This window comes from Bicyclus anynana, chromosome 20, assembly GCF_947172395.1.
Source record: "Bicyclus anynana chromosome 20, ilBicAnyn1.1, whole genome shotgun sequence".
Taxonomy (NCBI): Eukaryota; Metazoa; Arthropoda; class Insecta; order Lepidoptera; family Nymphalidae; genus Bicyclus; species Bicyclus anynana.
In genome coordinates this window covers 9,209,377-9,497,734 of record NC_069102.1, presented here as the reverse complement: position 1 = coordinate 9,497,734, position 288,358 = coordinate 9,209,377, and the positions used below count along the sequence as shown (strand labels likewise).

The 288,358-nt window shown below is 36.5% G+C and overlaps 2 protein-coding genes across 10 annotated transcripts; both read right to left on the bottom strand.

Annotated features, from left to right (window-relative positions):
• Nucleotides 1–55,473: 55,473 nt before the first annotated feature.
• Nucleotides 55,474–106,079, bottom strand: LOC112057975 (angiogenic factor with G patch and FHA domains 1). 3 transcript variants are annotated; one of them, XM_024098593.2, is made up of 11 exons: nucleotides 105,786–106,079; nucleotides 103,925–104,731; nucleotides 103,316–103,468; nucleotides 102,101–102,148; nucleotides 101,704–102,013; nucleotides 100,742–100,908; nucleotides 99,021–99,149; nucleotides 97,489–97,594; nucleotides 95,369–95,576; nucleotides 94,106–94,205; nucleotides 55,474–56,063 (listed from the first exon to the last, which is right to left on the bottom strand). In XM_024098593.2, exons 1-11 carry the CDS (start codon nucleotides 105,975–105,977, stop codon nucleotides 55,899–55,901), a joined length of 2,385 nt encoding a protein of 794 aa, XP_023954361.2. In that variant the 5' UTR covers nucleotides 105,978–106,079; the 3' UTR covers nucleotides 55,474–55,898. The 3 variants fall into 3 exon arrangements, with proteins under 3 accessions (XP_023954361.2, XP_023954363.2, XP_023954362.2); XM_024098595.2 differs by lacking the exon at nucleotides 101,704–102,013 and having other exon boundaries at nucleotides 102,073–102,148; XM_024098594.2 differs by lacking the exon at nucleotides 102,101–102,148.
• A 1,064-nt stretch (nucleotides 106,080–107,143) lies between these two features.
• Nucleotides 107,144–269,780, bottom strand: LOC112057974 (dystroglycan 1). 7 transcript variants are annotated; one of them, XM_052887868.1, is made up of 21 exons: nucleotides 269,575–269,777; nucleotides 237,264–237,311; nucleotides 161,829–161,878; nucleotides 140,447–140,606; nucleotides 137,819–137,965; nucleotides 136,764–136,931; nucleotides 135,066–135,230; nucleotides 133,469–133,588; nucleotides 132,511–132,666; nucleotides 128,368–128,511; nucleotides 124,032–124,313; nucleotides 122,930–123,088; nucleotides 121,880–122,173; nucleotides 119,654–119,799; nucleotides 118,893–119,033; nucleotides 118,163–118,514; nucleotides 116,954–117,178; nucleotides 115,916–116,086; nucleotides 114,777–115,015; nucleotides 113,557–113,930; nucleotides 107,144–110,851 (listed from the first exon to the last, which is right to left on the bottom strand). In XM_052887868.1, exons 4-21 carry the CDS (start codon nucleotides 140,549–140,551, stop codon nucleotides 110,565–110,567), a joined length of 3,675 nt encoding a protein of 1,224 aa, XP_052743828.1. In that variant the 5' UTR covers nucleotides 140,552–140,606; nucleotides 161,829–161,878; nucleotides 237,264–237,311; nucleotides 269,575–269,777; the 3' UTR covers nucleotides 107,144–110,564. The 7 variants fall into 7 exon arrangements, with proteins under 7 accessions (XP_052743828.1, XP_023954357.2, XP_052743830.1 ...); XM_024098589.2 differs by having other exon boundaries at nucleotides 124,032–124,226; nucleotides 269,575–269,776; XM_052887870.1 differs by lacking the exons at nucleotides 237,264–237,311; nucleotides 269,575–269,777 and adding exons at nucleotides 190,973–191,049; nucleotides 194,651–194,840.
• Nucleotides 269,781–288,358: the final 18,578 nt, after the last annotated feature.

The window sequence follows — 288,358 nt, the reverse complement described above, 5'->3', positions numbered from 1 at the left end:
GGCGGACGGTTTCCGTTGGCACGTACTAATTCCCGCAAATTAGCGAGACGATACAATGTAATCGTGCAAGAACCTCTTGAATTGAATCAGCGCAATGTGTTCCGTATGCTGCGCCCTGTAGTGCATGAAGAGAATTAGAAGGCTCTTCTGGAGCGAAGTTAGTGGAAACTGACTTATAGTATTGAAACATTAGATGAAAAAGGGGAATGCCCACCGCCATGTAATTTTTTTACAGGGGTATACTTGGGTATACCCCCGTAAAAAGTATATGGAGATAATAATCTATACTAATATTATAAAGCTGAAGAGTTTGTTTCTTTGTTGGCTTGAACGCGCTAATCTCAGGAACCACTGGTCCGATTTGAAATTTTTTTTTCTGTGTTAGATAGCCCATTTATTGAGGAAGGCTACTATCCCCGTATTCCTACGGGAACGGGAACCACGCGGGTGACCGCGCGGCGTCAGCTAGTATGATGTATAAACAAGAATCTATTTAACTAATTGGCTTACTAAAAATATGTTTCTTGAAGGATAAAACCTTTTTTTTATGACTCATCTAGCTGAAAAAGTTCCCGTCCAAAGCATCTTCGACAGCGTCCTGTTACAACAAGCTTAACGAACAAACAAACCAATCATATGTCTTCAAAAATGTCATATAATAAAAAATATAAAGATGCTTTTGTTATGACATTAAGGAGTCATTTTGATTTATTAAGAAAGCAAAAATCAAAATCTAAAATTAAAAAATCGTGATAGCCCAGTGGATATGAAATTCGGGAGGGTGTGGGTTCGAATCCGGTCTGGGGCATGCACCTCCAACATTTCGTTTGTGTGCGTTTTAAGAAATTAAATATCACGTGTCTCAAACGGTGAAGGAAAACATCGCGAGGAAACCTGAACGCCAGAGAATTTCTTAATTCTTTGCGTGAGTGAAGTCTGCTAATCCGCATTGGGCCAGCGTGGTGATCTATTGGCCTAACCCCTCTCATTCTGAGAGGAGACTCGAGCTCAGCAGTGAGCCGAATATGGGTTGATGACGACAGCCAGATAGGAATTCAATAATGTACTCTGCACTTACCGTTTTATTCCACAGGTTTTTAGGCAAGTTATGATGACTTCGTAAATAACTGCATACAAATTACGAAAAATGAGCAGATGTATATAAATATACTATAAATAATAAACATAATAAATATACTTAAACAATACACATCACTATCTAGCCCCAAAGTAAGCATACAGAGTAGCTTGTGTTATGGGTGCTAAGATAGTTGATATTATAATATTAATATACAATTATATACTACATATAAATACTAATATAATGTATAAATACACACAGACACTGGAAAACACTCATGCTCATCACACAAATATTTTCCAGTTGTGGGAATCGAACCCACGGCCGTGGATGCAGAAAGCAGGGTCACTACCCACTGCGCCACGCGGCCGTCATGTATATATCACCTATAACAGATCCCAAACATTAAATAATACTAAACACGCTTAATGACAGTTACCATTTAATTCTCTGAGAACGGCGACAACAACAGTGTTCTATGGGCCTGAAAGGGCTAGAACCCAGAGCCGACGATACGACGATATATTTAAGAGTTAAAGAGTCGGTACAGAATGTATACGACATTTACCTACACGTAGTGAAATAATTACATCAACTTTCGCTGCTACGAGTGTAACTTTCCAGATCTTTTTCTTTAAATAGTTAAAATAGCTTACGGTGAAGTGAATTTCGCAAATTGATCTACGTCTGCGCTCGGACAGCTTTCCATCGCTCAAGTCTGGAGCGTGTCGTGTCTAGCACAGTTTCTAGGAATTGCGACACCCACCGAACATATCGTAATGACAATCGCGCTTTGAAATATAGAAATAATCTTTTCATTTGAAGTCCGCTACATATACAGGGAGCTCCGGAGTATTTCCTATAACTTCAAGGTGTTGACGAGTCCACTTTTAGGAGCCGAACTGCATAACTAATCTTTTTTTAAATAAAAAAAAAATGTTTTTTTGTCTTCATAGAAAGCAATTGAAATAACTCCGACCATCCTACATGGATAGTCGGAGTTATTTGACACACGCCTTTATCGTTGCTATTTATCAATTAACTAGCGGACGCCCGCGACGTCGTCCGCGTGAAACTCGATGTAAACTTTTAACTACCCCTATCCTACGCTAATCCCTACCCTACCCTACCATACCCTACCCTACCCCTACCCTACCCTAATCCCTACCCTACCCTACCCTACCGAACCCAACTCTACCCTACTCCTATCCTACCCCTATCCCACCCGTACCCCTATCTCACCCCTATCCTACCCCTTCCCTATCCTACTTTGGAAAATTGTTTTACCGATAGAAAGCTACGTTATTTGCGAGTGTCATATAAAAAATAGATGTTGGCCTATTGCTTATCTGCTTATCTGGTATCTATGAATACCAGATAAGCACAAAAAATTTCATCAAAATCGGTCAAGCCGTTTCGGAGGAGTATGGCAACGAAAACTGTGACACGAGAATTTTATATATTAGATAAGTTTGTCATTACCCTAAATATGCGGTTTAAGAGATACAATTTAAGATCTATTTACAAAATAATATTATTTACTCCGAAAATATTCATTTTAGAAAACCCAATGTTCCTTGAACATTTTTAATTAATTTTAGATAAATAATAATTATAGCCCCTGTGTTATAGAAATACTCCCCAGCACCCTGTATAATGAGATTAATTTGCAGTTTTCCATGTACCTGACAAATCTATGAGGTAGGTATTTTATTTTAACCCTCGACGTAAGAGGGATTTAAGTTTGTTAAGTCTGCCTGTGTCATGGCTCTACAGAGCCGAGAGCCGTGATAGCTCAGTGGATATATGACCTCTACATTCGATTTGGAGGGCGTAGGTTCGAATCCGGTCCGGGGCATGCATCTCCAACTTTTCAGTTATGTGCATTTTAAGAAATTTAGGGGAAATCTTCGTGAGGAAACCTGCATACCTGAGTATTTTCTCAATTCTGTATGTGTGTGAAGTCTGCCAATCCGCATTGGGCCAGCGTGGTGAACTATTAGCATTCATCGGATGATGGATTTATGGCTGGTGGGAGGCTTCGGCCGTGGCTAGTTACCACCCTACCGACAAAGACGTACCGCCAAGCGATTTAGCGTTCCGGTACGATGTCGTGTAGAAACCGAAAGCAGTGTGGATTTTCATCCTCCTCCTAACAAGTTAGCCCGCTTCCATCTTAGACTGCATCATCACTTACCATCAGGTGAGATTGTAGTCAAGGGCTAACTTGTATAGAATAAAAAAAAAGAACGATTTAAAAAAGTGCAATCGTAAAAATCATTCAGATTTATTTATTTGTAGAAACAATAGATGTAGTCGTAAGTAGCTGACATCATCAAAACAACACCGCGGTTAACTATGACAAAGTAAATCACACTCGATCCGTCCATTGTACCAACAGTAATGAATGGAGCCCGACAACCGTGTAACGCTTGCCACAGACGATCAAGTCAAAGTATAGACACGTAGGGATTATAGACACGTATACAGCAAAGTACAGACACGTAGTTGACAGTGAAAAAAAATATCAAAATATGGTTATAATGGTAGCGAAATTTTATTCACTTCCCACATCCATGCGCTGCAGCCAGTTTGTTTGTAGTTCTTGACCGTCTGTGGCCGGCGTTATGAATGGAGCAACGATATTTTATACTATAGATAGCAATGATATTTTATAATAGAGATAGGCCACTAGTGGACAAATGTGCATAATTGTCTTAATTTCATTTAGTCGCTTGTTAAACAACGAAAGTTATTTAAACACGTAATACTTTAATATGGTCTACAATGTCGAGTACTGTGCTTAAGAAGTGTAAAAATTATATATAGGTACATAAATATATAATGTAAGTAAACACAAATTGTGCAGTGGATTCGCTAAATTCAGAACATTTTTTGCGGTGATTTTGTAGGGAAGTAACTGTAACGGACGAAACAAAACACAGAAATATTCGGCGAAAATGAGCTCTTCGGGACGTATCTCGTTGCAAGGGATGTAGACAGTTGGGTAATTCGTAACGAACTGGGTTTATTCAAAAATCTGTCAAAAGTGACAGTTGCCCTTAAACGTTATACGTTCCGTTGTTTGCTCGGCCCGTTTATTTTATTAAATACATACAATAAGGTCGGGATTTTCTTTATAAATATAATAATAATTTGCGTCGCTAACAGTAACATATCTATTGTATAAAATAATCATTGAGAGATAGGGCACTAGCGCATCAAAAAAGGCGGGCAAATTTGCATAATCGTCTTAATTTCATTTAGTCGCTTATCAAACAACGAGAGTTATTTAAACAATAATACCTAAATATTGTCTACAATGTCGAGTTGTGTGTTCAGGAAGTGTAAAAATTATACAGGGTGTCCCGTAAATATGACATACTTTACAAAGCGATAGCTGACATCAAGGCCTATTAGAATAATGCAATATATGAAGTTTTACGGTTTTTAAGTTATATTTTGTATAAAATACAAAATTCCCTACCTTCAGTGCAGTTAAGTCATACCATGTGCTGAAAAACTACTTAAGCGTTGATTTTAAACTTGGTAATTATTTTTGAATAGTTGTTTCTAGTAATGAAAGTTAAATTTTCTCACTGCAAAGCATTTTTTTTCCAAAAAACGGGACTTATTATTTTTCATTTTAAACGATTTATTTTGTATGTTCTATTAACAGTCACATTTTAAAGAAAGTTGTACTTAGTACTTAAATATATAATGAATATTTACATAAAATTGAACATATACTCAGTGGAGTAAAATTCGGATCACTTTTTTGCGTTGATTTTGTAGGGACTTAACGTTCATCATCATCGTCATCATTCGGCTCACTGCTGAGCTCGAGTCTCCTCTCAGAATGAGAGGGGTTAGGCCAATAGTCCACCACGCTGGCCCAATGCGGATTGGCAGACTTCACACACGCAGAGAATTAAGAAAATTCTCTGGTATGCAGGTTTCCTCACGATGTTTTTCCTTCACCGTTTGAGACACGTGATATTTAATTTCATAAAATGCACACAACTGAAAAGTTTGAGGTGCATGCCCCGGAACGGATTCGAACCCACAAGTAACACATAATTCGTAACATATCTACAATATAAAACATCGTTGTAATGGAGCGACAACGTTCGGGCATCGGCATGCATCGTGCAAATCGTGCAGCTTTGGCCAGACAGACAATCATTATGTCATCAGTCTAGACGAGATGACAAACAACCATTCGCTGTTTACCACGGAACGTACTGTGACGTGCTGTTATGGAAATGTACTCAGTTTTTTTTAAATTTTAATACTAATTTGAACGTTTAGTTTGGGACTTTATATTTCAGACACGATAAAAAATAATACTTCGAATAGCACATATCTACTCTCTGTTCCCGATGTTCAATGCTCTATAACTTTTTTCTATATTTATAAATACTTTTCGGCAATGTATTTAGGTATAATAATATATGTTTTTTTTAATACAATAATTTAAAAAAAATATAAAATATTACGACTGTAATATTATAAATGTTACAAATAGTACCTGCTTCCCGCCTATTTCGTATAGATAAGTGTCGCCGCCTAGCGTATAGTAGCGTCATTTCATTTCATACTTTTATGACTTCCGGTTATTATAGTTAAATTTAATTAAGTAACAATGATTATCAATCCGAACAGTGGAGAGATTATTATTAATTATTGATATAAATATAATTATTTATTTTACATGATATAAATTCATCATTGGTTATTTTACTCTTGACAACTATGACGTCACGTTATGATTTAGTTTGTATTTAATTTCTCAACTTTGTGTTTCGATATTTTAATATTATTTTACGATCGTTATAAATATCTTTTAATTATTAATGTGTTTTAGATAGAATTATAACGTTTGGTTTGTATAATAATACTCCGGAACTATTATTAAAACGTACTTGTATTGTTAACATATTCGTGCTACCAACAGTAGACACTAACTTTGCAAATATCATAAAATAGAGGGTTGTTTAGCAGATTCATTGATATACTACCATCAGCGTGTAATATTAACATTATAGCGGAAGCTATGCTGAAATTGTTATCGAATAAATTTGTGTACAGTGAAAATATTATTTTACTTCTCCCACCTTCTGTAACATCTCAGAAGTGGGCATAAAACTGTTGAGATCCTACGCTACGGGTCTCGGCAAGAAGAAGAATCGAAGAAAGCAAAAACGGAAATTTTTTTTCTTCTTCTACACCACGCCCTTACCAAGAAATCAACTACATCTGACGCACAGAATTGGAACTCAAAGAAGTTTGTAATCAAGCTTCGTCTACAATACCCTGATGAACGCTGGTACAAAGACTTCGAAGACTACAATATCGTCATACAAGCGTGTCCGGATACAGCATTCTACGACTAGTCGACTTTGTTGAAAAATTTGATGTCATGTCGGTAAGAGCAAAGGATTAAGGAAGACTTCGAGAAGTGCAACATTATTGGAGAAGACGCTTTATCGTCTATCATCAAAAGCCTTCTGGTGGAGCTACGTTCAAATGCCTTCCAGCCTCAAAACGTCTGATTAACTCTTTGGGTTTTCATCTGAACAAGAAAGAAGCAACTAAGAAGACAGAAGCATCGTCAATGCGGCAGCGAACGTGTAGAAAACTTGCAGTGTATGGCGCCTCTCCTACGCTTCAGCGCTCTGGACTGGGGCCCTGCTACACCTGCGGGAGCACGAGCCTCTAGTCGCCGCGCCGCCGCGCCGCCGCGCCGAGCCATTTGCTGGGTTGCTGCGACATCGTAAACTTCGCGGCAGCAAACACATACAGTCCAGGTTAGTCCAGCTATGTATACTTTTATATCGTAAACTTTTTTTTTGCGCTTATACAAACGCCTCGCCATTGGTGTGCCGCGTGCATATAAAATTACATAATACATTGGTACGACAAGTAAATTGAGTATACTGCCAGAAAAATAGTAAAAATCGCCCATTGTTATGAAAAGTTTTGAAGGTGCTCACTAGTAAATATTAGAGTGGAGTAGTAGGTATAGGTTACATATGTCTATGTGACGAGACATGCAGGTATATGGATAAAGTACTCGTGATGTGTTCAAGTAGTGATACGTGAAAGTTAAAGTTTTTAATGATTATTATACTGTTATACATTTTATAGAAGGCAGTAAATGATCAAGTTGCTGGTACAACTAGTCACTGATTCAAATACCTATTAGTAATCTTGTCCTGTACAAAAGTCTTGCAGTCGTATAATAGTTTCTAGCAAGAAAACTGTTTATAACCTTAGTTGATTTATTTTAAATGTATGACTTCTTACCAAAGCTACATTTTATTGATTTGTTTGAGTAATAATAAAAAGTAAACAGGCATTTTGTACAAAGTTCTGTTTAGCTAATTGGGTAAATTATAGCTCTCCTTGGCGAAGTTGATAAGTGAATAGAGCTCTTTCACAAACAGTAAAAAAAAACAGCATATAATATATCAAATATTAGAAAAAACCTTTTTATGTTTAGATCCATCCAACTGCCAAGTAAAAATAAATAATATCCCGTTCATAACGCCATGTTACCTAAAACAACCAAATTAACATATACCGATATCAAAAGAGTCTCGTAAAGTATTCCATAAAAGTGTTAAATAACCGCGGGCAAAGTAAGATGTTTAATATTATTGATTGAATTACTTGTACGGTAGGTTGCACAATTAGCTATTAAATGTTATTGCTTATTATATCACCCTACAAAATACTCCCATATTAAACTGTTCATGAAATATAACAACTTATCGTAACTAATCATAATTATAGTATTAGTTCAGAATTCAGTTTATCCAGTTTTTATTACAGTCAGACAGGACATCTCAAAGCATTTAAAATTAGAAAAATTAAATACTTGATATTACTTGGTGTTGACGTTTATGACGGTAAAGCGTTTACAGAGTTCATTAATAGCGCTATAGTAAATTAGAATCAGTAGGTACTAGCCAAGACGTGATAATTATCGTGACGTGATAAGTATGCCAATCGCGTACTTTATTGAAGTAACTTCTGAAGAAGAGTTCTATCATATAATTCGAGGATTTAGCTGATGTAGATTTGATAAATAATAAAATCTGCTCTTAGGGTTTGTCTGTAGGTACTTATCAATTGCTCAACGGGCTATTTTAGTTCTAATATAATTTATTACCTCGTTTACTCCTAGCTTAAGGGTGGCTAGCTATTCAGGATTTCGGTTCACAAATAAGATACTTATAAGCCAGGAAAGAAAGAAAATTGACAATTCAAGCTGGCTCTCTAATTAGAATACAGTGGTATACGGCTAACTCTAACTGAACAGAGTCGTCTTCTTTTCGCGATGAGAAATGATAAGCATTATACCCTGAACATAAGAGCCCTTAATCACAATTCAACATTTAGTTTAGGTTAAGTAACACACCAAAGTTACCGCATCTTACTGTAGCTCAGGGCCATCTAGTTTCAAATTCAATACGAAAATTACAACTTTTATCGCACCTATACACAAAACTATTTATTATATTAGTTAAAATAACTGCTTAAATAAGAAAACTATACTGAGACCGATTAATTAAGCTAAAACTTAACAATTAGTAGTAGTTGCAAAAATATCATATTTAAGTACTTAATACCACAGGTTTTAAATAAGTGAAAAAAAATATAAAGATTTACTTTTTCTTATATTAAAAAAAATACATGCAGTATTGTGTACCATGCGCTTATGGAAAGTTATCGTATGCCTAAAGTTAAAGGGAGTTCTAATTATTTATTTGAATACTATATGTGTCTACATCATTAAGGAGCCTTTTGTAAATACTAGGGAACCATTTATACTATGGTGCTAACTGTATCAATTGATTATTCTTACAAAATGTGTTTTAGTCAGGGTATTCCTGTTACAATTTTCAGTTCACTATATACTATCAAAAGATTAAAAGTTAATGGGTAAATAAATAATATCATTTGGATTAGCTTTACATATAAAATTATCATAATATGATTAGTTGCTATAATCCTCCAAAATAGTTTGACCGGTTCTGATTAAGTTTTATATGTAGATAATATTAGGTAGGTCCGAGAAAAGGTTGTTATACATTTTTGATACCCTTAAACGATAAGGGTGATTAGTAGTAAAACTTCTAAAGCAAAGCAACATTGGTTGGGTCAGCTAGTTACTTTATAATAATGGAGTAAAGCTTCCACTATCCGTAATTTAACAGTTTGTTGAAGAATGGTAAATCAGGGTTATATTGAATGCTATAGAACTTTATGTATGCTAATGGTCAGGTGTGTGTAAATTTAAACGATCATAGATGGCTCGAGTAAATAGTAGTTATTATGTCCGATAGTGGAAAAACGTGAGACGATACACTTTTCTATATCACACGAGGAATTAATACTCCTTATTCCAATAAGCTCATCATAATGTTCAGTCATAAAAATGTTTGAATGTCAGTTTGTCCAACCCGCGAACTACAGCCACCTAATGTAGGTACAAGAGCAAGACCTACACAATAAACGGAACAATAGCAACAAAAATATGTCTGTAATGAAAATGGTGTTTCGTACCCACATATTATTATTATAGATATACACAGAATTACTGATTTTGGAAACATATGTTTTTTGGGAAAACTACAATATAAATGTACTTATATACTAAAATCTAATCATAAGAGATTTCTTAAGCGTAACATGAGATAGGTCGGTACGTATAAAATTTGTACTATAATGTGTGAGGGCTAAGACTTTATGGGATGCAGTTTACAGATTCAATTAATTTAATTCAAAGTTCGTCTATTGATAGAATGTGGTAGTGAATAAGTACAGATATTAAATTATATTCTTGTAATATTAACAAGATTAATAGTTCTACGTATTTGCAGATTGTTCTGGTAGATAGGGAGGAAAATGAAGTTACAGATGTCCTCATATACGGTAGTCGAGAATTAACATTGATTTTCACAGTTCTAAATAAAAAAAACGCACAATTGAAACAATGTTATTGTAAGATTCTCTCTATGTGACTTATGCATAAGTGGCGATATATGTGATTCGGTTCCTCTTGGTTTACTTCTACGTGACTTCTGTCTTATGTGGCACTCATCAGTGATTCACTTCTATGCGACTCACGTCTGTCTATATCTATATATTCGACTATGGCTTACCTTTTACTATGTCTGTATGATATACGACTTTGTGACCTAAGTCTGTGTGACCTGCGTCTGTGTGACCTGTGTCTGTGTGACCTGTGTCTGTGTGACCTGCGTCTGTGTGACCTGCGTCTGTGTGACCTGCGTCTGTGTGACCTGCGTCTGTGTGACCTGCGTCTGTGTGACCTGCGTCTGTGTGACCTGCGTCTGTGTGACCTGCGTCTGTGTGACCTGCGTCTGTGTGACATGGGTCTGTGTGACACACGTTTTTGTCTGTGTGAAATACCTAAGTATTTGTGTGCTTACCTAAATTGAACGAACGAATTCCAAACGAAAAGGAGATTTAAACCCACGTCTTACTAGACACGGGCATAAGTTAGTTATTTCTGCATATCGTCTCCAAAGAGTAAAAAAAAATCTTTTGTAGGTTTGGGTGTACTCTTCTATAACAAGATCCCAAAACTGTGATGGACCTGCCAATGCATAGCTTTAAGCAATGTGTTAAAAAAACATTTACTTAGTCGAAGTTACTACAACATTGATGAGTTCCTATAAAGATAAAAGCGCTTGGAGGCCATTGGGTCAGCTTCCACCTTCACACAGGAAATAAAACTATAAGAAATTGTAATTGTTATCAATTGTAAATTATAATACTCTATGACTTTTTCAAAAGAGCAACTGTTGAGTTTCTTACCGGTATCTTCTCAGCAGAACCTGCCTTCCGAACCGGTGGTAGAATCTTTACAAATAGTCTACTGTCGTGTCAAAAGTGCTTGTAAACTGAGCCTACTTGAAATAAATGATTTTAGATTTTGATTTTGATTTTGAATTGGTCCGAGTTATTTTGATTAATCAAGTTATCTTAGTGATTCATATTTATTGAAGTCGGAATGACCTAGTAACTAATATGCAGATAAAATTCAAATATGTGATTTTATAGTAAAATAAGTATTTCCAGATTTCCAGATCTGTCTGGAAGTACTAATAGCGATGTTTTTGTTTTATCATAATTTCTGAATTTCTTTCATATAGATAGCACAATATACTTATTGTTTGGGTTTGAAGTCTAAGTAACCCATGAACATAATTACCAGAAACGAATTAGGCTTTATGATAGCACTTCGATTATGTATATTGATCAAAACCTTGTCAGTTTCAAATTACTGCTGGATCCTGTTCTTTCCAGATAACTGATGGTGCAGTGGGAGATACCAGAGTGTTACCAGAACGCCGTGGGACACGGCTTCTTCAGGATGGCCGAATGTTACAAATAGTACCTGCTTCCCGCCTATTTCGTATAGATAAGTGTCGCCGCCTAGCGTATAGTAGCGTCATTTCATTTCATACTTTTATGACTTCCGGTTATTATAGTTAAATTTAATTAAGTAACAATGATTATCAATCCGAACAGTGGAGAGATTATTATTAATTATTGATATAAATATAATTATTTATTTTACATGATATAAATTCATCATTGGTTATTTTACTCTTGACAACTATGACGTCACGTTATGATTTAGTTTGTATTTAATTTCTCAACTTTGTGTTTCGATATTTTAATATTATTTTACGATCGTTATAAATATCTTTTAATTATTAATGTGTTTTAGATAGAATTATAACGTTTGGTTTGTATAATAATACTCCGGAACTATTATTAAAACGTACTTGTATTGTTAACATATTCGTGCTACCAACAGTAGACACTAACTTTGCAAATATCATAAAATAGAGGGTTGTTTAGCAGATTCATTGATATACTACCATCAGCGTGTAATATTAACATTATAGCGGAAGCTATGCTGAAATTGTTATCGAATAAATTTGTGTACAGTGAAAATATTATTTTACTTCTCCCACCTTCTGTAACATAAATTAAATTAAAAAAAATATACATGTATACGTCATGTATGTATGTTTATTACTATTTAGGTAGATATTTCTTTTGCTCTAAATCGCCTCTCTTATATTACGAGTAGGTAGGTAGTAGGTAGTAGGTATAGGTAGGTAGGTATCAGGAAAACTTCACCCAGTACGAGTAGTTAGTAGTTAGAACTAGGTTAAGTAAGATACTCATGATTTGGTCACTTCCCTGGAACAATTCATTATTAACAACCCATAATCGGCTCACTGTTGAGCACGAGCTCCACTCAGAATGAGAGGGATTAGGCCAATAATTTACCACGCTGGCCCAATGCGGATTGGCAGAATTTACACACGTACAGAATTAAGAAAAGTCTCAGTTACGATGTTTTTCCTTCACCGTTAGAGACATGAAATATTCAAAATGCCAACTTAACTGAAAAGTTCGAGATTTTTTTTTATTTTCTACTAGTTAGCCCTTGACTACAATCTCACCTGATAGTAAGTGATGATGCAATCTAAGATGGAAGCGGGCTAACTTGTTAGGAGGAGGATGAAATCCACACTCCTTTTGGTTTCTACACGACATCGTACCGGAACGCTAAATCGCTTGGCGGTACGTCTTTGTCGGTGCCGAAGCCTCCTACCAGCTAAAAAAATTGCATGTTGCATGCCCCGGACTGGATTCGAACCACAGCCCTCCAAAACAAAGGCAGAGGTCATATCCACTGGGCTTTCACGGCTTCATTTAAGTTAATACTCGGTATTTTCAGTATCGTGGTCAGTTATAGTGAATGAAAGACGTCACGGAGCCGCCGGTCTCACGATGCATTGTCGCCATTCCGAGAAAGACTCGCTCCGGGAAGCGCACTAACTGATCGTATTTACAAACTGCAGGCGCACCACTTCGTCTGCATTGTGAAGAAAATACGAACACTTTTATTCGACTCCCGAAGTTGGACTATTAGACTACAAGCCCTTGAACAAAAATTACATGTGAAATGAACCAACATGAATAACGCCTAGAAGGCTGTTACTTTATCAGAAAATAAATCTGAGCACTATGTCGTCATTTCTGAGCAGTACAGGTGAGTACGCGAGTGAAAAGTAAGACTTGCGACCCTTATCTTTTGGCTCCTGCGCTGGATATATGTACAGCGTTTACGGGTAAAGTATCTTACGGTGTACGAAAGGAATTGCACAAATGCCGTACAGGAATAAATGACCTATTTTGCTTCTGCAATTGTCGACGAATTAACATTTGTTCTGACTTCTAGCACCACCATTTTAGTACGGCACTAGGATTTTCGACATTTATTTTTAATCATCTTTAACACTATAACAAAGCCGTACATTAATAATTAGTCGTAATTCACAAGTCGCTCAGAATTGACGGCATAGTGCTCAGAGTTATTTTCTGATATAGTAACAGCCTTCTAAGCTTTATCACGTTGGTTCATTTCACAGGTAATTTTTGTTCAAGGGCTTGTAGTCTACATGTTTTTAACCGACTTCCAAATAGGAGGAGGTTCTATGTTCGGCTGTATGTATTGTAGTTGTAGTCCCAGAGGCGTGGCGTGCGTTGGAGGAGCCCTGCATCAAAATTAGTTCATCCTCATCATATCAGCCGGTGGACGTCCACTGCAAGACATGGGCCTTTTGTAGACACTTCCACACATCACGATACTAAGCCTTCTGCATTCAACGAATCCCTGCGACGATAGGGAAACGGGAAATATCAAGCTATCTTTTTCATTGCATTGAGACAACTCCGTCTATATTTTGTCTGTTTCTCTTCACGTCGCTTGCGCCTACTTATAACTTAAGAGGTGATTACTTTATTTTTTTTTTTAATTTTGATTAAGTACTTTTACCAGAATGGAAACCTCATGACTGCAGTTATGGAAAGTCTTGTATTATCGATGCTCTGATCGATTGCAACTCATCAACTTCCAATAATGGCACCGCTCGTGGCGGGTCGCTTAAACTAAATGTTATTAAATAATTATTATCCACTTATTGCAAATCGATTGCAATAAAGGCCAATAATGGTAAGCACCCATAATAATAGTATAGACGGAAACATATTTTTGAGATATATATCAGTGATTGATATAATAATATACGTACAGTTGGTATGAGGTAACTTAACTGCCTATTGCGTAAAATTAAACTGAAAGATTAATCTTAAACAATAGGATTTACTAGGCATCGTTTAGATTTTACTTGTATTTGTAACAATTAATAGGAACCATCATAGCCCAGTGGATATGACCTCTGCCTCCGCTTCCGGAGGGCGTAGCTTCGATTCCGGTCCCGGGACCTGTATTTACTGAGAACAACTGGAATTTTCTTAATTCCCTGCGTGTGTGAAGTCTGGAAATCCGCATTAGGCCAGCGTGGTGGACCATTTGGCCTAGCCTATCTTATTCTGAGAGTTACAGCAGCAGTGACCCGAATATGGGTTGACAGGAGAACACTTTGTTGAGTTTCTTGCCGGTTTCTTCTCAGCAGAACCAGCCTTCCGAACCGGTGGTAGAATCTTTACAAATAGTCAACTGACGTGTCTAAAGTGCTTGTAAACTGAGCCTTTTTTACTTTTTTTTTTACAATAATAAACAACTTTTCTTTTAATATTTTGTTAAATAATAATAATAGACAGGGATCCGTAGAACATTTTGTACAACTGATCGCCTTGCATAGCGTTGAACTATGAAATAAATTTTTCATTTTTTTTAGTCTCTCATCATTCCTGCAACCTGTCGTGAGACATTCAGCGAGATTTTAAGTATTTGAAATAAGGCGTGTTTTGTGCGAAATCCAGTGATTTGCCCAAATATATATGTAGTGTCTATTTCATGACATCTTGTGGTGCTCGGTCTCTTGAGCCTTTTGAAAGTTGTGCCAGGTTTCTTCGTCATTAGGTTCCTTGCAAGTTGAATTGGATGTTTACGAATACGCTTTTGGTATGTTTTCATAAGCGTACTTGAAATAATGATTTTTGATTTTGATTTTGAACAGATCCATTATTGAAATAAGTTCCACTCAGTATTCTGCTCCGTAACAAAATAAAAACACATAAACCATGTTAAAGTACACGTAGACACCACAACCGCTTGTTACAAATCATGAATACCCAAGCTTTTTGTTCGTGTACAAAAAGCCAGACAAACACAAGTCTGCGAAATGATAACAGATCATTATCTAAAATATCTACTAAGTAATGAATGACGCAAAGGTGAAAAAACCACAGGTGCATTAGTAGTCTATTAATTACAAAGGATGTGCTGCGAGATGAGCCCGCAAAAACGGATGACTCATACGTCAGTGCTATTCTTATATGATACCAGATTGACAGCAATATTTCCAAGGAAGTTGACGTAAGACCTTGTACATGTAGTCTGTGGTAAGACTAAGGAATCACATGGTAGCTCTCGTATTATTTTCATTGATTTGCTGCAGTTTTAGTGCATGTAGTAGAATGTATTCATTACTAGCGGACGCCGCGAATTCGTCCGCGTGGAATTCAGTTTCTCACAAATCCCGTGGGAACCATGGATTTTTCCGGGATGAAAAATAGCCTATATGTTAATCCAGAATAAAATTTATTTCCATTCCAAATCGCTTCAGTAACCGCAGCGCAAACGACGAACAAACATACACACTTACCACGAAAGCCCAGTGGATATGACCTCTGCTCCCAATTCCGGAGTGTGTGTGCTCGAATCCGATCTGGGGCATGCACCTCCAACTTTTCAGCTGTGTGTATTTTAAGAAATTAAATATCACGTGTCTCAAAACAGTGAAGGATTAACATTGTGAGGAAACGTGCATACTAGAGAATTTTCTTAATTCTCTCGTGTGTGAAGTCTGCCAATCCGCATGGGGCAGCGTGTACTATTGGCCTAGCCCATCTCATTCTGAGAGGAGACTCGAGTTCAGCAGTGAGCCGAATATGGGCGAATAATCTCAAGCGAATAGTCTCAAGTAATAATCGAGCTAAATACTTAATTATAAGAAAAGGTATTATTAATTAGAAGAACTTCTATAAATAATAGAAAGAAGAGAAATTTTTAGTAATGTTCCTATAGTGATTACCAGCAAAACAAATATGGGTAGTAAAAGTTTCTTCTTTGGAATTACTTTCGAACAAGCATAGGAATTTCCGCTATACCTGCAATATAGTAGTAATTAAACATGCCTCAAGCAAGTATAATACTAAATTTATGAGATATTTCCAAGCCTTAGACGAATTATATAGGGATCTGCCTCGCTAGACGTTACTTACCCCTATGTCAAAGATCAAGAATCAACGATCTAACGCGTTTATAAAAACTGTGTCTCTAAAATCAATGTTTCATTGTTGTATTCGTTTTTATCGTGTAAAGAGCTCCGTAAAAATGCTGGTTTGAGTAGTTAAGAGGCATTAAAAACTTTTAGTTTACTAAAATATGAAGTAACGCTTCATTTGTAATAAGTTCTATGTTAACTATATCAAATTGGTTTTATAAACAATATCTAAAAATATTCGATTCTTCAGCCGGAACAGCAAAACATCGATCAAGTAATCCAATAGTCTGTTTATAAATATTGTGGATAGTATAAGCGATGTGTTTGTTAGCCTGTGTAAAAATTCAACGTGAGTGTACTGCGAATCAAATTTATAATAGTGAGGACACAAAATATATTTATTGGTGTTAAATATTTTTGATCTGTGAGCTTACCTCGTCCCCATCAAAAAATTTTGTTGTTGGTACGATACAAGTCCATGTGTAATTGGTCTGAGGTCCAAACGAACGTAGATCGTAGATACGAACTGACGTAGATAACGCCAGCCTGTTATTTTCGATCTACGAGATTTATTTGTTCATGCTTATGAATTTATAAGATGGAGAACATTATAATTAACATATTTATCACTGTTTCGTTATAACAGCTTAATACTATATTTATGTTATTTGAGAGGAAAAGGCAGGAAGGTAGCTGTACTTTATTTAAAATTGTTTGTAGGTAGAATACGTTGTATAGAACAGATTTGATGCCTTTGTCATCACTACATAAATAATATATGTATACTTTCTACTTAATCTAAATTATAGCTCGTGGTATTGTAGGGGGTAATCTCTGGATCTACATAACCGATTTTTAGAACTATTTCACCACTAGAAAGCCACTTTTTTGTGAGTGTCATTTATCTCCGTATTCTGACAGGAACGAGAACTACGCAGGTGAAATCGCGGTGTGTCAGTTAGTAGCAAAATATATCAGTCACTATTTATTACAAACTTTCGCAAATTAGAGTCCTCTTTAGGAGAAGTCCCTCGGCTAAATCCAGCGCCTTACACAAATGACAATAAGCGCTATTAGGACATTAGCACCGTCTGTGGGACTTTTTTCATGAAAAGGACTTTACGAAAGTTTGATTGTCACAGAGCATCGGTACATAGTGGCATCGGTGCGCGCGCGGTTCAATTTGTCAAGACGTCGAGACGAGCGCGCAATGAGTCGATGCAACTAGTTTTTTACGCAGCGCTAACATCCGCGTTTGCGCTAGTTTTTCTACCATGTGATGTATATTCGCTGTCTGTGGTTGGTCCGGTAGGGTGAAGATTGTTTAAAAGATTTACAGCTCTGAATCTGGGTGACGTTGTCGCTTGGATTAGTCGGGTGTTCGCGAATAATCGCAAAATAAATCAATCAATCACTATTTATAAAAAAACTTTCGCAAAGTATGTTATGTTCTATTCGATACTAGTTGACGCCTTCGTTTTACCTGGGACGGCGTTGTATGGGCCGGTGGCCATTCCCCTTTACCACTTTTTATTGTTTAATAATACAGAGTGTCCCGTTATTAATGAATAAAAATCAAATGATAATTTCACTTAATTATCTAAAACTAATTTGAATATTATAAAGAAGAAAGATTTCATTTTTTGTTTGTATGTTTATTTGCATTGAATAAGCTCTGAAACTACTAAAAAACTTGACGAAAGTTCGAATGTCATAGAGCATAGAGTCTGGCGCGGTAGGGCGGTACAATTTGTCAAGCCGAGACGTCGAGACGAGCGCGCAATGAGTGGATGCAACGTGTTTTTTACGCAGCGCGAACATCCGCGTCTGCGCTAGTTTTTACGCCGCCTCCGCGTCTGCCCGTTTTTCTATAGATGATGTATATTGACACAGAATAAAGATGATCCAGAATGAGTCTTTTGCGTGCAGCGTGGTGAAGTCGGTGAAACCCAAAAAAAACCGAAACGTCACGCGTCTAATTGACATCCTCATATAGATTTTTTTTTCATAATTTGTATTTTAAAATTCAACACTAACAACAATTACTTAAATTAATATAATAATCAAGAGCTGGTGCTTATTTGGCCCAAAGGTTAAGCCTTGCCATCCAGAGAGGTAGCGTTAGTGTATTGGGTACCTTTCGTGTGTATTTGTTATAATTATTTTATTTATTATAAATTTAAATTTAATATTATACTGTGTAATTCTTAGTTTTAATTTATATATTTTATTCGTCATTCAATTGTATTGAGTGTTAATGTATATAAATAAATGCTATCAATAATTACCAATAAAAAAAATACTCCATCTCATTTATTTAGTTTTTGTGAACAGCTTTTAAAATATTTAAAAACATAAGACGCTATTTTTGAACAATATTGGTAATTACTGATGCGACGCTTCGTGTCGTACTGACTCGAGAATGTATTATTTTTGAATTTCGTATTTAGAACGGCTACGACGCCATTGTATTCCGTGCGCTCTATCTGGCTATTATCTTTAATCTGTGTATATTGATGGTCGTCTGGCCGTCCGCGCCTGTTTACACAATCTCAACAATGCTAAATATTACGTTGCGTAGCTCGGTAGCCGGCGGAACCTGTTTGCTTTGTAATAGAAAAACCTATGGGCCGTTTGTCGAGTTAAATGGCCTTTGCGCGCTAGCTTTTGACTTCAGTTTCGGTTCACTTTCGACCACCTTAACAACGATTATAATAATTGTATTGATTATTGTAATCATATTACACTCCCCTGCCTCTTATTCTGGAGGGTGTGGGTTCGAATCCGACCCGGGGCATGCACCTCTAACTTTTCAGTTCTCAAAAGGTGAAGGAAAACATCGTGAGGAAACCTGCATACCAGAGATTTTTTTAAATTCTCTGCGTGTCTGAAGTCTGCCAAGCCGCATTAGGCCAGCGTGGTGTACTATTGATCTAACCCCTCTCATTCTGAGAGGTGACTCGAGCTCAGCAGTGAGCCGAATATGGGTTGATAATGATGTTGTAATGAATAGTTACCTTAACTTTGATCTTTTCCGAAACTCAAATTTAAGTCCTTTTATTTATAATAGTTTGCAAATTATGATAAAAGCAAATAACTATACCGTTTAATACTACTTTATTATATATTCATATACCTAATAAGTTTTTCAATGCGAAACCAATAAGTGAATAACAGGAAAAGTCCTTCAGAAGAAGTTATTAGACAAGACGAAATAAAAGTCATCACCAATCATCATTAAGACATCTCCGGAATGCCGAATTTGTTCAAATACTTTACCTAAAACGTCATAATAATACCTAATACATATAATTTTCAATCTAATAGCTGGCCGATATTTATAGGAATTTAATATTCCAAGATTATCAAAAAATACGTACAGAGGAGATGGTCCAAAATTGTATGGAGCCCAGGATCAATAATTGTACCCTGGCGGAAATAAAAGAAAATATTTTTTTAAAACTATTTTTGATTATACAAATCTACGAATTTACTTTAATTCTTTCGGAATAATGATACATAATCACTACCACCAGACCAGACTTCAGTCAATTTGGAAAATATAAAATCCTAAACTGATTCAAGATAGGAATCGAACCCAGGACTTCTCTGTTCAGATCCGCAGTACAACCAGAAAGATCGTCAAAAATCCCTTCCGGCGTGAACAAAAAAAAAGTCAACTAAACTTGAAGAACTAATTAATACTTAAAACTCATTTGGTTTTGGCACCGCCTTCAATTTGTTCAATAGTCGATGGGACTTTATTGTTATTTTTCCCTGGTATTACGTCTTTAAAGCCGGTTGAATTTTTTACTAAAAAGATCTTATTGTTAAATTACAATATTATAATACTTGGCTTTATTCCAAGATTATCAAGAGAACACTTTTCTAGTTACAATATTTACCGCCACTTCGTCTGGATACAAATTTTGATTTCTCGACAAGATAACAAAATATTCCCACAGTAAAAGTTTTTAATTGGTATAGGAGGAGCTGATTATAAACATTCTCAGGGAAGAAGCATTTTTTATACCTACTAATAATTAAAATAGGAGATAATAAATAAACATTAAGGAATACAGGCAAGAGTTGCCACGAATTTATGATGAAAATATAAAGAACAGGCTATATATTTTGATAATATAATAATATGTGATTTAATATGGTGCATAGATATTTCTATGTTGTGTGTTCGAAGTTGGTTAATTTTTTGAAATTAAATGGGTAATTTTTTTTTGCATTTCGCGAGCAGTTTACTGTATTTGTGGACCTGGACATTCGAGTGGTTAAAGTTACAGACGTATAGACAAAAACTTCATTTTGATTTTTGTTATCAATGTCAATGTTCTAAGTACAGAATATCGGTAGGTATATACCTACCTACGTCTTAAAATACACATAACTAAAAAGTCGGAGGTGCCCCGGACCGGATTCGAACTTACGCCTTCCGGAATCGGAGGCAGAGGTCATATCCAGTGGGCTATCCCGGCCCGCGCGGACTATCGGGAGTGTTACGAATGAATTTGCCAAGTTATAACCCCTCTCATTCTGAGAGGAGACTCGTGTTCAGCAGAGAGCTGAATATTGGTTGATGATGATGATGATGATATTAAACGTCTACTTACTCGGTTTTAAGGAGTTTAAATTATTTTATACGAGCCTATTTTACACGATTTATATTAGCTTCACTATGTATGTAAGAAAATCTTGGAATCTTAATTTCCCGTTCTTCGATTAGGATGAAATTTTGCTCACGCTCTGAGTTCTGATGACAATACATGACTAGCTAAGAAACGTCATTACAAATCCAATATGGCGGCCTCCCCAAGATGGTGGACTGGCTGTTTGAAATCAACCCCCATGATACGGATATCAAATGAAAGGGTTTGCTGTCAGGAATACGAAAAAAAAAAGTCACGTGACCAATATTTGTAATTTTTAGTGCGTGCTTTAAGCGGGTTTTTTAGTTTTTTAAACTATTTAAAGTTATTTAATTAAGATTGAACCAATTTAGGCTTAAAAAACTGAATTAACTCTGCTATCTATTATCATTGTTGAATGGCTTATTTACAAATGGTAAATAACTTCTCATTAAGAAATTACTTCTATAAGTAATAAGTAATGCTTCTAGTTTTTTTAACGATGGGGTTTAACGAAGCATTGTTCGACGCTCCCATATCGCTAGAGATCGGCATCTGAGCCGCGCTGCCGGTGTGGAGTGATAATTGGTAGCGTTGTAACGGCGCCTACAGACGTTCCAACTTCAACTAGAACGGGCAATCATTAGCTGCCTATTTAACGACCCACTACAGAGCTAGGTCTCCCGCTTAGGTGATAGATTATGGTTATGGAGCTTAGACCCACCATAATCACCCACCGATATGTGCTTGTTGGCGGGCTTGATAATGTTAAATTCCTCAACGACCACTATTGGTTGTTATTGATAATATTGACCGGGACCGATTTAATGGAACAGTGTTGTAACACCACCAACCTTCCGACTCCGGGCTGAAACATTTTATTGAAAATTTGTTACACATGTCAGAAGTGAAACTTCTTTGGCGAACTAATTTATAAATCTTGTTTATATTTATACAAATCTAAAACTTTAGATTTCCGAGACTAAGAGGAAGGGAAAAAGGAAGATAGGTTAGGAATTTAATTGTCATTAAAATATAAAAAGTGTTGAAAATTAATGTAAAATATAAATTTAATTTTTTCAATTTATTTCTTTAATATTTACATTGCGCGATTTCTCTCTCTCGTTGAATCTTTCTTACTATAGCTCGCTCCCACCTCTCACTCCATAGCACTGTGCGTGATGCGACGTTCGCTCTGTCTCACTTTTTCTCTCAATCTTTCTCACTTGCTTACTCCCTACTCTCACTCCACGGCTAGTTGCTTGATGCTACGTTCGCCCTGTCTTACTCTCTCTCAATCGGTCTCGATCGCTCTCTGTCTCTTTTTCGACACTTCCGTTGCACACCGGCGTGACGTTACATCTGTAAAAATTTAACCCTCATGCGCCTAAAGAAGTTTCACTTCAAAAAGTGGTAATTTCAACCGCTTATAGTTAATCTTACTTGAAAGTCCAGTAGTTGGTCTATGCGTTATAAGCTTGTCGGCACGTCTGTAGAGGGCTTACGAAGACAAGGCCGGGCCAGACAGGCCTGTTGCGGACGCTAGACGGCGGTTGCGGGATCACGTTTCGGACGAGCGTACTAAGTGCGCGTCTGGCGTACACTCGCAGAGCTACAGAGTGCAGGATGTGACAGTTTGATTGCGGGATGTAATTTTGTAACCATTTTTCCCTTTTCTTTTACTTTTAAGTAGCTGTTGCAGCAGATGCTACGAGTAGCTAGCTCTTTATTTAGTTGGTATTTTTCACCTCTAACAACCAGTTTCTTCATATAAAGCTAAAGTAACCAGTTAAAGAATAGACTTTTACTTGACCTTTATCGAAAGTAAAAGTAAAAGTCCTTGCCATTGTACAATCACTATGTTTTCCCTAAAAATCGTAGAGAGATTTTTTTACATATGGCAGCATAGCTTTATTTTACTGCAGCTAAATGAATTGTAAAGGTTAGCGGTAACAGTAAAAGTAAAAGTTACTCCAAGCATTTTGAAGAAACGATTTTTACCGTTACTTTTGATTTATGACGTTACTTTGACTGTTACTTCCGATGAAGAAACTGGCCGTAAGTGTCGCCGCACACGGTCTACACGCGACAGCCACCAACGCCGCTACAAGAAGCAAGAAGGGGCCACAAAAGTAGTTGAAGCGCGCGACAGCCACATGTGGCCGGTAGTCGACACTTGTGGTCGGTGGCTGCTATTTTTTAACCCGTACATGCAGTATCATAAGCGCGCTAGTGGCGTGTGGCGGCATTTTGTGTCGACATTTAGTGGCACGTGCGGGCCACGAGAAGCGAGCAGCGACGATTGTCCACGAGTCCATATAAAATGTATGAAAAATACAGGAAATATGCCGGTAGCGGCGTTTTGTGGTTGTGGCCCATGTGCGGGAGCCCTTATAGTTAGGTACTGACAGCTTAGCGAGTTGCGAAGCTGAAGTCGCAATGGGCAGGCCACATAGTTCGAAGACCCGATGGACGTTGGGGTCCCAAGGTGCTGGAATGGCGACCCCGCACCGGAAAGCGCAGGGTTGCTCACCCTCACTAGGTGGACCGAGGACATCAATCGGGGTGCAGGGAGCCGCTGTCTGCTGCCAGCTCGAGACCGTTGTGTTTGGAAGTCCATGCCAGAGGCCTATATTTGGCTTGTGAGAGGCTTAGGCCGTGGCTAGTTACCACCCTACCGACAAAGACGTACCGCCAAGCGATTTAGCGGTACGATGTTGTGTAGAAACCGAAAGCGGTGTGCGCGAAATAAATTGAAATCGTTTCATCCGTTCGGGATCTATGGTGCCACAGACAGACTGACAGACAGACTCGTGAAACTTATTATATATACCTTACATATTATACATTATATATTCCTACCTAACCATCCTGCCTTCCTACTAACTTATTATACCCCCTCTTTTTGCGTCGGGGATTAAAAATAGTTGAACCGTTCTAGAGTTATGACGAGCTTAACAAATATCAATTAATTATTATTATTCATACCTATTATCTATGTACTCGTATATACGAAGACTAGCTGACGCCGCGCGGTTACACCCGCGTGGTTCCCGTTCCTGTAAGAATACGGGGATAATATATAGCTTATAGCCTTTCTCGATAAATGGGCTATCTAACACTGAAAGAATTTTTCGAATCGGACCAGTAGTTCCTGAGATTAGCGCGTTCAATCAAACAAACTCTTCAGCTTTATATATTAGTATAGAAGTATAGATATGTTAGTGGTAAGTGACTAGTCATCTCGTACGTTTGTCCATACAATTCTTACGCAACACAATTTATATCTTATTCCCCAAAGTCAAAATGATAATTGCCGGGAATGGAATGATTTATGGTTTTTCAATTTGGGAAGCATAGTGCAATGATTTGCGCAGACGCGGCCACTGGGCGATGACCGCGCGCGGCAAGGTCATAGAAATGCAGCGCCTTGCCTATTGGCGGGATTTTGTTTTCAGACGTAACTAGACTCCGCGCCACGAAAGAAGTCCCGCGGCTACTTGAACTAAAATTGACAGTACCATTAACAAATGACAATAAAATTTTAATCGGGATCATGGATGGTTGCTGCCGACAGCGTGGAAACCGCTATTTCTTTCATTGTCACATACAATAAACTTGGAACAAGATAGGGTTATTTTATTTTATTTTTATTTTATAGATTTATTTGTAATTGTTAGTTCGGTTTGCTTATAAGAAGACGAGTCTAATCAAGATGGCATTAATGAACCTTCCGAGAGTGTAACGGAACCTTCACTTCCCACCACTCAACCCTGCTCCCAGCGCGCGATGCGAGCAGCTGTGCGTCGCGCAGCCGCTTCGCAGTTTGGATCGTGCCGCGTTGCAAGAACCAGCTCATGATTAAGGGCCGCGTATGGGTTCGAAACTATTCAGGCATACTCCGACCTAATATCACGTGAGTTTTAGACGTGTTTCACAATCAATTAAAATACAATAAGACCGCCATTACCAAATGAGAGCGCCATTAAGACATTAGGGACGCGTCTACGGGACTTGTTTCGTAGCGCAGAGTCTTTTCTGTGATTCTGTAACTTGATTATAGTAGGTAATTTGAATCATCAATTGGTGCCAGTGGCGTGCATAAGGTTTTTAACTGGGGTATGCACTAGAGGTAAAAATTGGAAAAATCCTTGTCCTTGAAAATGTATCATGGTACTTAGGGTAGGCAGTGCTTTTATGCATCTATGAAGTGCACGCCACTGCTTTGTGCCATCTTCATAACGAAGTATGGTGGTCAGTATGTAAAAGTTTTCTTATCTTTCACAACGCGCTTCAGTTGTGGGTAGTCCACTTATATTTGAATAAAAACTCAAAAAATACATTGATTTGTGTGTGGCTGTTGATCACGATCAGGGTTCGAGTGGGTCAGGTTTTTTTTTATTCTTTCCAAGTTAGCCTTGACTACAATCTCACTTAATGATGCAATCTAACTTGTTAGGAGGAGGATAAAAATCCACACCCCTTACGGTTTCTACACGACATTCGTACCGGAATGCTACATCTCTTGGCGGTACGCCTTTGCCGGTAGGGTGGTAACTGGCCGAAGCCAGCCAGACCAGGACCAATTAGGAAAACCTCATCGTTCCGGTCATTATTTACATAGACATCATTATAGTGATCGTTGCAGAGTCCAAAATATTATCACCCTTTTTTATGCAAATAGGCTCGCGTTTGACCATGATCTAACCTGATGGTAAGTGTAGATACAGTCTAAGATGGGACAAGCTTGCCTAAAAGGTGCCTCACTCTTATTTTGAAGATACCCAAGTTATAAGATTCAGGAAACACAGACTTGGGAAGGGTATTCCAAACCCTAGCCGTGCGTATGAGAAAAGAAGACGCAAAGCGTTTTGTATGGGTCCTAGGGACATCTACAACGTAGGGATGAAAACCCACCCAACCCTAATCCCGCTAACTAGCATTGGAGCAACGTGGCGTCTAAATCCAAATCAATTTTTTCTTTAAGGTCTGGTTTTGTGATCGGTTTCACATCGACTGTGTTAATTTCATATATCCTCTTTCAATTTAAAATTACAATACACAAAAAGAGAAATAGAGACGGATTTAAAATCTAATTTTGGGAGCTGCATTGTTTACATTTCCTGTCTTTCGTTTTAAAAGACTTTTTGGGTGATTTTTTCTTGTATTGAAAATTCAGACCCTCCCATACATTTTTGCCAGTTATTATGTAACTACAAAAAGTAGACACAAGTTTTATACTAATTTACAAACCTAAATAAGTGTACAAGTTTTTAAATGATAGTACACTTCAGCTTCGTACATTTTTTTACAGGACAATTTTTTTAAATCATCTTGATGAAAGAAAAATAATTATTGCATTCAAAGCTTCTTCTACAAAACAAATAAAAGATTATTTATAAAAATATTATTAAAGTACGTTGGTAATGTATTTAGTAACATTTAACAAAAATCAGATCTTTAAAATCATAATTACAACAGCTATAGCATTGAAAAAACTGATTCAAGTTTAAAAAATCCGAAAATAAAATATACCTTAGTCACGCTAAGGACTTTTGGAAAACTATTCAAATTACTTTAATATAATTAGGTGGTGTATCTACCATTTGCGTTTTATCCATTAATTACGGGACACCCTGTATATAGTATCATAGTCTTTTGAAAAAGCATCAACAGCCGTGTCTCACAGAGCACAGTCACATCCAGTCCATAGCGTGGGAATCTTTCTAACATCCACATCATCGTCGCATCTCGAATAACTACGCACACACAACACGCCTAGACGCTACATGAGACGTTTGATTGCTTTATACCCCACAATGGCCCTGATAAACGCGACGTTCAATACATTGTATGGCTACACATGAAAGGGTTAGTATGATTATGAAAGAAGCTTTGTTCATTTGTTCACACATCAGTCTATTTATTGGTCCACTGCAGGTAAACACAGGGTAGTCTTGAAACTTATAGACAGATTAAAGAATAATAGGCAGAATATAGAGCGTACGGAACACGATAGAAATGCAGCCGTTCCAAATACAAATTCAAAAACTAATACATTCTCGAGACCAATAATACACGAAGCGTCGCATCAGTAAGTTTAAATATTATTCAAGAAAAATGGCGTCTTTTGTTTTTAAATATTTTCAAAAACTAAAAAAATAAGTTGGAGAGATTTTTATACATAATTATAAATTGGTAGTCTATTCAATTTACGTAATTGTTGTTAGTGTTAAATATATCGGCTTAAAATTAACATTATGTACACTGAGTTCATGTTAGCCTTAACATAACGTAACGTAACGTAGCGTAACCCGAAACATTGACAGGAACTATTAAATGAAGTGGATGAGTTTTGTTAGTGGACTGAGGGACTGATGACAAAGCCAAGTAAATGCTACTGCCTATGTCTGGGGAGACGAAATAACAAATATACTTCCTATGATCCGGGACTCTCTATTAGTGGCCAAAAAGTAATCAAATTGCAGAAGCAGTGTCTTTTAAATTTCTTGGTAGAAAGATTGACTACAAAGGTCGTACATCATCCTTAGAGTTAGTTGTCGATAACATCAATATTGACCTCAATAAGGTAGTCCAACAGCCAATAAGCAATATACAGAAAGCTTGGATTTACGATAACTGTCTCACTTCAAGTGTCATATGTCATATCCCCGAATTCTAACGGGAACGGAAAACCGCAGGGCTTGTCTAAGACAATGTGCTAATTTAGCTACATGAACTTTTCTAGATATATTTTTTATTCGTCTTCAAAATCAATCGTACAAATATATAAAATACTGCCTTGTTGAAATATCGACGTTCGAATATGGTTTACCATGAAGCGCCCGAGAGTCGTTCGCAGCAAAAAACTTGGTTACACTTGCAAAAAAGCCAACGTGTTCATATCCCGTCATTCCCGTCTGTGGTTTGTCCAAAAAAAAATCAATTTGCGGCCATTAAAACTTTCTCCCGCTTTCAATGGCTGCGCAAAAAATGCACACCACCGTAGTACAAGAGCTAATGGTGATTTGATATCCTTTATTTAACTTTATAATTAGCAAGTGGACGGTATTTTCTACACGCTTGATATTAGCTTCACTTGTAACTATGTATGTAAGAAAATCTTGGAATCGTAATTTGACTTCCCGGTCTTCGATTAGAATGAAATTTTGCACACGCTCTGAGTTCTGGTGACAATACATGACTAGCTAAGAAACATCATTACAAATCCAATATGGCGGCCTCCCCAAGATGGCGGACTGGCTGTTTGAAATCCAAGATATGGATATCAAATGAAAGGGTTTGCTTTCAGAAATATCAAAAAGTTATCACGTGATTTAACTCTAATATTTGTAATTTTTAGTGCGAGCTAAAAGCGTGTTTTTTAGCTTTATAAGCTATAAAGTTATTTTAAACCGGCACAAGTCCTATTGTTCGATACTTTGCGCTCACCAGCATAAAGCAAAGTGGAGTGCTGTAATTTACTACGACAGCCGCATGGCGCAGTGGATAGTGCTTTCTGCATTGCATGCATTCATGCTTTCTGCATTCTGCATTACCTACTACAAAATCAGTCTTCGCTTCTGGTATTTACACGTTTTCTGTGGTATTGATAAAGTATATTTATTTATTTCACTATATAATTAATGCCGCTTACTTGTAAAAAATAATAATAATTTTTTTTTAGAGTAACAAAAATCCAAACGAGTCCATATGAACAAGCAAATCGAAGATTGATTTTGGCGTCGCATTACAACGAAATTGAGCGATATTTAGATTCCACCGTTATTGGTCGACAATTATACGATAAATTTTGTTGATGCATTCTAAGCCTACTGAACGTTATTTTTTTTTTATTGCCATATCTTTTAATATGACCAATATTCCTTTACCGTTAAACTATTGCGACTTTTATTTATTTCCAATAAACATCAGGTAAGATCGCAATAAGGGCTATTTTTTCATTGAATAAAAAGAAAAAATGGTACATTTTGTGTTAATTAAAAAATATATATTACAAAACTAGCTGTTACCCGCGATAACTAAATATGTATTTGTTCCGGGATAAAAAGTAGCCTATGTGTTAATCTATCTCATTTCCAATTTTCAGGTGATTCTGTTTAGAAGTCACGATGTGAAAGAGTAACAAAATTCACATTATCATAACCATCAGTTTTTCGCAAATCTCGCAAATACGAATTTTGCGGTGTTACTCGCGAAAAATGTATGTATTTGTTCCGGAATAAAAAGTAACCTATGTGTTAATCTATCTACGTTTTAAATATCAACCAAAACGATTCAATAGTTGCGGCGTTATAGAGTAACAAAAATCCAAACATGCATACAAACTTTTGTAGTATTAGTAAGATTCAATATAGATGTACATTGTACATGTATGTGAAAGTTACTCACACGTACACACACGTACACACTCGTGACGCAGTCGCACAGCAATTATTTCCAGCAGCTCTGCACCTACAAAGCCAAGGACGCGCCTGCGGGACGTTCCGCCGTCTGCGCACTGACCTTGACACCTGTGACCCCAGTACGAGGCTGCACATCTCGATATCGATTATGGTTTTCGAGTATTTCGTCAAAAATTCGCTTTTTTAAGTTTTAGTAACTTAAAAAAGCGAATTTTTGACGAAATACTTATATCTATACTAATATTATAAAGCTGAAGAGTTTGTTTGATTGAACGCGCCAATCTCAGGAACTACTGAAAAATTCTTTCAGTGTTAGATAGTCCATTTATCGAGGAAGGCTATAGGCTATATATTATCCCCGTATTCTTACGGGAACGGCAACCAAGCGAGTAAAACCGCACAGCGTTTGCTAGTTTTAAGATATAATAAAAATTTTAATAAAAAAATACAACCGACTTCAAATCCTAAAAACGTACCCACTAAACTAAAAAGCGAAAAATAACATCATAATATGTTCTACCTGCTGATCAGAATGAAGGCGGTGCTAAGCCGGTGATGTATTAATTCAAGCCATGTGAGAATATCTTATAGATTTAGATTTTGCAGACAATGTTGTTTCATGTGGTCCTGTCAGAAATGGCTTGAATTAAGGCAACACCGGCTTAGCACCGACTTCATACTGATCAGCAGGTAGAACATATTATGATGTTATTTTTCGCTTTTTAGTTTAGTGGGTACGTTTTTAGGATTTGAAGTCGGTTGTATTTTTTTATTAAAATTTTTATTATTTTTCAATTTTTAGTGTATAATTTCATCTCAAACGAATACATCAGACCCCTAATGACGGTCACAACCCATCTTGGTACAAAATTCTCAGCAATACAAATTAATCAAGCCCAAGCACAAGGTAGCTACCGTAAACCGTCAAGGGGTTCCCTTCATTGACCTTGGTCTTCATCATCAGACCCCTAATAAGAGACACAACTCATCTAGGTAGAAAGTTCTCAGCAATACGAATTAATCAAGGCCAAACACAAGGTAGTTACTGTAAACTGTTAAGGAGTTCCCTTAATTGTCCTTGGTCTTCCTCACCAAACCCCTAAATGACAGTCACAACCTATCTATGTGGAAAGTTCTCATTAAGACAAATTAATCAAGCCCAAACACAAGGTAACTGCTGTAAATCGCCAAGGAGTTCCCTCGTCTGTTTTATGACTCCATCATCAGATCGATTTTAAACCTTCATAATTTTGTATTTCTTAAAGGCACTAAATGGAAAAGTTCACGAACACACTAGACACCCATATAATTTTCGAAAGTTCCCCTCAATTTCTCCAGGATTCCATCATCAGATCTTGTCATGATGGCAATGGGACCAAATGGGGACTATACCGTTTCAAACAAAAAAAGAATTTTTGAAATCGGTCCAGGCGTCTTTGAGTAATCGGTGTACATACATAAAAAAAAAAAAAAAAAAAAAAAAAAAAAAAAAAAAAAAAAAAAAAAAAAAAAAAAAAAAATACCGACCGAATTGAGAACCTCCTCCTTTTTGAAGTCGGTTAATAAATGCGACAGGTCATTCATCACGAAATTTCAAAAACCGCTTGACATTTAAAGATGAAATTTGGCAGGGCGGTTTATAGATAGTAGATGTCTGTTAAGAACGTATATTGCGACAGGGACGGATTAAGGAGGTCTAAAGGCTGATGGAGTCGCGAGCTTCCGATGGTAGGTACTCAATAGATTAATTTTTATTTGTACACCACAATAAATAATAGAAGACAAGCAAAACAGATAAATATCGAAAATAGCAAAACAGACAATAAATTTTGTCATATAACACGGCTAAAACTTACATGATACAACGTAGAGTATGCCCGATTACGATACTGAAAAAATGTCTGATAAAAATCAATATATTCAAACCTAGTCATCATCCCCATTGACGAGAAACGTGAAATATGTTTTATACATAGAACTGTTTTATTTTTAACTTAACTGATAAGACAAGTATTTAAGATAAGTAATTGTCAGTCAGTAAGTGCCAGACAAGGCATTTGTGAGGCATTTGCTAAATTACAGCTATAAAATGTACAATTAAGATTAGAATATTACAATTGCCTACCTAATACTCATAGATGTAAGATGAAAAAGTGCTTATAAACTGAGCCTACTTAAAATAAATGATTTTTGATTTGATTTGAAACGCAATTAATGACCCTAAAAGAGCTGCTCCTAAATACAAATTGGTGTTATTGTTCGGTAGCTGACCCAACCGCCAACAGCGGAAAAGCTTGTTGGGTTTAAGCTTTAAATGGCTCTTGGCGTGTCTTATTTTTTAATAAGGACCTTTAAAAACTATCAAAATACTTGGACATTGCTCACGAGATTACTGCCATTTGGAACGTTAAGTAAACTATTATTGTTCCGAAAGTATATTCAGTCAATGGTTTGAGTATTATAGCGAAAAACTTCGATCAATACTTTAAGAAGCTTTCGCTTAACTGCTGGATCAAGGGTCGAATACAGATGCCAGTAAGTCGGCGCGTATTGTGAGGAGGTTCCTCACTCTGGAGCTCTAACCACCGGTTGATTGGGCACTCAAATGCCCCGCAGCAGGAGGGTTGATATTTTTTATAAAATTGAATAGTGTTTTGTATGATATTTAAACGGAGAAAAAAATAAATGAGCGAATAATCTTTTTAACATAAAAATGGAACCGACTTCAAAAACGTATTTCAGTTATTTTGATTTTAACACAAAATTTCAAAACCGATTTTCATGAAAATTAAATGGGACTAATCTAGAAGTATACTTGTGAATCAATAAACAAAACAAAGAATACTGTTTCAAACAAAAAAACAGAATTTCCAAAATTGGTTAATAAATGACGAAACTATGAGGTTATGGAGGAGGAATAAAACATGAAAAAAATACGCGTTGAATTGAGAACCTACTCCTTTTTTTGAAATCGTTTAAAAAAAGGACTTTCCACTAGTGCAAAAATGAAGCTATGTTTTGGGTCACATAGCTTTGTAGCTTTGCCCTCGCTTACCACTGCCTAGCACATCCCGGGTTGAAAAGCGACAGTCAACTTTGTGAATTAGGATAAGTCCGATGACTTTGGCCCGTTACGACGCCATCTACCCAAGTGTATTCTACCATAAACTTTAGGTATTCTAGCAATATCACATTAAATGTAGATTTAAGAAAAAGAAATCATAATAATTCAGGAATAGATATGAGATTCTTAGAATCTTAGATACCAATGTAAAAATAACAGCCAAGGGCATGTTGGGCTATGCGTTAAGGTTCCGCAGATAAATGTCACCAACGCCGTAGAATGGTGGTACTCTTTCAATCTTGATTCCTATTTTTTTTTTTTTAATTTCCTTATACAAAAAGCACTTGGTACTTTTGTGAATTTTTTCACAAATCTATAAACAACTGTTTTGCTGGCAGAGAGGGACATAGTCAAGTCTCTAACAAAAAGTATAACTTTAAACCTTAATATTTCACACTCATCCCTACATCGAAATATGGTGTTAACTACAAGGTAAACTTACGCATTGAATATGTTTAACACCAATAAATATATAGGTACTGCATCCTTACACTATACATAAATATAAATTTAAATCGTAATACACACACGTGTATTCGTGTAATTTTAACACAATGAAAGAACGATTCTATAGACATTGTGTACGATCACGTTAAGTAGATCCTTCCTTCCAGAATTTACTTTTGATAGAGGGGTAAAGTCTAGCGAGGCAGGTCCTATGGTAATTAGACCATAGTCAACAAGGAACCCTAATAACTGAGTAAGGCTACGCCCGATTGACCATGCACTTGAAGTTAAATATAAAACGTAGCAGACTCACTCGCATGAGCGGATTATCGTTGTTTTTACATTTTTCCAGCGCGTATCGCGTTACAAAGTTATGCGCCGGTCTGGCGGTTATGAAATGAAACAGTAGCTTCAATCACGATCGATTTATTCGTGCATTTTATTACGTACTCGACCAACCTATGACCTATTTTGGTCAGATCAACGAATCAGAGTTGCAGTCTGAGTCATCATATCAGCCGAAGAACGTCTACTGCAGGACATAGGCCTTTTGTAGGGACTTCCAAACATCACGATACTGAGCCACCTGCATCCAGCGAATCCCTGCGACTCGCTTGATGTCGTCAGTCCACCTGGTGGGGGGTCGCCATTCCAGCAATTTGGGACCCCAAAGTCCATCGGCTCTTCGAACTATGTGCCCCGCTCATTGCCACTTCAGCTTCGCGACTCGCTGAGCTATGTCAGTGACTTTGGTTCGTCTGCGGATCTCCTCATTTCTGATTCGATCACGCAGAGAAACTCCAAGCATAGCTCGCTCCATCGCCCGCTGAGTGACTTTGAGCCCCTATAATACCACAAACATTACCTTATTATAATATCAAGTATAGACAACAATGTTAGCATGTACTAGGACATTATAAACCCGTGTGAATGAGTAGGAGTGAAGTAAAGTGTAAAATTGCTGTTTATCGGTCTGCCCTTTCTAAAACGCGTTAGGTTACTATTGCGGTTGGTTTTAAGTTCGCTTTAGCAACCCGAGGCGTGAATTATAATGCGAAATGGATAGCATAGGGTATGGATAGAAGATAGTTGAAAATCTTTACTTGAGTACGTAGATATAGAATTTAAAACTTTGGAAGGAGGCTTTGGAAAATAGACTTCAAGTGTCCAGATCCTCAATTTATCATCATAATCATTAAGACCCATATTCGGCTCACTGTTGAGCACGAGAATGAAAGTGGTTAGGGTACTAATCCACCACACTGGCCCAGTGCGGATTGGCAGACACGTAGATAATAAATAAGAAAATTATTGTTTGTTTTCTTAATAATCCTGGTCTGGCTGGTAGGAGGCTTTGGCCGTGGCTAGTTACCACCCTACCAACAAACACATACCGCCAAGAGATCTAACGTTCCGGTACGATGTCGTGTAGAAACCTAAAGGGCTGTGGATTTTCATCCTACTCCTAACAAGTTAACCCACTTCCAACTTAGATTGCATCATCACTTACCATCAGGTGAGATTGTAGTCAAGGACTAACTTGTAAAGAATAGACCTATAGCTTCGTTGCAACCTTTTACCTTCTGCTGTTAAAGTTAAAAAAAAAAGTTTTAAAGTTAACTCTTTGATAGTATCGCAGTCCTAGGTAACAAGTGTAACAACATAGGCCGCGAGCCGCCGGTAAAAGTCCGCGTGAATAATTTATAGGTAACAGACGCGAAGGTCACGATCTCGAGGGATGCATTACACCGGCGGCGCCGCGTCCTTCGCCACACCTGTTGCAGACGACGAGAGTACAATACGTATAGAGCTTACTTATTTATTTACTAGCGAACGCTTGGGACTTCATCATCATCATATCAGCCGATGGACGTCCATTGCAGGACCTTTAGGGAAACTTCTAAACATCACGATACTGAGCCGCCTGCATACAGCGAACCCCTGCGACTCGCTTGATGTCGTCAGTCCACCTGGTAGGGGGTCGAACAACACAGCGTTTTCTTGAGACTCGTAAAATTCAGTATTTCGCAAATCCCGCACGATTCATGGAATCATCCGGAATAAAAAGTAGACTGCCTATACGTTACGTAAAATCCCATTTAAATCGGTTTATCAGTTTAACCGTTCCAAATATTAGCCCGGGCGAACAGAAAGACAGACAAGGTTTTTGTGTTTTACTATCGTGTAAATATCTATAAGCACTTGAGAATACAATACATTAAATTAATTAAATTAATTATATATATTATATAGTAATCACAGACTTCAATTTTATTCATAACTGTGTTAAAAATTAAGTAAATAATAATTCAAAAAATAATCACAAATCAAACTGCAAGGAATTATCACTAATCAATCTACCTGCGATTATGATTATGAAGTTATCGTCAATATAAATACATATTCGGCTCAATGCTGAGCACGAGTCTCCTCTTAGAATGTGAGAGGTTAGGCTTTATTCTACCACGCTAGCCCAATGCGGATTGGCAGACTTCACAAACGCAGAGAATTAAGAAAATTCTCAGGTATTCAGGTTTTCTCACGATGTTTTTCCTTCGCCGTTTGAGATACGTGATATATATTTTCTTAAAATGGACATAATTGAAAAGTTGGAGGTGCCCCGGATCGGATTCGAACCTACGTTCTCCGGAATCGGAGGCAGAGGTCATTCCCACTGGGCCACAAATAAAAATCTAATTATTGTGCTTATAAATATATTCTTAGGTTACGAGTATTATAAGTTTAATAAAAGGTAACCCAACCTATTCATACCTGACCAAATTTTACTAAGAATACGAACATTATAACATTGACTTTGAGACGACCAGAAGAAAAAATGTAAATACGATATATATTTTAACGTAAACCTACTCAGATTTTAACATCTGTTAACATTTTATTAGGACTTTGTTGGATTTTTCAGTTAATAATATATTTGGTAGCCGACGCGACAGTCGCGGTTCCCTAGAGAAGCATTCAGAGGACGGCCACGCGTCCTTGACGGCGTCTTTTGCAGGTGACCCTAATGTCATGACATATGTTCAGAACTTTTGTTGGACTGAAAGTCTACAACAGCCAGACCATTTATGAAGGCTGAAACTTTGTCAGCCTTTGCTCCTACCATAGATAAGTGCGGTAGCCAATAGGGTTGTTGACTCATATCAAATTTTATTTAAACAATACTAATTTCGTACAGTACATGGAATAAGGGTCCGAAAATATCGACATTAATTAATTAATAAAAGTTAAGGATTTCTTGGTGCTGAAATGGTGGCCCTGCACCAGAAAACGCAGTGTTGGTCACCCCACCAGGTGGACTGACGACATCAAGCGAGTCGCAGGTATTCGCTGGATGCAGATGGCTCAGTATCGTGATGTTTGGAAACCCCTACAAAAGGCTTATGTCCTGCAGCGGACGTCCATCGGCTGACATGATAATGATGGTGATGAAGGATTTCTTATATAAAAAACTTAAGTTAAAAATCATGTATTTTTTAAATTTCCCAAACCTCAAGAACGTTGACGTCTCAATGTTACTTGATGTCATTTTGTGACATTGTGACGTCACAAAATGGACGATAGCGTTTTTGACATTTAAAATGATTTTTATGAAATCAAGTTTTATTTAATTAATATCGATATATTTCTGACCCCTATTCGATTCATCATTCATCATCATTCTCAATCCATATTCGGCTCACTGCTGAGCTAGAGTTTCCTCTCAGAATGAGAGGGGTTAGGCCAATAGTCCACCATGCTGGCCCAATGCGAATTGGCAGACTTCACACACGCAGAGAATTAAGAAAATTCTCTGGTAAGCAGATTTCCTTATTCCATATACTATGCGAAATTAATATTGTTTATATTAAATTTGATATGAGTCAACTACCCTATTAAATTGTAAAAATGTAAATTTTAAATGGTGAAATTGTCATTTGAATCATTAAATACTTAATAAATAATTTGCAATCCAAATTGGCAAGATACATTTACCATCTATAATGCATGTATCTGCAAATAAATACATTGATTTATTGATTGATTATAATTAGTGGAAAGTTTTGGGGAATTATTACTTATTGCCTTTTTTACTACTCCGTCGGTATTGTTCTTGTCAATGTTTAAACTGCAGACTGCGTCCTTCATGTCACCTGTTGCAGACGTTCAAGGCCACAGAGTAGCTTGCTTGTAGAGCAACATACATTTGTACGTATAAGTATACTATTTTACGAATACTCATCGTTATCAGCCTATGGCTATTGGCTAGGCCTCCCTCATTGAAGGAGATGGGATACGGAGCTTAGACCCACAATGCTGCTCCAGTGAGGGTGATATTCTCTGCCTTATATATTAAAGTATTAAAATGTACACAACGTAATAAATATACAAAGTAATAAAAATAAACAAGTAATTCATCAACTCATAGATCATCATCATCATTATCAGCCGCTAGACGTCCACTGCTGGACATAGGCCTCTTGCATGGACCTCCAAGCATAATGATCTCGAGCCAGCATCCAGCGGTTTCCTGCAATCCGCTTGATGTCCTCGGTCCATCTAGTGGGGGGTCGACCAACACTGCGCTTTCCGGTGCGGGGTCGTCATTTCAGCACCTTGGGACCCCAACGTCCATCGGCTCTTCGAACCATGTGGCCCGCCCACTTCAGCTTCGCGATTCGCTGAGCTATGTTGGTGACTTTGATTCGTCTGCGTCTCATTTTTGATTCGATCACGCAGAGAAACTCCAAGCATAGATCGCTCCATCGCCCGTTGAGTGATTTTGAGCCTTCTAATAAGGCCCATAGTTAGCGAGCAAGTTTCGGATCCGTATGTTATCACTGGCAACACGCACTGTTCGAAGACTTTCGTCTTCAGGCACTGAGGAATTTCGGACGAAAAGATGTCGCGGAGTTTCCCGAACGCTGCCCAGCCGAGCTGGATTCGGCGATTCACCTCTTTCTCGAACCTGCACTGTGTGTCCTATATATATTCGTCTACTGAGGTATATATATATTCGTCTACGATTTCGAGCGCAGAGTCCTCAACAATAACTGGGTGGAGCGTTACATGAGCATTAGACATGTTGGGATCTTCGTCTTGCTCTTGTTCATTTTCCCATCCCCCATAATAATTAAGTAAAATTAAGTTATACCTGCTTTTTTGTTCCTTGTTTGGTATTTGACTGTTTACTTGTTTTTTTAGTGAATGTTGTCTGCACTTGTCATAGTACGTATAAGTCAATGTAAGCTATTTATATATTATTTGTGTACGTCTCTATATGTATATTGTAAGTGTACGTAAATAAATAAATAGTTTACCCATACGTCGAAATGGGAAATACAGAGAAAACCAGCAGACCGAGGTCACGTCCTAGCGCTGGTTAGTGTTTGTGGAAGTATATTTAGACTTTGTTTAGTCGGCGAAAGTTATTTCGGCAGCCGTAAACTTTTCAAGATAAACAAAGCTGCGTAGTTTTTTCCTTGAAGCGGATGAATGAATGGACCGGTGCAATTTAAACTAACGTTTTTTTCGTAACACTGAAATAGATGAACGGCTCGAATGAACTGAAATGGACGGAATAATAAATAAATAAATAAATAAATATACTTAAACAATACACATCACTATCTAGCTACAAAGTAAGCATACAGAGTAGCTTGTGTTATGGATAATAAGATAGTTGATATTATAATATTCATATACATTTATATACTACATATAAATACTTATATAAGGTATAAATACACACAGAATAAGGAATATATTTATATCATTCGTTAACAATAATAATTATTCATTAACGTATGCTCAAACTTAGTTTCATTAACTAGTTTGAACTGATTTTATTTATTAGCCCTTGATTACAATCTCACCTGGTGGTAAGTAATGCAATCTAAGATGAAAGCGGGCTTACTTGTTAGGAGGAGGATGAAAATCCACACCCCTTTCGTTTCGTTTTTTGTTTTCTACACGACATCGTACCGGAACGCTCTAACGTACCGGAACGCTCTAGCTATCCCCGGCTGGGCCGATTGAAGTTTTCTTAATAATTCCAGGTCTGGCTGGTGGGAGGCTTTAGCCGTGGCTAGTTACCACTCTACTGACAAAGACATACCGCCAAGCGATTTACAGTGGAATGCATAGACGTTGTAGGCGCACCCCTAGGGGATCATTATGCCGGGTGTATGATTCCCTGCGGGTGCCGTTAGGGTGGTAATTAGGCTCGGCCGAAGCCTCCCGCCAGCCAAAGCTTTTCAGATGACCACATATAATAAAAATAAAAAAAATAAAAATTCTAAACATTTCTGGGGTTATTTTTATTAACACGCATAAATTACCTTCACTTGTAATTATGTATGCAAGAAAATCTTGGAATCATAATTTGACCCACTTCCCGGTCTTCGATTAGGATGAAATTTTGCACACACTCTGAGTTTTGATGACTAGCTAAGAAACGTCATTACAAAATAAGATGGTGGACTGGCTGTTTGAAATACACCCCCCTGATATGGATATCATATGAAAGGGTTTGCTGTCAGGAATCGTGTTTTTTTAGTTTTTCAAACTATTATATTTTATTAAAGTTAGACCCGAACTGGGAATCGAATCTAGGATCAAAACGAAACTTCTCTGCGCCACGAGAGCAGCCCCGTATGTAGCGATCTCGTCTGTAGAGCTTCCGGCGGCCGGCCGCACCTAATTAAGCCTCAAACCTCAAAAGCTTCTCAGTTAAGAGCTGCGAGGTCCTGGGTTCGACACCCACCCGCTAGCACTGACTTTTCTATCACTTGAAGGGGAAAGGGGAATATTTATAGAAAGTATACAAGTTTGAATATATTTTCGGGTATTTTTTTCTTACGTCCAATCACAATCAAAAGTTTAACTTGATCTTGAGGATGTTTGAACTGCCTTTTAGGTCTAGGTTACGACTACACAACATATTAATTGATTATGAAACACGGCTAAAACTCACGTGATATTAGGTCGGAGTATGCCCGACTAGTTTCGAACCCATACGGGGCCCTTAGTCATGAGCTGGTTCTTGCATCGCGGCACGATCCAAACTGATCGTGCCGCGATATGATATAATCCAAACTGATAATGTTTGGATCGTGCCGCGATGCAAGAACCAGCTCATGACTAAGGGCCCCGTATGGGTTCGAAACTAGTCGGGCATACTCCGACCTAATATCACGTGAGTTTTAGCCGTGTTTCATAATCAATTAATATGAATAACACTCACGATAGTTTAAATTCTAAACTACACAACATCGCACGGCTGAAGCCTTCCGCCAGCTAGACCTAGACTATTTAAGCAAACCTAAATCAGCCCAGCCGGGGATTGAACCCAAGACCTCTGTCTTGTAAATACACCGCGCATACTACTGCGCCACGGAGGCCGCCAAAAACGTCACGTCAAGGCGTCGGTCCTAATCATTATCGTAACACCTGATAGTAATCTAGAAAATAGAATAAATCATCATCATCATCATCATCATCATCATCATCATCATCATCATCATCATCATCATTATAAAACCATATTCGGCTCACTGTTGAGCTCGAGTCTCCTCTCAGAATGAGAGGGGTTAGGCCAATAGTCCCCCACGCTGGCCAAATGCGGGTTGGCAGACTTTGCACACACAGAATTAAGAAAATTCTCCGGTATGCAGGTTTCCTCACGATGTTTTTCCTTCACCGTTTGAGACATATTTAATTTCTTAAAATGCACACAACTGAAAAGTTGGAGGTGCATGCCCCGGACCGGATTCAAACCCACACCCTCAAATCGGAGGCAGAGGTCACATCCAGTGGGCTATCACGGCTCTAAGCACCAAATAAAATACATTAACTCCTTAAACTCACCCTAACCGAGTGGCTTAAAATTTTACAAAAATAAAAGGAATTAAATCTTTTTATGAATTGAATTTGAATTTTACAAACGGAACCTCAGAATACATAATACAAGTAAAAAATACGTAGTTGAATGTTACCCCGAAAAAATAAATGCGGGTAAATGCGGGTATATCGGAAAATGAAAATTTAATGGAGAACAAAGGGAGCTCAGACGCGCGCGCGCCGCAGACCGGAACGCACGGATGTATATCCGGCGTCTCATGCAAATGTGAAGCCGTAAATCATAGTTTTCGCTTTAAAATTAATTTTAAAAATACATATTCATGAAATACTGAAACGCTATATAAATTGAAATAATATTTTATTTCTTTGTATGAAAAATGTAAAATGTACAATTTAATACTATTTTAAATTTTTCATAGTGGAGAAAAATTTTAAATTCAGTAACTGTATCTACATATATTTACTTACGAGCTTTTTCAAAATTCAACGTTCTTCTTCTTCTTCTTTCCTAGGCCTTTTCCGCATTTGGCCATTAGTTTCTATTGAATTCGAGGTTCTAGTATTTACAAAAAAATATCTCAAAATTGATATTAGGATATCTTTAATAATGGGCTTCGTGCAATAATTGTTGATATTACTGTTCCACATGACGATAATCTGGTTAAAGCCGAAAATGAAAAATTATCAAAATACTTGTGTAATGTGGAATGTTGAGTCAACTATTATTGTTCCGATAGTTGTTTAGTCAATGGTCTTATATCGAATAGCTTCGACCAACATCTTAAGAAGCTTTCATATAACTGATGGATCAAGAGTCGGATACAGAAGGCAGTGATTCTTGAGACGGCGCGCCTATGAAAATCCTTTCTTAAGGGTTAAGTAGTAAGTTGATTTCTTAAAGCTATAACCTCACAAATTAAAAAAGCACTTCCTAATTACCGGGGGGAATAGGCATCATACCATCCATGAAAAATCTTTAGTTCCCATGAGAACCGTGGACTTTTCCGGGTATTAACCCTTAACTGTAGTGGTGAAAAATAACCACACCTATTTAGTCGTGGGTCTACGGGACCCACCTATTTTTGATATTAACAAAAAACTAATAGGTTAGTTAAAAAACCTTTCTCTCAATACAGGCTTTAATATATCTTTGTTTTCATTCTATTCCAATACTGAATGTAGATAGATTGGAGATAATTTTTGTGTTCAAGAGTAAAAACGTCCACGTATTTACTACTAGCTGACGCCGCGCGGTTGGCGATGGAGATAATATATAGCCTTCCTCGATAAATGGGCTATCTAACACTGAAAGAAATTTTTAAATCGGACCAGTAGATCCTGAGATTAGCGCGTTCAATCAAACAAACAAACAAACAAACTCTTCAGCTTTATAATATTAGTATAGATAAACGTATAACTTTCACGTTTATCATATTAGTAGGACAGTAAATATACCATCTAATAGTATTTTGACGGCCTCCGTGGCGCAGTGGTATGCACGGTGGATTTACAAGACGGAGGTCCTGTGTTCGACCCCGGCTAGGCCGATTGAGGTTTTCTTAATTGGACCAGGTCTGGCTGGTGAAAAGCTTCGGCCGTGGCTAGGTACCACCCTACCGACAAAGACGTACCGCCAAGCGATTTAGCGTTCCGGAACGATGTCGTGTAGAAACCGAAAAGAGTGTGGATTTCATCCTACTCCTAACAAGTTAGCACGCTTCCATCTTAGATAGCATCACCATTTACTATCAGGTGAGATTGTAGTCACCCCTTGACTACAATCTCACCTGATAGTAAGTGTATAAGTAGTAAACTTGTCGAGAATAAAAAAAAATAACCTAATAGGTAGGCCTATATGCTTAAATCCGTTCATTATAACGCAGACAATCCAAATTGCGCCCTAAAAATGTTCTCTCAAAAAACAATTGAGAATGCCTTTTGTTAACCTCAAACCTGCTTGCACTGATGAATTTAACATTATACACGGAGTTAATTACAGGACGGGCGCGGGGGTGCGGGGTGGGGGGCGGCCGGAAGCGGGGCAGACAACACGCCGCATAGCTAATACCGCGGCGCCACCTGTCCGAGGAACTTTGAACTCAAAAATGGATGAGCCACAAAGGTCAACTGGTCTGTATAGTGAGCAACTTTTTTATAACCTAAAAAGTAATTAATTGAACACGCTGCAAAGTGCAGTTTTTCGAAATATACATATTTATAACACCCTTATTTTGTAGGTAAATGCCGCACTAATTCTGAAATGCGTTTGCCAATATAATGATGATATGCTTTAATGCGAAGCTACAATGTTAATTATATTCATGTAGACTTATTTATAACCTAAAAAGTAATTAATTGAACACGGTCGGTGCAAAGTGTACTTATTCGAAATATACAACCCTTATTTTGTAAGCGAATTGTTTGCTTGTAAATGCCGCACTAATTCTGAAATCGTTCGCTTCGCAATATACTTCAATGGTTTATTTGGTATTCGTTCAAGTAAATTCAAAAAGCAATTGTTACTAAAAAAGTAATAGTAGCGTAATTTTTCAATATCACATCACTATCAATATTTCAGTGTTTGGTTTGTAATGAATTATAATAATGTAATGGTTTATAAAAAATCTTGTTTTATAAGTTATTGATAATCACACTAATAGTATAAAGGTGAAAGTTTGTGTGTGTGTATGTTTGTTCCTCTTTTACGCTGCGGCTACTGAAGCGATTTGGCTGAAATTTGGAAGGGCAGTATATAATTTTCATCCTGGAAAAATCCATGGATTCCGTGGGATTTGTGAAAAACTGAATTCCACGCGAACGAAGTCGCGGGCGTCCGCAAGTTTTAAATAAATCTTAATCATTAAAGTTCAATATTATCGTTCCATAAGACTAAGACTAAGATTCCAGAACGACCTGACACATATTATTTTATCGTCTTTGTTAAGTTGTGCCTAAATACTCTGAGATCTTGGTCTATATAGACAGCAGCGGCGAAGAGTCCATACAGGCCGATTCCCGCCGGGTTACCTTCAAAAATCCATACATACATATTAATTACTGTAATGAATATGAATCGATGTATGAGGAACCAGAGTTCGTATTAAGCAGTATGTATATCCTTTACTCTGGGACGTCTTACCGTCGTCAAAATTCTATCTATATGATATATTCTATATATATGATAGATAGAGAGATAGAGCCTAATTCGATACTCACAAGAGTTGTAAATGTAGCGTTAAAACGTCTGGCGGTACCTATAACAAAATAATGGAATCAGTATGGCTAAGCCTTAATACACTTCAGTTTGGCAGAGCAACAATGTTGCATTTAATAACATACAAGTTTTCGATATCTTAATTGGCCGCGTCCGGTATTAGATATACGTCTGAGTGCGTTGCGTCAGATCTGAAGTATCAGGAAGGATGCAGATAAAGCGAAGAGTTCTGTGCGACGGCTATAAATATTAATTGACCAAGTCTCGACCCACATCGCTGTATCTTCGATACGTTATTAGCAAGCTCATGTGGCTACTGTTTCTATGTTCATAGTCAATTCAATTAAAGAACTCAATTATAGGTAAAATAATTCACATCGCCTATCTTTCACGTTTGTCCAACAGGCGATGCGATTGTCCTATTATAAAAATTAACTAGTAAACAATTATGTATCGCTTATCTTTCACGTTTGTCCAATAAGCGATACAGCAGGCCGCGATTGTCCCGAATTTACCAGGTAATTATAAACAAGAATCAACTAGTAGATATAACCAAGATACTTGTTTTTTTTTTAAACTCACGTACCTATAACGCGACAAGAAATACACCATCAGTGATGATGATACTCTTATGGTAGAGGAAACATCTCGAGCAGGTCCCAGGACTTGTGTCTTTGGGTGTAGGTTTAAAGGATCCTTTCAGAATGTATGAACATACAACTCCCCTTCGACATGTTCTTCATGCTGACGCTGAACAATTCATGATAAATTACACTACAAAATATTATCGCACAAAATCACTAACGCTGTCCAATAAAGAACTAAACCCAATTCACGAATCACCCTTGTATTCACACTATCGCTGTCCAAAACAAGGAACTATATATAAAGTATACTTCTGTCAAATGGCACCATTATGATTCTAAAAGGTAGATTCAGTCTAAAAAGTATTTGTTGCTGGTTGCTAGTGGTAGTTAGTTACCTTGGGTTTTTAGCGCAGGCATCGCCATCGGTGTCAAGTAAGGATATATAAGTTACACTATCCTACCTACTATACCTGGTACCTAAAACACTGGATAGTTGCGGGCAAAATTTAAAAGTTTTATAAGGTTTTTCTACCTCTAACGGTTTCTTTACATAGCCATCGCTTGGCGATATAATATCTGTAAGTATCTATATCAGGGAATTTTAGGAATTGTTTCTTGCAAGCCCTGCGATGTTTTGATGTTTATAGATGGTTGTTTATCATTTCTCATCACGTGCGCTTGGTCCGTCAATTTAATAAAAACATTAGAAACACGAAGAAAACAAACTTACACTGCAATGTACCATTTTCTCTAATTAAACATACCTACCTCATCATTTCCTAATTTTTATCCCAAACATAATAAATACATACTTAGTTGCTATATAGTTGCTACGAGCAATTATGTATAATATACTTTTAAAATTGCTTTGAAGTGGAAAAAAATTAAGCACCACCATCTGCTTGTTCCGTAAACCATTAATATAAAAAAATATAAAGGAAAAGTACTTAGAATTATGGAGGCTAGCAATTCGCACTTTAGTCAATTACATACTTGGTGTGAAGAGAAAAGGTTAGGAATTAAAAAATACAAAGACTGTACGCAATTGCAACAATGTTGTACTGACTTAACCCGCGGTGAGTGACGTCGGGTATCTCACACCCCCTTCGTTCATATGACCCTCATAATGTACCAACTGTGAAATTTTTTGATTGCGTCTCCTTGAATAGCTAAAACACACCGAATGAGGAGTGATTTACGGAATTGATCCATTGATAGGCCTCTTAATATATAATTATACAACAAACAAAATAACATTTTAATATCCTGTAAATGTCTAATATTAAGTCAATGTTTTTAATATAAACATTTTTGGTTTTTTATTCATAAAAATTATAAAAGTAATAAATTATTTAATTCGTTAAATCTACCCTAAAGGGGTCGGACACAAACTCGAATAATCCTGATTCGATCCCTGACAGCAGGACCTCTGTCTGGACTATTGTCATAACTAATTAGGTGGGATTCTCGCATAGGATTTTCGCTTAATTTGACGGAAAAATGGAATATTACTAACATACGAAAGCTTAAAAGTTACAAAGAAATATAATTTCGGTGATATAACACAATATTCATTTAATTAACGGGTATGTCATACCCAACTCATAACTGGCGTATTAGTCACCTCATTCACACAGGGTTAATAAATAATTACTCGCCTTTCTACGTCGGGTTTAATCGACTGCATCCGTTAAAATGCTAGTGGAAAATAATTCCTTTAAGAAAGCTTTAATCTGTAAAGGTTCCTGCTAATTTGTTTTTTTTTTATAAAGTCGTAATAGCGAATAAGCACGCGGGTCACCTGGTGTTAAGTGATTACAGTCGTCCATTTATCTACACTTGCAACTTTGCAACACGAGGTTTTTTTTATTCTTTACTAGCGGACTTTACCTACTACTTCGTCCACGTGGAATTCAGTTTTTCACAAATCCCGCGGGAACCATGGATTTTTCCGGAATGAAAAGTAAATCCTATGTAAAGCCCATGTGTTAATTCAAAGTAAAATCTATTTCCAAATTTCGCTTTAGTAGCCGCAGCGTAAAAGAGGAACAAACAAACTTACACACTTTCATACTTACACACTTACACACAAACTTTCGCCTTTATAATATTAGTGTGACTAGTGTGATAGTGTGACAAGTTAACCCTTGACTACAATGTCACCTGATGGTACTCGTAAGTCATGATGTAATCTAAGATTTGGGCTAACTTGTTAACAGTAGGATGAAAATCCACACATCCACGGTTTCTACACGACATCGTACCGGAACGCTAAATTGCTTGGCGGTATATCTTTGCTGTAGGGTGGTAACTAGCCACGGTCGAAGCCTCCCACCAGACCTGGACCAATTAAGAAAACCTCAATCGACCCAGCCGGTAATCGAACCCAGAACCTCCGTCCTGCAAATCCACCGCGCATACCACTGCGCCACGGAGTCCGTCGAAACTAACACCTAGTAGGCTTTTGAGGGATTTCTTCATCCGCTCTTGACAGGGATGTGGGCAGTGAAAAAATATTGAAGCAACGACAATATTTTTTTTTTCACTTTTAGATCCCTAAACGCGCTGCAGACTTGACGGTACGTACTTGATGCTTGAGTTTGATCGTGTGTGACTGGCGTTGTGAGTCATATCAGATATCCAATAATACCTACTTAGCTATAACCAGGACCGTAGATCCACATAAATTACCAACGAATTCAATACAAACAGACAAATTGACTGAATAGCTTTATAATAATATAATTAACGTATGATCGGTGCATTGTGGTTTTGGTATGGTTATTATTCCACCCACAGACCAAATTATACAACCATTTTTACCAAAACAATCAAGATAATTTACGATGTGTTCAAATCACGTACTCAATGCAAAATACTTCAAGTAGGTACCTACTTATGTGTAATCTGCAGAGGAAATCATTTTTTCCGATATATGTAGTACCTACCTGCTTATTTACAAATATTTTTAGGTTTAACGAGTTGTTGCAGGAATTTTGAAGGTATGAAATATGTGTAATAACTAAATCAGTGAAAAGATTTTTTTTTGATTGAGGAAGAATACAATAAGGAACTTACGCTAACTTATCCTAATATCTATACAAATCATGCCCACATGGAATGGTGGCAAGAATACTGGCTGCATTTCCGCGCTGGACAGCCTGGCAAAAAATTAGCCAGCCCTTCTGTCACCAATCGAAGCAACTAGCCGCAGTGAAATGATTCGGTAAAATTTTTTGACACTGCGTCTCCATGGCCCAAGGGTCTCCACGGCTAAAGGTACAAATATGTAACTCTCTGTCAGAGAGTCATACTTGAACCACTTACCTACGACAACTACAACCTATTGCCAATATATTTAATTTGATATATAAAAAATCATCCAGTAAACAGGTCGTCTTATATACGGAATTTTCATCATCGGCTCACTGCTGAGCTCGAGTCTCCTCTCAGAATGAGAAGATTCTCAGGATTCGAACCCACACCCTCCGGAATCGGAAGCAGAGGTCATATCTACTGGGCTATCACAGGCTAGACTTCGTAAAGAAAATAAAAAGTACTATATTATTTGTTTTATTTACTTAAAGAATCCTGTATGTATACTTCTTGCTGGCATTTTACACGCAATATTTATTTCAATCATAAATAATTAGTAATTTAAAAATAAATTGTTTGAATTTACAAATTGCAGGTCATCACGCTGAGTAATCGAAGACGACGTGATCTGACCGCACGATCAGGGATGATCAACAGTTCAACCGTTTGATAGCTCACAATTAAACGAGCGATGAGTCGAGCTGCGCATAAAACCAAGTGTTTACGACCACTGGAAACATTCGTGACGTATAAAATACCCACTGCTGCCCGATCACTTACAAGAAACCATATTTTTAATTGAGTACTTTTATTTGAACAGTTAATATTAACAAAGGTAAATACTATTAGTCCTTGTGCCCAGGAAAGACATATATGATCATCATCATGATCATACTGTTCAATCATTCTGTCATCATCATCATCATATCAGCCGATGAACGTCCACTGTAGAACATAGATCTACGTGCCTTTTGTATGGACTTCCAAACATTACGATCCTGAGCCGCCTGCATCCAGCGAATCCCTACGACTCGCTTGATTACATCAGTCCACCTCGTGGTGGGTCGCCACTGTGATTTTTTAGTGCGGGGTCGCCAGCATCTTGAGACCCTAACGTCCATCTGCTCTTCGAAATATGTGTCCCGCCCATTGCCACTTCACCTTAGCGACTCGTTGAGCTGTGTCGGTGACTTTGGTTCGTCTGCGGATCTCCTCATTTCTAAATCGATCACGCAGAGTTACTCTGAGCATAGCTCATTCCATCGCCCGCTGTGTGACTCTGAACCTTCTTATGAGCCCCATAGTTTGATATCCCCTGAAAATTGTCTGACAAGGTTAATTGTTTTGCTTTGTTTACTTTTTTTTAAATCTTTCTTTATCTATTCTTAAGCTATTCTTTTGAAGTATATTCTAACAGCTACAACATGAATAAAGAGAAATGTGTTACGAGTGATGACGTACTCAATGTGCGAAACCAATGACAATTCCGCGACGCTTTAAGGCCCATCTAACGATCTACGATCGATGACTAGACGTACATTACCTACTTACCTAGGATTATGTATAAGACCTTATAAAAATACCCCTGGCGTGCCTTACGTAATAACCATTAAATCCGCAAGTTTATGTAAAATAACACAGTATAAAACAATACAAAGCAGGAACAATACATGCTCGGCTGCAATCAACTCGTTTCAGTTAATCACTACATCGAGTAGTTAGGTAGGCACTGTTCTAGTGCCTAGACTGCCTAGCCACTGAATTATAACAGCTTTTAGCTGCACTTACGGGAAATGACATGCACGCTACCATTCCATTTGGACTTAGAGGAAATTGTATGAAATAGGTTTGAGTGGGTACCTATGTTGCTTTGATCGTATTTGAGATATCGCATAACTTTGCTGTGTATTGTGCAAATACATTTACCCATCAAGCTACTGCAATGAAAGTTGGCGGGCTAAGTGTACTAATTATATTTTGTAACGAACATTATCAGATGTTACCTAATGATGATAGCCTAAACTGTTTGTTTAAAGGACTGGCCAAGGTATTACTGTAAATAATATCACCACTTTCGCAAGCTATTACTGAAAAGGTCTTGATAGAAAAAGCACCGTATAAGCCGTAAGCCTGTATCAAAGATGGTCTGTGTTATGAGGATATATTTAATGAGGATTTTTCATAGGTATATACCTATTTTATTTTTATTCTTTACAAGTTAGCCCTTGACTACAATCCCACCTGATGGTAAGTGATGATGCAATCTAAGATGGAAACGGGCTAACTTGTAGGGAGGAGGATGAAAATCCACACTCCTTTCGGTTTCTACACGACATCGTACCGGAACGCTAAATCGCTTGGCGGTACGTCTTTGTCTGTTGGGTGGTAACTAGCCACGGCCGAAGCATCCCACCAGCCAGACCTGGACCAATTAAAAAAAACCTCAATCGGGGATCGAACCCAGGACCACTGTCTTGTAAATCCACCGCGCACACCACTGCGCCACGAAGGCCGTCAATATGTATACGTTTATACATGTGAGTACTACAAATAAATATACAAAGTGGTGCCAGGAATACGACCTTAAATTAATACACAATCGCTAACAGTCAATCAAAATACGATTAGGTGATTAAATTAATTATTGTATAACAAATAAAAAAACTAAATTTTCAAACAAAATAAATTCGGAAATAATCTAAAAAATTCACAACATCCTTTATAATAATATAAAACTAACCTCAAGTGACCTGTAGGTAAAAGCGGCAACATCGCGTCTCCTAGTTTTTGGTTATTTGGCGGTCCGTTTGTAGTGCGTAAAGTTCTTTCATGCACTCGTAGGTACTTATCTACATAAGAATAATCGCGTCGCGCCGGCGGGGGGAGCGCCAAAATTGAATTAATTTGTATTTTGTACGCCGCACGAGACGAGTAGATATTGTTGTTAAATGTTACTAATCAAAACTCACACATTTTAAACATGATAGGTATAGGTAGGTACTCGTACGTATTTACAGTACTTTGCTTAAATTTTTAAATGCTGGAAATGTCCAGCATTGATTAAAATACACATGTTACAACGTCGCGAGATATCGGTATACTCAGTAGCAGTATTACCGAAACGTGGCATTATGTTTCAATACCAAAACACACTTCACAATAAAAAAAACTACACAAATCACAAGAAATGTTTGATTTGTATAAAACAATGCGCAAGGGTAGCAACTGGCTATCACACACTGAGTCACTATTCAAAAGACGCCGCCCGCGCCGGGAACCAAATCTAGCAAAAACACTAAATGTATTTCTATCCTATTCCCACTTAGTAAATCTTCCAAACACCTACAGTTAGCTAAAAACAAATGATATTGAATGAAAGCCCTTATAGGCCAGGATCCGGTGAATATTTTAACAGTTGATGACTGTCAAGTTAATTTTCCGTGAGTAGCTTTGTCTTGATGAGGCGCCCAACTTGTAAATTTTCGAAAATTATTTATTTTGGTAGCTAACAGAGTTACTAGATAACATAAATGTCTGAGCATAGGAACGAAATAACTGACCACGCTATTTGTATGACAATATGGCTGATAAGTACTATTAATTTATACAACTTTTCAGCCATATTGTCCTACAAATTCAATGTTATTTATGCCTCATCAAGACAAAGCTACTCACATAAAATTAACTTGGTAGTGATCAACTGTAAAAATGTTCCCCGGATCTTGGACTATTAGTGTCCAATTGACAACGTCGCAATTTTCGTTTGTTTACATTAAAAATAGGTACAAAATTTGTGGTGCCGAATAATTATTGTAGGTAAGTATGGTAAAGATAATAAGAATTTTTATTCTTATGTGCATTAGGTCTAAATTTCAATAGGATTTTTGTTTTTTGTAAGTTACCAATATTTTTTAAAACGCACATTTTAAATTGTTATTTTGGTTTATCAAGGTGAATGACCTAGTGAATTTTCGTGAGGTATTTGTAATACATTTACAGCGTGTTCAAAAATTGTTTAAGTGAAAAAATTATCCTGTGGCTAAACCACTGCATAGAAATTAATAAAAATTGGCGTACAGACTACTTACACGATACCCCATATGTGGTTGAAATTAAGGTCGTAATCGTTTCACCACTTTGTATACTTATATATAATGTATAAATACACCCAGACACTGGAAAACACCCATGCACAAATATTATCCAGTTGTGCGAATCGAACCCACAACACCACACAACCCAGCTGTCGCGGCTGTCTATAATAAATAACATTGACAAACCCGTTAATTTTCATACATTTTATACTATAATTGATGCAAAATTAAGTTTACATGAGTTAGGAGACACTATTCTATATTCTAATACCACTCTTTTATTTATTTTTCTAAGATGAAGATAATTTTGACGTGCTTTCGATTTCAACGAAACTGTATCATTTGAAAGGTTCCAGATAAATAACACTTACTCAGATTTACTAAAAATAAATATTCTAAGGTAAATTTTGTATTTCTTATTATGAAATACAAAATTTACCTCAGAACAAATATCCCTTTGCAATTAATCTGTTGGCGGATGGTTGGCGGGTTATATGAGATTGGTTTGATCTTTTTGGTTTATTTCAGTAAAGTGGAACAACATGAGGGTACCCACGTCACTATATTCTGCGAAAATTTTAGTCCACATTTCCCAAGAATTTAATAACAGTTTCCTCTGAAATTGTCTTATTTACTTGCACTGCAAGAATAGAATGTAGATGTAGGTATGTAAAAATACTGGGTTAATAGTTTCAACCCAGTATTTTTTCCTGGTTGTTTTGCTATAGGCCTTTCAATTAGCATTCGTTAGGGGTATGAATAAGCAGGCTCTGCTAGAGTTGAGCTAAAGGGCTAAACAAGCCCAAGGGATGAAACATTTGTCTAACCACGTATCCTGCGAGACTCGGACCTTGGCTTAGAACCGATGGTTTATGGACTGAGTGAAATCAGCCCTGACGCCGGTGATGTACTGCATGACATGTGTGACATCATGCCGATCGCGACCAAAACACGATCAGTTTTATCAGCTGTCAAGCCATTAGCGCTGCAGGCATGTTTGATTACTTGATCGTCAGTGGCTGACATAAGAAATCGGAGACCTGTGCTCGTGACTGGTGTATGACTGGTGGTGGTGGGTGACTAGTGGCTAACATATGATCGGATATCATATGGATTAGTATGTACCTCAGTGTACCATTCAAATAATCGCATTTCGTTTTTATGATCATCTAATAGGACATAATATATTTCAACGAAATGAACATGACTACTTTATAGTAGGGAAGCCGAAGAGGGGATTTTTGCAGTTACTCCAGCGCGACAAACAAACATAAGGGAGTATACCTTGCACGTTGTTCAGTACCTCCACCAAGTATGTGCCCTTAATATTGGTGGATATGTTTAGGGCAACCAAAAAAAACTAACTACAAAAGTACTCAACCAGCAAGTCAGATTAAGATAAGGCAGGCAAATTAATAGCTAATAGATGTGCATTTCGAAAATCTGACGATTTGAGCTTAACCTAATGGAATGGGAGGGTTCCAAAGTTACAAAAAACCCTTATATTTCTGTTATTCAGCCACGAGCAATTTTTTACTTATTTTGAATGAAATGATCTCCTGAATGAAAATCTCTCTGATGATTTCAGTAAGCCAAAATAATTAAAATTGTCTTTAGTCTGTAGTTTGCCCTGCCCGCTGAAAGCGATAAAGTTCACTTTACCATTTATTCTTTCTATCATCTAATCTACCAAATGGCACTGTAACTTCAAATTTAGCATCCCGGGTTCCCCTACTATAATATCAAAAGTTTCAACGATCATTTAACAAAATTGATAGTAATGATCGAGATATACAAGTTGTCCTTATCACATAAGGCCACAATCTTCAACGCGTTTCAAAATGCACTTTAATTATGAGCCAGCCAACAATTTCCATACGCGTAGGATGAATTCGTTCATCGTGGAGGCGATAATTTTAATAGAATCCATTAAGGAGTCGCCGCTAACTTGTATTGGCACGTCAATAGACAGTCTATTAGACGCGGCGGCTAGACTCAGGCGCATTACTAGGCGACGGACGCCCTAGACTACATAAATTATACAATGATCTATTCAGACCTCAGACCAATTATAGAAGGACCTGTATCGCACTCATAGTCGCAAACATGTCTGTCTGTCATTTTCTGAGGAAAACGAGCTTAGATTTGGTTTATATCTTATACTAGAAGTTTTTGTCCGTTTTTTACACCATTCAACTACACAAAAAGGTATTTTTACGGAGCTCTTTAACCGACGAACACGATTACAACTCTTTAACATAGATTCTATAGAGACAGCTTTTATAATCGCATTAGATCGTTGATCATATACTTTGACAGAAAAGTAACATCTAGCGAGGCAAGTCCTATACAATAGTTGGTCTAAGATTCAGACCAATGATTTTCTACTAGTAGATACGTTACGTGCCTACAAAATCGCTGCAAAAAGTGTGCCAAACGCAGCTACTCCACTGGCCGCATATTTACACAAGTTTGTGTTTTCTTACATTATTTTTATGTACTTAGCTGTATGTAGGTAGATATATGGTTTTTACACTTCCCATTTCTGTTGTCTATGGTTTAACACAACTCTTTACTCTGCATTGTAGACCAAATTTAGGTATTTTTAGCAGACTCAGAAGTGGATTACGTAAATAAGATAACCAATTTCAAATGAAACTGTAACCAAAATAAAAATCTAGAATGCTAGAAAATTACTTTGAGTGGTGTAATGCACTTGTGAACGTTGTGTGTAGGGTTAAAGACGTCTTTGATAGTTAATCAACACTCCCCTTTTCTACTCAATTCACTCTCCCCGCCTATCCTACCGCCGGACGACAAGCGCCTTATATCGCAAGTGGTACCCGCTAACTGATCGCTACCCCTCTCTAAATCCCTACCATCGTCGGCACGAGCCAACACGAGATCGAGCGACGTCATATCCGGCCCAGAGTAATATTTCCAACAGTATTATTATTATTACCAAGTAACTTTTGTTGAATACCTACTATGCGACTAATGTGAGCCACTAACGATCAAGTAAGGTCACATGATTGCGGCGCTAACGACTTGACAGCCAATAAAACTGACCGTGCGTTGGTCGCGATGTGCCTGACAACATGCCCATGACATGCATACCGATGCCGACCAACACTATCAGTTTTATGGGACGTCAAGTCGTTAGCGCTGCAGGCATGTAGTATTATCGGATGGCTAGCATAAATGAAATTCAGTTAATAAAGTTGGGTGACTTTGTTCGCCTCAGTTTCGACGCGCTAGTGCCATATCTATAGTATAATATTATCACACCGTTTCGTCATAGTCACTTCGCCATTCAAATGTAAACCCTGTTATATAGAAAAGTCTTTAATGTTTGTGACGTCCCCTTTGGCGCAGTTGGTAGCGCTGTAGCTCTCAACATTCTTCGGTTTGATTCCCAGCTCGGGTCAATTTAATATATAGGATTTTCTAATTTCTAAAATAGGCTCTATTCGATGCAGCGGTTTAGTCTCAGGCGTAATTACGAAGCGACGAAAGCCTAAGACTACATAAATTATCCAATGATCTATTCAGTGTATTTTGTTATAGTTAGGCTAAGTAAAAAAAAACAATTTCTTATATAAATATTCTTATTTCATAACATTTAAGTATCTATTTAAGTGTACATTAAACCTATATTTAACATTTAACATCAAGTTATAAATATATACTTAAACAATACACATCACTATCTAGCCCCAAAGTAAGCATACAGAGTAGCTTGTGCTATGGGTGCTAAGATAGTTAATATTATAATATTAATATACAATTATATACTACATATAAATACTTATATAATGTATAAATACACACTGACACTGGAAAACACCCATTCTCATCACACAAATATTTTCCAGTTGTGGGAATCGAACCCACGGCCGTGGATGCAGAAAGCAGGGTCACTACCCACTGCGCCACGCGGCCTTCAAAAAAGTAATATAATACAATTAATTAACTAGTCCCCAATTAGTGAACAGAAAAGCAGAATGGTTTCAGGTTATTCTGAGTCTTCGTCAACTTCCAGAAAAGCTTTGGCCGGAGGTTGCATTTTGGTCGCCGCCGCCAGTCTCAGGGTCGCTTGTCCGAGGGTCTTGAAGACCACTACCTGCGGAACACTCGTACCTCCAAGTCCTGTCTTACCTTCATTGCTGACTAACGGGATCTGTGAACGAACATATTTTAATTAAAAAATATCTCTATGTACCCAAAGATTTTATAATAGAGACTAGTAGACGCCGTGAGGTTTCACGCGGGTGGTTCCCGTTTCCGTAGGAATTGGGGGATAAAATATGGCCTATAGCCTTCCTCGATAAATGGACTATCGAACACTGTAAGTTTTTCAAATCGGACCAGTAGTTCCTCAATCAAACAAACAAACTCTTCAGCTTTATAATATTAGTCTAGATATGCCACTAGGCGAACAAAAGCGGCTAATTTACCTTTCATTAAGTCGCTTAGTAAACAACGAAACTTATTTAAACTAATAATCTACTATATAAAAATAAGTCGGGTTTTCCTTCCTGACGCTTTAACTCCAGAACGCACGAACCAATTTCCACGGTTTTGCATTCGTTGGAAAGGTCTCGGGCTCCGTGAGGTTTATAGCAAAGAAAATTCAGGAAAAATAGGGCAGGGGTAGGGTAGAGGTAGGGTAGAGGTAGTTGAAAGTTTACATCGAGTTTCACGCGGACGAAGTTACAATGTTGAGTTGTGTGTTTAGTGACTTAAAAAAACTGTATATACATAAATATTTATTGAAATTAAACACAAAATTGTACATGTGTGATCAGTATTGTAGTATTTGGCTCTTGCGGTGATTTTGCAGGCACGTAACATGTCTATAATATAAAATGTCGTTGTCTGTACCTATAAATAAAACTTAACCGCGTATCTGTTAATTCAAAATAATTATGTTTTCTCTTGCTTATTTACACGACACTAAAACATAATCGACATATAAAAACTTTTAATCTGTCTGTATTTATCTAGGCTAAGCTGGATCGGTTATCAATATAGGCTACCTATTATCCTGAAAAGTCACGGGCGTCCGCTAGTTGTTAAATAGGTACTTACGAGTCGTAAAGTGTCTTAACTAATACGAATGTTAGTTTGTTTTTTACAGTAATAAACTAGTGAACCGATTTCAAAAATTCTTTCATAAATCGAAAGCTCAGTTATCAGCGAGAAGGTAGGCCATATTTTATCCCCGTATTCCAACCAGAACGGGAACTACGCGGACAAAACCGCGAGAGTGTCCGCTAAGTAGTAGAATAAAGCTGGAAAGTTAAAATCATACGTAGTAGATTTTGTTTCGTCTCTCATTTATTTATTACTTTTTTTTTTTAATTTTTAACAATATAAGTATAAAATACAAAACATTATTAAAAATTTGTAAAAAAAAAATCCACCCTCCCGCTGCGGGACATTTGAGTGTCCAAGCAACCGGTGGTCAGGGCTCCAGAGTGAGGAACCTCTTCACAATACGCGCCGTCTCAAGAATCTTTTGTATCCGACTCTTGATCCAACAGTTAAGCGAAAGCTTCTTAAGGTGTTGGTCGAAGCTTTTCGCTATAAGACCACTGACTGAAACGACTATCGGAACAATAATAGTTGACTCAACATTCCACATGGCGGTCATCTCGCGAGCAAGGTCCAAGTATTTTGATACTTTTTCATTTTCGGCTTTAACCAGATTATCGTCATGTGAAACTGTAATATCAACAAATACGTAGTAGATCATTATTAAGTCATTAATAAAACATAATGAGTTAACAAAAAATACTTTTTAAGTATAGCACAGCTATACTACAATGACAGAAGACTGAGCAAAAAAAAACAAGATGGCCGGGAAGCAACGAAGTACCAATTATGGCGTCCACGGTGCCAATCAACTGTTGCCAATAATGATCGGTTAGTCATTCAGCGTCCGAGACGGTTCCTATGGCTGGCAGACGGCCTAACGTAGATTAATGCGTGTCGTATTGAATAGACAAAGAGAGAGAAAAAAACACAGGGAACCACCAGACCGTAAAAGGTTGGTATGTACGCGTCAATTACATTTAACGATAGACGGCGGCTTTAGTAGCGGTTCATTGTCTAGTACACGGCTTCTCAAACTTTGTGGTCGTCTACCGTGCATCGAAATAATTTTTCCGTGTCACCTAATTCGTAACACACTGAACGTCGCATACGCGGATACAAGATGTTTTATCTTGTGTTGTGAATACACAGAACAAAGGATAACACACCTAAAAGCTCAATCCTATTCTGGCAAGATTGCAGTCAAAAGAGGAGTAGAAAGAGGTCCTGAATACGAAACATAAGGGTATGGCATAAAGATAGTCGGACAACTTTTCCGCCTATCCATGGACAAGGAGAAGTTTAGAAAGGTAATTGCCGACCTTCAGTAATAGTGGTAATTTTCAAGAAGAAAAATGGCTCATTCTAAGCTTTACGAGATGGCGGCAAAAAATGAACGCCTTAGCTTTAATCTATTCGTTTTGTTTAAGGCAAAGGGGGCCTCATAATCTAGTTTAATAGATTTGGCTAATATTTTGATAAAAATATCATATAAAATCTATACTCTAAAAAAAATATAAAGCTGAAGAGTTTGTTTGTTTATTTGTTTCCTCTAATCTCAGGAACTACTGGTCCGATTTGAAAAATTCACTTAGTGTTAGATAGCCCATTTATCGAGGAAGTATATAGGCTATATATTATCCCCGTTTTCGGGAACCCCGGGAAACGGGAACCGCGCGTGGGAATAAGACGGAAGTCAACAGTTTGTGCTCAGCAGACGTACAATACATACAGACAACGATCTTTGGGAAGCTCTGGTATATTAGGAGAACAGTGAACCTAGACGAGCGGAAGTGAAGATTTCCTGTGCCATACGCGACCGGCGGCGCGGGTGATCTATGAGTTCAACGGAGGGATCACAGCACCTCCATGTATGGCGTACTCAATGCCACTTACCAATTTACGAAACACCTGCGGAGTTTATTGGCAGGCTAACCGATTCGTTATAGGCAAGGAGCCGACGGTAACAACCATGGAGATCATTCATCAACTATGAATGATGGGTGTGTACAAACATGATTTTTTCAGCATTTAGATATCTTTGAATTACGTATAAACTATGCTTTAATAGTTATAACTTATGCAGAGTATAATATATTTTCAGTTATTGAATTGTCTACATACAGAACCTAATATTTTTGTTAAAACGTGAATGAAAATATATATAATAATTAGCTACTGATTCAATAAAATAATAACAATAATACAATGTAATCGATTTAATCTTAGGGGTCTTAAAAAAATAATAAAAGAAGTTGCAACATCATAATTTTACGACTAGTTTTATCATCTGTCATTTCAGTAATAGCAATAAAAAGTAGTTTAAATATTCGTAATTATTCTTTTCTCAATATGGTACTAGCGAAGTTTATTGAATGATTTTATAAACCATCCCGAATTAGCTTATTGTAGACGCTTAAAAGATAAATAAAATAAACACCAACAAAAAGACACATATACCTAATCAAAATCATCATCATCATCATCATCATATCAGCCGATGGATTGCAGGACATAGGGCTTTTGTAGGGACTTCCAGACATCACGATACTGAGTCACCTGCATCCAGCGAATCCCTGCGACTCGCTTGATGTCGTCAGTCCACCTGGTGGGGGGTCGAACAACACTGCGCTTACTACTGCGGGGTCCCCATACCAGCACTTTGGACCCCAACGTCCATCGGTTCTTCGAACTATGTGCCCCGCCCATTGCCACTTCAGCTTCACAACTCGATGAGCCATGTCGGTGACTTTGGTTCTTCTGCGGATCTCTTTCATTTCTGATTCGATCACATTTCTGATTCGATCACGCAGAACTCTAACATAGCTCGTTCTATCGCAAACTACAAACATCTAAACAAAATACGAGTCGAATAATTCTCGTTTTGTAGGATTTTTAAAATTCAGAGTGATAGTACAAAAAAACACGTAGATAAATGAAAAAACTTGAAGTTCAAGATATCACACGCGTGTCTCGATCGCTATGGTCTCTCGGACTATAATAAATTATTGCACGGCAATTACAATATTTCATGTAAAATTACAAGCTGATCATTGTTAAAAACATCGTGCATCATAACTCAGAGGCACGGTAGCCGCTTGTCCAAGACAGGACACGGCTTTCGAGATGGACATAAAGATAATTAAACGCTTGTTAGATTTCACTTTACCCATGCAAATAGCGGCAGTAAATATACCCCTTTTATATCTCTAAAGGAACGTCTTTGAGAATAACTATAAATTTCTTAAAAAAAAATACAACCTTCTACGTATTTTACTTTCGGTCGTTGTGGGGAACCTTTTTTGAGATGTTTTGAAACTGTTTATATTATTTACGAGCTTCTATAACAATGTCTACTTGTGATAATAGATCCCTTAATATATAATTTCTCGACAAATACTATATGAAAATAAAAGGCATAAATTTATCTAAGCCGCAGAAAATGTTTTCTCCAGCCTTCTCTTCAGAAGGATAATTCACTATCTTTGACGTATGCTAGTTGACACAAAATTGAGATTCTATGTAACAAATGTCATCCGGTGCCTACTGGTGGATATCATATGGTATGTAGATTGTAGATGCCATTTTGTCAATTGATTTTATGTTCATTTTAATAGTTTGATAATCAAGACCAAAATAATGAATGAAAGCACCCTTGCGGTGCGTGCGGTTTTGGTTGGCAAGCCTACGATAATAGATAATAGAAGAAGCTGCGCTAACTTATATCCGTGGTGCTCCAAAAATAAGCTAGCATCGCTTTGATAAACCTATTTAATCAAATTTAAACCTACTAACCAATCGATTAACAGTTATTAAGTAAACGTTGAAGTTTGAATCGATAGCTCTACGTGGTGGGTTATGGTTCCATGTATCTTATAATACAGAGGAAGCCTAGCAGCTGGGTGTCTCTTCTTCGTTTCAATGTCAAATGATTAACAAGAAATTGAATAACTATTATCTGTACGTGTTGTTTAAATCCAATCTTTTAAACGATTGAATTCATTATCTGAAGATGTTTCAATCAGTCTTTAAAATGATATAATGAGAAACGAAATGATAACTATTAGAAATCAAGGTCGATGAAACAATAAATACAATATCAACTGAATATCTAAAATTGCTGCTTTAATCAAGGTTAATAATGATATGAAGAGAAATGCGATGATAAATGAATATCTTAAATCGTTGATGTAATCAAAGACGACGAAATGATATAATCTGAAAGAGGTCCGCGAAGGATAGTCATCACATATCCTTAAATGACCAACCTTTTCATAAGCTATAAAAGTGAGGCATAAACACATCCAACCCAACGCCGATATTGCAGTTAAAAAAAAAAAAGAAACCATAGCTTTTAATAAAACACGATACCGTTGCGCCAAAAATATAAAAAATATAAGGCATCTTGTAAATGAACTTGCAGATATCAAAATCTAAAATAAAACAAAATATGACGAGAAGCTCTTAATTTTAATAGCAGTTTTTTGTACCTTCAAAATTTATACGATGACTGTATAGTGCGAGTCATAAAGCTCATGTCCGAGAAAGGTATCAGATTTATTATAGCTAGCGGACGCTCGCGACTGCGTCCGCGTGGATATCGTTTTTCTAATACCTATTTTATTTTTTTAAAGTTGCAAGAGCCTTTCATCATCATCATCATTATCAGCCGATGCACGTCCACTGCTGGACATAGGCCTCTTGCATGGATTTAGTAAACAAAACGGTCTCGAGCCGCCAGCTCCAGCTTGATGTCTTCGATCCACCTAGTAGGGGGTCAACCAACACTGCGCTTTTCGGTGCGCGGTCGCAATTCCAGCACCTTGGGACCCCAACGTCCATCGGCTCTTCGAACTATGTGGTCTGCCCATTGCCACTTCAGCTTCGCGACTCGTTGAGCTATATCAGTGACTTTAGTTCGTCTGCGGATCTCCTCATTTCTGATTCGATCACGCATAGAAACCCCAAGTGACTGACTTTTTGCAAGAACCTTTAGATCTCCTTAATCCGCATCTGTTCTTAGCAGACCTCGAATTATAAACCAACTCCCTGACAAATACACATCTAAACTCAACGGACTGACTGACATAGTGATTTATCAACGCACACCGCAAACCACTGGACTGATCGGGATGAAAGGACAATGGTCTGGTGTTTGTTGATAGAATTCATAAGCGTCTACTAATGTAAACTATTACAGTTTGTAGAAAATAATTTATTTAATTTTTTGAAACAGAGCAAAAGGTCTAATTAAGTCCAAAAACTAAAATATATTCACATCAATTACATTTAAATAATTGAGTATGGCAACCATACTATTTATACGAATATTGCATATATCGGACAACTAGGGACGCGCACGATACCGAAAAGCCAGTATCGAATCAAATAAAATATCGTCATTGAACTACACGTATTCAATGACATCAGTTTAATTTCAGTAGAACAAACATATAAACTAATATTTATGACGAATTAATATAATTATTTTGAAATATATATAAAATATTTTGATTTTCAAACAAGTAATAGTAATTAATTTAAATGCAATAGGTTTACTTATTTAATTTAAATTACTTATTTCTAATCATGACAAAATACTGCTAAAGTTCATTCTCACTTAGCGGCATTTTACATTTAAGTAATAAAATAAACAAAATATAATAGTCAAACATGTTAATAATAAACTTTTATTACCAACAGTAAGCCATATGATATATTTTAATAATCAAAGGAAAGGAACAAGTGTTTACAAAGATATTTATTGTTTAAGTATGTTCGACATGATTTTAAATAAAGGTAAAACGTAAGTAAAAATAGTAAGTAATTTCCTGGAGATTATACTTATTGATTACAAAAATAACAGTATCGAAAGGAAATCGATATTCATTAATCGATACTATAAAGTATCGATATTTTTACGTGTCCCTATGACAAGTCATGCACTAACAATTCAACTTTGAACTGTCAGACAGTTGTCACATCGCGTCGTAATTTCGTTGTTTGCGTACTTAAGCGTCTTGTAAATCTTGTTGCATTTTTCCGATACTTATCAACTGATTTTCTGTACCTACATTATTTTTTAACGACCGCTTATGTTTATGGACACCGATTCTCCCGCTAAACTACTGACTTAAAACACTATTGTATGAAATTCCATGTTGGTTTTTAGATTTAATTAGGAAGGTTCATTTTCATAAAGTATGTACATTATCCATGTCTAAGAGAAAAATGGGGATCAAACCTACTTTTTATGTTCTTCGATCGAACCCAAATACCCGGCTTCATAATCATGGAATAATTAAGACTTCAATTTAAAAAGTAGGTCTCTATTCGTTGTTGACAAAACATAACCTCTAAAACTTCAAACATAAATATCTCGAATTCCAGACTTCACATAATATTAAACCATAAGAATAAATTGTTAAGAAAATAATTATCTATCATTTTATATTTTTTTCATTCATAGACGCTTATAAAAAATGTCAGCAAAAATTTGTTTGGAAATAGACCATTGTCCTTTGGCATGCAGGTAGATGTTATGACGTAGGCATTCGCTAAGAAAGGATTTTGATCAATTTTACTACCAAGGGCATAAAATAGGGGATGAAAGTTTGTATGAAACTTTGTCAATTTTGCGGCGATTTGGCTGAAATTTTGAATGATAATAGATTTTACTCTGGATTAACACTTAAGCTTATTACTTTTATCTTTCCCCATTTTTTTTTTCGATAAAAACTTTGCAGGTACTTTTTTTTTGCTATCAAATAAATTTAACTAAGATTTATCGACATGACTTAAAAAAAATGGTCTTTGTACTTTATTCACTATAGATATAATTTTAGCTTATGTTAATATGTACTGTTCAAGACGTCAAACAACACTGCTCATCTCATCAAAAAACCGTTCGATCTTCCCCCCCACTCACCCTACAAGTATATGAAGATAGTAGTACACAAACAATTTAAAATTAAAACAACAATTAAAGAATTAATTAAACAATTTAAAACCAAGTAATTACGCGAATCCGTATATTATAAATGCTCATAATTCAGTGCAAACAAAACGACTACTAAATCAGCCTCATCTAATTCTAAGTGGCCAGCCGATGGCCGTATCAGCGACTTATATCGGCCAGTCGTCAAATCGTCAGAGCGCGTCGAATCGCCTATCTAAACTGCATCGTCTGATGCACTTGCGCGGTCTAGAATATACAGCACTCTATTTAAAAACCGGCCACATTTGTAATATACGTGTTATAGAGGAATGGCCATCCTCGGTCCATACCTACCCTAACCACCCGGCAATAGGGATGATGTCAGTTTTTTAAATTGTATATAAATTAAAAGTATACTAATAGTAAAGCAATTTTGTAAAAAGAACAAGGTATCTGCGATCATTACTTTCGGAGCTACAGGGATTTAAAGGGTCAGATTTGCGGCGCTGCCGCGGATCCCTGAAAAACGCCCCATACAAAATGGCACGAACTAATGACGTCGTAGGCAATGTAATGATCGTTAGATTTGTATGTCCGTTCAAACAAAATTACTAATATCTTTGCTATTTGTGCGTTTATGTTTATTGTTCATATATTAAAAAATGTCACATTTAATGTAAGGAAGCTAAAACTGTATGAATTTTCATCTAATTACGATAATGTATTTTTAATAGATTTTGAAATTTTATAATCTCTATTTTTTTTTTATAATCTCTATTTGATTTTGAAATTGCAAATATCTAGACAATCTTTGCTTTTTTTGTATAAATTAGTTAACATTGACCCTATTTACCAGAATGTATCATAAAAATCAATATATTCAAACCATCATCCCCATTTACTTATATCCAAAAAAAATTTGATAATTCTACTTTAATAATTAAAATATCATTACGATATCAAAAAAAGTTTGCTACAACGTTTTACAAAATTTTTAATTCATCTTCAATTCGTCCACAAAGGGAACATGCCAAGATCGTTGGCCATACAGCATGAGTTTTACGATATTTTCTGAAGACATGTCTTCTGTATGTAAAGTATTTTTTTTTCACTAAACAGTTTTCTATGTGCAAGTCAGTTCGAAATTGGTCGCCATGTTGCGGAGTAGAAGACCGTTCCATTTTTAAATTACACGACAAATCTGATTTTACATCAACGACATTATATTGTATACCTTTGGTTTACATAGTAATTTATTTGTATTTAGTAGTAATTTATATGGATTTTCATACAACTATTGCCGGCCGCTGCTCGACCAGTACAGTAAGTTCGATTTATCTCGAAGAAGGTTGTCAAAATAATACTCAAATTTCCAAGCATTTTTGAGAAAAAGTACCTTTAAGTTTATGTTTCAACAAATCCCCACGACAAAGGGACGGCCTCCGTGGCGCAGTGCTATGCGCAGTGGACATACAAGACGGAGGTCCTGGGTTCGATCCCCGGCTGGGCAGATTGAGATTTTCTTAATTGGTCCAGGTCTGGCTGGTGGAAGGCTTCGGCCGTGGCTAGTTACCATCCTACCGGCAAAGACGTACCGCCTTTGCCGGTAGGCGATTAAGCGTTCCGGTACGATGCCGTGTAGAAACCGAAAGGGGTGTGGATTTTCATCCTCCTCCTTACAAGTTAGCCCGCTTCCATCTAAGACTACATCATTACGTACCATCAGGTGAGATTGTAGTCAAGGGCTAACTTGTACAGAATAAAAAAAAGGGAACTAGGCGGGTGAAACCGCGGGGCGTCTTATAGTTTATTTACTCTTATATAAACAGATATCTATACTAATATTATAAAGCTGAAGAGTTTGTTTGATTGAACGCGCTAATCTCAGGATCTACTGGTCCGATTTGAAAAATTCTTTCAGTGTTAAATAGCCCATTTATTGAGGAAGGTTATATGCTATATATTATCCCCATATTCCTACGAAAACGGAAACCACGCGGGTGAAACCGCGCGGCGTCAGCTAGTTAAGTATTTGACGTTGGTGCAGTCCATGTATTAGGCATTCATTTAAAAGAAAATAATAGAATAAAAATTCCTTACGTGTAAAGGTTTTATGATTATGATGGTCATATGGCGAAGGCGAACCCTAAGATAAGGATCCCCGACTCCAAACAACATGAGTGCCCATAATGCTGGCTGATTAATGACCACGATAGACCGACTTCATGGATGACGAGCTGCATAAATCAAAATGCACTGACGCATCCGAGGGACGTGTCAATGTAGGTAAGTGCTTAGGGTCGGGACATATCTGGCGGTAAGCATTTGTTACTATAGCTTAGCAACTTCGTACGTAACACGCCCCCCGGCCCGCGCGGACCATCGAAAATGTTGTTGCCAAGCTATAGGAACTTCGACGCTTTCAAACAAGAGTAAATAAGCTTATTTATGCTTTTTTTTTGGCGTGGACGCTTGCCATTTTAGGTAAGTGCCATCATCTTATGCCTTATGCCTAGTTCGGACTACTTTAGTATTTTAGACGAGTACGAACGATTTTTGGATTTACCACCCCAAAAATCGTTAGTAGGTACACGACTAAAATACTAAAGTAAATTCATATTCTAGAGAGCAGTGATAGCCCAGAGAGCAGGCAGAGGTCATATCCACTGGGATATGACCTCTGCCTCCGCTTCCGGAGGGTGTGGGTTCGAATCCGGTCCGGGGCATGCACCTCCAACTTTTCAGTTGTGTGCATTTTCAGAAATTACATATCACGTGTCTCAAACGGTGAAGGAAAACATCGTGAGGAAACCTGCATACTAGAGAATATTCTAAATTCCCTGCGTGTCTGAAGTATGCCAATTGGGTCAGCCCTCTCATTTTGAGAGGAGACTCGAGCTCAGCAGTGAGCTAAATCTATACTAATATTATAAAGCTGAAGAGTTTGTTTGATTGAACGCGCTAATCTCAGGTACTACTGGGCCGATTTGAAAAATTCTTTCAGTGTTAGATAGCCCATTTATCGAGGAAGGCTATAGGCTATATTTTATCCCTGTATTCCTACGGGAACGGGAACCACGCGAGTGAAACCGCGCGGCGTCAGTTAGTGGGTTAATAATGATGAAATTCATATATTTATGGCTGTTCTCAAATGCTACACGAACCAAAGTTGCGTGAGTTTAACTAACATTTTATAGTTGTTATTAGGGGCGACAACGTTTTCCGGTAATGCGGTTCGTAGAATCCCATTTAATACTTTTCCGAGACACGATATTAAATTAGCGACTTCGGGAATTTCGGCCAAGATTCGTATTGTAATTTGCAATAATTATTATATTTATGTCCGTCGGTATTTGTGCGAACGAGACATATTATAATGGACTGAGAGCCTGAGGCAGCTAGACATACCACAATTTAGGAAACCTAAACTTTGAAAGTCTATGCTCCTACCACCATAGGTAAGCGGTAGTCAATAGGGGTGATGACAGTTTTTTTTTAACAGTTGAAGAAATAGCCTAGTGGTACTATTTGGTGGGCATAGGATCGTTCCGAGGTATGCACCTCCAACTTTTCAGTTGTGTGCATTTTAAGAAATTAAATATCACGTGTCGCAAACGGTGAAGGAATAACATCGTGAGGAAACCTGCATTTCTTAATTCTCTATGTGTGTAAAGTCTGCATTGGTCCAGCGTGATGGACTAAGGCCTAACCCTTTAATGATGATGATGATAAATTAAGAGTATGCTAATAGTAAAGCAATTGTAGAAATAACTGTGTATCTGCGAAAAGTACTTTCGAAGATATACTCGTAAGGACATCAATGTGGCGCTGCCGCTGTCTAGGATCGCTTAAAAATACCCCACACAAAATATGGTCCAATCTCAGAATACAGAAAACCACCAGAAGTCACGTTTAGATGTCATTCTATAGTGCGCAGTGTGTCCAAAAATTGTACACAACAGCCTGCACTCGTCGCAATTCTCACCCGCGTAATGTTGCTAGTACATGAGGCTGTTAAATTTTTCCCTATTTTGTGGTAAAAATTTATAATGTTAAAAGGAAAACAATAAGTGTACAGTTCATCACATTAAATGTTAACTTGTATGGTAAATAATAAAAACAGTGGGACCGGTTTTCTAGTGATTGCTAAGAGTCAGCAAGAAAATGAACTCTAAAAAATTTAAGACAAGGACAAATAAATAATAGATATAATAAGACGGTTATTATAAAACTTATCAACTAACAAACTAAAGAAATACATATTTACAATAATAATTTTATATATTCCATATAATTATATTATATTATTATTATAAATATGTATTTCAATCGTGTGCACAGTTATTATTATCTCGTCTTATTTCTCTAATTTTTATGTCTCTTAAAATTCAAGTATAAATAAGGCCATTGAATTGGTTTAATATCTTTTAAGAATGTGTTTTGAAGATAAAAACTATTTTATTTAATCCTCTTGCTCAAACAAACAAGCAAACAAGTAGGTACACAAACAAACAAAAGACCAAACAAGCACACAAACAGACAAGAACGAACGAACTTATTATAATATAGCACGCCATTGTTATTTGTAAAATTTTAAAGCATTAAGATTATTTTACGCTTTCTTTATCTGCGCTGATTACCACAATTTTATTTCAACTTAATTGCCGGAACCTATGCCTACCTATTTAGTTGATTAATATTTTACATAAATAATAAATCCTTGAATTGAAATTAAAAGTAGGGAAAATCAAAACAATTACATTGGCAACACTTACAAAATGAAGTCATCGGTTTCTATGACAACTAAATTCACGTAAAAATTATTCATTATTTTAACATAAGAATATTTATTTGTGCTACTTACACGTGAAATGTGATCCTATTCAGTTTCTTTTTTCTACCAACGGCATTTTTACACGAAGGAATAGCACAAGACGGCTTAATTTAATTAAATTTGTCACCTGTATAGCACGTCAAACAACACGACAAACACAGAGTGAGTAATCGTAAAATGTGTAGTTTAAATGGCTTCACTTCTTTGCGCTATCACTCCTTCTGGTGGTTTTCTGTATTCTGAGGGTCCAATATTGACGTTATGTTCATGTCAGATCATTCGATTTGTATGGACAGACAAACAAAATTCCAAATATCTTTGTTAATTGTGCGTTTATGTGTATACTTCATATGATAAAAAATGTCAAATTCAACGTAAGAAAACTAACTATAATGATTTTTTTTATTAAATTACGTTAAAAATATATACGGTCGAATTGAGAAACCTCCTCCTTTTTTTTTAAGTCGGTTAAAAAGATTTTCGATTGATTTAAAAAAAATTATTGATTTTACAAACATAGCGACAATCTTTGCATTTATATTTTTTATGTATTAATTAATTAATATTGACCCGAATGTCTCATAAAAATCAATATTTTCAAACCTAGATGTAACCAAAAAAATACGTTTTACACTCGTAAACATTGAGGATTTGGAGTCTTGAAACCTTCCAAAGCCACCTTACATTAGCTACCGTACTTACCTATGGTACAATTATAAGCTAACAAACTTTTTTTAATGTAATATTTAGGCTTACGCTTGACCACAATCAAGCCCGATGGAAAGCAATGATGAGGTCTAAGATGAAACAGAAGATCCCTAGAAGATAGAGCCTTCTAAAGGCTGGGTTGAAGTAGGTCTGGCTAATGCAGGCTCTCGGTCTATAATTATGGCGGTTAATTGTCGAGCTTTCGAGGTATTTCACTAAAATACCGCCTGCGAATGTCTAGACCGACGGTTTTGGTTAATGTCAATTCGTGCAGAATTTTAAATTTACATTTAATTATTCACTATTACAGCTCGTGTATGCTCGTGCTGCATTGAAACACGAAAAAAATATTAAGTAATTTTAGAGAAACAGCTGTTTTTATGTACCTATTTTTTATTTGTTAGTAACTGATAATAATATTAGCCTAGTACGTTAACGTACGTAATTACGTAACGAAAAGCTTAAATACATTTAAGTACGTAGGTAACGAAAAGCTTTAATTAATTTCTTTGTCAGTTATCTATTTAAGTATTTGAGAAGAATTATCTTCTCAAATACCTAAATAGATAACATTGTAAGTAACGATGCAGTATATGGTACAACGTGCTTATCTAGAAAATGCCTTATCTTCTTCTTCTTACTATATAAAAATAAGTCGGGTTTTCCTTGCTGACGCTATAACTCCAGAACGCACGAACCGATTTCCACGGTTTTGCATTCGTTGGAAAGGTCTCAGGCTCCGTGAGGTTCATAGCAAAGAAAATTCAGGAAAAATTTCAACGTAAGGTAGAGGTAGGGTAGGTGTAGGGTAGGGGTAGGGTAGGGTAGGGTAGGGTAGGGTAGGGTACGGGTACGGGTACGGGTAGGGTAGGGTAGGGTAGGGTAGGGTAGGGTAGAGGTAGGGTAGGGTAGGGTAGAGGTAGGGTAGGGTAGGGGTAGGGTAGGGGTAGGGTAGGGTAGGGTAGAGGTATTTGAAAGTTTACATCGTGTTTCACGCGAACGAAGTCGCGGGCATCCGCTAGTTTATTATATAAAAATAAGTCGGGTTTTCCTTCCTGACGCTATAACTCCAGAACGCATGAACCGATTTCCACGGTTTTGCATTCGTTGGAAAGGTCTCGGGCTCCTTGAGGTTTATAGCAAAGAAAATTCAGGAAAAAGTAGGGGTATTGTAGGGAAGGGGTAGGGTAGGGTAGGGGTAGGGTAGGGGTAGAGTTGGGTAGGGGTAGATGAAAGTTTACATCGAGTTTCACGCGGACGAAGTCGCGGGCGTCCGCTAGTTTATTATATTTTTACTTGACATATCGAATATTAGTAGCGTAGCAAAAATAGCGTATATGTAAGGACATATGTTAGTTATTTTTTTATAATTAAGAGCAGAGATAGCCCAGTGGATACGAACTCTGCTTTCGATTCCGGAGGGTGTGGGTTCGAATCCGGTGAAGTAAAAAACATCGTGAGGAAACCTGCATACGAGAGAATTTTCTTAATTCTCTGCGTGTGTGAAGTCTGCCAATCCGCATTGGGCCAGCGTGGTGGACTATTGGCCCAACCGCTCTCACTCTGAGAGGAGACTCGTGCTCAGCAGTAAGCCGAATATGGGTTGATAATGATGAATGATGACTTTAATAATTGAGAGCGCGTGAGCGTGAACGCGGGACCTTCATTTATACTGTTTGTTTGTTTGCATTGAATAATTTCCGAAACTACTGAACCGATTTGAAAAATTCTTCCACTGTTATCGGCTATATTTTATCCTCATATTCCTACGGGAACGGGAACTACGCGGTTGAAATCGCGTGGTGTCTGGTGATTTTGTAAAATTTGAAAGTTTGTCAGCCCATGTTCCAGTCAGAAGTTACAAAACTACGAAACAAACTACGGAAGGCAAGGCAAGGCAGTTGAAATTGTGTTAGCTTTGTGAGCTAGCAGGTTTCAAAGGTTCAAACTCGAAAAAAAAAAACAGGTCTCAAGCCAAGGACTGCCACGAAGCTACGACTCATCGTATAGACATAAAAAGGCAGTTATTTTCTTGACAGAAAAAAAACATTTATTGCATGTGTACCTATGCAACATGTAAATTAGTTTCGCAATAGGAAGTATTTTAAACAAACTAGCTTTAGCACGAGTAATAGCGGTAGTAAAACGATTGCACATGAAACCTGACCAATACAAAGTACCGTAAACAAAGCCTCAAATGAGGCAGCCGTACGGTTCAGGAATAGTTATTTTTACTGATACATAAAATCAGGAATTGTTAGCATGCGCGTTCGACTGGTCGCCAATGGTCGTAAACCGAGTGCGCCAGCAGCGAACGACTGCAATTCCTATGCAGATGTTCGAACGACACGCGAGACGGGCCAACCACCTACCTGCAAATGCATTAGCTTCCCGCTACTCCACTGAATGTCTAATACAACATCTACAGAGTACTGGCCACGAGACATACGTAGCAGCGAATTAGTGAGATGCGATTTTACTTTATCACTAGCGGACGCCCGCTACTTCGTCCGCGTGAAATTCAGTTTTTCACAAATTCCGCGGGAACCATGGATTTTTCCGTGATGAAAAGTAGCCTATGAGTTAATTCATAGTAAAATCTATTTCCATTCTAAATTTCAGCTAAATCGCTTCAGTAGCCTCAGCGTAAAAGAGGAACAAACATACTTACACACAAACTTTTGCCTTTAAATTTTAGTAGGATAGTTGTAGGATAGGATAGTAGGATTATCATCCATTTTCACCAGCTCGTGGTGCACTCAGCAGATGGACTGACGAGGCTCTGGCGACCGACGAATCATCATCATTATGAACCCATATTCGACTCTTCTTCTGAGCTCGAGTCTCCTCTCAGAATGAGCGGTTATGCCAATAGTAATACAACACGCTAGCACAATGCGAATTGGCAGACTACACACATAGAGAATTAAGAAAATTCTAATTGTATGCAGGTCTATTCACGATGGTTTTCCTTCACCGTTTGAAACACATGATATTTAATTTCTTACTATTTCTGCACACAACTGAGAAGTTGGAGGAGCATGCCCCCTGGGCTGGGGATTTGAACCTACACCCTCCGGAATCGGAGGCAGAGGTCATATCCACTGGGCTATCACGGTTCTGACCGACGAATAACGGTGATAGAAACGGTTAGAAGAACTACGGCACTGGAAGATAGAGGAGGTTTTTGAGTAACATATATGCTACTTTACGGCCTCTGTGGCGCACTGGTATGCGCGGTGGATTTACAAAACGGAGGTCCTCGGTTCGATCCCCGGCTGGGCTGATTGAGATTTTCTTAATTGATCCAGGTCTGGAAAGTGGGAGGCTTCGGCCGTGGCTAGTTACCACCCTACCGGCAAAGACGTACCGCTAAGCGATTAAGCGTTCCGGTACGATGTCGTGTAGAAACCGAAAGGGGTGCGGACTTTCATCTTCCTCCTAACAAGTTAGCCTTCTTCCATCTTAGATGGCATCATTACTTAGCATCAGGTGAGATTGTAGTCAAGGGCTTACTTGTAAAGAATTAAAAACAAATCCGTTAGTTTCGAATAACACTGGCGATAGTTTAAATTCTTAAATAGCTCTGAATTGGTTTACGTAAAATAAACGTAAAATTAAAGGCGGACACAAACGACGTCGGCCGCGACTAGCGCAAGGATTTATGTTTGTCTATACGGCGCCTGCGCTTGCACTGCATCCAAATGTGCAATATTATTTAATCAAGCTATCGTAACCTAATAACGGCCGTAAGGATAATATTTTATTGTTATAGCGTAAGCTGCGTCGGGAATATTTAACTGACTATTTAACTATATTTTCTATATAATAAGATATTTCTTTATTGACTTTCATAATTTCATTGACGAAAAAAATTACTTTTATTTCTGATACTGTATTTGCTGTACAGATTCTTGGGACCACTATAACTTTAATAAGGTTGAAGGGAATGCAGAAACTATAGCAGAGTTCGAGGGAGGGAAAGTGGAGGGACAAGAAGATGGGAACACTTAATGAGAAGTACGACTCATTTAGGGGTATTGCTGTGACCCCTAAAATTACATTCGGTCCGATGACGTCACCGATGTGGATTCGAACCACGATCATGTACCGTGGGCGCGAAAAAATAACCGATTGCAATATAATCCAGATGTATGCAGTCTACAGTAGTGGCACACTAATTGGCAAAGTTATCTTCTTGAACCCATAATTTTGAACGATTGGTTTGAACCATTGGGTTCTCATCTTGGAAGTGGGAAGTTGGTGGTGTTGAGCCTCTGTGCCTCGGAGAGCACGTTAAGCCGTCGATCCTGATCACTTTAATATCTGATGCTTATCGTTACAAACTAGACATCATTCATCTTATCAAGCCCGTCAACTCGCATTGGAGCAGCATGGTATTTCTAAGCTCCATATTCATCAAGAGGAAGGTCTGGCAATGTATTGGGTTGTTACCAGGGGCGATGGGTCCTAACAATCCGATTCCTATCGGGTCACCTTTTTTAAAAATCCACGAGTTTCAAGGACGTACATAATTTAACATACTCAGTCATAAACACATGAATTGGGTTACCTACAAGAAAATTTAAGTCGCTACTAGGGTACGGATATTCAATGACGATGAATTGGGCACATGAAGCCGTAATAAACATTTGAAAATTATTTCCTTTCACACAGTCTGGAGTAGGCGGGATGAATACACAAAAAGGCACTCAACTGGACCGCGACTTGTCAATGGCCAATCAAATCCATTCGCCGCATAACGACGACTTTAATACACGTATAAACACAAAGTTTTATTTGTACGTCTGTAAAAAACAATAAAAGTTAGATAAATCCGACGGTAGGTCCGCGTATCGGAGTATTTACACATCGCGCGCGAATATTACGCCGATAAAGACAATCGTAAAGTTTCACTTTAAATGTTGTGGGACATAGGTTTTTTTTTTATTGTCGGACGTGTTATCGACGTCCTTGTGTCTTGTAATTTTTCTGCACAAATATGAGTTCGTAATTTATGTTTGGGCAGTATTTTAATGCCTAACAAACAATGATATTAAATACAGTTAGATGTGTTACTAGCGCATGAAAAAATGAGGCGCTCAAAAGAGGAAATTTATAGTCAAGTTTTGGTTAACAAGGAACGTTATTTTAACAAATAATACCTAAATATCGTCTACAATGTCGAGTTGTGTGTTCAGGAAGTGTTAAAACGATATACAATGGAATTAAAGATAAAATTGTGCTTTTATGCGCTCAGTGTAGCCTATATTATTCGGATCACTTTTGTAGGGACGTAACCAATCATTAGTATAAAATTATCATTGCTTACAAGTTACAAAGGCGAGATGTTTTACAGTGGTCTAAAGGCCGTGATAGCCAAAACATCGTCATCTTATAAAAGGTTAAAGCTTGTTAGTTCGTTCTACGTAAGTACAGAAGGCAATTGTGGGATTTGGCTCCAAATGGTTTTGGGAAGTAGCCGATAACGACAAAGGGTTGACACGAAGCGAAGTGTCTGTGGATATGATTTTTGATGAGGATATGAGTATGTCGAAGAAAATACATAATTATACAAAAAATAACGGTGTAAATTAAGAAGATTGAAGGCCTAAACCTTTTTAGTTATCTATGGTAAGAGCATGGACTGAGATACTTTTACATAACATGACGATTGTTTAAATAAATGCCATCACAGCATCTTGCTCTAAGACTGATTAGAAAAACTTTCCAGTTATGAATTGTCTATGACTTTTTGAATATACTAGACTGGTGGACGTGTAAATGCTATTCTGTATAAGCAATGTATTTGCTATTCCTGAAGCGCAAACATAATAAAACGAACAGGTCTTAAAACGATAATTGAATATGACACGTATTATAGAGTGATGCTATTTTGGTTGCATTTATTGCGCAGACCAAATGTAGGCGGCATATAAAAAGTATAAATATAAATAAACATCCAAATGGGTATATATGGGGCATGTTCGTCCAACGTGTATGGTTTTATTGGTCATTCGGACCGAACTTTACCTTTATTAGCGGTAAGGGTTAAGTGGTACAGGGAAAAAAGGTAACTGAGGCGTAAGTATTCGAATACATATTTAAAAATTATCGTTACCGCCAACGATTTTTTATATATAGATATGCCACGATGACAAATGTGCATAATTGTCTTAATTTCATTTAGTCGCTTATTAAACAACGAAAGTTATTCAAACACATAATACCTTAAAATTGTCTACAATGTCAAGTTGTTTGTTTAGGATTTGTAAAAACAATATATACACAAATATATCATTATCAACCCAATATCCACCCATATTCGGCTCACTGAGAACTCGAGTCTCCTCTCAGAATGAGAGGGGTTAGGCCAATAGTCCACCACGCTGGCCCAATGCGGATTGGCAGACTTCACACACGCAGAGAATTATGAAAATTCTTTGGTATGCAGGTTTCCTCACGCTGTTTTCCTTCACCGTTTGAGACACGTGATATTTAATTTCTTAAAAAAGTTGGAGGTGCATGCCCCGGGCCGGATTCGAATCCACACCCTCCGGAATCAGAGGCAGAGGTCATATGCACTGGGCTATCACGGCTCAAATATATACTGTAAGTAAACACAAAATTGTGCAGTGGAGTCGCTAAATTAGAATCATTTATTGCGGTGATTCTGTAGGCACGTAACGCATCTATAGTATAAAATAATCAATGGTTATTGCATACAGATAGGCACTTAATTAAGTTAGTCTTTGGCATTATTAGGTCGTTGTCTGATTTATTAGTCATCATTATCGCACCTTTATTATCACCATCAGATATACAGCTTACCACCCCAGGAGCGTACGAATGTAATTAATTTGCCATAGATGGTACTGCACTATTATAAGACTTACGTTATCAACCCCTATACGGCTCACTGCTGAGCTCGTGTCGCCTCTCAGAATGAGAGGGGTTAGGCCAATAGTCCACCACGCTGGCCCAATGCGGATTGGCAGACTTCACACACGCAGAGAATTAAGAAATTCTCTGGTATGCAGGTTTCCTCACGATGTTTTCCTTCACCGTTTGAGACATGTGATATTAAATTTCTTAAAATGCACACAACTGAAAAGTTGGAGGTGCATGCCCCGTACCAGATTCGAACCCACAACCTCCGGAATCGGAGGCAGAGGTTATATCCACTGAGCTATCACGACTCTATAATCTCTATCTTATAAGACTTTGCAGGAGTAATTTTAATATTTATTATTTTTTATACTTTACTACCCGACGCCTCGCGGTTTCACCCGCGTGGTTCCTGTTCCTGTAGGAATACGGGGATAATATATAGCTTATAGCCTTCCTTAAAAAATGGGCTATCTAAACACTAAAAGAATTTTTCAAATCGGATCAGGAGTACTGCACAGTACTCAGACTAAGGATGACTGATGGAGTAATTTAATATTGTCTATATAAAAAAAAAACAATAAAAAAAGATTCCGACGAATTGAGAACCTCCTCTTTTTTTGAAGTCTATTAAAAATACTCTTTTAACATTAACTCATAGTTTGCTGGTACAAAACACTTTAATAAGGTATTGCTGTGGTATTGATTAGTGATACGCGATCTAAAAACGACAATCAAAATGGAGTCTTTTAAGACAACTGAATTATAAGTACACGCAAGACATTCTTTGTTGTTTTACTTCCTTTAAGTATCCTTAGGTAAATAAGATCAATGTTCAAGGCATTACTCCCATCATGGTTTTACGATCTCGCATTAATTGCAAAATTCGAAAATCGATTTTCGATAAACGATAAAACCCAATCGAGTCTGTTGAAGGAGAAATATCAAATAAAAAAACCATGATAACTGATTAGATTTTCATTTTAATATCAGTTTTATATCGGATTTAATTTAAATCAAGAAATTACGTTAGCGATATTAAATAATATATAAGAGAGTGCGACAGTAAAATCTGACCCTGATTTTACTTAATGTAGGAAACATAAAACAACAATAAAATATTAATTAAATAATATTATACCTAAGAACAAGCCATTTCAATTAGCAACCACAAATTCAATGCCAAATAGTTTATGTATTGTATGCAACAATGTATAGAGGGTGAATTTCTCAAGGAAGTATGTGACAGGGTCAAATATTAAAGACAAATAATTGCAAGAAATACTTAAGTCACAGTAAATACAGTAGTTCAACAACTTCATAATAAAGGACGAAACACGAGCTATACCTACGCACTTCAAACTCGCGGTTTAGACAGTCGCGAGTCATACCTTTTCTCTGCTTAAGTCTCGTAGAAACCAAAAAATTGTTTTTATTTTAAGATCATTTATTATAATAACATAAAATTTAAAATTTTGAAAAACCCCAAAGGTCATGAAATTATCTAGAATGGCTTTTATGCCAGATTTTTTTCTATTATCTTAAGTGAGCCGAATCAAAGAAAATTGTTTATTTTTATTCCAATATATTGAATTAACTTGAACTAACTAACCAAACATTTTTGCGGCTAAGATTCTAATAATCTAGTAAAATATACAAGATTTTTAGTACATTTCTGTATCGTTCTGAAAAGTGGGCCCAATTTAAGACATATTTCTTTGATATGAGTCAACCACCCTATCTATACGTATAATAAAACTGTAGCAGGTCAAAATTTTTGTAGGGGGGCATTATATAATCGATACTGAAACTAAAAATATTTTGTTTAGATTTTTTGTCTGTCTGTCCGTGTTTTTTTGTTATTCGGGCATCACGTCGAAGCTACTGAATGAATTCAAATGAAACTATTGCTCTGTTTGAGAACATAATATAGAGAAGGTACTTTTTATACTTTTATAGGGAAAATAAGAGTTAAAAGTTTGTATGAAGTCCTCTATTTTTAGAGTAACAAATCTAAAAAATTGTTCATAAATCATGAAAAAAAAATACGAAATTTAATGTGATTCATGAATTATTAAAATTCAACCCCTAAAGTGATGAAATAGGAGTTAAAAATTTACATTGATTTCCACGCGGAAGAAGTCGCTGTGTGCTATAAGAAAACGTTTTGTAAAGTCATTTTTAGTTTAATTTTGTCAGCCATTGACGGTCAATTATTCTAACGTTTCTGCACCGCAAACGGCAGCGACGGCGTTTCATAAGTCGAGTGCGTTTCATGCACGCAGCGACCAATACACGATCAGTTACAGTCGTGGGTGCTGCAGAAACGTGAGAATAATTGATCGTCAATGGCGTGCATTAGTTGGCTCAAGTGACTAGAAGACACCGCACATTTATCTCAACGCCAACAATGTCCGAGTGAGACGGAGTTTAGCGAAAATTTGCATTTATATCACTTCATACACTAATTGCAACATTGTTGTGTCTCGTGACAAAGGAAATTCCTTCGCTGGACCAACGTAACCATTAACGGGCCGGCGGGGGCTCGTGATTTACGAAATGACAATTTGTTAGACAAATTGTTCTTATGAATATCTAAAGACATTGTAATTACTGTGACTGGGAGTACTGGGACACACCTTCCTTTATGGATTGGAGATTGCGTTAGCCAGACATCCCTCATTTATGAAGTCTAAAAGTTCGTTAGTCTATGCTTCTACCATAAGAAAGTGCGATAGCCAATAGGGTAGTTGTTTCATATTATTATTAACATTAACAATATTAATTCCGTATAGTATATGGAATAAGGGTCCGTAATATATTGATATAAATTACTAAATGTTAAGGATTTCATAAAAAACTTAACTTGAAAATTATGTATTTTTATTAATTTTTCCTAATGTCAAAAACGCTGTCGTCCATTTTGTAACGTCACGATATTAGTTAATGTCACTAAAGGAATAAAAGTCAATGTAATAAATAACTATTAAATTTGTCAAATCCCTAACGGTTTGGATAAGGTTTAGTGTTTACGGGCTTACGTGACAGACCATAAAAAAAAGATAAAATATAGACCTGCATAGTTTTTTTTTACCACGTTTTGGTACGTAATATCAAAAAAATATTTAAAAAATAAAATTATTACATAAATCTCAAAAAATATGATATAATTTTATTTTATATTTAATAGAACGAAAATGAACTATTTAAGACCTTTTTAAAAAAGTGTTATGCCTATTATGGAGTTAGGTCAGTACGAACTTGCGAAAGTGAAGTTCGATGATAATGTAAAAGGTCACCTGGGTCTAAGCTCTATTAATTGGCTACTCCACTTACTCAGGGTAAGAACAAAGGCGTGACTAAATTTTCAGCCTTCATATACCTAACAAGCCCCGCGGATTCACCTGCTTAGTTCCCGTTATGTGAGAATAAGGAGATAAAATATGACACTCACAGATAACATGGCTTTGTAGTGATAAAAGATTTGTCCATATTGGTTATGTAGATCCAGCTATTACCCCATACAACACCACAAACTTTACTTCTTTATAATACTAGTATAGGAGTATAAACGATATATGAGGCATGTCTGACTTTCGCAGGCTCTCGTTCTATCAAATAAACTGTACAAAGTAGTCGGTACAGTCGGGAAACTAGTTCCACATAACGCCGTAAGTAAACGGTGCATAATTATGTCAACGAGTAAAACTAATATTTAACCTATAATTATAGGAAAAGTTATAGACGTTTTAAAATCAGTTATTACGTCTAGACTCTCTGGAATGGTAGGGTTTCTTTTTTTTTTCTTCGCAATAATATAAGCGGAATCTGATGATTATTATTATCTTTTGGTACATAAACACGATGATTAAGTATTGTTTTTGTGTACAGAAATTATGATTCCCTTGGGTTCTAATTTTGGGTTGAGATTCAATAAAGAATATTAATGAGTTATCGAAACCTCATTTAAATACAAAATTGAAATTTAGTGATTCTATTAAATGAAAGTTATTTTAAGTTGGTTTTAACCCCTGTACGATGAAGCGATTTTGTTTTCTGAGAAAACTTGTTAATTGTAGACTTACATCTTCAAGATAAGAGTGAATAACCATAGCTTAAAGACTAAAAGATGCTTCAACGTCTAAGTTGAATCGATTAGGTCTACTTCTACATTGCAACCAAAAAAAAACTAACTTCGCAAATACTCAACCAGCACGTCAAAATAAAATAAGGTAGGCGAGTTAATAGCTAAAAGGTGTGCATTTCAAAAATCTGACGATTTGAGCGTAAAGTAATGGAATGGGAGGTTTCCAAAGTTACAAAATAAAACCCTTATATTTCTGTTATCGAGCCACTAGCGCGGTTAATTTTTTACTTATTTTGAGTGAAATAATCTCCTGAATAATCGTTCATATTTTCTGACGATTTCAGTAAGCCATAGTAATGAAAATTGTTTTTAAAGTGTTGTTTTTCTTTTCACCGCTAATGTGTTTCTATCGCCATGACGCTTTAGTAATGTAGCAAATTTAGCATCTCGGACTCCTCTACTATAACTTGACAATAAATTTTGTTTTTTTTTTGTTTAGTGTATCACGGTACAAAGCATTTGACTTGTTTGACACGTCTCGCGTGCAAGCGAGCGTCGCCAAGGGCCGAGGTCCGTTCAAACATCTCAAACGCAGCCGAGTGCGGCGCGCTGTTTGTTATTCACTTATTCGCATTGTCAACAGCTAATTATGCAGGCCCAAGTTAAAGGCACACACTTCCTTTGAAGTTTCTCCTTTTTTTATTTATCTGTATAAAAAAAAACCCGGAGGGAATCCATTGATTTGCGGTCTATTGATTTGAAATCACTTTACTGTATGGCACTCGAGTATAGTATTTCTTTTGAAATGTGACTCGACGTCGGGTCCCCGGTAAATGGCATTCTCCAACAGGCCGCTACACCTGAATGGAACTACTCTATGTAATTGCATTGAAATCTAGTAAATCATAGCGAGTACGTCGAACCATAGTTAAAAAGCTTCTCTATTTCTATTATGCATGGTACTTAACCGTCAATTGAAGGAGGCTTAATGCGACGGGACTTTTTTTTTTTTTTGAAACGACAAGGGGAGTCGTAGCTTACCGCGGACGTTTACATTTTGTTTAAGTACTTGTCTAGGTGGAGATTTGTAACGTTTTAGAGATAATGAGTCTAGTTGGCTTGTGCTTTGTGAAGCCACTACTATATAATAGTAATCTTGAAAATCGGGTTGATTTTTAAAAACTCTTAAATCTCAATTACCTAAGCCTACTCGTAGTTGTTCTGGCTTCGTACATGGTATCACATGATACCACATACTTTTATCTTCTGCAAGGAATGTATCGTATTTCCAGACACCGTGTATACCTAACCGTAGAAATTGTAATTTTTCTATTCGCGAACAATTCATATTTTGCATATCAACTAAAGTTATCAAGAAAAGAATCCTTTTTAAAGTAATCTAGGTAAATAGTTAACTTTTCTATATAAAAAAAACTAGAAAACTTATTTTATCTAACAACTAGCTGACGACGCGCGGTTTTAGCCGCATGGTTCCCGTTCCCGTAGGAATACGGGGATAATATATATTCTATAGCCTTCCTCGATAAATGGGCTATCTTGCACTGAAAGAATTTTTAAATTTGACCAATAGTTCCTGAGATTAGCGCGTTCAAGCAAACAAACAAACAAACTCTTCAGCTTTATAATATTAGCATTAGATTTATTTATCATTAGTGATGAATTTGAAAATAAATTCAGGAGCAAGTTCATGGTAGAGATAGATTTTTATAGACTTTCTCTGTATGAAAATCTTGTATCCTACCTACATTTCAAAATTTTCTACGGTGTTATTTGAATATCCAAACAGAACTGAAGAGGGCATGTCTTAAACCCAGCGACATTGTTGACTTAGCACTCGTCGATTGTGCGAGCGACGGAGCAAATGGGTCGAGCGTTATAAGAGACTTTAAATAACCTATATACATACATATTGGTTAAGTTACATTTGACCTGTTCACTATTTTGGTCTTTATTATGAACCTATTAAAATAAACATCAAATCAACTGACAAAATGCCTTGTTCGTACCTACTCATGATATCCACCAGTAAGCACCGGATGCATACATCTTTAGCAATCCAATTTCGTATATGTCAACTAGCATACGTTAAAGATAGTGAATTAGCCTGCTGATCATGGTTCTGGGTAATATTTGGAACAGTCACTTTTATAGGCTACCATCATCATCATCATTACAACCAATGGAGTCCACTGCAGGACATAGGCCTTTTGTAGGGACTTCCAAACATCACGATACTGAGCCACGTGCATCCAGCGAATCCCTGCGACTCGCTTGATGTCGTCAGTCCACCTGGTGGGGGGTCAGCTCTTTGTCCGATTTGTCCGTCGATCAGCTGATATGATGATGATATCTCATTCCACCACGCAGTAAGGTACTCTGAATCTGATATTAGTGCTTAATATAAATTTATATCAAGTTTTTACTATATCCATCACAGACAAACTCCTATCGGATGGTAACCGCAAGGGAAAACACGTGTGACTCCGATCATATTGCCGTCATCTAATCTCAAGCATAAATTACTTATAATAATCTCCGGTGAGTACGGTAGACCGCAATTTAGTAACCCCAGCTATTAGATTATCGTCCTTGTGTCTAATGCGGTAAGGGTCATTGCATTTGTGGTTAGTTAGGCTGGTTGTCCCCTGTACAGTAATGACACAATCCGTACGCGTCCTGAGGTTGTTCCTCATTGCCGATGATATATGATGTGTTAAAGCGTATGGTCATACAATGTTGCGAGTTAGGGATGCCACAATACAAATGAGTATCTAATGTATTTAATCTATGGCGTAAGAAGAGTATCATAAGTTTTCATAACTATGTGTGGCTGTCTATAGTAGGTTACTAAAGCACACGGTAAATCAAGTTAGATTCGGTTTTTTTGAAAGTTAATTTTAAAGAGAAGTTTCGTAGTCTTTTTGTACGATGAAGGGAATTCGCGTAACTTTTGACATAACGTCAGCCGCTGACGATCAAGTAATCTCACAAGCTTGCAGCGGTAATGGCTTAACAGCCGATGAAATTGATTATATGTTCGTCGATCGAACATCGCGACCAACACACGATCAGTTTTATTGGACGTCAGCCGTTAGCGCTGTATGGCATGTGAGACGTGGGATATAACATAATAGGTAGTGGTCAATAGTTACAGATCGCACTGTCATGATTGTATTTAGGAAATTTTAATCACTGTTGCTAGGTTTATGAATTCTCCTAATTGAGATCTGTACCTTTAGATCTCATGATCAGTCAGTAACGCGTTTTGAACTTTAAGTGTCATCTGTGGACTCTTTAGGTTTGAGAGTTCCTTGAGCAATGACGCTGTATTTATGTAAGTTAAGTTTCATAGCCCAATGGATATGATCTCTGCTACTGATGCCGGAGGGTGTGGGTTCGAATTCGGTCCGGGGCGTGCACCTCCAACTTTTCAGTTGTGTGCATTTTAACAAATTAAATATCACGTGTCTCAAACGGTGAAGGAAAAACATCGTGAGGAAACCTACCAGAGAATTTTCTTAATTATCTGCGTGTGTGTAAAAGTCTGCCAATCTGCATTGGGCCAGCATGGTGGACTATTGACTAACCCCTCTCATTCTGAGAGGAGACTCGAGCTCAGCAGTGAGCCGAATATGGGTTGATAATGATGCATAATATTAGACGAATGATTAAAAACAGGAGAGAAATAACAACTTGCACTATTTAAATATAAGTTACCGCTTCTACGAATCCTCTTTAGATTCTGATTAAATCGGAGATACTTCAAAAACAGCTTAAGGCGAACGCAACCGTAATGTGAGATTTGAAAAATGCGACTTAATGCAGCACAATAGCTTTATCGACGTCCCACAAGACGCGGAGTATAATTTGCTATAATTACACGCACGTATCGATGTGATGATGTATCGGGACAATCTTGATGATTGCAGCCCGCAGCCCTATACAACTGACGTGCGACAAATAACGAAATTACCTACGAAGTACGAACCGATAACTGTATGTATTAAGGGCCCGCCATTTAGTGCATGCCTTTATTTAGATTATTTTAAGCGGGGGCTCGGGCTTCAACAAATTCATTTACTATTTGCTTGTGTATGTATAGTATCTACAGTAAGTACTTACAATTAGCTGTAATTAGATGAAGCAGCCTGCAACCCTACACAACTGACGTGCGACAAATAACGAAATTACCTACGAAGTACGAACCGATAACTGTATGTATTAAGGGCCCGCCATTTTGTGCATGACTTTATTTAGATTATTTAAAGCGGGGGCTTCAACAAATTCATTTATTGTGCTAGTGTAGTATCTACAGAAAATGCAATTTGCTATAATTACACGCACGTATCGATGTGATTATGTATCGGGACAATCTTGATGATTGCAGCCCGCAGCCCTATACAACTGACGTGCGACAAATAACGAAATTACATACGAAGTACGAACCGATAACTGTATGTATGTAGGGACGGCCATTTAGTGCATGCCTTTATTTAGATTATTTTAAGCGGGCGCTTCAACAAATTCATTTACTGTGCTAGTGTAGTATCTACAGTAAATGCAATTTTCTGTAATTAGATGCACGTATCGATAATGATGATGTATCGGGACAACCTGGATGATCGCAGCCCGCTGCCTTGCGAGCAACTGACGTGCGACAAATGACGAAATTACCTACGAACCGTTAATGGTTATCAGGCTATTTCGAAAACCATTTGACGTATAAAGATGAAATTTGGCAGGGAGGTTTATACTTTGACGACATTCACTAAGATTTTGCGACAGGGCCGGATTAAGAAAATAAACTACTTTAATATGAGAGTAATATCACAAATGGAAAGGCCCTTAAATGTGGATGGGAATATTATACATTTACATATTAAAAGCGTCTCTATTAATTATAGGTTTACTGCAACTTGAAACGGAAAACGATTGCAGTCTATTTGTCAACCAAGTTCAAAATAACCGGTCAAGTGTGTGTCGGATACGATTAAAGGTTCCGTCTATTTTTATCAAAATCAAACATATGATAAAAAAGAACCTTTCCAAACATTGATTTTATTTAGATAAATATATTAACATATATATTTATTTTAATGCGCAATAAATCTAAAAAAAATAAAAAAGAATAGATAACAGAATACAAATATTCGAGCCCCACAACGCTGATATTTAACTGGACAAAGACTGTAAGCAGAACCAAAATAAAATAATATACTATGCACAAAAATTAAGGGAGCAGAAAAAAAATCCAAATTTTTGGGGGATTTTCAACAGGCTGTAACTTATACAAAAATGGTCGTACAGCAAAAAAATAAAAAGCAAATTGTAGCTCTAAGTGTTTAGTTTTTGAATCTGAGTTTGAAAATTTTTTTTTGAAAATATTTTTCGAGTAATCATAAGAAAACAACCGAAAAAAAAATTTTCGAAATTTTTTTGGTTTTTTTTATAATCTACGGACGTGGAAAAAATTTTTTCGACTCAACCTCCATATGGACCGGATAGCTTGTTTATTCAGATTTAATTTGGTTTTTTTTAAATCTCGATACGAGCATTTCTCGCTGAGATATCGATGTTTGAATGGAAAAAGATCATTTTGTCTTTGATTACCAATATCTCAGCAACCAATGATCGCACAGAAATTTTGAGGTTGGTTTCAAAAACTTGAATAAACTCTCTACAAGGATTGGCAATTGAATTTTGAAAAAAAAAATTTTTTTTCAATCATTACATGAATTTGAAAAAGCATCCAAAAAAGGGCTTTTTGTCGTTTTTTGGAAAATCAAGCGCCCAATCAAAAATATTGCGGAAACCACTGACGTTAAGTGTGCCTTTTACTGTTCAATATACCCACAAAAACCCTACAAAGTTTCAATTCAATCCAGCCAACCGTTATTTTTTTCCACTTTATCGAATTTTTGAAAAAATTAAAGGAGCAAGAATTTCGTTCTGAAAATGTCATAATTTACGCTTTTGTGCTTGCGCACGTGTATGTGTGTGGTTTTATCAGAGATTGAGACCCTGTGGTTCGTCACTTCCACACACACACACACACACACATACATCTTCGGAGAGTGAGTTTGGAGTCACAAAATACTGTGGAACACAAACATACACGTGCGCAAGCACAAAAGCGTAAATTATGACATTTTCAGAGCGAAATTCTTGCTCCTTTAATTTTTTCAAAAATTCGATCAAGTGGAAAAAAATAACGGTTGGCTGGATTGAATTAAAACTTTGTAGGGTTTTTGTGGGTATATTGAACAGTAAAAGGCACACTTAACGTCAGTGGTTTCCGCAATATTTTTGATTGGGCGCTTGATTTTCCAAAAAACGACAAAAAGCCCTTTTTTGGATGCTTTTTCAAATTCATGTAATGATTGAAAAAAAATTTTTTTTTCAAAATTCAATTGCCAATCCTTGTAGAGAGTTTATTCAAGTTTTTGAAACCAACCTCAAAATTTCTGTGCGATCATTGGTTGCTGAAATATTGGTAATCAAAGACAAAATGATCTTTTTCCATTCAAACATCGATATCTCAGCGAGAAATGCTCGTATCGAGATTTAAAAAAAACGAAATTAAATCTGAATAAACAAGCTATCCGGTCCATATGGAGGTTGAGTCGAAAAAATTTTTTCCACGTCCGTAGATTAAAAAAGAAACCAAAAAAATTTCGAAAATTTTTTTTTCGGTGGTTTTATTATGATTACTCGAAAAATATTTTCAAAAAAAAATTTTCAAACTCAGATCCAAAAACTAAACACTTAGAGCTACAATTTGCTTTTTATTTTTTTGCTGTACGACCATTTTTGTATAAGTTACAGCCTGTTGAAAATCCCCCAAAAATTTGGATTTTTTTTCTGCTCCCTTAATTTTTGTGCATAGTATAGTTAGGTACAGCTTTATCGAATCTATATTGATGATGATGAATTAATGTGTGTATTCCTTATCCATATTCGGCTCACTGCTGAGCTCGAGTCTCCTCTCAAACTGAGAGGGGTTAGGCCAATAGTCCGCCACGCTGGCCCAATGCGGATTGCAGACTTCACACACGCAGAGAATTCAGAAAATTCTTTATTAGCAGGTTTCCTCACGATGTTTTCCTTCACCGTTTGGGACACGTGATATTTAATTTCTTAAAATGCACACAACTGAAAAGTTGAAGGTGCATGCACCGGAACGGATTCGAACCCACACCCTCCGGAATCGGAGGCAGGGGTTATCTACTGGGTTATCACGGCTTTATGTGTGTGTTATTTTAATAAACTTGTTTGATAAGATAAATTGTTTTATTATTGTTCTGATTGTCAAATATTGCAAACATTTGTCGCAAAGCAATAAAGATTTTATTAAACTTTGTAAACACATCGCATGTACCTACCAGTTGTGCATCAGTTAAGGTAAACATTACTCATTCCCTTCACTAAAGATCTTATCGGAAACATTAAGGATTCGTGATATGAGAGCTGATTCGCATGTCTGAGAACTGTCACAGAGTGGTTGCAACAGTATGTCAAAGTCAGTATCAAGATGGACTCGCGCGTTCGTTTTAATATGTATGCCACGTACAGTCCCATTGGCTTACACATGTCGCTACTAGGCTACTTTTACACCACAGGCGTGAGACTAGACATTAGTTATCATCAATGAGTGGGGTAATCTCATATCATCAACTCTCACTCATAGATGCTCATAGATCAGAATGAGGCAAGCGATCTCCCATCGCATCGGAGTTACATTGCATTAGCGAAGGATGTAAACGCTATCATAGATGCGTGAGACAGTGTACATTCGTTATTATCAATAAGTGGGGTAATCTCATATCATCAACTCTCACTCATAGATGTAGCGATCTCCCATCGCATCGGAGTTACATTGCTTTAGCGAAGGATGACGCTTCCATAGAGGCGTGAGACAGTGTTCATTCGTTATCATCAATGAGTGGGGTAATCTCATATCATCAACTCTCACTCATAGATGTAGCGATCTCCCATCGCATCGGAGTTACATTGCTTTAGCGAAGGATGACGCTTCCATAGAGGCGTGAGACAGTGTTCATTCGTTATCATCAATGAGTGGGGTAATCTCATATCATCAACTCTCACTCATAGATGTAGCGATCTCCCATCGCATCGGAGTTACATTGCTTTAGCGAAGGATGACGCTTCCATAGAGGCGTGAGACAGTGTTCATTCGTTATCATCAATGAGTGGGGTAATCTTATATCATCAACTCTCACTCATAGATGTAGCGATCTCCCATCGCATCGGATTTACATTGGTTTAGCGAAGGATGTAAGTGCTTTCATAGAGGCGTGAGACAGTGTACATTCGTTATAAAATATATTAAAAAATATTTCCTAGAAAAACAAAAAAAATCACAATAAAGGCCGAAACAAAAAAAAAAAAAAAAACCGGTGACTACAATAAAAAAATGGGGATGTATGTCATAATAATGAGACTGTTTCGTTATCCTTACTGCTATGCTTAGCTTTCAAATTTTAATGAAATGTACCTAAAAAATTCATTTACTGCAAGTTAAAGAGTAGGTATATGTTTTTTATGGAAATTAGGATTTGGTTGTTTACAATTTATTCCTTTTGATTTTCTTTCTTTTCATTTATTTTTGTTATATTTCCTATCCAGTTATATATTTTAAGTTACTGTATTATATTATTTAATTTAGTCAAATTGGTATCCAACCGTTATCCTATCGTGTCGTGACGCCACCAAAGGTTGCGCCTGAAAATCAGCGCTGCAGTTGCAAACACTGCAGCATTATGCTGAGGCAGTAACCTTTTTAGCTGATGAAACTTAATGATTATCTGTATAGATTAACATGAATGTAAGTAATGTAGATTTAATAATTGTAACATAAGTGTAATCTAGATATAAGAAGAGACCGCACGCCAGGGAGCAAAGCTCTGCAGAGCCACTACCCAAGGTGTGCAGTCACTATTTTGTAAACTTTTGTCTTACTTTAATCATGTGTTAATTTTTTTCATTGTTTTTTTTTATTTATTTCATATTGTATGTTTGTGTTGTAATCAGCTAAATAAAACATTTTATTATTTATTATTATTATTATTATTATTTATCATCAATAAATGGGGTAATCTCATATCATCGACTCTCAGTTATAGATCAGGATTAGGCAAGCTATCTTCCATCAGAGTTATGCTTTAGCGAAGGTTGTAAGTATAAGCGCTTTCATAGATTAAACTAATCTGGAAAATTATTCAATAAGTCACAGTAGACGTTCTAATGCGAAAGTTCATACGAGTATAAAATTAGATTGTACACGACATATTATAAAGATATTTCTATCGATATTTTTTCCACAATTTTTTCCTCTATAAAATTATCCTAAGAGAAGATAATAATTTTCTTAAACATTAAAAACAAATTAATTACGTTTACTATTCTTTAATATTTTTAAAATATTCAATGACATTAAGAAAGTCTACAGAAGCTAGATAAACCTGGAAAATTGAGTAAAATTTTAGGACATAACTTTCGGAATGAAGAACGAAGAAAGGATTTCAGTGCAGCCCATGGACGAATGCCTCCTTCAATCTCTTTCACGGAGGAGGCTTTCCTACACAATGCCATGTGACTTCTTACTCGTACAAATCCACTATGTATTTGTGTGTGTGTATTTTCTCCCTGTCTTTTTTATGCAGAATAGCTCGCGTTTGACCATATGATCTCACCTGACGGACGCTTGCCTATAGAAGATGCCTGTTTTTAATATTCTTGTATTAAAGTTACTCAAGTTATAAGAATCAGAAAACGTAGAATAGTATTCTAAACCCAGGCGTGCGATAGAGTAAACAAGACGCAAAGCGTTTTGTATAAGAGTCCTAGGGACATCAACAATATAGAGATGAAAACCCACCCGATGTCTTGCGGTTCTATGGTACAAAGGGGAAGGTGTTATGACGTCGAATAACTCTTGAGCACACTATCCTAATGTCTTTTCCCGCCGCAATTCCGTCACAGAACTGTTTTTTAATTCGAATGAAAGACCTAAACCTATTAAATAGCTCTGATGAAAATGAAAACTGCATGTTGAGTCAAAGCAGACGTTTTGAAAACTTGTCTAACTGGTAAATCACTATATAAATTAATCTGTGACCATGAAGCATGTCATAAGTGATAGAAATCACAGTTGCAACAGAGTTTGTTATTTGCAACAACCTAATATGGTGATAGTTGCCTATTTATAGTCAACATGATAAGAATAATGAAAATCCAAGTTACAGTTTACGAGGTACCTAATGATCCTTGTCGAAGCGTAATATTAAGCGTAATAAGAAAATCCAAGTAATAGTCTAAAATGTTTTATATCTACGTGAAAATACAGATTTACCAATGATAGTAAATTTCCATCAATTTCCACCAATTTTTCGCGAAATACAGTTTATAGGTAGTCTAATTTTTTTATGATGTTATTGTATTTCATAATTGAAGTTTTATAATAATTATGAGCGTTAATAAAATAAATAACAATGGGGATAAATTGTATATAACCAAACGAGCCTGATTTTGTAAGTTGTCAGTCGCGTAATTTCGGTCGCAGAAATTCGCGTGTGTTTCGGAATTGAATTAAAGTCACGTGACTATTTTTTTCGTATTGCTGACAGCAAACCCTTTCATTTGATATCCATATTATGGGGTTGGATTTCAAACAGCCAGTCCGCCATCTTGGGGAGGCCGCCATATTGGATTTGTAATGACGTTTCTTAGCTAGTCATGTATTGTCATCAGAACTCAGAGCGTGTGCAAAATTTCATCCTAATCGAAGACCGGGAAGACCGGGTCTAATTAAGATTCCAAGATTTTCTTACATACATAGTTAGTTACAAGTGAAGCTCAATATAAGCGTGTTAAAAAGCAGTAGTAAACCGTACCTTAACCCTCACAGTCACCGTCTCGACACAATTTAATAGCGGCCCGTCATTCGTCCAAGTCTAATGCGAGACGGTGAAAAAAAAATACGCAAATTGTTTTAAATGTGCAGGTAGGCGCGCCTGACCTACAGCCGGACAGACATAACGAAAAAAAAACGAACCTTTTTAGGGACTCGCGGGTAAAGATAAAATAATTATGGCATTTATAAATCAATTACGTTGTAATGTGTTTTCGATTTAATCGTTAAAAATACATAAAAATGTCGAGTCTTTGAATACGAATTTTGCTCAGTTTTTATTTTGAACGCTTCGGATGATACAATCACGGAGTTATATTTGTCTAGACGTAGCTTTTAAGTACTGTGCATTTTAAGAAATTAAATATCACGTGTCTCTAACGGTGAAGGAAAAACATCGTGAGGAAACCTGCATACCAAAGAATTTTCGTAATTCTCTGCGTATGTAAAGTCTGCCAATACGCATTGGGCCAGCGTGGTGGACTATAGGCCTAACCCCTCTTATTCTGAGAGGAGACTCGAGCTCAGCAGTGAGCCGATTATAGGTTGATCAAATCAAGCGCGTTATCTCGCACGCGCGCGTTATCTAAGCGCGATCTTCGGGCCATAATAAGTAGTCAATTTTAATAGCGTACAACAATCTGAGCTGTTATTTCAAAAATCACAAAATAATAATCAGAATATCAATTGAAAAACCAAAATAGGACGCAATTTAAATTATAATAATCCTTTCGAAAAAATCTAAAAGTCTGCGACTGCGTGTCTAACTTTCTGAAGAATCCTACCAAAAGGTGATTCACAATAGTATTTTGGTATAAAATAATAGTCGAACAAAGCCGCAGCAAGTCGCTAGTTCATTATATTCATGAGACCGAAATTTGACTGGGCACTAAAGCAAAATCATTTTATATTACGACAGAACCTTAATCTGCCCAAATCGTTTCGCGATTCGACGGTCTTTTTTTGCGTCGGAACTTTTTTGCACAAAAATTTTGAATATATGCTTCAGGTGAACTAATTAGTCACGTCGAACCTTAATGGAGATATAATAATTCATCGCGTTAGTTTTTCTCAACGTTCGTCAGATGACCGACAACTTTATCCGAAACTCGTTCGCGGCCCCGGTTTTCAATGAGCTACGAAGAAGATGAAGGTTTAGAATGCGTATATCGACTCGAGACTAGAGAAAGACAAATGATAATAGCGAAGGACCGAAAATATTGCTCTATTTCATTGCGTTGTGACGAAAGAGAGAGCGATATTTTACCTCCGCTGCCATTGGTCGACAACGTCTCTTTTTGCATGCTCGTTAAAGACGATGGGTTTGCACATGGGTACATCTGATGAACCATTTTTTTTCAACAACATTAAAACGACATACGAGTACCACACAAAAAAATATTGTGTAGACAAATTCAATATGCAAAAACCTGTCTAAATCCAAATTTTCGTGAAAATCTCACTGGTGTTAAAATAATTATTGCTTGTTCTAATAAATGTACCACATCATAGTTAATTAATTATACGTGTTCATAGTAAAGGCTGTAGGTATAATTTAATAATTTCTATCGGCACTACGATAATCTTTAGATTGTGGTAATGTTTCTGATTTTCCGGCTTAAGTCGTCTGAAATGACTTCCCTTTGCCTACTTACGGATTTATAATTAACTTATGTGCTTTCATTGCAGTTTAAAATAGATAATTACTATTTTATATAGAACTCTAGCGGTCGCCCGCGAATTCGTTCGCGTGAAATTTAGTTTTACACAAATCCCTCGGGAACCATGGATTTTTTCGAGACGAAAGTAGGCTATGTGTTAATCCAGAGTAAAATCTATTTCCAATCCGAATTTCAGCTAAATCGGTTTAAAAGTTGCGGCCTTAAAGAGTAACAAACGTTCAAACAAACATCCAAAAAAACATCTATACAAAGTTTCGCGTTTATTAGTATTGAAGCAAGATTTTGTCGAGAGGATTTATGTTAACTTCTAGGACTAGCTGCGACTTCATCTGCGTCAAATTCAGTTTTTCACAAACCCCGCGGGAGTATTGATTTTTCAGGGATACAAAGTATCCTGTATGTTGCTTAATAATCTCCTCAATAATTTCATGAAAGCCTCATTAACATAGATAGGACAGACAGAAAGAAAGACAAAAATTTTAATTTTTTTTTATGTTTTAGTATCTTATAAGCGCTTAATAAAACGCAGTTACTTTAAAATCACTATCAACAATCATCGGCTAAATGTGTCTATTGGTATATCTAGAACACACCCAAGTTTCTTAGTCATATAGATAGAAGTCCCAACACCAAAACTCTATTTACTTTGAAATAAAACATCCTGTATATACTTTTATAAAAGTCACAGCGGCTAACGATCATTTTTAAGAATTTATCTAGCACACCACCTCCCAGTTTCTTATACCGTCAAACGAAATAGTTTCCTGACAAATATTTGTAAATTCCAAAATTCCATTAAGTTTGACAAAAATTTAACATCCTGTATATTGTTTTTTAAGTCACAGCAGCTGATGATCGTACTTAATGGTATATCTAGCACACCACTTCTTTCTTATAATAATCAAAGCAAACAGATTCCTGACAGAAATTCTACATCCAAAATTCCATTTAGTTTGAAAAATTGAAACATCCTGTATATATTATGTTTATGAGAGTCACAGCGGCTAATAATAGTGCACAAGTGTATAGTTATCTCACCGGCTCCTGGTTTCCCTGGTTGTCCTTGCCGAGCCCTTCGCCCTTCGACCAGCCCATTTTCTCCAGCAATTTGAAACCTTTATTATCTGGTGCTATAAACCTGTTAGAAATAAAAAGGTTGGTTTACATTTTTAACATTTTTTTTAAAGGAATTTTTAATAATTTCTTTTGTATCCAAATAAAATGGTTTATATTTAGTACAAAAGTGTAATAAATTCAAATGAATAAAAATAGTTTCAAAGAAACAGATGTAAGAGTAGAATAAATTGTAATTAGAGTGAAACTAATCGATAATTGATACTAATCAAAAAGTATCGAACTTTACAAATAGCAGTAATAGAATTTTCTATATTTTAACTGACTTCAAAAAAGGAGGAGTGTTTTTAAATATTTTCGCGAATAACTTCGTCGTTTATGGACCGATTTTGATGGTTCTTTTTTGTTAAAAAGGAGATATTTACGTATAACAATTATATCAAGGGCAAAAAACTAATACTGAAATAGAACAAACCGATAGGACCAATAATTACGATAATGAAAGAAAATATACGATATATAAGAATATATATATAAAGAAAACGTTCTGAAAGAATTTAGACTAAAGCGGGTAGTTTGAAACTAGAAAATATTGTACACAGCTCTGAGCACAGGTGCACTCTCTATGTCCTCAATATTTTAGTACGATAGTATGTCAGTCAGTATATTATACAGAGTTGTTTAAGATCTCCCAATTCCAAGATGCTTCTCTGCTTCTATTTCTATATACGTAAAATACAAATGTTTTAATAGTAGGATATTGTCTTTATTAAAACGCTTTTTGGAAGTCTGGAATGTTTTTCATATACTGACTAACAAAATCTATCCATCTCGTCGTTATCAACCCATACTCGGCTCACTGCTGAGCTCGAGTCTCCTCTCAGAATGAGAGGGGTTAGGCCAATAGTCCACCACACTGGCCCAATGCGGATTGGCAGACTTCACACACGCAGAGAATTAAGAAAATTCTCAGGTATGCAGGTTTCCTCACGATGTTTTTCCTTCACCGTTTGAGACACGTGATATTTGTTAAAATGCACACAACTGAAAAGTTGGAGGTGCATGCCCCGGACCGGATTAAAACCCACACCCTCCGGAATCAGAGGCAGAGGTTATATCCACTGGGCTATCACGGCTTACCATCTATTATGACTTTATTGACCATCGTTATGAGGATGGTACCAAGTGAAGATGATGATGAGTAAGATATTGTCAATAGTAACTTACGTATTAATATCACTGGTCTGCGTTTTCTCTGCATGGTGTGTAGATCCGACCTTCTCTCTTCTCGCTTGTGCCCTGTCGTTGTAAGCGGTTTCCTCTATCGCCAAACGCTTGGGAGCGTATTTGTTCTTCAGGCGAGCTAACTCGAGCTTATGTTGTTTTTGTACGCTGCATGTTCGCGTGTACGCCACTTTCTTCTCTTTCTCTTCCACTGTAAGGTTGAAATTGCTTTAATTTTGTATTGTTGTTTACTGGCAGGAAGACTTTTTGATCGATAGCCGTTGGGGTCTAATGCCTTGATCGCACGTACCGAGTAAACGGGCGAGGGAGTAAAATGGTCCTCGGCCGAGACAGTAATGCAAGCGAGTAGTTGTTCACACGTGTTTTGAAATTAGCACAGTCAGTTCAGATAAATTGAGACTATAATCCGGATAAGATGGACCGCAAAACGATTATTATATACAAAGTTACTCATTCCGCTATTAGTAGATGAATTAAAGGAATTGTTGGAAAAAAAGCAACGTTAGTTGATATAGTTCCTTTTATATAGTTTATATAACTGTATAATTTTAATAGTTGTTTCGACATCCCATTTGTTACTAACAGACATGGTGTATTTTATTTTATTTGGAATTGTTTTAAACGAAAATTATCATAAGAAAAGGCGTTTGCGGCGACGTGACGATAATCATGTGTCCGTCGACCGAGTAGCGAGACAATGCATGTTCAGACCTGACGAGTGAGCGAGCGAGACACTGCGGGAAAGCGGGAGGGTGGACACTCGGCCTAGTAGAAGGGGAGCCGAGTTACTGTCTCGGCGCTTCGTTCGGCCGAGTGCTCGGCCGAGCACTCGTCGATATGTTTATACGTACCGAGTACTCGGCCGAGGGCACTGTCTTGCCCGTTTGCTCGGTACGTGTGATCAAGGCATTAAGAAGTTGAAGTTACTAGGTATGCAAAATCACTTGAAACTTTGTTACATTAGAGCCTTTATATATACAAATACACTAGTTTTTGTTTTACTTAAAAATACCAAATAGTTATGATTTTAAATGCATTCAAAGTTCGCATAAATATCGACTCCCGCTAACAGTCGCGCTATTGTACGTCACGTCATCTTACAACACTTGCCCGGCCCGTTCAGATAATTTCGTATTTACAAACTAATGGCCCTTATATTAATTTACTCTTTGACTAATGGCTAACCATTAGTTCGTCAGTAGCTACGGCAGAAGTACGAAATTGCCTGAACAGGCCGTGCAAGTGTTGTACGATGACGTGACGCACATTAAACGCGGGCTGTCGCTGCGCGCACACTTTAAAATTCCATATCTTGAGAACTAATTAACGTATCGAAATAATTCTTTCACGAGATTTTTTTTATTTTCAACGGAGAATACAGAAAGCAAACATTTGAAAATAGTCAACATTCTCCATTGCGTCTCCCCAATTTTGGTCGGATTAGATGGACCGATGACAGCACGCACAGAGCAAGGAGCCACTGGATGTAGCGTTTGTTTGTGTTATATGAAACAGAGGGCCTAAATGGACATTTTTAGGCCATCGGTTTCTATAGGAGGTTTGGATCGGGCTTGATTTTTTTTTTTAAAGAGCAACTGCTGAGTTTCTCGCCGATTTCTTTCAGCGGAATCAGCCTTCCGAACCGGTGCTAGAATCTTTACAAATTGTCAACTGACGTATCAAAAGTGCTTGTAAACTGAGCCTAGATTCAGGTTGTACAAGCAAGCTTCAACCACTAATTGGATGGAATGAGTTGCGGCTCTATCAAAATAGCTTTTCGATTGAAATACTGAGCTATTGTAGGGAAGTTAAGATCTTTATTGGAATTGAATTGGAACCCTCGTAACTTTAATTTCAAGTTTTCGAATATTTATTATCACCATTATCTTAAGTTTAATATTATTACCTGACGTTTCGAAAGAGCTTGTAAACTAAGCCTATTTGAAATAAATAAATTTTGACTTTGACTTTATTGCGGAAAAACCAGAATGAATATCTTGGGGAGCGTCTGGAAGTGATTGAAGGTTTGTTTTTTGGGATCCAAACGTCCATTAGCTCTTGTAACTTTTTTGTCTGCATCAAATACACATGAAAGAACTTACTCTCCATGATAAGTCCCGGTTCACAATGGCCGCACGTGTCGTGCCCCGCGTGAACGTGACAGAGTAACTTCGTTTCACCCAATTTAATAGTGCTTCCGTGAACGACCTGCGTCAAACAGAAATATAATAAAAATAGCTGACGCCGCGCGGTTTCACTCGCGTGGTTCCCGTTCTCGTAGGAATACGGGGATAATATGTAGCCTATAGCCTTCCTTGATAAATGGGGTATCTAACACTGAAAGAATTTTTCAAATCGGACCAGTTCGGATCGTTCAATCAAACAAACAAACTCTTCAGTTTTATAATATTAGTATAGATTCAATTTAATATGTTAACAATGACGCATTCGACGGCCTCTGTGGCGCACTGGTATGTGCGGTGGATTGGAGTCAAGACGGAGGTCCTGGGTTCGATTCCCGGCTGGGCCGAATGAGGTTTTTTTAATTGGTCCAGGTCTGCCTGGTGGAAGGCTTCGGCCGTGGTTAGTTGCCACTCTATCGGCAAAGACGTACCGCCAAGCGGTTTAGCGTTCCGGTACGATGTCGTGTAATAACCGAAAATGGTGTGGATTTTCATCCTCCTCCTAATAACTTAGCCCCATATTAGATTGAATCATCACTTACCATCAGGTGAGATTCCTATCCTAAAGAAATAAATTCTAATTCTAATAAAACTTGTTATAGGCGAATATTACATCGACTAGTATAAAATAGCGGAATCACACCCCTGACATTCTATATTTCATTTCACAGCTCTCGCGGAATTGATTTATTGGTATAATAGATCTCTTTTTCAAATGTAGAGAAATGGATTAAGTATTTTCACATTTTAAAACTGAATTTAAAGTGTTAAAAACAGATTTTAAAGAAAACACACACACACACACACACACTTACAAACAAATTTTCGCCTTTATAATAATAGTGTGATAGAGTGAAGTGTGATTGAACCATAGTATACAAAGTAGTTTTTAGGGTTCCGTAGTCCACAAGGATTAGTTTTGCCATGTCTGTCTGTTCGTCCGTCCGTTCGCGGTTTAACGCAAAAACTATTACGAGGGCTGCACTAAAATTATCGGGAATGGAATATTTCCACTGTTCCTGTCATATTTAAATCTTTTTAATTGAAAAGCCCTTTGTTTCAAAAATCGTATACCATTTATTTATTTTAAAAAATAATCTCGATCTTGTCACAAGGTTTTGTCAAACTTGTTTAGTCCTTGAGAAAATGGAATGGAAGTTGATTGGCTTAACCCCTCGCATTCTGAGAGGAGACTCGAGCTCAGCAGTGAGCCGAAAATGGGTTGATAACATGTACATTAAAAATGTGAACAATAAAGTCTTGAAAGACATTTTTTTAGGGTACCTCCTCTATATGTAAAGCGAGGATGATTTTTTATTTACTCGTTTATTTCATAGTGTGGGGTATCGTTGGATAGGTTGAACGATATGAGGGGTCTCCTACCAATATTATTTTTTTAAAAAATTCAGACAAAAACAATAATATAATGCTGTATTAAAAAGATGGATGACCTCCATAGGAACGCTGGTTTGTTGACTCTCTGACATGCGGGTGCCGTTGAGAAGGGTACCATTCTTAGATCCCAAGTCGACAGCGAAATATAATCTCTTGTCTATGTCATATTTCAGTTCCAAGTGATTCTGTAACAAAATGAAATGTTATTAAATTCTTGCTATGTTACATGAGGTAAGTGACAGAGGGGTATCCTAGAACAGGAAAAAGGAAAAAAGTGGGGGGCAAAGATTAATTTCTGAGACCTCAGACAGACAGCAGGAGGTATCTGGAGAAGGAAAGCAAGGGACAGAGAATAGAGATGATGACAGTTTTTTAAATTGTATATAAATTAAGAGAATACTAATAGTAAAGCAATTTTGTAAAAGGAACAGGGTATCTGCGATCATTACTTACGGAGCTACAGGGATTTAAAGAGTCAGATTTGAGGCGCTGCCGCGGATCCCTAAAAAACGCCCCATACAAAATGGCACGAACTAATGACGTCGTAGGCAATGTTATGATCGTTAGATTTGTATGTGCGTTCAAACAAAATTACTAATATCTTTGTTATTTGTGCGTTTATGATTATAGTTCATATATTAAAAAATGTCGCATTTAATGTAAGGAAGCAAAAACTGTATGAATTTTCATCTAATTACGATAAAATATTTTTAATAGATTTTGAAATTTTATAATCTCATTTATTTTGCAAATATCCAGTTAATCTTTTCTTTTTATGTATACATTGGTTAACATTGACACTATTTACCCGAATGTATCATAAAAATCAATATATTCAAACCTAGTCATCATCCCCATTATGGAAGTGTCTGGAGGCCTATGCCCGAGGGCAAGCTGAAGAAAGAACAAGTGTCAATAAGAGAGAGACGAATATCTTAGCATTCCATGGATTCACCGTACGGGTGCCGGCTCCATCGCGTGGTAGAGAGAAAAACTCCGAGCAGAGTTCTGAACTTGTGACTACAGGATGTAGGGTTAAGAAATTCCTAATACCTAGGATTGAGTAAGGCTTACTAAATGATTTTGTTATTGAACCTGCTTTGACAAGGTTAATTTGTCTTTTATCTGTAGTCAATCCTTTTTGAGCTCTAGCTGAAAGGCTTATAGCTTCACGTATAATTTGGAGTACTCTATCATGACGACGTGAGTAAAGACCCCTATCCAGAAGCACCTTGCATCCAACCAACAGGTGCCTTGCTGTTCCTATATCATTTCTTAATATACTGCAATAACATTTAATTATGTAAAAAACACGGTAAGTAAATAAAAGCTTTATTACATTTCAATACTAGCAGACCCGGTTAAGCTTTGCTTTGACTTATGTGCGTTTCTTCCCTACCCTACCCCTACCCTTTCCTACTCCCACCCTACCCCAACCCTACCCAAACGCTACCCTATCTCTTATCCCTGCCCTTACCCAAGTCAAAAAGCTTTTAAGACCGGCCGCATACACTCGTTTTCCGTACACGTTTTTCTAATGCGTAATTTCGGTTTTGATTTCGGTGAGACTACACAGACTTTACGTTTTTCTTCATTCGGAAAGTATATTATCGCAAGGGCTAATTATGTACACGCGGAATTTGTTCCGTTCGGAAAAAAGCCGTAGGTGTGCGTGCATTTAATATAATTTATATTGTTTTTTTGCTTCAATACGGAAAACAATTGTATGCGGCCGGCCTAAATCCTATTGAGCCAGATTAATTTCAATCATACTCACTCTAGAAACATTGTTGTCTTTCAACAGTATATCATGGTGGTCCCCTTCTCTGCCAATAGTTCCCCCGTCCTTAGTTATGAGGTACAGGCTCCCGACCTTCAGCTTTGGCAAAGTGGTCTCTCGGACTATAATTCGCATGCACGGCGGGTAATGCTTCGCTACCGTTTCTGAAAATAAATCAAATGTTATTGAATAGGTAATTAAATAGAAGCAGGTAATGCCTGCTTCCATTTTGGGAAGGTTTATGAAACAAATACCTTACAAATTAATTTCCTATTCCCTTGAGAACTATCTCATGTGAGTTTTGTTATGCTTTCCCGCCTAAACCACTAAACCATTTTTAAAAATTCTATCACCAAGAGATATATCCATTACCATTAGCAAGTAACAAGGGTAAAATTCCTTTAAACGCAATTAAATATTGTTTTTAGCCTTGTTCTAATTTTCACTTATTCTGATTTATATTTATTGTACCTAAAAGATAAATAATTCGTTATTCAATGGTTAACGTCTTTCAGACTTACATCACACTATCATTATATTATGTACCTAATAGGTTAAAGTTTAATGTCCAAAGTGTGTATGTTTGTTAATCATTTACGCTGGAACTATTAAACTGATTTGGCTGAAATTCTGAAAAAAGATTTATTTATTTCTTTGATGCTCTAGCTAAACTTATAGGGTTCTTTTTATCTTTGTAAAGTTCATGGTTACCGCGGATTTTTTAAAAACTGAATAGGACGAAGCTATATTAATATATAAACGCGAAAGGTTATTCATCACGAAATGTTGAAAGTACAAAGCTGAAATTTGGCAGGGAGGTAGTTTATAGTTAGTAGGTATCCACTAAGAACGGATTTTGCAACAGGGTCGGATTAAAGAGGTCTAAGGGCGGACGAAGTCGCAGACGTCCGCTAGTTATTACATAAAAGCCTCATTATTCTAATTTCTATTCCCTTTACCGTCGTCACTTGCAGTTGAAGTGCTTGCATCTGATATTGCACCATCAGATGTCTCGCTTGCTGTGTCACTGCATTCACCATCTTCTAACTCTTTATTGATATCATTCTCTACTTCATTTCCTTCTTTATCTTCATCTATTGTTTTTTCATTACTACTACACTCCATTTTCTCTTCCAGACCTTCTTCTTTACTTGGTTCTTCTTGACCTTCTTTGCTTGTCTCTTCCTGTATCTTCTTTGTAGTTTTAATCTTATCCTTCTCTTCTCCTTTTTTCCTTCGTTTTGGCTTGGTTTCTCCATCGTCATTTTCCTGTAATATAACATTTCAGATGTTGGTATTTGGTAAATACTGCCTAGCATAGTATTTACCTAAGGCGGTTGGGCCTCGAAGTGAAACCTGGTTTAATTGTTTCGTCAGGTTTTCAATGTCATCTGTTGGTGGAACCTGGAAAAATAATTTGAATTTGCATTGGTTATTGCTTTCCTTCAACATTGCTTTTCATCAGTAGACCTAGAGATGTACATCAAGACATACAAATATACCAATTAATAGTGGCAAATCCAAAATAATAGTATTTCGGCTATGATGGGACAAAAGAAAGTAATATTTTATATCCTGATGCAATCGGTCCACATTTGTCTTTCTCTTTTTTCTAGATATGTTGTGGTGTCGCATCTTAGGCATGATACGTATTCTGTAGGCACGATTGTAGTCCAGCACAAGCTTACGCCATAATAAGAAAATTAACATTTAGGACAAAAGCTTACAAATAATATACATGTCTAATCTAAAAAGGGATTCAGCAAAAACACGTGTGAAGAAGGTTCTGTTAAATATTTATGTATAAACCTATTTTTCAAAACTAAACAATAGAGTTGAAAAATACGTTATCCCACACATTTCAGTACACCATAGTTACAGACAATTTTAAGTGATTTGCCATGATATTTTAAGATCCTTTCAAATTTATTAAATTAATTTATTTATTGTATTCACGACAAATTTGTGCATTGAGGTCACAGGAATTGATATGTGTACCAAATCTCAACTAAATCAGTCTAGTAGTTTTTGAGACAATAGGGATGATGACTAAATAAGGTCAATGTTAACTAATTCATACATAAAAAGCAAGGATTGACTGGATATTTGCAAAATAAATGAGATTATAAAAATTCAAAATCTATTAGAAATCTTTTATCGTAGTTAGATGAAAATTCATGCAGTTTTAGCTTTCTAACATTAAATATGACATTTTTCATAAACGCACAAATAACAAAGATATTAGTAATTTTGTTTGACCGCCCATACAAATCTAACGATCATTATGACCTACAACATCATTAAATCATTTTGTATGGGGCGTTTTTCAGGGACCCCCGGCAGCGCCGCAAATCTGACCCTTTAAATCCCTGTAGCTCCGAAAGTAATGATCGCAGATACCTTGTTACTTTTACAAAATTGCTTTACTATTAGCATACTCCTAACTGATATAGAATTTTAAAAAATGTCATCATCCCTATTAACTGTGACTTACAGAAAGGTGGATATGTGAATGATACTCTAATGTTTCTTACAAGGTCATAAGTGTCTTTCAAAGTTAGTCAATATTACCTTTTTCTGTTTTGTAGCTTTTTTAATTTCCTTTGATATTGATGATTTAATATTGGTACGATTTTCTGGGTAGGAGTGAAATACAAAAGATTGCTTCTCATCTGAATAGTAATAGTAGCAGCCTGTATCTGTATGGTAGTAAAGCCCAAGTTCCTGTAAAAAATATTTCTTAAGTGACCTAAGATGCTACTTTCAAAATGAGAAAGCCAAGTCCAAGTTTTGATCAGTTTGGGTCTTGTAATTTGTAAGTCTTGTATGGTCTCGTTTAACTAAGTAGTTTTTTGTATGAGGTCTACTAGAATCTCGGACCAATTATTGTATGACAAAATCTTCTAGTTTAGTATAAAATACATACAAAAACTAAGCTTGTTTCCTCAGAAAATGACAAGACAATTTTGTTCATGAATTTGGATGTGACATTGGTCCTTCTATAATTGGTCTAAGACTAGAATGGATGCATTTTGACCCTATTGGACCTTTCTTTTTGTATAGGTTATACAGGTTGTTCCAAAAACTAGAATATTTGACACAATGTGATTAGAATGTGCAAACTGTTTAAAATTTACTTATTCAATGCAATAATACATTATAAAATCTCAGAAAACTCACAGAATTGTAGTAATAGCCAGTCTTATAATCATAGTACATCCCTGCAGTCTCCACATACACCATACCACTCTGTTGCAAAGCACTTTGAGCCACCTCCTTCACTTGGTCAGCAATACTCTTTATATTATCACCATCACTTTGGACACCCCATGCTGTTGAGACCTTGTCGCTATTGTTATTTGTTTTATCTTCTGTAGTGTGCAAATTATCAGTTTGAGTTTCCTTTGTATCATTTTCTTTTTCATTTATGAAGTTTTTCAGTTCTCCATGTGTTGTTTCAGTGTATGAGTCTTTAGTGTCTTTTTCTTTTTCATTAGTGAGATTATCAGTTTGAGTGTCCTTTGTATGATTTTCTATTTCATTTGTGAAGTCTTTGAATTCTTCATGTGTTGTTTCAGTGTATGAATCTTTAGTTTCTTTTTCTTTTTCATTAGTGAGATTGAAATCTTTGAATTCAAGTGTCATTTGAGTGTATGAGTCTTTAGTGCCTTTTTCTTTTTCATTTGTGAGATTGAAATCTTTGAATTCTTCAAGTATCATTTGAGTAAATGAGTCTTTAGTAACTTTTTCTGTTCCATTTGTGTCTCTGAACTCTTCAAGTGATATTTGAGTGTATGAGTCTTTAATTTGTTTTTCTTTTCTGTTTGAAAAATTGAAGTTTTTGAAATCTTCAAGTGAAGTTTGAGTATATGAATTGTTTTTATCACAGATTTTAGAAACTGTATCTTCTTTCTGTAAGTCAGTTCTGGGATTTCTTTGTGGAGGATTTACATCTTCTGCACTTGATTTATAGATACTCACTTTATTCTAAAAAAATAGAGTTTACAAAATTAAAACAAACATGAGTCGGGTGATATCAGCTTTTAGTCTCAAAAGAAGTAGAAATCCTTAAATAAATATAAACTTCCTAAGTAGTTTTTAAGCTTGACAATAATTTATAAGATGTGTTAATGTAATAGTGTTTTTAAAGTAAGCCTACTTGAAACAATGAAAACATACCCTGATATATATCTATAATAAAACAGTAATGGGACTAATGACAGGGCACTGTTCACTAAACCTTTCGGTTCTAGGTATAACCGACAGTCCTCTGTGCAGAATATGCATGGAGGAAGAGGAAACCCCGATACATGTTATGCTCAGATGCAGAGGTGTATCCAAACAATGTGCACACATTGGATCCCCAGCAACACTCCAAGAGGCGTTCGGTGACCTGGGCGGCCTGCTAAGCTTCTGGAGCGAGCTCAGTTGGCCAAGTGCGAAAAAGGCCCAGTAAAGAAGAAGACGAAACACGAGGGTTAGGGTTAGGGTTGAGTAGAGGTAGCTCGGGTAGGCAGGGGCAGGGAATGAGTCAAAGCAAAGATTGACCGGGTCTGCTAGTTCTAAATACAAATGTGTCTGTGGGGCAGCAAATTTTGGCCCAAAACATTTAATCTCTAAATATAGGACATAGAAAACTGAGTAAGTGTTAAAAATTTAACTCATATTCTAGTACTGTACTTATACGTAGTGTACCTACAATTACATGTTATACTAAAAATTGTGTCCCTTACTACTACCCCTTGTACTAAACTATTCTAACCTGAAATGGGAGTAGGGTAGCAAATTTCAGAGGTCAGCCAGGAGGCAAAAATTTAACAGCCTACTGGAGGCAAGTTCGTAAATCCGCCACTGCACTTAAATGAGATAAAGAGATGGAAGATGACGACGAAGGAGACGATGATGATGCTATTACTATAGCCACATAAGAGACAAATCCCCAGACGAAAATTTATTGAGGGAATTATATACTCAACAAGGATAAACAGGATATTATTGACTGTAAGTAAATATAAATTGTTATTAGATAATACAGTCTTACATTTTTCAACTGCCGCTTCAACTTGCTGAGTAAAGCATTCTTAATTCTTATAGTATGCCTCATTTTAAGTACCAATTTCAAGATTTCAGGTCTAAATTTTAAAGATAGTCTGAGACTTCTTATACTAAATCGTTTGCGATTTCTTTGTGACTCGACACTTGTGGTAATACACGCCGGTTTATCCATTTCCATGTTTTGTTTATCAAACAAGCATTTAAGTAAAATTTTTAATACAAATTATTTAATGTTTTTAAATTTTCCTTTGCAAGCTGATTTTATTTTGACAAATGACAATTGTCAAATGTCACCTTCACATGACACATTGACAATGACATTGATAGTCACATTACGCAGCAGCAACTTTTCCAGATTAAAAATACAATTTTCTGTCACATAATAGGCTTGGCTTTTTTTAAATGATCATAAATTGATTTAATCTTTTTTTCTACTACTACTACTACTACTACTAGAATTCTACTAGATTGATAATTTTATTTCATATTTGTTTGAGACGTAATTACATGACAATTTTAGTTTTCAAATATGTTTCTGACAGACAGACAGAGCCAAAACGCCTGTCGGCCATGACAGTCTATGTCAACTGTTTCATGACGTCACTATAATAAATCCCGTTTGACAAAAATATTTAGTATTAGTACATCAAGTGTGTTAGTAACGTCACCAAAAGGATGACAGCGTTTTATAAGTTTGAAAAATACAAAAAAAATGTGTGTTATTTAAATTATGTTTTATATGTAATCCTTAACTTTTAATAATTGGTATCGATATATTTGGGATCCTTATTCCATGTACTACACGAAAATAATATTGTTTATATTAAATTTGAGATGAGTCAACTACCCTATTATAATATTAAGCTGGTTGAAAAGCAAATATAATGTATTAAGCCTGAAAAGATAAAAACCCTCTCTATGTTGGAGAATAACGAACTAACTAACTATATGAGTATCAAGATTCATAACCGTTTAAGGTAAACTCCATAAATGGTTTTGGATCTTGAGTTAAGTCCTGGGTCAGCTTGGGTATTGCTTCCAGAATACACACACAGTAACTGATAGCCAGGTATTTTGTATCTAGGATTATTTCCTAGGGTGGGCCTGGCCCCCCACATCAAGTCCATTAATACCTATCTTATTAGAATTCCAAATTGGTAGCCCAGAGTCCTAGTGGGCACATGTCCATTTTTTCTTTATACGCCTATGGTTATATGCTAACCCATATTGTAACAGTTTGTTGGATCTAAACTCCAAATCCTCTCTACTATAAGGAGAAAAATAACCCACAATAACTCCTAAAGGTACCCGAGTATTGTATAGGAAATGAAATGAAACAAAATATTCACTAGACCATTTTATTAAATTAGAATAAAAAACTCAATAATTACATAAATTATGTGCGTTTAGAAGTGTGGTGTTTGAACAAAATAGCTGTCATAGACAATACTATAAAATTATAGTAACATGGTTCGGTTTTGTGTGGACATTATTAAGTACAACTACTAAGAAATGAACATAATATTATTAAACAAATATTCAGTTGTTCACAATCAGTACAATGAGCTGTCCTATAAAAATTGTATAAGGCTAAAAAGATCTATAAATGCAAAAATTCTAAATTACTATACAATAGAAAAAAATACATCCAAAGAAAAAAATATTTCATAGCTCATTTCGTTTAAAGTCCCTATCGTTTACATAATTTGATTATTCTTACACCTATGGTAATAATTAGACAAGTACAAAATGATACCTTTATTCTTAAAAAATATCTATTCGTAGCCTAAAACTAAAGTCAGTTGTATATAACACATTATTGTTATACTAGTATTATTATAATAATGTACACGCCAACTAATTGAATATTCCGCAACAACCCACGATTTATAAAATTTGTGTAGCGTGAAAGCATTTTAAAATTATTCATCGGCTAATATATTGGCGAATTATCGGACGTATCACCCTGCTTAGTTGTCCATATACGTAATTAACAATGTTAATTCCTCCGAAGTAAAGAATACCAAAGACTACAGAGTAATCGTATCAAAAATTCGCCGTTACACAAATATTAACCGACAACGCTCCTAAACGGAGCGAATCTAAAGCCTTTAAGTGAAAGGCAAAGGCAAAGGAGTCTCATAAACAGAGATAAAAACGTGTGCCCAAGTCTTTGTCCACAATCTCTCTACATCATTCAGTGTTCTACTGTAACATACACACATACATAGCCTATAATATATTGTGTGTGGAAGAACTACTCTAAAGGCTAATGTTACATTTTCGATATGTTTTTTAAAATTACAATTACTATTACATAACAATTTTTTCTTGAACAATGGCACGTATTTAGCCAACTTTCTAAAGAACTGTTGTGGCTGAAATACACTGGCAACACCTTACCCAACGCAGTAGCAAAAAACGTAGACAGATACATTGATCTGCATCACTCATTCATTCGTTCAATTATGGTTATTAATTCGAGCGATAGGCGACCCTAATAACCCTAATATTAGACCAGATCTGACTCAATTAAGAAAATATAATTGATAAATTGACCCAAGTTGGGATTAAATTTTCCATTGCGGAATTATTGGTAATGTGTTAGGGTTGCCATACAGAGTGGCATGAAATGTTACCAATGTATGTCTACCATTGTTTAGTGTATTTTATTATTTTTTTTCAAACCGTCACCTTCGATTATTTCGTATATTACGCTTACAATATCAATTTAAATGGCAGTCGGATACATTTTACGAATTAGCTTTAATAGTGTTTAGATTTTATCGAACTTTATTTTTTTTTACAAAAACATCGATACACCAATTTCTCTCAATACGTTATTTTTACCACAATTTAAAGATTACATACCAATTGTAATATTTTGTAAAACGACAATACCTAATGTGCTAATGTAACATCACCTATACCAACAATAACATTCTAGTAATATTTATCATGAATTTCTCAATTTGTTTGAAGTATTAAATCATTAGATAATGTCTTCAGTAACTGTCGAATATTTATGAGTAACTAGCGGACGCCCGCGACTTCGTCCGCGTGAAACTCGATGTAAACTTTCAATACCCCTACCCTACCCCTACCTTTTCCTGAATTTTCTTTGCTATAAACCTCATGAAGCCCGAGACTTTTCCAACGAATGCAAAACCGTGGAAATCGGTTCGTGCGTTTTGGAGTTATAGCGTCAGGAAGGAAAACCTGACTTATTTTTATATAGTAGATAGATTTTAAGGTATTTTTGTTATCAAACGGTAAGATAACCGTAGACTAAGATATCACGTCATGTTAAGTTACGATATATTAAGACGGTTACAGGGTAATTTGGAGGAGGTAGAAGTTAATTCTACCTCTACTTTTACATCGTACCGGTACCAAAGATTTTCTACTATTAGATATGTTATGCGCCTACAAAATCAATGCAAAAATAGACCCGAATCTAGCTAGTCCAATATGCGCACAAATGCACAATTTGTATTTACTTACAAGTATATATAGTTTTTACACTTACTAAACACTCAACTTGACATCGTAGACAATATTTAGCACAGCAGTGAGCCCAATATGGGTTGATAATGATGATGATGAATGAGTGACATATCTATTGTATAAAATCTTTGACTGGTACGCTAAATGGCGTCGATTGAAATATATAAAAACCAGACAAATATATTTAGAAAACAGAACCAATATTGACCGAGATGGGAATGGAATCCAGGACATTATCTAACAATTTAAACTGTTCACGCCAACACAACATCCATACATTACACCTATATATCTCAAACTACGTGACGTCACTATATTACAAGAAATTCGTAGTCACGTATAATTGTGCACAATTCCTTTTTTAGTCGATATGAGGTTCGTTAACGTTGTCTTAATTTTATTATTTTTCCGTAATAAATGCATGATTTTTCAATTATCCTTTATTACACACCTTTCATTAAATGCTCGTAAAAATAACTTAACCGATGAAAATAATCGAATTAACGAATAAATCGAGTAGCTGAAACGAATGGGTCGACTAGTTTCCTTATAGACAAATTTAAGATATAATTTGTTTGCCCGTTTTTGGCTGTTTACGTATATAGACGTAGGCAAAGGCTGTGTAATGGATTTATATATTCAAAGGCACAATTATCCGTCCACTTTAATATGACGAGAGTTTATTAAAGTGGGCGGATAATGCCTTTGAGTATACTTCGAATACATCGTCAAACCAATACAAAGTTTTCATTTAGGTGTCTGTTAAAAAAATATATATACTACCCAAATTACATACAAAAATGAGGGGTATAATTTAAGTTTATTAGAATTATTTTTGATCTTTTATTATTAAAATAAGTCTATCTCCAAGATTGGAGGTGTCTTTAAGTAGCCGTTTTTAGTGGATACCTACTAATTTTAAACTACCTCCCTGCCAAATTTCAGCTTTGTACATCAAAAAAACTGGGAGTTGTGAAAATTGGTCTCCAAATACACTTTAATATGTACTTAGATCAAAGAGGTTAGGTTTGAATTCGTTTGTTATGAATAGGATCCAAAACTACAAGACTGATTTAAAAAAACTCTTTCATTAATTGAAAGCTACATTATCAGCGAGGCTATATTTTATTTCCGTTTTCCCACGGAAATAGAAACTGTTAGTAGATTATAAAATAATGAGTTATAACCGGCTTTGTGCTACGTCTATATTAACGCGTATACGTAAACGGGGTTTCTATACTAAAATAATCAAACAGTTTTATGGCGGTACATATGGTGGGGGTTTTCTGTATGTGGGCGTGGCTTTCGGACGCGGAGGGGTGCGGGACGCGGCGAAGGGCGGTGGCGGGCGGTAGGGGGCGTCGTCCCCCTGTCTGTAGTCCGGAGCTGGGGGTAACAGGGGGGGTTTCTCTTCCCTCATGATGACTGGGCTCTTGTCAGCTGGTTCAGCGTCCGCTCTCTCTTCGAGCTCGTCTTGGAATATGACGGGGATGCCTTTGGAACGGAATGCTTGACGTTCCTCTTCATCGCCGACGCTCATTTTACCTGTTATAGTTAATAATTTGATTATTAAAATTGTATAATTAATCTCATTTTGGTATTGTAAGGGTCTTCCATAAAGAACATCCATAATTCCATTGAAGTAGAAAAAAAATTGAAAGTGCTGCATGAAATTATTGCAGATGATTTGGATAAGTGTGCCTAGTGGCAGTTTTCATACTGTGACCATCGCGTAAACGTAAACGCGAATTTCATAGGAATTGAAACAGCGCCATCTAGTGGCACTACTGCTGTTTTGTTTTAATTGCTTAGAAATTCGCGTTAACGGTTACGCGATAGTCACAGTATGAAAGGATTGAAAACTGCTACTAGGCTCACTGAAATGAAGCGTAGGTAATATTACACGATGCTACCTGTAAGAGGTAGGAGTACAACGTTTACCAGACTACGGCATAGTCAATTATAATTTTACCAGTCGACATTGCAAATCTTTTCCGGATAAGCACCTTACGTACTGATTTTAATGGATATGGTATGAATGTATTCATCGATTTATTTATGGAGACTATATTTTATAGAAACAATGTCATTGTGAAGGACATCTTTCCTTCTTCAGTAAGCCAAGACATATCGATAGAGCCACATCGAAAATAAATCTCACTCTATTTTTGCGATGGGAATAAAGAGAGACATTTTCGTTCAAATTAGGGCAACCCATCTTGATACTAAAGTGGTCATTGTCCACAATACTGAAAAAATTGAGACTTCATTTAGATGAATTTGTCGGAATTTACCGCACTAATTTTATATCTATCTGAGGTTCATAATGATGAACTTGTTCACTTCATCAAACTTGATGTGATGACATTAGTCGGACATAATATATCAGCTGGCCTATGCACTAATTTGCTTTTTAATATCAACCTATTAAATAAATGTCAAATCAACTGGAAAATGTCATGTACCTACTGTATGATATCCACGAAGGGTTGTCAGTAGGCACCAGATGACAACTGTTACATATAATCTCAATTTCGTATTCGCCAACTAACTTTGACGTATCAAAGTTAGTGAATTAGCCTACTACATATTTAAATGAGTAATTTATATTATATCTATGTCAGTTTTGCACTAATTCTTTTAATGTATAGGAAACTCTTTATGAAAGACCCATAAATAACGTTTGGCGTAATGCTAAATCAATAAAAATATGTGCAAGTGAATAATAATATTATTAGAACATATAGAAAAGTGCACTTTATATTGTTTTAAGCGGAACATCACATTCTATAAGAGCGAAATTATAATACTATAAAACAAGTATTATGTTCATACTAAATAAACTCAGGTGCTATTAAAATAAAATTAACATCTAATCACCTTTTTCGTGTCAAGAATTCGCATCCGCTATGGTTAAAATACTTTTGTTATTAATACAAATATATAAGATGCTAAGTTACACAATATAAGATTCACTATTTTTTCTATTATTTACCTATATTAATTACTAAATAGATAAATAATTGTTAACTAACTCATAATAATTATGTTGTATTGTTAATTTAACATATATAAGTCATTTTGGTCAATAAAAAAAATGGTCTGAACAAAATTACATCCTACACAAGCTTATCCTAGTTATAGCTAATTATTATTTAGAGTAAGTATTACAAACAATAAATAGCTACAAATCATTAAAATTATTCATGGACTTAAAAACAGTCAGTAGACTGAAAGACTAGCTGAAACTCGTTTTTATATTTTACTAAAACATATTATTTGAATAAAACAAAGCCTGTTCCAAAATTAATTAATCTTCCAGCGAAAATTGCATGAAGATTGTCCATTGGTTTAAGAGTGAAGCTCAAACAAATGATAATACAGTTAAAATTTTGAAAACTTGGTTTGAGTTTTGTACCATTTATTTGACTTATCCTCATAATCATCAAACTATGGACGTCCACTGTTGGACATAGAGCCACTACAAGGACTTCCAAACACCAGAAGCTTGAGCCTCATGCGTCCATCAGTTCCTTGCAATTACATTGATGTCATGAATCTGACCTTAACTTATTCTGACTCAATACCACTTACGAAAAACTATTTAAGGTTAAGTTATGCAAGGACTGTTTCTCGAATATGAGTGAGTTTATTTCTAAGCAATAATCTTCGTGATAGCCCAGTGGATATGACCTCTGCCTCCGATTCCGGAGGGTGTGGGTTCGAATCAGGTCCGGTGCACGCACCTCTAATTTTTCAGTTGTGTGCATTTCAAGAAATTAAACATCACGTGTCAAACGGTGAAGGAAAAAATCGTGAGGAAACCTGCATACCAGAGAATTATCTTAATTCTCTGCGTGTGTGAAGTCTGCTAATCCGCATTGGGCCAGCGTGGTGGACTATTGGCCTAACCCCTCTCATTCTGAGAGGAGACTCGAGCTCAGTAGTGAGCCGAATATGGGTTGATGACAAGATTACCTTGTCCCCTTCAGAAATTTACAGACAATTTTGTTGGTGAATTCAGGTGTGATACAGGTCCGTATGTAATTGGTCTGAGAATCCCGTATGACACAGAGATCCCCACATTTGAAACTAATCTCCATATTCGCTGTTCTAAAAGGCCCTATAAGAGTGATGAATATGTCACTATAGTATCACTCTTATTCTAGAATTTTTCCTTGTATAACTTAGCCTTTAATTGACTAGCATATATTTAAATATATACATGGAAATCATAGAAACAGACTTACCAGTTCGTCGTCTTCTATACAACACGCACGCAATGATGCCGGCCACGAGGATCATGCACACAATCACAATGGCAGGTATCACAAACGTCACCAAATAGTCTGAATACTCCGGACTGGCGTTCGTTGCCTTATTCTGAGGATTAGGTCCAGGGGGCACTGGCACCATCGATTTGGGAGTCTTGGTATTCTGTTCCGCACATAGACCTAGAGGAATGAGTCGAATGGACATGACTTTCAGGTCTTTGTCGAACACTTGGTCGACATGCTCTTTGAGATTGCCCCCAATTGCACCCCGTTCGTCGACTATGATCATCCTTCGTAGTTCTTCAATCTCCCGTTTGGGACACCTGTCCATTGGCAGGCTTGTATTGTACCTGAAAAACGACATTTCGTTTGTCAAGTTTTGTTATTGTTATAAATTTTGAATTTATATTTTGGATTTGGAGAATTTCTTCACAGAAAAAAAGTAAACTGAAACAAAAAATAACTGAATTCTTTGACACTTGGGTTGTCACTACAAATCCTTTGTAACTTTACACAAGTATTTTTGTCCCAGTCTCGTTATTTTCTTATAAAACTTACAAGTGAATTTACACTAATTTTAAAACATCTAACGCTGATCGTTACAGGGTCAAAAAAACACGCATTGGAGATGTGTGGTGGTGGGTCTAAGCTGCCACTATAATAGTGTATAATTATATTAGTAATAATTATTAGGTTACTACACAATTGATGAGTTCCTTAATGATAAAGATGCTTGGAAGCCATTAGATCAGCTTCTACAGGAAGTAAACTAAAATAAATTTTAATTATGTTAACAATTGTAAATTTTTGTAATATTGTATAATTTCTTTTTCAAAATAGCAACTGTTGAGTTTCTTGCCGGCTCTACTCAGCAGAACCTGCCTTCCAAACGGTGGTAGCGTCTTTAGAAATAGTCAACATTGGCGTTTCAAAAGTGCTTATAAACTAAGCCTGCTGGAATTAAATGAATTTTGAATTTCTGAATTCCAATCAACTTACCATATGATGAAATTAAATATCTAATATCTAATCTAATATATAAATTATAGAGAATTATAAATTTTCTGCGTGTGTGAAGTCTGCCAATCCGCATTGGGCCAGCGTAGTGGACTATTGGCCTTACCTCTCTCATTCTGAGAGGAGATTCGAGCTCAGCAGTGAGTCGAATATGGGTTGATGACGACGAAACAACTTACCATATGATGGTAGTGGGATTGTCAGATATGCTCTCTATCCTGATGTTGTCCGTCTCCTCCTGACCGAAGAGCGCGGCGAGCTTCTCCACCACCTTGCGCTTGTTGCTGGCGCTGTCCACGAGGTTGGGCGACGGGTCCATGGTCATCTGGAACTCCACCGTGGGCCGGATGGTGGGCGCCTTGGCCACTTCCACTATGAGGCTGTCGTATGCACTCTTTTTGCTCGAATCTTCAGCGATCTGTAACAGTGGCGTAGTATGTTTTCATTGACAAAATCGTCATAGCGTTTGCTTGTCTGTAGCTCGTTTTTTTGCGGCAGTATACCGCACATTGACGTATCTCGAGTAGCGGAATAAAAAAAAGAAATGAACATACATACACATACAAACATTCACATATATATACGCTCGAAAAACATTACCCCCCTTCATCCCATCGCAATGAAAGAGTTTTTTTTATTATTTTTTACAAGTTAGCCCTTGATGCAATCTCACCTGATGGTGATTGATGATGCAATCAAAGATGGAAGCGGGCTAACTTATAAGGCGGATGAAAATCCACACACCTTTTGGTTTCTACACGATATCGTACTGGAATGCTAAATCGTTTGGCGGTACGTCTTTGTCGGTAGGGTGGTAACTAGTCACGGCCAAAGCCTTCAGCCAGACCAGACAAGCTTTTCTAGACCAATTAAGAAAAGCTCAATCGGCCCAGCCGTGAATCGAAACCAGGACCTCCGTCTTGTAAATCCACCATGCAAACCAAATTTTTTTCAAGTAGTTCCTTGGGTTACAGCAACATGACAAAGTATAGATGTTTCTGACCATTATCATCATCATCGTCGTCATCAGCGACGTCGCACTTTGGGACCCCAAAGCAACGTCTGTGCCTCGCCCATTGCCACTTCAACTTCGCAACTCATTGAGCTATGTCGGTGACTTTGGTTCTTCTGCGGATCTCATCATTTCTGATTCGATCACGCAGATATACCCCAGAGATTTCTGACCATGCTATATTATAATAATAATAATATAATAAATAATGTAACATATAATAATCGTAATAAGTAAATCGATCAGAAAACTCGACAGAGCGCGGGCTTCCAAAGAAACCCGAAGGTTGCGGTGTATACCACTTACCAGCTGATACTCCACGCTCCCCTGGTCACCGGACGCGGGCACCCCGTAGAACTCCTGGTTGCGCGCGTCGAACTGCAGCCAGTTGTCGGCGGGGATGTCGGAGCGATCACTGAAGCGCAGGGACAGCTGCAGGTTGCGAGTGCCGCCGTCCTCCGGATCGAAGAACGTGTCCTAGCATTGAAAACCAGAATTAATTTTTAATATATAAAAAAAACACAGTCACCATCATCATCGTTTTCAGCCGATGGACGTACATTGCTGGACATAGGTTTGTAAGGATATCCAATCACCGCGCATCATAAAATTTACATATGTAGGTAATACATATGTAAATTTTAATATATTTACGTATATATTATATTACATTCTTTCTCTTTATATTACATTTATTTAATTATTTATATATATAATTACATATAATGTATTGCACCTTCCCGCTCTTTCTTCGCAAGTTCTCTCGTCAGGGGTTGCCTGGTAGAGATTTCTTTTAGTAATAAAGCCGCCTTTGCATACAAAGTTTAATTTATCTTTTTATTGTTTTAATTTATAATTATATTTTTGTTTGCAATAAAGTATTTCTTCTTCTTCTTCACTTAGTTGGGAGGTCGAACAATATTATCGAAAGTCGAACATTATTATATATATTATCGGTGCGGGATCAACATTCCAGCAAATTGCACCGTACATATCAATAGCGAGTTTCTTTCACTAAACGAGCATAAAAATACAATAAATGTGAAAGAATTCTAATGTTTCAATAAAGAAACTTTCACTAAAAATTAGTATTATCGCCATAGAGGTTTTATATGTTTGGTATATTGATATAACGGAATGATGCGGAGTGGAAGTAATGAATGGGCAAAACAATCTATCTACGCATGCGCGTTTTACAGTGGCCAAACCTAAAGTGGAAGAAACGAAAGAGTTCGTTCGCCACAGTATTTAAACAGCTATTGGAATCGGTATTTTTTTTAAACAAAATGATATCTACATAACGTCCCTAATTGAACACTAAAATCGGTTAAAATGTAACATTACCTCAGGCACTTTGTACACCAGCAGGTGTCCGACAGTGGCGGTGACGTGGTCGACCTGGTTGCGCGTGACGGGCGGGTACGTGTCGGGCGTGCTGGTGGCCGCGACGGGCTCGCCCGCGCAGCGCCCCGTGCCGCGCCACTTCACCTCCGACACCTTGAGTTCGGGCGACATCGCGCGTGCCAGCCCGGCGGACGGGCTGCCGCGCTCTGTGTCGGATTCCATGATCTGGAATAATGTATAGATGGATTATACCAAGATTATGTAAGATTAGTACTGCCCCTGCATTCATTAAATTTACAGCGCTGTGACATCGTTCGTTTCCATGGCAACGAAAAGGTTGACGATGCCAATACAACACCATCGACTGGCAGTTATCACGTTGGACGTGATAACTGCCAGTCGATGGTCGTTGTATTCCTTGAGCAGTTTGAATTGCATGATGAACAAATGACCATAACATACCTTCATAAGTCTGTTAGTATTGTCGATGGGACACGCAAATCCTCGGAATCCTTCGGCAAAGTGTCATTCGTCCACACAAATTCGCACAGATCGCCATTTTGTGTCGCGTTCAACACGATCAAGTGATCCATGTCAGTGTCGCGGAAAAGGTTGACGATGCCTTCCAACGCGATAACTGCCAGTCGATGGTGTTGTCGTATTGCTTGAGCAGTTTAAACTGCATGATGAATAAATAAACAAATGACCATAACATACCTTCATAAGTCTGTTAATATCGTCGATGGGACACGCAGAATCCTTCGGCAAAGTGTCATTCGTCCACACAAATTCGCACAGATCGCCATTTTGTGTCGCGTTCAATACGATCAAGTGATCCATGTCGGTGTCGCGGAAAAGGTTGACGATGCCTTCCAAGGCGATAACTGCCAGTCGATGGTGTTGTCAAACTGCTAGAGCTGTTTAAACTTCATTATTTACAAAGAAACAAATAACCATTACATACCTTCATAAGTCTGTTAATATCGTCGATGGGACACGCGAAATCCTTCGGCAAAGTGTCATTCGTCCACACAAATTCGCACAGATCGCCATTTTGTGTCGCGTTCAACACGATCAAGTGATCCATGTCAGTATCGCGGAAAAGGTTGACGATGCCTTCCAAGGCGCGTATCTGCCAGTCGATGGTGTTGTACTCCTTGAGCAGTTTAAACTGCATGATGAATAAAGAAACAAATAACCATAACATACCTTCATAAGTCTGTTAATATCATCGATGGGACACGCGGAATCCTTCGGCAAAGTGTCATTCGTCCAGACAAATTCGCACAGATCACCATTTTGTGTCGCGTTCAAAACGATCAAGTGATCCATGTCAGTGTCGCGGAAAAGGTTGACGATGCCTTCCAAGGCGCGTATCTGCCAGTCGATGGTGTTGTCGTATTGCTTGAGCAGCTTGAACTGCATGATGAACTGGTGGTTGATGGTGCGTCCGCTTTTGTGTTGCTGCACCGTGATGTCCAGGGGCCCTCGAGCGATGAGTCCTTCGCTATCCTGCGCTTCTACTATGAAGTTCCAGCGAGACACGTGCGCTTCCAAGGGCCTGGAGAAGATACAAATCACAATATACAAGAAGCCTCGATATCTCAACGATAAAACAGCTGGACTTATCATCGAAAAGCCCGCTAGACTATTGCCGTACCTTGCCGTATATATTTAAAAGACATGGCTTTAAAAATTAATCCGGCTAAATGAAAGTTTAAATCGCCTTGATTGATCACTTGATTACGAACCTATATAAGACTATATTTTAGAGATTTAATTACTTAAAGCTCCCAAAAATTTTCCCTATACTTGTTTTATAAGATTATTTGCTAACCGTTATTGAGATACAGGTACTATACCTATAAGGTATAAGGGCCTATAAGGGTTCAGTTTTTTCCTTTTGAGATACAGTACCCCCAAAAAATCATGTACTTACAATCCATAGACCTCCCGTTCGGTGGGGATGAACTGTATCCAGGAGTTTTTGCTGAGCGGTACATTCTCTGCTTCGTACATGGTGAACGTGAGATTGCTGCCCTCCTCGGGGTCCGTGAACAAGTCGGCAGGGATTATGTATCTATAAACATAGAAGATAATATGTATTGTTATCTTTTTATTGCACTTAATATTATATTACTGATAAAATAAATGACTTTTTTTTAATTCAAAAATTTATCCTTTGCTTCAAACATTTGAAATCGGAATGAAACAATGTCTGGCACGGAAATTTGAGTCTGCGTTCGAATAAGCGCGCAATGAAATGCACATTTTAGCGTTCAAATATTTGAAGTGCCAGCTTTAATTTTTAACCATAATTCTTTAGCACGCGTTACAAGCTAAACCTTAGACCTTAACCAAGAAATGTTTGATCGATTTCAACATAATAAGAATTGCTTGCTGAAGAAGAGAATTGCTTGCGTCGTCCGATCAACGGATCAACGCATTGTATCCTAATTTGCGTTGCGACGAAGTACGACGTTGCAGTGCAACCCACCCAGTCAGTCTCGACTATGGATCGAAATAAGTGTGGCACACATTTTAATGTGGTATAACATTTAAAATATGAATGGAGAACGACGCAGCGTCGATCTGCGATGTCTCAACGTAACACAGTGTTCATGGGGCATCACTTTTACCTATAGGATTTTTTTTAAGTTTTAATTAATTTACATAAAACCTTGCAGAAAACTGCATTACCTGAAGGCGTTGCCAGCTGTAATAGCGAGTTTCTTCATGTGATGCTTGAGTGTGGGCGGCTGGTTGACCGGTATGGGGAAGAATGGAACCGTCTCCGTCGTGCGACCGATTATCGTGCTCGAGCGATCCGTTGTTGGCAGTGGCTCCTGGAATGTTAGGTTTGTTGATGATATCGAGAATACTATTTAGTAAAGGTTAAAGATTTGGGCAGACAGCGGACGAGACAAGTGATGCGATGAATCAACGAAATGAATTGAATCTCAGGCACTACGGGCACGACGAACCCATTATAGTGCGTAGTAAAAAGAGTTCAGTAAAGCTGATTCAGACCAAACTTATAGGGTATCTTGCGTCACTCGCGGTGATTACTGGATAATTTAAAAACTCGTCGTCGTCTAGTAATTTCGACCGAGGACTATACAAGATCCAAAGCTGCACACACCACACGGCTGTTAGGAAACTGTGGTTTCAAAATTTAATCAACTTTTCCCCTTTTGCCACGTCTATTTCAATCAAATTCTCTGTCTTAGGGTATCTGTCATCATCATCTGGCGCGACGTTCACCCGTCACGCTGTCTGTTTGACAGCTAATATGAAAGTTCATAGAACGCAAATTGTGACGTCACGCCCGCTCTCTGAGCCGTCGTGTTCTTGTTGTGATTGCGTTGAACGCGACAACAACATAACGCAACAACGTGCCGCACGTCAGCGCGACAACTTTCATGTTCTAATTATTATCAACTGTATAGTATACCTATTCTAACTTCAACCCACCCCGTCCACTGTGTGCCCAAACCATAAAAGTTCTAGTATATTATGGTTTAATATCTACAAATATGTACATTGCTACTAAGTGTAATGTAAGTTCTCAAGTTTTTAGCTCATAATTGACGATCATTGAATAAAATGTATTGTACGAGGTTGTAGTAACTACAAAGTATAGTTATTTTATAGTTATTGTTTACTTGAAAACTTAGTAGGAGTATAAGAGCCTACAGTCGAAACGGCTACCTTGTATACTTGAACTTGCCAGTAATACTTATTACTTAGGATTTTAGCTGAGTACGAACTATTTTTGGGCGATTAATCCAAAAATAGTTAGTCCAGCTTTACTAAATGCTTGTACTTCTTTAAACTAAATTAAATGCTTGTACTTCTTTAAACTAGGCATTAAGGAAGTACAAGCATTTATTTTATACTAGAAATCGGATCATAGGATATTTATTAGTTGACCAAACAATCAGATGGCCCACCTGATGGTATGCCGACCAACACTTGCAGAAGATGTTAGGAACACATCGTACCATATGATGCTCTTCGTAAGAGGCACATGCCAGATAAGTTTAAGCCTCATGTTCTTATAATTATCAGGACCTTTAGACCACAACACAGCAATGCTGCTTGGCGGCGATACTTCCTCGAACACATACATTAACTCTACTACTTCTAAATGTGTACTATACTGGCTAAAAATACTACTCCCGGTTGTAGTCCGGGCAAGTCGGTGCCACGCTAGACTTATTGTAGCGAGGTATACGATCAAATGAAGTCAAAAAGAACCTGCCTGTGGTCATGAAGACCACATAAATAGTAGGTAATTCTACTTTTAGTAGTGATGCTAGTAGCTTCGTTCACAGGAATTTTAATTTTCTTTTGATTCCAATAAAAAAAGCCATAAAACCTGCTTTAATCTTATTATAATCTACTTGTGGAAATAACATGAAAATCGGTCCACTAATTTGATAGTGATACATTAACAAATGGACAGACAAACATACAATGAAATATATGAAATATAACACATGGTCTGCCTGATACAACTGTCACTTACCTCTTTTTAAATAAGGTATTTAGTTCTACAGATTATGTACATTATAAGATTATTTATATTCTAGAATGTTTAAAATGAGATTGTAAGGTGCTAAATGAATAAAACTAGTAACAAAATGAAAATCTACTGCAGATGTGCGTTTAAAAATATATTATTTATTTTCTATTTTAATTGACTGTGTGAGTGAAAAAAGTCCAAACCATGAGAAAAAGAAACTCAAAATTATAAGCATTCTATTTACAAAAAAATATGTACTTACAAATTAAACATTTCTCGTCCACATAAGTATTTGGACGTACTTTTTCAACAAAATTCCTTTACTCGTAAATAGCTTTTGGTAATCAGTACTTGTAATTTTTACATTTTGCATGCAGTAAGACCAATTCTTTACAGACCTGCTTCGTTGTTTCCTGTGTAGTAACCTCTGGCGTTGGTGTTGTAGTTGCCGCGGTTGTGGACGTCGTGACAATTGTTGTTGTTGTTGGCGTCGGCGTCGTCGTCGTCGTGGTCGTCGTGGACGTTGTACTCGTTGTTGTGGACGTCGTCTCCGTTGTCGGCACGGGCGTCGTCGTCGTGGAAGTGGACGTTGACATCGGCGCAGTCACTGTTTCTTCGGTTGGTGTCGGCGATGTGGACGGTTCGGATGACAGCGGAGTAAGTTCGTTGGTCTCTTTGATTACAATTGTATGCTGAAAGTGCCATGCGGACGCTCACAAAGTGATGTGGACGGACGTAAGACAACAGTACTTTTTAACCATGTATATTTAGGAATTTGTATTGTGATTGCAAAACAAGCGTTTTCTTGAAATTAGATTAAAATATAATAAATAACAAAGTGCCTTGTGTATCCTATTACAGATAAAGTAAAACTAATTTATGTTTCCACAACTATCTGCATACACTTCAGATATGAGAGTTTTTAAATTCGTAAACTTTTCGTTATTAAGTTCTAATAATCTATATTTTCCGGCTTTTTGAAAGTTTAAAAACGAAATTTAATATCGCCAGAGCTGATTTGGCCCAAAGGTATCCAAAGGGGTAATAGCGATAGTGTATTGGGTACCTCGCCTCTGGGTGAACAGTTAGATGGTGTGTATTTGTTATAATTATTTTATTTACAATTTAAATTTAATTAATATATTAACATGTCGCAGTGATTAAAAATATAGTATTCATATCGCCAAAACTTTTTGAAATGTAACGATTTATAAAACAATCAACAATCTTCTACAGTCCAGTATCCTCGTAGTGTTGTCTTTATGTCCAAAAGATTAGTTAAATGTATATACAGATTAAAATGTGACTTAATTAAATGGGCGTCCGTGTGTCTATTCTACCCCATGTTAAGAAAATCCACTTCCACACAAGACAAAATTAGTGAAAGATCCAAATGACTACAAAACGTGAGTTAGGATTCAGTGATATCCAATTGGCACATTACTTACCGGCTCAGGTTCCATTGTAGTGATTTCTTCTGGGACTATAAGTACTGGGGAATGTTCTTCGAGCCTTCTAGAGTCAATCGATATGGGCTCCTTCTGAATGTCCACGTTGCTGGCTTCAGAAGCGGACTCTGAGTACGGTGTAATCTTGACTTTGTGTTCCTGTTTTTCGAAAATTTCATTATTTTAAACAGTTTTGCCAATGATAAAAATTTTCAAAATAGGTGTTATAAATGAAATCTACTGTGTTTGTACTAATTTAAAAAGAAAACTTGGGTATTTTACCAAATTGCTTATAGCTGAACACTAGACTAGCTATTATGGCAAAATGCAATGTTTGTATTTGAACATACTCATAAATATAGATGGCTAGCGTTGTTCTAATATGTAATAGTGATTAAATAAGAATGACACGGTTATATTATTTAGTAAATTATCAAAAAACATTCCTATAATTAGTAATCACTCGAGCAATAGATCAATTTCTGCCACCCTTAGTATTTGATTCATAGCTGAATTAGTGTTTTGAAATTTTTGAAGAAAAATTATTCTGATGTTTCTCATTTTAAAGTTCAAATTTCTGTATCAACTGTAAAAAGGGATGATTTTCATTTCTCTCTGTTTCAACGGCGTGTAAGATACCCCACACTTAGGCGATGATTATACCTGTGACCTCACTATGATGACTGTCTAAAGTTTTTCAGATAGCATGGGACCAGGACAGTCGCCTGCATGACGTTCATAATACGTATTACTATCGTGAATCGCGGGGAACTGAAGAGAGTGACAGGAACTGTAATGGGGAGGATGCGTTATACCTTCTACAAATACCAAGCTATGGCCTTGAACCCTGTTATAAAGCACCACAATTCTGCCATGATCATCTTTGTCAACTGCGTTTAAAATATTATTATTTACTGCTTAAAATATAAACTAAGGGCGCAGAAATGTATCTACATCACACACACACACACGATACACGTGCAAATACATAACACGATAGAGTAAACCACCACACAACTACGCAATCTGTTATTGTACCAAAAAAAAAGAACGGACACGAAAAGCATGCAAAGGAAAGTCTGGAGACCAGGTTCCGACAAACCTCCGTGGTATATATAGTGGCGGACTCGGGAGTGGTCTCGCGTGGTTCCTCTGTGGAAAGCGTCGCGGCTGACGTGGGACTGGGTGAAGGTGAGTCGGGTGGGTCGGGGATTGGAGAGTCTGGGTGGGTCATTGGGTCTGTCTGGGATGTGTCTGGGGGTGTTAGGGTCGCCGTCGGCGGGTCGGTGAGCTCGGTCTGAAACGTGTCGGTGGTGGTGTGTGGCGCGAAGTCGGGCTGGCCGTGGTGGTGGCGGTGAGGGTGCGGTAGGGGGGGCTCTTCCACCTGCCGCCGCGCGGTACACACTACGTTAGTACTGCCACCCTTTTTTATGTATCTTTTTGTACTAGCAATGTTATCAGTGTGAAAAATACCCATATATCGGGACTTCTGTAGGTTTAACGTGAAACGTCTATATCAAAATCCGGTTTTTGCTCAGTCTACGTTCAAAAACGATGGTTCTCTTCTTCATGTTTGAAGTTATCATGGTTCTATTCTATAAGTTAACTTCATGTTTGCAGTTATCAAGGTAAGACAATAAATCCTTCGTTTATCCCTTTTTCGTCCGAGGTCATAACAGTGAGCTGTCTTTAGATGATATGTCTTATATCTATAACTTAAAATTAAGTTATATACTCGTAGGTATAGCCCATTTTTTTGTTGTTGTCACAGTTTACGTTTTTAATAGATATGTTATCCGTATTCGATTTTAAAACGTTTCACGTCAAAACTACAGCGAATTAAGAAATTTTATTCTTAGACGATACACAGTAAAAAATTTGCGGGGTATAGACTTAATTGTGGAACTAAAAATTCCTAAAACAACGATATTTTAAGATACAATTTTAATATAAATCAGTTTCAAAATCAACATTTTTTTTTTACTTTCTACAACCCGCAATATAATGTGTTGTATATCGCCTAAGAATGTACTTTAAATGTATTTTAGACCAAGTATACTTAAAGTCAAGGTTTTTAACTGGACTTGATTGATAACATTGCTAATTTCTATATTAACCCTCTCTAACTCTAAGTGCTCAAAGATGAATGAAGGAAAGAAACAGTATGAAATGTGCTCATATGCAAGTTAGATTATAATGATTTTCTAATAAATTGTAGCCTTAACCAAAGGGATTATGAAATTATTAGATGAGAATTTAAGTCTATGAGTTAATCCAGAAAATAAACTATCTTTGTTCAATATTTCACTGAAATCGGTTTAGTAGTTGCAGCTTAAATGTTAATAAAAAAAAATACTGAAATAATTAGTACATTGATGATAATAATAAGAATTAAGTAAATAGTATGTAATGATATTTAAGGTAATTCTGGTACATATTAGGTATTTTATTGGTAAAAACATTGGGACACTTTAACGTATTTCAGAATCTGTTTAGTCGTTCTGTATTTAAAAATTATGTAAAAGAAACTCGATTTTGCGAGCCTTTTGAAAAATTGGGTTATAGTCTAAGATCCTTATTAGAAAAGATCTTCACCTATCTGTTAATTGGATGAAGAGTGTTTTATATCAAATTTAGTGCGTTAATATTGCGAGTAGGTTGCCTAAAAATTTCCTGAGGCTTATTCACTATGCTGGTTGACATATACGATTCTACGTAACAAATGTCATCCGGCGCTTACTGGTGAATATTACACAGAAGGTAAGCGACATTTGTCAATTTATTTGATGTTTATTTTAATAGGTTGATAATAAAGCCCAAAATAGTGACAGACTAGCAGGTCAAACTGTCACTAACCATTATAACTTTCATTATTGATGATAATATAAAACACTTTTCATCTAATAAACAGATGGGTAAAGGTCGTTTCTAATTCGGATCTTCTACTATTAACTAAAATCTGTATAACTTGGTAGTTAGTCCGTAACATTCCATGCAGTGGTTCCCGGAAGTATTCAGGTTGTCTACAACAAGGCCGCGACTAACTTGGGTGCACGATCTCCATTCCACATACAGTTTAATTTTATCAACATTTTATAGCAAATTCTTATTAATATATAGGGAGCTTCCACATGTAACAGTATAGTGTCAACTGTAACAATGAACTATATAAAAAATAATCATGTATTTTCCAAAAATACTAAACGTTGTACGTTGCGATTTTAATATTACGTGAGTCTAATTACTTAATATTTTTTTTATGTTGGCGTGGTTTAGGATAGATAAATAATTTACAATTATATCAAAATAACAAAAAAAAAACAAATTTACAAAATTCAATTTACGAAGAATCCCGTAAAAATGCTACTGCAAAAAAACTATTTCTATTTTGTCAATCATAACATTGTTGACAAATTCAAAACTGATGTAAAAGTTGTTATGTTTTCAATATAATTTATTGTATTATCACAATAAACTATGGCATTTGCTATAAATCTGTTAATAAAAGTAATATCTTTCACCTTCTTTATTATTCATTGGAAACCACTTGAGGAATATTTACATTTAGATGAAAATATAATACATTTCAATTACACATACATAATTGATACACATTTACAATATACATAATATATTTAATCAATGACACCTTTAATGAAGCAATTAGTTGAAATACATAAATGATGAATGATATTCCAATGAATAAATGAAACGGCGGATAACATTCATATGCACTTTCCGTCTATAAATCTATTTACGACCATTATGAATGTGGGGAATTATGATGTCAAAAAGTATAGGGTGCATTCAAATTAACCACCTACGACTGAAGTACGGTACTGTCAAATTATTTCCAATAACAATAATTATTATAGAGCTAACGCTAAACATCATGAGAAGGCTCAAAGTCACTGAGTGGGCGATGAAGTGAGCTATGCTTGGAGTTTCTCTGCGTGATTGAATCAGAATCATTTCTGATTTGATCACGCAGAGAAACTTTCACGTAGGTTTTTCTGTAGATTTCCTCGTGGAGATCTACAGAAAAACCAAAGTCACTGACACAGCTTAGCATTGGCAATGTTCAGGCCACATAGTCTGAAGAGCCGATGGACGTTGGGGTCTCAAGGTGCTGAAATGGCGACCCCGTACCGGATAGCGCAGCGTTGATCGACCCTCCACTAGGTGGACTATCAACTTAAATTTGACAGAATCGCGCTTACACATACCGGCGTATTTGAGTGCACCCGAATATGATAATGGAATAAATGAAAGGTTTTTGAAATAACTATGAGCTAAAACAAACTTATCGATAAACAATATGAAAACAAATGTCGTAGAACGCTTAACATAATTAGTAATTCCTTTTAACTTGGAATTACTGTGGATTTATCAGATTTAAAGATTTTAGGTTAGTAATAAAAGTCACTCAAAATTTCCAAACATTGTTAAAAGTGTACAGTCTGGTGTTTTAGTAAGCATTGTTTTAGTGAAGGACTCGCGACTCAATCGATAACGCGCTGACTATTTCGTTAGTTGTAGAGCCATGTCAATAGAGAAGACATACTTAGGGAAATGATTTATAGCCCGACTGCTTAGTTGATAAGGAGTTTACTACGGAAAAGTTGGAACTTGCAACTACGCGACGCTTGTAGCGCAAAATCAGCGCTGTTTAGGAAACTCGATAGCGGGAGTCTTTATAACGACTTATATATTCAATTTCTTTCTGTCTATTATCAGGGTGTCCCGTAATTAATGGATAAAACGCAAATTGTAGACACACCACCTAATTACCTAGAAATTTGAAAAAATCCTTACGGTGACCAAGTATTTAGATAATTAGGTGGTGTATCTACCATTTGCGATTTATCTATTAATTACGGGACACCCTGAATAATAGACAGAAAGAAATTGAATTTAACGACTTTAATCGACTCAAATGCAAAATTCAAAATTTTCAGAAACTCTTATTTGATAAACTCGTAATGTTCAAATTCAAAGTTTAAATATTCACATTAAATCCTATAATCGGATAACAAATAGTACACCGGAAAAAATGTAAACTAAAAGGCACCAAAAAAATTCACATTCAGTTATTTGACAATACAAGATAGACCGAGAGCCTGCGTACACTTGGACAAATTGAGGAGTCTTGAAAACTACTATCTCTAAACTCCATAATTCAAATTCAAAATTCCTTTATTTCAAGTAAGTTTGTTTTACAAGCACTACATTGTTTTCAGGTTATGTTGTGACGGTGATAAGTTTAAAGTTACTTAGGTTCCAAAACACGTTTTGTTCCGTTAAGAGCCCACACAACAAATTCAGCCAGGGTTTTTTGGCCTTCATAAAATGACTAGTTATCGCAGTCTCTCGATCTATGAGTTTAGAAGTAATGTAGAAGGGAAAGTATGATCCAAGACAATGAAGGCTATACTCACTTTTTCCTGCACGACTCCGCTGTCGATCTGTGTGTTGTATTCGTCGTCCTCGTCTTCATCGTCGCCGCTGTAGTCCACGTCCGCGTCCGCGTCGTAGTCGCCGTCATAGCTGTCGTACACGCCCGAGCCTTCGTCTAGTGGCGACTATGTAGAGAAGCAATTGATTACAATTGAAATGCGCGAAAGAGCGTCAGCCAAATCAGAGAGAACGGCTGACAAAGCGACAAGGTATGAACCATTTAAAGCCACTTTTGTCTATTTAACACGAAAGCATGAGATTTGGTTAACATAATAAATCTCGTAAGCTTATCTATACTAAAGCGTTTCTTGCTGAGTACTGTTTACCAACAAACAAATCAAAAATAAGGATATAAATCAGTAGTCATATAACACCTAATAATAATTATAATTAACTTGTTCTTAAATTAATGAAAATAAATTTCATTAATATGTTTAGAACAAACAAGGTTAATATATTTTATATAACATTTTATAAACAAACCATACATACTTTAAAATAAATAAGTTATGAAATGACATGCGTTTTCTACCCTTATTTCTATTTTCTTTGTTGGTAAACAGTACTCATCAAGAAAGGCCTATACAAGTACAGGAAAGTACAAAATACCAAATTTCATAACTACAGCTCAAATAGTGGATGAGATATTAACATCTAAAAATCGTAAAATTTATCAAAATGTTATTAACCCACTTCTAGATGATCTAGATAGTTGAAATTTGGTATCCGGCTAGATAATTGTGTAAATCCGAAAACAATGAATTTCAACGAATTGTAGTTAAAAAATATAATAGAAATATTTCGTAATATATGTATAATACTGGTAGTATTATATATTTTCCCGCCCCGGCTTTGCACGGGTGATATATATATATATAAATATTATTATTATGATTGGTTTATATTACAGGATATCTTTATAGCACACCCGACGCCCGCAGACCACTGCCAAATGGAACGAAACGTAGGGTCCACCAGCCGCTGTGCTTCCACGTTTTAAATATCTAATATATGTTTTGTTTTATCTATACTAATATTATAAAGAGGTAAAGTTTGTAAGTTTGTAAGTTTGTCACATTTTTTAAATGGGGTAATCTTCGGAACTACTGGTCCGATTTTAAAAATTCTTTCACGAGTAGAATGCTACATTATCGGGGAGTGCTATAGGCTATATTTTATATTGGTATCATATATATTAGCCGAGTTATCACAGTTTTTGTCATACAGGTCGGACCGAAAATCCTCTTAGGCAGACTTATTCGCATGCGCTGCCTTAACCATTGTGTAAAATTGAAATTAATGTATGGAGGCTTTATGTATCTTTAAAAGTTCTACAAAAAAGTCCGCGACACCATATACCTATCTTCTATACATTAGCAGATATAGTACCTTTTGTGTTTTAAAAATTATTAATTTTATATACTTAGGTTTGCGTCATTATTTATGCTATTTAACTTAAATCCTTATCAAAATAAATTATTTAATAATCACAAGGATGTTATGGAGATAAGATTTGCCCTTTATAGTATGTTAATTAGTTAAATAGTTTCGGAGATAATACAAAATTTCTAAAAGGCGGAATGCCGCTTATGTTTAAGCGCCAACCGCCAAATTAAGTTGAACCTTCCTCTATAGGTTTCTACGTATTTTATAGGGATCAGCATTTTTGGTTACTAAACTCTATGTAGGCGTTTTATCCATTTACCAATAGATGGCGTTGAGCAAAAACACCATATTTTTGTACGGCGCTAGGGAGATTTATGCCGACTACATGATGATCGAAATTGATTGTTCATACATTGGTGATGGTGGTAAACAATTTACTTAAATTTTGGCAAGTCGATGTTAACTGTTAATGTTAATGATTATGTTCTACTTCTAGGCACGTACCACGTAGGTAGTTAAAGTTAGCTAGGTACTGTTTGTCTGACTCTGTCTATCTATTTACGTATTTGCTTTTTAGATTCAGAAATAGAGATTAGAGGAGAGGACATACTTTAAGTTTTAATTTATAGTTTAGATACGTCGTACTTTCTTTGTTTAGGTTCAGGACCAGGTTCAGGTAATCAGGTTTAAACTTTAAATTCAAATAAATAATTTGTAATTTTATTTTATTCGTTTCGTTTCGACTTTCGACTTTCGTCATACGTATTTCGTGTAATTAGTTATTATTTCGTTTTATGGTATTATTTCGATTGTTGTGTATATAAATTAATTAAAACATAGTAAGTGTAATTATAGTGTTTTGTGTTAACTTAATTTTGTAAAAGATATACATACGTAGTCTATACTAATATTATAAAGAGGTAAAGTTTGTAAGTTTGTCACATTTTTTAAATGGGGTAATCTTCGGAACTACTGGTCCGATTTTAAAAATTCTTTCACCAGTAGAATGCTACATTATCGGGGAGTGCTATAGGTTATATTTTATATTGGTATCATATATATTAGCCGAGTTATCACAGTTTTTGTCATACAGGTCGGACTGAAAATCCTCTTATACAGACTTATTCGCATGCGCTGCCTTAACTATTGTGTAAAATTGAAATTAATATATGGAGACTTTATGTATCTTTAAAAGTTCTACAAAAAAGTCCGCGACACCATATATCTATCTTCTATATATTAGCTGATATATAGAAGAAAAAAGGCCTTTTGTGTTTTAAAAATTATTAATTTTATATACTTAGGTTTACGTCATTATTTATACAACTAAACTTTAATCCTTATTAAAATAAATTATTTAATAATCACAAGGGTATTATGGAGATAAGATTTGTCCTTTACAGTATGTTAATTACTTAAAAAGTTTCGGAGATAATACAAAATTTCTAAAAGACGCAGAAATTCCACTATATGACGCCCGGCGCTTTCATTTACGTAGTTCCCGTTCCCGTGTGAATATGGGGATCAAACATAGCCTTGGACACTCGCAAATAACGTAGCTTTCTATTGGTAAAACAATTTTCCAAATCGGTCCAGTAGATCCAGAGATTACCTCCTACAACCACACGAACTTTACCTCTTTATATTATTAGCATAGAAGTCTCTATTTCTCTTGGTCATACCACCACTCTCGAAGGACTGGACCGATTTTGCTAAGGGTAGGAGTAAGATAGAGAAGTTACAGGGTAGGTTAGGGTACGGGTAGGGAAGCGTAGGGGTAGGGTAGGTTTAGGGCCGGGTTTAGGGTAGTGGTAGGGTCGGGGTAGAGGTAGGGTAGTGGTAGGGTAGAGGTACGGGTAGGATAGGGAAGTGGCAGGGTAGGGGTAGGATAGGCGTGAGATAGGGGTACGGGTGGGATAGGGGTAGGAAAGGGATAGGGTACGGGGAGGGTACGGGGAGGGTACGGGGAGGGTACGGGGAGGGTACGGGTAGGATTGGGGTAGGGTATAGGTAAGGTAGGGGTAGGGGTAGGGTAGGGGTAGGGGTAGGGTTGGGGCAGTGGTAGGGTTGGGGTAGTGATAGGGTAGGGGTATGGTAGGGGTAGGGTAGGTTAGGTTAGGTTAGGGGGTAGTAGTAAAATTGACATCGAATTTTACGCAGACGAAGTCGCGGGCGTCCGCTAGTAATTTATATTTACTTTTTAACGAAAACGTTCCTCTTAAATCAATCTATCATATATATCTCTTTAGGGTAGAAGTAGGGTTAGGAGTAGGGAAGGGGTAGGGAAGAAGAAGTAGAATGTGCAGCCTGGAGCCTGCAGATACACATTTTAGCGTCCACTGTTGGACGTTAACGGACGTAATTGACGCCATGATCGGCAGCGAAACGTGCTGGACAGTGATGTCGTCGTTCTGTGCTGTCATGGGTCTCAAAGAGGCTGAAGAGAGAGAGAAGGAGCTGCCGAAGCACCTCTCATACGCAGACGAAGGTTGTGAAGAAGGAGGCGCCGATATGCGCACCTACTCCCACCTTAATTTAGAGCGGAAAAAGATTGGCGGCGACGCATGGCAACGTTGGGACATCACAGTAGAATGTTAATGATCCTGTGATGTCACCGAAGGACGCAGCCGGATCCGCTGGGTTTTAGCGCATTTCCCAGCGAAAAAAAAAAAGGGAAGAAGTGCACAAAAGTCAAAGCGAAGCTTGCTGGAGTCCGCTAGTATATTGTAATATCTCACCTGTCGCTTCAACCGAGGCAGCGGTTTGATGCCAACCAGTCGCCATCCGAGGACGGGCATGTTGAGCAACTGCTGCAGAGTGCCGTCACGAGACTGTTCCCGCAGGCCGGCCACCAACACTTTGTGGCGAGACCACAACTTTTCCCCACATCCCACCTGAAACATGGTATTAAAAAGTTTATACAGGGTGCTGGGGAGTATCTAAATATATTAAACTGAAAGGTGACTGACTGACAGTGATCTATCAACGCACAGCCCAAACCACTGGACGGATCGGGCTGAAATTTGGCATGCAGGTAGATGTTATGACGTAGGCATCCACTAACAAAAGATTTTGTTCAATTCTACCACCAAGGGGATGAAAGTTTGTATGAAACTTTGTCAATTTTGCGACGATTTGGCTGAAATTTGGAATGAAAAATTACTCTGGATTATCACATAGGTTACTTTGCATCTCATCAGAAAAATGTATGGTTCACGCGGGATTTGTGAAAAACGCGGGCTAGTTTCCCATAATTCTGGTTTTATATTCTTCACCGAATATTAATTAAAAATGTTCAAGGCGCATGTGTTCTAAAAATAAATATTTATATAAAAAAATATTTTCGGAGTAAATAATATTTCATTTGTAAATAGATCTTAAAATGTGTTGTCCCCCACACGCATCTTTATACGTATAAATACGTATTTTAAAATGCTAGGATAGATGAAGGCGTGTGTGTGGCATGGATAGTCGGAATTATTTGAATTACTTTGTATGAAAACATAAAGTTTTTATTTTTCTGTTAAAAAAATATTACTTATGCAGTTCGTTCCTTTAAGTGGACTCGTCAACTTTGAAGTCGTGGGACAAACTCCCGAGCACCCTGTATATATATATATATATATTTCATTTATTGAATAACAGAAAGAGAAACCGCTTTGACTTTCTACTTTGTACAATGTCTCAAATACTTACGTTTAAATAAATGGCAGTAGTGGCATCACTCCGTCTTCGTTTCGTAGTGCCCGGTCCACTCATAAGTACTATGTGAGACTGAGCCGCTTCGGATTTGTAGGGCTCCATCCAAAACTCATCCTGAAACGTATTTTACATCATATTCATATGACAACATAACATATACTTAAAGTAATTAATCGAAGCACAGTGTTTGTTGACCCCCATACGGTGGATCATACAAATCAAGCGGGTTGCAGGAATATGCTGGATGTAGAAGATGTATGGAAGTCAAGAGTCATATGACAACAACATTGTTATCGCCGCGTTGCTTGCGGTATGGACGGCTTCAGTGTGCTCGTGGCGTTCGAGCAGTCCACATCTCTTGTTATATAATTCTTTATTTGGGATAGGCCGGGAGAGTGACTTGAGTGGAAAAGGGGAGTGTTTGTTAACAGTCAAAGGATCCTTTAATCCTACACACAACGTTCACAAGTGCGTGACTTCACTCAAGGTCATTTTCTGCCATTCTAGGTTCTTACTTTAGTTACAGTTTGATTTATTAATTAAGTTGTCCTGACAAATGTTGTGAACCTTTGCTCAACATTAGTTTTCTTATTTTTGTAATCACTTCTGAGTCTGCTAAAACCATTCAAATTTAAATCAATGACGTATTTCAAGCACACATTCTTATATCCTTTTTAACTTCAAGTATCTATGACTATACAAACGATAGTTCATTAAATAATAATTGAAAAAGATGAAAATGTTAAACGTGCAAAATTGCATATATTCCTTCAACAGCAGAATTTAAAGAAAATACTTTAAAATGAGTTAATGCAGATAAACAAGCTAGCAGAGCACGCAAGGCAAACATAATTTACAGTCACACCACGACCGCACGTTTCGTTTTGAATTTATAATGCATACATTAAATTAAATTAATGTATACTTGAACTTTGTACATACTTTGATATTTTTTAAACGAATTGTTCTCGAGAAGAAAACGGCTCAGTCTTCAATCGATGCATCAAGTTTATGACATCAATGATCATCATCATCATTAAATCCCAGGTTAAATTTTTGGGTTGGATCATGAAATACTGGACTTGTCAACCTCCTAAATAGGAGAGAGAAATAATGCAAGTGTCCTATTAAAAATCCTTTATTTAACTTTTAATTTTTCCATATTCTGAGTGATTATCTGACTCCTCACTAAGAAGTACTTTATTTTGGATATCATTCATTCAATCGGGAACTTTTAAGAAAATTTTAATTCGTGGTTAACCGCAATATACACATATCAAAAGATATTCCATAGTTAGATAGCTGCAGAGGTCCACCCGAACCATCCAAATTTTAAAAGCAGTCTATGAAAAAATAATGTTTGGGACTACTGTGACAAATAATATACTTTATGGGTATGGTCGAGTGGACAATCTTATTAGTAACCCTTGTTCTTAGATTTCTTATGTTAATTTTTTATATTTATATATCGGGACTAGATAATAAGTAAACTTATAGTTGAACAAATGAATCTTATTCTATTCTATGCCATCGTTGTCTTTATTTATTTATTTATTTATTAGGAAGCTAACAAGAAAACTTATTTTCTTACCCCATCAAGGGCCATGAAACTGGCGAGCTCCATGAGCGCTCGTATCCGCTGTCTGTGTGAGATCTTGTGAAAAGCTCCGTCTATTAAGATCACTAGCTGTAGCCTGTTCTCGGTGCGAAAGCATGTTCCATACTTGGACTGCGGCTTCTCGTCGGCTCGCTTTACCTGAAATTAACAAAATCACAATAGTCAATATCTATGTTTTTTTTTTATAATATTTAATAGTAAGAATTGACGGTACAGGAAGAGGGCACATAATATGGGTTAATTGAACATTATGGGTTTATTATATTTTACGTTTTGTGCGTAGTTTTTACAGATTTATAAATAAGTAATAACATATTATATAAATAAGGGTCAACCACTGTTTCACACTGAGTTATTTGAACGTTACTTTTGTTGTACAACAGCATAGTTCCCGTATGAATACAGGATAAATATAGCCTATATTCATCAGGGATAATGTAGGATTATAATGGTGATATACTAGGTGGACCGAGGATATCAAGCGGGTTGCAGGTCGATACTGTTTTGTTTGGAAGTCCATGCAAGAGTCCAGCAGTGGACGTCCATCGGCTGTTGATGATGATGATGATGATGAATGGTGAAATCATTTTTCAATTAATTATTAAAACAAACAACCAATATATTAGTATAGATACTCATATGTGTATTGTCCAGATATTTTTATTTATTAACATTAGTTACGAGTTCTAAATTATAATCGGGATACTAATATTTACACTGGCAACATTGTGTTCTCGATAAGACAATGAATTATTCCGCGCTCGATTCCCGCGAATGCATTGTTTTGTTGATACAGTTCTACGAGCCGTTATATCAACACGTTGAACTATTCGACCGGCGAATTTTTCACTTGTTCAAACAATGTTATGCGTTCGTGAAAGAACAAATGGCCCGTGAGACTATTGTTGGTGGTACAATTTTGAACTGTTCTGTAAACAATTTGTTTATTTATTGCCGTTTTCAGCACGTGTGTTGTTTTTGTTTTATATAAGCAAAGTACGCTTGTCTTTTAAATTTCGTCCAATCTACGTGTGATATTAAACACACAAAGATCATTTCAGTAAAGTTAATGTCAAGTGCACGGATAATCGGTCTCCCTTCTTTTATTATAGTGTAGATAGATTCTTTTATTTTCTGAAATGCTGACAAAACAGAATCATTTATTGATAATAATGCTCTATAGTGATTGTTGCAGAATAAAACATTATCAACGTAAGCCTGCCAGCCTGCCAACCAATACTGGGTTATCGTAGTGGATGCACTTCCTAGCACCGGGCTGTTATTGATTTTTCTCTCGAAAAGCCTAATAGTTCGTAGCTCGACCCAGGATTCTAATCCAGTATCTCATATTTTATACCCACAAAGACAAATCACTGGAACAACAGGTGAGTATGCTGCTGCCGTTGCTATTGCTGATGCTGACAATGATGATGGTGATGATGATGATGATGATGATGATGATGATGACGATGATGATGATGATGATGATGGTGATGATGATGACGATGATGACGATAATGATGATGATGATGATGATGATGATGATGATGATGATGATGATGATGATGATGATGATGATGATGATGATGATGGTGATGGTGATGGTGATGATGATGATGACGATGGCAATGACGACGATAATGATTCACAAAAAATTAACAAACGAATTACTTCAACAGTAAAGGAGTCGGTGGCGGTGAGGCCGCGCGTGCGCCCGTGCGCTATGACGGTGAAGGCGTGTGCGCCGATGTCGTGCTTCTGCGGCACGCCGCTCACCAGCCCGTGCTTCGTGTCCACCGCCAGCCAGCTCGGCAGACGGTGACCGTCTTGACTTCGGACCTGCAACATATCGCATAATCTAACTATGGGCCTCATAAGAAGGCTCAGAGTCACACAGCGAGCGATGGAACGAGCTATGTTAGGAGTATCTCTGCGTGATCGAATCAGAAATGAGAAGATCAGCAGAAGAACCAAAGTCAGTCAGCTCAACGAGTTGCGAAGCTGCGGGGGGGCGCATAGTTCGAAGAGCCGATGGACGTTGGGGTCCCAAAGTGATGGAATGACGACCCCGCACTAGTATGCGCAGTGTTGGTCGACCCCCCACCAGGTGGACTGACGACATCAAGCGAGTCGCAGGGATTCGCTGGATGCAAGGTGGCTCAGTATCGTGTTGTATGTAAGTCCCTACAAAAGGCCTATGTCCTGCAGTGGACGTCCATCGGCTGATATGATGATGATGATGAAAAACTCTGTTTGTCGTTGATAGCTTTTTTCCGATTGTATGGTTGCGTAATTATCAAAGCGAAGCTTAACTGATAATATACAGGGTGATACTTTTTGTAGTGCGCAAAAAAAATGGTGTTTATATCATAGGGACATGATGTTATCGCCTATGCCACAAATTGTCATGCAGGGCAGTCTATTGTAGGGCGAGTTCCACAGATCCGCATCGTACGGATCGCATCGAACGGATTATATCTGTTGTAAGATTAGAAATTCGTTTGACGCGTTGCGTCCGATACGTACGATGCGGCTTAGTGGACGACTGGCATAATAATTTCATACTCATAGTACCTACCTAATGTGATGTTGAAAATAAGGAGGCTTTTAATTTTGCGTAACTGTCTCATTCCGAAATCCTTAATCCGTGACTTACGACTACCTAAGACGGTAAGTAAGCATATATTTTCCAAAAGCTAGTTAGTTGTAAATGACGTAAACCTTACCTTATATGCTAACACCTCCCCAGAAAAAGCTTCTTTGGGGATTTCCATTCTAAACAAGTGTCCCACGTAGGCCGATGTGTCAGGAACACCCCATAGTCTTCTTAGGCCATTCTTAGCTATTTCTGAATGATTCGCTGTCAATTCCACCTGGAAAAAGTTATTTAAAATTAAATATAGTGGACCAACAATACTCTAGACATAATAGAAAATGTGAGTCGTCACGGGACCCCTGGCAGATGTGAAACATTGACATTATTTTGTAAAAGTAATATGCAGAAAAGAACAGATTGTGATAGGAACTAAATATGATATGATGATACGGAGTCACTATAGGTATCCGAGCTCAGTGTAGCGAGAGAGATGGCTTACGCCGATGACGCCGGATCGAGTGGGAGAGAATCGCACAGTCGATTGCGCATGACGACGCGTCGCCACACCGTACACACTACAGCATATAGACTCTATATACCATCATATAGCGTGGCGGCGCGTCGCCACTAGCAGCCGCCGCGTGGTTTCAACCCCGCGTGGATCCCGTTCCAGTAATACGGGGATAAAATTTAGCCTATAGCACTCGGAAATAGTGTAGCTTCCCAATAGTGAAAGAATTTTTCAAATAGGTTCAGAACTTTCAGAGCCTATTACAGATGGTGATTTTAAAGCGTTTCTGTGTGTTTACAGTTGTTTTCAGACCCTGAAATTCCTGATATCTGACCTTTCCACAAGCGCAGTTGGCATATGAAATTAAAATTAAAATTCCAGTGACAATTTTCGACTTGTATTATATTATATGCAAATTAATTTGACCCAACCCAACTATGGTTAAAGTTTTCGACGTAATAGAGATGTTGTCACCGGATAGCATTGTTCGTAAAGTATAGGTAAGAGACTTGTAAAGAAAAATCTTTTACTTGTCTAATAAATAATCATTCAAATTTAGAATTCGATTTGATTGTACATATATTTAATAACTTTGTTAACATAGGTAAACGAAATTTCATTTTGATTATACTTATAGGTATTACTTATCTTGGAGGTAAAAATAATTTAGATACGTAAATATAGCTAGGCGGGTGGGTACCAGCCGACCCCACGCGGCCCGGATAAAATAATAGTGAGCCTATGTCACTCATACATAACGTAACTTTTTAGTGGTAAAAGAATATTCAAAATCAGTTCAGTAGACTCAGAGATTGCCCCCTACAATAAATACTAACTTTACCACGCAAATAGCATTATTTCTGTACTTTATAATAAAGGGTAGAAACCACAGAACAGACAACGCTAAAAGCTAACGCTTTTAGCTTTTTTGACGGCCTCCGTGGCGCAGTGGTATGCGCGGTGGATTTACAAAACGGAGGTCCTGGGTTCGATCCCCGGCTGGGCCGATTGAGGTTTTCTTAATTGGTCCAGGTCTGTTTGGTGGGAGGCTTCGGCCGTGGCTAGTTACCACCCTACCGACAAAGACGTACCGCCAAGCGATTTAGCGTTCCGGTACGATGTCGTGTAGAAACCGAAAGGAGTGTGGATTTTCATCCTCCTCCTAACAAGTTAGCCCGCTTCCATCTTAGACTGCATCATCACTTACCATCAGGTGAGATTGTAGTCAAGGGCTAACTTGTAAAAGAATAAAAAAAAAATGTAAAGTGTTTTTCAGATAGCATGGATACGATGACAGTTCGTTTCTTTTTTTGTTTTTGTAATAATATTTTTTCGTAGAAATAACCATCTCAATGATAGCAATAACGTAAAAGTTGCTTGCTTTTTAAATGATGAAACTACAGCCGAGCAAGTGGGAGGAAAGTTGTTTTAATTTAGGACCAACCTCAACCACACCTCAAGTAAACGCTACAATGGCGGGCTTGTTAATTCCTCTGAGTGCTACAATGAAGTTTCGCTACACAGAAAAGCTGTTATTAAACTTATGATAGTACATTTTACGAGTGCACTACTAACAAATTATATAATAGGACTAGGAGCACATCTATCGAGTAGGTAGGTACAGTTACACATATTACAATTTACAGTACCTATTACATTTTTGAAGACCTATCGATTTTGCTTGTTTGATAAGAGAGCACTACAAGCAAAAACAATAAAACAGAAAAAGTACTAGAAGTATCATCGCTCTACCCCTGCATCAATCTAAAAAAATCAACATTTCTTGATTCACACCCCCAAAGTCAAAATGAAAATTAAATATCTAAATAAGCAAGTAACCAATTCAACATTCGAGAAAAATAAATCTCCTAGAGATTCTAATAAAAATATGTAGGTATAAATTGGCTGCAAGCATGGCTCGCTCCATCGCTCGCTGAGTGTCTTCAGAAATGAGGAAATCCGCAGAAGAACCAAAGTCACTGACATAACATAGCGAGTCGCGAAGCTGAAGTTGCAATGGGCAGAGCACATAGTTCGAAGAGACGTTTAGGTGCTGGAATAGCGACCGCACACCAGAAATCGTAATGTTGGTCGCCCTCCCATTAGGTGCATCGAGGACATCAAGCAGGTTGCAGGAAGCCGCGGCTAACGACCGTTTTGTTTGGAAGTCCATGCAAGAGGCGTATGTCCAGCAGTGGACGTCCATCGGATTTTAATGATGATGATGTTGCTAATAAATTCGCTGACCTGGAACTCCTCGTTGTTGTCGAAGGCGAAGTCGTCGTCGTGCCGGCTGAGGGCCAGAGGACACAGGAGCAGGACCGTGCACGCGACGTACCGCCAGCACTCCATGTCGACGTCAGCTGCGACGCTGGTCGCGACGCTCTCATAAAATCATTCTGACAATCTGTTGGTAAACAAAAACCCAGTATGAATACAAATTGTTCTATCTATACTACAGCTGTTCTTGAGGAGTACTGTTGAACAACAAAGAAATTAAAAATGAAGGTAGAAAATGCACGTCATTTAATAACTTATTTGTTTTAAATTATGTATGCATTGTTTATAAAATACATTAACCATATCTAATTGTTAGTCAAATTTATTTTCATAAATTGAAGAATAAGTTATTTATAATTATTATTACGTATGAAATGACTAATGATTTATATCCTCATTTTTAATTTGTTTGTTAGTAAACAGTACTCATCAAGAAAGGCTGTAGTATAGTAGGCGTATTTTACAGATTATCAAGATTTCGTGATTTAAGAATGAGACTCGCTCAGCGGACGATGAAGTCGTACATCTCAATTAGTCGCAAGGCGGGGCATATAGTTCTAAGAACAGATTGGGTCCAAAGATGCTATTGATGGCACTAAAGACAGCAGTTTCGATAGATGTAAGATGGGCCGACGATAACAAAAAGCCGCTAATGACTGGCTGCTAAACTTACTATACAACCAATAACTCTGGGCTGAACATATATCGTTTTAAAAATATCTTAGAAGATATAAAAGTTTAGCTAATTTAAAAAATAAAAGCCCGAAACGGGGCCGAATCCGAAACCTCGTGATTCGAAGCCGCATTGGACAAGCACTACTGGACCAACAAGGCAGTTATACTCAGTATAGTATATTCAGTAAGTGTATTAGCAAAAGAATACCGTCCGTCAGTTAAAATTTCATATTCGAAAACCAAACAATCTTGAGTGTAAACTGCCAAAGGAAGTACGGACAAGATTCCATTAGCAAGTACTTAAATAACCTTTCCGGGACACTAAAAATAGTTAATATCTACAAATGGCTCGGCAATAAATAAGTCAGTTAAAAGAGTAGGGCGTGCAAACGGAAACGAGTAAGATACTGCTGCACAGTTAAAGGCGCGTGGTGGCGCATAATGATCGCTCACAAATACAATGAGCTTTTGTGAGAGCCCGCCTTCCTTTAGCATGTTGTCGCGAAACCACTTTATATTCGTACCAGAAGATTGTACTGGCTAAATAAAAATATTGTACACACTGTATATATATTGAATTGCATTTCTTACAGGTTTGTCGAAAAAGTGAATAAATATTATGACCTAACAAATGAACTAATTAAAAAATGGCTATGAATTTTGGTATAATGGTAAATGGGACCTTGGAGCAGAACACAGGGTAATTACTTTTTGAACCTAAAATAAAAATAGAAGGGGGTTGAAAGTTTGTATAGAAAGTCCTTAATTTTTAAAAAATATGTTCATAGATTAATAAAAAATACGAAACAATGTAATTCAAGAATTTTTAAAATTCAACCCTTAAAGTGGTGAAATAGGGGTTGAAAGTTTACATTTATTTCCACGCGGACGAGGTCCGCCTTTGGCCTTACTAGAACTGAAGCAAGTTCTACAGGGTATCCAAACCTCTAGTAGGATTTAGATTTAACTGAACAAGGAGAACAAGACGAGCCAAAAAGGCGAATGACGAAATATCACAACGGAACTCCTTAACCCTAAACCTGGGTCACAGATCCCAGGGTCTAATCGTATTTTTCCCGTTGGACCCGCATGTGGCATGTGTGGCATGGCACACGCATGGAATCCATGGAATTGTTTTTTTAACTGTACTAGGATTGACTGACTGACTGTATTAGGATTGGTTACGACAATAGACCAACGGGGCGGGGATCAAGACACCACCCCTCGGTGATAAGTCTTACTGTTCTTACCGTTGAGCTATTGTTAAGTTTATTATAAGACATTGGTCTCTATCTATTTATGTATTCCAATGAGAAGAAATACCTAAATAATTCATATTCATTCTATTCATTAATATTAAACACTCACATTATGTGACTGCTTCGAATTCAAGAAATGTAAGCAAAATTGCGATTCCTGTTTTATGTCTCCGACTTAATTAAGTAAATTGGGCACCTCAGGGATCATTTAAATAGGAGACGAATCTCGTAAACTCAAAATATAATTCCACTCCAATTATTCTCAAGATCGAGGCGACTACGGAAGGAATGATAAATTTCCTTTAAATAAGACAATTTTAGATAGAGAATCATGGTAAAACCGGGTTAAGATATTTCAAGCATGGAATGAAATTCCTATCGTTTTCAAAGAAGATTTCTATAAACAATTTGCTTTTGATAACATCAATTTAATTACTGACGTATTGAATATGCAGATTGTTAAAACCCCATGTACTTAATCTAAGCACGACGATTGATCTCTTTCATCTTTGTAACTTTACTTCGCGATTCAGCTTGAATGGATGGCATGAGACGCTGATCAAACGTAATCTAGGCTTAGTAGCGACAATCATCCCCTATCTCTAATATCTCACTACAGGGCCACACCCCTCTTTATAGGATAGGGATTTGAAGCTTATGCCCACCACGCACATGTCTAATGCGGTTTGACGGCCTTACGTTGATACTATTTTATCCTAAATCATCACTATCAGATCTTAATGAATGTGATGTGATATGGTTATAGTTTTTAAGATTTTATTAAATACCTTAAACAAATAATATATAAAAAACCATCCCCAAATGTTGCTAGTATAATTTGTTTTGCTTTCAAGGGTTGAAAATATTGAGAAGGGAAAAAAGTAAATGCTCTTCAATCCATCTCCAGGATTAACTAAGTGATTGAAGAGCAGCAACCCTACGCCTGTAATCTGTTGATAGAGTCGGCCTATATAAATACATCTATACGTTTAAATATATTTCGGCAGTTTCTCTAAGGGGTGCGTGGAGCTATTGTACTAACCCTCCTAATTCCCCTCGCAAAAACATGGGGAAGGCAGACTTAAAACGAAATCATACTATTCCAAATGTAGTTATTTAATAAATACACATTTAATGAACCAAGTTTGGTTAATCATAATTAATATTTCAAAAATATGTAGTGTACTTTATAGAATTGAAAGTTCCTTTTATCATCATCATCATCATCATCATCATAATCATCATCATCATCGTCATCATTACTAACAGCCGATGGACGTCCATTGCTGGACTTAAGCCTCTTGCATAGACGTTCACCATCATCCAGCATACAGTGGCTCCTTGCAACTCTCGACCAACACTGCGCTTTCAGTTTCGAGGTCGCCATTCCAGCACCTTGGGGTTCCCAACGTCCATCTGCTTTTCGAACTATATGCCCATTGCCCCTTCGACTATGTCAATGACTTTGGTTCTCTTCATTTCTGATTCGATCACGCAGAGGAAATTCAAGCATATCTAGCATAATACTTTTGGTTTTGCTTAAGTTGATAAAACCAGGACTGACATCCATTTTTTGACATTTGTCATAAAATATAAGGTCACTAGCGAACTACCGCGACCGCATCCACGTGCAATTCAGTTTTTCACAAATAAAAAAGTCGCCTATGTGTTAATGTAGAGTAAAATCTATTTCCATTTCAAATTTCAGCCAAATCACATCAGTAGTAGCGGCGTTGCAGAGTAACAAACATCCATACAAACTTTCGCGTTTATAATATTAGTAGGATAATCATCATCATAGCCGTGATAGCCCAGTGGATATGACCTCTGCCTCCGATTCCGGAGGGTGTGGGTTCGAATCCGGTCCGGGGCATGCACCTTCAACTTTTCAGTTGTGTGCATTTTAAGAAATTAAATATCACGTGTCTCAATCGGTGAAGGAAAACATCGTGAGGAAATCTGCATACCAGAGAATTATCTTAATTCTCTGCGTGTGTGAAGTCTGCCAATCCGCATTGGGCCAGCGTGGTGGACTTTTGGCCTAACCCCTCTCATTCTGAGAGGAGACTCGAGCTCAGCCGAATATGGGTTGATGACGAAGCATCATCATCGTTTGTCACATCACCACCAACTGCGCTATAGAGGTCGTCAAGAAGGTCATCATGATGCATAGTATAGACTGACCACTGCGCCACACAACAGACAACGCTAAAGATAACGCCAATGAGTCTGGGAACTAAGATTGTGTGGACGTTGGATAACGTTATCACGTAAAATTTGCAGTATGCCATTTTTCTAAAATATGTAATATAAAATTTGGTTCGCCAAACAGGATGTGATAAAATTAGTCTGTCTACCTACTTTACAAGTTATATACTATCAGTTGTGTGGGAAATTTGCATGATTTGATATTTACTGGATGGGAAACCAAACGCATTTTATGCCACTGTCATGACGTAATGAGGGCCATAGTAACAAGAGTGATTTTTGTGATAATAGACAGCACGAGTGCGACAATGGCTAATTACGTGCAGTGGCATACAATACTTTTTCTACGATCATGATAAAAGAATTAATAAAACTTGGTAAATAATATACATATAAAAGACGTTGGGCATGGCCTCCTAGATTTTGTCTCTTTTAAGGAAGCCTGAATTTTTGTAGCCATTGTCATGGAACTAAAATCATTGTAGCACTATCTACCCGTGGGGTTAATGAACATTACCAAACGACCTGTAAGAATGAATAGTTTTGTGATATGGTATGAGGTTTTGAGTAGATTGCGAAATGGAAGTAGAAAGGAGTTCTTTTTGTTTGACCTCAAAAAATATACTAATAGATTAATGGCCTTCTAAACCTTCTTCTTCAGTATACACTCCAATCAAACGTCCATAACTGGTTATATCTCGTACTGCAACCAACGTACGCAAATTACGAACAGTTACTCAGTTAGAATCAAACAAATTCACTTACTTTCGCATTTACATTGCTTAATGCGTCGATAGAAATAGCATTAAAGGTCTATAATCTTATAACAATACTTAATGCATCGATAGGAATTAGAGGTCTATAAAAGGTATATTTCGGTCTATATATGTACTTACATAAAAGTATTTATTTGAAGAAAATAATGAGGCACCCGATTTTAATTAGGTCTAAAATCGGGAGGTAAACGTCGAGTGGTGCAACGCATCAACCCGACGCGAGGCAAAACATTCCAATGCATATTTGGGTCAGTTGGCAATTAGATTCCTCATAATCCGAGCCCGCCCATCAGTTAATAACTCTCAACCGTTCGAAATACTAACCTAAACTTTAATACACCAGTATACACGTATGCATACAATCAAACGCCCGTGATTTTGTCCGTGTAAGAAACCCTTAAAAATAAACCTTTAAGGAACAGACTGTCATACAAAGTATTGCCTTTTAAATATCCTCACGAAAGGAAACTTTTCATATCAGCTTGCTAGCTTCGATATATTCGGCTGAAATGTACCTATGTCACTCAGTCATACAATGTTAGTACAAAATAGACCTTTGATATTACCTCCCATACCCACCATAGTCCAGTTTCCCTAGTTGCCTGCGTTACTACGAGTACCTATGGTATATATACCATAGGTACTCGTAGTGGTGGAATATATATATGGCATGTTACTTACGAGTACCTATTGTATATATACCATAGGTACTCGTATGGTGGTGTATATGTATACCTATGGTATAATTATTAAACACGTTATAAGCTGACAAACTTTCTGATTTTCAACCGACGAAAGACAGAGAGAAGGTTGACAATTCGACGCGTATATTTTTTTTTTATGTATGAACATCTGTGACTTTTTACTGAGTAGTACGATTTTGATATATTTTCTTATATATTATTTTTGATATATGTTAGCACCCATAACACAAGCTACTCTGTATGCTTACTTTGGGGCTAGATAGTGATGTGTATTGTTTAAGTATATTTATTTATTTATTATTTTATTCTTTACTAGAAAGAATTTTAAACCAAAAATCCAACAGGGGAAAACAGGGGATGATTGAATCTTTGAAGTCGGTGCCAAGCCCGTGTGGTGTTGATTTTAGTCGTTACTGAAAAAAAACACATGAAAGAAAAAAAGAATGTCTGGGAAACAAAAATCTTTACGATAGGTACGCCTTGAAATCATAGGCTTAGCACCGACTTCAAAGTGATCAATAGAAGAAAATATTATGTTTTTTTTCCTTTTGTATTTTTTTGAAGTCGGTTGTATTTTTTTTTAATTATTATATAAAACTAGCTGACGCCGCGGTTTTACCCGCGTGGTTCCTCGCTACCGTAGGAATACGAGGATAAAGAAAGATTTTTTCAAATCAGACCAGTAGTTCCTGAGATTCCTGAGATTAGCGTGTTCAATCAAACAAACAAACTCTTCAGCTTCATAATATTAGTATAGATGATATAGACATCACAGGTTAATAGACCATAAAAACATCCTTGTTAATTTTAATTAACTTATCTTTAGTATAGACAACATATTAAAATGTATATAGCACCACCAAAATATTAAAATATTTAGTAGAAATGCAGAGTTATTTTAATATTCCCTATTGGAAAACAAAATCGTAAATATATTGAGTCTCTGATTAAAAGCACATAAATCTTTGTAAAATAAATATTTATTACGCTAGATCAAATTGAATCTAGGTCTCAAATCTCTGAGGGCTTTGTCAGTTATATGATTTATCGTTAAATAAAATACAAAATGTTTGGAAAGTGTATTTCATTTTATAAAATGTTTTTTGATTATGACTTTGTGAATGATTTATTATTGCAAGCTTATAGCAGCTTAGCGTCGATGTCAGTTTTGTATTTGAATTTGAAACAAAATTTTGTTCAATTCATATATTATCTATTCAGAAAAATTACATGAAAGACGAAAAATTTCTCACTTTGGTTGAGAAGGGGGATCGACTAAATCTATAAGCAAATGTATGTTTTAGAGGGCGCTGGTAAATGCTCACGGAACCTGCTCTCGAATGCGAAGATTGGGGGCAACATTATGAGAATCCACGAAAAGGGGTTAGCGCCACCGCTCAACAAGCATACAGTTCAGAATCTAGTTTACAGTTTACTTCAAAATTATCTCTATTTCTTTTTCTACCCGTTTATTATAATTAATATTCTCTTGTATTGTATCGCGTGCGTGTGTTAAAAAAATTAATTTTCTTTCATTCTTCTGATTCTGATTGCCAGACTTATTTTTTTAATACCTAAGCATTATTTTGAATTTGTGTATGTATTTTTTAAAACGATCTCAAAGTAAGTACTTATGTAAAGTCTGCCAAATACCAATTCGCACTTTGACAGCGTAGCGGACTTCGGCATCAACTCATTTAGAGGGGATTCGATTCGATCCGAATGATGAATTGATGTGTCATTTTATTTTATATTCAAAAACTGTATTTTGAACAGCGTCGAATAGTTCATGCGATTGCCGCCGGGTTACCTTTAAAAATCCATGCATATTCACTGTTGTACTGTATCGAGTATGAAAATCTGGAGTTTGTATCACACTGTATGATTTTCTTTTTATTTGGAACGGCTTACCTTTATCTAAATTGCATCCTTCGCTACTGATTTTTAACCATTTCGAAGATTTATAAAGTACAAGGTACCTTTTAAATTTCTGAGCGCTTTCATTCAAACTATACGGTCTCTAAACTGTGGTGAAACTGGCAAAATTGCAGCTACAAAATTATACACGTATTGCTACAAAAGCGTCTTGGCTCGGATTCGGGACTTAGGTCAGAAGACTTCCAACATTTGCATGTAAATACAAAATGGGTCGTATTAGGAGTGTAACATAAAAAAGAAGATAAAAAGATTCTTTTGGAAATTCAATAGGTAAGTATTTATGTTTATTACGTTCATTTGGTTCAAGAAATGTTTTTCGTCTATAAAACTTGTAACAATTTTGAATTACTGAGTATTTTTTTTTCCTTCGAATCCAATTAATATTGTTATTCCAAGATTATTTTATAAAAGATAAAGGATTCTCAGCGTATGTTTACCATAGATAAGTAAGGTAGCTATGTAGTATGGTGTGGGTATGGCATGGCATAATGGTTTTAGGAGGTAGCAGGTAACACACAAGTCAGTCAAAATTCATTTATTTCAATTAGGATATTAGGCATATCTTCTATGAAAAACCATTGAACATCAAACGAATTCAGCGACTTAAATTTTCTGAAAACGACCAATACCTATAGCGAATATCCCAGCAGTTCGGGTTGTAATTTTTAATGCCAGTCATTAACACAGTATTTACAACTAACTGCCTGGTAAACATGTGCTTTGTAGTTAAATTTTTTTTCTCCGTCTCCTATAAAAATGATTGAGGTGACATTCGATTCGGAATTTAATGTAGATAGTTTTTGAAGATTTGAAAAAATGAAGGCCCGCTTGCAAAAAATGCAAAAGTTATAAATAATTAACTAAAAATAAAAAAGGGGGTTCAGTTTTAGACTTATAACTCAAAAACTATTTAAATATTCCCAATTTGAGATGAAAAGAAATATTTTTTTAACAATGTTAAACTTATCCCGGTTTCAATAAACATGTTTCCTTAAACGAACGCATTTTTATTTATAACTAGTATAAGTTTTAAATTCCGAATCGAATGACACCTCAACCATTTTCAAGAGAAAAAAAAATGTACTACTGAGCACATGTTAACCAGGCTATAATTGGATTGAAAAGTAAAACATGTTGTCTTAAAAAAAATGTAGTATTTAAAATATATAGTTTTTTTTAGAAAAAGCAATTGTATTTCAGTAAATTATTCAGTTTAATTCGGTAGATAATAATGGATATTGCATTCACAAAACATTTCTCCGTGTAAACGTCCGTTCGCAGGAAATCTGTGAAGCTGTAATATTCAAAGTTAAAGCATTTCTATTTCGAAAGCGGAAATCACGTGCGGCTATTTCTCGCCATGCTGCAGTCTGCACCATCATGTCGCAGTTCTCAGTACTGAGGTACACTCACCAGCATATTACTTATTTTATTTAACACTTGGTTTTTAAAACCCAATCCAAATGATTAATCTATCATGTCTGTGTCTGATATAGTAGCTTTCAACGTATGTAACTTGAACGCAGATTTTTAAAAGCGAGCTATAGCGAGATTTTAGTTCTTGCTGCTTTTCCTATAATGTGTGTAATGAAATCTTACTTCAATATTTTTTGTTTTTTTTTTCCTAACAAGGAAAACAATGAACTTTTTTCTGTCTTGATTGATTTTTAGTCTCAGTCCTCTAAAAACAGTATAAAGGCAATACTCGTCCAATACTTCAGTTTACAATACAAGGCATACTTATATCTCTATTGTTTTATTATGAAAGACGGCTAAAACTGATAAGCCGTACGCGCCGGCGGGTCGCAGTCTGGATAGTGCCGCGTCGCAAGAACCAGCTCATGACTAAGGTTCCCGTATAGCTTAAAAATTAGTCGGGCATACTCCGACGTTATATCACAGGAGTTTAAGCTATGTTTCATAATAAATTAATATGAATAATACTTACGATACTTTAAATTCTAAAACCTATGTATAGCATTTAGTTTTGAATAATAATTTTCTTTGGAATAATTTATGGCACCGTCTGTACCTACTATTCAAATATTATGCGTGTGAATTATGTGCTCTCTTGTATAACAAATCATCGGCCATCGATGGCCACCCACGCTTCTGTGGCCAAACGTCTGAAGGGGGGAAGAGCATTGTTTCCTTTGTAGGGTGCATTATGCCGTATGCAAGTGACGTTTGAAAATAAGGAACGAAAATGCCAAGGCAAATTGGTGATTAAGGTGCTTAGAAAAAGGCGGCGTTTCCTGTGCAGGGGGTAAAAGAACTTATAACATTCTGGTTATTAAAAGGTTATTGAAGATAAAAATCAGTTTATGGGAAAAGCCATCGCTCTGGGCAAGCAAGTACTGACATTCTCGGAACAGAGAAAGTTATAAGAAATCAGGTGTAATGCTTACAACATAACTGTTATTTTGAAGCATTAAGAGTTTCTTCTGGTCAATTTTAAATTTTATCAAGGCAATGAAACATTAAATTATTCTCTAAAATAATGCGATTACATTGATACGTCGATTATGCTTATTTATAAAGATTAAAAAAAAATACTAATTACGATGTAATTTTGTTATGAAATTTAATTAAATATTGTGTAACTCAAACAGGTTTTACAATTGATCTTTTTTTTGGGCTAGCGATAGTTAATGCAATATACTAAAGAGGGATTTGTGAAAAACGTGGACGAAGTCGCGGTCGTCCGCTAGTTACTAATATAAAATATGCACCAAGTTAATTAGACTACGTACAGTCGGGGTACGTAGTACCAAATAGACGATATCAACAAATCAAACGAACATCAAAAGAAATATTTTTTATAAACATAAATCTCAATTGAAAAGCTATCCCCAAACTACGTGATAAAGATGGCGGTTCGAAACATGGTTCCCCTATTTCCGTAGCATATAACAGTAAATCTATTTAAAACAATAGAAAAACCCGAAATAGACTAGATTTATAGGTTAATGCATTGGCAGCTGGAAGCGTGCGATAGGGCTGCAAGGTGACATAAAGATCGAGCCTGAGACGCCTGCCAAGTCGTTACTCTATTATTGAAGAAAATTCTGGACAGCCGAGGCCTAATTTTACGAAACCACCGTTGCAGGTATTACGGTTTTATCGCGTCTATAAAATATTTATTTACAAATATTAGTAATTCACAAGTAAAACTATGACACAATTTCGGAGCGCGAACATTTCGCACGCGAGATTAGTTTTAAAGATTTCAAAAAAACTATGTTACTGAATGAGAAATTCTAAGTATACTCGTACATTATCGAGTTGTGGAGAATGAACCAAAACTACGGCAATATCTTAATCCCTCGTGGTACATAAATTAGTATGTGTGTACTATATACGTGTATGTCTTTGGTTATAATTTTTTTGAAATAGGTGTAAATTTTACTGAAGAATTGTTTTTTTTTTATCCAAATCACGAACGGTCCTGCATCCAGCAGGTATTGTGTTTGGATGGCTTATTTTTAAAAGTTGACGTCTATCGGTTGATAATGATAGATGATAATGTAAGTGCAAGCCTTGGCAAAAGCCTCGAATCTTGTAGAGAGCAATACAGAGCTGGGCATATTCATGCTGCTGCTATGTTATCTGGGCTAGAGTGGAAATACTAGTACAGTCTGTGTATAAACTTTTCTTGCCAAGCAGCCAAACGAAAGCGAAAGCTTTAGACAGTTGAAGAAATTTTTATTCGATGGCTTTCCTAAAGTAAGAGAGGATCTAAAAAAAAATATGGTTCCTTAGCTCAGCTCAGTGATAGCTCAGTGGATATGACCTCTACCTCCGATTCCGGAGGTTGTGGGTTGGAATCTAGTCCGGGGCAGGCACCTCCGACTTTTCAGTTGTGTGCATTATAATATCGCGTGTCTCAAACGGTGAAGGAAAAACATCGTGAGGAAACCTGCGTACCAGAGAATTTTCTTAATTATCTGCGTGTGTGAAGTCTGCCAATCCGCATTGGGCCAGCGTTGGACTATTGGCCTAACCCCTGTCTCTCATTCTGAGAGGAGACTCGAGCTCAGCAAAGTCGAATATGGGTTAATAATGATGAGGTTAGTTTATATTAAGTGCTTACATAAAAAGATGTACAAGAATTGTAAAAAAAATAAAACAAACAAAACATAGTTCTCATATAGGTGTGTATGATGAAACACAAATAAGTAAGATTCATGCGAATTACGAATTAGGCGTGAAAATACTGCGAAGAGGAAAATGTTGGCTGTTTGTTTCAACAAATCTTAGGAAAACACGCTCACGGTTTCGGTTATTTCGCGGAAAGATTATTCTCTTTCCTCGTTTTCCATATACGCGAATAGCAATACGCGTAACCTCTATTCCGCTAAAAGATCTGAAGACTTCGTATTTGCGCTGCTTTTTCTCGCGTTTCGCGTTGAAGACAAAGGGGATGTGTAGCGTAACCCATATATTCGCTGGTCAAGGTAACATCTGATTGCTACCGCACTTTCGTGGGCCAAGGTTGGGTTGTTGATTGTTTACAAAGTATTTTGAGTGCACAATATACCGCGACCTGCATATTGTTACGCCGAGAGAAATGGAATTTAAATTTCATATTTTTTTACCACTCAGAACGCTGAGAACAAACAACTTCATTACGAAAGATAGGTAAATGAGAAGTGGATATTTTATGCAATTCCAAATAATGCAAGCATTTAATATTTTTGATTAATAGATCATAAGACATTTTAAAATCCAAAAGGCCAACTTTTACTGAAGCCCTCTTGACTTGTTGCCAAATAGGCTGGCATCTAGATTAATGAGGCAATTAAAAATAATAAAAACTCATGTAAATTTTTAATGACGGCTCATTTTCGAGATATAGGTTAATATGAATATGAATCATTATTTTTTTTCTTGTCAAACATTTCCCACTGCAACTGAGAGATTATTAGGAAAAACTCAGGCTAAATTAAATTTATTAGCCTGGAGTGGAGCAGTGGCACTCGGGTCTCGAGGAAGACCATGGCTTGCTGACAGGCGGCAACCGAGCGTAAAACTAAAACCAATTGATTTGTGAGTTTGTATCAATATAATCTAGCGGTATTAGCAAAGGGGACATTTAATTTACTTAAATGCCGTGTCATGTCTGCCTAAGCCTTGATCAATATCGACTTGTTGTTGTTTATCCACAGTTTACTTAGCAATCATACGACGACATTTAGAAAAGCAATATTGCATACCAACTAATTGTTGTTGTTGGTCTCGGAGATATTCCACCCAACTATTTCTAAACCTGGGCCGCTTTTTCGATTTGAATTGTCGAAATCAATTCGGGTATTGGTGTGCCAGGTCCGCTACATTTACTTTTTTTTTTTTTTTAAAAAAAAGAATATTTGCCATATATTAAATATGACCAATATTCCTATTCCCCTCCAACTAGTCGGAAAAGACTGTATTAGGAGTGGGTACGACAATAGACCAACGGGGCGGCGATCGAACCACCACCCCTCGGTGATGAGTCCCACCGCTCTTACCGTTGAGCTATTGAGGCTCTAACTACTAAGGCTACTAGCGGTACTATTCGCTAGAATATGTCACTGTCTTAGTGTCATATTCTAGCAGTATGGGACATTTAACCTAAGCCTCGTTCAATATCGACTTGTACGTCCACAGTCTACTGAGCAATCATAATACGGCATTATAAAAGCTATATTGCGTTGGTGAGCGTCGGCTTTTCGCTGCACCGTGATTTATACGCGGCCAATAACGATTCCTCGTATCGCGGAATGTTCGCCGTTCGCACGATTTATTTTTCAAAACGACGCTTGACATTAAGACCGTCCGTCCTCGTTTAATCTTCCATTTCATATTTCGTATATTTTTGTTGCTAAACTTTATATTAAATTCGATTTAACTATGTACCTTTGTCCTTTGCCACTTCAGCTTCGCGACTCGCTGAGCTATGACAGTGACTTTGGTTCGTTTGTTGATCTCCTTATTTCGGATTTGATCAAGCAGAACTCCAAGCATAGCTCGCTCCATCTCCCGCATTTTGAGCCTTCTAATAAGGCCCATAGTTAGCGAACAACACAACACATAGTTCGAACTGCCGTTCGAACAGCCGTTGGGGTCCCAAGGTGCTGGAATGGCGACCCCGCACCGGGAAGTGCAGTATTAGTCAACCCCCACTAGGTGGACCGAAGACATCAAGCGGGTTGCAGGGAGCCGCTGGATGCTGGCGGCCCGAGATCATTGTGCTTGGAGAGCAAGTCCATGCAAGAGCAGTCCAGCAGTGGCGTCCAACGGCTGATAATGACGATGATGATGATGATGTACTTTTAAATAAAGAATAGAAATTGAAAAGAAGTACCTACACAGCCTAGAACATGAAGCTTCTTATTCTTTGGTTCGTATAGAATCTTTAAATAGATAAAGAAACACATTTTAGATTTGCAGTGCAATGACTGCATCTTGTATTGCGTTTCTCTAATGTAATAAAATGGCAGTTTAATTGCGTGTCTATGGTCTACTGAGTCTCAGAGTGTTAGCCGCACTGCATTTAGCTTGATGGTTATGATGGCTCCAACTCGTCAAAGCTTTTATTTTATGCAACGACAATTTACCGCTAGTGACAATGCAATCTAAGATAGTAAGTCTCGTAACATGATTTGTTCGTTAAATGGTAGCGGAAGGCTTACAATTTATTGAAACAAAATTTCTAATTGTTCTAAGCACAGAATATAGTTAGAATTTGCTAGGAGGTTAGTGATTAACTACTCTAATTTTTACTCTCTTATAACCATGGATTTTTCCGGGTTAAAAAGTAATCTATGTGTTAATCCAGGGTGTAATATATCTTAATATCAAATTTCAGCTAATTCGGTTCAGTAGTTGAGGCGTGAAAGAGTAACAAACATTCATATCATCCAAATCATCAGTTTTCGCAAATCTCGGGAAACCATGGATATTTCGGGATAAAAAGTAGCCTATGTGTTAATCCAGATTTAAATCTATTTCCATTTCAGCTAAATCGCTTTAGCGTTATAGAGTAACAAACATCCAAACATACATACAAACTTTCGCATTTATAATATTACTAGCGGACGCCCGCGACTTCGTCCGCGTGAAACTCGATGTAAACTTTCAACTACCTCAACCCTACCCCTACCCCCTACCCTACCCCTACAAAAAAAATGGATATACAAGTAGGAATATTGAAATGATAATAATGATATTTCCTTTTATTTTTTATTTTTATAATAAGTTTAGCCTAGTTAAGTATTATTATCCTAGCTAGTATATTTTGTAATGTAAAAATATTCTAATACATTCTTGTTAAGTAGGAATTAGTTTAGTAAATATTAGTAGGATTTTTTGTTACGTATGAACGGGTAAAACACCTCCGTCTGGTTCGGGGAACGGGAATTTATTTGTCTCAGTTCGCGCCCACTGTTGTTGCAGCACATTTGGTTGTACGGTCGATGTTTGCATGGAATTCGTTATGGGATGGGACTCGGCGAGAGTTATTTTAACAGTTGCCTGTGGCGGGTCTTTGATGAGATTTCGTGCGGTTAACTACATCGTTTATAAATAACAAAATTGTGTTATATTCTATTGAATATGTACCAACTATATTTTCATTATTCGTATGTACTTGTTAATTTTTTTTAGTCTAATATTTTAGCAGACTCAGAAGTGATTACAAAATAAGAAAACTAATGTCGAACAAAGGTCACAACATTTGTCAGGACAACTTAATTAACAAATCAAACTGTAACCAAAATAAGACCCTAGAATGACAGAGAATGACCTTGAATGAAGTCACACACTTGTGAACGTTGTGTGTAGGGTTAAAGGCGCCTTTGACTGTTTACAAACACTCCCCTTTTCCACTCAAGTAACTCTCCCCGCCTATCCCAAGTAATCCATAAAGAATTACACAACAAGAGATGTGGACGGCTCGAAGGCCACGAGCACACTGAAGTCGCTGCAACGCGGCGATAACAGATATTAATACTTTGCTAGAGATTTTCAATTTAAACTTAAAAAAGCGGGTTTTGTTTTCAACTCGTATGTTTGTTATGCTCGATTTTCACATAAGCTCCTGGACCTATTTCGATGTGGCTTTCGGTATATTAGGAAGGCCGATCGCTTTACTTGTATTTTCTTATTGATTATTTTCATTCTCCTTATTTTGTTACCTTTCTATGGTCTATACAAGTAAGCTTAAAAAAAGGCCGCCTAAATGTACAAACAACATTTATTCAAATCCTTGATAAAGTAAGGAATTTGGAATTCTTGGATTTGGAAAAGCAACACAAACACGAAAATATTCCTTTTAGATAAGCTTTCATCTAAAAATGACGTCTAAAACGATTTAGTAAATAGCTTTTGTGCGTCTTTTTCCAATATTTGGACACGTCTTTATAAAATTGACCATTAAACATTTTTATATTGTAGGGCTGTTAAAGCCTTTTGAAGCCCACCATTATTTAAGTAGCGTGGTGAATTTAATCTTCAAATCTCCTATGAGATGGTCTTCAATGGGCCATAAAAATAGGCTGATGATGAAGAAGGTAGAAAGCAGGATGTTATATAGCTATACCTACTGGAACACTATTTCTGTCGCCAGACAACATTGCACTTTGTTTCACTTGTTAGAAGTGTATATGCTAATGGATAAGTGTTTTATGTTGTGTGATGCTAATTGTGAAATTTACAGCTACAAGAGGCTCAACAATTATGCTTTAGATTGAAGCAAGAACGTGGCAAATATTGTATGCTATATTATTAGCGAGAGAACCCTGTGAGGTGTTATTCAGTTATAGGTGTGTGATGTGATATCCACAGATAAGTAACTAAAGGTAAGATGTTTACCTAAAAAGTTTGGTGAACGCCTTTTATCCCACCTATCCTATAAAATATCCCCTAAAGTTTTCCCCTATCCAGACCATCCATAAACGTGATTTACGGCAGTCTAGGCTTTCCCTTTACGTCGTCTAGACGGGTTACTATCCTCTATATGATGGCTTTTTAGGTAGTTATGCACTCATGGCTTTAGTCCTCAGCCAGGGTGCTTTAATAAAAAATTAAATAAAAATTATATAAGTACATCACACTAATAAATTATAAAGCCGAAAGTTGTGTGTGTATATTTATTTCTCCTTTACGCTGCGGCTACTGAAGCGATTTGGCTGAAATTTGGACTGGAAATAGATTTTACTCGGGATGGTTCCCGCGGGATCAGTGAAAAACTGAATTCCACGCGGACATAGCGCGGGCTGCCGTTAGTAGTTTATCTTTTTATCTTAGAATTTTGAAAAAAAAAATAATTTACAATCAGTAGGCACAATAACAAGTGGAAAACTGGTGTCATTGAATTAAGTTAAAAATCATTTAACCTAGGATCTACGTGTATGGTCTAAGCCCGCACAAGCATATACATAAAAATACTTCTTTTAAATAACATAGCAATTATTGTTTTAGTCTTTGAAGGTCAAAACCACATCCAAATCTATCCATCCATTTGGGAACTAAGACCATCATTATCAAGATACTATAACCAAACAGACATACGAGTAGGTAAATATAGATGTACAAAAGCCTAGGCAAGCACGTTCAACCATATTCTGTTAGATGTGTTTGATGTGGTGTGCATGAAAAATGAGGCGCTCAAAAAAGGAAATTTATACACTACTCAATGTTAAGTGTTGTCAACAACGAACGTTATTTAAACTAATAATACCTAAATATCGTCTACAATGTCGAGTTGTGTGTTCAGGAAGTGTAAAAACTATATATACATAAAACTATATAACATATACTGGAATTAAAGACAAAATTGTGCATATGTGCGCTCAGTGTTGTAGCCTATTATTCGGATCACTTTTTGCGGTGATTGTAGGGACGTAACCGATCCTATAGTATAAAATTATTGCCATTGCCATTGCCAACAGGTATGTTTGCAGACTATAGGACTACAATGTAAAAAAAAAAAAACTATAAAACCCCTTTGCGTTGGGTTTTAGAAAGATGTTTTCATTTAGTAAATGTTGGCATCGATACCTCTATCAAACATCAACTGTTTTAGCCTTCGAAGATGAATTGTTCGAGATTATTTTCCAGTCCATTTCACGTCTGGAGCACTTAGTCAAATTGTAACGCGCAAATCATACACAGGAGGCGAGAACTTCGACGTTTCATCCACTTCGATAACTTTTGGAAACCACTCTACTGATAAATGTAATTGTGTTTTCTATACTTGATACATATACAAAACAATACATCATAAGATTATGTTATAGAGAAACTTAGAAATTTTATAAAGTCTGTATTGATTTTTTTGATTTTATGTAATAAAAATAAAATCTAAAATCTATATACTAACTATATGATATCTGAAAAGTGATAGCCCAGTGAATATGATCTGCCTCCGACTCTGGAGGGTGTGGGTTCAAATCCGGTCCGGGGCAAGCACCTCCAAATTTTCAGTTGTGTGCATTTTAAGAAATTAAATATCACGTGTCCCAAACGGTGAAGGAAAACATCGTGAGAAAACCTGCATACCAGAGAATTTTCTCAATTTTCTGCGAGTTTCAAGTCTGCCAATCCGCATTGGGCCAGCGTGGTGGATTAAGGCCTAACCAATCTCATTCTGAGTGGAGACTCAAGTTCAGCAGTGAGCGGAATATGGGTTGATAACGAACGATATCTGAAAATACCATACAATGGACCCGACACATGAACGGCGAATTAATAGAATGCAAGATATTCCGACTCCGAAAACCGAACCGAAAGAAAGGATGTAATATTTATGTAGACTATGTATCTATACTAATAATATAAAGAGGGAAGATTTGATTGATTGTATGTTTGTTTGCATTGAATAGGCTCCGAAACTACTGAAACGATTTGAAAAATTCTTTTACCGTTTGGAAGCTACACCATCCCCAAGTGCTATAGGTACGTATTTCTACGGGAACGAAAACAACGCAGGTGAAACCGCGGGATCCTGTTAGTTATGTGTAGAGAGGAAAGACTTTTATTTTCGTACACGTAATTCAAAAACTACTGCACCGATTAGAAAAATTCTTTCACCAATAGAAAGATGCATTATCAGGGAGTAACATGGGCTATATTTTATTCCCGTATTCCCACGGGAATGGAAACTACGCGTGTGAAACGTATTCTGCTAGTTATTTATAAAACGTGACTCTGTGCACTTAGGAGCCCAAATAGTTTTACTATCAAGACGCCCCATGGTCGCAATATTCCGTATCGCATCGCAATATCTCTGTAATGTGCCGCGCGCTACAGTTGAAGCTATGCCAAATGGATCCCCATTACCAATATCGCATAATGTTTTATGTGAATGCTAAGTGAGTAATTTAAAGAATACAAGACCATTTGAAGAGTTAAAAGAACATTTACATTAGAAAGAAGGATGTAAAAAGGCATTACTAAAGAAAAGACATATGTGTTTCTACAAAGACTCAGAATTCTTAGGGTCAAACCTCCCTTCTTTATAGGAGAAAGAAGAGCTTAGAACCACCACGCCACCGCCATTTTGGTGCGATATGCGAACGTGGACTATTTCGTCACAGTTGTCAAAAACCCCGAAGATTATGAAATTATTAATTACACTTTCGATCAAGTCAATATTCTCTTTCAGTGCTCTTTCATTTGAAACCCCATTCGAGTATATTTCCAGACATTATGTTAATCTTCCCAACTTTCAACTCCCACAACTTTTAAACAACTCAACCTATTTTCATCAAACATATTTATGAACATTGGCCCGAAGTCACCTTTCATACAAAAAATATATTGAAATCGCTTTATCCGTCCGGGAGCTATGATGCCACAGACTGACTGACAGACCGACAGACAGACATACAGACACGTCAAATAACAACCCTCTTTTTACGTCGGGGGTTAAAAAGACACTTTTATTTGCTGAACTTGTTTACGTGGAAAATTACGTCAATTTACGAATGGGATCCCTTAAACCTCCACCCAAGGTCACAAATCCTGGGACCTGCTCGAGGTGTTTCCTCTACCACAAAAAGATGGTACAATCACTGTCGCTGCAACCCGTTACATCATAAATGTTTAACTTTAAGTAATTCCACTTAAATACTGGTATAAAAAACATGTACCTATCGTATCACTATCACTTATGAATACTTAGATAACAGTAAGACAAAACAGCGTTCATTATACAACAGTTCTACTTGTTAACTGTTTCGAGGTGGCGACCTTATCGATCTACTCATTAGCCTCCGCTTGCATCAGGACGATTTAGTCTATGTGCAGCTTGTAACGCCAAACAGTAAATGCACTTTAAGAGTAAGTACGTAAAAATGTATAGATTTGAAATACGAATAAAAATAATTATAATCCGGTAAATATAGCGTATTGTTTGCTAGAACGCTCTAATCTCAGAAACTACTAGACCGATTTGAAAAATTCTTTCACTGTTAGATAGCTCATTTATCAAGGAAGTCTATAGGCTATATGTTATCCCCGTATTTTTACGGGAACGAGAACCACGAGGAAGAAAGCTAGTTGTGAAATAAAGTAGGTACATCGATCCCGTGGATGCAATATTTCTTTCACCGTTTTAGATATGTGATATTTAATTTCTTAAAATGCAAACAAATGAAAAGTTGGAGGTGCATGCCCCGGACCGGATTCGAACCCACGCCTTCCGGAAGCGGAGGCTGTGGTCCACTGAGCTATCACACTCTGAATACTCATTACAAATTAATTACTAAAAAGTAGTTTTCCGTTTGGTAAAATTTGTACATATAGAGCCTACCCTAGTTAAAACCCTGTGCACGCCACGTCCAAAGCGTATTTTCTATGAACACCATTCATAATCACGGACACCGGAGGCAAGTTTACGAGTAAAGCATGCAAATAGGGCAATAAACTCGAGCCAAGGCGTGTGCTTTTCTTATTTATATTAATTTATGTATGAGTTATGTATGATTAAGGTTTATAATTAAGTTCAAAATAAACAATTTTATAATAACCGCCATAAGTTCTACATTCGCATATAATGTATGGTTACATAGACGCGATTTTCTCAAAAACTATAGCAATATCTATAATGGTGTTTTTATAGCACGAAAGTGTGAGCTTGTACAGTTTTTTAAGTCGAGCTACATATTTTCCGTGGTAACTACACAGTTTTAACTGTACAGTTTTATCTAATCGAATTTTCGATCAAAACCTAATGGTTTTGACAGAACTGTACAGTTCAAACTGGTGGACACTGTACACAGATGATTTAACTGAACAGTTCGGCTAAAAAGTCGAAGTTCGAGTTAAGAGTAAATCTGTGTAGTTAACAGTGAACGTCTGTAGATTTCGGTTTCGATTTAAATTTTACAGTTGAAACTGAACGTCTATAGCGCGATTATAAAAATAGCACGACTAGTTAGCTCTTGACTATAATCTCACCTGATGGTAAGTGATGTTACAATCTAAGATGGAAGAGGGCTAACTTGTTAGGATGAGGATGAAAATCCACACCGCTTTCGGTTTACACGACATCGTACCGGAACGCTAAATCGCTTGGCGATACATCTTTGCCGACTGGGTGGTAACTAGCCACGGCCGAAGTTTCCCACCAGCCAGACCTGTATCAATTAAGAAAACCGCAATCAGCCGAGCCGAGGGGATCGAACCCAGGACCTCCGTCTTGTAAATCCACCGCGCATACCACTGCGCCACAGAGGCCGTCAAACTTGTACACTGGGAGTTTCAAAAGTATCTTGCTATGGAAGAGTATACTTAAATAACTCACTTGTTTAATATGGTGCCGCGAGGGACGGCGTATCAGGAACTATGTATGACCTGAAAACAATAAACGAGAATTTTATTACTGCCACTAACATTAATTAAATGTACATTCTCAGAACTGGCCAGGTAATATATCTCAATTATGTAATTTAACGGTTAAGTGGTTATTATTGAAATGAATAATAAAGAGTAAAAAGACGAAATCCTATTTTCTCATCATACTTTCAATTAGACTGTAGAATAAATTATTAAAAATTAAAGTTATACCTAACGTACAAAGTAGGGAAGATATTGATTTAGTCTCGTTTTTTGAAAATCGAGTTTACGTTTTTAATGCCGAGTAGGCCGTACTATCTTGTGTATTTTTATTAATCTATACTAATATTATAAAGGTGAAGACTTTGATTGTTTGTTTGGTTGAACGCGCTAAGCTCAGAAATTACTCCCGATTTGAAATTTTTTTTTAGTGTTTGATAGCCCATTTATCGAGGAAGGCTATATATTATCCCCGTATTCCTACGGGAACCGGAACCACGCGGGTAAAACCGCGCGGCGTCGGCTAATATTTTTAAATAATAATTTAATAAGTAAGGTACAGCTTTTTAGTTGCTCTGTTTCACTTATTCAAGAAATAAAAGAGAAAAAACATTTAACAGATAAATAGCGAAAAACCATTATGCACATCAGAAAATAGCAATTTGCAATATAAATATCTGCTCTCCATAGGACATGGAACTTTATATGAAGTGATATATGAAGTTTACAGTGTATTTGATGGTACTACAGCCAAAGGTTGACTGCATTATTATATCCTGGAGATGTTTTACCGACCTACTCGACTTATTTGTTTACAGGGGCAAACAACTAACAAGGGGTTGATAGTAGCATACATAGGTATGATAAAGTTGAATTTTTAACCCCCAAAAGAGGGTTGTTATAAGTTTGACTGTGTGTATACATCGTGGCATTGTAGCTCTTAAACCGGTTTGGACGAGGGTTTTTTATTCGAAAACTAGTTTATATGGTTCTTAGATACGTTTCATTAAAATCAGTTCAGGCATTTATCAGACAGTGAAAGTGGCAATGACCAATCGTTTTTTTTTGTTTATATGTGTAGAACATGATGTTTTATGAACATTATATGAACTGTAAGTTATACGAAAATCGGTAAAATTGTCTGAAAGTCATGGCAGATAAAAGGTAAATTAACTAATTAGTACTTTCGTCATCATTATCAATCCACATTCGGCTCACTGCTGAGCTCTCCTCTCAGAACGAGGGGTTAGGCCAATAGTCCACCACGCTGGCCCAATGCGGATTGGCAGACTTCACACACGCAGAAAATTAAGAAAATTCTCTGGTATGCAGGTTTCCTCACGATGTTTTTCCTTCACCGTTTAAGATACGTGATATTTAATTTCTTAAAATGCACACTACTAAAAGGTTGGAGGTGCATGCCCCGGACCGGATTCGAACCCACACCCTCCAAATTTTGAGGCAGAGGTCATATCCACTGGGCTATCACGTGTCTCTACTTAGTCTGCCTTAATATTTTAGCAAAATACATAGCTGTCAAGGGTTTTTACAAAATTGCCAATATTTCTCAACAGATTAAGTAGAGAAGTCGAAACTCAACAACGACTAACACGCGAAATGGCGATAAACAAAAATACTAAATAACCAAGTGAATGTCGTGATTTCTCATTCGCGTGATGATCTCTTCGTCGTTTAGTGATACATTGTTTATAGCCTATATCAGCTATCACTCACATTGATCGTTATTTAGAATAGCACACGAGTTATATCAGTCGGGGCGTACTTTCATCTAAAATAATGACTAGTAAAGAATTCTCGTTAAAGTATTTTTAAAACAATTTCAGTTATTCAGAATAATCTATACTAATATTATAAAGAGGTAAAGTTTGTAAGTTTGTAAGTTTGTCACATTTTTTAAATGGGGTAATCTTCGGAACTACTGGTCCGATTTCAAAAATTCTTTCACCAGTAGAATGCTACATTATCGGGGAGTGCTATAGGCTATATTTTATATTAGTATGATATATATTCGCCGAGTTAACACAGTTTTTGTCATACAGGTCGGACCGAAAATCCTCTTAAGCAGACTTATTCGCATGCGCTGCCTTAACCATTGAGTAAAATTGAAATTAATGTATGGAGGCTTTATGTATCTTTTAAAGTTCTACAAAAAAGTCCGCGACGCCATATATCTATCTTCTATATATTAGCAGATATAGTACCTTTTGTGTTTTAAAAATTATAAATTTTATATACTTAGGTTTGCGTCATTATTTATGCTACTTAACTTAAATCCTTATCAAAATAAATTATTTAATAATCACAAGGATATTATGGAGATAAGATTTGCCCTTTATAGTATGTTAATTAGTTAAATAGTTTCGGAGATAATACAAAATTTCTAATAGACGCAGAAATTTCGCTACATGACGCCCCACGCTTTCAATTACGTAGTTCCCGTTCCCGTGTGAATATGGGGATCAAACATAGCCTATGACACTCGCAAATAACGTAGCTTACTACTGGTAAAAGAATTTTCTAAATCGGTCCAGTAGATCCAGAGATTACCCCACTTTAGTTTCTTGGGAAATAGTCCTTTGGTCATCGCACCACGCTCAAAGGGCAGGACCGATTTTGCTAAAGGTAGGGGAAGGGTAGGGGTAAGGTAGGGAAGGTGTAGGGTACGAGTAGGTTAGGGTAGGGGAGGGGTAGTGTAGGGATAGGGTAGAGGTAGGGGTACGATAGGGAAGGGTAGCATAGAGGTAGGGTAGAGAAGGGGTAGGGTATGGTACGGGTAGGGTAGAGTACGGATAGGGTACGGGTAAGGGTAGAGTAGAGGTAAGGCAGGGGTAGGGTAGGGTTAGGGTTAGCGGTAAGGGAAAAGTAGGGGCACAGTAGGGTTGGGTAGGTTTAGGTAGGGAGTAGGGTAGATGTGTACATAAGTAAAAGCGAAAGCGAAAGCATGACCGCTATCACACTAATATTTTAAAGACGAAAGTTTGTGTGTGTGTGTATGTTTGTTCCTCCTTTACGCTGCGGTTGCTAAAGCGATTTGGATGAAATTTGGAATGGAAATAGATTTTATTCTGGATTAACACATAGGCTACTTTTCATCCCGGAAAAATCTATGGTTTCCGAGGGATTCCTAAAAAAACTAATTTTACGCGGACGAAGTCGCGGGCGTCCGCTAGTGATCTATACACCCGTCTTTATTCTAACTGCGGCGAATTCTAAAATGAGGCCTTTATGTTTGACCAGACATAATATATATTTAGCTACTTCTACCAGATGTTAATGATAATGATAAGCTGGCCTATTCACTAATTTGTTCGTTATTAACAATACAATACATAAATTAAACATCAAATCAACTGAGAAATGTCATCTACCTCCTGTATGATAAACACGACTTGTTGCCACGCTCATACGCTCAATATTTATATAATAATTACGCTCGACAAGGACTCGAACCCCGGAACTCGTGATACGAAGCTACAAATGAAAAACAACGAGACAGTATACACATTTACACAGTGTATTAAGTTCGTAATTCTATATACATTAATCATAATATTTTTAACATAAAAATAGAACCGACTTCAAATATTAGTTATTTTGATTTTAAGACAAAATTACTAAACCGATTTGCATGAAAATGAAATGGCACCAATCTGGAAGTATACTCTTTCAAACAAAAAAAAAATTAAAATTGGTTTATTAATGTCAAAGTTTTGAGGTAACAAACATTAAAAAAAAACATGCGCGTCGAGTGGAGAACCTCCTCCTTTTTTAAAGTCAGTTAAAAACAGGAGGAGGAATTTCATAGAGCTCTACTTTTAAAATTACTTAAGTACTTATCGGAAATAGTCGGCGAATGCACTGCTGTTCCATAATAGGAACAGAATTCCTTTATTATTTTCACATCGGTATTAAAACCCGAGCCGAGCGTACGGGGCTGTACTTCCCGTTCCGTACCAACTTTGTCCTCACATCCTGACCTATTTCCAACTAGGAATAAAAGGATATGTGACAACAACAGTTTACTGTGTGCCACATAATGTTCTGTATTAGAGAACATGAACAAGTTTTATGTTAAAGAGCAACGTTAAATAGAAGAGGATGCTCACTTATAAATGTGTGTGTAGGTGTAGTTGTTTTTTTTTTTTTAAATCATGTTTGAATGCCCATTGTAAATAGTTTTTAGAGTTCCGCATTGTGTTCTGTATTACTGAGTTCTAGTGGTCGTCGAGTGCTCGATATTTGTCGATAATTTTGTACTTTTAAGAAGGTTTATTATTATTATTTACAAATTAGCCCTTGACTACAATCTCACCTGATGGTAAATAATGATGCAGTCTAAGAAGGAAGCGGGCTAATTTGTTAGGAGAAGGATGAAAATCCACACCCCTTTTGATTTCTACACGATATCGTACCGGAACGCTAAATCGCTTGGCGGTACGTCTTTATCGGTAGGGTGGTAATTAACCGCGGCCGAAGTCTCCCACCAGCCAGACCTGGACCAATTAAGAAAATCTCAATCAGCCCCAGCCGAGGTTCGAACCCAGGTCCTCCGTTTTGTAAATTCACCGCGCATACCACTGCGCCACGGAGGCCGTCAAAATGAGGTTCTCTAATGTCAAAGATAGGATAGACATCTTATCTTAACCTTAGGTTTAGAGGTAAGGTACGAGTAGGAATAATGACTCTAACAATAATGATCACAGATTTCGGTTATTTCAAAGACACAGTTAATAAACATATATTATGCAGTTGGGTGCATAGGGGTTTTAACTAGAGTATGTACTATGTGAACAAATTCTTTCTCAAATGCAGGGTTCATCATTTTTGCATCTATGGTGTGCACGCTACTGATAATATGATATTAAAATCATAAGGCCAGTCAATTAAGTAACTTAAAAGCTGGCCAATTTGGGAATGAAAGATGATAACGTTCGTATACACCATCATTTTGGTGTACCCAAAGTTGTCCAAAAAGTCTCACAAAATCTCGTGTCTGTATAAAGTTATTTTAAGCCTAAAATAGAGCCGTGATAGCCCAGTGGATATGCCCTCTGCCTCCGATTCCGGAGGGTGTGGATTCGAATCCGGTCCGGGGCATATGCACCTCCAACTTTTCAGTTGTGTGCATTTTAAGAAATTAAATATCACGTGCCAAAGGAAAAACATCGTGGGGAAACCTGCATGCCAGAGAATTTTCTCAATTTTCTGCGTGTGTGAAGTCTGCCAATCCATGCCATTGGGCCAACCTGGTGAACTATTGGCCTAACCCCTCTCATTCTCAGAGGAGACTCTGGCTCAGCAGTGAACCTAATATGGGTTATGGGTTAAATCAAAATCAAAATCAAAAATCATTTATTTCAAGTAGGCTCAGTTTACAAGCACTTTTGACACGTCAGTTGACTATTTGTAAAGATTCTACCACCGGTTCGGAAGGCAGGTTCTGCTTTTGAAAAAGTCATACAGTATTATAATTTACAATTAATAACAATTACTGTTTACATTTCTTATAGTTTTACTTTCTGTGTGAAGGTGGAAGCTGATCCAACGGCCTCCAAGCATCTTTATCATTAAGGAACTCATCAATGTTGTAGTACCCTATTGGGGTTATGATAATGATGATGATGATGATGAAGTCTAAAATGAAAATCAGTTAATTTTTGCAATTATCTCGGTTTCTATAGCACGAATCACGGAACTAGCACTAGTGTTTTCTGTTCTATGGCTCGTATTGTGTTAATTGTTAACATTTATCCATATTCCTCCGTATACGAGAGGGGATATGGAGATTAGACCTTCCACAGTGCTCCAATGCAGGTTGGTGGGCGTTTAATATCTAATTGTATCTATAAACCAATAAATAAAACTGAAGCGTATGTCTGTGGTTTGAAGATAAAATCTATTCTAGAAGAAAATAGGTATGACGTAGTCCAGCGAAGTGTTTACATAAGCCATGCGGTTTACGTTACGAATTTGTTACGATGACGGGGTTACCGCAAATATCGATTAGAGCAACATATTAACGAACGATAGACGATTTCTCATGATTTCCTGTAGAACATATAAAAACATGTCATGGTTTGTACCCTCAAATCCGCCTTCTTTTTTTTACTCTTTACAAGTTACCCCTTGATTACAATCTCATCTGTACATGGTAAGTAACGATGCAGTCTAAGATGGAAGCGGGTTAACTTGTTAGGAGGATGAAAATCTACACACCTTTTCGGTTTCTACACGACACCGTACCGGAACGCTAAATCGCTTGGCGGTACGTCTTTGCCACTAGGGTGGTAACTAGCCACGTCTGAAGCCTCCCCATCAGCCAGACCTGGACCAATTAAGAAAATCTCAATCAGCCCAGCCGGGGATCGAACCCAAAACCTCCGTCTTGTAAATCCACCGTGCATACCACTGCGCCACGGAGGCCGTCAAAATTTTTCTGATCTGGAGCGCTATTCTGTAAAGTGTGTCTTATAAATCGCTTACCGAATTTTTATATCTCCTCTATATCTCTCTGTCTAACACGATACAATTAAATAAGAAAGAAGAGGTGTATTCGAAACTCGCACTTGCGAGTTATACAAAACATCCTTCCTACTTAAACACTATTGCGATGTAAAAGCTTACTCAGCGTAATATACACCAATACTTTCCATAAATCATGATGAATATTTGTTTGGAAACTAAGCATCTCGTAAAGTAGGTTGTTGCTATGCGTCAACAAGAGAATCTCTAATAAATAATTATCTTGCTGACTCATTATAACCTGTTTTCGAGTAAAAGCCGCGTACATAGTATGTTCGTAGAACGTTCTAACATCGTCGTTGTATGTTTTCCGAGACAACACAATGTAAGACTCTCGACATTGTTCGAACTACGCAAATCCGCCGAAATTGAGTCAAAATGCTAATATTTGAAAAACAATATTTATAAATCTTGGAAACTTATAAAGCAAGCTAAGGCTAAGTTATATCTTTCTTTACTATGCGACAAAAGAGACAGCGATACATAGACAAAATTATGTCGTTATCTCTTTGCGCCCATCTTAGAAATTAAGTGAAAATATCGCTATATTTAAGCGACATTTCGAAACTAAACCTTCAGTGTGCTGCCCAGCGCCCTGTGTGCCTAGTGGGAGTTTTTAATATGTTCATGCTGTTACTATCGCGTTAACGTAAACGCGAATTTATATGGAATTTAAACAGTTGTGCATTAGTGCCACTAGATGGCGCTGTTTCAAATCCTTAGAAATTCTCGTTTACGTTGACGCGATCGTCACAGCATCAAACTGCCACTAGGCACTCCGTAATCTGAGGCATTGTTAAGTGTTGTGCCTGTAATTTACCGTCACACAAAGCCCTAACGAAAATTATGTAGGTGTCAAATGAAATCCTCTAAAAAGAGCTTTATGGTGTAGTGGTTGTAATTAAATCAGAGAGTTGCACTATCGTAGTGTCTACTCTAATTAAAACCTGGGGTCTTAGCCATGTGGCACATCGATTCTCTTTCTACAAACGCTAACGCTTCGATAATTTAAAAATATATAGGAATGACGTTCAGTTTCGATAAGTCACGTGATGAAGTTGTAGATCGGATCTGTCATTCCCATACATTTTGTTAGCGTTTATAGAAAAAGAATCGTCGTGCCACATGGCTAAGGCCTCTGTAACCTAGGCGTTAGTGTTATGTACGAAAAAAAATTAAGTGAGGTAAGAACACCTATTTACTGCAACTGAATTTGTAAGATATACTCGTAGTGGAAATGAAATGACCTTTTCAAAATAAACCACTATAAAAGTGGAGTTTAGATTTATTATAAAATATAATATACATAGTGGGAAAACCAGTCTGTCTGTACTGCCCGACGAACGAAATCCAATCATATTAGTAGCCGCCTACACAGGCCACATATTTATCTAAATAAGTGGTTGGTTGTATATTTCGATACAACTTAGATGTTTTATTGGAAACTGGAATTTTTGTGTATTTCACGATCATTAAGCAAATTTTCATGTACCTAGTTGAGGGAAGTTATTAGTTAATGCCAATCAATGTCCTGTCTACTATATCAAAAGTATCTAAATATCTACGAAAATGAAGCAAATAATTCATACAGTACTTTGCCTAAAACCGTGCAAAGTTCCTATCGAAAATATCCATATATTTAATAAAACTAAATTCACTGGACTTAGCCACTATTTAAGTATTAATTAGGGAATTAAGAATGCTTTAATGCATCCTTTTCTACTGAAACTACGATAACTAAGCTACGAAAATGGAGCGAACATTCATCGAGTAGGTAACTTTGTTTATAAATGTGTCAAGTTTCCAACGAAAGCATCAAATATTTACCAAAACTAAACTAACTGGACTTAGCCACTACTTAAGTATTAAACAAGTGAATAAGGATGCGTTAATGCATCCTTTTTACTAAAACTAAAATAACTAAGCTACAAAAATGAAGCGAATAATTAATTCAGGTAACTTTGCTTTGTCAAGTTCCCAATGAAAGAATCCCTATATTTACTAAAACTAAACTAAGAATTCGACTACTTAAGTATTGAACAAGCGATATCGGATTTATAAAAAGATGCATCCTTTGCTACTAAAACTAAGATAACTAAGCTACGAACGAAAATGAAGGGAATAATCCATAGAGTAATTAACTTTGGTTATAACCGTGCCAAGTTCCCAACGAAAGCAACTCTATATTTACCAGAACTAAACTCAGTGGATTTCGACTACTGAAGTGATTAAATGATTAATCAAGTGATTAAGGATGCATAAAAGAATGCATCATTTCTGCTAAAACTAAGATAACTAAGCTACGAAAATGAAGCGAATAATTCATAGAGTAGGTAGGTAACTTTGCTTATCACCGTGCCGAGCTCCCAACTAACATTTAAAAGCTTTCGCATATTCATTCCCAAAAGTTTCGTAATTCCCCCCGGTGCGGGCCGCGAGAGATTCGCCGCTAAAATGTTTTAAACTTGAACTGTTCGCTGCCGAATGAGAGTTAACTTTTGAATAGTTGGAAGAAAATTGCGCAGTCGGTAAACACTCTACTTTCATTTTCTTTTCTTAATTTTTATTTTTATGTTTACCTTTACAGAGGGAACTTGATATCTTTAGTATTTACAGTTGGCTAATATAGGATATTTTTACAAATTAACAGTGAAAAAATCCAGGTAAAAATATGTTTTATATGCGAATGGGTGCAATAGGCCGACGGGTGGTAATTGAACCACGAAACTTTTAATTTTGAGTTTTTTTGGTTCTGTTTTGAAAATCCTCCGTTGTTTAAATGTGACTACGTGTTTATCATTTGATACTAAGAACTATTTATCAGGAACAACGACCATAAACCGTAAGTCACTGAACACATCCCCTGATAATCATTCTGAATATAAAATCGATCTTACGATTTGATCATCGACGATTTTTGATAACTTTGAATGTAAAACAATTTATATCCTCATGCTATTTTTAAAATTTCCAATGATTTATACCGAAAATGATAAAATGTTATTAGAATTATGATTTTGTTTACAGTTCAGAGTGATTTTTTCGAAAACAGGCATGACACATAAGATGACTCAATATGAGATCATAATATTCATGACTTATTGTTTGCATATTAAAAATAGTGCACTTGCGTAATGTGTAATTAAAATCATTGCAAAAAGTTTTTACTTAAATAAACTGAAGTTAATTTTTGAAAAACAAGCGCGCTAGCGAATTGTAAAGCCAACTTCCATCTACCCCGCCCGCGTGGTTCCCCGCGTGGTTCCCGTTCCCGTAGGAATACGGGGATAAAATATAGCCTATAGCCTTCCTCGGTCAATGGGCTATCTAACACTGAAATAATTTTTCGTCACTGAAAATCGTTACTTTCTGAGATTAGCGCGTTCCATCAAACAAACAATCAAATAAACATACAAACTTTTCAGCTTTATAATATTAGTATAGATATATTTTAAGTTAAGCGTACCATTTTATGGTAAGCACACTAATTTTGTAATTTACAAATGCGTATGTTTATGAAAGGTTTTAAGATGCTAGTGATAACGACTTCGAAGCAGGTATTTTTTACTTTTAAAAAAATTACATGAAAAATGATTTCGACGAATTGATAACCTCCTCCTTTTTTGAAGTCGGTTATAAAAAAGCGCGTTTGTGAGACAAGACACTTCGGTTCTATTATGTGTATTGATGTATTGTTGATATTGATAATTATTTCTGAAAGTAGAATTCCGAAGCCCAACAATTCGACGCGACCGAATTCATTACGATAAATTGTTAAGCAGCTAAACGGTCGGCCATTTTTTTCCTTGCAACACATTGATTGGGTCATAAATCGATAGCAGCTGTTACTAAAATTAATTTGAGTGGCAATTTAAGAGGAATTGAAATTGGGGGATGTTATTGAGCGTGTCCCCGGTTTTGTGGGCGATCGATTTTATTGACATTTAACAATTATGGACCCATAAATTCAATCGCACGAACATTGTTACGGTGAGCAATGAGAAACAAGTTTGTATTTGAGCAATACACACTGAGTTCCATCTGTTACTCGAAAATATATGAGTGTCAGTGGTGTGCATAGGGTTTTTAACTAAAGTATGCATTATAAGAAAATATTGGAAAACTCCTTGCCCAACCATGTATTATGTGGTCCAACATAGGTTTGTCTTGAGTACTTGGGGTAGGCAGTGCATTTTTTGCATCTATGATGTGCACACCACTGATGAGTGTACAACTGTACATAATAATATGTAGACCGATTTTCATGCTATTTACGTGGGCAAGATATATTTGAAGAAGGCCTTAGGCTTATTTCAATGAAAGTAGCAAAGAAAATCGATCATAAAGATATAATTTACTTATCACCTATCCGTTTTCTAAAAAGTATTATTCACGATTTATATTTGAGAATTTAGTATATGTACCTACATAATAACTTGGGAAATTTTAAAAGAAGGTGTGATTGTAATAATATTAATGTCAGAAATAAAAATGAAATTGTTGCACACCACACTAGGTAACAAAAAAATTGTAATCACTTTAACGGTAATTGTATACGTTTTTATATAAACTGCCACACTGGCATGTCTCTCAATAAGTTCGTTTTTATTAAACGCAAGCTTATAGAAAAGTCGTATTATAGTGTTAATGATTATGTAAACGACAAAATTGCTTAGAAATGAAATGTATTACATGACAGGCTACATTTACACCTATTGTTAAATAGTGATGAACTATTTAACAATAGGTGTTGTGGGCTCTTCTCGGACCAAGGCGCATTTGGAACCCTCGTAACTTTAATTTTAAGTTTTCGACTAATTATTATCACCATTGTTTTAAGTTTAATATTATTTGACCTGACATTTCGAAAGAGCTTGTAAAGTAAGCCTATTTGAAATAAATGAATTTTGAGTTTGATACACGCTCCGTCCCATCTGTTAGGTAATCGAAAATATACGTGTGTACATACATAAATAGACCGATTTTGCCGTTGTCGTGGGCAAAATCTAGATAAATTAGAAGGCCTTAAGCTTATGTCAATGAAAGTAGCAAAGAAAACCCATCAAAATGATATTTTACTTATCCCCAAGGAGTACATTTACACGAGCAGCAGCTGCTACCGACGACTGCAGTCGGCGACGTCTCGGCGGCAGTCGACGGCAGTCAACGGCAGTTGATTCCAGTCGACTGCCGTTGCCAACGTGCTGCTCGTATAAATGAACCCAAACCCTTTATAACCGACTATAATTTTTTTTAAGTAGTAGGTATTCACGAGGGACAAAAAATACGAGTAAAGTTACGTATAAAAGCTAGTAAAATATGAAGCACAATGCTCGAAGCACGTTCGTTATACTTACTCGGTAGCAATCATTTCATTTTACGAACAATTGGAGCTTGTTATTTCTGCGGTTAATTTGCAGTTGAATATTGCACAGTAAATATAAAGAAGTGTTCTCCTCCATTTCTGAGAGTTTTTAAATTCATCAAGTCATGCCATTGATTTATTTTATATTTTTCCAGAAGGACAAAAATAATTAGGAAATGTTCAGAAATATTTTTGTCCTACTTCCCAATTATTTTTGTAATTATAAGAACTCAAAAAATATTCAAACAGAAAATTCTCTGGCATGCAGGTTTCCTCACGATGTTTTTCCTTCACCGTTTGAGACACATGATCATTAATTTCTTAAAATGCACACAACTGAAAAGTTGGAGGTGCATGCCCCGGACCGGATTTGAACCCATACCGTCCGGAATCGGAGGCAGAGGTCATATCCACAGGGCTATCACGGCGCGAAGAGCAGTTGTGTGCATTTAAAAAAATTAAATATCACGTGTCTCAAACGGTGAAGGAAAACATCGTGAGGAAACCTGCATACCAGGGAATTATCTTAATTATCTGCGTGTGTGAAGTCTGCCAATCCGCATTGGGCCAGCGTGGTATACTATTGGCCTAACCCCTCTAATTCTGAGAGGAGACTCGAGCTCAGCAGTGAGCCGAATATGGGTTGATAATGATGATCACGGCTCTTTCCTACTTTATGACAGACAACTTGTGAATAGGCTAGCAGACACTTCCGAAGATGGTGAACGTGAAATACAATTTTTCATATCCCAACCCTGGACTTCATGATCCGAAACCGCTAGGCTAACCACTGGACTAACCCCAATAAAAGAAATGCCATCACAATAAAAGTTTAACAGCCCGTAGCGAATTACTATAGGAGTGTTCCGAAGTCATTACCCATTTCGACACCATCGATCAGTAGGTTGTTACTATATGGTTATACATGTGTGGAGGTCGTTTATGATGTCATCTGGGGCGGCAGTCAATTGGCGACGCATTGCGATGTACGCAACACCAATAAATTTCACCAGTTAAAACTTAACTTTCAAGCCACTCGTAAAAGAAGCTATTAAACGTGCTGAATGACGTTACCCAGCATAGAAAAAATAACAATGCTTCCTTTTATTTGATGCATGAATTTGGGTTGCACAATCATAAATTATAAGTAAAATTCTGCGTCTATTCTTTCTGATGAATTTCTGGTTTAATTTTCATGTATTTTTTCCAAGATTTTCATGGATTTTTGTGCTATACCCTATTATAGCACCAAAATTCTTTGTTGACTCATATCATATAAATATAAACAATATTATTTTCCTTCTACTACATGGAATAAACGTCCGAAATATATCGATATGAATAATTAGTAAAATTTAAGGATTTCTTATAAAACTCAATTTAAAAATCATGTTACTTGATGTACCTAGTTACAAAACGTCAAACTTATTATTAGTAACTAATATGTTTGTCTCTAATAATGCCGTGTCTAATATATGCCGTGATAGCCCAGTGGAAATGACCTCTGCCTCCGATTCCGGAGGGTGTGGGTTCGCATCCGGTCCGGGGCATGCACCTCCAACTTATCAGTTGTGTGCATTTTAAGAAATTAAATATAAAGTGTCTCAAACGGTGAAGGAAAACTTCGTGAGGAAACCTGCATACCAGAAAATTTTCTTAATTCCCTACAAGTCAAGTCTACCAATCCGCACTGGGCCGGCCTCTCAGTCTAAGAGAAGACTCGAGCATATCAGTGATCCGAATATGGGTTGATATGATGATGATGATATTGAGTAAACATTAAATATAAATTGAGTTTAAATTGGTATTAAGAAAGAGTTTATTAGTCATAATAGTAACAGTTATGTGAATCGTCACGACTCATTTGGCTCAGCTGGGGTGCCTTCTACCGGAACAGTGGCGTCGTGGATTTTTATCACGAAAATGTTTTTCCGATTTTAATTTTACAACTACTAACGTAAATAGATATTTATGATTTTATCACTAGAAATGCTCTGTTGGTACAGTGGCTAGCATGTAGTATCACAGAAAACATACGAGTATGTATCCACACGATATTTTCCACGTGATATTTAATTTCTTAAAATGGACATAACTGAAATGGTTGAAGCATCAGACACAACAATAGTGCTTAGTTAAGCATTGTGGTGTATGGCACAATTTTTTAAATAAATGTTTTCTTTTCTTTCTTTCTTTCTTAAATGTTGTAGGTGCATGCCCCGGACCGGATACGAACCTACACCCTCTGAATCGAATGCAGAGTTTATATCCACCGGGCTATCACGTCACTCAAAAATATCATTACGGATACTTCGGTGCTTTAAATACAGTTCTTATGAAAAAAATCGTGATATGGATTACGCACCTACATCATCATATGTGATTTACGTAAAAGCTTTTTCTCCGATCTTTTGTGAAAAATTGTTCTAGTCCAGCAATAGGTGCCATTTACATACGTCACACGTAATAGAAGGGAGCAAAGGGTCTTGAAAGACTACATTTTTATGGAAAATGTGAAGAAAACCCCCGCAAGTAAAATCGTGTAGCTAACGTCGTTTCTAAAACTATATAACCAATCTATGTCACTTTTATCAAGTTAATATTATAAAATAACGTAAAAAACCGCGGTTTTATCCTCGTCTTCCGTTCCCGGGAGAATATTGAAATTGATAAAAAAGTACCCTATATGCTATTCCAGACTTTAATCAATTTAAAGTTTCTTCTAGATTCGTTAAGTAGTTTTGGAATTACGTACCTATACACATTTGATACACGTAATCCATAAGAGCTTAGCGTTTTTAATACTACGCCATTTTTGGTACTAAAGCTTTGGCTTAGTGCCATAATCTTGTAGATTATGTATACTTGAGTATCCATGTAAATCTATGGCCAAATCTAAATATACATAGAATCTATTAATTGTAGTAGCAATGTTATTATGGTGACCATTTAATTTAATTATACCAAACCAAATAAGTACTTAAATAGTCAAGAAACTTGCACTATTCTATACAGTCCAATAAATTTCGTGAATCGCGAACTTCGTCTGATGAAAGCTTTCAATAGAATTTAACTGCTTTTGAATATTTGCAAATAAAATAAGTTATCAGGACCTTTTAGAGTGACAAATTAAAATTTAACTTTTTAATTTCATTGAAATATGCACGTAAATAATCTTCAACTTAATTTTATTATCATATTTAAACACCAATACAAATTAAAACTAAGAATTACACAGTATATTAAATTTAAATTAACTTTTAACTTAATTATATTTTTTCAAATAAAATATGAAAACCAAAACTTTAATTTAGAATATATACAAGATATCCTAGGTGGATCGAGGATATCAAACGGGTTGCAGAGAGCCGCTGGATGCTGGCGGCTCAAGACCATTGTGCTTGGAGGTCCATGCAAGAGGCCTATGTCTAGTGGTCGTCTGTCGGATGATAAGGTACAGTATAGAATAGATAGACAAAAGAATAGATGAAATTGATTCACTTGTATTTCCTATTTAGCAACAAAGTTATACTCGTATCGTCGTCATCAACCCATATTCGGCTCACTGCTGAGCTCGAGTCTCCTCTCAGAATGAGAGGGGTTTGGCCAATAGTCCACCACGCTGGCCCAATGCGGATTGGCAGACTTCACACACGCAGAGAATTAAGATAATTCTCTGGTATGCAGGTTTCCTCACGATGTTTTCCTTCACCGATTGAGACACGTGATATTTAATTTCTTAAAATGCACACAACTGAAAAGTTAGCGGTGCATGCCCCGGACCAGATTTTAACCCACACCCTCCGGAATCGGAGGCAGAGGTCATATCCACTGGGCTACTCTACTGGGCGGAGCCGTGATACTCGTATACAGGTATATAACTTTGTTACTAAATAAGAAATACAAGTAGTGCAGTCGCAAAAACGGATTGAACGTTTAGTATATTCAAACACGATCATTGGCAAAGTCCACATGTTACATGACAAATCAATTACATTAATAGAGTGAATCGACAGAGATGCGGAGCCAATGTCCTCACGCTTAGTCACCGTGAACTGAACGTACTTTCTTATCCTGATGCATGTTAGTTTAAGTGGCTACTATGTAACCACATTGTAATTGTAGTTACATAAACAACTAAGACTAGCGAAGTCTTAAACATGACCATTCTTTCCCTATTCCCTGTGATCAAGTTAAAAGCTGTAGTATAGATTACCCATTTTTTAATTCACGATTCAGAGTAGCTAGTAATACTTATTTAAGGTTACTTGCGGACGCCCGCGAATTCGCCCGCGTTGAATTTAGTTTTTCACAAATCCCTCGGGAACCATGGATTTTTCCGGGATAAAAAGTAGCTCATGTGTTAATCCAGGCTATAATATATCTTAATACCAAATTTCAGCTAATTCTGTTCAGTAGTTGAGGCAGGCGTGAGAGAGTAACAAATATTCATATCATCAAAATCATCAGTTTTCGCAAATCTCGGGAAACCATGGACTTTTTCGGGATAAAAAGTATCCTATGTGTTAATCCAGAGTAAAATCTATTTCCATTCCAAATTGCTTCAGTAGTAGAGGCGTTAAAAAGTAACAAACATCCAAAGAAACATACATACAAACTTTTGCGTTTATAATATTAGTAGGATATAATTTTTGTATTGTTTTTTTTAAATATCATAAATCATATCTTAATAGCATAGGAGAAGATAAAGTACATTGGCAATTACTATAAAATGTATAGTCTTATTTTAAATTTAATGGTTTAGACACTGTCCCAAATAATGCCTTATTAAATTATTCATATAAGTACATACTCTAGGGTTAATAATTATTGTTACTACTATTAGAACTTTGATAAGTAGGTCATCTTCTATAGACTACAAGAATAATTAATTCAAATACTGTCGATCAAACACATTATCATTATTCAATTAATATTTTTATAGCTAATAAAATCCATTAATGTTTAATTCATTGAGCTTTTCCTGTTGGAAATTGAAATTGCCATGAATTATTTATTAGTTAATGATATTCTTCCTTATATTCATTTATAATAATATTTTGTAATGATCAACCTTGTGACTCGTTTATCGAGTGAGTGTATTTTATATTCCATGCAGAATCGTAATCTGTTTGCTTTTTTGAGTTTCGGTCTTCGAACTACTTATGTCAAAAGTCAAAATTCATTTATTTCAAATAGGCTTAGTTTACAAGCTTTTTCGAAACGTCTGGTAATAATATTAAACTTAAGATAATGGTGATAATAATCATCCGAAAACTTAAAATTAAAGTTACGAGGGTTCCAAACGCGCCTTGGTCCGAAAAGAGCCCACAACAAACTCAGCCAAGTTTTATTTTTTTTTATTTATCACCTTTTTACAAACTTATTTAAAACTAAGCACACAGTCGTATAATACAGTTTAACACCAAGCTTTTTTATTTTTTATGTACATTCAATACCGCATAGCGCCTGGCCTATAACAGCAGATCAAATCAGAAAGTCAAAGTACGTGTCGGGTCATTTGTGACAACCGCATTAGGTACGTTCCTTTTTAATTGATATAAAGTATTCAACTCGTCCCACAAACGTCCCTACAGCCAGGGCCATGAATAGGTACAAATTACTCGGTCAGTCAGACAGTCGTTTTAGCCGTCGACATTTCCGCCCGGACGGTTCAATAAAGGAACAAACTCGTAGCTCACTTTTACATGTACATCCAAATGTGGAACGGTGCGATTTGGGGATTTTATATTTCGGTTTTGGCTGCGGCTTTGTTTTAAAACGTATTTAAGCGGAAATCCCATTCGGCTATTCTTTATCACGTAAAATTGTACGGATTCAGAGGATTTTAGTCTACTGTTATAAAAAAGGGTTTCTACCAGGCGTATTTGTTTGAATATTTTTTCTACCATTATTTTTATCTTTAGTAGTGCGAATTGGAAAACAGTGATGATTATTCAAGATTGATTGCTAACAAATAGTGTGTTTTTTTTTAATTTTCTTTATTAGGGAAACAAATATTTTTTTTTTCACAAAAACATTATTAAACTGAATTGTTATGAACTTTAAGTCTACAAACATCATCATCATAAGCCCATTTTAACGGTTCACTACATGACCAAGAGGACAGTGATTTGGAGCCGAGGTTACTACTAATTGTAATGCAATGTAATCTAATTTTAATGATTTTTAACTATTGTAAATTATAATAATGTATGATTTTCAAAGAGCAACTGCTGAGTTCCTTGCCGACTCTTCTCAACAGAACCTGATTTCCTGAATAGTCAAAAATGACGTTTTAAAAGTGAATTTTGATTTTGGAGTTTTTACCCACCACGCTGGCCACACAATATTAGGCTAATTTTGAAAACGGGAACAATGTGACAGTTTACAAACAAGCATAATATTTATACAAATCTCGTACCATTTTGTAAAACATACTTATTATTAGGTTACATTATATACTAGTAAAAGAAATTCCCGCAAGTAAACAAGGATCACATGCTTTTTAAAATCCAATTTATGATGATTTTTATTTCATGAGATGTAACGGCATTTTAAATGCAAATGAAATCACGGGTAAAAGCTAGTTTTAAATAATTCACAAATAGGTAAGGCAAGAACTTCGAAAACCAATCTTATGTTGTCAAAGTAAGAAGCTTTTCTAAGCCCCTACTTATTTCATGCTTCGTGGATCGACATGAATTCGGAACGGATTCGATTTATTTTGCATCTGATAAAGAATCCGCGGCAATAGGGTTAGGCGTAAGGAATTTAAAGAGACGGCCTAGGGTTGTCGATGCATCGAAGTTAAAAATACCAATAACAACTTTTGGTAAACTTCCTTCCTCCCAACCTATAACGAGGTTATTAAAAGTTGTTACTAACCAGTTGTTTTTTTTTTTTACTGTTGCTTAATTAATAGTTACACAACTTACAGAAACAATGTCCTACAAATTGCGTGGTACATTACGGCGTTCCGACGCTCAGAAATTTTTATTACCTGGTAACCCAGTTAGCCACCAGAATCACAATAAATAAAGTTGAGCGGCTCAACAAAAAGTAGCTACTCACGGAAAATTAACTTGATAGTAATAAATTGCAAAAATGTTTCACGGATCATACATTTTTAATAAATCAATTAAAAAACTTTCTTATTTATATTCTTCTTTGTTGAGCTTTATGTAGATCATGAAATTCTGGTGATTTATACATCCTGGAACGTTACAACTGACATCCGATAATATTGAATTACTCAATTCAATCAATTATCAATGTGACTCAAAAATTATCAATGTAGCTAGTCTGATTTGCGTTAGAACAGAGAGGTGTACTTACTTATATATTTTTTTACATCCCTCTCTCATAGAAACACTTCAGTAAAATTAACTAGCAGAATCCATCGAAGTCCGCTTTTATTCGGGTTTCGCTTCGAATTAACATTCATTCACATTATTTTTTACTTTGATGACGCAACTGAATGTTTATTTATCTTTTCGATAAGAAATATAACGAGGAATCCCTTTTATTGAATGATTGTCAACCCTAAAATCGATTTTTTCGACGGCTTTACGTTGAAGTTAATTTGTCGAGTGACAGAGACACTCATTGCATTTTGAGACGGGCAAATTAAAATCGCGGAGGGTAAAATCCTTATGGGATTGGTTCAATTTTTTAAGTTAATTATTTGTTTATTTCATTACAGTAAGATTCCTTAGTAAAATATAAACTCCCAATTTCAACCTAGCTGGAATCCGCGTTGGGCCTATTGGACTAACCCCTCTCATTCTGAGATGAGACTCGAGCTCAGCAGTGAGTCGAATATGGGTTGATAATGATGATGATGATGAAGTAATTCTAAACTGTTCATCAATATGGTGCGGCGCTACATAAAGCAACTTTGGATTATACAAATGTTGCAGAAAAATGTTTCATGTGGTCGTGACGTCATAATTAACCAATGTTGTCTACAATGAAGCGATTTTAATTGCCCGTGTAAGCGAACCTTTGTTATAGAGCAACTATGCTAGTTAATCTATCGCATCTATCAATTGTATTGTCATTATAATAGACTATACAATTATTACATTTGATTTCATTACAAGTAAGCAAGTAAACTCCTAGTATATGCTTAAGGGTGGCCGCTCACTGTCAATTTTAAGTTGACCGACTTTTTAATTGTGCGTGATTTAGTTGGACAGATGTGCGGGCTGTTATACATCGCTATACCTGTTCTATAATCGGCCAACTAAAAGTTGTAAGTGAGCGAGGGCTCTTAGGGTTATAATCTGTACTTACCTACTAATACTTGTATTTTAAAGAAAAAATGCCCACCGGCCCATGCAACGTCGGTCCAGGGAACCTAGGTGTACCCTCGTATAAAAGTATGTGGAGATGATAATATGATGTATAAATAGGGATCTGATAAATAATTGGCTTAATAAAAGTACGTTTCTTGAAGAAAAATACATTTTTTATCATTCTTCTAAGGCAAAATGGTCGCCGGTGTACCAAAGCGGCGAAGTAACATTAAAGTATTATTTTTTTCCTGTAACCAACAAGCTTAATAAACAAGAAAACGAACAAACATACCAATCATAAGTCTTCAAAAAATATCGTAAAACACAGGCTGTGAGTCAACTTTTTTATTTAATAAAGTAATGAATTATTAAAGTACAATTATCAAGAGTTTTTTTTAGATATAAGTAACTTGCCGGGTGGTTAGGATAGGCCTGGGCCGGGGATGGTAATTCCAGAATAAGTGAGTTTGCAAATTTGTTTACCAATAGCAAGCGACGTTATTTGTGAGTGTCATAACGGGAACTGGATCTACGGGGTTCCGTGGACACCGATTCATTTATTTACCTGTTTAATTATAAGGTCTATCAGTTTTCAATTAAGCTACTGCCGGTTTGTAATGCTAATCCTACATAAAGTAATCCGGTAAGAAGCTTAGTGTTGAATCGTTTCTTGTGTAACTTGGAATTATACTACTGCTTCAATGATTGAGCTACCGCTCTTACCATTGAGCTATTGAGGCTCAAGCGGTAGGACTCATCACTGAGGGTTGATGGTTCGATCCCCGCCCCGTTGGTTTATTATCGTACCCACTCCTAATACAGTCTTTCCCGACTAATTGGAAAGGAATGGGAATATTGGTCATATGTAAAAGATATGGCAAAAATTCTTTAAAAAAAAAAAAATTTGGCTAATTTATTTGATTAAAATAAGTCTATTTATACTATTACTATAATTTGATTTCTACATCGAGAGTTTTTAGTTAGCGACAAGTTAACCCTATAGTAGACGTCCAAGATGGCGAACATGCTATTTAAAATGCACCCCTATGATATGGGTATCAAGTTTGTTTTTTTAAACTATTCATGTTATTACTATTAATTTTAAATTAAATTTCAATATGAATACATGTCTAAAACTCACGTGATATTATGTCGGAGTATCATACGGGGCCCTTAGTCATGAGCTGGTTCGTGCTTGCCGCTTCGCAGTTTGGATCGTGCCGCGATGCAATGGGTTCGAGTACCACGTGAGTTTTAGCCGTGTTTCATAATCAATTAATATGAAAAACACTCACGATGGTTTAAATTCTAAAAAAATGAATACATGTCATCAACTTTGTGAAAATAACTTCAAAGATTGTCGACGCGCACTCACAAAGGAGTCTCCCTGTATTCGGGAGGATTTGTTAAAATTGGATAACGCTTTGTTTCCTCAGACAAAGGATCAAATAAATTTACACGTCTCGATAAAGAGCTTAAGGAGAGATGTGTAGAATTTCTATACTGTACCTCTACTATGTACCTATCCATGGTTTTGTTATTCGACAGCGTGAGTAAAATTTATCTCTCTCTATCTACTCTATAGTATTGTATTTTTTTATTCGTTACAAGTTAGCCCTTGACTACAATCTCACCTGATGGTAATGGAAGCGGGATAACTTGTAAGGAGGAGGATGAAAATCCACACCCCTTTCGGTTTCTACATGACATCGTACTGAAACGCTAAATCGCTTGGCGGTACGTCTTTATCAGTAGAATGGTAACTAGCCACGGCCGGAGCCTCCCACCAGACCTGGACCAATTAAGAAAACTTCAATTGAGCCAAAAATCGAACCCAGGACCTCCGTCTTGTAAATCCCACGCGCATTCCACTGCGCCACGGAGGCCGTCAAATGATACACTGCCTCTTTAGATTAACTGGTTCAGCTACGGGCAATGATCCAGGGTTCGAATCCGACCCACAAAGAAATATGTTATTGGAATTTTTCTTACTAGAAAAACATTTGGTAAACCATATTTGGTGAATAGGAGAGCACGTAAAGCCGTCGATCCTGCGCCTGATAATTCACCGGTCGTGTCTGCCGTCCCATAAAACTATGAGAGTGAGGGAAAAGAGAGTGCTTGCCCACACAGTTGTGCACTATAATATCTCCTACGTACAAGGTTAATCTCACTATGAGATTGGCCGAAAAAAAACTATTCGACGAGAGCTTCTAATAATTATTATAGTCTTAGGGATATATAAAAGAGTCAGAGAGATATATAAACACATCGTTACAGAACAACCCTACTGTTTGGTATTTTTTGATAACAAAGTGAAAAATGCCTTGTTTTTGATATTTATATATGCTACCTCAAAGATCGAAATCACAGGTCACAGTAAAACATTGCGTCGTACGCATTTTCAATAGAGCCATAACACGAATTTCGCCATGTGGATGTTTTACTGTGACAACAACGCGTTGTGAGCTACTTTTTGCGCTCACTGAGCATTTTCGATCTTTGAGCGTAACATATATAATATTTAGCATGTAAGTTTCCAGACATGTTGTTTTATTGGTCGGAGAACCTATTGAATAGACATGAAATCAAACCTAAGACTTTTTTGGTTATAATAGCAAGGCGTTCCGGACAACGCCGGAGTAGTTCGCTACTTGGCAGTAGTACACAAACTTGAGAACAAGTTACATTCAAGTTTGCTTCCGACTTGTCTCGCTTTAACTTAGTCTCGTTTGTTACTAGTAGTTCTTTGTGACAAAGCCTGACGGAGAAACTAGAGCCATGCTTATTTCTGTCACAAAGCTGTCTGGTACTAAGCACTGGCCGTGGTAAGTGACCACATACCATCCTATCGGTAAAATAAAGCCTCAATAGCTCAACGGTAAGAGCGGTTGGACTCATCACCGAGGGGTGGCGGTTCGATCCCCGCCCCGTTGGTCTATTGTCGTAAAATCTATTAAAATCTTTTATCGTAATTAGATGAAAATTCATACAGTTTTAGCTTCCTTACATTAAACGTGACATTTTTTAATACATGACCTATATAAACATAAACACACAAATAACAAAGATATTAGTAATTTTATTTGAACGCCCATACAAATCTAATGATCATTATATACCTACGACGTCATTAGTTCGTATAATTTTGCATAGGGCGTGTTTCAGGGATCCGCGGCAGCGCCGCAAATCTGACCTTTTAAATCCCTGTAGCTCCGAAATTAATGATCGCAGATACCCTGTTACTTTTAAAAAATTGCTTTACTATTAGCATACCTACTCTTAATTTATGTACAATTTAAAAAAACTGTCACCATCCCAATTCTATAAAATATTGTCGGTGTAGCATAAAATGTTCAGTTAAGGATTCCAAAATTATTCTAGTAATTAAATCTTAAAATATAAAGCGATTTTTTAGTTATTACTATCAATGCGTTAGTCAAAATTTCAACTTTAAAAAAGATATATAACACAATTTTAACTACGAGTGTGCGCGCGCTTAGCATTTTGCCGCCGGGCGTTACCTGATCGTTACAACCATCTCCTCACCCCTATGGTATCAAGATTGCCAGCACGAATTGCAAAGGAATCTAGCTAGGGGCACTTGATAAAAGGCGCAAAATTAACGGACATGTGATTTAAACATTAACTTATTTTTGGTAAGAGCGGCAAAATGCTCTAGCCTTGAGTCCGGTTTACCGATGAAATTTTAAGCATATGAGGGTTAACACTTTACACCTATGCCTTTGACGCAGGTCGGCGTATTGTAGGACGAATGCTAGCAAAATATTACTATATTAAAGACTATGATTATGATGGACCATATTACGTTATTCCAATCAAAATAACTAATTATACACACCACAGACTTTAGGTGACTAAGGTACAATTAAATAAAATTAAGTACTGACGTACTAAGTAATTAGCTAATTAATTACAATGTAGTCGTAAATAAAAAAATAATACATCATTGCAATTGTTTGCATGTCAAGATGCAGTAAGCGTAATACATTTGTCGTTGTTTTTTATATATTGAAATGAGAAATATAAATTACATTGATACAAACGCAACCGCGGTCGTTGACTTTACCTTATCTCTTAATAGAAAACCTCTACGTCTTAACTTGCGTGATTATCAATACATTTAATTAAATAAAAATACCCACGCAGCGCGCATAAAATCTAATGTCAGCCACTGATGATCAAGTAAGCTTACTTGCTTGCAGCGCTAACGGCTTGACAGCCGATAAAACTGATCGTGTGTTGGTCGCGATAGGCCGATCGCGATCGACATAATATCAGTTTTATCGGACGTCGAGCTAGTAGCACTGCAGGCATGTGGGCTTATCGGATGGTAAGTGGCATTATGTATAAAAAATATCGAGTCAGGTTGTTCGTTTGTCAGGTTTATTTATTTATACTTTATTTGTACACCACAACATAAGAAAAAACAAATAATAAGACAGAAAAAAATAGTACAGAAGTAGAATACAAAAGGCGGCCTTATCGCTATGTAGCGATTTCTTCCAGGCAACCAGGTTGTTGTGTGTTTGTGATGAATTTCTCTGAAAAAGCTATTTTACCGTTACGTACTTACCTATTTTTTATTACAATTTTAGTACTTCTGAAAGAAACTTATATTACGTCTTTGTTGTGTCTAATACATAACATAAACTCGGAAACAGGCTTATACAATTATAATTAAAATTAAAAAAAAACTATTTATGGAATTATTAGATGATCATTTTAAGAACACATTTACATACAAGATTCAACAACAAAAAAAAATAAACACTACGACATCTACCGCGTAGGAGACGCAAGTCGCGACAATGAGACTCTTAAAATCACTTACAGAAACGACAAAGCTGTTGGAAGGTGTACACGCGTACAAACATAACCCTTAGGGCTTAAAATTAAAGTCCACATTGTAATGAGCTTGCAGGTGCTTTCGTGGATCTCTATACATGTCAAAGGGTCTGTTTCGGTGTTGTGTCGCCCCCTCACGCCGAGTGCGTAGTTTGGTACGTTTGTAGTGCCAACAATGAGTACGTCTCGTATAGTGTCTAGGTAATTTAGCCAGACTGTTTCCTGCCTCGGGAGACGTTTTAGTATCCATCTGATGTTAAAAAATGGTCTAATGTTTGGAACGTTTTCGTTAACCCCTGACGCAAAAAGAGGCGTGTTATGAGTTTGACGTGTCTGTCTGTCTGTATGTCTGTGGCACCATAGCTCCCGAACGGATAAAGCGATTTCTATTTAGTATTTTTTGACATGACAACGTCTTATAATTCGATGAAGCCAGTTGCACACCCGAAAAAATATAACGTCATGCGTCGTTCCGTCGCTCTAGGGTTGCCAACTATTTACAAGAAATAAAGTATATTCTGGTCTATGAAGATTATTAAACAGTATTTTAGAAAAACGAATATTTTTCTCTTGAAAAAATGCAACCATTCCATCAGTATTTTCTTATGACGTTGTTACGTTCATCTATCGTCAGTAAACCTTTACAGACAACCGATTTTTGTAGTAAAGGTGACTCACGCGCGTGTGTTCCTAGACATGTTTGATGAAAATCGGTTGAGCCGTTTAAAAGTTATGGGGAGTGGGGAAGAACAACCGAATGTCTGTAAATATATATCAAGTGGGGTCTCAAATGAAAGCGCACTAAAAGATAATAATTACGACTTGATCGAGAATGTAATTAATAATTTAATGTCATTCGAGGGTTTTTCAAAACTTTAAATTTTATGTTATAACCAAAGATTTTATACTATTAGATATGTCTATAGCGCGTCGAAACTGAGCCGAAAAAAATGCCTAGTTGTCTTAATTTCATTTAGTGGCATTGTAAGCAACGAAAGTTTAAACAAACAATACATATATAGCTAAAACTGGTTACTGTCTGATCTAATCTAAGATTTACTTAAGATCCCCAGATCCCCTATACTAAACCTAAAGTCGACTATTTAGCTGAAGCCGCGCGGTTTAGCCTACGTGGTTTCCGTTCTTGTAGGAATACGGGGATAATATATAGCCTTCCTCGATAAATGGACTATCTGACACTGAAATAATATTTCAAATCGGACCTCTCCTGAGATTAGAGCGTTCAACCAAACAAACTCTTCAGCTTTTTAATATTAGTGTAGATAATGACTTAGTGCGGAAAAAGCCCAATTGACCTATTCACAAACTAGATATAGATCTAGTTAGTGAATAGGACACTAACTATTCACTAACTAGGTCTATATCTAGTTAGTGAATAGGACAACCTAAATTAATATCAAATCAATAACAACCGTATTTTTCGCAAGTTCGCAAGTTTCACAAGGCAACTGAGTGGATATTGACCAGTCAGTGAATAGGGCAGCAGGAACGAAGATGGTCGCGGTTATAAAACTTATGTCACCATCTATGCGATAGCGCATGACTGCTCGCGTGCCTCCGTTGTCATAGCAACGTGTAATTTTCTACTGTCTGCATGGCTTGTCTATCACCGGGTAGGCAGAACGAGATTAACTACATAGAACGAGAGCCTATAACAGTCAGATCTACCCCATTCTAAGACAGCTGAAAGGAGGTCGGCCACTTTCGTACAAGCTGTGACCAGAGTGCCTAGTGGGGGAGTTTTCAGTATTTTCATACTGTGCGATCGCGTAAACGTAAACACGAATTTATATGGAATTGTAACAGTTGTGCAGTAGTGCCACTAAATGGAGCTAGTTCAATTCCTTAGAAAATCGCGTTTACGATTAGGCGATCACCACAGTATCAAACTGCCACTAAGTGACCGTAAAGTGCCATGGCCTCAAATAACGCTGCAAATCATACCTATCTAATTTAAATTTACTTTTTCAAAGCCGGACAATAATTTATGTAATTCATCTTTTGTTGAGATTAGAAGGAATTTAAAATTGACAAAACTATTCAAGATAGACTGCTCCAGTCATTATTTTATTCAAACTGGCTCCATTTATAATTCATATTATTTTATAAACAAACTAAATAATCATACCCGATATTAAGTTAATAAATTAAATAATAAAAAATATTTGCCAATACTTACGGCAAATATGTTATAAAAAAATATCCAATTTAGATATTGACTTTGTGACTTAAAGTGATCCTATTGACCAAGTATAAAATAAAATCAGAAGATTTGACGGCCTCCGCGGCGCAGTAGTGTGCGCCTTGGATTTACAAGATGGAGTTCCTGGATTCGATCCCCGACTGGGACTGGGTTTTCTTAATTAGTCCAGGTCTGGTCATCAGATGATATTGTAGTCAAGGGCTAACTTGTAGATAATAAAAAAGGTAGGTCTAGCTCTGACAGGCTCTGAGTCCAAGATAGTAATAAATATGTCACGGGTAAAATCGCACGCTTACATGTTACGAGTATGTCGACAATCGCGCTTTACGTGAATTAACATGACAATACAGAGACAGACAACGGTATTGCGTGGGCCAATTATTGCAACGTTTAATGCGTAACAACTTATAAAACACAATATTACTGTAATTAATAACTTTGTTGCACAAAAATTAGATATTATGAAGCATATCATCATCATCACATCAGCCGATGGACGTCCACTGCAGGACTTTTGCAGTACTTCCAAATATCACGATACTAAGCCGCCTGCATCCAGCGAATCCCTGCGATTCGCTTTATGTCGTCAGACCACCTGGTAAAGGGGTCGATCAACACTGCGTTTTCAAGCGTGGGGTCGCCATTCAAGTACCTAGTTTGGGACCCCAACGTCTATCGGCTCTTCGAACTATGTGCTCTGCCCATTGCCACTTCAGCTTGGCGGCTCGTTGAGCTATTTCGGTGACTTTAGTTCTTCTGCGGATCTCCTCATTTCTGATTCGATCAGGCAGAGATACTTTGAGCATAGCTCATTTCATCGCCCGCTGAGTGACTCATAGTTAGAAGAAGCCTATAGGTTATGCCAAAAGAAATTTTCGCCAATCAAGCAAAGCGAGTGAAACTACAGAAATCGATCGTGGAACTTATTTTTTTAGTTTTCGAAGCGTTAGAGTTTGCATTTATACGTGCGTACGTAAATCATCTACTTTAAAGTGTTTATCACAGTATACAGCCTTTCTTGATGAGTACTGTTTACCAACAAAGAAATTAGAAATGATGGTAGGAAAACATATATCATTTCATAATTTATTTATTTTAAATTCTGTATGGATCGTTTATAAAATATTATATAAAATATATTAACCATATCTAATTGTCCTAAGCTTATTAATATCAGATTTATTATCATTAATTTAAGAACAGGTTAATTCAAAATCAAAATCAAAAATCATTTATTTCAAGTAGGCTCAGTTTACAAGCACTTTTGACACGTCAGTTGACTATTTGTAAAGATTCTACCACCGGTTCGGAAGGCAGGTTCTGCTGAGAAGATACCGGCAAGAAACTCAACAGTTGCTCTTTTGAAAAAGTCATACAGTATTATAATTTACAATTAATAACAATTACTGTTTACATTTCTTATAGTTTTACTTTCTGTGTGAAGGTGGAAGCTGATCCAACGGCCTCCAAGCATCTTTATCATTAAGGAACTCATCAATGTTGTCATCAATTATAATTATTATTAAGTGTGAAATGTTTCAGTTTTGTTTGTTGGTAAACAGTACTCATCAAGAAAGGCTGTAGATAGGTGTGGTCCATAAAAAGTATTGCCAATTGCATTAACAACTATTTTCGCAACTTCTACCAGTATTTTAAAATATTCGTTAATAGACTACGAGAGAAGGTATTTTCCTTTAACCAGAATAGAGAATTTAAGTAATTACATAGCAATTTTCCAGTTAAATCGCTCAATGTTTCGGCCAACCGTTATTAAATTACCTATAAAATTCCATATAAATTAAAGTACGTACTTTATTTGACGGCCGCGTGGCGCAGTGGGTAGTGACCCTGCTTTCTGCATCCACGGCCGTGGGTTCGATTCCCACAACTGGAAAATATTTGTGTGATGAGCAATGGGTGTTTTCCAGTGTCTGTGTGTATTTATACATTATATAAGTATTTATATGTAGTATATAATTGTTTATTAATATTATAATATCAACTATCTGAGCACCCATAACACAAGCTACTCTGTATGCTTACTTTGGGGCTAGATAGTGATGTGTATTGTTTAAGTATATTTATTATTTATTATTATTATTTAATATTTAAATGGCTAAATAAATAATTGATTGAATAGACATTTTTACAAGGTGCCAGCTCATTAAGTTCTTCAACCTGTCTAGCTCACGAACATAAAATCTAGCATTCATTTTCAATAACCGTTACTCGATTAAGCTATGTTTTTGCAACAGTTAAATTGCAATGACCCGAGGCAATGACTGGGCAACTATATCTTAACAAGCGGATGCCTACGACTTCGTCCACTAGAAAATACCAATTTTAGAAAATAAAATATAGATAAATATGCCAGTGTGGAGTCTTGTAGATCTATCAGAGAATAATTAATCCACCATGCGTTTTTTGTTATATTTCCAAGGAATTAAGCACCGTTTACAATTAAAGCACCCAGCTGGCCTATTCACTAAGTATTTTGATCTTTATTATGAACTTATTAAAATAAACATCAAATTAATTGACAAAATGTCATTTACCGTGTGTTACAAAATGTGTGACATCCGCCAGTAAGCATCGGATGACATTTGTTACATGCGAGTAGAATCTCAATTTCGGATATGTCAACTAGCATACGTCAAAGATAGTGAATTACCCGGCAGATGGCTTGACTTTTGACACATACAACAATCGCCACATTTTACAGAAATTTAATGATCAATTTAAAGAAATTGTTGACAAACTATGTACAGAAACCTTTTTCATAAATCACTCTTTCTTTTGGTGAAAAACTGTTTAGTGGTTTTTGCGTTTATTGCAAAAAGACAGACATACAGTTTTATAATACATCATAGAAGTATTAAAATTATAGCATCTATACCATCAGCGGAACTAGATAATTACTTGTAAACTCTTTCGTTTAAATCTGTACATCATTATATATCATTTAATTTTCAATAAAATGTTTATCCCCAAACGAGACTCATTAATCTAGATCGTATTACTCTTTAAACACACATTTGAACCGAAATGGATTGGGTTATTATTGCGGTTAGTTAAACACGTAATTATAGTATTTAGTTGTCCGTAGATAGGTACATTTTACTTTTTATTACGCACATCATTCTTACTTTCTTTATAATTTACTTTATATTTTCTTAAGGACCGGATTCACCACCTTCTGAAAAGGGTAGAATAAGTAGTTTATTCACAATTTGACATAAAATAATAGTCTAAGATCCGGTATTAGAAATATTTACTCTCATCTGTTATTTATTAGTGATGAGAAATAAATGATATATAATATTTAGTGATAAATTGCGACCAGACAAATTTTTCATATCACATGTAGGAAACCATAAACTAGATCAAATGCAACTTAATACAACTGTATTAAGTTTCCTTAAATTAAGCATAAGATAGGCTTTAAATATTAAACGACTAAATAACTGATAAATAACATTACTCAACTGTTCATGCAGCTGGCAACCCCAAAGTTGCAATGTGAATGCAGTTTTCAATTCTGTTGGGTATATTTATAAAACTAATATAATATTTTTCCATTTAACCAATGAGTGAAGTATTTAATAAAAAAATGTTTTTGTCATTTATTTCTTATCCCAAGTAAATAACAGATGAGTGTATATATTTCTCATGTCGGATCTCGTACTATAAGGAAATAACAAAACTTCCGGTTAGACTATCCGACACCACCAAAAGATGGTGAAACCAGCCTTAATATTTTACAAATATTTAGATTTACCTACTAGTAATATGGTAAATGGTGTCCCCGCACTAGAAAGCGCAGTGTTGGTCGACCCCTTACCAGGTGGACTGACTGATCCCCTGGATGCAGGCGGCTCAGGATCGTGATATTTGGAAGTCCCTACAAAAGGGCTATGTACTATCGGCTGATATGATGATGAATATGGTAAATACAACATTGTTATTACCAATTTACAATAATTTATAGTTACAATATTGATTCTCGCACACATAACAATTTTTCATACTGCGGATATAATTAATATGCTAATAACACTTTAACCTTTACTGGTTATTGCCCTCATATACTTAATTGCTTAATAGTTTTGTAGTTGTTTTATAATTTTCATATAGCTAATATACAACTTTTAGGACGGGTTTTACCACCTTGTGATACTCGGAAGTGTCTGAGTTTATTCACAAGTTTTGACATCTCTACTCTATGCTAAAACGATAAAGATTTGAAATCAGATTGTGGTATTGTAGTGGGGTAATCTCTGAATCTACTGGACCGATTTTAAAAATTCAACGTTATTTATGAGTGTTATAGGCTATATTTTATCCCCATAATCTCACGGGATCAGGAACTACGAGGGTGTTAGAGAATAAACATGTGATTATTAATAAAAAAAATATTTTAGACTGTTAAGAGATTTGAGATTTAGACTGAGTTTATAAAATTCACTTGATTGATGAAAAATTACTGGAATTTATCGTATATTACAGGTAATTTCATTCAATTTGTACAATATTACTTTAAAATTTAAACACAGTGAGAGGTTATATTACCTATTATGAAATAAATAAACAAAAGTAAAGTATTTTCTTGTATTGTAAGCTTATGATTTGAAACCCCGGAAAATTACGTAATTTTGTTCTATTATTTACGTCATTATCCTCCAAAACTATTTCATTTTTGCATATATGTTTAAAATAAAATAAGTTAATATTTACTGCTAAATTTTAAAATTGTGGACTGACTAAGTACGAAACTACATAATGAATCCAACCATTATAGATTCGTACTGTGAATGATTACGATAACTATAAATCCCAATATTTTATAATACATTCTTCCTTACAACCTTCAGGTAATTTTTCAAAAAAGAATTTCACACGTATTTTTTTTTACATCAAACGCTATGACCTTATATTTACAGAAACAAGTCAAATCCGATTATAATACATCCAAGAAACATAATAGATTCATTGTTCTATTATTGTCATAGACACCTACTTCTGTTTCATTTAATGAATTAATAATGCATTAATTGAGAATGTTCTAACACGTTTCAATGAATACATTCGGAAATTATTATTCGAGGTTAGAAAATGTTTTCACGCTACGATTTGAAATATTAAACACACCAAAAATGTCGTCGACAAAATAGCTCGGTTAGAGAATTTTCAAATTACACTTCGCGGATCAAGTCCCGGCCCCCAGGCGTTCGCTTCCCTTCCAATAACACAGGATGAAACGGGGCACTTCTCAAATGAATTTTATTAGGGGTACGAATCAATAGACGGCCAAACATTCAAACCCCAAAATTTGAAAAGAAATATATAAATCTTTGCAAATGCCACGCATTTGATTGGCTATTAAATTTTAAATTGCCTTTTTAGGTTAAATTATTGAGACGCTGACAAATCTCAACTAAAACTTCAGCTGCACATCCACAACCAAATATAGCAAAACATTAAACACTCACGTGTAAGCTGTGACAGCAATAATCGTTGTTCGAAATATGAAATTCCAGCATAAACTCTAGTTTTCCAGCAACACTGCACACAGTTTCAATCCAATATCAGGCATTCACAGATAGACGCACAAATATCGGCAAGAGGCACCGTAGACACAGAGACACGACTATCACGGATGACGCGAGGTAGGCGACTGGTCGACCGACTGCACACGGGTCCCCCCCGCGCCTCGTACGCACTTCTCTCTCCCTGGAGATCAGCTGAGTCCTTATTAATAATTTAGCAGCCATATTTAATGTCATAATTATTATGATGGTCATGTTTCTCCGAATTCATAGCCGGAAAATAGCTAGAAATTTCGAAAGGGCTTCATTACACACTGTTTGTCTTCCATTTGCAAATTGACATGTTTGGGATACAATGCCGTGGTAATATAGTGACTAATTGATCTGATGCCCACAAGCGTTGTTTCGGTTATTTATTCATGGAAAGCTTTTACCTTGTCATGACAGACATTTGTGCTACCTATATGGTCATAAAATGCTTTAAGAATTTTTAAACCATTATTACTTATCCTAGTTTTTGAATTTCAAGAACAGGATTTATCGAAGGACCAAAAAAAAATGGGAAATTACAGCCTTACAATGAAGAACAAGAACAGGACTTATTGAAGGACTAAAACAAATTGAAAATTACAGTTTAATAATGAATTATCATTATTACAACGACATCATCATGCGTAGATAAAGAACAAAACGTGTAACTAATAGATTTCTCCAATCTTCGAATAAAACTTCAAATACCTACCTATATTATCACTCTTTTACTTTTCCTTAATGCACAGTACCTATTATTTTACAAGCAACCACCTCAGCAGGTCGTCTTTGACGTTATCAATCACTGTCACGCAAAGAAATTTGAGCCTGCAATATAACGGGGTACTATAAGTATATTTGATTACCATTAAATTTCTTTTATTTCAAGATTCAAGGTTGAATATGGTTCGGTATTCAATTTCATGGCAATTGCAGGTTTCGCTGTTTTCAATCTATTCTTAGAAATAAATTACCTTGATGGGCCAATGTTTAGCTTATGTGGTTTCGAAACATGAGCTTCTAAAAAAAAAAAAACCTATAACTACATTTAGTTTTACTTTCATTCAATAAATTCTCAGTAGCAACCTAGGGTTTGGTAGTTAGTGGTTTTACCCATGCCTTTGTGAGCACGATAGGATATTGTTTCGGGTCATTATCATTAAAATACAGTGAAGAGTAAAACATTACTTTAACCTCAATAACACTTTTTAGAGCAGCGTGTGGTTTTCAAATTGCCTCTCTTATCAGGACATAGAAACATGGCCCAGAAGAATGGCCATTAAAAATATAAACTAAGAAATATTTACAAAAATATCTTCATTCAGTTTATGCAAGTAAAGCGACCAAGCTCTATATAGATTGAAAGCAATTACTTTCAGTGATTTAAAACGTTCAACGCTTTTAGCTAACGTAGAGCTTTTACTGAACGCTTCTAAAGGAAGATCGCTATCTATTGTGTGATGTTCAAAGGTAAATATTTACTGTGATATTATGCTGCCACCAATATAAATATATACATCAGATGCAAAAACAGATATTGCAGATATGTAAAGGCAAAATATTTGCAAACTTCTTACTATCCCCAAGAGATCTTTTCTAACAACAACTGAAGTGTCTTTCAGCGGATAAAGTTTTTGTTTTTGTTTTTTTTTTTTTATTATTCTTTACAAGTTAGCCCTTGACTAACAATCTCACCTGATGGTAAGTGATGATGCAGTCTAACATGCAAGCGGGCTTACTTGTTAGGAGGAGGATGAAAATCCACACCCCTTTCGGTTTCTACACGGCATCGTACCGGAACGCTAAATCGCTTGGCGGTACGTCTTTGCCTTTGGTAGGGTGGTAACTAGCCACGGCCGAAGCCTCCCACCAGCCAGACCTGGACCGATCAAGAAAATCTCAATCTGCCCAGCCGGGATCGAACCCAGGACCTCCGTTTTGTAAATCCACTGCGCATACCACTGCGCCACGGAGGCCGTCAGAAGTTTACGAGTTTTGTTTTGGATTCAGCAACACAAATATATACTTCTAAGAAAGCCAGTAAAATGTCAAACGAGTTAATTAGCTCTCATTTTCTGAAAACGTTTCAGTTAGCGAATTCAAGGAGAGAAGTGTCCATTGAATACTTGTTCATTACTGACAGTACAATCAAGACAAAAAAAAAATATGAAACTTGATTAATAAAGACATCGGCATTTCGATAAAATCTTCCAAAAGGAAGTATTTTAACACAATCACGCAAGTGAGGGCATCCAAGCGTTGAGACGTTTGATTCTGCGTTAAAGACAACGACGATAATTGCTATTATTTAAAATCATTTTAGTTTCATTAAGTAAGAAGTAAGAACGGTGAAGTGATAATTATCCCAACAAACACGTAAGCATTAACAGGAACCAAGTTCAATACAAATGAACGTTTCGCGTAAAGCATCGTTGTGAGTTTAGATTTAATAAATGATGTCAAGCTCCTAATAACTTTAATTATAAACATAGCATACAAATGCGATAGTGTATTATATTATATTTGTTGTGTACAACCTGTTTAAAATATAATCATCATCATATATATTCCTTTTTAATTCGAAAGGCATTCTTTCCCTAGAATCAAGTCACGGAAGGTAAACATTCTCTACGCACAAAATAAATGACTCAATGCAGAGAGATTGAATTGAATAATTAACTATTTAAGCTACCTTATGGGAATAAATTGTTAACAGAAGTTTATTTCTTGTTAATGTTAATTGTTACACTATATACTCATACCACAGCAGTAAAGGAACGTATAAAAAATTACAAATAAAGGTTATCACATAAAACTATCGTATACTATGTTTCATTTCAGTCATCATCGCCTCTTAGTCCTTATTCAACTTAGTAGGGAAACAAATTAAGCCATTCTCTTCCATTCGATTAATATCTACTCCATTTGAACACATTCGTTTGCATTAATTGTGTTTTCTATGTATACTAATATTATAAAGCTGAAGAGTTTGTTTGTTTGATTGAACACGCTAATCTCAGGAACTACTGATCCGATTTGAAAAATTCTTTCAGTGTTAGATTGCCCATTTATCGAGGAGGGCTATAGACTATATATTATCCCCGTTTTCTTCTCTTCTTTCTTCTTTTTTTCCCCGTTTTCTTCTTTTCTTCGGGAACGGGAACCAAGCGGTTAAAACCGCGCGGCGTCGGCTAGTCAGTGATATTTACAAACAAATCTTTTTCTCTTGGACTATGCACTTAAAAACGTTTAGAAACGGTAATTGTAACCAAAACTAAGTTAACTAGCTAACTTTATCACTTTCCATCTCGTAAAAAAAACCTTTGAAGAAGTAATTTAGTTTTTCAAAGCTAAAGAGACTTCTTTTGTCTAATTTGATTGAATTTGAAATGCTTCATCTCTAATTAAGTTCATTTGGCCGCGCTCAGATAAAACGTTTAACGAAGCCTTTTAATGGACTCTTTTATATCTTCTACATTCAAAACGGATATAAAGTTACTGTTGTACGTCATTAACTAAAACAACTTTTTAATAGTGAGTAAATTATTATTGGTACATCAAAGAATGTTAAATATTATTAGAAAACACAAAATCAGAAGCAAGAAGGTGAAGTTAACATCACCTTCTTGCACGCCAACACACTAAAATGTAGGTGGATACTCGCACTTCATTGACGAAAGTTTGTGTAAGCGTATATTTGAAATTACTAAACTGATTTCGTTAAAATTTTGACTGGAGATATCTTTCTCCCGCGAGATTTTTAGAGGTCCGCTAAACAGGTATAACGGTCGAACGAATCGGGATGATATTCAAAATATATTATACTGGTGGACTTTTATTATACCCGCGACTCCAAAATAGATTATACTGGCGGACGCCCGCGACTTCAGCCGCGTGGAATTTATTTGTTCACAAATCCCGCGGAAATCATGGATTTTTCCGGGATGGAAAGTAGCCTATGTGCTAATCCAGAGTAAGATCCATTTTCATTTCAAATTTCAGCTAAATCGGCAAATCGGAATTCAGTACTTTTGGTGTTAATGATTAACGAAAATCCATACAAACTTTTGCGTTTATAATATTAGTAGGATTCTGGAATAGCCCATAAACTACTTTTTTCCAGAAATTCCCACGGAAACGTAGTTTGCGAGGGTGAAGCCACGGCATACGGAACATTACGGCTGGAATTTTTACTCAAAAATGTTCAAATCATAATAGAGATGGAGAGATTTAAGCATAACGTGTGGGCTTGAAGTATTTTCCAATTTCCTGCGACTGACGAAGTCAGGACGTCTGCTGGTATGAATAAACTGAATACAGTGTGTGTAGCACGAATGTCATAAAATAAAATGGGAATGAATGGCATTACGTGCCATATCTTCAGAAGGAAGGATAAGGACGAAAGTAGATTAGGATTTCTTTGATTTACTGCCATTTTTTGAAAACTGTGACTTAACTACTTCACATCTGGTAGGTAATGAGTTTCAATTGTGGTTAGTTTATGACTTTAGTTTTTGTAATTTAAAACATTAACAATGTATTTCAAAACGTAGCTACTCCAGTGAATGCTTGGAGTTTCTTATGCGTGATCGAATTAGGAATGAGGAGATCCGCAGACGAACCACAGTCACTGACATAGCTCAGCGAGTCGCGAAGCATAAGTGGCAATGGGCATTCCACATAGTTCGAAGAGCTGATGGGGTCCCAAGGTGCTGAAATGGCGACCCTGCACTGGAAAGCGCAGTTTTGGTCGACCCTCCACTATGCGGACCGAGGATATCAAGCGGGTTGCAGGGAGCCACTGGATGCTGGCGGCTCGAGATCGTTGTGCTTGAAGGTCCATGCAAGATGCAATTAATGTCCAGCAGCGGACGTCTATCGGCTGATAAGGTACGACAATTATTATAGTCCAATGAGCGGAGGAAGTGAGGTATTAACGAATCTTTAAATTAAAATTCAAAGAAAGGGATTTTTTTCTAGTGTGTAATAATATCACCAACACAGTGTGGTTTAGCTCATACATCTGCGACCACGTCATTCATGACTCTGTCGCTACTCTGTAACCTTTCAGATAGCATTAGCACGTCTCGTATGCTAACTAGATTTGAATGGACGGATAAACTAATTAGAACTACGAATAATTATCACAAAACGCAAGTCTTCCGTGTTGCTTTTAAATTCCATGTACGCTGAATAAGATAGCACATAAAAGCCACGAGAATGAAATTTTCAGCCATAAAATACTTACGTGACCACGTTTTCTAATATGGCGGAGTATGGGTTGGTAAGTGGTAATATATTCAGTGCACAGTGATTACAGAAAGTAACAAACGGGCCCCGGCGACGCCCGAGTGAAATTACGTAGAGAAGACGAAGCTTTTCATTATCAAGTTGGAAATTTAGGTCAGACAGAAAAGCAAACAAGACGCGCCGCTATTGCTTGACGAAATTTTTTGTGATGTCGACTTTTATTACGTGTGCCTACTTCATTATAAGAAGGAATAAAAAAGATCATCGCAATCGGAACTTAAGGAGTACATCATCATAATTATCACCCCACTACACTTTACAGGGCTAGGCTTCCCTCTTTATAGAAGAGGGGATATGGAGCTTAGACCCGCCATGCTGCTCCAATCTGGGTTGGCGGGCTTAGGGTGAAATTGTAAAATTTAATATGAACCATCTGTCAGATGTTAATGATCGTGAACGACTTAACTTAACGTGTTCTTCGTGGGGTGTAACACCACCATCATCCCAACTCTGAGCTAAAAACTTCAACTGAATATTTCTTAGAAAAAAAAACCTCAGAGGCAGTAACGAGTACATTATGTTGTTTATAATAAATTAATTAGTACAAGCTTTTGTTTACCTCAGCCTGTTAGTTGCTAATGAGTCTGTCAAATCAAAAAGTGATTATTATGTACCTTCCAACTACATCAATCGATTTGACTTCAATCGGATATGCTTCAGTATCTTTAGTGATGTAATATTGTACCTATGTACCGTGGAGCTGGTCTTATGATGAAGATTCATTCATCCATAAGAACTCTTTTAACTGAACAAGGTAATGCCATTGGCTACATTTATGTTTGTTAAAATTAAGCTAGTCGTTATATGTTTTCAATTCATAGAAACTGTACTAGATATTTGTTAACAATTTGTCCAGATAACATATCGGTACCCTACCCGTAAACAATTTAGAGATTTGCTACGACGCCGAGTAAGAACTAACTGGTCAGGGATGTGGGTTAATTAAACTGTTCCCAGTCAAGTTAGTGCACTAACTCAGACTGCATTGTCAGTTGTCATCAGCTGAAATAGTAGTTAAGTGACTGTTTGTGGTTAATACATAAAAACGTAACATAGACTACAAGTGGTCATTAATTATCACTTCTACATAGTAATATAAAACAATGTCGCTTTCTCTGTCTCTATATCCCTTGGTATGCTTAAATCTTTAACTACGTAAAGGATTTTAATGCGGTTTTCTTTCAATTGATAGTGTTTGAAGAGGAAGGTTTACATAAATAACTAGCGACCTGACCCGGCTTCGCACGGGGGCAATGCTGATACTAAATACACTACAGAAAAACTGTGAACGTTGTATATAAAAACATTTCATTTCATTTCAAAGTTTGTGTGTAATTGTGTGTGTATGTTTGTTCCTTCTTTACGCTGCGGCTACTGAAGCGATTTAGCTGAAATTTGGAATGGAAATAGATTTCACTCTGGATTAACACATAGGCTATTCACTTTTCGTCCCGGAAAAATCCATGGTTCGCGTGGGATTTGTGAAAAACTGAATTCCACGCGGGCGTCCGCTAATAATCTTATAAAAGTGAACGGTCACTCATCACGGTATCTCAAAAACCATTTGTCGTACAAAGTTGTTTGGCAGAAGAACGGATTTAACGACAAGGAGATCTGAGGGCCGACGAATTCGCGGGTCTCCGCCAGGTTCATACATTCGCAAAATAACCTTAACTTAAAAAAACAACTTGTTGCTTTACAAATTTGGCATTAAAACAGTTTTATGATAATAGTCAGGGATTCCTAGAACATTTTGTACACCTGATTACTAACAAGCTAATTTTTCGTGAGTAGCTTCATCTCGATCAACTTTTATATTTACGAAAATTCTTGATTTTGGTAGCTACTGAGTAACCAGGAAAGGAAGATTTCAGAATGGCGATACGAGATAATGTACCACGCAATTTGTAGGACATTGTGGCTGTTAAGTTGTATAACTCAACATCTAAAGCTACTGACGAAAAATTTGCTTGTTAGTAATCAGGTGTACAAAATGTTCTAGGGATCCCTGACTCTAATGTCTTAGTCCTCCAACAGTAAATTGTTTGGCAGCAACTATTACACACACGAAGCGGCAGGCAAAAAGTATTCAAAAACAATTTTCATATTGACCATTCGCTGTGTTGTACCTACTCATAGCCAAAACTTTTTGACGGCCTCCGTGGCGCAGTGGTATGCGCGGTGGATTTACAAGACGGAGGTCCTGGGTTCCCGATCCGTTTCGTTTGCGATCCCCGGCTGGGCAGATTGAGATTTTCTTAATTTGTCCAGGTCAGGCTGGTGGGAGGCTTCGGCCGTGGCTAGTTACCACCCTACCGGCAAAGATGTATCGCCAAGCGATTTAGCGTTCCGGTACGATGCCGTGTAGAAACCGAAAGGGGTGTGAATTTTCATCCTCCTCCTAACAAGTTAGCCCGCTTCCATCTTTAGACTGCATCATCACTTACCATCAGGTGAGATTGTAGTCAAGGGCTAACTTGTAAAGAATAAAAAAAAAAAAATAAAACTTGCTATCCACAGTATCCCGGTTCCATTTGCCCTCTTCCACCGGGTAAAAATAATGGTGTTGGCAGCACTACACCCTATTAGCTTTTACAACGGGCCTGTTAGTTTTTATGCCCACAACCTTTGTTACTATCGCTCTAGTACTAACTTGTCCGGAGACAATGGCGTGGTAAAAATGTAAGAATTCATAAAAAACCGCAGCACAGTTTTTTAATATAACCTGTGAGACTGAGATACTTGCCGGTATTCCTCATTAAAATATGCTATCTGAACCAGTGGTATAGTAATAACTAACTCAAAAACTTGTGGTTTCAATAGTGCTTTATAAAGTATCCTTGAAATAAATGACGACCTCTCTGTGCAAGATACGTGGTTTGGTCGTATGTTAGATACGACCAAACCACTTATATCGTGAAGAAATATGGACAAATGTCAACCAATAGCAAATAACCGGAAATATCTCGTTACGTTACGTTACGTTCGGTTCGTCGTCGTTTTCGTTTCGTTTCTTTCGAAGGCATACTAGGTCTGGAGGCGTGTGGCCTCGATAGCTAAAAAAGTATGAGTATGACAGATCCGATCGATAACTTGATCACGTGACCTGTCTACGTCAAGTTACCAAATGTCATTCCCATCCATTTTTCAAATTTCGAAGCGTTTGCGATTGTACAAAGAGAATCGAAGTGCCACATGGCTACAGACCCAGGTGAGATGGTAGTCAATGGCTTATCAAAGAATAAAAAAATACGAGTTTGGTTTGATCTGATACTCCTAAACATTGTGAATCTGACGATATAGTTTAATGTAGAATGGTGCGGGTGACAGTTAGTTTCATTCTTGAGAGTTTGCCACAATTAATGATAATATTACATATTATGAACGTTATACAGGTGACTGTCGCCTTACCCATATCTAAAAAATACTAAGTACCTACCAATGTAGGAAGCATGTGTTTTATAATGTTGCTCCATCAGGAAGGGAAAAGCGTGAAGATGATAAAGGAACAGAAACGTGAGCTAGATCGCAGGCAACAAAGGAACGACTTTCCAGCTTTAGATGAATTCAACAGGTCGTAAATGCTGCGGTTGCAACTGAAATTACATAGGTTTGTTTTCTTAATATGTAACTCAATAGTTTTCGGTTAAATAGGTCGTGGTCCCCAGAGGTCCATATCGACTAAATCTAAATTATTATAAAGCTGGAGACTTTCAGAATCAGAAAGACAATACATAAGAACATCTTTGTATAACTAAATGTAATGTTTCTTGCAAATAAATGATTCTGATTCTGAATCTGAAACTCTTCAAATTTATAGTAATTTAGATTTTTAAATCAATGTTTCACCATTAGGTAATAGGTAAGTATACAAATGTTTAATTAATAAAATAAAAATTGTATAAATTAAAATTAAATGACATTAAATTTAAAAGAAATATAATTAAAATTTTTTCTTTGAAGCATCAGCAAAGTACTCATCTAAGGAGTAGTATCATTATTGTATTAAAAACTTTTCAAGATTTTCTTTAAGTGTAAGCTTGCTGATGCTTGTCTGTCTTTCTGTTACTTTTTAATTTAATTAAACGTGATAATATCTGGAATCACCAGTCGGTGAAATCATGTTTGTATAGTAAGAATGTCATATTTATGAACCAAACGCTATACCACAATTTTGGAAATTATCTTCTATGGAGATTCAAAAAGAGGTGGTCCATATGAACTCTCTTTCTTACAATTTAAAGTTCAAATACGAAATTAGAAAATCTGCTACTTTTATGATAGTTTGATCCTTAAAATATCTTAATCAAGACCATGACTAGTGACCATTAATTAGGTTAATCACTAGTAATAAGATGAGACAAGACAAAACAATGCAGTCAAATAAACAAAGGGATAATACATGAATGAATGGACATAAGCTTGACTTCGTGGAGCTAGACATGAGTGGACTTGATACAGCTGCGCGTATCACACAATTGAGTTTAAGCATTGTTAGCCCGATGAAGTTTATGATGCCTCATTAGCTTCACTATATTTCTGTTTGGAGTATCTAAACAAAACAAAGTCTCCTATAAATTCTGTTCATAACGCGAATCTACAAGCTTATGTATCTAATCATAACGTTATTATTTGTTACTTTAAGAAAGTCTATACAAAGAATAATCAATTTATTTTGCTATACCCTCTCCAAACAATCGACGAACGCCACCCTACAAAAGCTCTGCACGTACGTTTCACTCCGAAAACAGTATCCTCAGGAGATGTTAACTATACAATGTTTGCGGAAAACAGCAAAATTAATCAATAGTTCTTTGTTTATTCATCGTGGATAGCTTCAGATGTTCAATAGGATGAAAAAACCAACGTTTATCTTCTGATATGATCTACTGGACACCTATTTGATTTACATCAATATGTAACTACTAACTGTAACGCGTGTAGATCCCGATCCTGTTGAATTTCTGGCCCTTTGTGCTTTTTCAGATTCTATTCTATCTCTGTGCCAAATTTTATCCAGATCCGTTCATCTTTTTTTGGCGTCATTGACATTACATCTAATCATCCAAATGTTTACATTTATAATATTAGTTACATAGACTAACACACTTGGACAATAACCCTTTAAAACTATTTTCTATCAAACTACTTAATAAACAAGATTATTAGTCTTCATAGATTGGTAGTATGGAGACAAGTTATTCAGTATACAAAGGTATAAGATAGGTCAATGCGATTGTATCGATCCTCGTCATTGCTTTGCTGAATCAGATAAACATTGTAACAATAGAAGCCAGCAAGGTAATTCCATTGTGCACGCACTATTAAATTGCATATTTACATCTACTTGTCAACAATTAATCATAGCATCATCATTGTCAATCCATATTCGGCTCACTACTGAGTATGTGTCTCCGCTCAGAATGAGAGGGGTTAGGCCAATAGTCCACCACGCCCATACGGATTGTATGTGTGAGTGTGAAGTGGAGGAGAGAAAGGCCAAAGAAGAGATGGTTGGAGTGCGTGAAAGAGAACATATTGTAGGTATGTAAAGGCAGTAGATGATGATTTGGCGTGTAATAGAGGAGGAGATTGACATATTTTGCCGACCCTACCTAAGTGGGATAAGGTACAGAAGATAATTACGATCAGATGTTATCGGCAACGGCTTAAGGTCCGTGTTTATATCTACAAATATTTAGCGTGCCAGATACGTGTCGTGGCAGACATAATAATATTCTTCTTTTAAGTGTTTGATAACGTATTTATATCTGTCGTAACGCGGCCGCGCAGACGTTGACAGACACAGGCCGCGCCCGGCCAGTATTCGCGGAAAGAATGTTTTGTCTGTGCGGTTCATGTCTGTATAGAGTCCTTTTCATGAAACCTGAACTAAAATTGACAGCGCCTTAAACAAATGACAATAATACCGCCATTACCAAATGACAATGAGCGCCATTAAGACATTAGCGCCGCGTCTGGGGGACTTCTTTCATGAAAAGGTCTTTAATTGTCTCCAGCTACCTGCTCGTCAGTGTGAATAGACGCTTTCTGCGGGTGTCTGTCACGCTACTTGTCTGTGACGCACTGTGTCTGTAGATATAAACGGACCTTCAATGTGCTCCCCGAAGCACGAGGGTGTGCAAACCAACACCACTAACTTCACTAACCGAAATTTCCCGAGAAAGACTCAGTATTGAATAGCCCAACCTAGGTCCTCGTAATCCAAAACCATATAAACTAACGACTGGACCATAGAGGCAGTTTCTTAATTACTTTGGTGAAAATATAAAAAGTATGTCAATGCCGAGAGCGAAAATAAATAAAAACATCGTGAATTTTTCTTCTTGCGTAGAACGTTTGCAGTGTTTTATACCTACCTACTCATTTCGTGTATCTACAGTTTTTGTCGTCAACTTTATTACTTGTAAGCAAACAAGAAAATTGCTAGCGGCTCATAAAAATGCTTCTCAAATTATTATGTTAAATTATGTGAATCAATTTCGTAAAATTCAGAAGGGAGGAAACAATTTTTATCTTATAAATTATGCATACAAAATTAAATACTCCAACGAAGCTACGCTTGTGTAAGTTGTAAGTTTTCGTCTGACTTATATGGAATATTATTATAACCTCTATTCCTTTTGACTGACTTAAAAGATTAAAAGTAGTGAATCGCCGTTTTGAATACAAAATTTTGAATAAGTATCTAAATGTCAGACAGTCAGACTAAATATGCTTATATTTTTCAGTTCTCATCATCATATCAGCCGATGGACGTCCATTGCAGAACTTTTGGAGATACTTCCAAACATGACGATCCTGGGCCGCCTGCATTCAGCGAATTCCTACGACTCGCTTGATGTCGTCAGTCCACCCGTTGACCGACCTACACTGCGGGGTCGCCATCCCAGCATCATGGAACCCTAATGTCTATACTTCTGGATCTATTGGTACTCAATCAAAAGAACATTTACAGTTGTAATCCTCACAATGTAATATTACTAAGCATTTAAATTATTATTTACACAGAGAGAGTTTATATGTAAAATTCGTAAATTAAAAAACCGCCACAACATAACCAAATTGTTGTTTAGTAAACTAGAGGGGTGCGTAACTTTATATATTTAAAAAGTAACACCCTTTTTATCTTCATAAACTCTGCAAGATCGATTCAAATTGTACGAGTTTTAAAATTGAATAAGTTTTAAATTGTTTTTTGAAGTTATCCAATGACTTACTCCAGTGCCCACGCAGTCAACTTCAACTTGCAGTCTGAGTTGTAAAAAAACTTGGACTGGGTATAATCGGATAACTAAACAGATTTTTAATAGGTTCCGATTTATTTCTTTAAGTTCATGCAAAATTGGCAATAATATTATAAAATTAGTATTCAGTGACATCAGAAATTAGATGTAGGTGAGACCATGGGTATAAATTAGTTATTTTTATAGAAGAACTTACAAATCAAGAATATTGATAGTCACAAATTTACAACAAGTATAATTCATTGAATTTCCCATGATTGTTTGTGCCATATTCTGGATCTAGACGAACCATCTGTATAGGCTTAACATTCTAGCAAGTATTTGTTTTATATTGTAAGTATTAAAATTTCATTTGTTTCAAGTTCATGGCTTATTATACACGCCCGTATATTATAATACATTTTTGTAACGTCAGGTTGTTATAGTGATAAATAAAGCCGAATACTTAAAAATGAAAGTTAGTAATAGAAATGCAAATACGTACAAGTATTGAATTTTGGGCGTTTCTTAGTTACACATAAGAATAAAAATAAACATTTCCCTTATTCATATTTGAAAGATGAGCCGAATCCTTATTATTACAAGAGAAACTTTTTCGCCGGGAGCTAAATCAATACTCGTGGGGCTACGAAAAGCGGTCGACCTCCACCATCCAAGTTAGAATAAACAGTGGCTTTTGTTTATATTTTGGATATTCTATTTCCAGAAAAGTTTATAATTGTTTGCTTGTATCTTCTGCAATTAGGTTTATGGTAGAAAGAAAATCGGCCACAGAAAAAACCCTTGTACAATAACGGTATTGTACAAGGGTTTCTTCTGAGGCCGATTTTCTTAAAATGGTATTCTTATGATACGTATCGATACATCAGTTATGTACGATTGAAAACATGAGCCACTGCAACGTTTTTCTTCGTATTTTCGTTTTTGCTATCATCTAACATTGTTTTTTCAACGAAATGATAATATCATCTCACGTAAAGTGGCATTAGCTATGTGGTGGTAGAAGCATGTGCTAACGTTAAATTAACGAAAAACTGTTAATTTCGTTTCCTATTTTGGCCTTTATTATCTACCCATCATAATAAAAAAACAATTGACAAAATATCATCCACATACTATGATACAAATAACAAATGTCATCCGGTGCTGACGGTGGATATCATATAGTATGCAGATGACACTATGTCCACTTCAGTAGGTTGATAATAAAGACCAAAATACTGAATAGGCCAGCTGATCGTTAAAACGAAAATCCCTGCCACTGCTTCGAAATAAAATGACGTTATCAAAGTCCTTTCGTTGAAATAACATGATTATTTCAACGAAAGGATAGGATAGGATTCATGATAATGATAAGATGACAATCGCAAAAACGAAAATAAAAATTACGGTGGCTTTAATTTTTAATTTTAATCGTAAACCGAAATAGGTACATAATTAACTGACGCCTAAAACAGTGTATTATGTACACCATGTAATTCCACCATACCAAAAACAGCAATTCTGCTTGGCGACTAAAATCAGAATCACGATAAACAACAAATAAATCTACGCCCTATAATTGGGTAAGACCTTGCTCACACTTGACTGCTTTTTAATTATGCACAGTAACGTTATTTCATTTCTTTGTGTACATGGGTCTAAAAGGCTCACATCCTTTGTCGTTAAAGGTCCCCCAGCCGGGCAGGAGACCCATGTTCTCTATTGTCTGTGTAGTATGCAATGTGCTACATGTGGGTATATTTATGGCACAATTTATAGTAACCGCTGGCATTCATAATGTTTGTATGTTTTTTTTTCCTAGTAGCTTGTACGAAGAACTCTTTATTTATAATATATATTTAGAGATTTTTAACATTCTATACCTATTTCTCTCTTATATTTTTTATAAAACAATTATAAATTAAAAACACTTTATTCTTATACATATACCGTAGAACTTTACTCTGTCTCTTCAGATTTAACTTCCTTTACCTTTAAATACTGGAAAAGATTAGCTACTCGTTAAATATAAACTTTAAGTTTTTCAGAAAGTTGCGAGTAATTACGGCGATGTTAAATTAAGTAAATGAAAGAAGTTCATCCATAGAAGCATATAAAATTAACTTTAAATTAATTTAATTCCAATACTTTACTTAAAAATCTTAATCTTAGTTTAATTCTAGTTATTCTATAGAGATTCATCTGACAAGGAAGAGATGTCTATGCCAAAGCGGCCATATGTTATTACGAACAACATTACATACAATCAAATAATCAGCCACAGATGTAAAATGAGTTTATTTTTGAACGGTTACGATACAAACGCGAGGTATGCGGTGCAGTTTATTTATGTATCTCTTGAAAATCTGATTCATCCGGTGATGCACATAGAAACAGGTCAACGTCTTGTGTCGGAAATAGAACGCGTTGGTCGTGCTCCTGGCCTATGTCTCTCGTCGCCTGCCCCAACAATGACTTTCGACATGTCGTTAATGTGTCAACAGCCATCCAAATACTTGGGAATTTGTCTAATTAAGGCCTAAATTTACAATATTAAAGCTATAATTCAATACAAAATAAATTATCAGAAGTGGGATATCAAATCCCACTTCTTTAAAGTTCAGCCCTTTACTTTAGTTCTACTACTTTATGTGATTCCTTAACATTAAGATTATTATTAATTACTAGATATTGCCCCCGGCTTCGATTCACGTGTAGAGTGTTAATTCCAGGGAACAGCCCCCCTAGCCAAGTGGCATGTTGATTCTCTTTCTACGATCGTTAACGCTTCGAAAACTAACAAAATGTATGGGAATGACAGATCTTGATCACGTGACCTGTCGATAGCAAATGTCATTCCCATACATCTTTTTAGTTTTCGATGTGGATGAAAGTTTATGTTCTTGTCTGAATGAATCCATCATAACAAGCATTTTATAATGATCGGTTTTCGGTTGAATAGTTACAGTATATGTATTATGTATATGTAATATTAATAAATCTCATGAGATTGATAAAATTCTTCAATATTTCAAATATCAGCAGAAATACTACAGATTTTCTAACATTAAATAACTTATGCACTGTGAAGTTATTTGCAAATTCATCACCCGTTAGACCGTGAAGGAAAATGCATGGCATTATGAGATTATGTTTCGCTAAATTCTGACGTACAATAGACAGGCGTACGATCAGAATCTCGTATTATGATAATACGAGTAGAGACCTGCGATGGCCAGACTAACCTCGTCAGATTATTATGAGCCTTTGCTACAACATAGTAAGGTAGCCAATCATGAAGTTTGAACTGTGGTGGATTTGGAAGGTAGCAGGTTTCAAGGGTCCAGACCAACTAAGTATAAATCGTATTCTTTTTTTTATATATTTCGTATTCTATTTTCCTACATAAGCGCTTACTTAGTTACTTTCTCACTCAGTGGTAGCTTCGCGGCAACCTTTAGAAAAGCACAGTTAAATATTTTTTAAGAGATTTTTGAAGGTCTCTATCAAAGAGTTGCTAAGAAGCCAATAGACTGGCAAGTGGAGAAATGATTCCTTATGATATAAAGTAGAAAATATCAAAAAGTTACGATTCATACTCTGACATTTAAGAATCTGGAATCTTGAATCTGCTTCCAAAGTCATTATACGGTCCAAACTACATAATTGGTTAGGTTACCTATGCCAGGAGTCTGACACTCAATAATAATCGTCGTATAAATAAGCAGTCGTAAAATGAAGAATATCTGGCTATCACAAGCCCTCGATCTAATACTAACAAGCTAACTTTTATTACGGAATCGTGGGTCGTCGACCGCCCTATTTTAACACAATAAATGGGTGATAACCGTCAGCTAGTCAAGCTATTTTCTGCTAACAATATAACGCTTTCATTCTTTCATGCGCGTATAATATAGTCTAGGATCCAGGGAAGATTTTTGCAATTAATTATCAAGCTAATTTTGCGTGAGTAGCTTCATTTGATGAAACGAAAAATAATTTTTATTTACGAAAATTGTCAAATTCTGATAGCTAATAGGAATTAACAAAATTTATTAATCGTTTTCGTTATTGATACAATTTGGGACTAGGGGAGGTCATCAAAAATTGTTTCCAACTAGCTGTATTTACTAATATGCTCAATTAATGTTTGTCACATTGTCCTACAAATTGCGTGGCAGCAGTGCTAGGCTACCAGAATCGAGAATTTTCGTAAATAAAAAAAGTTGACCATCCTATCAAATTGAACCCTTGTAACGTTAATTTTAAGTTATCGACTTTACTTACTATCATCAAATCATGACATAACTTGACGTTTTAAAAGTGCATGTAAACTATGTCTAATAGAAATATATGGATTTTGAATTTGAAGTTACTCACGGAAAATTAGCTTGATAATAGGATTATTATCAAGCTAATTTTCCGTGAGTAACTTCAAGAAGAAGGCTCTGAATGGATATTCAGAAACGGTAACAGCGGCCGGACTCATCACTGAGGAGTGGTGATTCGATCCGTCATCATACAGTCTTTTCCGACTAGTTGGAGGAGAATGGAAACATTGATCATATTTAAAAGATATTCTTTAAAAAAAATATTGTAGAAATGTTCGCCGGATCTTGGACTAATACCTTGATTCGTGGAACGACCTTTTAGCTGGCATCTGCCCCGAAGTGCTACTGTACAATTTATGGATCCACACTTTGTGGTATTCACGTTCCTTGCTAATGTAAACAATTTGGGATCCTAAAAGTTTAATTAACAAAGTTCTGGTGAAATTAATATTACAACCATTTAGATACAGTTAAAAATATGAAAATTTATTACATTTTCATATTTTTTCAATGGTTTTAATATGTAGGTTAGGTATGTTAACTTAACCTTGGTAAGCAACAACGGAACGGTAAACAAAGTAGAAAATCTAGTTCACCGTATCTTTGACATCCGGTGAAAAATTTGATCATCAGACTAATTCACTAACTTTGACGTTTGTTAGTAGTTATTAATTCCTAAGTCACGTGATTTTGTATTCACCATTTATTTAATTTAATGTTAACTGATCGAAATTGAGGTTAAAGGTAAAAAATGTCATCCGGTGCAGTGCATGACTTGACAAACTTTTCGTTGATAACATTTCCCAGTTGACATTGTGATTTTTGTTAACAATAGGCTTTACGGAATACGAAAAACGCGGTTATTATCGATTTGATGATGATTACTTTAAGGTAAGTAACTTACGTAAATGTTAGTGAATTGACTGGCTGGTCATTTTAAATTAAGTATAGACATTTACGACATTTATAGACATTACCATTCATTAAATATTTTTTTACAACACACATTACAACTTTGTTGAATGGAACAAAGAACAAACAGCGTAAGTACATTTTGTTAGCACAAAATGTCACCTTGACAAAATATATCTGAAATTGTTTGACCTTAAGCGGTCGACTTTAAGCCGTCTGCTGTCACAATCAACGACTTACTATTGTACGTACAGTAAAAATAATGGATGACATTTTCCCCAGCCTAAGTAAGATATAGAAAGAAAAAAAGACTTAAATATCACCGAATAAATAAAACGTGCGATATAGTGCAATATAAATGGAACAATTTGAAAGAATCTTATTAAAATTGCTCCAAGTTATCCATACGAGTTGCCAATCAATAATAAAGAAGTAATTGTTCCATAAATTTTCCCCTACCGTATTTATATATTTTTTGTAAGTAAGAAAACTTTAAATAAAAAAATATAATTACCTCGTCCTTCAGTCTATGCGGTAATCGAGTGTGTTCTCATTTATGGTGCAGTGTACACAAGCAATATATTAAAGCTTATCTTGACAGTGTCTATATGGCATCGATTCATCACTGTCACCCATCCACTGCATTAGCGAAAGTGAATTGATTCAATGCAAAACAATTTTTGCTATACAAATAAATAACAAGAGCCCCCGTCATGTTTTGTTTTCAAAATTTGACAAACAGATGTCCACCTGATGTTATATGGGAAAACATATAAATGATCCATTTTGTTCAGTATACCTAATAATGAAAATTACTACATAAATGAACAACTCCAATAAGCTGAAAATGTGTTATTTATTTATACACTTTTATTTGTACACTTATGGTGAAAAAAAAGAGAGAAAAAAAGTAGGATACAAAAACGCAGCCTTATCGCTTGATAGCGAACTCTTCCAGGCAACCTTACCTAAGTTTAAGAAAATATTAGACTGAAATATTGTAGGAAATGCATAAAAATATAACATTAAATTAACATGATAATGATAACTAATATCCAAGGAATGCATTTAGTATCCAAGTTAGCCATTATACGAGAATTAATTAAGTAGGTACATTATTTGCATTGTAATTTGCAAATAGCGCTAACTTATTATTTGAAGGATTTATGTTACAAAAAAAATAAATTAGTTGTGAATATTTAATTACTACACTGGTTTTTTTGTTTGTAATCGTAATTATTATGAATATAAAATATAAAAACCAGCTTAGCAACAAAACAAAGTTTGAGCTATTCAACAAAAACGTTAACAATGTTTAGGCTATTCAGCAAAAAGGTTTCGGTGAGTGGCGTTCAAAAATGTGGATTGTTTTATTAGTTTGCTGCATGCCAGCTGGTTTGAGCGAAACACGAGAAAGCTCCATATGCCGCTGGCCACAGAATAGCGGTATTGTCCGACACTGAATAAGCTATTGCCCTAAGACATAGGTTCTCAAACCTTATTTTGTCCACTGCCCCCTTTGAGGACGTTTCTTCACTAGAAAACCCCAATTCTTTATTATAATTAACAGACTATTTTAACGGCCCACTATCGGCCTCCATCTTACAGGAAAAAGGATGACTATACGCTATAATGTTTCGACTATTTAAAGATCACTATCACCTGTTAATTATAATGACGGGACCTTTCCTAGATTGCTTTCGATTTTGATAGCGATGGCATGGGGATGTAGGTAACACTACTAATTTCCCAACCTGATTTCCCAGTCTGAGAATTTTTACCGTAAACTTCTTCGAAGACAGAAAAGTCCAAATAGTGTTCCTAAAAAGCGCGATTTAAAATTAAAAATTTCACAAAATCCTATTTAATATTTCAAAAGAAAGCCGCTAAAATCTTTTAATAACTTTTTTATGTAATTATAAACATTTTTACAGACATTATCTGGGGCTAACTATTTTATTCAGTTATTTTAATCTGCCATCTTACTTTCTATTTCAATGCCCTCTAACGTTCTTTGGGGCCTCTTACTGCCTCCTACTAATCTCGAACACCCACTAAGGGGTGTTATTGTCCACTTTGAGAACCTATGGCCCAACACATGAAGCTGTTCAATGTAAGCAATTGCAGTTACAATTAAGTCCGTGTAACAATAATATTCGTACGTGTTTAATGTTAATTTGGTTACCCCTGGGGACTTTCGGCGACAACTACAATGAAGCATTGTCGGTTTTGTTTGATTATAATATTGTAATGATTAAAATGTCTGCCTCTTAGGTTCAGTGGTGTGTTTATGTGGCTCATGATGAGGTCCTGAGATTCTGTACTGTCGCATGAAATATTGAGCTTTTTTATCCAAAATCATCTATAGTTTAAGCGGAGAAGCTGGTGGTACTACAACCTAGTGCATCGAAGAGCACATTAAGCCTTCGTCCCAGCCATTATCATCAACATCTAATAATGAACGTTATAAGAGCCGTGATGACCCAGTGGATGTGACCACTGCCTCTGATTCCGGAGTGTGTAGGTTCGAATCCGGTCCGGGGCATGCACCTCCAACTTTTCAGTTATGTGCGTTTTGAAAAATTAAATATCACTTGTCTCAAACGGTGAAGGAAAAACATCGTGATGAAACCTGAGAATTTTCTTAGTTCTCCGCGTGTGTGAAGTCTGCCAATCCGCAATGGACTAGCGTGGTGTACTATTTGACCTAACACCTTTCATTCTGAGAGGAGACTCGAGCTCAATGAGCAATATGGGTTGATAATGATTAATGATCGTTAAAGAGTTAATTATAGATAAATTATAATTAACTCTATAACGATTCCACCGCAATTTTGGAGTAATATTGATCACTAAAAAGTAATCGATGGCAGCGTTTTCCATCAGATGGGTCGCGACCCGGTCTTTTATTTTTTGACTAACAAGACAATAATGATCTCTCGACGGGCGGATTGTAAGTATTATGGTTCCAAAAACTTAAGTGGGTCACGAAGGAGATCACAGTAGAATAAACTTTGGGAAACGCTGATCTATGGTATTGCCAAAATGAAGTACACTTTTAATTAAGTCTTCCTTAATTATGGGACCATTGATGTCAAACGTCAAACATGAGGCAGAGTGTATAGGTACACTCAAGCTCACGTTTGACGGTAACAAAGTTGCTAACACAAGCAAAGTGTCCCAGTAAACTCGAAATATGTTCGCCGCTGCTCTCACAAGGCTCTGCACAAGATGTAGAGACTGCAGGTTCAGAGCTAACCGAATTACAAAGTGGTGCTTTAGACAGCGCGTCGCTGCAAACACGATGCTCGAAGATCCGGCATTACAAATATATACCCATCTGTTATTTATTAGTGCTATGAAACAAATGATAGATAATATTCACAGTGACACATTGCATTAAATTGCGGCCAAACACATTTTTCATACAATATCTAGAAAACCATGAACTAGATCAAAAGCAACCTAATATAATTAAATGAAGCATAAAATAAGCTTTTATTTGACATACCTATTAGACGAAATTGTCTTTTGAATCATTAAATACTTAATAAATAATTTGCATGCCTAATTGGCAAGATACATTTACCATCTACATCTACCGACCACCTGTATAAATAATGCATGTATCTGCAAAGAAATAAATTGATTGATTGATTGATTGATTGATTGATTGATTGATTGATTGATTGATTGACGACTAAATAACTGATAAGGGTATATAAATAACATTACTTAACTGTTTGGCAATCGCACAGTTGCAGTATGAAAGCAGACAACCTTTCTTTAGAGTATATTACGTAACAATCGTACTAGTGTACGATTGTTATTAATTAACCAATGAGAGGAGGAGATTCAATAAATTAAAAATACTAGCGGACGCCCACGACTTTGTCGACTTTAGTTTTCAGAAATCCCTCGGGAACCATGGAATTTTCCGGGATAAAATTAGCCTATGTGTTAATCCAGACTATAATCTATCTCTACTTTAAGTTTAGGTGATTCGGTTTAGTAGTCGCAGCGTGAAAGATTAACAAACATTCATACTATCAAAATCATGAGTTTTTAGTCAATCTATACTATAGATTTTTTCGGGACAAGCCTATGTGTTAATCCAGAGTAAAACCTATTTCCATTCCAATTTTCAGCCAAATTGGTTGAGTAGTTGCGGCGTTAAAGAGTAACAAACATCCAAACTCTCGCGTTTATAATATTAGTAGGATTATTCATTTAATAATGTGAATATTTTGTATCATTTATTTCTTATCCCAATCAAATAACAAATGAGGGTATATATTTCATATGCCGGATCTCGTACTATTTAGACAGCGCGTCGCTGCAAACATGAATAAACTGACACATACTCCTAAAGTGTGTAGTACTGAGAGATGCTTTAAAACACTTAGCGGGAAACATCTTGCCTGTCTGATGCAGTAGGAAGCGGTAGAATGTTTATTAATCTATAAACATGAAGTTGAATTATGAGTTTTGATGAAATTTCTTGTATAAAATACCGAGTAGGCGTCCTTGGATTTCTGACAGAGTAGTGACACTATTCTGTAACGAAGTTTTTATTTAACTCGATAGTGTATGTTTCGATTTCGTCTGTATTTCTTTATCTTATGTTAGAGATGGAGACGGATTTAAAACTCTCGTTATTGAAAAAATCGTTATTGAATAACGATTGGGATTGTACTACTACTTGTCTCGTTGGGATTATGTTAAGGTTTTTCTACGTAGTAAGGCATGATCTATTAAAATTCTTTGGTTTTATTTAAATTAAAATTAAAATCATTATCATTATCAGCCTATTTTAATGGTCCATTTCAAGGTCAGGCCACCATCTTTATAAGTTTTGGGATATGGAGCTTAGACCCACGGGGTAGTTGGCGGGTTTAGGGTGAAAATGTTTGATAATTTGCTGGTCACTATAAATTTTTAATGACAGTGAAGGAGATGGAATTTCTAACGTGCTCTCCGAAGTACGAGGTATAACATTGCCAGCTCTTCTTTTTCTTAGAAGAAAAAACGCTTAATATTTCGAATCCAGGACCACGTCAAAAGTCACACAGGCTAACTACTATACTATACCGGAATATACTGCCTAGTATATTCCGGTAGTATATCGAGCAATCCCAAAACCCCAACAATCAAAATTTCTATAACACGGATAGAAACAAAGTTGTTTGTAAATAAAATTACCGTCAACGTATTTGAACAAAAGTTCAAAAATGTTCTAAAATAGTCACGGTTAATTAAATGTCAATGAATGGTAAATGTTAAAAAGCTTTTAACAAATACATGCGTATGACCAACCAAATACAGAATTAGTGGAATGTAAAGCGCCATCCGCACGACCAAACTTCCGGGGAACGCAAACTAGTCGTGGCGACTATTATCAGATACGATGCAATGTGTTTCCAATTGTTATTTTTTTAAGGATGTAATAACACTCTCTTACTATATACCTTATATTATTAAATACATATAAAACAGTACCTACTAAATTACTCAACCTCAGTCAATACTTTATACAAATAAAAAAATTGAATTGATTTTCAACAAATAGTCACAGGGCGAAAACCTTCTTAGGATAGGGATATGGAGCTTAAACCCAACATGCTACGCCTGTGGCAGGCTAACAAATGTGGTGACTAATTTGTCTACTATTATATTTAATAACTGATTGTTAACACATAATATGTTGCTTAAAAACTGCATGTATTTGAAAGAGGTTTTCAAATAAATACAGCTTTTGAAACATTAGATTTTAAAAAAAGATTTAGAAAATGAGTTCCGTGCGATTTGAATGTTCTACAGAATCAGTAGAACATTCAAATCGCACTCAGGGAGCTGTCATTCTCGACGTGTGGAGCGCCCTTAAAAGGTTGATTGCACTGTGACAAAATTAAAACTTGTCGGTAAATATCCATTTCCTGTTTCAACCAAGTGCTCACTCTACCGTAGTGGGCTGTACATTGGACGGTGTGGGAAATGGTCACGGGATATGTGAAGTTTTTTTTTTATGAATGACAAGTGTTAGCCCTTGACTGTGATCTCACCTGATGTTAAGTAACATGCATTCTAAGATAAAAATGGGTTAAGTAGAGGTACAAGTTTATTTTAAAGTTGTGAAAGAGCCGGATTAAGGAGGTTTAAGAACAGACGAAGTCGCGGGCGTCAGCTAGTATTTAGATAAAATCCTAAGCCGACCAGCAGGGTTATTATATAACTCGGTGTACCATTCAAATAGTAAGTCACTACATAGTTTTTCATCGTATTTTCGTAATTGTGATCATCTAACATAGTTATTTCAACAAAATGATATTTTACATTAAATGGCAGTGATACATCATCTAACTTGATTATTTCAACGAAGATACGTAAATAACGGTATTTCGTTGAAATAATCTTACTAATTGCTGGTGCCACTTCAATATTACTGCCACTATGACTATGACTATGTTAGATGATTGCATAAACGGAAATATGATAAAAAATTAAGTACTAACTCATTATTTGAATGGTACACCGAGATACATAATAACCCTGCAATCCTGGGGTTGATCCAGCTCGGCTCTTTGATGAGAATCACAGCACTACTAACTATGCCAGAGGTCGTCCAAATAAAATGTGTAGGTGATTCCAAATCTGGCCAGAACCAAGGCACGTTCCATCTGTTCACAACCGGTTATTGTATGCAAATGATGACAGGACATTTATCAACTGACTGCCGGCTTTGTGACGTCGGGCTTCGGTCTTTTGGAACTACTGCTATCATGTCATACTGTGGTGGGTTTTGATTTGGTCTTGAGAGATGTATGTAGTTTAAAAATCGTACTTTCATTTGAATAGTTTGGTTAAGCATTAGTATTTGTTTGTGGTCTTGTTTAGCGTTCCGTAGTCCGCTAGGAACCCTTATAGTTTCGCAATGTCCGTCTGTCCGTCCGCTGCTTAATAACTTCTAGAAAGCTGTAAATTAGTTTGAATATGTACACATTAAAAATGTGAACAAAGTCGTAAAATAAAATCTTGAAAAATATTTTTTTATGGTACCTCCCTTACTTACACTTTACATAAGTGGGGATGATTTTTTTATACTCGTTTATTCATAGTGTGGGTTACCGTTGGATAGGTCTCGGTCTACCGATGATCGGTTGATAGTTAGAGCACGAAAGCGCAACGTATTAATTTAGATTTATAGTTTCAATATTTTTATATTAAATCAATGTTGCCCACCAATCAACATTTAAGCAGCGTGGTGCTGTATTACCTCCATATTTCCATACCTATAAGCGAGGCCAGGCCACGGTAGTAGGCCGTTAGAATAGGCTGATAAAGATAACTATCTTATGAGGAACGGAACCATGTAACGTCAATTGGCGATCAATTATTCTCACGTTTCTGCAGTGCAAACGCCAACAAAGACGTTTCACAAGTCAGCCATCATGCACGCAGCGACCAATACACGATTAGTTATTGCCGTGGGTGCTGCAGAAACGTGAGAATAATTGATCGTCAATGGCTAGCGTAAAAAAGCAACAAGATAGGCTGCTATAAATTACAATTAAGTATTTCAGAGACGTACCTACTAGCATCTAAAAGCACTCCACGCACCATTAATTCTTTCCATGGTGAAATCATTCGCTGTAGTCAAGTCGTTACGAAGAAATTGTAAAATGTTTATGGAAAAAAGTTAAAAATGTAATTTTAGAAATTGAACCAAATCACGAATCTTATCTATGGTAGTTTACGGACAAGAATTTGTTTACTTAGTCACGGCCAAAAGGTAAATAAAAAATGCTGACGGCTCTCTAATATACGAGTAGCATTGAGTGTAACTACTCTATGGTCGATTGCTCCACCTTTATGACTTGCTTAACTCAACCTGAAGTTCTTGGGTGTCATCTCCGCTCGTTCGACTACTGCACTGACCACTTTTAGTAGATTTATAAAGATTAATAATAACATCGCCTAAACATATTCGAATGTATAGAACACGGTTTCACCCGCATATTATCCGTTTTCGTAGGAATACGGGGAGAAAATGTATTTTATAGCACTCGGGGATAGTGTAGATTTTTCATATCAGTTCAATAGTTTTACAGCCTATTCAATGCAAACAAATAAACAATCAAATATTTCCTCTTTATAATATTACTATAGATATCCCAGAACATATCGCATTCGTCTACTTAATTAATTTTTTTTTATTCAATGACCGCAGTCTAAAATGGAAGAGGACTTATTTGAAGTAAGTTAATAAGGTATTTATAATTTAACCTAACCCATATACCTGTGACGGTCTATACGCACCATCGTACCGGAATTCTAAATCGCTTGGCGGCACTTCTTTTCAGGTAGGGTAACTAGCCACGGCCGATAAAATCAGACAAGACCTGAGCCAATTTTTAAATTATAAAATCAATCACCCGAGCTGGAAATCGAACTCAGGACCTCTCTTTTAAGAACCACAGCACAACCAACTGCGTCAAAGAGGTATTTAAAAAAAATATATCGTTCACTCCTAATACGAGTATGTGATAAAGACGTCAAATGCGTCTGTAGTTTTTGTATATAACTATAAATTAAACAGTGCAATTACATAAGACGTTATTCAAGAAATCGTGAATGAAAGATAGTAACACAGATAATTAGCACGGCAACGCTTATATTATAAAGAACGCGCATCTATCGTGTCATTGACCTCGTCTCAGTTGTTCACGATCAAATTGATTCAACTCTAATACAATTCACCGCGCGAGTCGACCACGATGCTCTTTAATCGACTTAATTGCTAACCCACAATAAAAATTTTCTTCCAACTGTGAATGAACCTTAGAAGATGAACAATAAACATTTTCTTAACATGACAATATGATAATTACGATACGAAAATGGTACTCTTTAGAGTAAACACATATATATCTACGTATGACGCCGCGCGCTTTCACCTGCGTCGTTCCCGTTCCCGTAGGAATACGGGGATAGTACATAGCCTATAGCCTTCCTCGATACCTCGATAAATGGATGGAATCAGTAGTTCCTAAGATTAACGCGTTCAACCAAACAAACTCGTCAGCTTATATGTTAGTATAGATAAGGTGTTTTTAAAATAACCTTTTTTAAAAACACCTTTGAACTTTAAAAGGACAATCTTTGGGAGTTCTTGCTAAAAGAAATTATCCCAATGGGTTTATTTCCTAGAATCTAAGGACGAGACCTAGATGATATCATTGTATCGCAATGTTAGTGAAGATGCGCAGTAACACCATCCTGTAGAGTATGTTGTAATATTTACGGGACACCCTGTATAATAGTACAATTGAACCCATTCCTTCTTTTAAAAAGAGAGCTTGTCCTTGTAGTGGGAAGTTACTCGTAAATTAGGCTGATAATGGATTTGAAGGTACAACCGAAGTTTTTTATTTCGATTCTAAGATTGTAACATGGCATTAAACAAAATCTTGTACAGAGTGCTGTTAAATTGTATTTTAATATAGATAGTTAATCTAAGTAGTAGCCAGTACATAATAATATTAGGTATAATAAAGTAGTTAATAATGTGTAAGCTATTAGTTATCTGATACGAGTACTATAATTTGTAATAGTAGATAACCTCTAACCGTTGTTTCAAGATAAATAAAAATTATAAATCGACTTTGTATTACGTACTACAATAATATTTTAACGGATTATTTTTTAAATGAAATCCAAATGACAAATCTTATCACTAAAATTTTAATAAAAATACAACCGAATTCAAAATAATAAAAATATTTTTACTAAACTAAACAGTACAGTTTGCTCAGTGCGATGAGTTTGAAGGCGGTATCAAGTTGGAGATGTATCGATTCAAGCCGTTTAAAGCATAAAGATTTAGGATTTTCAAATAGTTCTTTCAGAAACGGCTGTATTTTTTTATATATATTTTTTTCCATTTTTAGTTATAAAAAAAATTAAACATTTTGATAAAAGGTCCTTAAGCCACGAAGTTATTTTCATAAGATTACTTAGTACCTCGATACAAACAACCAAACTAATTTTAAAAATACTACTTTAACCTTTACTCGCATACATCATTCCCCGTTCTTTGTTTGTGTTATTATTTATTATTATTATTATCACCAGACCCTTAATGACAGTCACAACCCATCTAGACGTAAAATGCTCATCGACACTAATTCATTAAGTCCAAACACAAGGTAACCGCTGTAAATCGATGAGGAGTTCCCTCGTCTGTGCTTCGGCTCCATCATCAGATTGACACCAGACCTTCATTGAATTCTAGTGCTTTAAAATACTTATTGAAAACATTAAAAACGTACTAGTTGTCCCTATAATGTTCGAAAGTACCTACTCTCGATTTCTCCAGGATCCCATCATCAAATCCTGACATGATTACTATGGGGCCTGGAAAGCATACGCTCTCAAATGACAAAAGAATTTTTCAAATCGGTTCAGGTGTCTTTGAGTAATCGGTGAACATACATATAAAAAAAAAATCCGAATTGATAACCTCCTCCGTTCTTTGAAGTCGGTTAAAAAGAGTACTTTTAAATAAACTAGTCAGACAATAGCTTAAAACAAAGTAATACAAGAGGACACAATCGAATTAAATCTACAAATAGAATCTGACTTGAGCCAACGCAGCGCACAACAGTAACCACAAATCGCATTTATATTTCTAATTGCAATGAATGTGTGATAGTAAAATGTAAATAAATACTCGGTCACAAATAATGTGAATGAACTAATCTACAATCTACATTATGAATAGCAAGTTTTTTATCGCATCAGACCTTGTCGGGCGCTAACGAGTATGATAGATAGTATCGATTGGAGTGACTCGCAACACAGCGTTAATATTGCTGTAACATTGAAGATAGGCCTCCGTGGCGCAGTGGTATGCGCGGTGGATTTATAAGACGGAGGCCCTGGGTTCGAGCCCTGATTGCTGTAACATTAAAGATAGGCCTCCGTGGCGCAGTGGTATGCGCGGTGGATTTATAAGACAAAGGCCCTGGGTTCGAACCCTGATTGTTGTAACATTGAAGATAGGTCTCCGTGGCGCAGTGGTATGCGCGGTGGATTTATAAGACAAAGGCCCTGGGTTCGATCTCTCGCTGGGCTTATTGAGGTTGAATGGGCTTAATTAATCAAGGTTGGCCGTGGCTAGTTACCACCCTACTGGCAAAGACGTACCGCAAAGCGATTTAGCATTCCGGTACGATGTCGTGTAGAAAGTGAAAGGGGTGTGGATTCTCATCCTTCTACCAAGTTAGCCCGTTTCCATCTTAAATTGCATCATCACTTACCACCAAGTGAGACTAGTCATGGGTTAGCTTGTCAAGAATAACAAAAAAAAATTAGTTACAAAATATTTTACCTATTTTCTGTACGAGCTGAACCAATGATCGTAATTGGTTAAAGTAGAGTCATCATTCATCATTGGCAACCCATTTTCGGCTCACTGTCGAGCACGAGTCTCCTCTCAGAAAGAGAGGTGATAGGCCAATAGTCCACCACGCTGGCCCAATACGGATTGGCAGACTTCACACAGATAGGAGAATTAAGAAAATTCTCAGGTATGCAGGATTCCTCACGATGTTTTTCCTTCATCATTTGAGACAAGTGATATTTAATTTCTTAAAGTAGAATAGAATCCAAGTTTTTTAATTCAAAGAAATTTAGTTTATTTTTTTCATTATTTAGCGGACGCCCAGCGGTTTCATCCGCAAAGTTTCTATTTCCGGTGGATAAAATACAAAATAGATATGTCACTCAATGATAATGTAACTTTTCTTTGGCAAAATCGGTTTGGTAATTTCTTTAAGTAGAAAAGAATGTTTGTATATCAAAGAAATTTAGATTTTTTTTCATTAGATTGATCACGGTTTAATCCGCGAACTTTCTATTTCCGGGGGAATACGGGGATAATTACAACATAAATATGTTACTCAATGATAATGTAACTTTTCATTAGCAAAATTTGGTGGTCTATCCCTGAAAGCGTAACAAACCAACTCATTAATTTTACGTGCTGCATTACTTAGATCACACACTTATCTACGACAATAATAATTCATAAGCGTTCTACATGTTATGCTGAAAATTACGTATACAATTTTACTAACGTATTAAATAGTTTTAACTGTACGGTTAAGTGAATGTGTTAAACTAAAATACAATCCAAATACATATCAGTTGCAAGCGAGCGAGCAAGCGAGCAAGAAACATACCCAATGTTAAGCAAAACCAACGCACGCGCATCGAGTAACCTAAAATAGCCGCTGACTCATACAAGCATCCTCGGTGCGTTGGCGTTGGAAAAGAAACTCCATTTTGCTGTGTCCGCAAACCGTACTGAGACTTGCATTGTGATCTTTAAATAAACGGTTACTCGATTGAGTAAGCTGTTGGTAACAAAAATGATAAAGACTACTTAAACGTAACAGATATTTCTACCAAAACCCCGTCCCAGACCTTTATTTTTACGCTGGGAAATGCTTTTACGCTTCTCCCTCGGAAATACGCTCATACACTGGCACTATTTCAGAGGGAGTATGTGGGACTCACCGGCTGCGAGTCAGAATACCCACTAAAACTCAGCAAGGTTCCATCGCCTCGCCTGATGCCTGAGTTCCGGGAACAAAAAATTAATCTTCCGCAAATCCCCGGCCCAGACCTACCCTAACCACCCGCCAATTTACTTATATCTAAACAAAACTTGATAATTCTACTTTAATAATGAAATCATTACTTTATCAAAAAAAGTTTGCTGCAATGTTTTACGACATTTTTGATTCATCTTTAATTTGTCCACAACGGGGACAAGCTAAGATCGTTGACCATACAGCCCGAGTTTTACGATATTTTTTGAAGACTTATGATTGGTTTGTTTGTTAAGCTAGTTGGTAACAGAAAAAAAATAATACAGCTTCAAATGTCACTTCGCCACTTTGGTACCTACAACAGCGATCATTTTGCCCTAGAAAAGTGATAAAAAAATGTATTTTTCTTCAAGACACATACTTTTATTAAGCCAATTATTTTACAGAATACTTATTTATACATCATATTATCATCTCCATATACTGCCCCCTATCGCCTTTAGCGCAAGATTAAAAGGATAAATTAGTAAATTATATAGTTGTAGAGTAATAGTTGTTTCTGGACGGTTGAGAAGTAGCAACGAAGTTTCCGGTGTTCGCTTGTCTAGTCACCATAACTAGTATTCATTAGAAATCACAAGTGAGGAACAGGATTAGATTGAACTAGTACTTGATACCATATTTAGACAACAGCCAGAGATTCCGAGCAACTAAAATGGAAGAAGTGCCTTTAACGAGGACGCTGACTTTAAAGACTTCCACCTTCAATAATAAAACATACAACGCATCCGTCCCTTTTTAACTTGACCGGTGTGACGTCTGAATAAACGAGACAGGTTAGTAGGGAGTATAAAAGTAAATCTCTTTAATTGGTTATAGTAGGGGAGCCGAAGAGGGAATTTTCGCAGTTACTCGAGCGCGGCACTTGAACTTGAGAGACTATAGTTGCACGTTGTAGAGTACCTCCAACAAGTATGAGCTCTTAATATTGGTGGGTACGTTTAGGTGACCAAAAAAAATTAAGTACCTTATATAAAAATACTCATCCAGCACGTCAGATAAGGAAAAAGTGGATTAGTTGATAGCTAAAAGATGTGCATTTTGAATATCTTACGATTTGACGGTAACGTAATGGAATGGGAGGGTTCCAAAGTTACAAAAAAAAACCCTTATATGTATAACAGTATCCGAGCCACAAGCGCGGTTAGTTTTTTACTTATTTTAAAGGAAATACTTAATCTCAAAAACAATCGGTAATATTTTCTGGTAATTCCAGTAAGCCGTAGTAATCAAAATTGTCTTTAAAGCTTGCATTTTTTCCCACCGCTGAAAGCGAAAAAAATATACTTAACCATTTATATTTCCTATCCATATTTCCATATCCAAATCTTGACGCATTAGTAACTACAAATTTAGCATCCCGGGCTCCCCTACTATAACTGAAGTCGAGTAGCACTTTTAATTGTTCCAATGGAACAAAAACGTAATAGAAAGCAGAACAAACTAATGTTGTTCAAAAGAAGCACAGGAATTTTCATTTTCAAACAAAAAATATAATGACATCGCCGTGCCGTGTCGTTAGCGACTTCCGTAATGTTTTATACGAATACCCGTTTATATAAAGCAACATTATTTAAGCGAGCATTGAATTCAGAAGGATAAAAGTATTTTTCTCATTAGCCTTAATGTCCCTTTACGTTATGTACATAGATTACGAGTATATTTACTTCAACTAATTCTATTTAAATAAATTGAATGAATACAAGAAAATCTCGATTTTTTTTTTTTGGATTAGTATAATCTTTAAACGAGCAATTCTCTTAGTAATCTAAATTTCAGAAACGGCTCCACCGATTCTCATGATGTGTTTCGCGGGCGATAAATCGATTTAGCTTAGTTTCGTTTTTAGAAAACGTTCAAAAAAACATAATACCATCAGTCATCCAGGTACCTACTATTTACAAAAATGTAGTTGCTTGCATGTTGCTTGTAGGTACTTTAAATCTATATATATAAAAATGAATTGCTGTTCGTTAGTCTCGCTAAAACTCGAGAACGGCTTAACGGATTTATCTTATCTTGGTCTTGAAATGTTCGTGGAGGTATAGGGAAGGTTTAAAAGGTGAGAAAAAATCAAATAATTTCCGGGAAAACTCTAAAAACTGCCCTTTTCTATTTCCCATACAAACGTTTAAGAGTCAAGCGGTAGGGGTAGGGTAGGAGTAGGGGTAGGGGTAGGGGTAGGGTAGGGTAGGGGTAGGGTAGGGTAGGGTAGGGTAGGGTAGGGTAGGGGTAGGGTAGGGTAGGGGTAGGGTAAGGGGTAGGGTAAGGGGTAGGGTAGGGGAAGGGTAGAGTAGGGATAGAGAATCTTGGTCTTGAAATGTTCGTGGAGGTATAGGGAAGGTTTAAAAGGTGAGAAAAAATCAAATAATTTCCGGGAAAACTCTAAAAACTGCCCTTTTCTATTTCCCATACAAACGTTTAAGAGTCAAGCGGTAGGGGTAGGGTAGGAGTAGGGGTAGGGGTAGGGGTAGGGTAGGGTAGGGGTAGGGTAGGGTAGGGTAGGGTAGGGTAGGGTAGGGGTAGGGTAGGGTAGGGGTAGGGTAAGGGGTAGGGTAAGGGGTAGGGTAGGGGAAGGGTAGAGTAGGGATAGAGAATAAGTGCACTTATGTCAAAACGAAGCTTGACCGGGTCCGCTAGTTATTTAATAAATTTTCTTAATTCTCAAGAATTTTCCAGCATGCTTTTCCGTCAGCAATTGCTGATCATAAGGTGTGGATTAAGTTACCGAAAGATAGTTTATTTTAGGCATTGTTATTTTTTTGTTTCATACCAACTACAACTACAACAACCGAACCTAAAGCTACAACAAAGCCTGCAATGATACACGATGGCTATCTAGCTAACAATCAGCTAAGACATTATTTATAGGTATTATGATACTAATACTAAACTGGCACGCACTGTTTCCCTTATCTGGCACCATCGGGTCGGCGACTTACTATGCATCAATGTCAACTGTCTGCTTCTTAAACAGTATAATTATACAGTCGTCGCCTGCCGTGGAGACAGATTTATCTTACCACTATTCAATATCCTTATTCGTATACTAATATAACAGAGACGTGATAACCCAGTGGATATGAACTCTGCTTTCGATTCTGAGGGCGTATGTTCAAATCCGGTTCGGGGCATGAACCTTCAACTATTCAGTTATATTAAGAAACTAGCTGATGCCGCGCGCTTTCACCCGCGCGGTTCCCGTTGCCGTGGGAATACCGGGATAATATATAGCCTATAGCCTTCCTCGATAAGAGGACTATCTAACACCAAAAGAATTTTTCAAATCGGACCAGTAGTTCCTGAGATTAGCGCGTTCAATCAAACAAACAAACAAACAAACTCTTCAGATTTATAATATTAGTGTAGATTAAATATCACATATCTCAAACGACGAAGGAAAAACATTGTGAAGAAACTGCATACCTGAGAATTTTCTTAATTATCCACGTGTGTGAAGTTAACCAATCCGCATTTGGCCAGCGTGGTGGACTAAGGCCTAACTCTTCTCATTCTGAGACGAGACTCGTGCTCGACAGTGAGCAGAATGTGGGTTGTTAGAAAGAAAAGTAAATATTTCAATGTTTGTTTGTTTGCATTGAATAGACTCAGAACTACTGGATCGATTTGAAATATTCTTGCACCAATGGAAGGCTATATTATCAATGAGTAATATAGGCTATAAATTATCTCCGTATTTACACGGGAACAGGAACCGTGCGGGTGAAACCGCGGAGCGTCTGTTATTATAAATAGGAAAGTGAGTTTATTTATTTGTTTGTTACGCTTTAGTTTATTTAGGTATAAATGCGATTTTTGAATGGATACAATATGATGTCACTTCCAATGGTATCTACATAAAACCAAATTTACACACCTTCCAATAAGTAAGGTTCCGTATGGATTTATTTGTATGTAAATAAGTGCAAACAAAACTGCGGGTAAGTCTTTGTTAATTAATGAAAAATATTATACTTATGAAGACAATCCTTTCGACATCCTGTGTACTTTGATAATAATTCTGCCTATTAATATTCAAAGTGTACCTAAATTATAAAAAATATACATTTTTCACATACATACTATTTGGTTGACCGGATGTAGCCCCTAAACCAGAGTTTCCCAAACTTTTTTGTGTCGTAGACCACTTGCCATGTTTTTCTGTGTTGGATAGACACCCTACTTACCTGATATTGATTTCCTGTAAATTACTAACTGTAGTGAAGTTTAGTGTTAAAAACTTAAAATAAAAACGCATGTTGATTTATACATTTATTAATTGAATTTAAATTAAAACTACTCAAAATCATATTTTGTATCTGTTATGTAAAATACACGTAACATTAAATAAACATAAAATAAACTATACATAAAATAACATAAGCAATAAGTCAATATTTTTAGTGAGAAGGATGAACCTGATGCTTTAATAATGAAGAAATAAGATAGTATGATGTAAGTAAATAAGTACTATCAGTGTATGTGTTAAGATCCACTATCGTGGACCTATCACTATCATTTTCATTTCATGGACCCTCATTTTTCATCAAATTTTTTCTCGTTGACGTAGACCCCTTGCAGGCTGTCATAGACCCCTAGGGGTCGTAAATAGACCGCTTTGGGAATCACTGTCTAAACTGTGGACATGGCACAATGTCAAACAATGCACCATTTGTAATCATAAATTAAGTATTGTTAGTCGTACCTTTTGGTTCCGCTTATTACATTTGAAGAACAAAAGCAAATAGAAAACAGATTGGGACCAGATACAGATGTATACATCTCTACTTAGATGTCGTAAAGAGTTGTTAAATTAAATAAAAGACATAATTTATTTTTAAAAGTTTTATAACTGCTACTAATATCATCATCATCATTATCAACCCATATTCGGCTCACTGTTGAGCACGAGTTTCCTCTCAGAATGAGAGGGGGGGGGGACCCACTTGGCAGTCTTCACACACGTAGAGAATTAAGAAAATTCTCAGGTATGCAGGTTTTCTCACGATGTTTTTACTTCACCGTTTGAGACACGTGATATTTAATTTCTTAAGCACATAACTGAAAAGTGGACCGGATTCGAGCCTATGCCCTCCGAATCGAAAGCAGAGGTCATAACCACTAGGCTATCACGGCACTTAATTGCAGATATCTAGCACGAAACAACTGGTTAAAATAAATCTATATAGATTTTTAAATGAACAGACAATATTATGTTACAGACAAGAATTGTAAGTAAGCACTACCCATCCACCTTAACAACTATACGATGGGTTAAATTGAGCACGGAAGTTGTGTTTATTCATTTAAAACGTGCCCGCAATAGTTATGTATCTGTTGCCAGCACTAAGCAATTACGTTAACAGTTATGAATGCATTACGCCAGTGGTGACGTCATAGCATTTCTCCCTATCGTCTTCCGGTGGACGTGCTATCGATCGACGGCTAGTGGATCTTGAATGGACGCAAGATAAACAGAGAGCTTGCGAGAGCTAGATTTACCTCATTTTATGAAGGCAGTAAAGGCAGTAAAGGCAGTTAGACATTATGGATTTCAAGAATAGATCCTCAATTCTCCAAGTATAAAACTATTTTTTTTTTTGATATTTTCTACGGGATTGTCATAAGAAATCATATCTCCAGATCATTTACTGCATGGCAACACTTTATTAGAGACCCTTGAAGTTTGTCATGAAGCTAAGTGACTGCCAACTATAGATATGATTTCTCATAATATATGCTGAGGAAAATAAAAGGCACCACAATTTAAAGTCCACAATTGGTATGCTTACTTATGGTAGGTGTAAAGGTTGACTTTCTGAGCCTTTACAAAATAAAGTTAGTCTGGCTGTCGCAAGCTCTCAGCCCTATGTACGGCGCCAGTCCTGTTAGCGAAAAAAAGGCTTAATTTCCACATTATCAGTCACATCTAGGCGCGCCGCTGTGTCACCGTCGATGCAACAAAAAATATAGTTTACTAGACAACGTCCCGCGGTTTCACCCGCGTAGTTCCCGTTCCCGTTAGAATACGTAGATAAAATATAGCCTCTGACACTCACCACTAACGTGGCTTTCTAGTGGTAAAAGAATTTTCAAAATCGATTCCATACATCCAAAGATTACCCCCTAGAAATATAGACTACAAAAACTTAATTAAAGGCTATGTAAACTAAAACTATAACTTTTCGTACGTTTATTGATTGTAGATATGTAACGTCTTTCAAAGTAAAGAAAGTGAAATCTCAAACTGAGGTAATTTATATATATTAATATTATAAAAATGAAGAGTTTGTTTGTTTGATTGAACGCGCCAATCTCAGGAACCACTAATCCGATTTGAAAAAATCTTTTAGTGTCAGATAGCTCATATATCGAGGAAGGCTATAGGCCATATTTTATCCCTGTATTCCTACGGGAACGGGAACCACGCGGGTGAGACCGCGCGCAATCTACTAGTTTTATAAATGCCAGTAGCTGACTATCCGTGATGACTTGAAATAAATAAAAAATGTGTTAAAAAAAATACCGACCGAATTGAGAACCTCCTCCTTTTTGAAGTCGGTTAAAAATGGACCTCTTTAATAACGGTAATAAGTACTAATAATAGTAAAAGCGTCTTAATTAGTGGACATTAGTATTATTAATAGTACATAAATTATAATTTTATCTTGGTAAAATATTAGGAACTATATTTTATAGGTATTAACTATACCTATCAAGAATAATTTGGCAAGCAAGTTTCAGCATACTGCATTATTACTTGCTATCTGGTGTGATTACATTCATTCTTTTAAGAGAATTATTGCAATCTACAACTTATAAATAGTTGTAGAGTAAGTAAGTTGTCAACATTATACATGATCCTGTGCTTTACCTATCGACCTACCATTCTTATTAGACCGTAACAGGCACGCGCCGTGTCCAAGTAATGATTTGTTGTCGAGGTCAAGCCTCATCTAGTACTTAAATCATCGACTTGTCGACTCATGGCTCAGAATCTATACCCCATACTATCATGAATCCCATAATCTATACCACATACTATCATGAATCCCATAATCCACATACTATCGAATCATCCCCAAATCGACTACCTGGTGTATCGTTCAGTAGCTTCGCAAAAATAGCTCGCCATGACCCTCGGTTAAACTTTTTCAAACGATAAAGATAAGACGTTATCTAAGTATTCCAAACGTATACATATTCATGTATCTGCATCTCACTTATCGACGGTAAGATTTTTTTTTGCCTTTGATACTATTATACTACAAAATACAAATCGATCAATTTGAAATATTCTTGTGTTCGGTGAATCCACATATTTCTATAGTTTTGCAACTTCGTTCGTAACACTCCCGATGTTCCGCACGGGCCGAGGTGCGTGTAGCGTTGAATGAAAAACCCACGACTGATGCACGTCACTTCCCCGCACGCACGATTTCACACCCCGCACAGTCTTTCCCCCCGTCGCCCGCATACCATGGGAGTGTTATCACTGAACTGAAATATTGTTATCGAGTTGCTCGAACTTAAAACAAAACAAAAACACTAAAATCGCAGGTAAATTTGTAACAAAGAAAAAAAAAATGTTCTAATCTAATGTATTAGGACCTTTGCAAAAAATAAAAAGGACACAAGAAGATCGTTGTCCATTAGATACATTGCATTCCTTATCTTCAGGCACATGACAACATTAGGGTTGCCACTCATTGAGATATTTTTATAGAACGTTATAATCAGTTAAATATTGGCTAGTTGCCTCGACTGGTGACAGAAGGGCTGGCTCATTTTTTGCGCAAAGGATCAGCCTGGATGTCCAGAGCGATAACGCAGCCAGTATTCCTGCCACCATTCCACGTGGGCATCATTTGTATAGTTATTAGGATAAGTCAGCTTAAGGTCTTTGTGAAAGAGAATTTTCTTAATTCTCTGCGTGTGTGAAGACTGCTAATCCGCATTGGGCCAGCGTGGTGGACTATTAAACCCTTTCATTCTGAGAGGAGACTCGAGCTCAGCAGTGAGCCGAATATGGGTTGATAATGATGTAGTTCCTTGTTGTATTCTTTCTCCAGTTAAATATTGCAAGAAATGTCAATATTCCAAAGATTACGTACGTGTCTTTGAATTTTATTTAAGTCTCTCTATAACATTCTTTGAGCTTTAGACATAAAAATAGTATGTTAAATAATGTAATCCATACCTACTAAATGCAGAAATTGCAACAATTTTCTAAAAGAATATATTGTAGGAAATAGTAGTCTAGAGTCGGATATGACGTCGTTCGATTTCGTGTTGACTCGTGCCGACGCTAGGTGACGTTTTTCCGGGCGTGTTTCCGTAAAGAGTAGGGAGTTAGAGAAGGGAAGCAATCGGTTTGGCGGAAACGACTTGCGATATAAGGCGCTCGTCGTACAGTCTGCTTCAGTGTGCTCGTGGCGTTCGAGCCGTCAACATTTCTTGTGTAATTTTTTAAGGGTTGCTTGGAATAGGCGGGGAGAGGTGACCTGAGTGGAAAAGAGGAGTGTTTATTAACTGTCAAATGATCCTTTAACCCTACATACAACACTCACAAGTGCGTGACTCCACTCAAGGTCATTCTCTGCCATTCTAAGGTTAATTAAGTTGTCCTGACAAATATTGTAAACCTTTGTTCGCCATTGATTTTCTTATTTTTTAAAACCACTTCTGCTAAAATATAATAAAAGTAGAGAGAGGTAAGTACTCTAAGTGTAAATAAAGATTTTAACCAAATAAAAACAGAAAGATGTATTGAAAAAAGTGTTAAAGATGGCATTGATATTAATTTATTTTATAACCAAAGCAACACATGTTTGATAAGTTAATACTTATAAAAGGGATCTGTGTAAACATATTGCACATATCGGATGAAGACCACAAAAAGAATATCCGGTGTTGATATCCTTAAGTATAGCATTTCCTAACAGCCCTAATCTTAACGGACGAAGACTTTTTCAAGATCTTGGCACCGAACAAAAACTTCTCGTATGTAGTGGCGTAAATTAGTCTCCAAGCTAGGGCTTTTTAGATCGTTTGATTAGTCTACAGCGTTGTAAGTGTGCTTCTGTTATACAGATAACTGTTACGTATTTAGTTCACGCTGCAATGTTGCAACAAATGAAATAAGATTTCGGGTTTTTTTTTTAATTTAGTCACGAATTTTCAAGTTTGAATTGTCGCTATCTCAGATAAAAACAAAATTGTTTTCTGTTACAAAACGTGACACTGAAATAGCCAAATAAACCATCTATCTATACTAATATTAGCTGAAGAGTTTGTTTGTTTGTTTGAACGCGCTAATCTCAAGAACTGGTCCGATTGGAAAAAATCTTTCAGTGTTAGATAACCCATTTATCGAGGAAGGCTATATGCTATATCGTCGTTATCAACCCATATTCGGCTCACTGCTGAGCTCGAGTCTCCTCTTAGAAAGAGAGGGGTTAGGCCAATAGTCCACGAATTAAGAAAATTCTCTGGTATGCAGGTTTCCTCACGATGTTTTCCTTCACCGTTAGAGACACGTGATATTTAATTTCTTAAAATGCTCACAACTGAAAAGTTGTAGGTGCATGTCCCGGATCGGATTCGAACCCACACCCTCCGGAATCGGAGGCAAGAGGTCATATCCACTGGGCTATCACAGCTCTATATTATCCCCGTTTTCGTACGGGAACGGGAACCAGCTAATTACTAATATTATAAAGAGATAGTTTGTGAGGTTTTAGGGGTCTACTAAACCGATTTTAAAAACTATTTTATCAATAGTAATCTACATTATTTGTGAATGTAAATTTTATTCCTGTATTTCACAGGAACGTGAACAGGAACGGGGCGTCTGTTAATAGAAACGAAAACACGTGCTACAATTTACAGATGTAGAATGGGGATGATGACTAGGTTTGAATATATTGATTTTTATGATACATTCGGGTAAATAGGGTCAATGTTAACTAATTTATACATAAAAAGCAAAGATTGTCTGGATATTTGCAAAATAAATGAGATTATAAAATTTCAAAACCTACTAAAATTTTTTTATCGTAATTAGATGAAAATTCATACAGTTTTAGCTTCCTTACATTAAATGTGACATTTTTTAATATATGAACTATAAACATAAACGCACAAATAACAAAGATATTAGTAATTTTGTTTGAACGCGCATACAAATCTAACGATCATTACATTGCCTATGACGTCATTTTTTCGAGCCATTTTGTATGGGGCGTTTTTCAGGGATCCGCGGCAGCGCCGCAAATCTGATTCTTTAAATCCCTGTAGCTCCGAAAGTAATGATCGCAGATACCCTGTTCCTTTTACAAAATTGCTTTACTATTAGTATACTCTTAATTTATATACAATTTAAAAAACTGTCATCATCCCTATTTATATAGCCCTGTAAAACGATAATGAAAGTATTAAAGTGAAACAATATTTTAAGAACTGCCATAAACTTTTTATTTAGGTTCTCAAAAGCTATATTTTGACTTGAAATTGCTGTAAACTATCTTTTTTTGACTTTATTCGTCATTTCGTATTCCGTAATTTATTTACATAAAAATGAATATGACAGAAAACGTTTAAAAAATTAAGGGGTAGGCGTAGGGGTAGGGTTAGGGGTAGGGGTAGTAGGGTAAGGTAGGGTAGGGGTACGTTACGGGTAGTTGAAGTTTACATCGAGTTTCACGCGGACGAAGTCGCGGGCATCCGTTAGTTCAAAATACAAATGATATAAATGTTATATGAATGACATAGGTATACTTACTAAAATAACCAAGATCAAAATATTTATTAAAAAAAATTCAACCGGCTTTCAACACAAAAACTAACATAAACCGAACCAAACCTAAACAAAAAACAAAAAATAACATCGTACCTATGTGCTACCTTCTGATCAGTTTAAAGGCGGTGCCAATCTTTATTCTTAAACAAAAAAAGAATTTTCAACATCGGTCCACAAATGACGGAAATATCGCTGGACATACATAAAAAAGACATACATACAGCCGAACGTAGAACCTCCTTTTTGGAAGTCAGTTAAAAACAATTTACGATAGAGTAAGAAAAAATATGCACAATCTTCTTCGATAATGTTCATGTTGATTATATTTAAATGTTTTGTAATACAATGCTAAAAAGTATTTCTTGATACCCAACACTGAATAAGGCCATTCCACTTCAAAGTGAAAATTGGGCCAGTTACGAATGCTGAGCAATTAAAAAGATAGTGCAACGACGGTTTAAAAGCTCGTTTCCCAAAATTGAGTTGGATGTTGGATTTAATCTAATCCAAGAAATAATTGGAGCGTGGAGCGCATCGTAAAGTTTATTGTCTCTTAAATTTGTATCTACATTTTAGACGACTTTGCAGACAAGTGAGTAAACCTGCGTACCAGAGAATTTTCTTAATTCTCTGCGTGTGTGAAGCCAGTCCGCTTTTGGCAACCCCTCTCTTTCTGACAGAGACTCGAGCTCAGCAGTGGCTTTAACCCTTTAAGTTTCATATCAGGCCTGGCTGTTAAAAAGGCAATCAGAAACAATCAATCAATTTATTTATTTGCCAATCCGCATTGGGCCAGCCTGGTGGACGATTGTCCTAACCCCTCTCATTCTGAGAGCAGGCTCGAGCTCAGCAGAGCCGAATATTGGTTGATAATGATGATGAATGAAGTTCGTAATCAAAGAACTTCAAGTGTTTCCCTAAAATTTCGTTTGATGTAACACAAACGGAATAACTCGTTTCAAACCTGGCAAGTTTTACGACGGCTGAAATTTGAATTAGCAAACATTTCGGACGCTCTCTTATATTTAAAGTCCGTTTATTTCAGTTCAGGCCACTTCTCCTTTCATGTTGTTTTCAGGAAATCTCAAATCAAGTTTAACTTTAAAGTGCAGATGGCGTGATATGCCACATTATTTTGATTTCGCCCGCGTGCTGGCGATAAGACTTCTTTGTGTTTTGGATTTTGATACTACGAACTACGAAGTTGTGTAAAAATAGGGTTAAAAGGGTAAACAATAGGGCTCTTACCTTAAATATTACAAGCTTACTTCTGCGTAGTTATAATAATTAATTGACCTGAAACAATAACAACATCAATTTAATGTGTATGTATTTTTAGCACCCCTTAGCATAGCCACCTTTTTGAAGAAAATTGTGAATCTATACTACAGCCTTTCTTGATGAGTACTGTTAACTAACAAACAAATTAAAAATGAGGGTATAATTCAGTAGTCATTTCACACCTATTAATAGTTAAAATTAACTTGTTCTTAAATTAATGAAAATAAATTTGATTAATAAGCTTAGAACAATTAGATATGGTTAATATATTTTATATAACATTTTATAAACAAACCATACATAATTTAAAATAAATAAGTTATGAAATGACATGCGTTTTCTACCTTCATTACTAATTTGTTTGTTGGTAAACAGTACTCATTAAGAGAGGCTGTAGCTAAACAATGCAAAGATTCACTCATAAACACAAAAAAAAATATCAGTACTTCAACTGTTCAATAGTGATGCGTTCACACATATCGGAACTGTTCATATGGTAGGTTGTATAGAACCATCAAAACATACACGTAAATACCGCTTATATGCCACGACACGAGAAAGGGCATTAGTAGGTCGGCCAGGTCAATGGTAGCGCCTGTAGGTAGGTATAAGGTTAAGGCAGTAAACTTTAAACGAGACCTGTGGCCTACCCGATTGGCACGCACGCTTTTCATTGCGCTAAGTTTTATGGATCAGCGGAGGGTAGTAACCTAAAGGTAAAGTTAGTCACGTGAGTTGACTCGAAGAGTAATCTTTTGCTCGAAGAGCCATTAGAAGAATTTCAATGTGTATTTATAGCATTTTAAGAACCTTTTTTTATTAAGTACACGAAATGTTTAAATTTTTATTAAGTACACGAAATGTTTCACTATCGTCTAAAGATTAGGAACTTATTAGCTTAGTTAGATTGCAGATTCAAACTAGCTACGAGTAGATTACCTAGATTGCACATGCAATAATAATAAAGCCTTTATTTACTGATTTTTTTACATAATATTATCGCAATATATCATTGAGACTGATCGATCTCTCTTCAGCTTGCTTGTCTATTTTGTGTATTATTTTTACCTTGTTTTATGGTGTACAAATAAAATGTGTGTATTTTAACCGACTTCAAAAAAAGGAGGAGGTTATCAATTCGTCGTAATCTTTTATAATCACTCATCCCTTTTATCAAATAACCATCACGCCCCCTTCATCTTCATTCAGTCATCTTTATAAATAACAATAATTAATCAACGAAACGAGCTGTGATAGTGTCTGCCTTCGATTCCGGAGGGTGTGGGTTCGAATCCGGCCCGGGACATGCACCTCCATCTTTTCAGTTGTGTGCATTTTAAGAAATTAAATATCACGTGTCTCAAACGGTGAAGGAAAAACATCGTGAGGAAACCTGCATAACAGAGAATTTTCTTAATTCTTTGCGTCTGTGAAGTCCGCCAATCCGCCTTGGGCCAGCGTGGTGGATTAAGGCCTAACCCCTCTCATTCTGACAGGAGACTCGAGCTCAGGAGTGAGCCGAATATGGGTTAATAATGATAATGATGAATCAACGAAATGTTAGCAGTCGATTGGGATTTTCGTGATATTAAGCAATGTTCCAAATGATCTTCAAGGCAATATCCCTGAATTGTTGATATGGCAGCGGGCCAGAACACTTAATAGCTTTGTCCAAGCCGGTAGGGTGGTAACTAGACATAACTGAAGCCTCCTAAATCTCAGATGATTCAAAAATACAATTTTAAAAATCAACCGATTTGGGAATAAAACCAGGACTCGCGTTTTTCAACCAAATCATACACATATAGAGATCTTTAAAATCTGATAATAATAATCTTGGAAAATTCTGATTAATAACATGAAATACATTACTTATAAGATTTTTAACAAGCGAATTCTGCTTAATGAAAACTTCTTGTGCGAGTATAAGTGTTTCAGAAACCTGTATCCGAATATGAGCTTTAACAACAATGTAATAAAGTGTTTTTTACCTTTCACTAAAGTTAACAAAGGCGAATTTTGTCGCACGCAATACATCAGTACAACAAGTTTTGTAAGAGGCACGCATACAAGGTAGTCCATACAAATATAGTATAAAGTCAGAATTCAAAGGAGGTACGCACAAAGGGTTCGAGGAAATATTTGCCCTCTACCTTGCATCACGTTGAGTGCTCAGAGGTGCGAAGTTAAAGTGTTCACTGGATAGGTTATAATATAAATGATGCAGACGGTCGGCGCACGCTGCTAGACGTTTATGCTACCCTGGTACATGGAAGCTGTTGTCTGTAATATTTTCTGCGTAACTTCGTAAATATAATATATAAACTTACTTGCATTTTGTTCGAGATAGTTTGTTTTTAATAATTCATTTTGATGTAACGTGATATTACCTGAGTTATTGTCAACATGCTAATTTATAAACTTAAAACGCCTCTCCTCTAGGTTACCTTTGTAGCATTTACAATAAGAACTAGACAACTCTCTGCAGTTTCATCCATGAATTCCCGCTACCGTAGGTAAGTATACGGGGATAAAATATAGCCTATTACACTAACCAATAACATGGCCTTATATCGATAAAAACAAATCAAAATTTCTTCAATTGATATATAGAGAAATATCGCCCTAAAATAATTATTAAGATGCAAAATTTGTGAGGAAGGCTCACAAATTCTACTTTTTGTAACCGACTTCAAAAAAAGGAGGAGGTTTATTTTTAAATGACAATGTTAGCATAGATAAACACACATACATCATAGGGTTTATTAGAGACAGTGTGTCAGCAAACACAGCGTTAGGCTATCATTATTTCTTCATTCCGTCTAAGGGACTAGAAGTCCTTAAGACGTAATGAAGAAAAGTGTCTATGTATAAAACTACCAGTGGTTGCTCACGGATAATAGCTTATTATATCAATGGACTCAGACGGACGGACTAATAATTACATTATCTGTATTATTCAAGTCCATAACATGCTCTAAAATTATCGTAAATTAAACACGCCAGCGGCATGTTTGCCTATAAACTAAACGTTAGCAACGTGTGTAATTAGAGAATGGATATAGGTGAGCGTGTAATATAGAGTCTCTAATTACAAGCAGTAAGCAGGATTGTTTCGGAATTCGAGACGTAGTTACCAAGTTTACGAGTAGGTAAATACGACTTACGAGACAGTGACACCTACTTACACCCACTATCAACTTTGAATTACTTAACAAGTCCATCCATAATTTAGAATGTATAGAATTCTGTTTATTTTTTTTTGAAAAAATTTAGCCTTTGCCACAAAATTCAAGAAGATTAAGCTTCTTAACGACACAAATCAAGGACTTACTCGTAAAATCACGCGCGAATTAGAATTTTAGCGCAACGTGAATATAGCACAAGTTATTCTTGCTTCTGATCAAAAGTTCAATTGTTTTTATTACATATATTATAATACAGTATGAAATGAAGAGATCCGCAGAAGAACCAAAGTCACCGACGTAACTTAACGAGTGACGAAGTGGCAATGGGCGAGGCACATAGAGTTCGAAGAGACGATGGACGTTGGGGTTCGTTCCAAGGTGCTGGAATGGCAACCCCAATCTTGAAAACGCAGTGTTGGTCGACTCCCCATGTACTGACGACATCAAGCGAGTCGCAGGGATTCGCTGGATGCAGGCGGCTCCGGATCGTGATGTTTGGAAGTCCCTACAAAAGGCCTACGTGCGACAGTGGACGTCCATGGGCTGACAATATGATGATGATGTAAAATTACATAACCTCAAACGTTTCATAATCTTGGTTTCATAAATTAGGGTAGGGTTAGTTGAAAGTTTACATCGACTTTCACGCGGACGAAGTCGAGGGCGTCCGCTAGTCTATAATAATACGATTATAATAAACAATACGATAATCATTATTCCAAACTAATTAATAAATTAATTAATAATCGTGTAACCAGATGTGACACGTTGCCTTGTAATACAATCTGCATAGATTACAATAATTCAGTTACGCGAATAACTGTTATAATTAACATTACTACTGAGACGAATCATTTTAATTAACCTTATAGACGAGTTTCATGGCCCAATCAAAATAACGGTGGGGGTTTGATAATTCTCTGGATCAAATTATGCGAGAGATGAATTGATAATATCTTATGATTAAAGATGGTGGCGTTATTACTGTAAAGGTTTATTTTGTAATATTAATCTCGAAATTAATTCGTAAATTTAATTGCTAGAGGGAAGTGGATAGTAAATTCTATGTGACCATTCTATGCCAAGGAATGAAGTACTCTGGTGAGGTTCAAAAAATGTTTTTATCTAATTAATCGTCGTTATCAACCCATATTCGGCTCACTACTGCTCAAGCTCAAGTCTCCTCTCAGAATAAGAGGGGCTAGGCCAATAGTCCACCACGCTGGCCCAATGCGGATTGGCAGACTTCACACACGCAGAAAATTAAGAAAATTTTCTAATATGCAGATTGCCTCACGATGTTTTTCCTTCACCGTTTGAGACACGTGATATTTAATGTCTTAAAATGCAACTGACACAACTGATAAGTTGGAGGTGCCTGCCCCGGGCCGGATTCGAACCCACACCCTCCGGGATCAGAAGCAGAGATATATCCACTGGGCTATCACGGCTTATCTAGTTAGTAGTAAGTAGTATGACGATAAAGCATTGACTGAAAGGAAGTGTTGGGAAAGGTAGAAATTTGCGTGTCCTTGGGAGTTTGAGACCATTATTCTAATTAAAGCTTTGGATGTATCCTCTAAATATCCCTGCAGGCAATATAACTGTAGCTTTTCATTGTGTAGCGGGTCTTTAATTAAACAAAGCACACAGTGTTTTTCGCATACCCATGAAAATGGAAGTAACAACGTATTACCCAGAATAATCGTAAAGTCTAAGCAAAATAAACACTAGTTACATCTTCAAAGAGCATGTATGGTAAAGCAAATATTTTCACTGGCGTAGTACCGAGACTCATAGGCAGTACGTCAAGTTTGCACGCCAAGATTAGTGGGAGTTTGTGAAACAGAAAGGCTTTTTAGTGAATTTCACCGGCGGGCGGTTCCGTTCTGATTAGATCGTATCTGTTAACGTAACTGGGTCACACGATGCCTACTGTTTGAACACGCGATATCCGAACAGTGTCTTGGAAACACAACCCTAGAAATTAAAGTTACATACTGCCAAGTACCAATGTGCTGTGGATATTTGGCAGATAACAAAATAATTTTGGCAGGGATTCGCTGGATGTGGTGGCTTAGGATCGTGACGTTTGGAAGTCCCTACAAAAGGTCTATGTCATGCAGTGGACGTCCATCGACAGATATGATGATGATGACGATGAACAAAATAATTGGATATATTTTGTGCAGAGGAGCTATTTGAGCTGGTACCACCGTCACCTATTTACCATCGCATTGCAAGACACCGGGAAGGTTTCCATGCCTATGTCATTGACGTCCCTAGAACTCGTACGATTTGCTTCTTCGTTTCTTATGCGCATGGCTAGGGTATGGAACTCTCTCCCGAAGCCAGTGTTTCCTAATTCTTAAAATCTGGGCATCTTTAACATGAGGGTGAACAGGCATCTTCACAACAGGCAAGCGTGATTCGTTTCACCTTAGAACAGATCTACACTTACTTTCAGGTGAAATTGTGGTCAAATTCGAGATTATTCCATATAAAGAAAGATATTGTCAATAGTGGGCCTAGCATGGCGCTGAATTCCCAAGTCAGCTCTCCGTTCAAGCGCAGGAGCAGCGACTTAAATTATCTATATATCGCTCATGCGCATGTTAGGCCTATTACTATAGGGAAGTCAGTGGTTTTTTAATTCCTTTGACACAGAAAGCATTTTAAGTCATCGGTCCTGCACCTGATCTCTCAGATCAGTCTTGTCTAGTATTTATCGTCCCACCGGACTCAAAGAGTGTTGAAATAGTGAGTATATTTACTTTTACAGAACCTTAGCCAAAAACGCCCAAAACCCCCGGTGATTCCGCTGAGAAGCCTACGGCAAACTACGCAATCAGGAAAAAAATTACAGGATAACAACTCTTCTAACAGTAATTTAGCATCAAATACAATGTAATATTGCTCGCTGTAATACCTACTAATGCCATACTTCTTTTTTTATAATATATGCCGTATACTTTGAATATGACTAATATTAATTTCATAAGAAGTATAGGTACTATAAGAAGTAAGCTGTAGACACAACACTTTGTCAAATACTTACGCATTTCCACCGTAAGTAATTTACTTGGTACGCTCCTAATCTTTTGTTTACTCTATTTTGTTACTTGGCTTATCTTTACCCGCATTTGCTGTTCCCTTTATTGTTCCCTTTCGTACTGGCTTTCCATCTTCCTCATAAGTAAATGAATTTGAATTGGATTTTTGTGTTTCGTATTTACGTCCCGACTTAACGGGTGTTCGATGTTTATTAGATCACGCTGTATGTGAGCGATTTGTGCGATTTGGTGTTGTTTGAACTTTGTCTTTTTTGTTTTTTTTTTCATTTATCTGTGTTTCTACATCCTAAATATAAGAAAGAGCTATCTTGCCCTTTTGCTAATAGTTCGCCCTTTTTGCAATACAAAATACTAGACATATTCTAGTATTTTGTATGAAAGTCCATGCTGTAAATTATGATTATGATGATGATGATGATGATGATGATGATGATGATGATGATGATGATGACGATGATGATAATGACGATGATGATGACGATGATATAAAATTTATATAATAAATTTAATAAAGGTTCTAAATTAGTAAAATCTATAAGTAGGTACCTACTAATAGTATTGCACGACAAAATTACGATTACAACCGCATGACTAAGAGTGATTAAGATCTTAAGCTATATTTTGAGGTCTCAATACCAATATTTCATATATGTATGTTATAAGACAATACCACATAGCAGGTACAATATATTTTTTACTGGTGTAACTTACTTTCACGCAACAGCAATGAATATAAACGTCGAAGTACTGAACGTTTAAACTCAAATGTTTTATTCATAAGTTGATACGCATTGGACAGCTAAATAAATCATTCAATAAACAACGTATAACCACCGACTACTCATTCTGTGAAATCATAAATCATTTCTTATATAACGCACATAAAAATACACTACTGAATACAATATGATCAAAGTAAACGCAAGTGTCAGCTACTTTTAAATTAAATTGGTTTCATTTAAATAACTACATTTTGCTTGTGACATTGCTAGTTATTTTTTCATAATAGTTAACAGCCAACGGTAATAAGCAGACTACCCATATTTCGTGATTTTTTCAGTAAATTGTCTTTTATTAGGTAAGTCTTACGTGCCATATTTATTCCTTATGTATTTAGTCCTTATGTACTGAATGAAGCACAAACGTAATTTTGCAGACAAAATATGATACACACCTAAAGTTGTGGTTAGTAGGTGAGCTCTACTAACTAGCAAAGAGCCTAATCTAATGCACTAAAACCTTATTCTGGTTATTAAATTTAGAATTCAAGTCCGAAGATAAGGCAGTGGTGGGTGGGTGTTATTAATTGTTTCGTTGTCAATAATTTCAAATCTTGTAAATGTATATATTTTCTAAAATCGGGCATCATTGTTTTTGATCCAGGCATAGCTTGACTACCATCACGGATAGTAAGCAAAGATGCATAAAACATAAGTTGAATATTTTGGCAAATCTGTGTAACGTAGCTACATTTCTTTGTATGATTATCGCAAAAAGTTGCAAAACAAGTATGTTATTCCCTATACATTGTTAAACTTTTACAAAATAGTGTTATTTCCCTTGTATTCAATGTCTAAAATACTGTGTCGAACTTTTCATTTCTTCACAAGTAAATTGATAGGTAAACTGTCCAAAAATATAGTTTGGAAGACACAGTAAACCTTGTCGCCTACTATGTCCATTTACAAAAGTAACACGTTGCGTGGGATGCCCTTCGGCTAGGTGTCAAATGGCCGAGAATCGAGCACAGTTGCACATAAAAGGCACTTTGAAAGGGGTCCAGTAATATCAAGTACTCGAGTATCAGTATGACGCCTACTTTGGATAAGGCTCGCTCCGACGTAGCCCCGCAGTTTCCATGAACTAAACGAGTGCAAATAGCCTGTATTTTACATAGTACATAATACTATACAATGAAAACCTCAATACTTCGACAGTTTAGACAGTTTGGACAGTTTGGACTGAAATATTAAAGTCCTAGATTCGAATTCTCTTGTTAGATTTTATAACCACTTCGAACTAGGCGTGGTTGTCAATGTAGAGCCACAGATTTAATAAGAGTAGTTGGTATATAGTAGAGCGAGGCAGCTGTGAGAATTTCGTATTGTCATATTACAGATAGCCTTTCTTATGGTAAAAGGAATACGATTGCTTACAGAGTATCACTTTGCAGGACATACAAAGTAAGTTAAAGCCTCATCGTCATAATATTAGCCAATAGACGACCACAGCACATAGGCCTTTTGTAGGGACTTTCAAACATCACGTTCCTGAGCCAACTGCATCCAGCGAATCTTTGCGACTTTACTAGTGCGGGGTCGCTATTTCAGCACCTTGGGACCCCAACGTCCATCAGCTCTTCTGGTTGAGCTATATCAGTAACTTTGGTTCTCCTGCGGATCTTCTCTTTTTTGATCCGATCACAGAGATACTCTGAGCATAGCTCATTCTATCGCCTGCTGTGTCACTCTGTTATAAATAATAAATAAAGGCTCATGTGCCTGTAATTACACTGGAAACTATACTCTTCTACCGAAACTACTACTAAGCATTGTGGCAGGACATAGGATAAGGATATAGTTGAGAGAGTGAGAATATAGGTTTTAGGTAGCTACCAGAAATTGTTCAAATGAATACGAGATCTAAGAGTTTCTCAATTGCGACTGACACTTTCTTGTTAAGCCTCTTATCTAGTGTCACTAACGAATTTAAGAAACTCTTTGTACAACCCTGTCATTATACATATCCCTAGGCAAGGAATATTTTGAATTACACGGAACAAGTCAAGCTTCATTCCACTTTAAGACGAATTTATGTAATTGCTTGTAGTATTTAAGAAAGCGCAAATTTCTCGCAAACGAACATTTCTCAACTTTCTGTTGTGGCAGTCATGCTTCTTAATAAATATGACCTCGTTGTATTGTCTGTAGGTACATCGAAAATACTTCATGTATAATGAAAAAGTCATAATCGATTTATGAAACATTCCTTAAAAAATTGTCTTGTTCTATTTTCCTCAGCCATCGTGTCTACTTACTTAATATACTTTATACCTATATTATTTGCTTGTTATTTTAGAACGCCATTCCCTCATTACCCATAATCGCCTTTGCTTCAAACCACTTCAGCTAAAAACTCTAGAGAATATTCTTTAATAAAATTTCTTGTTCAGTTTTAGAGTTCCTTAGTGAAATGAACTTTTGAAGTTTTGTTTCCTTGAATATCTAATAATTATTAAGGGGACAAGCAAATATTGTGTGTTAGTTAGTTAAGTTTACACTTTAACACACACATATCCTTAAAAAGCATTTCGGAGGCACATTCTACTAGGATCAAGAATAATTATAAAAGACTAATTTAATAGGTAGTTGTAAAACGAAGTTTTGTAATAAGCCGAATTTCGTAAATTATTTCGGATACAGAATTTGGTTTCACAAGTCTTTTTCGCCTGTTTTATGGCAAAGTACGTACTCCCGTCATCACTGACTCACCCAATGCGTGTGGCCCGTCAAAAGGTTTGTTTAACTTGCACTAGGGTGACCAACTATACGTAACTGATTTTTGTACTTGGTATATTAATTAATACGCGAAGCGAAAATGTTATACACCTTTTTACCTTAGGTACTAAGGTAAAAAGTATTATCACCTAATAAGTGTCGGATTTTATTTCAAGCTGTTTGACATTTTATACGCTAATGGACTGATTGTTATGCGTTACCTAAGCTAAGCTTGGAGCAGCAGTCTATAAAAATGTTTTGTATAACTCGCAAGTGCGCGTTTTGAATTTACTCTCATTCTATAGAATTAATCTTGTTAGACAGATAAATAGAGGTCAATTCTTTCTCGGACTAGCGAGTTTAAAAACATCGTTACAGAATAATGCTACAAGAATGAACCGTCGGAGAGTGTAACGGAACCTTCACTCCCCAACACTCAACCCCTCTCCCAGCGTGCAATGCGAGCAGCGGCGCGTCGCGCAGCCGCTTCGCAGTTTGGATCGTGCCGCGATGCAAGAACCAGCTCATGACTAAGGGCCCCGTATGGGTTCGAAACTAGTCGGGCATACTCCGACCTAATATCACGTGAGTTTTAGCCGTGTTTCATAATCGATTAATGCTACAAGCTTTAAACTTCGTATTATCGTAAACCACATAACAATATATGCTTAATTATTATTTAATATTACTACTAGATGAATTTACATGGCTCAAATTTTAAACCACATTTTTGTCTCATAAGTTAAAAACAGGTAAAATTAAACTGCCCTGCCTGCGTCCTGCTTTAAAGAGAAGTGTTGGTCACCCGAACTTTAAACTCATCTCCCAATAAACCAAACCGCTAAGGGCCTTCACAAATATTTAGAAACGATATAACATTGATAAATCGTATTGAAATTCTAAAAAAAACTGACTCATCTTTTTGTACAATATTATTATTACGAATTCTAAATACATTAAAAGTGGGTTAAACGGTGTTTCTTTTGACAACCAAGGTAACTTTAACGGTTTACTAAACAATAATGTAGGGCTCTTTATATCAAAGATGCTATAAAAAGTATACAAGTAAAAATTATTGTAGTTTCGATTTGAAGGTTACTGATGAATTTACAAGCTCCTGGAAACATCTGATGATGCCACGAAGAAACCTTTATAGATATGGGTAGAATAAACTTGTAACTCTCACAAGTAAGACCTATTCCATCTTAGATTGCATCATTTAACATTTGGGACTTACCACAACCTTTTACAGAATCATCCTGATATTTGACTACCTTATTTAAGGGCTTCAATAATGTAACCTCGGTAAGTGGTAAGAATTAAGTAAATCATTGCCGACGAAGTCAAAAATCGCTATACGAAACAGTCCTGCGATAAGCTTAATGGACCTCAGGGTAGGAAATGTCAAAACATAGAATCGCTACGGATTGACGAGCTTGTGGATAAGCCCCAGGTAAGAGTGCAGTCAAGGTTATCTTGTCAAAGAAAGGAGGCATAGTCCCACCCGGAATTTTGTCTAGGTGGAGATGACCTGCCTGCTGAAGAGTCTGTGATAAGCAGATACAGATACTCTGTAAGTGAGTACTGAGGACTAAAAGTTTATCAGCCCATGATCCTATACGGCTGGCCAAACTCCCAAACCGAGGCAGTTCTGAAGTACGGACCGTGGTGGCTTTGAAATTTAGTATGAAAACTATTCGCGTTTTGTAATGATATTATGCCATTATACGTTTACTATAACCCCTGCATTCCGTTAGTACCGCCAATTGTATTCTAAGGGGCAAAACTCAAACAAAACAACATGAACAGATTTAAGTCAATGTCAAGCACATGTGCAGGACCACTGTAGGATTGTATGATGGTAAAACAAAAAACTGCCTGACACAAAGAGATTTATGTATAAGTAGAGCGGCTATATTATTTAATTATAATAAAATGATGTTTAATAAATTACCGCTTAAAAAGTACATTATAATATTGTATTATCACAATATTATGTTCTTTTATGAAGAACTAGCTGGGGCTATCGTGTAATACTCGAAGATAAGTGTAACTCGCCGTAATTACATGCGTAGAAAAAAATTGTTAAAAATAGCTTATTAATATACTTTATTTATTAAATGGTTAATCTGTCAAATGAAAATATGTTTGTTTTAGGTAAGTGCGTGTGTGAAACAAATAATTTTAAATTTTCTATTCAATTAATTATAAGTTCTTATAACTATCATATTAATATCTAACGATTCAATTAAGTACTTAAATTATTTTCAATGTCGCATTACGCAACTATATTGTTAACAACTGATTAATTTACACATGTTCTGCCCACGTTTCATCTAGTTTGCACATTGCAATTTTTTTTAAAGTAAGTCACTTACAATTAGTTTACAATTTACAATGAATTTTACAGATACTGAAAAGTAGTTGAACATAGCGTATTTTTACAGAAATTGAATCTTTCTTCTATCTATAACTTATTTTAATCTCTTTGGTATGGTATGAAATAAAAAGCTCGTCTGACATTCTGTGTAGCAGACACGAAGGGCCGGCAATAACAATAAAATGTTTTATTTTACTTCGTATACAACAATAACATGTGCTTTATTCAAATCAGCTCCTATAGGTTCGGTTGAGTTGTCAACCACTTAACAATATAATTTAAAAGCAGAGCTTTGTCGGGATTTAAAAGTTGTTATAGTATATTACGATTATATTACTAGTATATTAATATAGTTTCTTTATTATAATAAGCTTCTTTATGGAACAAATTAAAAATACCCAATTTAGTCTTCTTTTAGAATTTAATAAATTATCATGAGTGTTATTCATATTAAATTTATTATACGTGATAGACTCACGTGATACAACGTAGGAGTATGCCCGACAAGTTTCGATCCAATACGGGGCTCTTAGTCATGAACTGATTCTTGCAACGCAGCGTGACCCAAAGAAACAGAGTTGTGTTATATAATGTAATTTTTTTAACCGACTTCCAAAAAGGAGGAGGTTCTACGTTCGGCTGTATGTATGTTTTTTTTTTTTTTTTTTTTTTTTTTATGTATGTCCAGCGATAATTCCGTCAATTATGGACCGATTTTGAAAATTCTTTTTTTGTTTTGTAGGGTTTACTTCCAGGGTGGTCCCATTTTTTTCATGTCAGGATCTGATGATGGCATCCTGGAGAAATTGAGGGGAACTTTCGAAAGTTGTAGAGACGGCTAGTACGTTTGTTAGTGTTTCCATAACGTATTTTAAACCACTACAACTTTATGAAGGTTTGGAGTTGATCTGATGATGGAGCCGAAACACAGACGATGGAACTCGTCAAGGATTTACAGCAGTCACCTTTTGTTTGGGCTTGATTAATTTGCATTGATGAGTACTTACCACCTAGATGGATTGTGACTGTATTAAGGGTCTGATGATGAAGACGAGGGATAGTGAAGAGAACTCCTCGACGGTTCACAGTAGCTACCTTGTGTTTGGACTTGATTAATTTGTATTGATGAGAACTTTCCACCTAGATGGATTGTGACTGTATTAAGGGTCTGATGATGAAGACGAGGGACAGTGAAGAAAACTCCTCGACGGTTCACAGTAGCTACCTTGTGTTTGGACTTGGAAATTTGTATTGATGAGAACTTTCCACCTAGATGGATTGCGACTGTATTAAGGGTCTGGTGATGAAGACGAAGCACAGTGAAGAGAACTCCTCGACGGCTCACAGTAGCTACCTTGTGTTTGGACTTGATAATTTTGTATTGATAAGAACTTTCCACTTAGATAGGTTGTGACTGTACACACGCAATGGGTATGCTAACACTAAAAATAAAAAAATAAAAATTTTAATAAAAAAAATTCAACCGACTTCCAACTCAAAAAATAACTTTAACTAAAAAGCAAAAAATAACATCCTACCTATGTGCTACCTTCTGATTAGTTTGAAGGCGGTGCCAAGCCAGTGATGTTTTAATTAAATACGTTTAAACTACAAAATTTCTGTGGTTATTCCAGAAACAGCTTTAATTAAAACACGACACTGGCTTGACACCGCCTTCAAATTGATCAGAAGGTAGCACATAGGTAGGATGTTATTTTTTTGCTTTTTAGTTAAAGTTATTTTTTGAGTTGGAAGTCGGTTGAATTTTTTTTATTAAAATTTTTTAATTGATTACAGTATGCATGTGAATAATCTATGCCATTATAGTACATTTTTTAATTTCATAATTGGAATATTATGACACGAGATTAGATAAATACACTTAATAACGTTCCTAAATAGTTATTTATTTATGATACAGTGTCACTGGCACTGTTATAAAATGGTAAAACTTTATCACCACCAAGCAACGTCATGCAAAAGTTCGCAGCGAATATTTGTCAAGATTTTTAATGTCGACATTTCGACCCAGTTACATGGATCGTGTTCACGACGGAACTGAAGTTGCGAGATGAGAAGTGAAGTCAGCTGTTAGGGGCAGAATCGATCTACCCTCTTTCTCGTTCTTTTTCTTTTTTCAACAACCTCGCGTTTTTGGCTGTTTAGGCAAACCACACTCACGACATCGCTTTTGTTATTATGCGTATCGCGGCGCCCTCTTGGTTTGCACAATTCTACGACCGGTCGTAGATATGATACAGTGTCACTGGCACTATGTTACAAAGTGGTAAAACTTTATCACCACCAAGCAACGGCATGCAGAAGTTCGCAGCGAATATTTGTCAAGTTTACGAGATAAAACTTTGTAGGCCCAAGTTTCCAAGTTTCTCAGACTAGAATGGGACTACTGGGCGACATGAAAACAAGTTTTAATTAGATATTCCTGATTATATTTGACTTGCGAGAGCTTAATGGACAATTTCGTTTCAAGACATGTTTTTAATTAAACAATAAAGAAATCTTTTACGGCTGCTGCGAAGTTCGTTTGTAGGTCAAAGTTCAAAGTAGACATTAGAGTTCTGTAAATAAAAAAGAAAAAAAAGAGAAAAACAAGTATCACAATATAAGTTCTGACCAAATTATTTACTTACTCTAATCAAAAAGAAAAAAGACAAACAAAAAGAAAAAAGACAAACAACAAAAAATAAATGTGAAGAAGTAATCCATTTAAGGAAACCTAGTCTTAATACTGCTAATTGAGTCACTGAAGATATCTATACGGTCTCGGACACTGTTTGCAAAAGATTGCATACAGTACATTGGACTATGCTGACCAAGATTGGTCTTAGTACATGGCAAACAAAACGTTTTACGGTTATGTAGGCGGTTTCCTCTGCGAGGTACTGTAAACTTTAAGCTTTCAAGCAACTCTGGTGCATCAATGAGACCACTCAAAATCTTGGCCAAAAAAAATTACGTCTGTAATTTTTCTGCGCTCCATGAGTGATCTCATTTTGTAATGCTTAAGGCGAGAGATATTGTGATTAGTGCTTGTTTTTCTCTTTTCAGTTCATTACGCGAAAGCATTCGGGTTTTTTGTTTTTATAATAATATTTTTTAATGTTAAAAAGATTATATCATATTAGCTAAGATTATTACGAAGAGAACCATGAACCTAATAGATGAAAATTGTTTCCACTTCACATAAAGTCTGAGCCTCAAGACCTAGAAAGCCAATATGTTTGTAGAGTTTCATTCTAAACGAGCCACTAAGGAGGGATTTTTCGCAATTCGATCCCTAAGCGGATAGAAAGGGTTAAATGTGCTTAAAACGGGCTAAGCCTACGCAGGCTTCGCGTGCAGTTTATAGACGGCGCGCGAGGGATTAGGAAATATAGTGGACTACTTTTATTTGTGGCTTCACCTGATTATGTTAATGCAACTTACGTCTGGATACGAGTCGTTAGCCAAGATTTGAATAATAAATAGCTAGCTGAGTTGAAATGAGAGTTAGAACTTGCAAAGGTGCTCCTCCACTAGGCGGTCTGAAGTCATTAAGTTATGTTTAGCGGAGGTAAGCTATTTTCGGGTTATGCTATTATTAGCCATCGTTTTGTTTTGCCTTAAACGCAATAGTAAAAGAAACCCGAACATTTAGAATTATTCGATTTTGCAGCTAAGGTTAGCGAGAGATTAGGAAATATAGTGGACTACTTTTATTTGTGGCTTCACCTGATAATGTTAATGCAACTTACGTCTGGATACGAGTTGTTAGCCAAGATTTGAATAATAAATAGCTAGCTGAGTTGAAATGAGAGTTGTAACTTTCCTGAAGCCCATATAAATTATTCGATTTTGCAGCTATTCTAGCATATTTTTTTCCTGTATATATTTTTTAGCGTTACTAAATAATATTCTATTAAAATTATACTACAAGCTGTAAACTGAGAGTTACATATTTGTACCTTTTGCCGTGGAGACCCTTGGGCCATGGAGTCGCAGTGCCAAATAAATTCACAAAATTATTTCACCGCGGCTAGTTGCCTCGACTGGTGACAGAAGGGCTGGCTCATTTTTTACGTAATGGATCAGTCTGGCTGTCCAGCGCGGAAATGCAGCCAGCATTCTTCCCCACCATTCCAGGTGAGCATGATTTGTAGATTTTAAAATAAGTTAGCTTAATTATTGTATTCTTTCTGAATTAAAAAAAATAATAAAAAATTAAAAAAAAAAAAAGGCTGTAAGTAACATTTACCTACTAGTAGAATTTACAAGTAAACTTAATATTAATCAACTACTTAGTGTATATACGAATGAAACAAAACCTAATGATTATTTAACTAAATTAGGAAATATCGCTTACATTATTGAAATTATGGATAGGGATATACTTATAATCAATTAAAAAATCTCGTCTTGTTTATCTCCGTGGCTAGGTAACATTAACAAATTCTTCAGTAACTCCCCATAATAATCGAAACATGTACTCAAGCAGAATTTAGTATCGTTTTGGTTTGAAGTCCAATTTGACGTGAATATTTTATGATCGCGGTTTCCCATGAATATCAGACGAGCACAAAATCAACACGCCAGTAATTATTTTAACGAAACAGGCCATAAAGTCACAAATGTAGAACCCAGATGCAGTTTGGGCTGACGAATCGAGCATGCCTTATACTCGTAAATACGCCGTTCTTGGTGACATCTTTAGTGCCTATACAGTGTGTTGAAGTAATAATATCCATAATAGTTTATTTCAAGTAGGCTTAGTTTACATGCTATCAAAGTCTGAACTATAGTATCTACTATACTTTCAACTTATTAAAAGGAAGGCAAAATTTACAAAATGTCGGCCAGAATTTATGCTAAAGTTATGGCTCCATTTGATGGTTTTTGATTGTATAGACTTCTTTTTCTCAAAGTACATCTCCATCACTGAATGTCGGAGGTCAGTTTTCTAAACTTCTCCCTGTCCTGTTCATAGCTAGACGGAAAAGTTCCCCGATAATTTTTATGTCCGTTCACTCCCTTATGTTTCTTAGCCAGAACTTCTTCTTTCTTCCTACTTCTCTTCTCTTTCTATCGTGTCGCAAAAATGTCATAAGTACGAGATCATCCGCTGCATGATGGTTTTAGACTTCATTATGGCTCCATCTGATGGTTTTTGATTCCATAGACTTCTTCTTAAAGTGCCTCTTCATCACTGAAGGTAGGCGGTCAGCTTTCTAAACTTCTCCTTGTCAATGGCTAGGAAGAAAGTTCTCCGACTATTTTTATGCCAGTTCACTCCCTTGTGTTTCTTAGCCAGGACTTCTTCCTTCTTCCTACTCATCTTTTGCCTGCAAACTTGCCCATCATAACTATTTGGATCAAACGGTATTAATCGTGTCGCAAAATATGTCCTAAGTGCGAGATCATCCGCTGCATGTTGGTTTTAGACTTTATTATGAATCTACATGATGGTTTTTGATTGTATAGACTTCTTCTTAAAGTGCGTCTCCATCACTGAAGGTCGGTCAGCTTTCTAAAGTACTCCTTGTCTATGGCTAGACAGAAAAGATCTCCGAGTATTTTTACGTCCGTCCACTCCCTTATGCTTCTTAGCCAGGACATCTTCCTTATTCCTATTCCTCTTTTGCCTGCAATCTTACCCTTTTTGAAACAAATTTTGTCTAACATGTCGCAAAATATGTCCTAGGTACCGTACCTATGTTACGTATCTTCCTCTGTTTGATGGTTTTATTTCTATAGACTTGGATTTCAACTAGGCCTTTATTTGAGAGACTTTTGAGGTTGTTTATTATTTAAACAAAATAACTAAGTAACTTCATGCAATGGAAAGGTACAATACATTTTGCCAGCTTGGCATTAAGTACTACAAACTATTACTACTAGTACTACAAATTATTCTGGTTTTTGTTTAAAAACCAGAAAAATTACAAACAAATTACAGCCTAATAAAATTATACAGGTATTAAACCATTTAAATTACATACAAAAACGCTTTAGATACGATTTTGTAATAGAATGGTGCTTAATTGAATTATCTTCCAAATCTTGAGTGACACATCCAACAACCGTATCGATATACGGATGAGATAAACCGAGAATAAGGTATTAAATCTACGAAAACCAACAACTAGAGGGTTTTATTGCGAGATTAGAACGAGATTAGTCGAGTTTTCTACAACAAGTTTTACTGGGAAGAAATGCGGTTCGTGTGGGAGCGTGCGTGGGTTGACCGCTGTCCAGAATATACTTCAGTAAAAGGACTTTGATATTAACTAATCTTACGAAATATTATGTTAAACAAAATAACGGAAGTGTTAGGTCGTTGAACCCATTTTCGTAATCTAAGTCGTTCATAAGTTATTACGACTGATCGAGTTTCAATTCGTTGCTTGAAACACTAATGGCGTTTCGTTCAGAAAAGCGTGCGCTGTGAAGAAGATAGCTTTATGAATAACAAAAATTTGTTATCTTTGACGTACACTTAAACTGTTTCATAGGCAAATCTTGCAACTGAATATTTAAATGTAGAATGAATTTATAGAAGACGCTTAGCCATGTTACATATCGATTTTCTTTCTACGCTAACGCATCCAAAACTAAAAAATGTTGTTTTATAGCAATGATAATTCGATTGAAAATGTCCCAACCAAATTCCAAAATGAACATGAAGCCATGATCTCTAGGCTAGGTAAGTAATGCATTACCAGAAGACAGATATGATAAACAATATTAATAATGCCGGCGAAGACAAAGTCCCCGATATCTGACGTAACTCACGATCTCGGGGGCGCCAGAACTGATACAGTCAAAGACCACCAAAACACCCTTCGCTAACTGCCCCAAAATACGCTTCGCGAACTGCCCTCTAAGCCGAGGTCCGAGTCTCAGACGAGACGCCCTTAGAGAGTCGTTCCGCCCATTGACTCTACTTCTGCCTTCGGGCCCCATCAGGCGATACTTCTGCGCTCGCCCAAATGCCACAGTGACGCCGCTGAGGTCTCATTAGGAAGCCTACTTACCTTACACAACCAGAAATTCATACCTTTTAGGTCCCCATACACATGGAATAAGTAGTAATCTAATATATAAAATTCTCGTGTCGCGGTGTTCGAACTTGAACTCCTCCGAAACGGCTCGACCGATTTTTGTGATCCTTAGCGTGATTGTCGGCCAGGGTGGAGAATCGGCTAACATCTATTTTTCATCCCCCTAAATGTTAAGGGTAGTCCAGCCCTACATTTTTTTTTTATTTTTTAGGCAAAATTTTTTGTTTTTATTTTTTTATGACACAGCATACAAAAATACATACAACCCTAAATTTTCACCCCTCTACGATCAACCCTTATATTTTATTTGTTAATTAAAAACTATAATTTTTTTTGGTAATTTTTTTTTTTATTTTTTTATGACTTACAATAAAAAATCTCATAATACTTTCAATTTTTCACCCCTCTACGATCAACCCCTATTTTTTATTTGTTAATTATAAACTTTAATTTTTTGGCAAAAACCCTAAAATAGCCCTTTTCTTTTTCCCATACAAATGATTTGTAACTAAAACGTAGTTAATTTGAGCTTTATTGTTATTGTATAAAGTTCATATTAATAATAATTAGAAAACGGGGTAGGGGTAGGGTAGTGGTAGGGTAGGGGTAGGGTAGGGGATGGGTAGGGTAGGGGTAGGGTTGGGGTAGGGTAGGGTAGGAGTAGGGTAGAGGTAGGGTAGGGGAAGGGTAGGGGTAGGGTAGGGGTAGGGTAGGGTAGGGTAGGGTAGGGTAGGGGTAGGGTAGGGGTAGGGTAGCGGTAGTTGAAAGTTTACATCGAGTTTCACGCGGACGAAGTCGCGGGCATCCGCTAGTAAATTTATAGATTTCATCTATTAAGCACGAGCTACATTGGTCATTATTAGATGACGCTAGTGACGTTGGCCTTAATTCCCAACGGATCGTCGGACCACATTCTGTACTGCCCTGAATTAATCACTTTGGCCACAATGAGCGGCAACGGGTGGAGGCTATTCTATTGTGCAAAGTGGGACGGCTGTTGACCCATAATTGTTTGGCGTAAAGACGACTATAAAAATAAATTGATGGGCTCGGCACATATCTGTTGCCAGCGCACTCATAAACTCTAGTGTTGCCACTCTTTATACTTGGGTAGTGAGTGAATGAGTGATGCAAATGAACTACTTCATATTTAGAAATAATATATTTTCTCGCAGCTTTATTCATGATACGTGATAGCGCAGTGCATATGACCTCTGTCTTCTATTCGGATGGCGTAGCTTTAAATCCGGTCAGAGATATGCAACTTAAATTTTTCACTTATGTGGATTTTAAGAAATTAAATAGCACGTGTCGAAAACGGTGAAGAAAAAACATGATACCTACCTGCATACGTCTGAGAATTTTCTTGATTCACTACGTATGAGAAGTCGGCTAATCCGCATTGAGCCAGCGTGGTGTACTATTAGCCTAACCCCTCTCATTTTGAAAGTGGTTAACTCAATAGTGAGCTAAATATGGGTTGTTAATGATGATAATTTATTGTCACTATAATTTATACACAGTATTTAGCATGTTTTTGTAGATCGTACTAATATGAGATGTAATTACATTAATTGGTCCAGGTCTGGCTGGTGGGAGGCTTCGGCCGTGGCTAATTACCACTATACCGGCAAAGACGCACCGCCAAGCGATTTAGCGTTCCGGTACGAAGTCGTGTAGAAACCGAAAAAGTGTGTGGATTTTCATCCTCCTCCTAACAAGTAAACCCGCTTCCATTTTAGACAGCATCATCACTTACCGGTGAGATTGTAGTCAAGGGCTAACTTGTAAAGGATTTAAAAAAAAATACTTATAAAATAACTGGTTGGTCTTCTGTAGAGTAACTAACGAGTTACTCCACAATAGCCTACCTCTAAGAGGATACGTGCAAAATATATATAAATAAATATTGTATCCATTACTCGTACGTATACTTATCACGTTCACAACGTAAGCTCAATAAAGGAATAATAATGATTTTAATCCTTCACTATAGATAGGAAGTGACAAATATAGTGGTGTCATATTACGTCGTCTAGCGGTCAACTTCCTATGACTTTTTCCTGTGAGTAGGTGATGTCAGAATGGACTGAGTGCCTAAGCTAGATAAGAACTTAAGCTCACTGACTCACTGTAAACAAACCGCTTTAATACTACAATTTCTTTCTACACAGTAGGTACTTACTAGACAAATACCTTATCATTAACTAGCGGACGCCCGCGACTTCGTCCGCCCTTAGACCTCTTTAATCCAGCCCGTTCAGTAACATCGCTGTAAAAATGGAGTAAATTCTCCCATTTTCCCAACATTTCCATTCACTGCTCTGCTCCTATTGATCGTAGCGTGATGAAAAAAAAGTATACTAGGTATAACCTGCCCAGGAGTATGAAGAATAATTGTACCAAGTTTCGTTAAAATCCGTCGAGTAGTTTTTGTTTCTGTAACGATAATAGAGACAGATAGACAAAAATTTTAGTGATTGCATTTTTGGCATCAGTATCGACACTAATCACCTGATAATTATTTTGGAAATATATTTCATGTACAGAATTGACCTCTCTACTTATTATAAGTATAATAATAATAATAATAATTTCTTTATTTATGGCAACAAAGGCCCATTGGTTAGTTACATTAAGATAACTTATAAAATATGTTAGAAGATACACAATTATATTTAAGAGGATAGAATAAATACATTAACAATCTCCTCACCGCACCAAAAGAGAAATAAATTAAGGCAATAAGTAAGGCACTAGATTTATTATAACTTACACTAGATTTATTATAAGTATAAGTAAGGCATTCAATGAATGTGGGTGGCTACAGGCAACTTTACCAGTACGCCTGGGCGGCATCGGCATTTGCAAAATTTCTGACGCGTTGGTTTAAAAATTTAGCATCCACACTTGTTAATTTTGAAATGTCGTATAAGACCGAGGCAGCTTGTCCGAGCACTGATTTACAAAAAGTTTATCCCAGAAATAGTAGGATTAGCCGCTCTGCAGACTGGTAAGGGAGGAACTTATTTGTACCACTAAGTATTTAGGTATAATTTAAATTATGTATATTTTTTCATTATGATGTTAATTTCTTTAGGAGATAGGTTACGATAATAATTAGGACATTTTGCTCCAATAATGGACTAATCCAATTGGCAAAGTCAATCGATTATGAGTCGATTGTGAATACTCTTTTAAATAAAAAAAAAATAGTCTTTGAATATGCTAAGCTGATAATCGAATTTGAAGTCTGTGTTGTATTACCAATTTACCAATTGCGATAAAAATAACAGGAAACTGTGAACTTCGGCGTTAAGGATAAATATAGTGCAATAATTAATTATTTATTATAGGCAATTCAAATTAGCGTTATATAAAAACTTATCTGGCTTATAATAAATTTTATATAACTGTTAGCCGCATACAATGGATTAATTAATTATTCATATGGCCATAACTGGCGCCAGCAGAAGTAATTAGTTTAATCACTAAGTAAACAAACTATGTTCATAATATATAATTATACTGTTATATACTTACTACTACATTATATGTATATACATATTTAATTTAACTACTAGCTGACCCGTCTAACATAGTCCTGTCATAATTTCTTCCTACAAAAACACTGAAATCGATATGAAAAGTTCCAATTTTTACCCCGCCCCCGATGTGTAGGAGAGCGTAAAATACATTACGACCTATACCTGCAAAAACTCATTAAAATCGGTCGAGCCGTTTCGCAGGAGTACAAGTATAAACAACGTGACAATATTTTACAACCATATCAAAAACACAGCTATTCCACTTGGTAATAATACTTTTAAGAGGAGACTCGAGCTCAGCAATGAGCCGAATATGTGTTGATAACGATGAAATGATGATTATATACGTTGTCAATATCCCTAGGACTCGTACAAAATGTTTTGCGTCTTCTTTTCTCATAAGCACGACTAGGATTCGAAATCCCACTTAACTAGTTCTTATAACTTTAGTATCTTTAATCTAAGACCATATTGCACTTACTAAGAGGTGAGATTATGGTCAAACGCTATTTAATATAAAAAATCCACGCTTGAGCTCTTGCACTCTACTCTACTAATCTTGATTATTACATTACCATCACAAAATAATGGAAGCAAAGAGAAAAATCAAGAACAAATCACAAACAAATTACAAGAAAGCAAAAACAATAAGCCCTGCCTCCGATTCCAGAGGGTGTGGGTTCGAATCATATCCGAGGCATGCACCTCCAACTTTTCAGTTGTGTGCATTTTAAGAAATTAAATATCACGTGTCTCAAACGGTGAAGGAAAACATCGTGAGGAAATCTGTATACCAGAGAATTTTCTTAATTCTCTGCATGTGTAAATTCCGCCAATCCGCATTGCGCCTACTACTATTAGCCTCTCATTCCGAGAGGAGACTCAAGTCAGCAGTGAGCAAAAGGTCGATAATGGCAAAAAATGACATAGACAATTTAACTAATATAGAAGTGCAGTGTTCGTTTCAACCTTGTGTATCAACGCAGCCCGCAACAGGCGCCGATTCAGTGACTGTGTGAGCTGTGAGTTGTGACTCATACAAATTACTGAGATTAGCGATGCTTAGGCCAAGTGTTGATTAGAGACTGCAGTTTAAGACACAACATTCTCACATGAATACAATCTTGATGAATACACTTGAGTCATCAAAATATAAGCGGAGCCCGTATTTTTGCTTACACTCGACTCACATAAATAAACTAAATCAGCCAACTTTAAAGTCTACTACACTGAGAAAAAAATCCTGGTGCGCCATACTTAAAATACGTAGCAAACCAGACACTATTACGTTTATAGCCGGCACCATGTTGTATACAAAGCTCCTTAAACATGGTGTTGCTTCTAAACAGCACAGTAAGCTGCATCATTACTATGTAAGTATACGGCATCTATTGTAGTATGCTACACCCATAGTAAGTAGTAATGTGCAAGCTCCTTACGTAAGTAGCTCATTTAAGTAGCTTATTTTTCTCAGTGTACAGGGTCATTTTTTCCCTTTAGGTTATGTCTCTTTGCACAAGCCGCCAGTAGCCGCTGGATGTTGGCAGTTCGAGACCGTTGTGCTTGGAGGTCCATGCAAGAGGCCTATATCCAGCAATGGACGTCTATCGGCTGATAAGGTAAGGGAGATTTAGAGTTTAAGAAACCAACGCGGGGAATGACCAAAAGAATGATAACATTTTGAGTTGATTACTACGGACTGACTGACTGAGGCAAGAGAAATTTATTTTAAGAAAGTTCAACACTATCACACTTAGGTATCTAAGAGATAAATGCATGGCTAAATCAGATATACCTACTTGTTTGAGTTTAACGTGTGAACGTCTCTATTGTACTTTGTAAGCTATATTGATAACGCAAATGATATCATTCTTGCAAACAATAAATTAACAAGTTTTTAGATTTTAATCTTTTGTGAAATTTAACGCACAAAGCGATCTTTTGTACTGTATAAAGCCCAATAACTGCTAAGCAATTAGCGCATTAGTATAATTAACAAGTCTAGACTTTCGTAAAACAAGTACACTTGGGCAGTAATAAAATTTTATTTTCTGTATTTCGTAGGAAATAAAATTCGTGTGATGAAATCATCCGCCTACCGTCCAAATTCCAAAACAACTTCAGATATTTGTATAATATTAAGTATATGTAAGTAATATTTAAGCAAACAAACAAACAAAACAAATAAGTATATTTTTAGGAGATAGAACTATGTGGTATTTTATGTAAAATGTAAAGTACTTAACGTTAACGTAACATCATGCTTTTTTATTTAAATTACCCCGTCAAGTGACAGTAAATATATCAATTTTTTTTTTCTTTTATAGTATAAGTGCGAGAGCTACATAGTCTTTTTTGTAACTTAGATCTTTTAAGAGCGCGCAGCACGTCGGTACGATATGGATAAAATTCGAAGCGCAAGCAAGACGCCGAACTATGACTTTCACGTGAGTGAAAAGCACGGAGCGATTGACGCGCGACGCAAATTTTATGACGTGAGCGCCAAAACCATTTTTACCTAATTGCCAGTAAATTAAACAACATAACGAAAAACAAAATGGCCATGTTCAAGATATATACCTAATTTTCTATACAAAATAAAAATTTAAGAAAATAAATTTGCTTTTCTTGAGATTGAAAGCAAAATGTGAGCAAAACATGTATTTTTCAAAAAAATAAACTATCGAGAAAAATTTTACAAATTGTGTATTTTGTATAGTCATAACGAAGCTAACACTTTGAAATATCATTTACCCTAATATCAGGCTCCTAACTTTTCCAGAATCTGAGATCCAGAACCATTTGTAACTACCAAATTACATATTGCACACTCTTAAGACCTCATTCGATCGAAAGTTTTTTTAACGGACGTTGAACAAGCGTTCAAATACAACAAATACATCCCCAAGTATACGAGTAATGTTCACACGACAGCGTTTTTAAAACAAGACGCTTTTTTTCGAGCAGTGTTGCATTTTCAATTTTGGGTGTTGGAAAGAGACCCTCCTAAAAATTATGATTTTTTTTAATATGGACAGCAAAACGGATTGTTAGTCGCAGTGTAAAAAATACATAATTTGATTTTCCGCTTTATAGTTTCTTGCATAATATAGAATTTTGCTACATAACATCACACTAACTCAGCTAAGTGGAAACACCCTAAGACAACACCTATTTCAGAAATTCTCTTATCTTTTTACGGGTGTGAAAATTGGCCATCAATCACTCGGCACGGCTCGGCACGCGTTAATCCGACGTTCTATTGACGGCTGACGTTCCTCTGTACTGCGCCTATTTTCATGTACAATGAACCGTTAGAAAAAAAGGCAAAAAGTAAAACGAATCAATGTCGCACATACTGTTTGTATTCATGGGCAAGATGTATTTTATAAGTGACAAAGATTTTACGAGCACTTTTGGAATGAGGAAAAATCACTAACCACGTTTTGTAGGTACAGTATAAAAAGACCAGCTGGTCTGGTGAGCTTTGTACCGTCTAACAAAATTAAATATACAGGGTGTCCCGTAAATATTACGACAACTTTACAAGGCGATAGCTGACATCAAGGCCTACTAAAATAGCGCAATATATGTTAGCCGAAGTTTTACGGTTTTCAAGTTACATTGGTTTTTGTACAAAATACAAAAATAAATATAACTTAAAAACCGTAAAATTAGTTTAGTAGGCCTTAGTGTCTGCTACCACCTTGTAGAGTATGTCGCACTATTTACGGGATACCCTGTATATAATAAAAGTTTCCGGGTAAAAAGAATTCCATGGTATTAATCCCAGGTTAGCTATAACTATGGATTTCGAAGATTGTAGTAGTAAATCAAGAGCCGTGATTGCTCAGTGGCTCTGCCTTCGATTTGGAGGGTGTAGATTTGAATTCAGTCAGGGCCTTACTCCTCTAACTTTTCAGTTATATGTACATTTTAAGAATTTAAATCTCAAACGGTGAACGAAAAACATCGTGAGAAAACCTGCATAACCATTTAGGGGTTGAAAAATCTTGACTGACATTATTTTTAGTATTTGTCTAGTAGTAGTTACGTACACATACCAATTTTTACAAATGTAACTTGAAAAATGAAGGACTTTCCATGCAAACTTTCAACCCCTGTTTGACCCCCTTTTGATTTAATATTCGCGACAAAAAGTATCCTTATAACATATTACGTATTATAGTCTCCAATCATGCCAAGATTCTTTTAAATTCAGCGGTCACAAAAAATACGGTCAGACAGACAAAAAATTAAAAAAAAAATTGGCTTTAGTATCGATCGTATTATGGTCTCCAAGTAAAATTTTCAAAATATCTTCAATGTACAGAATTTGACCTGTTACAGTTTTATTATAAGTATAGATAATATAACAACGAGGCAGTGAAGTTAATCAATATGCGCCCTTAAATGCAAACGAAAGTATCTGGGTTAATTCGATCTCGACTCCCCAGTGACAAGAAACAGACGAATGGGATCGGTTACAAACGCCTAAATTAAAATGCGCCGCGAGTAATATAAAACCATATTATGTTTAACGGTCCCACAACACTTGCAGTAACCTATTTTCGCATTAACGGTATGCATTTCACTGGTTGTCAATCTATACTAATGTCATAAAGAGGTATATTGTAAGTTGGTGAGGTAGTGGCTAATCTCTGTAGCTACTTAACGAATTAATTATTTTCGAATTTGGTGTAGACAAGTGTGCGGTCATCAATGTAGAGCGAGGAAGGATAGTGAGCTCCGAAAATATAGTTATTTCAGAAACTGTTATTCTCAGACCACTCCTTGAAGGCGAGACCTATAAATACCTTGGAATGACAAAAGCACTTGGTATTGAGACAGGGAATATGAAACAGGTAGTGAAGGAACGCTTCTTTGGCCGCCTGAAAAAAGTCCTAAAAAGTCTTTTATCAGGCGGTAACAAGGTGCGTGCCTTCAATATCTGGGTCATGCCCTTACTCATATACACTTTTGGCATTCTAAAGTGGACTCAAACCGAACTGGATTCCCTGGACTGTAAAGTCCGCTAACTGCTGACGTCATACCGGATGCATCACCCCCGTTCATCTGTAATGAGATTGTACATCCCACGCAAGTGTGGAGGACGTGGCTTCTTAAACGCCAAGAACCTCCATAATCGTGAGGTGTGCAACCTCAGAGATCATTTTCTCAAGATGAATGTGAGTATGTATCAGGATGTCGTTGCAGTGGATAAGGGACTTACCCCGCTATCCCTAGGCAAAGAGATCTGGCGCAAACCTATAGTAATTAGTAACTCAGATCGTGTGGCAATATGGAAGAGCAAGGAGTTGCATGGACGATTCTACAAGGCCCTTACTGGGCCGGATGTAGATCAAATAACATCTGTATCTTGGTTGCAATTCGGTGACCTCTTTGGGGAAACCGAGGGTTTTGTCTGTGCAATTATGGACGAAGTTATAAAGACGAGAAACTACCGGAAACACATTATGAAAGATGGCACTCTAGACATCTGTCGAGCGTGTCATCGTCCTGGGGAGTCCCTCAGGCATATTGTGTCCGGGTGTTCTCACCTTGCTAACGGCGAATACTTGCAGACATAATCAAGTAGCCAAGATAATTCACCAACTTGCTCTTCAGTATGGCCTTATCGATTTTGAGATGCCTTACTATAGGTACGACCCAGCGTCAGTTCTTGAAAATAGCAGTGCATTGCTCTACTGGGACCGAACTATTATCAATGACAGGTATATTGTAGCCAATAGACCTGATATAGTGCTAGTCGATCGGTCAGTGCGTCGTGCAATAATTGTTGATATTACTGTTCCACATGACGATAATCTGGTTAAAGCCGAAAAGGAAAAAGTATCAAAATACTTGGACCTTGCTCACGAGATTACCGCCATGTGGAATGTTGAGTCAACTATTATTGTTCCGATAGTTGTTTCAGTCAATGGTCTTACAGCGAAAAGCTTCGACCAACACCTTAAGAAGCTTTCGCTTAACTGTTGGATCAAGAGTCGGATACAAAAGGCAGTGATTCTTGAGACGGCGCGTATTGTGAGGAGGTTCCTCACTCTGGAGCCCTGACCACCTAATTTAATAACGAAAATAGAAAGCTATTTACTAAGTGACATAGGTATTTGGGTTTAGTAGTAAGTTGTGTCGCTGACTATGGTCTTTATTAGAAGGCTCAAAGTCACTCAGCGCGCGATGGAGCGAGCCTATGGACCCCAAGGTGCTGGAATAGCGACCCCGTACCGGAAAGCGCAGTGTTGGCCAGCGCCCAACTAGGTGCACCGAGGATATCAAGCGGTTTGCAGGGAGCCACTGGATGCTGGCGGCTCGAGACCGTTGTGCTTGGAGGTCCATGCAAGAGGCCTATGTCCAGCAGTGGACGTCTATCGGCTGATAAAGTAAGTAAGTTGAGAGATCAAGCGTGTTTGTGTGTCAAACTGAAGGTTCGAAGATTATACTTTCAGGTTTACACTACACCTCAGATGAATTATATAGAGACCTGCCTCACAGGATGTTACCCCTCTGTCTAAGTATTAAGATCGACGATCTAATGCGTTTAATAAAAACTGTTTCTATAGAATCAATATTTTATTTTTGTAATCGTTTTCGTCATGTAAAAAGCTTCCTAAAAATGCCAGTTACTGTAGTTAAGAGGCATAAACGTCTAGTTTACTAAACTTAATTACTCTATGTATTTCTAACTTAAGTAATTATATCAAATTTGCAGTAAAAACATTATCTTACAAAGAATTGATTCTTCAGCTGGAACAAAACATTGATCATGTAAATGAATATTCTGTGGAAGGAGTCTAAAAAATGTGTTTGTTAGTCTGTGTAAAAATTACACGTATTTTGATTGATCAAATTTAAGATTGTGTGTAGAGTAAGGACACAGAATATATTTATGTGTTAAATATTTTCAATGTGTGGCTTTACCTCATTCCCTCAAAAATTAGACATTTTTATTGGTGAATTTTATTGCAATACAAGTCCATAGGTATTTGGTCTGAGACTGACACTGATGCACTATGTCTACAGTCAACCACATGCTTTACACCTTACCACTAAAGCAAAAAAACTTTGAAAAGTAGACAATCAATACTACTTTGTGTTATTAACTGACTTCAAAAAGGAGGAGATTCTCAGTTTGATTGGTAAGATTTTTTTATGTATATGTAAGTATGTTCTTTGTTAATTATTAACATTTACTGTATTATCTCACAGAAAAAGTATTTTTTAAAATACTAAGTATGAATACTTGTTTTTTCTGTATTACTATTATTCTTGTGTTGTGGTATAAGTTACCAACAAATTCCTCAGAAACTGCTGGACTGATTTTTATAAAATTTTGTGTGCATTTCGAGAAGTGACAACATCTATTTTTTATACCCCAAAGTAAATAAGTAATCTAAGGGAAAAGAAACTCAAAGTTAATATTAATAGTTTTGATTTACATTTGTTTCATTTTCCTTCTTCTTACATGTAATTAATTTAATAAAAATTACTTAATTATGACTTAATTAGTTAACCGAAACATGCCTACATGATAAATAAATTTAGGTTTTATTGGACTGTATATTACTTATCTATGTAATTATTATTTACATATGAAACAATATAATTGAATGTAATAAATAGCCTGTGCGGCTACAGTTTATGATGTCCTGGTTTAAATTTTGGTTAAGGCTATGAAATGTAGAGTTTTTCTTTCAAGAATTTTTTAGTGGTAGCAGTTTGTGGTAACTTGTTATTGAGTATAATAACCCATCATCTTGGTAACTTGGTGGTTTACATTTCTCATCAAAAAAAATTTAAACAGTTCACCTGAACAGTACTTGCAGACTGTTTTGATTTTTTTGATGACAAGTATTATTAATATTTACTTAACATCTAATAATGAATGTCACATATATATGAGTCAAAAATCACTGCAACTGACAGCCGTATTGGAGCATAGAGCATCAGCTTCAATCATTTGGTGATATCAGCAGTCATTTTCAGCAGCTAGATTTACTTTAGAATTTTTTAATTTAGAATTTTAAACATAGTATCATGCTTCAAATCTCACCATGACATTGCTATGTGCAATGGCTTAGGCATATTTAACATCTATATCTCAGGTGAATAGGTACAAGGCAATATATTGTATTGTAGGATGTGTTCTCATAAGAATCATTTTGAAGGCAAGAACAAGCTCTAAGATCACTTATCGCCTTCAAAATATTGATGATTCTGTACTATTTCAGTTAAAAGTATTCAAAGACAGAATATAATTGTAAAAGTCAAAGTATAATATTGTGAACTGATGTTTATACAGAGATTCCTGGGTCATATATTAATTAAAAAAAAAAAACATACATACAGCCGAACGTAGAACCTCCTCCTTTTTGGAAGTCGGTTAAAAATAAGTATAAAGCATACCAATTTTAAGCCTCAATAGCTCAACGGTAAGAGGGGTCGGATTCATCACTAGAGGTGGTGGTTCAATCCTCACCCCGTTGGTCTATTGTTGTACCCACTCCTGAGACAGTCTTTCCCTAATAGTTGGAGGGGAATGGGAATATTATAAAAAAAGTATGGCAAATATTCTTTTTTTTAAAAAGAAAGAAAAAAGATTACCCAGTAGTGTTGTACCTTATTGATCTTGGTTGTTCAAGAAGTTTATAGGGTAAGCTATACAAAAAATATAAATAATATTTTAATTATACCTCTTGATTGACAGTCTGATTGAAATTGGGTTGGAGACTGATAGATAGTCTGAAATAAAATATATGCTACTTTTTAACACACATGATATGCCCACACTTCCAGACTTTGTAATCCTCTGTGCCAAATTCTATAGGTCTATACCTCTCTACAAAATTCAATAGGTCTATAGACCTCTGTGCCAAATTCAATAGGTCTATAGACCTCTGTGCCAAATTCAATAGGTCTATAGACCTCTGTGCCAAATTCAATAGGTCTATAGACCTCTGTGCCAAATTCAATAGGTCTATAGACCTCTGTGCCAAATTCAATAGGTCTATAGACCTCTGTGCCAAATTCAATAGGTCTATAGACCTCTGTGCCAAATTCAATAGGTCTATAGACCTCTGTGCCAAATTCTAAGGGTCGATAGACCTCTGTACCAAATTTCCTCTAGATCCATTCAGCCTTTCTGTCACCTTAAGAGAAAACAAACATTGTTACATCCATCCATCCAAACTTTCACGTCTAGAACTAAATTCGATGGAAAAGGTAGTTTGTAGACTACGGTTTGTACATTTTTTGTTTTTTTTTTTTTTCTACAAACTTAAAAACCATATTCAAGTTATCAGCCATCACGTGACTTTCAAAACTTTCTGAACCTTTTGAGATTAGCTTTGTGAATACCACCACAAGGAAGCTTAACTTTTCAGGACGTAAAGCTGTGTTCGCCAATAATGGTTCCAGAATCGAAACACCTTAATCACCTTTACGTTTAAGTTAGAATAGTGTAGATTTAATTTATGACTAATTTGGAAATAAACAAATGGTTAAGTACTTACGTATCGTTCGTTAGTTGCTGTAAGAAGGAAGTAAACTATGGAAATATAGGTTTATAAACAAAACACAACACAAAAAATATCACACACACCACATTATCACTAAGTCAAGTCACTAACCCCGGATCCCGGCGCGGACCGGGCGTAACACATAAATATAAATTCTTCACTCTTTACAGTTCACCTTCACTCTTCAGATTGGATTGTGATTGCAATACATTCGTCTTGTCAAACAGGCTTCGAAGATTTCATTCAGCTCGGTCATTTGTTCAACTGACTACAGATAAAAAATCACAAAAAAGTAAAAACATGAAGAAGACGCCCAAGGAATTTACTCATTCACCCTTTACCATCCTTAGACCACAAGAAATATGCTAATAGCACCATCTAGCGTGGCACAGAAACATTTTTCTACGTAAATAAGTTTTATGTACACAGATGGCCGTGTAAGTTCTAAAAGTAGTAACTTGTTGTGCGATATCTAGCGTCGAGAAGTATTTCTTAAACGTAAGTAGAAAATCTGTAAGATGGCGCTAATAATTTTTTTTTATCTACTCGTCAATAGATGTCGCTAGTTTACACATGTTAAGGGTAGTTTTCATTATCCACAAAAATGTAGTTAAAAAAACTGACCATTCTAAAAGAAATTCAAGTTTAGATTCTGTTTACTGTCTGAGTACTATACTTAACTTGACTGTAACACAACATTAAAAAATGACACAGTTATGAATTACTTTAATTTTTTTTTATTAAAAAGATTAATATTCTGAGATAATTTAATTTACTGCCTATCTATCTACTTTTTACCTGCCTATCAACTTTTTACCTACCTGTCTAAAATACTAACTTCATAGCGCAGTGGTGTGCGCGGTGAATCTTTATGACGGAGATCCTCATCGATCCCCGAATTGGCCGATTGAGGTTTTCTTAATTAGTCCAGGTAGAGCTGGTGGGAGGTTTCCGCCGTGGCTAGTAGCCACCCTAACGGAAAAGAAGTGCTGCCAAGCGATTTAGCGTTCCGGTACGATGTTGTGTAGAAACCGAAAGGAGTGTGGATTTCATCCTACTCCTAACAAGTTAGCCTGCTTCCATCTCAGATTGCATCATCACTTACTATGAGTGATAATTAAAAATTACATACATACAATTTTATTTATTTTGTACTAGCGGGCGCCCGCGACTTCGTCCGCCCTTGACCTTCTTAATCCAGCCCTTACAGTAGTATCGCTGTAAAAATGCAGTAACTTTTTTCGGTTATTTTAACTTTTCTCTCACTGCTCTGCTCCTATTGATCGTAGCGTGATGAAAAATATACTATAACCTCCCCAGGAGTATGAAGTATAATTATACCAAGTTTTTTTTTTAAAGAATACTTATTTGCCATATCTTTTGTAATATGGCCAATATTCCCATTTCCCTCCAACTAGTCGAGAAACACTGTGCTTAGGAGTGGGTACGACAATAGACCAACGGGGCGGGGATCGAACCACCACCCCTCGGTGATGAGGCTTTAAGTTTCGTTTTAATCCGTTGAGTAGTCTTTGTTTCTATAACGAACATATAGACAGACAGACAGACCAAAATTTTACTGATTGCATTTTGGCATCCGTATCGATCACTAATCACCCCCTGATAGTTATTTTGGAAATATATTTCATGTACAGAATTGATCTCTCTACAGATTTATTGTAAGTATAGATAGATAGATAGATAATAGATAGTACCTAATATAGATTTGTGAGAGGGTTTGTCAAGATTTAAATCCAAACAAAAATAATGAGTCCATTCAGAATAGATGAAAGCTGAAGATACGGACCTCAACGTCGCCTGTCACAACTGTATGACGGCTCGTTAAGATGGCGGAGGCCGGTGGGAATTGCAACATATGGCAAAAAATACATTATTTTTCTTTTCCGAGCTTTATTTTTATTTACGAGTATTTACCAAAAAGCAAGTAAGTGAGGATAGAGATACATGGAGAAGGATGGAGGAGGTCTATGCCCAAAAATGGGCGTTCCAATAATTAACTGACATAAAGCAGTGACATAATCTTAACAATGACGAAGAATTTTTCTGACCTATAATATTTATTAACATTTTAAATTGAAATTGACATGTTTAAAATTAATACTAAATTTATAATGAATAATGTTTTGCAATTACTTTTAAATTATTGGAAATTAAGGCTTTATTATTATTAATATTAAGTAAGTGAGGAACATCTTTTCATCAACGCGATGATTGTTTTTTGGGTGCCTAACTATATTTTGCCTTCACCGAATTTTTTACGGCCTCCAGTGGTGTGCGCGGTGGATTTACTAGACGGAGGTCCTGGATTCGATCCTCGGCTGGGCCGATTGAGGTTTTCTTAATTGGTCCAGGTCTGGCTGGTGGGAGGCTTCGGCCGTGGCTAGTTACCACCCTACCGACAAAGACTTACCGCCAAGCGATTTAGCGTTCCGGTACGATGTCGTGTAGAAACCGAAAGGAGTGTGAATTTCATCCTACTCCTAACAAGTTAGCCCGCTTACATCTTAGATTACATCATCACTAACCATCAGGTGAGATTGTAGTCAAGGGCCAACTTGTAGAGAATAAAAAAAAATTAAAATTAATGAATAACAATAATAAAATTAATGAAAGTTAGTTACGTGACCCTACCATATTAAACAGGATGTTGACACCATCTTGTAAGACCAACTTCAAAAGTAATTTTATGGTTTGAAAATGAATTTCGTGAACAATACCTTTTCTTTTCACCCCTTTTGATAACTTTTCGTACTTTTTAGGGTATCTCTACAAACTAAACTTTTGTTTTTTTCTCAAAATTCACTTAATTAAAATTTTGCAATTTTGTATACATAAAAACACCATCTTGTAAGACCAACTTCAAAAGTAATTTTATGGTTTGAAAATGAATTTCGTGAACAATACCTTTTCTTTCCACCCCTTTTGATAACTTTTCGTACTTTTTAGGGTATCTCTACTAACTAAACTTTTGTTTTTTTCTCAAAATTCACTTAATTAAAATTTTTCAATTTTGTTTACATAAAAACATGGCCGTTTGTTTCGATACGATTGTGCAATCACGTGGCATAGTAAGACTTCAGTTGAGTTTAAAAGAAATTTCAAAAACTCACGTTTCTTTTGTTGAATGTTTGCAAAAGTTGCCCCCTGTTTTTGTAATAATGGGACTATAGCATAACTTGTAAAAAACCAGAGTAAGAACGCTTGCGAAACTTCTTTCGAACAAAAACCGCAAAAATGCGTTTTGGTCCAACGGATTGAGGGTTCCGTATCCATTTAAAAATTAATTAATTATTTACTCTATTACCTACTTAATGGAAATACTCATATAACTGGGTATCAGCGGCGAAGAGTCCATACAGGCCTATTCCCAGCGGGTTACCTTTTAAAAATCATTATTGTAATGAATATAGGTATATGTATGAATTTATGAGAAGCCGGAGTTCGTATCAAGCGGTATGAATTTTCTTTTCTTTGGGACGGCTTATCTTCGTCAAAATTTCATCCTTCGCCACTGCTTGGTATAAGTACAAACTGTCGTTTTCTTACATTTATATTTTATACAATACTAGCAGACGCCCGCGACTTCATCCGCGTGAAACTTGATTTATTTTTCAACTACCCCTACCCTACCCCTACCCCCACTACTACTCCTACCCCTTTAATTTTTTAATTCTTTTCTATCGTAAGAACCTTCTCCTGACAATAACAAACACAAAAAATTGTGAAATCGGTCCAGCCGTTCACGCGTGATGGCGTGGACCAAGGGATATTTATGGATTCAGTTTTATATACATATACGTAGGTCACTATCAGTATTAAAATGCTGTTTCATATTTAAAACTAGTTGAAGCCCCGTGGTTTCGCCTAATATACATATTTAAAGCCTATGCACTCTCTAATAAGGTAGCTTTCTAGTGACGAATTTTCAAAATCGATTCAGTAGATCTAGAGATTACCCCCTACAATAATATTAATATTGGTATAGATTATGCGAATTATTTTTAAAGACGAAAATAACTGCGAATATTGTATTCGGTTCTAATGGTTTTGAGTTTATTAGTCATTGTTTCTTGTCAAATTTCAAGATTCTTGGTGAATGAGAAGTATAATTTGATTCCTTAGCAATTTATAGTAAATAGGCATCAACTTTTGATTGTTGCAATAACGTAAAAGTTTGACGTTTTCACCAGCCCCACTGCCCCAACCCCTAGTTAAAATCCTTGTGTATGCCTCTGCACAAGGCTTTTAACTACGGTAGGCACTATAAGTAAAAAATTGGAAAATTCCCTGTCCAACAAATGTTTGTATTGAGCCCTTAGGGTAATCATTGCATTTTTGCCTCTATGCAGTGTACGCCACTGTCCCACAGGACTGCATTCCTGGAATATTTCGTATTCAATAAAGATTGATAAATTGTAGTTTTTGAAAAACACCCCACGGTCATGCAACTGGAATAAAGACTTTTATGTCAGAAATTCTTTCTCACATCATTTATTATGTGGGCCGGATCAAAGAAAATTAATTATTCTAATTCCAATTATAAAAATAAAACAATCGGATTTCCATAGGTATTTGTAGCACCCCTCTTTTTGCGTCGTGGGTAAAAAAGCTATTGATTGGCCGATAAACAAATGGCAAAACGGCACTGGCAGATCTTGGACTTTGACTTGGACGACCAAAATATCCCTGTAAGTTTAGGTTTCTCCTTGAAGTAACGGAACCCCAAAAATTTAAAATAACTTTAATAAAGGAAATTTGTCGGCATTTTGTGGATGAAATTTTATCAATAACGAGTTTTTCAATAAAAGCGTTTTCTAAGGTATTGTGGCGGCTATCGACTATTCCCTATTATCCGACTTCGACGGCGTGGTATTAGGATTTAAAATGGTCATAATATCTAAAGGTAAATGAAAATTTATTTACCTTATTCATATTAACTCAATTCTCAACTATACTATCTCAACCACAGATCAAAAAACGCTATAAGCTACGCTTTCGTGATCTCACTTCATGTAACCCTAATAAGCTATAGTGGCTTGCTTAGTAAATCATATAATGATTACTTAACTTTTCCTCCTATTGAACATCGCCCAATAGTAACGTCTTTTATTGAAAGACTTACACCTACTACAAAGAAATAAAATTATCTTTTCAACTCTGCTTGTAAACTCAGTCTACAAAATAGGGATTTCGACGGCCTTCGTGGGGCAATGATATGCGCGGTGGATTTACAAGACGGAGGTCCTGGGTTCGATCCTCGGCTGGGCCGATTTAGGTTTTCTTAATTGGTCTAGGTCTGGCTGGTGGGAGGCTTCGGCCGTGGCTAGTTACCACCCTACCGGAAAAGACGTACCGCCAAGCGATTTAGCGTTCCGGTGCGATGCCGTGTAGAAACCGAAAGGAGTGTGGATTTTCATCCTCCTCCTAACAAGTTAGCCCGTTTCTATCTTAGACTGCATCATCAGTTACCATCAGGTGAGATTGTAGTCAAGGGCTAACTTGTAAAGAATAAAAAAAAAGGGATGGTGTAAGTTTTTTAAACTGTAGGTATATAAATTAAGAGTAGGTACCTATGCATAAAGCAATTTTGTAAAAGTAACAGTGTATCTGGGATCATTACTATGGGAGCTACAGGGATTTAAAGGGTCAGATTTGCGGTGCTGCCGCGGATCCTACAAAATGGTACGAATTAATGACGTCTTAGCTACATAATGATCGTTAGATTTGTATGGGCGTTCAAACAAAATTACTAATATCTTTGTTATTTGTGCGTTTATGTTTATAGTTCACATATTAAAAATGTCACATTTAAAGCTAAAACTGTATGAATTTTCATCTAATTACGATAAAAGATTTTTAATAGATTTGAAATTTTATAATCTTATTTATTTTGCAAATATCCAGACAATCTTTGCTTTTTATGTATAAATTAGTTAACATTGACCTTATTTACTCGCATGTATCATAAAAATCAATATATTCAAACCTATTCATCATCCCCTGCGAAAACAGAACCAACGAAAAGTTATGAATATGAGGCGACAGCTCATCATAATTGCTAAAGTGACATAATTTCTACATGCTTTGTTAGATTTTAACGTAAAATAATTTCAACAATATTGAGATAACATATCAAAGATCAACGCAAATTAATGTGACACATATATGCGTAAGTTAAAGGTCTTGTGCGAATTATGTCAAGTGATGTCAAAGTGAGATTTATTCAGGTGTGAACATTATTAAATCGCGCGTGAAAATAGTTATGAATTTTGCTTAAATGTTTTGACAGGCGCGTCCTACCTACATTTGCATTATGTCGTCGAGTGCTCATCGGGGCGGAAAACTTACAATTAATATTAAAACATGCACAATAAAATAAAGGCAAGCAGTCGGAAAGTATTCGCGTCACTCGAGCAGTGCTTTTGACATGGCTATTATATTACCGGGCGAAATAAATGTCTTATGAACCAATTTAACAGCACACGAATATCTGTCGTATTTTATGGGTGTTTAGGTTTAATTTTCTTTGTTGAAGAATGTAGGAGAAGCTTAAAAATTTCAAGTGTATCGTAGGCGATGAACACAGCGATGCAAATGATGAGAATATTCGGTTTTGTTAAAGGACGAAATGTAATGCGGGGCGCGGAATACAAGCCGGCTTAGGAGCTTATGAAATGTTGTTTCCTTACAATTTGATAAGTAGGAAGAATATTATTTTTTTTAAATTGGCAGAATATTAGGTATGTCAAGTTTAAATTTTATTTTTCATACAAGAAAAACGATTTTTTTTTGTGGGTTTTATCGAAATGAAAAGTAAATAAATAACCGGTCGGTAGTCCTTACCTGCCTTCGATCATCTGCATACTAATATTAAAGAGAGATAAAGGGATCTCTGGATCTACTACCGATTCTTGGAAAATTCTTTTACCGCTAGAAAACCACATTATTTGCGAGTGACATATGCTATATTTTAACCACGTATTTCTGACGGCCTCCGTGGCGCAGTGGTAAGCGCGGTGGATTTACAAGACGGACGTTCTGGGTTCGATCCCCGGCTGGACCGATTGAGGTTTTCTTAATTGGTCCAGGTCTTGCTGATGGAGAGGCTTCAGCCGCGGCTAGTTACCACCCTACCGACAAAGATATACCGCCAAGCGATTTAGCGTTCTGGTACGATGTCGTGTAGAAACGGAAAGGGGTGTGGATTTTCATCCTCCTCCAACAAGTTAGCCCGCTTCCATCTTAGATTGCATCATCACTTACCATCAGGTGGGATTGCAGTCAAGGGCTAACTTGTAACGAATAAAAAAAAACGTATTCCTACGTGAACTATACGGGTGAAACCACAAGCATCGGCTAGTGATTTAATAAAAGCTGAAAGTTTATCAACCCAAAATCCTACGTCATCATCATCATTATCAACCCATATTCGGCTCACTGCTCAATCAAAAATCACAGAAAGACACTTCAATTTTATTTATATGTATTGATAACTTTTCAAAGTAGGTACCTAGATAAAACGAGTACCAATCGGTTTGACCATCCTGCCTCGACATCGCTCCAACGTCTGAGCAATCAGCACAAGTGCATGCCCCAGACCAGTGCGAGTATGTAAATGGGGCCCGAGTGAGATTTCTAATGTAATTGACGGATGGAAATGAGATTGTTTCGACCATACTCCGATAGATATAAAGCTTGCGATCGCTAGACATGCCTCATGGTCAGTCCTGGATTAAAAAAGATGACGAGCACACGAATGACGAAAGTTTTAGATAGCAATTTCAAAATTATTTTAATTGATGCAAGTAGGTATTCTATAGTAATTATTATTTTTAGTACAGGGAAGGATTGTTTAGGGCAAGGTTTCTCAAAGTGGAGTTCGCGAATCTAGGGGCTCGTATTCAACGTCAGGAGGTTCGCGACAAGATTTCCGTAACTGATACCAAGCCAGAATGAAGATTAAAAATGTCCAAAATTACTCCTAACATTGAATCCATTTGCGACAAGAAACAAGCACCCATCCCATCACATTAATATTACAAAGACATTTCTTTTGGTACTTTATTTTCTTCAACAGTCAAATTAATTTTTTTCTTTGGGGGGTTCATTAGTTAGTAAGGGGTTCACTGTCACTTGGAAATTTTAACAGGGGTTCGTGGAGCCGAAAGTTTGAGAAACCCTGGTTTAGGGCATCAAATTATCTTTACCCGACATTGATTATGATAGCATGAATCTACAGTGCTCGCCACGGATATTTATGTTTGTGAAGTTAGCTGCGGAATGAGTATAGACTCGCGGTCGCGTCTAGCCGGCTCCCCGCTCGCGTCGTTTGTACCGTTATTGATTCATTGCGCAGTTATTTGTTGCTAACTTCACAAACACAATATCTCGTGGCGGGCAGTGTACAGGAAAGTATGAGGAACCATATTCCTAATCGCCAGCTAAAACAGCTTTGTGTCAAACCTTTGCTAGAGACCCTTGAAGTTTGATCGAAGCTAAGTTACTGGACTGGGGACATGATTTCTCATAATGCAGGGGAAAATATTAAAAATTACACTTTATACTTGAAATCCACAACAGTCCAAACTCCAAACTTGGTTACCTACTTCTGCGTGATCGAATCAGACATGAGAAGAAGAACTAAAGTCACTGGCATAGCAAATTGCGAATAGCCCATTTTGGCTCACTGTTGAGCACGAGTCTCATGTCAGAATGAGAGGGGTTAGGCCAATAGATCACCACGCTGGCCCAATGCGGATTGGTAGACTTTACTCGGTATGCAGATTTACTCACAATGTTTTTCCTTCACCGTTTCAGACACGTGATAATTAATTTCTTAGAATGCCCTGGACCAGATTAAACCTACGCCCTCCGAATGGAAGGCCAAGGTCAGATCCACTAAGCCATAACGGCTCGGACGTCTATACTGATAATGATGTTAACGATGATGAATAACCTTCGGTATGTGCATAGGCTGACAAACATTGAACCTTCATAAAATGAAGTATGTCTAGCTATTGCAAGCTCTAAGTCCACAGTCTCAACGCAGAACAGGACCCTCCAGATTTAACACGTCGGGGGATGTATGTTAATGATATCGATTTTGAATACGGGATTTTCTACTTAAAATTCATTGTTTCGTCAAATTAACCGTGATAGACAAAGAAATTCTAAGTAAATAAAAGTTCAACGCACCTACGTATTTTGGGCACGTAACGCAAAACTTTAATCGTAGGAACGATTTATAAAATATACCTAAAGAAATATTACAAAAATAATCTTAGTTCACGTCTATACAAAAGTATTTATAATTATAAATGCACAAATGAAAAAAAATATCCTCTGCCTCTGATTCCGGAGGGTGTTGGTTCAAATCCAACAACCTCCAACTTTTCAGTTGTGTGCATTTTAAGAAATTAAATGTCACGTGTCTCTAACGGTGAAGGAAAACATCGTGAGAATTTTCTTAATTCTCTGCGTGTGTGTAGTCTGCCAATCCGCATTGGGCCAGCGTGGTGGACTATTGGCCTAACCCCTCTCATTCAGAGAGGAGTCTCGAGCGCAGCAGTAAGCCGAATATGGGTTGATATCGACGAAATGAAAAAAATTAACGCAATAATTTGGATATCAAATTCATTAACATAAACATTGGCTAAAATCAAAGCCAAAAAAATATCAATGATGTATTTTTGCCACAACATAAAGTAAATCTAAAAAAAAACTTTTGTAGGAGACTGTTATATAAAAATTAAAAAATTAAAAAGAAAATAATACTTTGTAAAACAAAAAAATATCAATGACGCTCTGACACATAATAACGAACGTCGAAACAGAAACCCTTTGTAGGAGAGTGTAAAATAATTACAAGCAAGAAAAAATGCATTTTTTAAACGAAACAACGCACTGTGTAATTATTTCATGAACACAAAGTGATTTTCAAACATTCCGCCCAAAGTTAATTGACTGACAGCACTATACTGCCCCAGCGCGCTTGCTTTCGACGTATTATCAAACAGAAGCCTACCAACCCTTAAATAATATCGGAAAATATTAAAATTGTTTTCATACGTTGTTTTGTGAAATCAACATGCAGTTTGGTAAAAGAGAAAACTGTTACAGGCGAGTAAACTGAGTGGCATTGTTAATTATGAAACAGTTTTGTTATTTTATCACAAAGAACTTTTTGACATTTTTGACAGTTTTTTTAATAAAGTTTACCTCTGTTAAAGCTTCACTCAGGTGTATAATGTATATGGTACTAAATAAAATATTTTTAACAAAAAAATTGAACCGACTTCAAAATTACAAAAATAAATTAAAAAGCCAAAAAATAACATCGTATGTATATTTGGCTGTAAGCTATCATCATGTTGGTATGATAATTTTTAAGTGTATTTACCGAGTAATAATACACTTGTCTTTTAAATTTTAAAGCTGCAATAATTTAAAACCTCTTTTCACAAAAATATGCGTGGATTTTGTGGCTAGAATTTGCTTGCGGCAACGTGTTTTTGACGTGACAACGTCATAAAATTCGATGAAGCCAGATGCAAACTCGAAAAAAGATGACGTCATGGTCGTTCCCTCGCTGTAGGGTTGCCAACTTTTTTACAAGAAATAATGTATATTCTGGTCTATGAAGATTATTAAACAATATTTTAGAAAAACGAACATTTTTTTTTTAATGCAACCATATCATCGGTATTTTCTTATGACGTTGTCACGTTCAACTATCGTCAGTAAACCGACTTTACAGACAACCGATTTTTTTACAATGTTTATGCCGGAACTTGGTTGTAATCATGATAGTAAGTAATAATGTAGCCTACGATGAAACACACTTGCCTTAAAGGTGTCCATTGACTTTTGACTTGACGATAGCAATTATCTATTAGTTGTACAACTATATTACAGGGCTGTTACATAATAATATAAGAAGGTTTGTACGCCCTCGCTAAAAAATAAAAGTTTAAGGAAGCTGCTGTCTACTCAAATTCACACAATATTTTAATACAGTCACCATAAAACGCGACCAGGCTCATGGAAGGGTGAGCTCCGAGCCCCACTTACTTTATTACTACAATGACTTGACATTTATTATCACCTACCCCTAGTGCGAAATTGCTAACGTTTTTCGCCCGATGGTTTTTTAGACGAAGAACGACCAAAAAGGTTTGGGTGCGTTATTTTTGTATCAACGTACGTCGATGTATCCATAGCTAGAATAGTCGTGATTGTATTCGTTTAACACTAAAGGTAGCCTTCTGACGCGCGACCGCGACCTGCAACCGCGCGACCCACTGCTTAGTATTAATTTATATGGAGCACTAAACAAAGCCCGAGACCGCGTCGTGCGACCACTTTTGTTTTTTGCTCCATATAAATTCATACTAAGCGGGTCGTGCGACCCAGTCGCGGTCGCAGGTCGTGGTCGCCAAGAATGGAAGGCTATCTTTACATAGTTGATCATAAGCTTTAAATAAAGTGGCATATAGTGGTATCTATTATGACCTATTATCTGAACATTAATATTAGATAATGTATAAATTAAATATAGGTTTTTGATTTTTCCTAAGTCGAGTTTTAAATTTTGAAATTGTTTAAAATTCTTTTATCAATTAAACCTTTAGTATTTAATTTATCTTTATTTCTGACTCGAACCCAATGTTGGTCGCGATTAATAGTTTCGTACTAGTACCAGTTATGAAAATTTTCCTTGCGTGAAAAAAGCGAAAAATGAATTAAGCTCAGTTGCCTGCGAAGGAAATGTTTAACGCTTAATTATGTAATATATTTAATATTTAGGCTGTTTGTTGCAGTTTTATGGTGATTTGCGTCTTCCGCGTCGCCTCCTGTTTTTATGTAGTCTTTACTCTATTTGATGGGTCGTTTTGCGTTGACGATTTCCTAGTGACACATTATTATTAGTTTTGAAAAAAAAAAGTTTTATAAAAAGGCGTCTATTAAATAGCCTCAATAGCTCAACGGTAAGAGCGGTTGGACTCATCACCGAGGGGTGGTGGTTCGGTCCCCGCCTCGTTGGTCTATTGTCGTACCCACTCCTAGCACAGTGTTTTCCGACTAGTTGGAGGGAAATGGGAACATTGGTCATATTATAAAAAAATGGCAAATATTCTTTTTTTTTTTTTCGGAGGCCGTCGAACGTCGTCGTGTTAACCTTCATGTGTTTCAAACTTAACCGCCAACAATATCTTTCTTATTTCTGATACCTCCCGAATTTCTTTTATAGTTATCTGTACCCGTCAACTTGAAATGTTCTCATATAGTTCATCCAGCTAATCAGCTTCATCAGAATAAAAATTCGAACGGCCCTCTAAGTCGAGGCCCGAGTCTCAGAGGAGACGCCCTTAGAGAGTCGTTCCGCCCACTACTTTCTTCTGCCTTCGGGCCCCATCAGGCGATGCTTCTGCGCTCGCCCAAACCCCCCGGTGACGCCGCTGAGATCCCATAAGGAGCCTACGGCACTTACACAATCAGAAAAAAAAAAGAATAAAAATACGCTAAACAGGCTTAGATTAGAAGCATTTTTGAAACGTAAAGCTAGACTATTTATTATCTAAAGACTATTTCTACCACCAGTTCGGAAGGCAGGTTCTGCTGAGATGAGTTGGCAAGAAACTCTATAGTGTACTTTTCCATGTGTAATAAACGTTGACAAAGACGCCTTCGAATTAAGTTTCGGTATGTGTCTTATGAGAAGGGGAGTGTTGGTTAATTATCAAGGACGTCCTTAAACCTACACCCATCGGTCACGAGGCCAGCGGAACTATAATGAACCTCGGTGTACCATTCAAATAATGAGTCCCTACAACGTTTTTTTATCCTATTTTCGATTACACAATCATCTAGAATCGTATTTACAACAAAATTACATAAGTATCTTCATTTTACGTAAAGTAGCAGTAATATAGAGGTGGTAGTAGCAAGTAGTAAGATTATTTCAACGAAAAGCCGTTATTTAAGTAATTTCGTTGAAATAATCATGTTGGATGATCGTAAAATGAAAAATCACTGCCATTTCATGTAAAATGACGTAGTCAAGATCATTTCGTTGAAATAACTAGGTATGTTAGATGATCACAATTACGAAAATACAATGAAAAACGATGTACTTGAATTACTGAGTTACATAGTAACCCTGCTGAGCTCTTGCTCGGAGTTTTTTCTCTACAACGCTAAAATTTAGTTTTTCTAAATTGCCATGCCACGTATTTTTTCATTTATATTATATCGTCGTCGTCATCAACCCATATTCGGCTCACTGCTGAGCTCGAGTCTCCTCTCAGAATGAGAGGGGTAAGGCCAATAGTCAACCACGCTGGTCCAATGCGGATTGGCAGACTTCACACACGCAGAGAATTAAGATAATTCTCTGGTATGCAGGTTTCCTCACGATGTTTTCCTTCACCGGTTGAGACACGTGATATTTAATTTCTTAAAATATCACGTGTCTCAAATATTATATATTCTTATATTATATAGAAATTACGAATCCTTATTCGTGATCGTTATTCTCGCGACATAGTTATGAAATGTAACCCTCAAGAATAAGCAACTTTTACTGTACACGTGGTTACCTAAACTACATCGTGGGTGCCACTGGTTTCAATTTTACTGCACTTTCAGTCAATATCGTGTAGACTTTCGTGACCGGTCGGTGTTTGTGAGGTTTAACACCTTATAAATTTCGTTGTAAAATATACAATGTTGCCAGTTGCGACCGCTGTTTTGGCTATGTACTTGTTTCAACAAAGTGGCAGTAAAACAAAATGCACAGTTTAATATAGTTTTACTGGGGAATTGAAACAGACGATGTGATTGATTGATATTGAATAAAAAAAAAGATTCTCGGCTCATTTATTATAATTTAATTTTTTAAAAGCACATTCTTTGTAATTTTTATTTATTAATTTAGGGTTCCGTAGTCCACAAGTTATAGTTTCGCCATGTCTGTCTGTCTGTCCGTCTTTATCCTTCTGAGAGCCCTAAATATGAAAAACCTTATGTGATCTTCACACAATTTGATAAAAAATATAATAATAATAAATACATTTATTTTTAAAAATAAATGCAGATATATTTATTTAATGAGCCGTGATAGCCCAGTGGATATGACCTTGGCCTTAGATTCGGAAGGCGTAGGTTACCTCTAACTTTTCTGTTATGTGCATTTTAAAAATTAATTACCTATCACTTGTCTCAAATGGTGAAGGAAAAACATCTTGAGGAAACCTGTATATCTGAGGATTGTCTTAATTATCTAGATGTGTAAAGTCTTCCAACCCACGTATGGCCAGCGTGGTGGACTATTGGCCTAACCTCTCTCATTCTGAGAGGAGACTCGTGCTCAACAGTGAGTCGGACATTTATTTTTAATCCAAAACTTTAATTTGTTTATGTTTCTTTAAAATGTTATTAATGAAAATTTAAGTATCAAAGGCGACCAAAATAAGTCGTGTCCTATAAATTAAAAATCTCTTAAGTTATTTGTTATTTATTAAAAAAATATAGGTACTAAATGGTGATGTTTTTAGCTCCGCTGTTAATGGTCGTTTTAAAGCCTAAGACCGATTACAGCCCAAAGTTCGGGTGAAGATTGGGCAGGGAGCTCTAACAGTTTTTTTGTGTTGGCGTAAATCTTAATGCGCGTTTACGATCTTACATGTGCCGATTAAGTCATAAGATGTAGCGGGATACGAATATTGTTTGTAATAGTTAGAGATCCCTAGAACATTTTGTACATCTTATTACTAACAAGCGAATTTTTCATTCATTTCATCTTGATGAGACGATCGACTTTTTTACTAACAAAAATTCACGATTCTGATAGCTAACTGAGTTACCAGGAAATGAAAATTTTAAAGCGTCGGTACGAGATAATGTACCACACAATTTGTAGGACAATGTGGCTGTTAAATTACAGAACTATTAATTAAGCAACAGTAAAAAAAACAGCTGGTTAGTAACAACTTTTAATAACCTCGTAATTGATACAAGTTGGGAGGAGTAACAAAAGTTGTTACTAACCAGCTGTTTTATACCGTTGCTTAATAGTTCTACAATTTAACAGCCCCATTGTCCTAATTTGCCGCACTACTACTACCTACTACTATGAACGTACTACTACTATACTATACTAGCCGTGATAGCCCAGTGGATATGACCTCTGCCTCCGATTCCGGAGGGTGTGGGTTCGAATCCGGTCCGGGACATGCAGCTCAAACTTTTCAGTTGTGTGCATTTTAAGAAATTAAATATCACGTGTAAAGGAAAACATCGTGAAGAAACCTGCATACCAGAGAATTATCTTAATTCTTTGCGTGTGTGAAGTCTGCCAATCCGCATTGGGCCAGCGTGGTGGACTATTGGCCTTACCCCTCTCATTCAGAGAGGAGACTCGAACTCAGCAGTGAGCCGAATATGGGTTGATGACGACGACTACTACCTACTACTAATATATTTACAACTTTACTGTTCCGTTAATCATAAAATAATAAATGCGAAACGTCACTCATCACGAAATCTAAAACCACTTGACGTACAAAGATGAAATTTGGCAAGGATGTAGTTTATAGTTACTAGATGTCCGCTTAGAAGGGATTTTGCGACAGGACCGGATTAAGGAGGTCAAGGGGCAGACGAAGTCGCGGGGTCCGCTATTTTCTATAAATTAAAGCAGCGATTGATAAGCCTTGTCTAGCGTGCTATCGCTTGATCTTGTGACTTGTGACGCCAGAAACATTTCGTTTGGATTCACAGTATAACGGCTATGACCAGTAAAGCAACACTTTCAAGGCTCGTAAGATTTTTAATGTCCACGCGGTCAAGATTTAAGATGTGGTGTATAGCTCATTTCGTTTTAGCGTTTTGTACCTACGAGTACCATTAGATTTTGGATACGTACATTATGGAACCCTCGTTACTTTAATTTCAAGTTTTCGACCAATTATTATTATTACCAATACGTAATAAAGTCCAGACGCTCAAATATTGCGTTTCTGACAACTGTCAACGTCAATGTCAATGAGATATAAATATCTTTTAGTAACCTTACAAGTATTATCATTAGAACTTACCCTATCTTAGGTGGTAAATTATTACCGCACTTATCACCTTGCCAAGCACAATGGGGATGATGACTAGGTTTGAATATATTGATTTTTATGATACATTCGGGTAAATAGGGTCAATGTTAACTAATTTATACATAAAAAGCAAAGATTGTCTGGATATTTGCAAAATAAATGAGATTATAAAATTTCAATATCTATTAAAAATATTTTATCGTAATTAGATGAAAATTCATACAGTTTTAGCTTCCTTACATTAAATGTGACATTTTTTAATATATGAACTATAAGCATAAACGCACAAATAACAAAGATATTAGTAATTTTGTTTGAACGCGCATACAAATCTAACGATCATTACATTGGCTATGACGTCATTAGTTCGAGCCATTTTGTATGGGGCGTTTTTCAGGGATCCGCGGCAGCGCCGCAAATCTGACTCTTTAAATCCCTGTAGCTCCGAAAGTAATGATCGCAGATACCCTGTTCCTTTTACAAAATTGCTTTACTATTAGTATACTCTTAATTTATATACAATTTAAAAAACTGTCATCATCCCTATTGCAAGGATAAGTCATCATTATCAGCCTGTTTTTGTTTATCTTAAGGCCTACTGTTGTGGTGGCCCAGGAGAACCAACGGCTTGTTTGGTCAGTTATTATCATAGATTTAAAGCATGTATACAACGTGTCCCAAAATTCAACGATAAGCGGGCGCCAAAAGATTGACCTGCTCATGAGCACTTAAGGAAAAATAATAAAAAAAATATACCTAAATTTTTTTTTAGTTACAAAATAAATTTTAAAATTCTTTGAAAATTTACACCTTGTATGATATTTTGAACTACCGCAGCTACAATTTCTTAAATATGCTTAAGATTTTTTTTGTATCGGAACCTAAGTAGTACTACTATTCACCACAACTCTTAAAAACACCACAATGCCCGCAGTTTTTACACAAAAAAAAATCAAAATATTTTTTTTCCCTCAAATTTTTAAAGATTTTTACTTTCAGTCTACTTTGACTCATGGTCTTGCAAAAAAAAGTATGAACACCGCTATGGCAAGTTATTTTCAAAGTTGACGCAACTAATCAAGATTTCAAAATAGTATAATACCCTAGGATAACTAGTCACAAAAAAAAATATGCGTACCATTTGTAAACAAGAACCAAATTTCTTAATTGTTCTTGTTGTTAGTAATAAATTTTACTATGTTCCAAAAATGTGTTTGTTATTTTAATTACACAACATTAAAGTAAATGTTCGAATTGTTTTCCACCGGCATTAATACAGGCACGACATCGCCTTAAAAACGACCGTTTTATTTTTCGCGCATATCTTCTAGCATTGATATGTGCCGCAGCCTGAGTGATTTTTTGCCGAAGCTCGTCCAATGTCGTAATCGGTTTTGCGTAGATCCTGTCTTTGAGACAACCCCAATAAAAGAAATCCAGGGGGTTTAGGTCGGGTGATCGGGGTGGCCATAGGATAGGACCAAGTCGCCCGATCCAACGCCCCGGATACTCGTGGTCTAGGTATTGTCTCACAGGACGAGCGTAGTGAGCTGGGCAACCATCATTTTGATACCACATATTTTGAAGGTCGCTTAGGGGGACGTCTTCTAGTAATTCTTGCAAATCATTTTGTAAAAAGTTCAAATAACTGTCCCCATCTAAGTTTCCTTGTAATTCAAAAGGCCCAATCACTTTTCCATTTAAAATGCCCGTCCATAAGTTGACCTTAAATTGATATTGGGATTTGTCTTCTCTCATCAGGTGCGGATTCTCATTGCTCCAGCTGTGTAGGTTGTGAAGATTTAAATAGCCATCTTTCTTGCAGGTTGTTTCATCCGACCATAGTACTTTATCCAAGAACTGAGGATCTTCCCGATGCTTTTGAAGCATCACTCGGCAAAATGCGATCCGCAGTGGATAGTCCCGTGATAGTAACGTTTGTACACGTCTGTAATGATATGGGTGTAGCCGATGACGTTTTAGTATTCGATGTGCTGAACTTTTTGGGATTCCCGTAGCTGCTTCTATGGCACGCACTGAGGTAGTTGAATCAATGTTTATTTCATTGAGAACTTCTTCATCGCATTCCGATCTAGGTCTTCCAGCGTTTCTTCTAGCTGACGGCAAACGACCCTCCGAAAACGCTTGATGCACATTCATAAATACCCGATAATCTGGATATCTTTGAGCGTTTGGGTACCTTTCTCGATACAATCTGCTAGCAGCGTTAGCATTGCACCGACATTCTCCATAAATGAGATGCATGTTAGCGTATTCCATCGGCGTGTATGGTTGCGGCATGATAACGCTAAACAGTCCAAAATACACCAAAAGTCCAATTCACAAAACACAGGCACAGTCCAAAATAATGCCAGGTCAGTTCAGTTTGCAGATCACTTAAGTCCAGTCCAAAATGCAAAGCCAAAAGTCGTTAGTACGAGAGCCACGTCAATTGAATACGGAAAGTTGCGCAGTAAACAAAGGAGCAGAGCGTACTGACTTGCTGGGAACAGGATTTTCTTTACCTGCATCATTGTCATTCAACAAAGAACATCTGTCTATCCCTCTCTAACGTATACTTATCGCTATCTTTCTCTCTCTCTCTCTCTCTTATTTTTAAATGTTATCGTTCGTTCCATTAAAATTCTAGG

Coding starts and splice junctions, on each gene's coding strand:
- LOC112057974 (XM_052887868.1), bottom strand. CDS start 140,551: ATGGAGTGCTGGCGGTACGTCGCGTGCACGGTCCTGCTCCTGTGTCCT. Junction 135,231..136,763: donor CCGACTCCTTTACTGTTGAA/GTAATTCGTTTG, acceptor TGTTAATTTCAG/GTAAAGCGAGCCGACGAGAA. Junction 122,174..122,929: donor CTACAATGGAACCTGAGCCG/GTAAGTAATGTG, acceptor TGGCACTTTCAG/CATACAATTGTAATCAAAGA.
- LOC112057975 (XM_024098593.2), bottom strand. CDS start 105,977: ATGGAAATGGATAAACCGGCGTGTATTACCACAAGTGTCGAGTCACAA. Junction 103,469..103,924: donor CTGGCTATTACTACAATTCT/GTGAGTTTTCTG, acceptor TATTTTTTACAG/GAACTTGGGCTTTACTACCA. Junction 56,064..94,105: donor ACCAGGGAAACCAGGAGCCG/GTGAGATAACTA, acceptor GTTCGTTCACAG/ATCCCGTTAGTCAGCAATGA.